At 41.6% G+C, this 250,733-nt stretch overlaps 7 protein-coding genes across 12 annotated transcripts; 3 read left to right on the top strand and 4 right to left on the bottom strand.

Moving 5' to 3' along the window:
• The first annotated feature begins 4,880 nt into the window (after window positions 1–4,880).
• LOC124259372 (ankyrin repeat and SAM domain-containing protein 6-like) lies at window positions 4,881–34,504 on the top strand. Its single transcript, XM_046693499.1, is given in 21 exon segments — window positions 4,881–5,726; window positions 12,557–12,601; window positions 13,913–14,120; window positions 14,720–14,817; window positions 15,413–15,438; window positions 15,441–15,544; window positions 16,622–16,652; window positions 16,849–16,992; window positions 17,463–17,591; window positions 18,081–18,250; window positions 18,340–18,346; window positions 19,146–19,395; window positions 22,535–22,613; window positions 23,032–23,117; window positions 23,120–23,211; window positions 23,573–23,627; window positions 23,803–23,815; window positions 23,994–24,054; window positions 31,299–31,415; window positions 32,556–32,631; window positions 32,846–34,504. Coding segments are annotated over 21 exon segments (2,571 nt in total). The 5' UTR covers window positions 4,881–5,032; the 3' UTR covers window positions 32,932–34,504.
• A 15,296-nt stretch (window positions 34,505–49,800) lies between these two features.
• Window positions 49,801–52,264, top strand: LOC124259352. Its single transcript, XM_046693474.1, has 3 exons — window positions 49,801–49,956; window positions 50,503–51,479; window positions 51,958–52,264. The coding sequence occupies exons 2-3, from the start codon at window positions 50,534–50,536 to the stop codon at window positions 52,143–52,145; spliced, it is 1,134 nt and encodes a 377-aa protein (XP_046549430.1). The 5' UTR covers window positions 49,801–49,956; window positions 50,503–50,533; the 3' UTR covers window positions 52,146–52,264.
• A 1,508-nt stretch (window positions 52,265–53,772) lies between these two features.
• LOC124259402 (valacyclovir hydrolase-like) lies at window positions 53,773–175,880 on the bottom strand. Of its 6 annotated transcripts, none has more exons than XM_046693535.1 (12): window positions 175,682–175,880; window positions 149,250–149,325; window positions 147,225–147,299; window positions 145,183–145,258; window positions 143,156–143,230; window positions 131,442–131,517; window positions 129,254–129,366; window positions 127,919–128,085; window positions 56,538–56,691; window positions 55,610–55,741; window positions 55,106–55,229; window positions 53,773–54,671 (listed from the first exon to the last, which is right to left on the bottom strand). In XM_046693535.1, exons 1-12 carry the CDS (start codon window positions 175,816–175,818, stop codon window positions 54,581–54,583), a joined length of 1,296 nt encoding a protein of 431 aa, XP_046549491.1. In that variant the 5' UTR covers window positions 175,819–175,880; the 3' UTR covers window positions 53,773–54,580. The 6 variants fall into 6 exon arrangements, with proteins under 6 accessions (XP_046549491.1, XP_046549492.1, XP_046549489.1 ...); XM_046693536.1 differs by lacking the exons at window positions 147,225–147,299; window positions 149,250–149,325; window positions 175,682–175,880 and adding exons at window positions 137,065–137,218; window positions 138,302–138,466; window positions 138,754–138,866 and having other exon boundaries at window positions 145,183–145,316; XM_046693533.1 differs by lacking the exons at window positions 143,156–143,230; window positions 145,183–145,258; window positions 147,225–147,299; window positions 149,250–149,325 and adding exons at window positions 137,065–137,218; window positions 172,778–172,944; window positions 173,966–174,078.
• An 11,079-nt stretch (window positions 175,881–186,959) lies between these two features.
• LOC124259418 (tubulin beta chain-like) lies at window positions 186,960–193,849 on the bottom strand. The gene is made up of 4 exons (XM_046693563.1): window positions 193,687–193,849; window positions 192,073–192,181; window positions 188,830–189,185; window positions 186,960–187,923 (listed from the first exon to the last, which is right to left on the bottom strand). The coding sequence occupies exons 1-4, from the start codon at window positions 193,741–193,743 to the stop codon at window positions 187,099–187,101; spliced, it is 1,347 nt and encodes a 448-aa protein (XP_046549519.1). The 5' UTR covers window positions 193,744–193,849; the 3' UTR covers window positions 186,960–187,098.
• A 10,562-nt stretch (window positions 193,850–204,411) lies between these two features.
• On the bottom strand, window positions 204,412–211,678 carry LOC124259420 (tubulin beta-4 chain-like). The gene is given in 5 exon segments (XM_046693564.1): window positions 204,412–204,851; window positions 204,854–205,472; window positions 208,619–208,974; window positions 209,483–209,591; window positions 211,535–211,678. Coding segments are annotated over 5 exon segments (1,332 nt in total). The 5' UTR covers window positions 211,592–211,678; the 3' UTR covers window positions 204,412–204,660.
• Window positions 211,679–212,412: 734 nt separating this feature from the next.
• On the top strand, window positions 212,413–228,426 carry LOC124259421 (proteasome assembly chaperone 4-like). The gene is made up of 4 exons (XM_046693565.1): window positions 212,413–212,671; window positions 219,870–219,945; window positions 226,977–227,129; window positions 228,150–228,426. The coding sequence occupies exons 1-3, from the start codon at window positions 212,420–212,422 to the stop codon at window positions 227,093–227,095; spliced, it is 447 nt and encodes a 148-aa protein (XP_046549521.1). The 5' UTR covers window positions 212,413–212,419; the 3' UTR covers window positions 227,096–227,129; window positions 228,150–228,426.
• Window positions 228,427–230,877: 2,451 nt separating this feature from the next.
• Window positions 230,878–248,293, bottom strand: LOC124259392 (FAST kinase domain-containing protein 1, mitochondrial-like). The gene is given in 8 exon segments (XM_046693522.1): window positions 230,878–231,405; window positions 232,270–232,441; window positions 240,372–240,486; window positions 241,244–241,325; window positions 243,922–244,026; window positions 245,542–245,658; window positions 246,948–247,819; window positions 247,821–248,293. Coding segments are annotated over 7 exon segments (1,695 nt in total). The 5' UTR covers window positions 248,156–248,293; the 3' UTR covers window positions 230,878–231,405; window positions 232,270–232,372.
• Window positions 248,294–250,733: the final 2,440 nt, after the last annotated feature.

Here is a 250,733-nt window from a genome sequence, read left to right on the forward strand (position 1 = left end):
AACCAAGCCAACATCTTCCCCTAATATCCGGCGTTCGACATAACTGCAATATGATTTGAACATGATAAACCCAGCATATTTTACAGAATCATTTCCTCGTGCATGAGTCACGTGAAACAGACAAGATGACCCTTAAAATAACTTTCCAAGAAGCAGTTGAATAAGAAAGCTGCATATAAACAAGACTATTGTTTTAAGTAATATAAATATATGAATTCAAAATATATGAATTCGTTTATTGCACCAAACTACGACTGAAAATAACATGCCGATCAAACCACCACCTTCCTAACCTCCCTTGATAGATCGATCTTAAGAGTCATGCTTTGCACCCTCTCGATAAACCCAGCTCTGATCAGTTGTGTGGTATGTACCCTCATTAAAAGTGTATTTAATTCATTTGGCCATTCTGTTATGATTCCACGTAATAGCAAGGACATATAATATACCGGATAACCTAGAATAGCTGGTGTGCCATACCAGAAACCATCAAGTAATGGCTGGTTTCATACTCCGACAGCGACAGGTCGCTCTACCGCCAGACTGTTATATATTACTTGAACCTTGAACCAAACATATAAAGAAAACACTTGTTTATCTTCACTATCAATGATTTATTTATCCGCCATGTGTAAGGATTGCCATTTCCGCCTGGCCAGACCGTGTCAATCAATTGTAACTTTCCACGCTACATGTTTCAACGTTACAAACGATCGAAGACAATGCCTCGGGAACGTTGCGCACATTACTCATTCGACTTGTACCAAATGAACTTGTCTAGGGCAGGAAAACAAGGACTGGGATCAGTCTAGTTGAAAACAACAAAGTAGATCTACTCGTCTCGGCGGAATGTGCCGAAGTGACCCCGAGCGGATATACCAAACTGCTTCTCGGAATTCCCCGCGCGTTCTTGCCCAAACCGGCTCTCGTCTTAACCCGGTAATGCAACTGTTAGAAAATCAGAACCTTCGTCGATGAGGCATTGTGTGTCGCGCCCAGGTCTTAAAACGAACGGTAAATAAAAACTACGATGGGCTTAACAAGATTGGCCCTGTTGAAAATGAAACTCTCGAGTTCTTTATGATACAGCATTAGTAATCAGAAACTGACATAAATATATATTTATCATCCAAAACTGTGTTCCACAGCAGATATTGCTTGTGTGAGATCAAACGATACCTCTTAGGAGGTATCGTTTTGACAGTAGATTTTGTACAATGCCCTGACATCATCAATGATATGACGTCAAAATCCTGATGACGTCACAATGCTGTGACACGCTGCAAACCTAATGGCAGTACCGTGTTCAGAGATAGAATAGAATAGAATAGAATAGAATAGAATAGAATAGAATAGAATAGAATAGAATAATACTTTAATGCCTTTTCAGGAATTTGTGTTACATCAGCAGAGCTACTGACACTGACACAGAGATGTACATTTTTCATTGAAAACTAATGAAGAGTGATTTTTGATGATAATAGAATCTCACCCTCGTGTCTTCTGATATCAAATATATGAACTCGTGGTGATATATTTGATATAAAAAGACACTCGGGTGAGATTATCTATTCATTTCATGATTTTGAACTACCTCTGTTTCTAAAGATCCACGTTCGGGGCAGCGAAGCGGCCGAGGATCTAGGGGATTCCGTGGGCATGCTCCCCCTGGGATGTTTCAACATGCTCTCAGATGCAATTTCCTGCTTTCTGAAGGTAAAATGACTCCATTTATGTAATCTCCAATTTTGTATAAAATATCATTTTTTCCTGCTACGTTTGACCAAATATTTTCATGTAACATATGTTATATTTGGGATTACACTTTCTCAGGAAAGTACAGATTCTAGTACTTTTTGGGGGGTTGAGTCCCATCCGGGATTCGAACCCACACACTCAAAGTCAGGCACCTAATCGCCAGCGCACAAAGTCAAACGCCTAGACCGCTCAGCCACCGCAATGGCAAGTAAAAACGTACTAGAATCTGTACTTTACTGAGAAAGTGTAATCCCAAATATAACATGTTACATTTGACCAGCTTCTAAAATGGCATTGTGTATTTGAAATATTATCATGTTTTTCAAAAATGTTTCTTTGTTCAAAATTGTAGCATCTGTACATAATGTTCTGAAGTAAACTTTATAAGTATGTTTAGACATATCTGTATATATGCAAAAGAACTGTTTTATTCAGATAAAGCATTAATATACAATATTTGTAGATATTAAATTCAGTTGACAGTCCAGAAGTTGCACGTGACATTGCCAATATATACATGATATCTTTGTTCAAGGCAACGTTTGTTCAATATTTTGAAGTCATGAGGATTGAATGCAGTCTTTTTTCTAATTAATTCTTTTGTTCGTTAATTATCATTAGGTATTGCACAATATGCCTTCAGTTTATAGGGTTCCGTGCAGTCTATGTCATTGCCCTGGATTTCTTTATTTTATTTATTAATGGTTGTTGTAGTCATACGTAATCATATTCTGGTACCGATCATCTGTCAGAAGGGCTGTCCGGAATCTTTGCGTCTTTAATTGAAGTGTGGATTTCAGGGCTACGGTGAGGGTATTAATACTTTGATGCACAAAAAAAAATAATCTGTAAAAATCTGTAAAGAAAAAAGAAATGTAACGGACATTCCTAAAATACATCTAAACGAAAACGTTTTATGTTGACGGTAGTGTACGTGTTAGGCGTTGACGTAATGAACTCTACGCTGATGGCTGCGTCATTCAAGCTAACATATGTATTGGTGCAAGAATGATGGTCTGGGGAACTTTCAGCATCCACCATAGGTCTCAGGTCATTATAGGTCTTCAGGTGATCCTTCAATCACTTGCTATCTCGATGAATCGACGTTGTAACGCTTGCGCGCTAGTCCAAGACTGTAGTTATTCACAACGGAGATCTCACTTCATCTTCAATGTTCCTTTGTAGACTTCTGTAAGACCAATGTAGTAAAAAACCTTTAGCTTTGAAAGAAATAACTCTAGTTATAAGTATGTGATCTGACACCATTGCGCTTCTTTTACTGTTTAGTATATAGGGTTTATCCCTCAGATCCTAGTCCTCAGTCCCTTGCTTGCTGATGATGTAACATGCGCTTTCGGCGATGCTGATTTCATTTGAAGGAGAGTGAGGGTACCTTGTCACGAAAACCATAAATGATAAGTAGAGATTATCCCCTCCCTTTTCCATACCTTGCCCCGTATCATCCCGAGACGCCCATATCTGACCGACGCCATCAACTAAACAAGCAAGAATCTATCATTTTTAACAACCTTTTATACTCTACAAAAATATTTCACTCAAACACTCAAAAAAAACAACCGCCTCGACCATATATTATTCAACATTAATTCAATAACTGTAGAGTGTCATTCTAAATACTTCAACATACTTCTGTGTCTCAATACATTCACCCGAAGGAATTTCCTCCCGCTCCACTTATTCATCTTGTTCCATCAATCTATTGGAAAGCGACGCTAGCGTCCGATCGCCTTCCATTTTCATCAAAGATTGCCGCAACTAATTCTGATGTCATTTTCATGACGTCATTTTATCTTGTTACGTTCCATGACGTCGCACACAGAATTGAGGGGGTCCGAGCAGGGAAGATATAGAGAATCTCACCCAAGTGTCTGCTTAATTATATCAACACGAGTTGATAAAGTTACAAATACCCGAGGCTTGCCGAGTATATTTTCACTTTTATCAACGAGTGTTGATGTAACTGATATCAGGAGACACGAGAGTGAGATTCTATTTATCATAAAAATCACTCTTCAATAAGTGTCAATGAAAAATGTACATCTGAACACTGTACTACCATTAGACTTGCAGAGCAGCGATGTCATAGCATTGTGACGTCATCAAGTTCATGACGTCGTAGCATTGTCAGGGTATTGTACAAAATCTACTGTCACAACGATATATACTAGGAGATACGTATGATCTCATACAAACAATATCTCCTGTGGAACACAGTTTGGGATGATAAATGAGTTATCTTGCCGGGTCCAGATATAGACCCAACCATTTCGCCAATATTGGGGTAGGACAAAATTGCATATACATGTACGGGGACATTACTACTGTATTAAGGGGATAATCTCTACTCCATACGATTCACTATGATGGCTGTTGATCGAGCACTCCGGCATAGCTAGTAATTATCAAACCGAAAGTCTACCATTAATCCCACAAAGTTAAAATCCGCTGGCGCTTGTCACAGATGAACGTCTGAAGTTGGGACATGGCCACACCTCCCTGCAGCCAACGTTAAGTTTAACTGAGCGTTCAAGGTTATTGCACTTGCAACTCCCCAGGGAGTTGAGATTGATAATACGATGTGCCGTTGAGATTGACATCCAATGATCGAGGGAAAAATACCAGCGCCTTGAGCATGCACCAGTTGCGTGGATATGTGCGCTATATAAATATACTATAATAATAATAATAATAACTTACGTAACAACTTCTGTGTATGTTTGTGTGAGTACACGCGCGAGTGTGTGCGCGTGCAATATCACAATGGGGGCCACATTGTACCCATACAGAGAATCGATCCCGGGTCTTGGGCGTGACGAGCGAACGGTTCAAACACTATAAAACACCGCCTCTCTTAAACTTGAATCTGATATCTTAAAAATCTTCAATCTTCAATTGAAATATTTTAAAAATACAATTAAAAAGGTGTTTGACCGACTTGAATCTTATACGCTTAGCCATTATTTCATGTTCACCATGATAACGTAGCTAGCACTGGGAATTTATAAAGACCATCATGTTATTCTGCACACAGAGCCGGTTTGAACGTAAATAACCGTGCCTAGTTTGGACGTACACTGGTTTGGCAGAAATTCCATCCAAGATGGCGACGTAGAGACGAGTGATGCTGCGAGGTGTCCAAATAGTGACAGTTCTCCGTCAGTGACAAAACTTGGGAAATTAAAATGAAATCGAACGGTACATGTTTCGTTGTGTATTTACCCATCCGGTGGTAAATATGATTTGACGAACTGAAATGGAGCGAACCCGTCAGCTGTTCATTGCTTGTGAACAGGGGGATGTTGTTTCTGTGCGAACGCTTCTTGACGATGTCGAGGTCGACAGTGTTGATGATGACGGTAACACACCGTTACAGGTTGCAGCAGCGAATGGCCACGAGAGCGTTGTCAGAGAGCTGATAATGAAAGGGGCGGCCTTGGACAAGCCTAATGTCTTTGGTTGGACCCCCTTAATGCAGGCTTGTAGGTATGGACACTCCAATGTCGTGGGGACACTACTTCAGAATCAAGCAGATATCAACGCCATCAACAGATATGGAGCCTCAGCTTTGACTCTTGCAGCAAGAGGTGGACATGTGGCGACAGTAGGCATGTTGGTGGATTACGGAATCGATCTGAATGGTTCGGGGGGAGTGTGTGAATTTACCCCTCTTTTGGCTGCAGCTCAGCATGGCCATGATACTGTGGTCAGGTTTATCATAGACCGAGGGTGTGATGTCAATTACAGGACACCGTCGACGGGGTTGACGCCACTGATGCTTGCCGCATTGAATGGTCACATGACTACCTCGCAGATCCTGATAGAGCAAGGAGGGGACCCTAATCTTGTGAATGTAAACAATAAAACCCCGTTAGCTATTGCAACGATACGGAGGAAGAGAGAGGTTCGAGGATACCTGGACCGCAAAACCACAAATAAACCAGAAGTTGGTAAGTTGGTGAAGTTTTTATGATTTAAATGACGTAAGTGTGGAAGTAAACTTGGGTCTGTGGCGTGACAAACTTGCAACCACAATTCACGTTTAATGGGAGAAAGGTTTGGCTGATATGCCTATTGTCGTAGGTACTGTAGATTGACTTGTGATGAGTTGTGTCCCCTTTGCTGTGCCAGGATTTTGATCATCATAGGTTTGAATCTCCGTATTTCCCTGATTATGGTTTGTATAGTTTTGGAACCATGTCAGTGATCATTAATTTTGTCAAAGCTGTAAACATATGAACAATGATTTAAAGTGTATAAAAATTATTCAATTTATGTTATAAAGCATATAAACACTGAAATAGAACAAATGTTTTCCACACTGTTACACTTACAGTTACAATGTAGTTTGTGAACAATGTTTATATGAGCTGAAATATATTCAGTAGTGTAGGGATATAAAGGGAACAAAGTTTCATAAAGAAAACTATGTTATGACAGGTTGACAAAGTAAATAGGTTACACTGTGTCACAAACACAGACAAATGTACAACATTGTTGTCCATGCTGTGTTGTATATCTGTTGTATCACCATGGATAGTTTGTCTTTCTGAAGGCCAGGGTTTGATTCCCTGTATTTAGAAATATTGGGGCCGGGTACCCTATGTGGCATGACCCAACCTGACCAGGGTACAGGAGGTAGCATTACCCAAACCCGGATCAGGTACAATGAAGCATTGTATTTGAATTCATTTTTTATAAGACCTGACTCAGCGGTCATTTCCAGTGATTCTGTCAGTGCTTTACAAGCAATTCTGGCAGGTTACTCTATCAGCTAGAAAATGTTGTGCATTGTTTGCTGTATCAATGTAAGACATGTGGAAGTCAACAGCTCAAGAATGATGTAACCTCTTACAGACCGGGTTCGATTCCCACATGGGCACACTGTGTTAAGCCCATCTGGTGTCCCCATCAATCATCAGTCACAATATTGACCTCTCATTGGCTGGACTATGTATTATGTAAAGGAATGTCGTTTGCCATGAAGTTCAAAATGTAATTCTTGCGCATATTAAACATGCGGCAGCTTTGCTACTGTATAAAATTTTAGAAACTTAGCAAACCATTATGAAGGGCAAGGTGTAAATGGGCCTAGTTGCCCGAATACCTATTAAACTTTTAATGATCAATCAATCAACCAGATCAGGTACTCGGGGGAGCATTATCCAACCCGACCCAGGTACCCATTAGAAAAAGTAACTGAGAAAAACAGATTTCTCTGATATTTGTGTTATGGTGACAAAACTACTCCATATGTGCAAGTAACACAAACATGTGCTTCCATATAAATCAAATATTCTTAGGGTTACACTCTAAAAAGATGTCTTTAAAAGAGATGTCACAAAATACATATGTAATTAAATTGACTGTTATTTTGGGATATTTCTTAGTGGTGTGCATTTGTTGACCCATCCGGGATGAACCCACATGTCAGGCAAATGATGTTTGCTTCTTTGACTTGAAAGTCTGATGATTTTCCTCATCATTTTAACTGTGAACAATGAAGTTTGGTTAATTATTTCAGATCTATGAATTTATGTAATGTATATTACTATCAGTAACATGTGACCAGTTACATGATGATATGGGTATGGGTAGTTTATTCAAGCCGTGGGTAGTGAAAGTTATTTACCCGACCAGGGTACTCAGGAAACCAACCCCAGCCTGTTCAATATAGGAGTACTGGAAAACTTTAAGAGTACATTTAGAATATATATACTGAATGGAAATTAATTGAGTATCAGTAATCTTGTGTTTCGTTTCATATATGCACCACAACATTGCTAGTCTTGTGTAAACAGGTCAATAAACAATAAAACAATACTTTTTCAGATAAAAACATCTGTAAATGATTCTAAGACCATACACCATTGCTGTGGTGCGAATCTGCTCACGCTTTTCTAAATTATTTCCCCGTGTACAGCCCATATTTTGTACCCGGTACATATGCTACTGCCCTTATCTGGAGCCCAGAGTTAGCTAACCTGTCTGTGGTATGACAATAAATCATTAAATGAATCATCTTTGCATATAATTTCAGCAATTTGTGAATGTGTAATGCATAATTATTGTTGAAAGAGATACAAAGAAAATGATATATAGAGCTGTATGTGTGACAGATAGTGTTTTATGACCTGTCAGCTTTAATCTATATGAATATGATGAAAATATCATTTCATGTGTCCAATACTTTTACTTACACTGATTAAATCTATAGAAGCAACTTTCTGATTAACCTGTACATGACAAAATGGCTCCTCTTAACAATGGTTTCTAACTGATAAGCCCTAAGGGACAATGTTTAGATGACAGCTTCCAGACTTTGTGGAAGTTAAGTCCCCTTAATGTTCTCATGGCTGCCCTATTGTGTGATAATCCCAGTATCAACTTGACATAGACTGATACAACAATAGCCTGGTTATAATCAGTGTTATACACCAGTAGTTCTTTACAAGGCTCGGAGATAATGGGGAGAGATAATGATTTTACTTGGCAGGAAGACAGGAATTGAACATATTCCAAAGTCAACATTAATAATGTTCATGCCATTCTTTACTTAGTGGGTTTGTTGTAGGCCAAAAGGATGGGGTTGTTTCCTGTTTCTGTGTCTTACTACATAGCTTGGTAAACATGGCTGAAGTTTATGACTAATGATACACAGCTCATGATACCATATGTATTACTACATGTTGTTATGTATTGTTCATTATATCATGACTGGATGATATAATAAGAGGTTATTACATGACAGTTTTCCTTTCGCCAGTTGTCTCGGGCTGATATGGTAGTCTCGGGCTGATATGACTGGCAAAAGGAAAACTGTCATATCATAACCATTTTATCATATACCACATCAAGGGATGTAACTCTAAAATAAACTAGGCTCCATCTATTGGAAGTTTTGAGCGTTTGCGTGTATTCATTCCGTACCAGTTTAGTAGCCGTGCAATGTGGCTGATATGGATTTTTAGTATTGTATGTGCAAAATGGTCCCTATTATTGATACTATATAGGTATATGATAACTTGCAATATGGTATCCTTGATACTGTAATCATGTGGCAATATGGTATCGTAAGGGGTCATGGGTGGGGCAGAGATCCGTCAGATTTCTGAATCATTGTGCAGAGTTGCGTGTGATACCAAAGTGATGCTGAAGGGGTCGTTGTCGGCATGGGTACTACAGATGCATACCCCAGGTACCCTAGCCAAAATCAGACTGCATAAATGTACACTAGGACGGGTCCTTTTGACATTGTGCCGTTTTCTTGATGAAAACTGTGATGTTGTTGTATTAGATACATTTGATTGTATTTTCTAAGATGCTTCGCTAAAAGATCAAAGGCTTTGACAGTACTTTTTCAAGTGATAAAGTACACTTTTTGCATTACGTCACACTGTATTGACGTCTCTATGCCATTCTCTTCTTCCCCTCTGTAATTGAACATACCCTTGGTAACCGACGTCACGATGAATGTCAGTTGTCATTGCCCAGTACAGTCTCCAACAGCACAGCCAACTATGTAGCATCCTGTTTCTTGGTGGTTTGCAGTTGCTTCAGTCGGCTAACATCACTGGTGGAAACAAAAGTTTAACTTTTTTGATGGAAAAATGTTTCAGCTCGAATTAAAATTAAACAGAAACACTTTATTACACTATACATGGTGTGTAGAGTGAACTGTATTTCCTGATTATAAGAAACGAGCATACACAGTAATGAATATTTCGTGATGCACAACACCACTCGTAATCAGTTGAACAGGAACAACTACATACGGTTTCAGTCATAGGTTGAGAAATATGGGCTTATACATATCTCTAGCATCTGTGCTGATGACAACCCCTTCAGCCAAAGTGATAACTCACCTCCATGCTTTTCTCCTGCATTAACCTGACATGCCGATACAATGGAAATTAACCAGACATGATACAATGGAAATTCTGTTTAAAGCAGCGTGAAATCGTCTCACTCACTGTCATGGGTAATATGTAGGGGTGAAACGGTATGCCCTCACTATGCAGGGGTGGAAATAACTTTAAAATTGCTAGTCAACTGGACATTGGAATATCAACTGGACACCGGTACAGTGTGATATACAAATTTGCTTGCCCGACAGAAAAAAACACTGGACTCGGGCGTCGGGCAATGGGTTATTTCCACCCCTGACTATGGTGCGGTACGTGTTGCGGTACAAGGCCCTCAGTTCAGTCCATTTCAGTTCAGTATATGAGATATAATCATAATGCAGAAAATTGACAACAAAAGCCAAACCTTACACTGTTTGATAATATTGAAAACAATAACCATAATCTTTGTTATTTTGAATGAAAAACTGCCATTTTATGACTTGATAGAAATGACCGTACGTAAACCGAAAATACCGAATTTTGTGATTGTATTATGGTATACCGAACTGAAGGCAAAATACTGCGGTTCTACTAGTACTGTGGTATACTGTTTCACCCCTAGTGATATGCATTACACTATCTTGTTCATGATATGTGGTGAACATGGATGTTCATTCAATGGAATAAAGAAAACATTGTCCACTCTTCATATTTTCATGTTAGTTGGTCAGTAAATCTATTAACAATATTATCTCATAATTATTTTTGACTATTAGAATAGCTTAAGAAAATAAAAATCTGGTTGACTTTCCGATGAACATTTATTCATCTCGTGTTGGCCTCACCTTTGTTAAATCACTTGAGATCATTATTGTTCTGGGTGTTATAGAAGATAATGTTGACATGACAAGACCATTGTCTTGTAGTCCTGATTGTGTGGGGACCTACATGGGTCAGGGAGCGTGTTGTCAGGGGTTACCTCCCATGCTGCAATGAGCTGTGTCAGCAATATTCTCTCTATTGTAGGTTCTTGGCTTTGTCGTGTTGATGCTGTATGGTTTTATCATGGTTATTGTCTTTTAAAGGAGGATTAAACTCTATTGTCGGATGTGGTCTGGTGCTTTTAAGGCAGAACCTAATAGATGACTTTTAACTAACTGAGATATTAATTGTCGCTGTATAATTGAGGATAAGCACAAACTTCTATATTTATCAACATAATAAAATTATGTCTGATAACTAGGGCTGCAATGAATACACTATGTGGCGAATATGATATGTATCATGAATATTGGGTAACGAATACCAATAATTATTCACGAATACAATATTGTAGTTAAGTGATTGATGTACAATATGGAACGCCCATGTTGACAGTTTTGATTTGTCACAGCAATACACAGTGATCTCATGACACTCAAATTTGGTATGTAATAGTTATAGTTGACAGTCAATATCGAATGTTCTCGTCACGATATGGCTGAAATATTGCCGATGTGACGTTAAATATTAACTCACTCACTCACTATAGTTGACAGTACCATGTGTGGCCTTGGCAAACTCACATGACTTGCGCTACTGCATATTCAATCCTTGCATATCTCACTTTCCAAAAGTACACAAGGGTTCAAGTAAAACGTGGCTCCCATAATTTTTTTTGTAATTATTCATTAATATTCGGTTCTGGTGACCACAAATAACTAATTGAATTCATGAAGGGCCACGGTTCGATTCACTGAATATGCGAGTGAATCGTTACAGCCTTACTGATAACATACAATGAAAAACAAGTGAGTTTTGTATAACATAAAAATGATTGGCTCATAGTGCTAATTAGTCCCAGTCTAGGCCCTCTCTGAGTAATCACTTACAGCTGGGATGTTTCCATGGAGATTAGAGCTAAAGGATTTTATGCATGACATCTTACTATCATGCTAATATAAATCATCAGGATCATATGATCAAAGGCAAACATAGCACCCAGCGATATTCTAGCTGTATGGCGACAGTCTCTAAAAAATTGAGTCTGGAGTGATCAACAGCATGAGCATCGATTTATGCATTTGTAACATTTATGATATATGTTGATAACTGAAACTTTATACTAATTATGATTATGATGATATGGGTTTAGGCTTCAGTGCAGATCAATTGCTATCAGCGATTTTTGCGAGCAAGAAATGTGCATCCAGTACATGCGAATATGCAGAATGGATGCAGAACAATGTATATTGTGTCCCAAAGGACACACCAAAATATTCACTGAACCAAATTTTCGACAAGAAATATAAAGTTCATGTTATAAATGTAATCAGTGCATCTTACAGTACATTACACGGTACTCCTACATTACTTTACAGGACTCTCATATTTCTCCACTATCAAATATACAGGGGATACTAAATGACCTTCCGTGTAATACCAGTTTTATTAAATGAGTTAAAGATTTGGTATCAAACGGTCGAAAGCGGGTTTGATATTAAATATTTCACAATTGTAATAAAAATGGTATTTCACATAAACGAGTTTAGTATTCTGTTTATTACTCTCCAACATAAATTGTTAGAAACTGCAGACACTTTGATGACTCTCAGCTTTCCCCGAGTCAAGCAAGGTCTAATACCATTGAAAGAGAGGTATTAGCATTGTGACGTCATAACTGTAAACCATTATGATGTCATACGTCGAGCGGTATTACACTACAATAATGTAATATTGAGGTAAGATAAATTATTGTGTTCTTGATACTGTCGTCGCCGAAGACCGTTCCCCACAGATAAATGTGCCACCCATGGTGTTCCCGCCGTGATGTTGCTGTAATCATGGCAACATGGTTTCATAGAGGAGCATTGGTGAAGCAGTAAGTCCTTCCACGGCCTGGTTATGAAGTTTACATAGTTGCATTAAATCATAACTCCTATTCTGTTTTTCAGCTCCTGACGAGGTCAAGCCAGACATCATTGATGCATCCAAACATGGTAAGTAGTCACATGGAATTAAAGTTGCATGATCAGCAAGTTCTCCAAGGTTTAAAGTTATAAATTATAGTGCTCTATTTAATTCTCTTCAGTGTAGGTAATGATATGCTGTTACAGAATAGTGTCCATCAAAAATGTCCATGTGGGCAAAACCTGTCCTTTAACAGATGGGATGTTGTTGCATAAACATGTTGACCTGCCATGATGACTCTCGGACATTTGCATGACCATAAGTTGTGTTTTATATGACTTCCTTAGAGTGTGCAATGAAATGCACGCATGAAAGAAAAGACACTGGAGTTGTAATTAAACAATAAAAGTGGTTAACATTTTACAATGCGCATAGCTTTACGCTGTTGAGCGCATGTTTGTTCATGAATATTCATCAAATTTAATGGTTAGTTTACTTTATTCAAGTGTGTTATACTAAAACAACAAAATTCTGATTAATTTTAAATATGTTTTGTACAATCGATAATTATTTTTAATCCTTCTTTCAATCGATTTTCCATTATTTTTGATCATCAGAACACCACGAGTGCTCACTATAGTCTGTTTGCAGTGAAAACGTACCGATGAATTTCACTTTAAACAAAAAAGTAAATCAAATAAAGTGAAATTAAGACTGCAAATCCTCATGGTTTTACCTTGCCAGTTGAACATTTAACTCTCAGAATTTTATTCGACTTAGGATAAAAGTTGTTTAACAAACGATCATAGTTTCACATGGCTATTATTGGTTTGTATTACAAGGGGGTATGCACATCAAATGAAACACCGAAAACGACAAGGGTTGTTATAAGTTAACGCTCTTCACGTACCGCACGTTTCATTTGTTTCACTTTTCCATCTACTGCGCTTACCCCCTTGTAATACAAACCAGTAATAGCGATTTGAATCTATGATCGTTTGTTAAACAACTTTTATCCTAATTTAAATAAAATTTTGAGATTTAAATGTTCAACTGGCAAGGTGAAATCATGAGTATTCGCAATCTTAATTTCACTTTATTTGATTTACTTTTTGGTTTAAAGTGAAATTCATCGGTACGTTTTCACTGCAAACAGACTATATGCTATTATAAATGACTGGTTCATCAACACTGTAATAAATGGCTTTTACCTTACCAGTGTAATAACTCAACGGTCCCCAACTTCTGTGATTAATTCCTGGTCCCCGACCTCTGTGAATCATTACCGGTCCCGACCTCTGTGATTAATTACCGGTCCCTGACCTCTGTGATTAATTACCGGTCCCTGACCTCTATGATTAATTACCAGTCACTTACTTGACAATGCTGTTGCTGTGCAGGTGATATAACCCGGATACGTGAGATCCTGGACATTGACTTGGGTCAAAGAGATGCCTCAGCACCACAAGATGGCGCCACCCCTTTGATGTTTGCGGCAATGACAGGACGGCTGGACATTGCGGAGTTGTTGGTGGTCCGAGGGTGTGACATCAACAAACAGGACACCATCAGTGGCTGGACAGCGCTCATGCAGGCCACATACCACGGGTTGGTCACATATATACACCTGTCGTTAACACACTGACGAGCTGTAGTGGTGTACAACTCCAAGTCACTATTGACTTTATGACTTTGTCATTATTCTGACAGGCAGTGATATAACTTCATTATATCATAGATAATGTTGTCAATGCAAAAAGTTAATCAGGAAACCTGATGTGATAAATATGCAAATGAGGTTACCTTGCACTACTTTTAACTCCATACATCGAGGCAATGTCTACTTGAGCAGTATATTGTGGTGTATTGCTGCAAATAAGTTTAGTTGGAAGTTTCTTGATGTGTTTCTGTAGATAACTATGACAGAAAATAATTTGGCACTATATGATAAATGGGACTCGCTACTGTGTTCATACACAATTTCTTAAGTTACTTCTTTGAGTGTAAAGAACCATATGCATGGATTTGTATACGTATGATGTTAAATGATAAAGAAATTATTACCGTTATCATATAGAAACACAAACAGCTTATAATCATCTTATGATAAGATGAATCCACCCTTCTCACTTTCAACCACTCACTTTAATGACATACTGTATGCGAGCTAGGATTGGTGTTTGAAGGTAATATTTTCGTGTTTTCAGGAAGAAGAATGTTGCCATGTATCTGCTGAACACTGGTGCTGATGTTACCATTCAGGCCAAAAATGGATGTACGGCGTTTGATATGGCTTCCCTCATAGGTGAGCTGCCGGAATGTAGGGCTCTTCTTAGGCAGCCTGATGTCAGCAATTCTATATTCAGGATGACATTGCATTTCTTCAGTTCTTTGTTTCTTGTTCAATTCAACACTTAGCATTTCTCAGCAAGCTGTGAATAATTTGTTTTGAGGTAACCACCACCATCCTTTCCGTTCATGCAGGGTATAAAACTCCCAAAAATTTCAGCCAGACCATAGGGCTGGTTAGATGTAAAACTTGCCAGCTCTGACCAAAACTTACCTGCCTGCAAATAATTTAGGTTTGACAAGCGACGTAGTTTATCATCCAATTGGAATTCATAATTTATTTTTACGAGTGATTTGATAATGATTTATTATCCTGAAATATGATGAATATCTTTATGTACATGTCTAAATTTTAACCTGACTGTCGGGCAGGTGAATTTGAGAATCTGGCAGTCTGTGTTGAAAATAACCCGTCCCGGGCGGTCGGGCAGGCAGGTGTTTCGAACGCTGGTTCACATTAAGCTGTTATGTAACAAACATGGTGTTGAAAGGGGTAGCAACAATATTCCTGCTGACTATATGTTTACCCCGTCCACTCACCATTGTTCCAGACGATGTTGATACAGAGCTGCTGCGCAGCAGCTGGCTGCGAAGGCCATGCAGGTGTGTAAGGCTGACAGAGGGAAGAAGAACTGGGGCAAACAGAACGGTAGTGTTGCGGCTACGCTCCCACCTGATTTCAGGTAATACTACAGTGTAGAGGACATTGTGGATTTGTTGGTACTACGAGTTGATGTCCAGGCATGATGATTGTGGAGTAAAATATGTGTAGGGTGGAAGGATGAAGTTGGGATGGATGGATAGATGTAATAATTAAGGAATTCCTGGATGGGTAGGTGGGTGGATGAATGGATGGATGGATGGATGGGTGGATGGATGGAAGGGTGGGTGGGTGGGTCGGTGGATGGATGGATGGAAGGGTCAATGGATGGATGAATGGGTGGATGGATGGATGATGGTGGGTGGATGGATGGATGGATGGAAGTGTGGATGAATGGATGGATACATGGATGGAAGGGTTGATGGATGGATGAATGGGTGGATGGATGATAGTGGGTGGGTGGATGGATGGAAGTGTGGATGAATGGATGGATGGATGGATACATGGATGGAAGGGTTGATGGATGGATGAATGGGTGGATGGATGGATGATAGTGGGTGGGTGGATGGATGGAAGGGTGGATGGATGGATGGATGGATACATGGATGGAAGGGTTGATGGATGGATGAATGGGTGGATGGGTAGATGGTTGGAAGGGTCGATGGACAGATGGATGGGTGGATGGAAGGGTCAATGGATGGAAGGATGGATGGAAGGGTGGGTGGATGGATGGATGGATGGATGGATGAATACTACCAGTATTGTCAGAAGGTTCATTTACTGAATTAGTCATATTATTGAATGAAAAGATTCACATTCTGAAAGACTAATGAGTCAGTGAGGTTGAATAGGGTTGTATGATGTGTCAAAGGTTCTTTATATAGTGTTCCAATACTAGGCCTGAACGAACAGTGATCCTGTCATAACCCTGATAAATGACGCTATGTCACATATATAGTGGGTAGGTCTGTAGATCTCTAGATCTTTAACTAAAACTAAAATGGTTATGTACCTCTATGTTTGAATTTTCACATTAAATTAAGTTTTTGGATGTTTACTTGTCAAACTGTGAACAAAAGAGAGACAAAAGTATTGTTTAATACATGATCATTATCATTTGTATCGGATTCTTGTATCGAACATGCAACTGTTGTTTCAGCCTTGAAGATCATCCTAAGAGTGGCCTCAAGGTAAGAAGAACACTGCTTGGTTAATTTGTATGTACATAGTATGTTAAATGTCAAATTTTAACTGTATGAAATTGGTTCAGCGTGTTGGAGTAAGGAAATCTAATCTGCTTATCTCTCTTCAATATTTTCTAATTCATTCCATACCTAGACAAGTGTAGTGTGTGTAAGAGTTAAACATTTGTTCTATGATTTGCAGGCATGGTGGAATCGCCTATCGAACAGGTTTCGGAATCTCAAATTGGGGCGCACTTTCAACATGTCAAACCGATTGGCACCAATGCCACTTCAGCACACCACATCCATGCAGGATTTGTCAACGAAAACGCCGCGATCACCAGAGGTAGGACATTTTGTTTGGGCACTAGGACACTGACTGGGGATTCTGGGTATGTCAGTACCCATGATCTTGGTTAGAATTGGTCTTCAGGAACCTATGCTTGTCGTAAGAGGCGACTAACGGGATTGGGTGGTCAGGCTCGATGGAGATGCTGACACACGTCATCGTGCGCCAATTGCGTAGATCGATGCTCATGCTCAATGCTGCTCATTGCTGTGTCCGGAGTAAAACTAAACTCGCTCACTCACTGGTTATGTCAGTGGTACACTTACTCGGGGATTATGGGTATGTCAGTTGTACTCTGACAAGGGGATGCTGGGTATATCAGTGGTACAACTGGGGTATCCTGGGTATGTCAACTAACTTGTCATGTATGTTGGTTTGTTTCTTATGTGTGAAGCCAGTTCTGGTTGTTCCCGAGGCATAATATGGCTGAAATGTTCTTAAACTGTCATTAACCTTGTTTGTTCCAGCACCAGCAGATCCAGACAGCACGGGTAGAGACCCAGAAGCTACTGGACCCCACCCAGACGGCGCTGTCAATGACCAGCTACAAGTCCATGCTCCTGGAAACCAAGAAGAGTGCTGCCTTGTACACGCTGGTACAACTAACTCTCACTGTACTTAATATGCCCAGACCACTTTCCTTCCTCTTTTTCATTTTGTAAATTTTCTTCCTGTAAAGATCCAGGTTAAAATTGGCCTTTGCAACCCATGCTTGTTGTAAGAGGCAACTAATGAGATGGGGGTGGGGTCAGGTTGCTGACTTTGTTGACACATGTCGTATCCCTGTTGCATAGATCGATGTTCATGATGTTGATCACTGGATTGACTGGTCCAGACTCAATTAGTTACAGACCATGCCCATATAGTTGGAATATTGCTGAGTGTGGCGTTAAACAACAAAAGAGCAAGCAAGCATTTTATTCATCGACCATTGAACTTTAATGTTATGTCTACTGATACTTTGTTCTACTGTTCTTTCTTTTTTAGCAGGAAACCTTTTTCTCTCTTATCAGACAGTTGTAATTAAGTGATACAGAGCCTGGCGGCCAAGTTTATGTCTCATCCTCATCTTTGTCTCCCATTAGGACATCAACCCACCTCGGTCTAACCTGACCAGCGAGTCACTGAAGCCTGTAATTCCCCCCATCCTGCCGGCGCCGAGCTTCTGTCTGGACAACTCCCCGACGACGCCCGTCATGCAGCTAGTCACTGGCACACAACCAGGTCCATTGAGGAGGACGGCAGTAGCACACTGGTAGGGGTTAGCCAGCTCTGACTCTTTCCTGGTCATTTCTAGTCATTCAGTGGAATTGTGTTACCTTCTCTAACCATTTGCTGAAACAGTGAAGTGGTACACTCTTTGAACACTAAGTGAATATATTATCAACTCCAGTTTTTTTTCAGTACCATAAAGTTTTATGCGGCTCCCAAAATGTTCCTGATACATTATTGGAATTTATGTTAGTCTGAATTAGAGACCTGTGAAGGTCTGGGTTAGAATTGATCTTCAGTAACCCATGCTTAGAGGCGAATAACGGGATAGGGTGGTCAGGCTCGCTGACTTGGCTGACACATGTCATCGTATCCAATTGCGTAGATCGATTCTCATGCTGTTGATCACTGGATTGTCTGGTCCAGACTTGATTACTTACAGACCGCTGCCATATAGCTGGAATATTGCTGAGTGCGGCGTAAAACTAAACTCACTCACTCACTCACTGAATTCAGAGCCTTTTAAAACCATGTACTTATAGGCTGCTGTAAAGTCTTTCACTGATATCACTGCCTGTCAGCTTGCTGTCGAGGAAATCCTGTAACGATGCAGGTCTAAAACTTTGGTGGGGCGGTGGGGTAGCCCAGTGGTTAAAGTGTTGGCTTGTAAGACCCGGGTTCGAATGCCCACATGGGTACAATGTTAGAAGCCCATTTCTGGTGTCCCCTGCCATGATATTGCTGGAATATTGCTAAAAGCGGCGTAAAACCAAACTCACTCACTCACTCTAAATCGTTGGTAAAACCAAAGAGCGCACACATGGTGGTGACAAACATAGGATCCTGTCACACCTAGGGGATGCAACTCTGATCAGTCTGCTGTGGCACCATAAATGATACAAATATATTCATCATCCTTCTGTATCTTTATCTTGCAGAACTCCCGTAGAGCAGTAAGCAGCCCTATGAAATTTCTAGGCAACCGTTCCCCAGGTAACATCCGGCGCCATTACGCGGCTAACTCCCTCTCTCCTCACCTGCCTACTAAAACCATTAGTCATGCATCCTTCAACGGGGCGACTAGTCCCACCATTAACATTAACTCTGCTGCTGATGCTGTAGCTACCGAGTGTGTGTTGGATGCTCAGAGCGAACCCCTGCCTTCCCCTATCAACCTCACCAAACCAGGTCAGACCCCATACATGCCGACTGGGGCTCAGGGACTGCCACTTGGCTTCTTTCTGTTGGACAATTGTACTTATGCTTGTTGTACTATACTAATGTAGAGACAACTCATCATAGTGTTAGGGCATTAGAGTGTTTTATAGTTCATATTTGGCTTTTGCTAAGATAAAATTTCCCATATTTCAAATGAGTCACTCCTGTATATTTTCTGGGTTTTTTTTCAGCCAATATGTCCCTAAAACTAAAATATTGTGAGGAATGACAAGGAATATATTTCCTTCACAAGAACCTGAAATTACATTATAAACAGAAAAATATGAGATGATAAAAAGTTTGTTTATTGTGTTTGACATTTTTCACTTTTGCAAAATGTATGGAAGACAGTTCCAGGTATATGGGATCCTGTTATGACATGAATATATACTGCTGTTACTATGGTGATGACAAGAAGCCTGACAATCCATTTGTTGAATTCTGCTTCCAGTATTACAGGTGTCCCAGATGCTATTACACCTGATCCTCCTTAGGAGGAGACTTTGTTAGAGTGACCATGACATTGTGTACAGTATGTTACACAGGAGTTCTTAGTTACTGAAACTACAAGTCTCTCCAAGACTGACATTGTCCAAATGAAGGAAGACAAGATGGTGTTGTTGCCATGGCAGTCCTGTTGCCTAGTCTGTTGTTGTCTGGTGTTTAGTGTCGTCAAGGACACGTCTACACTGCATATGGACACCTGTATAAACTGTACTGAGACACCTCTTTGCACTGTGCCCTGACACCTACCTACACAACACATGGGCACCTATCTACACTGTTCCCTGACACCTGTCTACACTGTTCCCTGACACCTATCTACACTGTTCCCTGACACCTGTCTACGCTGTACCCTGACACCTGTCTACACTGTGACCTTGACACCTGTATACACTGTTCTCTGACACCTGTCTACACATTTTCCATGACACCTGTCTACATTGTGCCCTGACACCTATCTACACTGTTCCCTGACACCTGTCTACACATTTACCCTGACACCTGTCTACACTGTTCCCTGACACCTATCTACACTGTACCCTGACACCTGTCTACACTGTACCCTGACACCTGTCTACACTGTACCCTGACACCTATCTACACTGTACCCTGACACCTGTCTACACTGTTCCCTGACACCTATCTACACTGTACCCTGACACCTGTCTACTCTGTACTCTGACACCTGTTTACACTGTACCCTGACACCTGTCTATGCTGTACCCTGACACATGTCTACAGTTCCCTGACACCTGTCTACACAGTACCTGACACCTGTCTACACTGTTCCCTGACACCTATCTACACTGTACCCTGACACCTGTCTACACTGTTCACTGACACCTATATTCACTGTTCCCTGACACCTGTCTACACATTTACCATGACTCCTGTCTTCATTGTCCTTGACACCTGTCTACACTGTACCCTGACACCTGTCTACACTGTTCCTGACACCTGTCTACACATTTACCATGACACCTGTCTACTCTGTACCCTGACACCTGTTTACACTGTACCCTGACACCTGTCTACACTGTACCCTGACACATGTCTACAGTTCCCTGACACCTGTCTACACAGTACCTGACACCTGTCTACACTGTTCCCTGACACCTGTCTACACTGTTCCCTGACACTTGTCTACACTGTTCACTGACACCTATATACACTGTTCCCTGACACCTGTCTACACATTTACCATGACTCCTGTCTTCATTGTCCTTGACACCTGTCTACTCTGTTCCCTGACACCTGTCTACACTGTACCCTGACACCTGTCTACACATTTACCCTGACACCTGTCTACACTGTTCCCTGACACCTATATACACATTTACCATGACACCTGTCTACACTGTTCCCTGACACCTGTCTACATGATGTACCCTGACACCTGTCTACACTGTACCCTGACACCTATCTACACTGTACCCTGACACCTGTCTACACTGTACCCTGACACCTGTCTACACTGTTCCCTGACACCTGTCTACACTGTACCCTGACACCTGTCTACACTGTACCCTGACACCTATCTACACTGTACCCTGACACCTGTCTACACTGTACCCTGACTCCTGTCTTCATTGTCCTTGACACCTGTCTACACTGTACCCTGACACCTATCTACACTGTACCCTGACACCTGTCTACACTGTACCCTGACACCTATCTATACTGTACCCTGACATCTGTCTACACTGTACCCTGACCCCTCTCTACACTGTACCCTGACTCCTGTCTTCATTGTCCTTGACACCTGTCTACACTGTTCCCTGATACCTGTCTACACTGTACCCCGACACCTATATACACTTCCCTGACACCTGTCTACACTGTTCACTGACACCTGTCTACACTGTTCACTGACACTTGTCTACACTGTTCACTGACACTTGTCTACACTGTTGGATTGTTTCTTGTATAGCTTATCAAGCTTGTGGTCCTTGCTTTTATCATTTTGATGGCAGTTATTTTGTACTGTATCTCACTTCTTGCATCAGTCAGTGCAGTACTGCATGTCAGACAGTTGCTGTTGTGGTCATTGTTCTTGAATCATCTGGATTGTTAACCAGCGCATATTGTTAGTGCTTTATAACTTTTATGTTCCCTAATAAGCAATCTTTATGATTAATTATGGATTAATATCATTATTTAAAGGGCAGCAATAATCAAATTCTCATTTAACTGATACAATCACCAGATACCTTTTTACACTGAACACAAACCAGTCAAGATTAGTCCATGAGAAAAAAATGCCATTCTGTCAACACTTTCAAAATTTGAGTGTTATTGCCCTTAAAGCCTATGGCTTTGTGTGATCCACATTTGTTTTTGCAAAGCTCTTTTACTGCTTCGTTTTATACATTTTGATTAATATAGCATGCTTAAATATTACCATGAACTTAGAGATGAACATGATTAATGGTATGAGAACTAAGATATTGTTTTACTACGAAACAGGAATGTTGATAATGTTTGCTTTTAGAAGAAATTATTTTAAGTAACAGTAATGTTTCCAAACTGCTTCACTGTGTGTTGATGTTGCGTCACATGACCCATGTCGTGTGTCACATGACTGACATTTGTACTGGTTGTTCAGGTGACCTGTTCACACCCAGCCCAAACATTCCTCGAAGTCAGTACAGCAGCCAGCACCAGACTCGGCTCTTCATGCCCAGGTGAGACATACCAACCGATCAATGTTCAACAGGTGTCTGTATATAAATATTTCTAAATTGCACTCATGGTTAAACTATATTAAAAAGTTCATATTTTAAGGTGGCAATGTCAGATATCCTAATTTAAAGGTGTTGGAACATGTTTCCAATATCATGTACCCAGAGGTGCTGGACTGTTAGAATCCCAGTTGATGCATTTCAATGCAAGAGTTCTGTCCCTTTGAATGACAGGAACCTTTGATTATGGGTCCGAAATCTCCGATTCTCACTGATTAGGTCTCAAGGTGTGCACCATACCTGTAACAGTAGGTCTCCTTTGAGCCTTCCTTCCACAAGCTATGATGTAACTGAAATACTTTTCAAAACAAAGTTAAAGCAAACTGACTCACTCACTCAAATGGATCCACTATGTTTTCAGACGCAAGTCTCCAACAGTGCCATCAGGATTCCGGACCATGTCCAACACCACCTCTCCCAACAGCTCAACTAGTGGTAGTTCCTCTATCACCCCCAGAGATCCTCACATGGGAAGAGCCCATCTTCCAAGGGGAGCACCACCTCCACACTCACCCCATCACCTTCACCCACCCCTGGAAAGGTAATGAACTGATCCCCAGGGAGACAAGGGCAATCTCAACATTGTTATTACCTATGCATACATTTCTCAAAGTAGACGGAGTAAAGTCTCTGTAACATGATTGTATTTTGTAACAAATTCTTACCTTGAGATATTTTTATCTACCTATAATTACTTTCTGTGATTTGATTTGAGCTTTGTGATTGTGAGGCATGAAAACTTGCAACCATGTCCATCATAGATGCGTATTAAAACTCTAAATTTTGCCAATGACAGAACTTCAGTTTATGAATGTGAAACGAGATATGTTTTTATTCTGGGAATTTGTTTTGACACATTTTATAAAATCATGATGGTTAAGAATCTGTTATCATGGTTTCAGAACAGTGATGATGCTGGCCCAATGCTGGATTCACTCCAGGAATTTGCTCAAAATGGTGAGATTTTCCCGAACGTTGTTTATTACTTTCGTGACTTCAGGGAAAACAAGATCCATTGACATTAGAACTTGTTGGAACAAACATATAAAATAGATATAGAATGATGATAAGGCTACCAAAGGGAAGTAACTGCCAATTTAAAGAAACGACTAAGTTACTGGATTGAGATCAGAAGGTCAAGCTCTGTGGACTGCCCAGCATCATTGCTCATGCTTTCAGTCACTGGATTGCCTGGTCCATGATATTGATGGAAGATTGGTTACCACAGTGTTAAATAAACAGAAACATGTAATGTGCAGACCTAAGGAAACCATGTATTTAGTTGTTTACTGAAACGATTGTTGAATCCTTCCTCAGATGAAGTGTCGGGATCCTCAAGAAGCTGTCTCTGGAAAAGTACCACCCCATCTTTGAAGAGCAGGAGGTGAGTGGTGACAGGAAGGGCTGGGAGGTTGATAATTCAGGTAGAAGTTCAAGGTCTTTTTCAAATGCCATGTTCTCAGTGGTATACTGGGTTCGACTCTGTACCCAGCAACCAGGTTTATAAGAAGAAGGTCGTATTAGGCAACAAGATGGATTGAAGCCCAGCATCAGTAACTTGATCGATTACACTGTTAATGGCATCATGGATTTTTGCTCATAATGTCAATCACTGGATTGTCTGGCCCAGACTATGATATTTACAGGTAGCTGCAAAACTGATAAGTGCAATATTAGGCATATATACAAACAAACAATAACTTCCTTTCTCCTCTCATTTCTATTGTGGGGCAGTGGGGTAGCCTAGTGGTTAAAACTTTCACTCATCACGCCAAAGACCCGGGTTCGATTCCTCACATGGGTACAATATGTGAAGCCCAGTTCTGGTGTCCCCCGCCATGATATTGCTGGAATATTGCTAAAAGCAGCGTAAAACTAAACTCACTCACTCAGTTCCATTGTACAGAAAACCACAACCTCCTATGGCAGACCTCCTCATAAGGTCACTCTTTCACCAATTCACCATTAATTGTCTGGACATGCATAATTAACATTATATCTTAGAGTGAAAAAAGCCTAGTTCAGAAGAAAAAATATGACATGTTATGACATGGTTCAGGGTAAAAATAACTTACTTTGAATGAAACTGATATTTTTATGGTTAATTAAACTGAATTTCAACATGTTCAGTGAGATGTGATATGAGATAGAGCAGATATTTTTCCTTATCCTGACTCATGCTCTTTTGCTTGTCTTCTTCTTCTTGCGAACATAGTGGAACACTTGTATCTCCTTATTTGAAGCTCCCTTCAAAATAAAATCACTAATTGGTACTCACCACGAGTTGCTCCCCTTTGTCTCCCCTGGCGGGAAAGGTGTCGCCACCCTCTGGCCATGTGCTCCACTCTCTCCTTCTTCGCCCAGTGAGCAGGATGTGAGAGCGCCTTGTGTCTCCTTACACACATATCCTTTGATAATCTCTTAGTTTTTACCTCTCATAGGTTACTATAGAGGTATAGCTAGTATCCTTTACTATTTGTATTGATTAATTATCATTATTTCTACTGTTTATTCCGCGTGTATTAGTGATTGTTCAGCTAGCTTTACGTTGATGAAAATCTATGCGATTTGTAGATTACGTTTTTCTGCCTCCGATCCACATGTAATATGCCCTAGTTGTTCTAATGCGTGTCGCGTTTAATTCACGTTGCAGTTACTGCATTAATTTATCTCATTCTGCATTTAATAAATATCATCTTTAAGGCGTCTTAAGGCGTGCTGCAGATAGATCACGCAAACAAGGGCAAAACATGGCAGAGAGTCCAGATATTCCTTCCAGTCAGCTGCTAGCGATCGACCCTCTCCCGTCTGGTGTTCTGCTAGAGACCCCTGCGGCAGAGGAGCGTGGGGCGCCGATCCGTTACCTCGAAGAAACGACCGGCCTCCCCAGACATCCCGTCATTGCAGACTAAGTCTAAGAGGGCCTCATCGTCGTCTCAACGCAGATTGAGGACACCCAGGGCAGCGCCAGACTTCCAAAGGAAATCTGAAAGACAGCAAGAACTTTCTCAGCCGAGATCGTTCCAGCAGCAGAGTTGGGCCTCGATGATCAGCCGATAATCATCCCGACTTACGGCAGAAGAAGCGACCAGTGTCAGCGACTGTGACTTCTGCAGAGATCACCATGCAGCCTGATGCCTCTACACGGCGTCAGGCGTCATTGATGTGAACCCCATCGCAGAAAAGGCGCCCGGACGACTTCGTCTGATCATCCCAGAAGACATGATCGCGGCAGATTATGAACATCATGGAGGACCACTACAAACTGCGCCAAGCAGTCCGAGCAGCCAGCGAAGGCTCCAGCGTGAACAGCACCCCCAGAGGCACCCCGTCAGCGTAGCAGCCAAGGCGATGTCACCTTCCGGCGAAGGAAGTCCGCACCACCTTGGCGAAGGACCTAGATGTACAGCCTTGCGAAGGCCTTGGCGGGCGGAGAGATCATCACCATCTTCGATTTCATCTCTAGATATGGACTCAGACCATCAGACATCACGGAAGCCTTGAAGGTCATATCATCGATCCCCGGACCGGGCGCTTAAATGAAGCTTCTTGCGAAGGCATTCGCGAAGGACATATGATTCCAGATCTTCATCGTCTAGAAGAACATCGAGGGACTGCCGAAGAGCTTGCTGCGAAGCTATCAACATTCACCTCACAAGTCTCGAGAAGATCATCCCATAGGCGATCTCCCTTAGTTCATCACCAGGTCGATCACCCGTCAGATCTCCACATAGAAGCGCACAAGTCAACTAGATGCGCCACAAACCTCATCAGATATACAGACAGCTACGCGGTCGAAGAGCATCTACAATTTGTTAATGATGATGGTTTTGAGGATGATGGAGGAATCATATTTTCTGATGCAGAATCACGGTATTGGATGGTCAATAACCTAGATCTCACATCACCATCTAAAAGTGGCAATACAGCTCAGGCGTATTTGATGAAGGAAGATGATCCAGATGCAATCACTCTACCCCGATCGACCCGATTGCGGCAGTGCCACAGAATCTAGATGCAGCTTTCCAGAAAGCTCACGAAAGTTCAGATACCACATCTGCCCAACTTTCAAGCCAAGAAGTTCTCCGCATAACATGGACTCCTTCTACAAGGCCCAGGACATCGATGAGAACTATAAGATCATCAGCGATGTAAAGAACAAGATTTACAAGATGGATGATGCATAAAGTTGGCTCATATAGAAACCATGGCCGAGGCGTATGTTCTTTGGGTTAAATAGATCTAGGGCGATCAATGAGACTCTTATTACTAGATTCGGGATTCCACGACGGAAGATGATAGAATGATTTATTCTGCCTTACTTATGCAAAGAAAGATCAGCAGTTTTTAGCGGATCATCTTACATCTGTTTCAGCAGCACTGACCTTAGCTTCGTCGTCAAGGCCTCCTCGCCTCCTGTAATTGGGGAGAACTTTACAGCCCCACTTTATACAGCCCGTGGTCGACAACATCCATCTTTGGCGGAGAAATCGACAAAGTCGCCAAGGAAGTCTCTAAGGATTCCAGGAAGTCCTTATGATTAGATCGATGGACACACTAGCCAGCGTCATTAGGTCAGACTTCACAAAGATACTCAGGCAGATCTAAGTTCACGGGCCTACAAAGAGCAAGAGACAGGAAGATAGCCAGCTCTAGAGGTAAAGATTCTTTTAAAATAAGCCCATATGGCAACTATAGAGGAGGATCAGGAAGAGGCAGGACACCCAGAGGTTCCCAATTATAGGCAGCTGAAACACAGGTTGGAGCGACTGGAGTCTTCCACCCCAGCCGTTCCAGTACAACCAGCTCAAGTGGGTGGGCGCCTCCAACTACACTGGGAAAACTGGGGAATATTGCAAGACCCTTACGTCTCCAACATTCTTCAACACAGTTTATTATCCCTCTACAGGCCAAGCCTCCGCTGACAATCAAACCCCCAAGTTAGATTTACAAAGCAACAACTACCAAAGATAAAAGAGGCTGTTTCATCACTCCTATCCAAACAGGCCATAGAAGTAATAGATCAAACAAGCGTCGAACCAGGTTTCTACTCCCCAGTTTTCCTAGTTCCCAGAAAAACTCCGAGAAATACAGACTCATCTACAACATGAGCTTTTTCAACAAGAACTATCTCGCCAAACCACGAGAGTTTAAGCATGATACATTTACCTCAGTTAACGCCAGATGATTAGATCCTATGGACTACATGGGCAGCATAGATCTACAGGATGCCTACCTGCACATCCCCATTCATCCCGATTCCAGGAAATACCTACGATTTACTCTAGAAGGGCTACATTACCAGTGGAAAGTACTCCCATTGAATATCATCAGCCCCCTGGCTATTCCGAGGATAGCGAAAACCGATTATCAAATTTCTACATCGTCAAAGGGCTCGCGGTCGTTTTACCTCGACTGACGGGATACAAGTAGATCAAGATCCACTGCGTCTCAAACTACAGTTAAATTACATCATAAAGCTACTAACACAACTAGGTTGGTTAGTAAACTTACATGAAGTCGGACCTAGTACCATCGCCAAGACCTGCAGTTCCTAGGTATTCGATTCATCACAAATCGCAACCGTATTATGGTACCAGAAGACCGTTGGCTCAAGATACAACAGACCATTCCACCAGCTCTACTCTCTCCGTTACCACTGCGACAATGGCAGAGCCTACTAGGTCTTCTCACATCAGCCCAAGACATGACTGTCACAGGCAGATTACAGATTCGTCCCCTACAGGTCCTCATCAGCACATCTCAGCGATGTACAACCATTCAGTCTACGAAACATCTCAGACCACATCTACTATGGTGGACCAAGAAATCGAATGTCTGCGAAGGTTTTGTTTAGCAGAGCAGGAATACAAAACCCATCTGTATGTAGGCGCGTCCTCCAAGGTTGGGGAGCTCATCTCACCAACCACACGATATCAGGGTTATGGAATCAGCAAGAATGCAAACTCCATATAAACAGTCTAGAAATGAAAGCTGTAATCAACGCCATTCTACATTGGAGCACATTTCTACAAAATGCGCGCCTAATGATCCATACAGACAATTCGACGGTGGCGTTCTACATAAACAAGCAAGGCTCAGCGAGATCGATGAACCTTTTGAACCTAAGCTTTCAACTGTTCGATTTAATACAAGATCTAAATCTACATGTCAGAGCAGTGCACATTCCGGAGCCAGAAATATACTAGCAGGCGCTCTCTCTCGGCCTCATCTACCATCACCGACAGAGTGGATGATCAACAGGGAAATTTTTGCACAGATAATCAAGCAATTAGGAGCGCTAATAGACCTATTAAGCCCGCGATTCAACAATCAGCTACCGACATTACGTGTCACCAGTCCCAGACCCCCAAGCTTGGGCAGCGGGGCGCTCTAAGTCTATCATGGGAAGGCCTCAATGCGTCACAGCGTTTCCGCCGCCAGCAATAATACCTCAAGTATTACAGAAAATCAGACAAACACAGAGCCTACAACTCACTTTGGTCGCCCTACTGGCCGGCCAGAGCGTGGTTTCCCATACTAATTCAAAATCGGTCAACCAACACTGGAGCTACCCAAGCGCGCAAACCTGTTAATTCATCCTCACACCAAACAAGTGCGGAAACCCAGCAATGTTCCAACTACTGCATTATGGACTGTATACAAATGTGCTTAAACAAGAGAGGATATTCTGCCAGGGCGGCAAAAGCAGTCAAACGCTTCGTTACTCAACTTCGTAACATGCGGCGACAAGTGGCACAGTTTCGAAAATTATGCAACAAAGAAAGGTTTACAGCAAGAGGCTTCACAACCTCAAGTGGCAGACTATTTGTGTTACCTACGCCAAAACAAACATTTAAAAGGTTCAGCGATATCAACATATCTTGCAGCTTAGTTCTGTTCTGTAATCACCATGAGAGCGGGTGTCAAATTGACAAGATCTCCAGAGTTACTGGCCTTACTACTGAGCTTTCGATTGGAGGACCAAAGCGGAAGTTCCACGCCCAGCAGGATCTGAATGTAGTGTTACAACACCTCACGAGTGAGGTCTATGAACCTTTGGAATCGACAAACTTTGAATTTCTCTCACAGAAAACATTGTTTCTGCTATCGCTAGCCACAGCAGCAAGAATGTCTGAAATTCAGCTCTGGATTCTGAGAGGATACAGTTTGATGACAATCATAACACAGCGCACCTCGGATTAAGATGGGATTTCATCGCCAAAAAATCAACTGCCAGGTCAACCAGACAGATTATTCCACATCCGGCGCTATCCTCTATTCTCGGATCACAAGATACACAAGACCTATCACTGTGTCCGTAAGAAGCTCAAAGTTTATTCTGACGATCCAAAACAAGGAGAAGATTTCTCAAGCGTTTATTCATCCCATTATAAGCCTCACTGAATCAAACAGAAGTGTCACGGACCACAATATCTATTTGGATAAGGACTGTCATTCTCCGTGCCTACAAGGCAGCAGGCTTGGACCCACCAACAGCATCAAATCCACATGAGATCAGGGCACTGGCCTCTACCCTAAGCCCTACTGCGGTAACTGTTCCTTGAACACGATTATGGAAGGATGCTATTGGAAATCTAACATGGTATTTGCTAATCACTACCTAAGAGACATCACTACAGAAGATGTCTCTGGCATTCACCATTTCGGACCACTGGTCCTCGCTCAGCAACTGACAGTCCCTCGTAGGCGTTAAAATATTATCCTCACAAGATTAATATGTATTTTATACATACTCATCTAGCTTATAACTCTACGGAGTTTTAGGGCTATGTATATATGTTCAGCTTAAGTATTCAACCTTAAGCATATACTTGGATATAGTCAATTTCAGTGCCTCTATCAGAGTCACCTATATATATATATATAATTTATATGTATTGTTCAATATATTCATAATGTAATTCCCCTTTAATGGCTTTATATAACCTATGGTTTTCTTTATACAGGAAACATCCTAAATCTAAGCCTTCATGAAGTTCCCGTGGGAATATTACAGTATATCTATACAAAATCACTAATTATAAATCCAAAGTATTCTGTTACCCACCTCCGTTCATTAGGATGCTACAAACAAAGAGCATGAGTCAGGATAAGGAAAAATATGTAATTTTTAGAGTAAAATTGATATTTTATACTTATCCTGACTCATGAGGTTAGCTCCCTCCCATCCTCCCCACATAACACTTTGGATTTCCTGTAAATTCAAGTGTTGGGCTCGCTAAATCAGGAGAGAGTGGAGCACATGGCCAGAGGGTGGCGACACCTTTCCCGCCAGGGGAGACAAAGGGGAGCAACTCGTGGTGAGTACCAATTAGTGATTTTATTTTGAAGGGAGCTTCAAATAAGGAGATACAAGTGTTCCACTATGTTCGCAAGAAGAAGAAGACAAGCAAAAGAGCATGAGTCAGGATAAGTATAAAATATCAATTTTACTCTAAAAATTACATTTTTATAAGATATTGTGTACGTTGTAAGTCTGTATTTAATAAGGTAATATCAAACATATTGTCATTGTCACAGACATACTTTTGAACTGACATACCTGTGAAATAACACAGTGAGTGATCAGAGTTACCTCCCTTCTGTCAATGATTTGTACAATAGGTGGATATGGAGGCCTTCCTCACGCTAACCGATGATGATCTGAAGGAACTGGGAATCTCCAACAACGAATCTCGGCGCCAGATTCTGACTGCCATTACTGAGCTGAATACAGGGAAGGTATGTATCGTCTCCCACAGATGAATGCTGGGCACTAAAGATGATGAACCTATGAAAAAACAAAATGCTTATGGAATATGTTGTAGTTTAGACCTTCCAAAGACATTTTGTGTTATCATTATTTGTCTGCATACACTGTCTGAAGGACACAGATTGTTGGAAACATTGTGATTATGGAAATACTACACCTGTAAATTGGAGATGCTCAGCAAAGTCTATTAACATGCAGACATTGGGGTAATATGTTCTGTTATTATCCCCTCAACACGTTTTGCAGTCTTAAAATGGACTTCGTCTGTCCGTCTGTCCATCCATGCACATTCGTCTTTTCCAGAGCAGAACTTAAAACCGTTCACTATTTCTTCACCAAACTTCCTTTTTGTATATTTGGAATTCTGAATAAAATATATTTTGCGTTTCCAAGTTCGACTTTGACTGAATTTGGTGGTAGTGCTCTCTTCTGGAGCAGAACTTTAAAGCCGTACAATATTTCTTCACCAAATTTGACACATAGATAGGTCTAGTGGTGAACTGGTGTCTTTTGGTAGTTTTGGATTTCTGAATAAAATATTTTTTGCGTTTCAGTGGCCACAAGTTTGGCTTCGCCTGAATTTGGTGGTAGTGCTCCTTTCTGGAGCAGAACTTAAAAACCTTCCACTTTACAATATACACTCCAAAACATTTGACGTAATTATACCTAGTTGACATATTAATGAAGGGTATTCCGCCATTGCGGAAAATATTGATGACTTTGTGTTCTTGTTTTGTTTTCGATATATTGTTAATTTGTGATGTACCCCGGAAGCTGTATCAGTGCTTGCTCTGGACACAAAATCAAAAATGATTCTGGTCCTAAGATGTGTCATGGATCAGGTGGTCCGATGGCTCCACCTATCACTGGCTTGGTTGATGCAAGTCATTGTGTCCCGACTAGGGCTCATTGCTGACAGTATCAGTCAGTTGATACTCATCCATACTCACTTAGTTATCAGCTGTGTCACACAGCTGGAATATTGCTGAGGGAGAGTTATACAACAAACAACACAAAAGGATTAAGAAATGTTGCAGGTGCTTGTCTTGGTACGTAAACAAGATGAAACATGTTACCGAGAAGTCATTGAATATTGTTGATCACTCCAGGGCAGAGAGCGGCAGCAGTTCGTGGACACAATGGCTAGTTTCCAGTCTACTCTGCGTGAGCGGAACATATCCAATGGTAGGACAAAATCATATACATATCAGTTTTTTCTTCACTGGTAGTCAGTTTTACTTCTTCAAAGAGCTCTTCCCAATAAAGGGGAATTTTGTAATTCAAGGTATGGGGCATAACAATGGATGTAAGTGAAATCATGTGAAACTTATTGGAAGTCACTTTATTGGCAATAAATAAGGAAATAAGATGAGTTGTTATAATGTTTACTTCCTTGCAGGAGCTGAGATTAGAAACCTGATGGGATGGGCAATGTCTGAGGAAAGAGATCCCCATATACCATCTGCAAAATCACGATCGTCATAGCGACCGCTTTAACCTGATGGGATGGCCTGTGTGTTAGGACAGAGCTCTCCATATACCATTTGTAAAATCAGTGTCATCATAGCAACAGCCATGTCTGAAGACAGAACCACATAAATATACCATATACAAAGTCATGGTCGTCATAGCAATAACTTGATCCTAATGGAATTGGCCATGTCTGTGCTCCCATTCATGGTCGTCATAGCAACTGCTTGATCCTGATGGGATGTACCATGTCTGTCCTCCACATTCATGGTCGTCATAGCAACTACTTGATCCTGATGGGATGAGCCATTTCTGAAGACATTGCTCTACATATATCATCAGCCAATTCATGGTCGTCATAGCAACTACTTGATCCTGATGGGATGGGCCATGATTGAAAAGAGTGCTCCCTGCATATCATCAGCCAATTCATGGTCGTCATAGCAACTACTTTTCCTGATGGGATGGGCCATATCTGAAGAGAGTGCTCCACATATATCATCAGCCAATTCATAGTCATCATAGCAACTACTTTTCCTGATGGGATGGGCCATATCTGAAGAGAGTGCTCCACATATATCATCAGCCAATTCATGGTCGTCATAGCAACTACTTGATCGAGATGGGATGAGCCATATCTGAAGACAGTGCTTGACATATGTCCTGGGTCAATGTGTGGTCGTCATAGCAACATTGTTATCATTTCATCACAGGAGTGAATGTGTTACAGAATGATAGATGCCAACCATGTTATATTGCATATTCTTTATATCTGTTTGTGTGTACATATTGTACAAATTGTATATAGAATTGTATTTTGTTGAATTGTCCAGATTTTATTGGTGTTTACAGAGGGTTCATTTTGGCTTGATTAGGTGCTTCTCCGTCCTTACCACTGATTTATTGACATGAGTCAGTATACCATTGATTTTATTTTCTATTTATGAAATGCTCTTTATGTAATACCATTTTTACATCTCTGTCTCAGTGCATGCCAAAAATATAATCTCTCTGATTGGTATTTTAGAAGTTAGTGAGTAACAATGAAGGCATGATACTTTATGGATGTCAATATCATTATACAATATATAATACATTTTGGTGTAGATTATTTTGCTGTTGTTTAGCATGAGTGACTCTTGCTTGACAACAATATAAAATCCATACAGAAATGTTGCATCATAATGTATCAAAGAAGTTGTCATCTATACAGGGTCTTACCTTTATTGCAAAATATATGACACAAAAATATAGTGCTACAACGGGCTCTGAATCCAAGATGTTTCCAGGAAGATGACGTCCTCTATCCTCCGGGTGTTGATGGCCACACCATGTTGAATAATACCCTCGGCCCTGTTGTTACACTAGCTTCTTTTAGATCCAGAAGTTTATGGAAATAGACATAAATTGAGATCTCACGAAGATTTGATGGTGACTGGATCTTGGATAATTATTATGATAGGAGGTACATGTGTATGCATGTCTATGATATTTGGCAAGTCTAGATTACTGCTGTTTCTGTAAATGTCTCTTTGCTTCCTTTTAACTATATTAGGGACCGTTCATAATTTATGGATTTTTTAATTTAATTTTTTTTGGGGGAGGGAGATGATTTTAAGGGGGTTCACCCATTTTGTTCTGGGGAGGTTAGGGGTCATCAATTTTGTACACGTTTCTGGGGAGTCAGCAATTTTGTACATAAAAATATTTTAAAATTATGCTTTAAAAATATGGAAGGAGGGAGGGGGCATTGACTTTGTACATGAGATGCAGGGGTTTTCACTTACTTTGTACATAAATTTTAGGGGGGGTAATTCACATTGTACATGATTCTCCATAAAACACACACATACACACACACACACACACACACCACAGCCATAAATTATGAACGGTCCCTTATCAGATGATTTAATAAGTGTTATTTACTTTTGTGAAATGTGCTGAAGAGCACAAATAAGGGAACACATGAAATTCATGAATTAGTGTGGATGCACACCGAAAGGAGTGTGGGTGCTTAAAATTCGTTGCAAAAAGAGTTTTTCATAACTTCCATAATCTTTAGGCCTTGAGGAGCTGTCTTTTGACACTCAAAAATTATTTGGCTACAGTGATACTGCTTGGTAGCCTAGTGGTTAAAGCGTTTGCTCGTCACGCCGAAGACCCAGGTTCGATTCCCCACATGGGTACAATGTGTGAAGCCCATTTCTGGTGTCCCTCGGCGTGATATTGCTGGAATATTGCTAAAAGCGGCGTAAATGTAAACTCACTATTTTGCTTGGAACTACTTTCAGTGAGACATATTGTAGTCATGGGTGAATAAAACACAGGCTCATGTGTCAAGATGCTTCTTATATAAACCTTGGATTTTGTTAATAAAACAATGGTAGGATTGTGTCAGATTAACCTTGATTGTCTAGACTATCAGATCGCCATTGTGCATTGATAAACATCTTTGACCTGTTTGCCACTAGATTTTTCACTTTCATCAGAATGATAGGTAGTTGTGAACAAATGTTACCAATATTGAGTTAAATACAACCACAACATCTTTTGATCCAATAGATACATATTTAGTACTCACTCAGACAAGGCTGTCATTTTCAGTGTAGCTCAGTGCCAAAATATTGTTCAAAGATCCAGTTTCACAGGTCGCCATTAGGGAGAGAAAATGTCTCTATGGAGGAGAGGAACTTGATGAACTTCTTCCACAAAGGTGTGGTAGTGAAAGGGCCATAATGATTATAGATACAAATAGAGACATGATACTCTTGATGAATCTAGGATTCTGTTGAAGACATGCTCCTGTGAAAATGTTTGCACTCAAGACAAAATGTCTATGTTTTTATGAATATACATGCAGTTAAAGCCTGTAGAACCACAGTGTTTACATGCCCTTGTTTTGTAGAACCACAGTGTTTACATGCCCTTGTTTTGTAGAACCACATTGTTTACATGCCCTTGTTTTGTAGAACCACATTGTTTATTTCTACTGTGTTATATAAGTGTAGAGAATATAATTATGTGCATGTTTTGTAACATATCTCCCACCTTTATTTGTGCCCATTACCTCGTGGCTATCGTTATACATGTAGTTCTGATAATCCCATGTACAGAAAGTGGTTATGTATTTATTCTATTGATTGTTTTGCAAGTATACTGCTCCAAGAAAGTTAAGGAACTGATACTTTCATATTGCCACAGTTGATCTGTCAAGTCAGTCATGTTTGTTCCTTGATTTCTTTTGAGTAGTATATGTAAGAAACGTGTATGTATAACGGTCTCATGAAATGCTCTTTGATACATAACAGGTCATGAACCACACACCAAAGTTAAAATATTACATATTTGGGATGCCATGTTTTTAAAAGGATTCATATCTCAGTACAAAGTTGTCAACTTTGTAGTGTAAATAGCTGAATTGTTTGTAGAATATTGTTACCGAAGTATTGTTGTGTTATGGGTTTTCGGACACTCAACAACTACCACTGTTGTCTCGAATATCGCATAAACAATTGTAAAACATAACTTTATTTTAAACACAAGCCATCATGCGGGAATTTACAATCTTTGTGACGTAACACCTCGCATAGTCCGAGTGAGCACCGTCATCTGAAAATATGTTTGAAAACCTTTTCAGCCTCAATACTTTATGATTACATGATACATGAATGGTATTTTACTTATCAGTCTCCTTGCTTTTGATCATCTACCTATATGTACACATTTTAATGAACATGTCATAACACCTCATGTCCAGTAACCCAGGAAGGTAAGATACTATTAAGATTAATGTTCTGCAAAACCGTTGCTGTCACATACCTGGAATATTGCTGACTGCGGCATTAAACAATAGCTCCTTCCTATGCCGAGGTTTCTACATCTGAGTGACAGCCTGCATCGTAACATGTGAATGCACAGGTGTTCAAGGATCTATCTTGGTGCTGATTGTCTCACCACACAATATGTCAGTGTAAAATAATATTAGTTAATATCTCAGGTGTTGTTCAGTTTCATGAGCAAGACATTTTGAGTCAATAATGGTTGTTAATATGGTCTGGACCAGACAAACCAGTGACTGAAGGCATGAGCAAAGGTCCACAATTACAGGGTACACTGACATACCATCAGCCACGTAGCAGAGCAGTACTATCCGATTCCTACTGTAACACTGGGGACTTCGTCTGAACCAGAATCTTCACAGGCTAATGAAACTACAGAATGGATGGAGGAGGTGGCTATGAAAAAGAATCACTGGAAATTTTGTCAAGCAATCAGGGTGAATTAGGTGATCAATGTGCTTTAAATGTTGAAAATAAGATTGTGATAATGTGAACCACTGGTGTAGAGCCTTATTCTCAGAGAAGACTTTCACTTGGGCCTGCTTTACTTTCAGTTCTTGTCCAAAGTATCCGTCCATTGTTGAGAGATGCCAGAAATATCTGTGATTTTGCAGATGTAAGTTTTTATTATTCTCCTTGGTTAAATGTGAATATTTTATCATGTTATGAAAAAAGATTTTTCAAGCACAATGTTCTTGACTGCATGTTGAAAAGTACTTTCAGCTAAGAGGTAGCACTTTTAAATCAAGAGCACCAGTATTTTTTGGGGGGAGGGCTGGTTTTCATCCTTTTCCTCCCCATGACATCTTAATGTAACACAACCTAAAACTACACATAGATGAATACACTGCTTAAACATCATCGATCTCTGCCATAAGTCATCCTTTTCCCATTGATCATTTTATTCTTCTTTGTTAAAAATAGGCATTATATATTTATTTTGGAAATAGGACCAAATATATTGTCTTGTTAAAAACCCACAATTTAGGGTAACTTGATGCACAGTTGATATTTAGGATATTTCTAAGAATAAAACCCTTAAAAAGTGTTTTCTTTGAAAAAAACATTTGCATAAAAGTATGCTCACATCAATATTCATTTTGATTTATGAAATATTTGGAGTTGACCTATGTGGGAATAAAGACTTGACTGACATAGCTAGACACTGAATATGATCTAAAAAATTTATAAGAAAGGTTGTATACATTTTAATGAAATCCCTCATAAAGGTGAAACTGTCAGAACTATGTACCAAAAAAGGTCAATTTTCACAAATCCAAAGTATGATTTTCATCTTCCCTTTACACAAACATTTTAATGTACAGTGACTAATGATACCACCTTCTATCAACATGTCACGTACAATAGTTAAACTATGAAACTTTACCTGATTTTTAAAAGTGCATAGTGCTACAGTACTGAATGTACTCCAATGATCAATGTTTGTTATCTTAAGGTTGACACTGCTTGAACAGGTACCATGCATTATAGTGCTTTATATCATCCGTCCATGATTTGGTCCCTCCAGCTGTTTACAGGCAGACATTTTAAGTTAAAAAGATTTTATAGCTTGTATGCATTTACATTGTTGTTAGTTGTTGTTCTAGTCTCATTACCTGCATACAGACATACAAATGTCAATTGCTGCTCTGTACATAAAGTGTTGAATAAATCTTTAAGGAATCAACATGGTGCTTATGTTTTTCTTCAGTGAACATGGTTTTACTCCACCATATTCCAGCATTATTACAGCAAATGGTAATAATAAATGGCAATTTTGTTTCTGTTTGTGCTTTATTGCCACACTCAGCAATATTACAACTACATGACACTGAGATTCCAGTATTAAGTAATAAAAAATCAAACCAATCAAAAACAAAGCATGTTAACAAAATTGTTTATTCCTTCATGAAAATGAACGATAAATGCAGTTGAGACTATTCGCTCAGTCATACAACTAGTGATGTACACTGAGAGAGTTAATTTAAGATAAAGCCTCAACATTGAAGTGTCACCATCGATAAACAAGTGAACTTACAACATTATGACACAGGCATTTCTACACTGGTTCAGGTGATGTAACAAACAGAATATTGACGAAATAAATGCCATTCTGAGATGAACAATTAATAGATCATATTTGTTACCAGCTGCAACATACTTGACTCATTTGACTCCATTATTGACCCTGTCGAGAATGAAGCCCAGTGGTCAGACATGATGATTTTTAAATCATGAATATGATGATGTTGATCAACAACAGTCTCTTGACACCTTCAAGACACTTCCTGAAAAAGGAAGGTAATAAGTCCAGTTTTCAACATGTTCAGTCTCTACTTGGGTGTTTTCACAGATCACATGACTGGCTTTGGCTGTTGTGTTGGGAGGATTCCGAACCTCTTCTTGATTGTCACTCTGTGTCTGGAGTATTTGTCATCTGGGGAGAACTTGGCCGGATGCGCTGATACTGTTGGTTTTCCTGTAGGGTCATTTTTCTGAAATCATGGCAAAATTGTTGTAAACTATTTCATACACATCACTTTGGTATATCACAACCTATATTTATTATTGACATACACTGTCCGTCAATGTGATGGTGTATGTATATATATTTTGGAGAATCATCAAATTCTTACTAGTATTGAAATAACGAAGTCTGAAATTTCCGGTTTGTTTCACGACAAAAACGTGACTTTATTCGTGTTCACTTCCCTATTAAGTGATGGAATCTTACTTATGGGGGAGATGAAGTTACTACCTTTAAACCACTGATTATGCGGCTTCGATACCCTCTCTGCTAAAAATATTTTAACTCAAACGAGGAGTTGGGCTGGTAATCTCTTGGTAAAAAAAACATAAACAGATCCCGACATAATCGCTGAAGGGGTCGTTGCCGGCACAGGTACTACAGATATGGTACGTTTCTTCAAACAATTTTTTTGCAGGGATTGGGAAAGGCAGGGGCCATGAGCCATTTTGCACATTAGAATAAAAAACGGCCCATTAAAAAAATGATATTTACTATTGATACAAGGGCAGTGGCCCATTCTAAATTCAGAAAATGGCTAATCATCCTGAAAATGACCCATTGTCAAAGTTCTCTATCCCAATCCCTGCAAAATGTACCGAAAATAAAGTCAAAATACAGAACCATGACATGATATTGATGAGTCCATGTGTGGCAAATTCGGAACCCAGACGTGAAATATTGATAACATTGAGCTTGGTAGATCCCTATGCCTTTAGAATGATCAATTTGAATCTCACCAGCAGGGTGTACACCCTTTCGCCTTCCTCGCTTAGATAATACATGAGAAACATTGTGATGAACGTCTCGAACAACGTTTTCCAAACAACACGTGTGGTAAGCCGGAAATACGGAGTGCTATTCTAGCATTGTGGGATATGTGAAACTCGTTTATCCAGACAAGAATGCAAATGTTTAATGTAGACTTGCAATGGGCTCTATTTTGTTCTGCCCTCCCAACACTCTTGCGAGACAACGGTATAATGGTCTACACAGAAACGTCGCATCGTAGCAGAGACCATATAATAGATCTATTATATGGTCTCTGATCGTAGTTACTAACTCGATTCTCATAATTAATTTAAGGAGATTTTGAATCTGAAACATCTGTCTACCCATGTAAGCGGGCATGATAATATGATTTTCACAATACGTTAAATGCCTAAATGATGTTTGTAATAGTATATGGATTTTTTAGGCACATTAAGTTTGTCTATCTAGTTTGTTGGATATTAAGCCAGTGATAGCTGACTTGACGTCTCACTAAGACTCACTGCCACCGACGATGGCGTGGTTATATTTTACATAAATCGTGATCATATTGTGAAAGACGTACGTCGAAGCTCCTCCTGAACAATCCCCTGCTGGCTTGTTCCATTTCAGCTGTATTGTTTTACTTGATTTCTACACCCTCCGCGTGGCTACTGTCAAACCGGAGCGTGTGACAAACCAGGTTGGTAACTAATCAGAGTTAAATTACATTTGTGACGTCATTCCATTGTCTGTTCGCTCCATTACTTTTCAGGAATGGAGCGATGTGAACCAGTTGCAAAATAAAACCTTCATTTTGTCATTTTGACATTTAATTTTGATAACAGAAATATTCCCAATGGGAATGTACCGCCCTCCTCGTAACTCCCCATTCCTTAAAAATATCCTCGGCCTCTCCCCCACGGCTCCATTATTTTAAGGAATGGAGAGTTACTCGGACATTACCCTCTACAGAACCACCCACTCCGGGTACCCGGTGCTGGTTTGACTGCTGTCGATGAGGTGGATGATGATCACACCTACCTCCCCAGGACAAAATGGGTGACCGCCCTTAAATCATCACCATCCCCTCTCCCCCCACACACAGTCAACCCACCCCAACACACACACACGCACACACACACACACACACACGCGCCATAAATTATGAGTGAGTGAGTTTAGTTTTACACCGCACTCAGCAATATTCCAGCTATATGACGGCGTTTTGTATATAATCGAATCTGGACCAGACAATCGGGCGATCAACAGCATGGGCATGACATGTGTCAACCAAGTCAGCGAGCCTGACCACCCGATTCCGTTAATCGCCTCTTCCGACAAGCATGGGTTTCTGTAGATCAATTCTAACCCGGATCTTCACGGGTCCATAAATTATGAATGGTCCCTTATTGCGTTTCGTCCTGCCCGATGTTCTGTTTGGAAATGATCGCTTTATCTGGCCTACAGACCGCCATGGTACATAGAAGAAGAACAAAAGAATAAAACTATTTTATTATAGTGTCACATGTTACAGTTAAAATATTTGGAAATATAAAGGCGTGGTAAAAGTAATAATCGGCCTATAGGCCCACGAGACACTTTGTATATTAAAATCAATATATGATTTAAGTAAAAGAATGTAATACTACATATGCGCATACCCACGCAACGTACGTACACACATACCCACAAACATACATACATTCACACACATACCCACAAACATACATACATGCATATACACACACGCACGTGTAAACAGACAAACATACATGAGTATCACTCTCTCATGCACTCCAATCACAATGACTAAAATACAAAGATAAAAATGAACATTAACAATCCAAAGTCTAATTGTTTAATATGGAGCATTCGACTCATATACATTTTATTTACTAGGGCGGCTAAGGAATAAAAAAAGGAGTTATTCATAAGAGAACGAAGTTGGTTTACTGGTGCCTGATGATGGAAGGATGGTGAAGGGATGCAGCATATAGGTCCATAGATCATATCTCAAATCGCTGCAGAAACTACATGTTAAAGCATGTATTTCTTCCTCGATGAGGTTTTCATCACAAATGGTACAAGTCCTATTTGCTAAAGGTACGTTTGGACGAGAATATCTCACATGCAGTTTCAACTGCCAAAGGTAGTTTCCCACACCTAAGTTTGGCGAAAGCGCTCCGGCTAACATCAGTTTTAACATAGGCTCCGGTGCTGAATGAGTGTTTATACTGACAACACGCACGGAGTTTATTACCATTTATATGTCCTCTGTCATTTCACACAGATAGTCATGTTGATCCAATAGAAACTACCAATCTTGAACAAATACCATTTCAGGCGGGGAAATATTCATTATATCAGATACTGGTAGCTACCAGGATCAGATATAGTAGGGTTCAATCTAAGTCCACGATTTGTGATGCTTTTGAGACAAAGTGTTGATTTTATGGCTAATTCGAACATTATCACTGTTACAACCCACACGCCACAATCGTAGAATCTGTAGTTTTTCCTTAGTAAGGTGGAAGTCCAACCCATATCCCCGCGCACAGCTTGTTAAGGAGAGTGTCTTCCGACACAAACGACAAGTTTTGTTCCTTACAACATTGATGCAATTAAATTGTCTTGTTCCCCAGGGGCGGTGGGGTAGCCTAGTGGTTAAAGCGTTGGCTCGTCACGCCGAAGACCCGAGTTCGATTCCCCACATGGGCACAATGTGTGAAGCCCATTTCTGGTGTCCCCCCGCCGTGATATTGCTGGAATATTGCTAAAAGCGACGTAAAACTAAACTCAGTTAGTTAGTCAGTCTTGTTCCCCATATCAGCTCCGTAACGTAAGATTGGCTGCGCAAGATTAGCATATGAAGTGTTGAATATTTCATTCCATCAGTTGCTTTATATTTACAGATAATAACTCCAAAGGCACGGTTAACAGATTTGGCTATATATCTTTATAAACACGGAACGCGGCACAAAAAGCATTCACACCCTCTCTTCAGCCTGTTCTGGCAAACAATTATTTGACACCGAGGACTTCGAATCCTATATTCAAAGTCAGTATTTCCACAGATCTCCCTTACTGCACCAGAATCCTTGTTTACCATGGCAACAGTACGCCCTTACAGCGCTATCTATGACCTTCTTATTCATGGCAAGGAAGATTAGAGCACACTGTAATGAGAGTCTTTAATCTATTTCGTGACTGCTCTGGCCTAAAATTATTGGAATGAGATGAGTGACTGAAAATAGATATAGACATCTGCGGGACCATGTCATTTGTTACCTACGGGTTTGAAACCTGTACATGGAGCTGAACTACTGATTTAAAACCCACCCATAAAACAAAATGAGTAAATGTGCGAATACAAACATTTTCAAAGTGTCACAACAATCCGTCTGAACCTTCAGAACGTGCAGTTTAACAAATAAAACTGGCGCAGCCATTGGTCATTGTAGAGAAGTATATAGAATTGAGGTACCAAAGGTAAAATCGTAAGATTATTCCCAACCATAGTCTGTCTCACAGTCCCTGAACCACATTATCAGACACCCTCTCTATATACCAAGGTCTGATTTAATGCTACAAAATACATACAATGTCACTTTCTGAGCCAGAATTAGTGAGCACGGATGGTCATTCATCTGAGGCAGAGTTGCATCCCCTGGACAGGATGGACGTGCATCACCTCGGGCTTTCTTCACAAATTAAAATGGCAAGCTGTAATTTATATACATGGAATACTGATAAAAGCGGTGTTGAACCAGTCATTCATTAAAAAGAATAAAGGATTCCTTCGGCTGACATTGCTACAATACTAGCCAGCGTTTCACACTGAGATGGGTGAAGGTCGAAGGGCAATGACAACCCTTGCACGTTTCTTGGTATGTTATTTACTGGTTACTTTACAAATTGTCCTCTGGTCAGGAACAGACAATGGCATGTCTGGATTAGCATCACCATATAAACAAAATGTTGATATCTTCCGGGGTTTTTCTTGTCTGAATAAATGCACTGTGTTAACAAGGCTATATGTTTTCAGGTGGTTGTCAGTGTGTATTATCTAATGCTTTCCCCAGTGTGTCTTGAAAGGTGTCAACCACTTTTATTCTTCTGCGTTGTACGACGCAAAAACCGGCGATGGACACAATCACTAGATACAGGAGACAGCACACTGTGATGACAATAGGTATCCATATAGGAATCCGGTCTCTACAGATATCATCTTCGTCCAGCTTCACTACAGCCGTGTTTCGCAGATGTTCCGGACTAAAACAGTTCACACTGTCAATGTTTTCAATCTTCTTGACAGACCCAGCCTTCACCTCGATTATCCAGTCATATAGATCCGATATCTCGCATCGACAGTTCCAGTGGTTGTTATGGATACTGACGAGTTTCAGTCGCTTGAAAAGAGAAACCACTTCATCTGAGACAGCAGTTAATTCGTTGTTTTGAAGTAATAAAAACTCGAGTTTCAATGCTGAATTTCCAGATAAGAATTGTTTGTTGATGGACGTGATGGCGTTAAAGCTGACGTCAAGGTGTCTCACGTTGGACATGTACTGTTTATATTCCAGCGTGTTAAGTCTATTCCGTGAAATATTTAAATGGATTAAACTGCAGTTGGGAAGACGGTCCGGGAAGGCACTGAGACCCATGGAGGAGCAGTCTACAAACATGGCGTCAGTCCCTACTGAACAGTTACAAGCAGAGGGACAGTCACTTACGGTAATCGGACAAACGTTTCCTTCACAAGCACGTGCAGCAATTACCACAACGGCCATCACTTTACAACAGCTCCACAGTATTGCCTTCAGATGATACGCGAATCCCCAGGTACCGCTAGTCATTGTACTAGTATGCTGGCAACGTAAAGGGTGTTTGTGCTATTTTAGCAATATTCCAGTTTCAACATGGAGCGGAACACCAAGGTTTGTATCGATTCGGGGAATCGAGCCTCTGCATTTGGTGTTCCCAGCGATCGCTATAACCACTAAGCTACGCCACTCCCGTATGGAGGACGTCAGCGTATTGGACGTTCACATCCGATGTCTGGAGTGTGTCCGTTCCTCCTTGTCGCCGGTCCCCGATCACCTGGAAGACATTCATCATCATCATCATCATCATCATCATCATCATCATCATCATCATCATATTATGATTAAAGGAAACTCATTAAAATCAAACCTTCATATTTCCTACCACTTTCCTAAACTTAGTCTTTTAAAATATGTCGGGCGGTGGGCTAGCCTAGTGGTTAAAGCGTTCGTTCGTCACGCCGAAGACCCGGGTTCGATTCCCCACATGGGTACAATGTGTGAAGCCAATTTCTGGTGTCCCCCGCCGTGATATTACTGGAATATTGCTAAAAGCGGCGTAAAACTAAACTCACTCACTCACTCTTTTAAAATATGTTATTGTGATAGAGGCAAGCAACTACATTAAAGTGAAATGGAGCATCAGTGTTAAAGGAGACTCCTGAACCTATAGTAAATCTGGACATGCTTGATTTAGTGCTATACATGTACCTTAATAGTTACTCGGTAATGCATCAAATATATGGATCACTTTCCACAAAGCGATCTTAACGGATGATCGCAGGCCCACATATATGGGCTTACTCACAACAATAATATATATAACATTACAACCCGCCCACTTACATGTATTATAAATCACAAGCAAGTTAGGGGCATACACAATGGTTGTGACTCAACAACAGTAAATCCATTTATGTTCATCCTGTTCAGCCGTCCACGGAAAAGCTGATTGCATTGGGTCGCATTAGCTCGGGTAGTTTTGACAAACACCCCCACCACCAACCATTAGAAGAAAAAGTAAAGAAAATAAAGAGAGAGCCAAACATTATTCAAAATATAATATTTTTGTTTATCTCAGAAAGCCTAGACATGGCTACAAAATGGTAAAGAGTTTAATGTGAAGTGAATTTTTAACCTGTTCCCTTCCAGACCGAAGACAAATTTTCAGAACAAAGTTGATGGTGACAAGAAAGATACGAGTGTTACATTAGCGACACGACATGGTTTAGAGTCAGCAATGGCAGGTATGGAATTTACCAGCTCGTTGTGTACCATATCCTTCTCTTGCATGTCAAAATTATTTACTGACGACTGATGGCATACTGTACTGTACACATTCCCTACACACGTACAAATAGACAGGGCTGGAAGAGTAGTGACACTCACCTTTGCCTGCGATTCACAGTTTCTCCGAATACGTCATCACCACAGCAATCCACACGCTTCTTGGTCCCAGTAATCAATACCAGACAGGTTGCTCGAGTGACCACGGTCAGTGCTTGTTATTGTTATACGCTGTGAGAATCACAACCCCCTGTGTAGGCTAAACGTCGTGGTATTGTTACTTTCAATGACATACCACAGTGTTCTCCGGCGGTTCATGGGATATGCCAAGCAGTGGTGTCCGACACGCCCCATTTCTCTAGAAAACTTCCGACTGAACTATTCTACCCCGAACCACGTCAATATAATATTGATTGTGCTCAATAAAACATGCCCTTATCTGTGTAGGGTTTACACTGGATTATCTCCCTTCGCTGACACATTTTCACCTTTTACAAATCAATAGTGCTGAATATTATGTCAGAGTTTCATTGGGGTAAGAAACATGAATAGATATAGCTGATATGTTGTTATTTTATACTGAGGTGTTGAATAAGGGTTGTCGCGTTGATTGTTTGTGTGTATGTTGCAACCAATTTCTGAATTAGGTATATTTGTAAAATAATGTGTTATGTTAAGCGAAATAGAGTAAACAGTCAACGGGAAGCATATTGAAGGGCTCTACATCATTGTTAATGCAACGACAACTGTTAACGTAAAGCACAGTAATGAAGTAAACAGACCGCCGTGTATATGTTCATGACGTCACAATGATGATGACACCATAGCGTATCATAGTGAGTGAGTGAGTTTGGTTTTACGCCGCACTCAGCAATCTTCCAGCTATATATGGCGGTGGTCTGTAAATAATCGAGTCTGGACCAGATAATCCAGTGATCAACAGCATGAGCATCAATCTACGCAATTGGGAACGATGACATGTGGCAACCAAGCCAGCGAACCTGACCACCCGATCCCATTAGTCGCCTCTTACGACAAGCATGGGTTACTGAAGATTCATTCTAACCCCGACCTTCACCTTATGTTGACTTTGTCAGCTTCAGGTCTAGTTTTTCAATAAAAAGATATAATGCTCTACAGCTGAATTATAAGTGATAGAGTGAGTGAGTTAGGTGTTATGCCGCTTTTAGCAATATTCCAGCAATATCACGGCGAGGGACACCAGAGATAGGCTTCACACACTGTACCCATTATGAGGAATCGAACACGAGTTTTTGGCGTGACGACCGAACACTTTAACCACTGGGCCACCCCACACGTTATACTGATTTTATAAAATCAGTATATCGGAAATCGGAAATCACTAGTTCCGTGCGACACTAGTACCACGCACGCAGTCATGCAATATTCCCTACAGCACATGACGACAAAAACGTAACTCGATAATTCGGAAAACCATTTTTACAATGGTAGTATCGATCGAAAGATCGGTTACAGTACTAGAGCGTCAGTCACGTTTGTTTATTTATCTGCTTCCAAGGCAACAGCGTCTATGGCCACGATCTGATCAGTCTTTGACGCATAGAAGGCCACTATGACAGACCGAACCCAGTTGAGGCAGGTTTTAGAGCATGTGAGCGTACTGTAGTGATTAGCAACGCAGCTTGAGACACTATTTCGCTTATGTCACGGTGTGACAGCTTGAACCCAAGAACTGCAAAGACCGGTATCAATCAGTTTTGATACTAACGGGGCACACGGGTTTGGTGCTTGCAAGCCAAGAGTCTTGAAAAAAAAGAAAAGAAAATTCTTGGACTTGAAACACTTTCATCGTATATACAAACAAATAAAAGTTATGGATCATATTTAGGGATGTATATACATTGTAATGAAGACTGAACACACCAATACGAGTGAGTGAGTGAGTGAGTTTGGTTTTACGCCGCTTTTAGCAATATTCCAGCAATAACGGCGGGGGACACCAGAAATGGCCTTCACATTGTACCCATACGGGGAACACACCAATACGAATATCACCCACAATATACGGGATCTCTAACTTTTTTTTGTTTCTCTTTCATGTTTTTATTCCCAGAATTATGTGATCTGTAACTTGTTTTATTCAGTGTATGAATATATGTAAACAAGTGATTTTCTAAACTGCTAATGAAGCCTTATAGCCTTACAGGTGGGGCATCCTCCAGGGCAAGGAACCAGACGTCACTAATGTCTTCAACAGGAACCAGGGGGAAGGGCCATGGCGTCTGGACTGTCCTTGCATGCACACTTGTCAAACCAACTTTCTGCACCTTCTTCCAAACTGTTTGTGTACAGTGAAACATGCAGCCCTTCATTTGTGTGTCTGGAAAGATGGTAATGAACGCATCTATCCAGTGGATAGAAGTTGCTCTCCTTGTCTTGATACTAAATCTGCTACCCCTAAATATCAAATACTGACCTTCTCTACCATTTGGAATGAAATGAAGCTTGCCATGGTGAATGAATGCACTAGACCACAGTGCAACGTTATACACATGTGTTCAGTTAACATAGTTCACTTAGAGTAAAATTAAAATTAATGTCTATCGGTGTCATGGTGAACTGCACATGGCTAATTAGGTGAGCTAATCCCCCAGCTTGCCGGACCATATCTCACAGGGATGAACAGTATTTGCACAATCAAGCAAGCATAACTGTTTATCCCCCTAAGCGAGAACGAGAAGACCCTTCTGAGACCAGAGACCATATAATAGATGGTCTCTGCTGAGACAGGTATTGGGGCAGATATCTAAAATGTAATCCTTGCGTTATGTGAATGTTTTTAATTTTAAACACGCGATAACGTTACAAAGAAACATGGTCAGGGCGAAACTGGGATTGGAACCCGCTATCACGTGGTTCGGGCACATTTAAAGGGACGCAGCTCAACAGAGCGAACTTCGGCGCCTAAACTACTGCACTCCGTTTACAGGGGCACTAAGCTGGTTTCCGGCTCCCTTTGCGCGCGAAAACTTGCTTATATTGCGATATGCGAGACGGGGCCCAGTTTAACAGTGGCACATGCACTCATAAAGGCCCTACATGAGCTCTGTTCATCCTTGTGGTAGCGAATCAAAAAATTACCCAAATCCCCTACTCTTCCAAGTAAGATGTTCGGATGGGGGTGATCCCAGCCTGCTCTATCGGTGTTGAGGACCTACTGCGCAACAATCGAGTGAATAATGCATAACGCCGCTGTGTGCAAAATTAAAGTTATCGCACCGTGACTTGCGACATCGAGCATGATAACACACAATCCAACGACGTTACTACAGGAGGAATATCGAACAATCTATTAAAGGAAACACACTGTGGTATTGCAAACATAATGGTATACAATGCTGAATCTTGCAATATGCCGTCGACTCCATCAGGGATAATTAATTACGTCTTCTATTCTCCCTGATCAGAGTCTGTTTGCAAAGCAATTCACAATTTCGTGACGATTCACTTGTGTAAAACCCCAAAACCATTCTAAGACAAACGGGCCCAGGGACCCTGTTGTCGATCGGAGCTGTGATATTGTTTATTCTTTCAGAAATGGTTTAGGTCATGCTTGGGAATGAAACGAGTCATTCACCAAGTCTAGCTCCTTGACGCAAGGGGAATCCCCAGCCTCGATTTCGCCACACCAACTGGTGGAGTACGAAGTACAACACCTGCACTGTTTTGTGGAACAAATTTCTTGACACATCTAACGTGCAATAAGAAACACAACTGACAGTTAAATGTAACAGCTGCGCCAATTTTGCCCCCATGGAATGGAATGGTAAGATTAAAATCCAGAATAGAATCATATTGTTGTTATTTTCAAGGTGTCCTCAGCTGGTCGAGCAGAGTGCAGCGATCGGAATACCTGTTGACCCTCTCACACCTGTGAAGGACCATGTGTTGAATGTCAGATGGACTCTTAATAATTATTGAGGAACACATTTCTTTTTCAATCAATATTTCACTATTAATATTAAGCATTGTGAATAATTAAGAACAGTGTATAACTGAATATGTTCAACAATGATAATTTTTCTCACATGTGATTTTTTCTTGTTTGTCCACAGGCCAATAATTTTCTTTATACAAACAAAAACAAAATTTAGGTCTATTTACGTGTGTATATGCTTGCAGTATTGATATGTATTTACACCACTAAAATATAGTTGAAGATCATTTAACTCTTTAATTCATATTACTATACAGAATACTGATTAAGTGTAACATTATAAAAGAATAGAGTGATCTTTAATCTAAGTAATATAACTAATATGTTAGAGCCACTATTTACAGCAAAAATTCGTATTTTCATTATATTTTTCAGTGATGAGTTTTCATTCCACAACCAGTAAAACATGGCTCTGATACCCAGACTTCAGCTGCTATTCACAAGGATCAACCTTCGTCGTGGTAAGCAGTGTGCACTACAAAACCTGGGGAAGACATTTGCCTTACAGAACCCCTCCCATCTGGTGAAGGTGTCGTATTCTGCAAGTCACTGCATGAGCCATACTGAACACCAAGGTATTCAGGGAAGGCAATGGCAACAAAGTTGCAGTAATGCCTCACAACTCAAACCTGATGCTGTGCAGGTTTGGAAAGATTTGAGGAGATTTTACAGTACAAAAGAACTGACTGTGGAGAAGAAACTGCGGCACTTCATGGACATGTGGGAGATGGAGAAAGGGGTCAAGTTATTACGAGAATCGGTAGATGAAGGAGTCATTCCCCATCAGAACATAGTCCTCGATCTCCTCCAGCAGCTGGCCAACCTTGGTGAGACTGAGTGTCTTCTTGACCTCCATGAATTCCTCACAGAGAAAAAACTGGTAACAGATGCCAAATTTTTCAACGCTTTAAAAGACGCTTATTATTACAGTGGGAGGCTTGACGAGGGTGTTGGTGTGCTGAGAATTCTTTTTCATCGAACGCGGAAGTTTCGTAATGTTGAGATTTTCTTTTGTTTACTGGCTGTGATGGTTATTCGACATTTTCCACACAGGATAGATCTGATTGAGGGATTTGTGACAGACTTGAAAGAGTTTCAGACTCCTGTCATCGAACCCGTGGCATCACTGTGGAAGTGTTATATATTGACAGAAACGTTTGAAAAAGCTGAAGAAGTTTTAGTCGAGAATGAAGAGATAAAATCTCACATACCGCAGATGGTGTCAGACATATGTACAAGGTATAACAAGATTGAGGCTAACTATGATGTCGTGCTTCACCATCTGAGGGACAATCCTCATATCTCAGGCAGACTGAGAACTGCCCTGTACACTGAATATGCAGAAGTATTATGTAAGTGCTTTGCATCTTTTCTTAAAGATATTCAGGGGAATTATCACCTGAAGTATTTGGCTTCACATTATGCAAAGGGCCAAACTTACTTTTTATATTGGTATCAACATAGGCGGATCCAGAGGGGGGTGCAGGGGTCTTGGCATGACAAGCTAATGCTTTAACCACTAGGCTACCCCACCGCCCCAAGTTTGAGATCAGAAACACATATAAAAAAGTCCAGATAGCCAAGCAGTGGGTCGAGAGCTGCACGTCAGTCACCACACACAGTTTTTCACAATTTTGCTGTAAGGATTTATAGAGCTACAATACAGGCTCCATTTCAATAGTCAATCTAAAGGGGTTAAGCCTGTGGACTGTGCTGTTTACCTCCTTATTCCTAGTTCGATTCCTCACATGGATGTAAAGTCTTCCACCATTAAGTAACATCATACATGGGTTGCATATTGTGATGCAAGATGGTGCACTTGTCTTGCAGGCAACATGGTGAGACACGAGGAAGCTGTGGATGTGTTGAGTGAAGCAATGTCACTTGGCATGACTCCTGCCATGGAGAGACTGAGAAACATCCTGGCCCATCTGACGGAACAGGTTCAAGACGATGACACCTCAAACAGACTTGCTTCCTTGCTGCAGTGGTGTGATGAGCTTGAGGGAGCAAAGTGACGGTTTCTTGCTAAAAATTATTTATTGGAAATAGGGTTAATTTGATTGTCCATGCAGCTTTGATTGAAGCTGCTGCAACAATGTCTTTGTCAATTAAAATTTGATGATGTATATATTAATCAGTAATATAAGGTTGTTATTGCTGAAATGTATAACATGATGCAACTTGCTACTTTAAAGTGATGACTAATATATCATGAACATAAACTTCCTGGAGTCTTAGAGAAATATTCAGTCATGACTTTTCAGTTAGTGAAGTGAGTTTTCTAAGAATTAAACGTGTTTTCAGGCCCTGACAACTTCTAAGATATATTCCACTGTCAAGTATTTCAAAGATTAAAACAGTAGTTCCAAAATCATTTATGTTCGATCATGAGAAAATGTGATCGATTGCTTGGTCGTTTGGTCACTTTGACCAATCTTCGATTATTTCAATTAATCGGAACACCACTAGTCAGCAGTATGATTGTACACATGGTTTCAGACTGTGGTTTAGCCTGGTCCAGACTTAAATAGCCCATAACCAGCTCATAACCATTTCCATCTATTTCATTGATAATGATAGTTTCTACACCAGTTTCAATATTAACTTTTAAAATTTCCAATGAAAAGATATTGAATTAAAGTGTATATTCCAGCCATGTCACAAAGGAGGGAGCAAAGAAAGGGCTACATGCATTGTGCCCAGGACTTCAACCATGGCATGATTAACATATTAACCCCACTGCCAAAATACAAGTAATATTTGCAATGCGAGAATGAGTGACTAGAATACTTAAAATAGTATCATTTATATCACATCATATTAGCTTAATGAGGCAGGAAATCCCAGGATGATGAAGGTCTTGGAACCAAGAATGTGTATTTTTCCAAAGATCATTATCAATGCACATCAAGGATTTTACCCATCACAGGATTCTGCCATGCCTAAGGGAAGCAACTCTACACACAGAAATGTTGTGCCATACATGACGACACCTGTGCCTCCCACAATGAAGCAGACATTCAAATCTATTTGTTTTAAACATACACCTGCAGGGTGCGATTTCACTATTTACAACCTGCACTAGTGCATGCTCAAAATGGCTGATGCAGGCTGCTCCCAGTAACGGGTTGCACTCGGTGCAGGCAACAATAAATCCTCCAACATCTTATAGCTGTCATCGTGTCTTTTGATAGGGAAGTAAGTGGCTTGAAGTAACAAGACTTCTTACAAGCATAAACATTTGTGTACTCATTAATCACTTATGTAGCAGTAATTATATAATTGAGATGTGTAAATAAAGGTAATGCAAAATTGAAACAGAATCATTCATCATTTATCATCATAGGGTCTAGTTCTGTTTATATATCTGATACTGAGAACTTGTTCTGAAATATGCTAAACAAGTATTTTTGTTATGTTTAAGATCCAGTGACATTATTTTGTGGCGCAACCAAAATTTTGATGGTGCAGCCAAACCTATAAGCCAGGTTGCACTTGGTGCAGGTATTCTCTCTCTCTCTCTCTCACTCTCACACACACACACACACACACACACACACACACACACTCTATAGAAACTACATAAACTTTAAGTGACTGATCGGTTTACTGGAATTGAGAAACTAAAGACTCACCAGAAAATAAAAAAAATAACCTGTTTATTAAATAGTTTGCATGTTAAGGCACAATCGTTTTGATGTTATTTCATCAGTAAACCAGGTATCATTCATTGCACATAAAGTTCAACATAAAGACATGTACCAGACATGACATACATCATTGACCGCAGTGTGTGAAATAGCCACTGGCCTGCTAGCCCGTGGCTAGTAAAATTCCAGGCAGGCCAGTAAATCTCCATAGTCACTGGTCTGACTGGCTAGTTAATTTTCATGGGGTCATGAGATTATGGCCTGATAAAAATGTTCTTCATATTAGCAGCTTAATGATGAAACCCCTGTCTACATTCAAATTTCAGACTAGTGAATTATTTTTTGGCTAGTAACTTTCAGGCATAGCTAGCCTGACTGGCTAGCAAAATTTGGAAACTATTTGGTACCCTGATTGACCGTCTCACTGGACATGAATAACAAAGACTGATGAACTGAACTGTATACAGTGTAAGCTGTAATGGTGTGGACAAAGTGAACTTTCATTTGTGCATGCCGATTGTGTTGTGACCAGTTCTGAATACATACACTGACTGAATATAATCCAGAAATATCCATCAGGACAACTGTTTACTGACATAAATCATTTGGCATGTTTAAGTTCTTTTGAAACATTTCTTTTGTTTTTCGCAATCATTTGATGATTGAGTTGATAGGAAATGAAGAAAATATCCAAGTACAGTAGTACTACTTTAAATATTCTCTTGGTCAATAAGCAAAGATGGACGCAATTATTCTGAATGTTAGATTTGTAATGAAAGCTTTATCAAGTCTGTACATCCTCATTCCAAGAGAAAGTCTTCCACCATCTTGTTGAATTCGTCAGCATATCTCAGATGAATGTTGTGCTTTCCCTCCGGCATGTTGTGCAACCTGAATATAAGAAATTTCTGTCACATCTGAGGTTACGATTGAGTCTTAGTTACTGAATTTCACTTAGCAATATCATGGTCACCTTGAATAATTGAATCTGCATCAGACAATCCTGTGATTGTAGACATGAGCAACGGTCCACATTGTGTTGATCATCCAGTGAGTGATGGGGCCCCAGCTTTGGTCTCTACTTCTATATGAATTAGGGGAGACAATCAACTCTAGACAGGATTTTCTGTTACTGCATGTCATCTATCGTATCCTGAAGACGTTTCTCGTTACTCATAATATCAATTACTTAAAAAACCAATGGTATGGATAGAATACCGCTGAGGGCAATGTTAACAACAAGCAAACAATGTGAATGATATCTTCAACAATTTGAAACCTGGTTACATATATATCCTGTGATCAAATATATAGAGTTGACAAACCTTGAGTTCTGTATATGTTTGTTGAGATACACAGGATGTTCTGCCACCACCATGGGGTCCTTCATGCCGTGGATGATGAATGTTGGACACGTGATTTTCTTCAGTTCCGCCTTGCAGATGTCACCTGGCAGAATGAGTGAGGTAAATTGAGCTTTTACTCCTTTTCAAGCAATATTCAGTATGATGAACTAAGATTCACTTACTTGGCTACCCCAGCCCTATATCTGGCAGACAGATGGTGGCCAGTCATCTAAAATGATGTAATTCTCTGAGCAGAATTGTGAGCCAGAAACATATGATCTTAGGTTCGAATCCAAGATTAATCCTGATTACATCTAACTGTTTCATAGTACCATACCAAATGTGTAAATAGTTTTAAATGTCTACGATGTGCAAACTTTTGGCCATTCTTCCCTCATGTGACTGCAGTTCATGACATACGAACTGTTAAAACCGGGATTCAACCCAACCCAACTCACTCACTCCGACTATCCATGAACATACCTTTATTGTGTGTGTAGTATCTACTGTATGCCTTGACCCAGTTGCTCCACTGAACCCGGAAGTACTTCTCCCCGTACACCTGGATAAATGGTTCCTTCATCCTGGCACTCCACTGGTCAATGTCTTCTACAGCTGCAGGCAGCATGGAAATATTAGAGCATACAACTCCGGTGACATCATACAGTGTCCACAACATAGGGAGTCAGGCTAAGGGTGGAACTTGAAAGGGGCATGGGCTGGGGTGGGATGGGGTGGGGGACTTGAGGGAGGTGGGTGGAGTGGAGAAAAGGGATGAATTTTCTTAGATGGGTGGTGTGGTAGAAGCTGGGGTGGTGAATAAGGGTATGGAAGGTAAAGGATTTTAGGGAGTGGGGACAGTGCTTGGGTGTTGTAGGATTGGGGTTGTTGCTGTACAGAGATGTTAGGCCTGTTTGGTGTACGAGTGGTATGGTGGTAGCAGCTGGAATTGGCATAATTGGGTGGAAGAAAGGGCTTGGGTACCACATAGAGCAATGGGGTGCATATGGGCGTGGCATGGAGGGATGGCGTGGCAGTGGGTGGAGTGGCTGAGAGCTGGACTGAACAGGGTGGTTGAATCATGAGCAGAGTTCCAGGTCTGTAATCCTCCACTAGGGATAACACTTGATAATAATTCTGATTGGAAAAATGATTGATTGGTGTAAATTTTTATCAGCAGAATCCACCTCTGTAAGTAAATGAAAATTGTGACAAATCCACATTTGCCATGTGTGTAAGTTCATATTTTCCTTCATGACAAAATTTCCTCAATTGCATGTTCTTTATTTAACAGTTTTCAGAGATATTAAAAGACAACTTTCTTCCCTGACGTTTTACAATTTAGAGGTTTTAAAACATACGACAACCTGGCCAAGAACTGTACACGTGTTGCTAGGATACAGCTCCTTACCTTGGTACATCTTCATGTCCTTGTCGGTAATGTAGGCATTGGTTCCCCATACAACCAGCTTCTGCACCAGTTCTGGGTATTGTGAGGCAAGGAGCAAACCAGTTATTCCACCATCGCTCCAGCCAAGCACAGAAAACTTCTTTTGCCCGAGAGTCTGGATGATGTGCAGTATATTATCATTGACATCTTCATCCATAATACTCAACTATGTTATCACTGCATTGGACTTGAAATCAGTTATCCAGTATGATGATGGTTCCCTGGTTACTGAGAAACTGTACATCGTGACAAGAGTGATTTTGCTTGAGGTAGTGAGTGAGTATGGTTTAATGCCATACTTATGCCAAACTGTACATGGATGCAAGAGATGGTTCTGTAACCAGTGATTTTGCTTGAAGTAGTAGTATGTAATTGATAAATATTCCAAAGAATCATAGCCAGGAATACCAGAAAGGGGCTTCATGTTTTGAGGTGAGGTGAAGTGAAATTGGGTTTATCGTCGTGCATGCGTGTGTATGTGGGCTGCTTGTACTAGCCCAGACTTAAGCTGGTTTTATAGTGCTAGCCCACTGAGATACCACGCCACAGTGAAGCATGAATACCCCACTCAGACACATTATACTGACTCCGGGCCGACCAGTCCTTGTTGTACCCATTAATGCCCAGCGCCAGGCAGGGACCAACAAGTACCATATTTTAACGTCTTTTGGTATGACGCGGTCGGGGATAGAACCTTCATGTTTTGAACGCACGGGGAATCGAAAGAGGGTCTTTAGTGTTATGAGGAAACACTTTCACCACTTGGCTACCCCACTGCTTCTAGCTTGAGGTATATCACACTGGTACATTTTCATGATTTTATCATCTCTCAATAATGATTCAGTTCTTCGATATCAATATTAAATTTGCAAAAAGAAACACAGGACATTTTGAATGATAATCAGTTAATGTCCACAAAAATATACTGATCTGAAATTCCGACTGTACATTCATGACAGCAACTGCATCTTCTGCATCTCGCTGGAGGAAATTGACAGGCCAGTCACGCTCAGGGGGAATACTTCGCCCATAACCACGAGGATCAAAGCCAAATATCGTGAACTTTTCTGGATTCATCTTCTCCAACTGGGGGTCAAAGTCTGTCTTTGTGCAGCCTGTAATCAGATTGGTGAGTGAGTGAGTCCTTGTATTAGTGAGCAGTCAGCAATATTCAAGCTATGGTATACAGAATCCACACCATAATCTGGTTGTGGACAGGCTAACCAGTTGTTGACAAGCAGTTCCTTATTGACACAACATTTTTTGGGTCACAAATTGTGACACTTGATTCTTATTGGGTTGCACTTACATGAGTGAGTGAGTGAGTGAGAGTGATTAGCAGTTGTTGACAAGCAGTTGCTTATTGACACAACATTTTTGGGTCACAAATTGTGACACTTGATTCTTATTGGGTTGCACTTACATAAGTGAGTGAGTGAGTGAGCAGTCAGCAATATTCAAGCTATGGTATACAGAATCCACACTATAATCTGGTTGTGGACAGGCTAACCAGTGGTTGACAAGCAGTTGCTTATTGACACAACATTTGTTGGGTCACAACTTGTGACACTTGATTCTTATTGGGTTGCACTTACATGAGTGAGTGAGTGAGCGAGGCAAACAACTCTTTATTCCTCTTTGAACAGTATTTCAGTTACATCACAGAGATGCTTGTTTTAGATTCTTCCCACCACGCCTTACTAACACTGGGGAATGTTGACACAAAATCCATTGGGGTACAAATAATGACAACTCGCACTTTGATTAATTCTCTGAACTGACAGTGTTTGTGTTAATATGTGCACGTGTGAAAGTGAATGAGTGAGTGAGCGACTTAACTGACAAACACTTTGAACAGTATTTCAGTTCGAATCAGTGTAAGAGGAGAGACAAAAGAGTGAGTGATTGAGTTTAGTTTTACGCCTCACTCAGCAATATTCCAGCTATATAGCGGTGGTCTGTAAATAATCAAATCTGGACCAGACAATCCAGTGATCAACAGCATGAGCATCGATCTGCACAATTTGGATCCGATGACATGTGCCAACCAAGCCAGCGAGCCTGCCCACCCGATCCTGTTAGTTGCCTCTTACGACATGCATGGGTTACTGAAGGTTCATTCTAACCCGAACCTTCACGGGTTGAGACAAAAGAGATGCTGGTCTTAGATGCTTACCAGTGAAACAATATAACAAGGGGCATTTCTGGAAATCAAACCAAGGATCATTGCACTCCCGGGTGTACAACAACACCGACAACTCCAGCACCATTTACAGCTGGAACACCCGGCTGTAACATCACGGTAACTGGCCTCCAACCTACCCAAGGCTCCCGGCAGTAAGAGGACAGTATGATCCCCATATCCAAATTGTTCACAGTGAAAGTCCACTCCATTTGCCTTGACTTGTAGCGAGACTCTACGGACTGAATAAAACCTACAAACAAAGTGCCATTAATAGTAGGATAAACTGATCAAGATTTACAATACTGTGTGAAGTAAAATTCACAAATATCTTGTTATGTGTCAAACCAGTACAAGCTGTCAAAAACAATTTTCGCCAAGTTTTTTCGTCAATCCAGGTGAATTAATGATATATATCTGACAAGAACCTTTACTCAGATGATTACCTGATTAATGCAGCATGAATAATCATGACAATACACCTGAATCACTTCATGCAGCAGCTGCCACTGTTGCATGAGATGCATGTAATTGCGAATATGTGAAGAGAACATGTCATTTATACCACAAGCCATGCAGGTGCTGCAGTCTGCTGCATTAGCCACCTCACAGGACGGAGTAACATTTGTTTGGTTCTAGAAAGCTCAGTATAGTTTACAGAAGTTTATGGTAATCTATGCGCTTTGAGCATGTCCCTCAGTGATCTGGAACTAGCACTATATAAATTTCCATATTATTATTATCAAATGATGCAAAGTAACACATTATTGCTGGTAAACTAAAACATGACATGCAATTGACTGTGTGAGTGAGTGAGTGAGTATGGTTTTACGCCGCTTTTAGCAATATTCCAGCAATATCACAGCGGGGTACACCAGAAATGGGCTTCACACATTGTAACCATGTGGGAAATTGAACCTGGGTCTTTAGCGTGATGAGCGGATGCCTTAACCATTAGGCTACCCCACCCCCCCAATGACTGGGTGACCTGGTTCTTGGCATATTTAAGTTATTAAACCAGGAATGAACCAACGTTCCTGCTTGACAACGGTACAAGAATCTGCATCGAAACCTCGCGATCACAAAATAAAAGAAGTTGTTATCCAAAAAATTTCTTCAATATTGTGCGTCACAACTCCTAAAATTCTGACAGTCAAAGAAGATATAAGGAATGATTACAATCCTGCCCACTGGTCTGTTTCTTATTCTATGCATTGTATGATCCAGATAGGGTTCACTGCAGACTGCATACAAATGGAAAATATCAATTGTTCACTCTCATGTTAGAGCTTTCAACACGATTACAAAATGCACTGACCTCAAGTTCAAGCAGACTGAAATATAAACATGATAAACACAACACGTGATACGGTATTAAACTCTGACAACTTCACCGACTGCATATTTCGATTTGTAACATTGCATGATGATGTAGACATGGTTCTTGTCATCGAATTCTACAAACAAACAATCAAACCAAAAGTGTTCCCCAGGAGATTGTGCACTATGTCCACTTGTACGAGTGATGATATGCCAATGATGGTGAACGCCACTTTGTAACATAGAATATTATCCAACATGCATGTCATACCGAACATTGTGGTGGAACTGTTCCCTGAATGCAGTCTTTGAGCTTTGTGGTAACAGGCGTCGTCGTAACCATTGCTGAGCTGAAATTAATGGTGACGATGAACTTGTGAAATAACTCAACTTCCCAACGCAAGCCACACGGGCCATATTTACAAGGGAGGTAATTCTAACGTCTCTACCTTCTGCCTGACCACAAGTGATTTTACATACACACACCACCAAGGGTGAACGTGCTACGTGACGTGAGCACCAATCACTGAGTACCTTACATACTTTTATATTCCAGTTTTCGTCTGTGCTTGCCTTTTCATTTGAGAAAATATTATTTGAAACAAATTCGAATCGCATGTGCATCTTCACTTCACCATCTCGACCAGAAATCAATGGCTGAACTCCGTTAGTCAAGGTGTTAATCTCTTTTTTTGTCTTTTCAGGATATTTTGCTTATTATTGTAACTGTGAATGCCATCTTACCACGTGACCAGATATATTTTGTTGTTTACGTGTCACCGTGTCACCCTCAGTATACGATAATATTTTACCTAACTTTTACTCACAGGGTCTCTTAAATCGCGCAGCCGTTTGCACGCATTTTTGCATAATATTAGATGCCAGCATCCGATGACGAAATTTTATTGGTGACGTATTGTCACGTTTATATACTGGACAAAATAAGTTATTGGATAGGGATATTTGTAATTTTATGACTGATATTTTATCAGTGTGTCAATGAATAAATAGATCAATATTCATAATTTCTAAATTTATATATATCCCTAACTATTTTTGTCCAGTATATTATCTGGATCTACTCCTATCGATGTGGGCGGTGGGGTAAGCTAGCTAGTGGTGAAGGCGTTCGCTCGTCACGCCGGTGTTCCGGGTTCGATTCCCCACATGGACACAACGTGTGAAGCCCATTGCTGGTCATATTGCTGGAATATTGCTCAAAGCGGTGTAAAACTTAACTCTATCACCCACTCATATCGATGTTCGGCCACACGTTCTGAAGCACGTTCTGTCCATACAGATGGTGAATGAAAATTCTCTTCGCCAACCAGTAAATAGTGTTATAAGAAACAGAAAAAACCCAACAAACTGGCCTCCTCGATCCTTCCGTCTAGTTGTGCTTGGCATAGTCCTTTGCCCTTTGAAAAATTGTTAAAGTTGCTAAAAGACCATCAGCCAGCGTATTATTATTTTATATAATAAAAGCGGCGTAAACCTTAACTCACTCTATTTTTTACTTGTTTATAGCCAGCCATTGCGCAGAAAACCTAAATGGGTATAAATCAAACCATTATTAGGTGTATTAGGTGGCATGTGGAATAGTTTCAGTCAGTATTTAATTCACTTCACGAAACTCTCTATAAACAATGGACTGGCTGACTGACTGACTGACTGACTGACTGACTGTTTCCTCCACAATTGAAGATTGCAAGGGTACAGTTTCAATGGTCAGGTTTAATGTACAGGCGATAGGAAGGATATTACACAAATAGATGTTTGCATTTATAAATAAAATCAGCAGCCAGGAACATTATTTTGCACCAGATATCTATGTCAGCAGCACATTCTGGAAAACTACCAAGTAGAAATGCAATCATGATGTCATCATCGTTTGCTCATAAGTTGACAAAGCAATCTACATCGAGTATATCTCTGACACTTTCATGAGTTCTGTTCTTTCTTTCATATTCATACGTCAAGATATGAACACATGCTTCATGATATCATGAGCAACAGTACCACAGCAGCATTCTTTTGATTGAAGTCTTCTTGATGCAAGTGAGACAATACGAGACAATACGAGACGCCTGCTTAAATTTACATGGATAAAGTTGACATAACAGCCACAGTTTATTATGTTCAACAGTTCTGATAGAGGCATATCTTGATAGGTCTATTCGTCTCATCATACGGCTGATAAGGAGGGACATATCCATGCAGTGCACTTTCTCCAACACGGTGCGAGTCCACTTGGATTTATTGAGTACATTGCCATTAAAGAATAATGACAATTATTATGGATATACAAATGCAACTTCTTTTATTCTGTGGAGGCGATGTTTCGACATAGGTTCTAATGTCGTTGTCAAGCAAGTTGCCATTAACAACATATTCAGAAAAGTCACTGAAGAGATTGTACTTTTCAACCAGTCTGAACATATTAAAGCATGGCGAATAGAAACATCTTTTTAGCGCTAATAGACTCACATTTGAATTGAGCGAGTGTGCCAATAGACACATGTTTAAAATGGTAGCAGTGCTCAGCTTACTCTACAAAGTTGCCCTTAAAAAGCAGGGATTGAGAGTCAATATGGGATTGTATACTGATAAGCTTTAAGCTGTCAAGCACAACTTCATTTGAGGTTTGCTTGGGTAGACCTTGAACTCTGTTACTGAAATATCTTTGGGGTATTTCCAGCATTTCATATTCTTTGGTGATTATTCACCCCAGGTATTACAGCCATATAGTGCAGAGGGTAATATTACGCGTCGAAATACTCGTACAGCAGCGAGCGGATTTAAGCCTCCAAAGTAAAGTCCGTGATTATGGTTTACACTGACGAGGTTTGTAACTTCTAACAAGCACGTTGGGTCCGCTCCATGGATTTACCACTACACGAGAAGAGCACTCCCGCATAGGTAACTGATGTTTTGTGAGGTAGTTCAGTTTCACCTCCCAATACTTTAGGACACACAATATCACCTTGAGAACGAGAGAACACTAATATGGAGCTCTTACTCACATTGTAGACTAGTCTCCATTTACACGCGTATTGATGAGCAATGTCTGACAGCTTTTGAAGTGGTGGTGGAATTGGGTTTAACGTCGTGCTTGACAATATTTCGCTCATGCGTGTGTATGTGTATGTGCGGCTGCTTGTACTAGCCCAGACTGAAGCTGGTTTTATAATGCTAGCCCACTGAGATACCATGCCGCAGTGAAGCATGAATACCCCACTCACACACATTATACTGACTCCGAGCCGACCAGTCCTTGTTGTACCCATTAATGCCGAGCGCCAGGCAGGGACCATATTTTAACGTCTTTTGGTATGACGCGGTCGGGGATCGAACCCGCGACCTTCCGCACTCCGGGCGGACGCTCTAACCACTACACAACGGAGCGGGTCGCTTTTGAAGTGAAAGCGGGAAGCGGCTTGCAATTGTGGTGTCGTCCCCTATAAGATGACCTGGATAATGACCCCCCATGGTACATTAAGACCATACCCAGAGCTATCCAATTGACAAATGAGGACATTTATACAGTAAACAGCCAGGCTGAGAGAACACGCCCTGGCCTACTCCTTGCTTGATTGGACAGCTATCCGATTCAAAGCCTGAAAATGTTACTCATAAAATTCCATTGATGAGTAGGCATTGCGTAGTAGTCGCCATGTCTTTCCGGTTATACCCATATCGTAAAGTTTACAGAAGAGGCCATCAAGCCAGACTCTATCAAACGCCTTAGCATGATCCAGAAAGGCACAGTACACAGGTGACTGTCGTTCATTGTAATATTCAATGTTTTCGCTAAGACTGAGACAAGATGTCTCAGCTCCAGCACTTCTGCGGAATCCAAACTTCAGATGGTGTGGGAATTCGCTTTTATTACTCAGCCAGTTTTCAATTCTGCACAGCAATAGCCGCTCGAACAATTTACTCAGCACAGATATTAACGTGATTCCCCTAAAATGGTTAACATCTGATTTGCTTTTGCAATGGCCCTTATGAATTGGAAGGATTTTACCAATGTTATATGAGGTTGGCATACACTCATATTTTACAATTGCATTAAATAAGATTGTAATATGTTTAAACAGTGATCGTCCTGCCCGTTTTACATGTTCATTTGTAAGACAGTCTGGTTCTGGCGATTTGCCTGGTTTAAATGCTCTTACAACAGACCAGACCTCGTCTGACGTGAATGGCTTTTTATAAGCTTACTTTTCCGTAGCTGACGTCATTACACTGTAGGAGTGAGTGAGTTTAGTTTTACACCGCACTCAGCAATATTCCAGCTATATGGCGGCGGTCTGTAAATAATCCAGTCTGGACAAGACAACCCAGGGATCAAGAGCATGAACATCGATCTATGCAATTGGGATGCGATGACATGTATCATCCACTGTAGGACTTCTCAATATTAGCCACTTTATCACGAACAGAGGAGGCAAAGTTGTCATCGAAGTTTCCCGGACGTTTCAGGCGTTGCAAGTTTTCTAAAGACACTAGTAGGGAACTTGGTTACGGTGAGAGTGGAGTCTGTGTAATGTTTGCGACAGAAACTTTATGATTTCTGACAGTCTTTGTGGTTTCAGCAACTGCAAGGCGAGGGTAATGTGCAATAAATGTCCTGTAGACGTCCAAACTCAACATTATAATGAAATTAATTTCATGTTTACCTCAATGCTATGTTCCTTTAGGAAGGAATATAGTTATATTACTCTGAAAACCATTGATAATCACGTGAAGTAATAAATTGTTAAGATTTTCATATTTTTTTTATAATGAATTGATACATTTTAAAAAAACTGATTGAATAAATTATTGTAGTATACAAAGTCAGCATTCTTATTGGGTTTATCTCCCACTATAAAGAAGAGCGAAAAGAAGACACATATCTAAACGACTGAATTGGTCTAATGTGACAGAAAATTTGTGATTAAGAAAATGATGTAACGGAAAATTCATTCATGGCCACAGATAATTTATAATCACAAAAATGTAACTTGTTCATGAATCGGAATTGGGCGTTTCTATTAATGTATCTGTGGTGTCTAAAGATCATCTGAATGTTTGAAGCTATAATTCGAGGTGATTTAAACTGAAGATAAAATGTTCATGTCTCTCAACTGTTCCATGTCAGAACAATGTCGACTAGAACATCAAAAGTGGTCAAGTGCAATGTGGTGATATTTGTCCCGTGATTTTTTAATTCCATTATGAAGCGTTTGAAATTTCGTGAATTGTGCAGAATCGGTTCACTTTGGTTGAGAATCTCCTGGCATAAATATTGCTGTAAGGTGGACCTGTCATACCTTCCTTTTTCGCATAGTTTTCTCTATCCTTAGATTTACTTCAATCTTCCGGAGCTATGTTTAGTTCAGTAAAACACAATCTAATGAATCCACTTATGAATTATAATAGCCACGAATCGCTTCTTGAACAGGGATGTAGTACTACAGGCTATTCCCCAAGCCTGTAGTGTTGATTCACATATTGTGTTACATGAGATAAAATTTAAACATTTCACTTTGAAGTCTCTTTTTGATTAACAGATAGTCATCATTATCTACAACAATGTGTAGATCACAATCATCATCAAAATCATCATGAATATTGACTAAATTGTCTTCTTCTGAAAATAATTGTATTTTGTACATACTATATGTGAGTTAAGCATTGTGGATGGGGCTTTGTTATATCTATTTGTATGCAAGTCAAAACATTGATTACACAAGAGTCTCGTTTCCTGTTGACTGGGTTCCGTCCTATTGCGCAACTTAGTACAATAACCAGTCCAGAATTTTGAGACCAATTTATTTAACTGGATACATAAATATTAATCAGTATTATTTGATACATCTAAGCACTTGTTTATCGCTCCTTATAATCCATGCAAACATGTCGTGCAGCATGCTCTGTCGTACAGCGGACACTGACAAACAGAAACCTGGAAATCGTGGAAATCTCAAAACGAGGCTCTGCCGCTAGAAAAGTTTGGCGGTCTGGTACGGACTTGATATTATATCAATCACATTGTGCGTTACAGAACTACATTGAATAAGCGCAAAGAACACATGACAGGTGTAACCAGTGAGCCAGATGCATTGTGAATCATTTTACGACCTCATCAAACTGTGGCCATCTGAGACGTCTTAGTTAAGGTCATGCTGCCTACACCTCGCCATAAAATATAGAAATACGATGTTATTAAAGTTTAAAATTAAAATTCAGTTGTAAATACCATTTCTTTATGAAATAAGGAATTGGAATTCAGTGTAACCATAGTTGTTTGTGATGTCTATTTTCACTTTCACGCGAGAAAATTCGGATCGGCTGAAAAGTAGGTCATTGTCTGAATAGGTTAATGAGACTCATGTTTCGGTTTGGTTCCATTTCTAGGGGTAATGATATTGTGACTTGCAATCACTTGCAGATAGGCAGTAAAATTGCCACATAGATATGCTGTAAGAATGTAAAAACTGGAGAACTGTGCATGATACACACCAAATTCCCCTTGGGATAATAAAGAGATCATTTCATCTTATGACTTGTTCATTTGGGCGACTTGAAATTGCATGATGCACACCATTATTAGCCAAGGAAATGTTTATATACAACAGAACTTATCCTGAATGAACACAAAATAAAAGGAATTTTTCGTTACCATCATCTTCCAATCTCAAATTCTCCTGTTACCAGTGGTAAAAACTCTGTGGCATTTCTAAAATAATATTGTAGTGAAATTGATGTTGAAATATTGATATATATGACACAATTTCATGTTGAAAACTTGGCATAAATCCATGCTATTGCTAGATTTATTAAAGTGAATTATGAAGTTGCAAGATGATATCATGTGTTGACAAGGTAGTTATAGTCTTTAATACCACAAGCTAAAGCTATGATTACCATTTTATCTTATTATAACACATATCATTGCAAAGACTGTGGCAAATCACAAAGACTCTGTCAGAAATCATCAAGTTTCTGTCGCAAAAACCACAAAGACTCCATTTTCACTGCAACCAAGTTCCCTATCAGTCTATAAGGGTTGCTGCTGAGATGTATGGAGGGACTAGTTGGATTTACGCTCATCTGTCTGCTAACATCGACGTTTCAAGAAGCCTCTTCTACATTAAACTTTCAACAGCTGTCAACAAACTTCAATCAGTATATCAACAACGCTAAAGACTTTTGTGACTATAGACATTTAGTTAATATTTAGATTTGTGACCCAATCGTACTGCATTGGAAATCCATTCATTGTAGCCTTGTTTATCTTTTATTCAATATATAAATAAATATAATAGACCCGTTAGTGTTATAATTTTGCTGGTTTCAAGGGGACTCACAAGCCTCTTAACACAGTCATTTCTAAACCGTAACACTTAGTGATGTTCTATGGATCACACACTGCTTAGTGTTTGGTTGAAACATGTACCAGTGCTTAGATGGTTTCTATACACTAACATGTCAAATGTCCTGTACCAATAGGTCTTAGTGAGTAGGCCAGATTACCATCAGTTGCGTTTTATCAGCCTTGGCTGTGTCACACGAGAAATGGTCATTATGAATGAGATGCACACAAATGATCTCATAATGACACTGCCTGATGTGCTGACTCCATTCACTTCAAACACACATAAAAATAGGTGATACTTCAAACTAAAGTGCAACTATTAATGCTCAGATGTCGCAGCTGTAGTAAGGTAACCTTATGCAATAAGAGTGGATGATATGGTGACTGCTGATATGTTTCTGTCCACTCCAGCTTATTGTAAAGCTATATGTCATTGAGTCGTCCTGTCGTCTTTCTTCACAGTTGGTTAGGTTTACATTGGCCTCTCACGACAAAATGAAGGATTGTATTTGTGTTTTCTTTGAGAGGCATTTTATAAGTTGTAAAGATGAAGGAAAACCAAGCACTATGGATAGTCAACTTTTTTCCTGCAAAGAGTGCGACGTGAGCAAGTGATAACGGCATTAGTACCTACGCCGAACGTCGCACTCTTTGCAATAAAGAAGTTGACTAGCCATAGAACTTGCATTTTATATTGCAAGAACCACACGATATCAAATAATCAATCACATTTATGCATTTTAGGAGAGTTTATGTAGTCATCCAGCCATCCGATCTCTGATGTAGTCATCCAGCCCTCCGATCTCTGAGACTTACTGAAAAAAATGTTCTTCAGTATGAAAAGATTAAGCCTTACCCAATGACCACGAAATCTTACTTTTAGTGGATTTTGTTCCTGAATTTGTTTCTTAGAGTAAGGTTTCTTAAAGTGGTGGCATTGATAATGAGGGAGTTCTGAAAGTCTAAATATCTACTATATTTAGATGAAGGTAGCTGATAGCTGACTCACAACAAATTCCTATTAATATTCATTTAACAAAAGTTCTGGGCCTAAATTTTCGAAGCTCTCTTAGTGTTAAGATGGATGTAAGTTCCATACATCAACATTAACTTACGACTATCTTAGCTCTAAGAGAGCTTTGAAATCTAGGCCCCGTTTCCTTTGGGTATCCTTAATATATGTAATTACAGTGCTTCACCACTGTATCTGAAATGACCTTTGATAACTCAGTTATAACTAAAGTTGATCACATTTTGCTGTTTAGTGTAAATAAGTAAATAAGTTTTGCGTAAAAACTTTGGTAATATGATGTTTTAAACATGTAAGTTATATTGGTATATATTCCTGTATTGCACACATTCCACCTTCTCATATCTGTTAATATTTACCTTTTGCAAGATATTAATTAAAATTGTTTTTTCACAGGCATTCTGGTGTTTGTTTGCTGTAAATTACTTGTAATGCCATACCCAGCAATATTCCACACAATCCAGTCAGACATCTCTGCAGTCTGGATACGATGGCACGCGTCAATCAAATCAGTCTGTTTGACTGGTGGATCCCTCAGGGGTGCCAAAACCAATTCTATCCCAGATCTTCATGAGTTCCGGTGTTTGTGCTTATTTGTATTCCCACTGTGAGGATTCAGAACAGGCGCAGATTCTGAGCTCCCCTACACAGAACAAAGACAACACTGAGAAGGGTATGGTTGCAATGGTTGATCTCTTGTCTTCATGTCCAAGTGAGCCAGCATTGCTTGTTTGGCGGGACCAGTTTTCATTGTTTCAGGCTAGGGATACTTCTGAATTCAGGAACATAACTCAGTGCTGTATGAAACATAACTCACTCGCTGAATACCACTGAGAAAAGTTTGTCTTCGGCCTGACGAGCGAACGCTCAAACCACTAGACTACCCCACCACCCCGTTTTACTTATAAAACACCACATTATCAGTTAATGCATCAAGGTTATGTTATAAGTGTATGGGCATCAGACTAAGTAATCAGAAGAAATAATACTTCAAAACGACAGTCATTTATTGGCCAATTTGAAAAGGGGTAAAGCTATGGTGCCTCTTCTTTGGTTCATGTCGATGCTGTTTTATGGAAAAGGTTCCAAAGAGATATCTTTAAAAGTATTATGATCTGCAAAATGGCTTCATGGCCACGGAACATTTAATATGCTCTGTAGTGCTTAATACAACAACACATCTTTATAGCATAAGTAACTAAACAAATAACACAAAGGAAAACTGGCTTATGTTTGAAACGATTATGAGTATAACTTCTCCAAGCCCTCTTCTTCGTGGTATACGTGGTATATTTAGGATTCTAATGTTAGTATGTAACACGAGTTCTCACTTCTGATTGGTCAATGTTATAATTTCCGACCCTATAATCAGATATACGGTGGCAATTTAAAAACCGATTCACCAAAACTTTTGAATGTACTTTATAGAAGTAACGCTGTTTTTCAGGGCATTATCATTTACAGAAGCCTTAGGTCTTCAATCAACTCCCCTATTATAGCTAAAATGGAATTTGTATTAAAAAAAAAGACAAAACACTACGCCAGTTGGCAGTTAGTTATTAGCGAGTTAACACAATGACTCTTAGAGTTATCCCCCTTAAACATAAACTCGCTTTCCCAGTTTGATGTTCGGGTCTTCGGTCTGTCTGTGTGTCGCCTTGGCTTCGACAATAAAGTGTTTGGATTTGATTGCACGTGTCCTGGCTGTTTATCGTGGAGGCGGAACCTTCTCCATTGGCGTGGTGGCAGCGATATGGATTAACTACATGACCTACGCTTCCCGGTAACTACTAAAAACGTAAACGGTCAGTCAGTCAGCATATTGGTTGGATAGCACGTGTGATCGTTGTAACTGTCCAAAATGGCGCATACACATAGAGCCCCGAAGCAATTAGGTGTCTTACAAAATCTGAGACAGTTAATTCCTTTGAGAACTGGAAACAAAATCTCCATTACACTCTGTCACTAGACCAGAATTTTGCACACTTTTTGGTGGATGGTGTGACCTGGACGAAGAAAACTCGTGATAACCCTCGACGTGGTTTTGTAAACGATGGAGATGATGTTGATATAGCCATTCGTCGTACTTCTGAACAGAAAGTGACAATGCTTGAACTTATGCTTGGCCAGATCGCCAATTATTGCCCTGTTATTGCTAGAAGCACCATTGTCAAGAAGTCAACCTCTCTCAGCAACATTTGGCAGGAAATACGTTTACATTACAGATTTCAGTCAACTGGATCACATTTTCTGGACTTTGCCAACATTTCTTTGTTACCAGATGAGCGTCCTGAAGACCTTTACCAGCGTCTGGTTGCCTTCGTTGAAGATAACTTGATGAAGACTGGGGGTAATATCACACACCAGGGGGGAAGAAATCATTGAGGATGAAGAATTATCCCCATCTCTTGAGAACTTTATTGTGCTCACGTGGCTTAGCCTCATACATAAGGACTTACCCAAATTGGTTCAGCAACGCTATGGCACTGAGCTACGTTCTCGTACCCTTGCATCCATAAAGCCTGAAATCTCTGAAGCTATGTCCTCCCTTCAAGATGAAATTATGACTAATCAGGACATGAAAGTTATGAGAACTGCAACGTCATTCCCTACTCAGGACAAACGGCAACACTCTTGCTCAAGCCGTTTCCCTCACAAGAAAACTGACAAGTCTTGTCCTTTGTGCAAGTTGGCTGACAGACCTGATCGCCATTTTCTGAGTGAGTGCAGTTACCTTCCGGCTAGTGATAAACGTTATCTAGCTAAGGCTCGACAGATCGTACTTGCCCTTGAGGACGATTCCCATGATAGTCATGACCAAACCCCTGATGATGACTGCGACGTTAAAGAATATGAGGAACCAGTCGGTGTGATGAGAGTCCAAGTATCTCAGTCCCCGTGCCTCAATACCTTTTACCAACATCACTTGGCACGCATTACCTTGGACAGTGGTGCCACCGGGAACATGGTGAAGTTATCTGTGGCAAAGAACTTGGATCTTGACGTCAAGATTAGCACCCAGTCAACCAGGCAAGCAGATGGTGTTTCGCCCCTCAGAGTTGTGGGGGAAGTTAGTGCTGTCTTCGTTCGTGGCCAGGAAGAATTCACATTCGAGGGTCTTGTTGTTGAGGATTTGGATGTCGACATTTTCGCAGGCATTCCCTTTATGGAATTGAATGATGTTTATGCCAGACCCGCTAGGCGACAAATCTTTCGAGGTGAACGTGTCATCGTAGATTACAGCCATTCAGGGAAGGAGTCAAAGCTTGATCAACACACCGTTAGACGCGCTCAAGTCCTCAGAGCTGCACACAGTCCCACCACTATTTGGCCAGGAGACTACATCGAGCTGGAAGTTCCACCGGGAGTTCACTAAAGATGATGACCATCTCGCCCTGGAACCTAGGGTTGAAAACTCTCCCATCGGGAAACAAAACTGGCCAGAGGTTGACATCGTTCCCAGTGTCTGCGGACGGATACGCATCCCGAACCTGACGGATGAGCCTTTGTCATTGAAACATGCACACTTCTGCCAGGTGAGACATGTCGTAGATGCCCCCGACAAAGTACAACCCACAGACTCTGTCATCACTAGCCAAAATGTGTCGCTCCAGAAGAATCAGCAAAGTGGTTTCTCTCAAGCTGTTAAGTTGGATCCGGATCATGCCCTACCCCCAGATACGCTGCAGAAGTTCAGAACCTTACTTGATGAGTATGACGATGTCTTTGATCCCAGCTTCAAAGGTTATAATGGAGCTTCTGGTCCTGTATATGCTGCAGTCAACATGGGCCCTGTGTTGCCTCCTCAAAGGAAAGGTAGAGTACCCCTGTATGCCAGAGATAAACTTGAAGAGTTGCAAGCCAAGTTCAACGATCTTGAAGCTAAAGGAGTGTTTGTTCGACCGAAGATGTTGGGGTAACTGCTGAGTACCTTAACCCATCCTTTCTTGTGAAGAAACCTCAGGGCTGGCTTTCGCTTAGTTACAGCTTTCGCAGATGTCGGACGATATTCAAAGCCCCAACCATCACTTCTCCCGGATGTTGATTCCACTCTACGACAGATTGCTCAGTGGCGATTCCTCATTTCCACGGATCTCACCAACGCCTTCTACCAGATACCTTTAGCTCGTGACTCCATGAAGTTCTGTGGTGTAGCAACCCCTTTCAGAGGTGTACGAATATATGCAAGATCTGCAATGGGCATGCCTGGATCCGAGACTGTGTTGGAGGAGTTGATGTGCCGTGTACTTGGCGACCTACTTGAAGAAGGGGTGGTAGTAAAACTTGCTGATGACTTGTATTGTGGTGGTAATTCGCTTGATGATCTATACAGCAACTGGAAACGTCTACTGGAGACTCTTCACAAGAACAGTCTCAATCTCTCTGCATCGAAGACCATTATTGCACCCACATCCACAACCATCCTCGGTTGGATCTGGAGAAACGGTACGATCTCTGCAAGCCCTCACCGGATCTCTACATTGTCTGCTTGTGCTCCTCCTGAGAAAGTGAAAGGACTCCGGTCCTATGTAGGGACATACAAAGTGCTGGCACGAGTTATTCCCAACTGTTCATCAATCCTGGCACCCCTTGATGATGCTATTGCCGGAAAGCAGTCAACTGATCGAATACATGGACTGAAGATCTCATCCAACTGTTCAGGGATTCTCAGAGGGCTCTCTCAACTTGTTGTGTACTCACTCTTCCAGGTACTGGTGACCAGTTATGGGTTGTCACCGATGGTTCAGTTAAGAGACAGGGTGTTGGTGCTACCCTCTATGTTACTCGAAACAACAAGCCTCTCCTTGCTAGTTTCTTCAGCTCCAAGCTCCGAGGTCATCAAGTGAAGTGGTTACCATGTGAAATAGAAGCACTTTCCATCGCTTTAGCTGTCAAACACTTCAGCCCTTACATGATCCAGTCAAAGCATAAGACTTGTGTTCTCACTGACAGTAAGCCTTGTGTGCAAGCCTTTGAGAAATTGTGCAGGGGAGAATTTTCTGCCAGTCCACGAGTGTACACATTCCTCTCCATTGTGAGCCACCATCAAGCATCTATTCGTCACCTTGCAGGTGCCGCAAACCTGCCTTCGGATTTTGCGAGCAGAAATGCACCAGATTGCCATGAACCTACTTGTCAAATTTGCTCTTTCGTGGCTCATACGGAAGATTCGGTTGTCCGTATCACTTCCATTCAGGACTTTATCACTGGAGAGTCAGATTACCATTCACAAGCAGAGCTGCCTGGAAATCCATCCAGTCAGAGTGCAGTGATCTTCGACGCACACATGCCCATCTCACTCAAGGTACACGTCCGTCCAAGAAGTTGACTAACATCAGGGCCGTTAAACGTTACCTACAGGTTGCTTCCATTGCGCGGGACGGCTTACTTGTTGTTGTCAAGGAGGAGCCTTTCACGTCTAACAGAGAAAGGATCATTGTACCGCGTGAAATTGTCTGCGGATTACTGACTGCCCTGCACATTCAACTCAATCATCCGACCAATCACCAGATGAAACAGGTCATACAGCGCTACTTCTATGCCTTGGATCTTGACAAGACTATTGAAGACACCACTGCCAGTTGCCATAGATGTCAATCACTTCGCAGTTTACCACATACAGTGATCCAACAGTCCACTGGAGACCCGCCTGATACTATTGGAATCAGTTTCGCAGCGGCCGTTGTTCGCCGCAACCGGCAATTTATACTTGTAGTCCGGGAATGTGTCACATCTCTTACACTATCCTGTCTACTCGATGACGAGCGTCACGACACACTCCGCAGCTCAATTATTGCTTTGTGCAGTGAAGTTCACCCAATGGATGGACCGCCTGCTGTCATTCGAACTGATCCAGCTCCCAGTTTTGTAGCCCTTGTTAATGACAGGTTTATGAAACAAAATGGTGTAGTTATTGAAATCGGTCGAGTCAAGAACAAGAATAAGAACCCAATTGCAGAAAGAGCTGTTCAAGAACTCATAACTGAGTTACTGCGTCAAGACTCTCAGTGCAGTTACGTCTCGCCCCTCAACCTTTCTCTTGCCACTGCACGTCTGAACTCACGGATCAGAACCAGAGGTTTCTCCGCCAGGGAAATGTGGACACAACGCGACCAGCACACAAACTCTCAGTTGCCTATACATGACATGGATCTAATTCTTAGTCAACATGGCCAACGTGTGTCCAATCATTTATCAAGTGAGAAGTCTAAGACTCCCACCCTCAAGCAGGGTCTTACACCTGACATTGATGTGGGAAGCATAGTCTACATTCACAGCGATGGCTCCAAGTCCCGTGCCCGTGATCGTTACATTGTCACAGCAGTTGACAATGACTGGTGCAACATTCGTAAATTCACCGGATCACAACTTCGAAACACTTCCTATAGAGTGAAAAAAGTCGGAGTGTTACTCTGTTACAAAACCTTCACTGCAACAAGCATCCACTTTGTCGGCTGATCTTCAATATCTGCCAGTGGGAGATGAACATGACAGATTCCCAAAGTCTCTACCTCCTCCTCCTCAACCTCCTCCTATACCAGATGTCATCATGGAGCCCCCTACTCCTGCAGAGAGAGCTGACCCCTATTATGCTGACATGAATTCATACCCGTATCGCACTACTGGCAACACTGACTATCCAGAAGATGCTTCAACAGACTCCCCTATCGATCAATCAGAACCTTCTATGTCTCCAAAGTTGCGTCGGTCCAGTCGCAATCGTCAGATGCCATGCCACCTCTCAGACTATATCCTTTACTAGAGTAATGTGTGTGAGCATCCTCTGGTGATACTGTGTTACATATATCAGTTGCTTTATGTGATGGGGCAGAATAATCCCCGAGACTGGAGGGCAGTCTACTCAGTGATGGTCTCTCATTTCCTTTTCAGTTTGTCAGTGTTATAATCCACCTCTACGGGACATATTTGTTCCAAAGAGTCTAAACGACAATTTACCATTTGTTTACTGTTATTAACTTTAGTGATCATATTCTACCACATAGGCCCGTTGTATTTGGTATTCCCCTTTCATATGCATACATGTATGGATCCCATCCATCTTTTTTTTTTATAAGACGAAAGAAGGAGAAGTTACGCCAGTTGGCAGTTAGTTATTAGCGAGTTAACACAATGACTCTTAGAGTTATCTCCCTTAAACATAAACTCGCTTTCCCAGTTTGATGTTCGGTTCTTCGGTCTGTCTGTGTGTCGCCTTGGCTTCGACAATAAAGTGTTTGGATTTGATTGCACGTGTCCTGGCTGTTTATCGTGGAGGCGGAAACTTCTCCATTGGCGCTATCATAAATGTAATTGTAAGTTTACTTCAAACAACTCGCAAAGGGCTGTTGACCCAACACTGTTATGTCATGGAACAAGATTTATGACGTCATTAAGGTATATTTAGGCGTGATGTTGGACATATAAGGGTGTTCATCATGCACACAATACCAAATATCAATTACCGTCTCCTCGTGAATACTGTAATCATAGTTAAACTGATTGTGTAACATATTCAGATATGCATGTGCACGGCGAGTTAGCATGATAAATGCTAATACTGTCTAGTAACGCTGATTTTACACTGGCAGGACTGATAAATGCATTATAAGCGTTTAATAGTAGGTGTGCACATACAACTGAACGTTGACGGGAATGTGAAACCAATAAATGAGCCTATGTGGTGCATTATTGATGCTTCTATCTGATATGTAATCGTTTTGAGCAAGGTACACCCCTTGATGACGATACCCGTGAAGATCCGGGTTAGAATATTGATCTTCAGTAACCCATGCTTGTCGTAAGAGGAGACTAACGGGAACGGGTGGTCAGGCTCGCTGACTTGGTTGACACATGTTATCGTATCCCAATTTCATAGATCGATGCTCATGATGTTGATCACTGGATTGTCTGTTCCAGACTCGATTATTTACAGACCGCCGGCGTCAACCAACCAATCAACCAACCAACCAACCAATGGTCTCAACTGCCATCCACCAAGGCGAGTCTCATGCACTGGCAAATAGGTATAAAATGACAGTATTTTACAATCAAGGAAAAGCAAAAACTTCGCACAAACAGGTCCTGCCATAAAACTAGCATACACGTGGCTGAATATGTAGTAACAATGAGGGGCGGTGGGGTAGCCTAATGGTTAAAGCGTCCACTGATCGTCATGCCGAAGAACCAGGTTCGATTCCCCACATCGGTACAATGTGTGAAGCCCATTTCTGGTGTCCCCCTCCGTGATATTGCTGGAATATTGCTAAAAGCAACGTAAAACTAAACTCACTCACTCAGTAACAATGACACGTGCATGTTGGTACTTGTCATTAGCTGCGTTGACAGCATATTGGTGTACATGTAGTTGGCGTCTGAAGATGTTAGTTTGGTGTCAAGATGAAACACTGACACTATGTGATGGAGGCAACAAGGTATCATGCAGTCGGCTGTGACATGTTGAACACTGAAGTACAAATGGTGCCAATAGGGAGACTTTCTTCTTTCACCCAGTGGTTTGTGTCAAACGATGTTAGTTTGGTATCCAGACGACACATTGGCAGTATGTGATGGAAACAACAGCCTGAAAACACGGTGGAAATGGTGTCACGCAGTTTGCTGCGACATATTAATCACTAGCTCTAATTGTAGCACTAGAGCACAACTGGGGCGAATTGGGAGACTTACTTTTACCCTGTGGTTTGTGTCAAGTGATGTAGGTTAGTTATCTACACGTGGCACTGGCAGCATATAATCGAGGCAAGACGAGGTGAGTGAAAACATGAACAGCGAGTCACGTCATTTGGCTATGGCGTCACGCTGTCAGCTATAGCACGCTGTTCCTGGAACCAGCGCCCTCAACCACCAGAATCCCCTCCTCCGCCAACACATGGGCGCAACCCAAGGCAAACGGATTACAAAATTTGGTCGCCTCTTTCGACCAGCGATGAGGCGTCACGCTGAAGACCCGAGCCCGATTCCCAACATGGATACAATGCGTGAAGCCCATTTCTGGTGTCCCCTGTCGTGATATTGCTGGAATAAGCGGCGTAAAACTAAACTCACTCACTCATAAACGACAAGACCATCATACAGTACATTGTACAGACTTGTACCTTGGACCCGGCTTTCAGGACATACCTATTTCGCGAACTCATCGTTTATCACTGATTTTCGATGATACTTTCATTTAATCTTCACTGCCAATGAGTCAGTTGAGTTTTAACCCAAATGTTTTGGCGTCAAATCGATACTGGATATCGATACTGTCATTGACCTTATTCACGATGAGTATAGAAGGGTTTCTTTCGCTCTTGTTTGCATCACTGTAACATGTTCACCATTATAATCAGCAATAGCCTATCATCTGAAATGACTATTTGTGATTATCTTTGTTTTTGTTGCTCTCCCGAAGAGCAACCTCCTCGTGATGAGTGCTGGGTAAAGTTAATAGCTCCATGAGGACCCGGGGTAGAATAGGTCCCTCGCACCCCATTGCTGGTCGTAAAGGGCGACCAAATTATGGTCCCCGTTTGCCTTGGGTTGCGCCCATCTGTCGGTGGAGGAGGGGATTCAGGTGGTTGATAATAACAACTGTCGCGCTGTTGATCACTGGCTTGTCTGGTCCAGACTCGATGATTTACAGACCGCCGCCATATAGCTGGAATAGCTGAGAGCGGCGTAAAACTAAACTCACTCACTCACTGTTGCTTCAGCCTCGGTCCCCTCATCTACTTTCCCAGTCACTCAGTCTACTTCTGCACCTCAGACAGAATCAGTCGAAGACAGCATCACAAACCATTACCACCACTGTTCACTTGACAAAAAAAAAGAACATAAACACCTTCTGTACCTTCACTTTCAGAGGTTCCTCTACAAAACTCATTTGGACCTCTAGGGTTGAGGTTACACTGTCCTCGCAAGACAGGGGGGAGGAATAGTAACTCCTCACATTCCCGCGAGAGATCTCAAATTGAGCCACCCCGATCCAGTTGTCCAATAAAATGCAATGAAATTGCAGAGGACTTGGCAAGAACTTGAATAAGGTAGAATAATTAGACCAAGATTGTAAACCGCCAGCAATGTGTCTATAAGAGACGTATTTTAAAAATACAGATACATATTAATTAAGGCAGTACACACCTCACCATTCATTTTACCCTGCGGTCGATAAAGCAACTGGAGGCGCTACTATTTTAGTTAGGCAGGGCGCCATTCACAGTCGTGTACACTTAAATACAAACCTGCAAGCCGTTGCTACTGTCCTTATCTTGCACTAGCTTTGTGCTCTTTATATCCACCTTCAAATGCCCTTTCGTCAATCCTAACTTCAGAATCTGAATAATCGGTTACCTAAGCTCTGCATTATCATGGGTGAATTAAATTTGCATAACACTTAATGGGGAAGTACAAGCACAAACAATAAGGGGAACGTTATTGAAGATTTTATTTTGTATTATACCTTATGAGTATTTAATGTTGATTTAAACACTTATTTACATTCAGCCACAGGAAATTATCCTGCAGTCGACCTGTCCCTTGCAGAGTCAAACCTGAAAAGCAAATTGGAATGGGTCCGTGATGACCTATGTGGGAGGGGTCACTTCCCAACCGCTGTTAAACCTATATAAACCCTGGTGAAGATCTATTTTATCAAGATTGAACTTCACCAAGAGTAAATGGTCATCATATGAGATGTTCTGTATTGACAACGTAATAGCGAAGATCCTTGTTTTCAGATATACTAAATGACATTGCTGACCAAACAATACCTAAGATCTGTGCAAATGCACATATTCGTAAACCGTGGTTTAATGATGAAACCGGCCAGAAAGTAAAGGAAGAATGCAGAAAATTATTTTCCTACATTCCATAAGTTAAGTAAATTTAAAATTTCAAATGCCAAGGTTCGACGACCTTTTAAACACAACAAGCGTCAGTCCAGAAGGTTGACTAAGGTTCCAAAAGAGTTGTATGGTCCCCAGGGAGTTGAGATTGATGATACGATGTGCCGCTTGAGATTGACATTCAATGATCGAGGGAAAAACAAAGCGCTTTTGAGCAGCTGAGCTTGATATTGGCGCTATACAAATATTAGCATAATAAAACAAATACATTCTGGTACACCTATAACAAAGTTGTGGAACACGATACAGGGAAAATTTGTCATGGACAGCATGGTCAACAATCAATTAGTCTGGTACTTGGAGACCAGTCTGGTACTTGGAGACCAATCTGGTACTTGGAGACCAATCTGGTACTTGGAGACCAATCTGGTACCTGGAGACCAATCTGGTACTTGGAGACCAATAACCTTCATAGTAACATCCAATGTAGCTTCTGAAAAAATGACCCAGAAGTACCATTGACCATTTGGTATGTTTGGAAGCATGTATAAGAAAATAATTGCCAACAAACTCATATTGTATCTTCTTCCACCTTAAATACATTTGAAACGACATGGAAACATTGTACTTTAAAAGGTTTTTCCCTCAAGGCAGCATCCTATCTTTTCTATTTTTAGCATCAAAATTAACAGTCTCATTAAAGTTTTAAACACTTGTGTTCAAATTAAGTAATGGCTCAACGAAAATGGTTTCACGTTTTCAGAATCTAAAGCAAATTGCATTTACAACAAAAGTAAATGCAAACCGCACAAAGATCCAGATTTACTTTTTAAGTTAAAACTATGTTCACCACCCAGGCCAAAGGCACTGTCTTAAAGGTTTTAGGACCTGTCCTGTAGACAGCCTATATGCGAAGGCTGATGAACCCTCCCTTGAACAACGCCTTATACAACTTTCGCTGCAATACATCACTAAGTTACCTCGTAATCAATTACACCCAGCGTACAATTATGTTTTCAACCCGCTCTGTAAAAACCTGTTTTCTAATCTGCCAAGTCTGGCTCCGCCACTTGGAATCAAACTTGAACCATACATATCTGCAGCTAACATTGATCTCAATATGATATCACCTTACCGACTTCTACCCCGCCCTGGCAGATGGTGAAGTCAGAGGTAGATCTTACCCTAACCAAATAAATACAACCACTTACGCTCAAAATATAACACCCATTGATCCATTTTAACAGATGGATCCAAGGATAGTGGCAAATTTGCAAGTGCCACAGTAATTGGATTGAAGACTGTATCCTCAAGAATCCCAGACATAGAGAATCTCACCCAAGTGTCTTCTGATATCAATTATATCAACACGAGTTGATAAAGTTACAAATATCCGAGGCTTGCCGATGATATTTTTACTTTTATCAACGAGTGTTGATATATTTGATATCAGAAGACACGAGGGTGAGATTCTATTTATCATCCAAAATCACTCTTCATTAATTTTCAATGAAAAATGGACATCTCTGAACATGGTACTGCCATTAGACTTGCAGTGCAGCGATGTCATAGCATTGTGACATCATCAAGTACATGACGTCATAGCATTGTCAGGGCATTGTACAAAATCTACTGTCAAAACGATATCTCCTAGGAAATATCGTTTGATCTCACACAAGCGATATCTCCTGTGGAACACAGTTTTGGATGATAAAATAGTTTAATCATCACTTCTGAGGCCAAATGTTCTTTACAAATTTGACCTATATTTATAAACGAATTGATTTGAAACGAACCATGTTATACCCGGAATCTAATCCAAACAAAAGGTAGGAATCAATAAACTTCATGAATTTAAACCAACAATCGGTTACACCTACTTGTCTTGTCGTACTGGCCACAGTCGGTTTACTCATGACTTTCTGCCTATAACAGTTAAGGATGACCTTCTAATGTGTATCCACTGTCATACAATGCAAGCATGTTTTGATTGAATGTGTAGACTTGGCAATTCCATAAACCTAAAAGATCTCTTTACCCGCGTGAGCTGTAGTTTAATTATTTAAGTACGTGAAGGAAATTGATCTGCGCTTGAAACTGCAAAATATATGTTCTATGTATTGCGCATTTCCTAATCTGGGTGTTCTATTGTTATAACCAGTTTTTTAAACTTGTAAATAATATTGTTATAGCCAGTATTCGAAATAGTAGATTGTAATGTTAAAACAATGTACATGGAAACCTTTGAGTGTGACATTGTGTATATAATGGATTTGTGTGTATGTGAGAACTTGGTCTCGTCGCTAATGACCGATGCGATGTTAAGTTTTACTCATGCACGCACGCACTCTCGCACTCTTTGTTGATGCACTAATTGCCATTGGAGAATATCATCAATACGTGAATCCAATGAAAATATGTTTTTTCGGAAGGAATAGAAAAACCTTTTTGTTTGTGTGTCTGGAACTTCAGGGAAGAGGGTTAATGTGTAAATGATATCCACAAACTTGCTAACTGTGAACTGACAAAATGTTACTCATCTGGCTGACTGACTTTCACTGTGTGAAACAAAGCCATGGCTGATGAGTAATAATCCGTGATTGATATTTCCGTGACGCATACTAGTGTAAATAAAAACCTATACAACCAAACATCCTACAAAATCAATCATCCAAGATATTATTATTTCATTGCATTTACGTCATTCCGCACGATTCCTTTTGTCTGAAATCCAGATGTTTGTATCATCATTTAGGAGCGAAACGGGCAAGTGGGCAAACAAACGAGGATTAAACAGTAAGTAACTGACAATTATTCTTTGGGAATTATTTTGTGAAACGTAAATATATTACATAACGCAGTTTCATGCATTACATACGTGGGTGACAGGTGTTGAAAAAAATTCCCCACGAAGCGGTGTTTAATTTGTTTATTCGGATCCGATCTCTTTGCAAATATGTTCAATACAGAAAGAATACAATAAACGCGGTACAAGAAACCTTGAGAATCTCATCCGAATTTCTTTTGACATGAATATATCAATATGAATAAGAAACAAATTACCTTTCAAAATCATCCTTGCATCTAGTTTACTTACATGACTGAGCGAGCATGGCTTTACATCGCTTATTGCAATATTCCAGCAATATCACACAGTGAACCTATGTGGGGAATCGAACCCGGATCTTCGGCGTGACGAGCGATAGCTTTAACCACTACCCATTTTCTGTTTGAAAACATTACTAACAGATTTGTTGAATTAAACAAATTATATACAGCTGACGAGCTTCAGTGACAGAGAGAATAGTGATGTCATTTGATTGTGGCGTTATTATAACGATGACGTCTCACTGGTCTACTTCTAATTTGATTACTTTTCAATATTGTTTAAAAAATATGTAAAATATATAATAGTGGTCAAATTGAAAGTAGTTTGAAATTACAAATATGTATAATTTGTATAATCAGTTGAATCAGATCATTAAGCACCAGCTCTGTACAACACTGCTGTGGATTTGCATGTAGATTTCGTTGTCATACCTCAAAAAGGAGAATTCAGTTTTATTGAGTGTCACTGTAAATATATTTAATACCGTCACTTTGCCGTGCTGCTGCGACCAGAGTGTCATTAAACAAGAATAAAGCATAACTTGAGAACGTGGTCCAAGTTATTAATTGTATCAACTCGTCGATGATATACAACCCTTTTTCCTCTAACAAGAATGTTCACTGATTAATTGAAACAGAGTAAATACTCAAGCTGATTAGCTAACCAACTGTATAACAGCAATAAAAGAAGAATAGCTAAAACAACTCCGGCTGGATTAAATGGAGGAGACATTGAGGGTCTATTTCTAAAATAAGCCAGATAGGCGAAACACGCATGAACATGAAACTTACCGTATGCATTGTAGACTAAAAACTCATTCAATGTGACTGGACAAGGCAATTCTAAATTACCCCTACAATGTAAGGTACTTGGTCTATGCTAGTGAGTGAGTTTAGTTATACGCCGCATTCGGCAATATTCCAGCTATATGGCGACAGTCTGTAAATAATCGAGTCTGGACCAGACAATCAAGGGATCAACAGTGAACCCATGACATGTGTCAACCAAACCAGCGAGCCTGACCACCCGATCCCGTTAGTCTCCTCTTACGACAAGCATGGGTTACTGAAGGTTCATTCTAACCCGGACCTTCACGGGTCTCTATGTAATTATATTCACGTCAATTAAAAAAAGTACTAGATCAACGAGTAACCTGATTCTATATAACAAATATGTATTTAATGGAATCAAGAGAATTAGAGGGAAAGTTGGCTATCCACGGACTCCTGCAATGAACGGGATATAATTACCCCTCACTAAAAGATTTCGCTCTAAAAAGCACTTTGAGTCAGTACCGTAGAAAACAGTGCTTAGCAACGCTTGCCAACGAAACCTAGGTTTGGAGTGACTTCCCTTTAACGCGTGGGAACGTAAAACTATCTCAGCCATGCCTGAAGATAAAGACTCAAGAATTTTGTCGAGAGTTATAACCCGGGCGAGCGGACCTCAGTGGAGACACCCTATATAATACGGGTCAGGGAACGCAATAGTTAAGAAGAAAAACCTAAATGTGTTTCTCAACAAAATGAAAAAAATTTAAATGTGAAAATAACTACTACACCAAGGTGTAAGTACAGTGGAAGCCCTCTAAACCGGAAGCCCTCCAATCCGGCATGCTCTCAATATCGGCACTAGCATTCTAATCCGGCGTCAGTCTATTCGTATTTCGGCACAACAAAGACCGCCCAATTGACTGTTTGTACAGCAATTAACGCTCTCTAAACCGGTATCCGGTATCTCGTCTCTCCTGTTGATTGGTTGTACTAAGAATTTAGCGCAGAGGATCAGCTATCCAGCGATACCACAACGTTTTTATATTCCGATATGTTATTGCGAATAGCGACGTTTCGACAGAGATTCTAATGTCGTTGTCGCCTTTCACAATAAAAGAAGTTGTATATCCATAGAAATTGTCACCATTATTCATCAACTCAACTTCTAAAATACCCATCAAAGAAATTATTGAGAAGACAAAACTGACTATGATTACACAAACAATAATTGCATCTGGTAATTCCGCTAATAAGTGAAAAGTTACAAAAACATCTTCAATACATGATTGAAATAGTAAGCACAGATGACATGGCATATATCAAATACATACATGGCAAAATGACGTGATAATGAACCTGGAGAATAAGATCTACGTGTCACCTATTCTCTGGTAAACATGTGTGTTTGTTTGTTGTTTAAATATATTGTTGAATTTTCATAAATATAAGATAGTCTACATCCCAGCCAGCCCTACACAAATACAGACACCTTTAAATTTAATGTCTCCGTTATTAGCCAATTGGCCGTCAATTTAAGAACCGTCCAGTATTCATGTTGAATAGAAATCTCCACATCCAATAACATCCAATGCGTTCGAACGTTTCGTCATGATGTTGGTTGCAGCGTTCGAAATCAATGTCGGTCCTCAGGCCCGAAGCCGACTGAAAACCACTCGGACCCACAGCTTTTGTTTTCTGCAGGTCCTTATGGTCGACAGCTTTTTCATCCCTAATAACTGAGAGTTTTATTTCCACATTAAAATATAAGGCCTACACATTCTGATCAGAGCCCACAACTTTTTATGATTCTTGGTCCTTAGGGCCTGCAGCCTTTTAGGATTAAGAGGTCAAACACTGTTCGGTGGGTAAGCATTCATACCTTGCCATCATTTGCAAAACGGAAGTTTGTCCACATGATTAAGACGAAGGCAATTATTTCACCTGAAGTTATGATGGCACTAGTTTTGTCGGCTAAAATCAGGCGGAAATCTTCTTCAGAGATTTTACTGTCTGTGAGCGCCGATGAGACGCGATCGGTGATCGTGTTCAGCTTGGCTTCAGCCAGCACCCTGATCTCGTCGTGTTTTAAGGCCTTCCGTTGCAACCGACGTGAAATGAATTTAGGGGCTACTCCCGCCAGTTCCGATACCCCGGCGGCTATTTCAAACCCGAGGACAACGGGTGCGGCCACGATGGTCGACAACAAGCTGATGCTGGCACCCCCGAGTCCCATGCCGGTGACCACGAGGGCCGTGTCCACGCTGTTGACGGCATTGACGGCATTGACGGCCCGATGGTACTTTTTGTGCGATCTGAGTCCCACGTCGCGTTCTCATTCCAGTTGTCGTTTGATATCGCTGATCTGTCACAAACGAAATCCATCCACGGTTTCGAGTGTTTGAGCCATGTCGCCCATGGCCGGATACAATCCTATCTCGAGTATATTATAAGTTAGGAAATAAGCTACAATTGATCCGCCGTCAATATTTGATGAATGTACTTTAAGCTGATGAGGTGCACGTGGTCGTATGCAAAAGCCTGGTAGAGTAAAATTTCACCTCCAATAAAAAACCTCCACTCCCTCGAGGCTCGTGGTGGAAGCTGTTCCTAGTGGTACATAAATACGACAACGTTGAATTTTATGGCGATCGTGCCAACGTATGTCTACCTCAGCCAGAAGTCCCACCAGTTGTCTGGAGGCATTTCCAATAACGACGTCGATAATAAGGGTAGAACCTGGTATCACAGTGATCCACGAGTCTGGGACTTCACTATATCGTTTTAAATAGAGCCATTTTGCTGCGTCTTCCGAGTGAGGGACTAGCCTATAACCCGTTTGATCTGGTAATGGTGATGCATACATTCCCTTTTTATGAAACGGAGTAAACCTCCCCAGTAGAATCCCATTGTTTTGGAGTTCAAGGATATTACGATCCTGATCCATGACGAGATAGGGGGTAGGTCAGGAGGATATTGATGATCCAGTTCAATTCGACGATGACTTCTCGACGTTGGTACACGTTGTTTTGTAAGTGCAGGACGCATACAAGGCGTTTTCCGTACCAGGTTCGTCGAATCCTCGCGTGTCCCCGAGATCGGAGAACGTGATGGTGTCGATTTGATTCAGGTTTGACACGTCGCCCATGGTTATGCTCGTATTAATGAAGAGTCTTCAATTGATTCTCAGACAATTTCTCGTGCCTAAACTTTAAGCTGCTGAGATTGATTTTTGAAGGTAGAAAAATCCTCGTGAGCATTGTATTCTCCAAGTTAATTGTGACTCTTTCCAGACTCGCGTAAGCGTTGACGTTTTTCTGTATGTAAATCGAGCACACGTGGTTTTGATGTTTTCAAGGCCAATGGAGGTTAACTCCCATTATAATTTCAACATCTCGGTCGGGTGACGCCTCCCCGAGAAAGACTTCGATATAAAGCGTAGAATTGTGTGGAATCCCTTGTGTGAAATCGGTCGTGTCTTCGAATTCAAGCACCAACTGAAAACTCGTATTTCGACTAAACTGTCGACTCGCTAGCAAATGAACCGCTTGACGATCACACTCCTTCGTTGCGAGGGGACGTAAGCCGCGATGAGAATCCCCTTATTGAGGACTTTCGTTAAATAATGATCCCTCGACTCCACAAACACGTAGTGAGAAACGAGGGTGATATCGAGTAGCCAGTCGATTTGGGAGGAGATCAACGTCCATTGGTTATCATCGGTTAGGACGAAATGGTACAACGTGTTTTTTAAGAGACCTAAGGGTCTTGACATTGTCTAAATCACCTACATTGCCATCGAATGCCTGGAACATCACCCATTTGTTATTGTTGTTGAGGACAAGATTGTACTGGGTGTTTTTCCTGAGCCCTCCGATGATGACATCATCTAAATCTCCTATGTTACCACCACCACCACCGCAGACTTCTGCTCGCCTGTAAGTGTTGTTTCTTAATTATAAACCGTATATTTTGACTTGGACCCCGGGTTCGTCGAAGCCGCGCATGTCCCCTAGGTCAGAGATCGCTAGGCTGGCGCATATTCTCACACGCATGGTTGTTCCGGGACACGACGCTTGTGTCATTGTTTTACATGCAGCGTGGCTCTAAGATAGACGATATGCATTGGTTTATGTTTTATATCTAAAATGGATAGTTTCAATTCCGTGATCATGCCCTGCATTAACTTTTTGTACTGCAGTGTCGAAAACGAATCGGTTCGACCATCGTTGCACTTTTCTGTTTTGATGGGCACGTCTCTTAGCATCATGGAAGGGTGTTCGCCTTGAATATTATCGGTCATGCTGACCCGAACGAGATGAACGAACAGTTTGTGATAGACCACAAGGTTCGGTAATTTCGAACCCATAACGGTCTCTCGAGGTCGTATTTCGTTCGACGTCAACCCGAGCGTTTTGGCCAAGGCTTTACCGAGTCGGATGGATTTCCCCCAACTGTCAACGTCAGCGTGCCATTGTTGAGTTTGATATGGGCTCCAGTGGGTTTGAAAATTTCGTCGTTCAACATACAAACGCGGTAATAACCATTGGACAAATCGTGGCGTTTGCCATCGATGAATAGCCTGTGGTTCCCTTGATGTTGACTGATATTCAACCAACGTGGGTAGTAGGTGAGATCGCAGGGAGCGACTTCGAGTCGTCCCGACGTGTTATAGATTGTGTGTAGCAGTTGAACGGGCTCGCCGCTCGTGATTCCTGGGAGCGTAACGAACATGTTACACATATACAAGACATTATAATATACATTCAATATGTCTACACCCAAGTACCAGCCTGGAGTGATTTATCCTAAAAGCGATAATTTAAGTGCTACCGATCTAACGCACATGAAAATCATGGTGGATGCGAAGGAGGGTTCCCACTTTAGAGCTCGATTTATCGATGTTCTTTCTAAGTATAGGCTTTCGGTCACGAACGTCAAGGCAGTCCACGCATGGTTTCACAACCCTAAGCAGTTCTGGCAGAATCAATTCAATTTCACCGTGTGGTGCGTGACGACGGGGTACGGCGTGACCTTGAACGACATGCGTCGTGATGAGCTGAGTCAGTCCGTGTGTTTTTTTCACGTGTATTACCAGATCAGACGTATCCTCAAAGAGATCAGCGTCCCGATGCCACAGGACAAGGCGTGGGATGCGTCGAACAATCCATACGATCGGCGAGCTTACGGACGGATTTGCGGTGAATTCGAAATTGATCCGAACATGGATTGGCGTATACCAGGTACGAACCAAGGGTTGGGTACTCCGTACACTGGAGCGAAATCCGTGAAAGAAGTCAGTGATGAAAAGTGGTTGGCTCCAACAGGACTTTGCTCTGTCGAGTAATGAATGGCGAGATGATCGTATGAATTTTAAAGGCGGTGTTGCTTTCACCATTCAAAAGGTGGAGCAGACTCAATACACTGAAGACGATTGGAAAGCACATATGTTGGATACGTCGAAGGGGTTTACTCGTCCCGGTGTTGTCAGACTGAAGATTCGATTCGAACGTACGTGTGGGTGCCACTGGGTGCTCAGTCGCAAATGCGTTCCGGCATCCAGGGTCAAGGGACGGCCTACGACGTGCAGAAACAGTTCGTGTCGAACGTCGAGGACGCCATCACCAGACCGGTGGATTTGCCGAGTGCCATCCGACATTACCAGGACACGTTGGAATACGCCCGGTTGAAAGTCGACTACGTGTTTGGCGTGGGACTGTACATGGCTCTGAGTGACATGCGACTGAGTATCCACAAAGTGGTGGGCTACAACTACGAAATCGTCATCACGACCGCCGATCAGAAACTGGGCGTCAATCCCGATGTCAAAAGTGATTCACGTCCCACCGCCCACGTGTGCCAGCGAAATGGGGATCGTGACGCCACCACTAGCACCAGAGCCCAGCGTTCAACCATCACCACCGCGCCTATCACCACGCTAGGAGGTCGAACATCAGCAATACCTCAATCGTAAAACGGCGCTCGTGGTCGGCAGGATCGCGGTCGGGGTGTGCCTCATTTGTTTAAAAATTCTTTAGCGGCGACGTACAGCAGGCTGCCATGCCGACGACGACTGCCCACAGGTTCTGGCTGAACCACGTGACCATTTTCGACAACAAGCCCAGCAACCAGGACTCGATGCTGCCCAAGATGCCGGGCAGGGCTTCCACACCTTTGACGGCTAGTCTCGCCAGGGCTTCCACGAGCGATTTCAACTGTTTTTTTATCCAGTCTCTGACGTCGCCACCTTTTTTTTTGGTGGTGACGCTGGGCTTGGTGGTGTGCTTCCACTGCCACCTGTCAGCGCTAGGACCAGGGTCGATATGATGAAACCCAAAGCCATTAGAACGCTGGCGATGGTAACCCCTTGTTCTCTGAATAACGTTTTAAGCCGTTCGGCTAATGTGGTGTCCTCCATGAGGACTCGGTCGATGGCTTTGCGAATGCGACTAATCTGGGTTCGAAGCGTTTCTCTTTCTCGGTTGTACGACGCCGCTTCTAATCGGGTCGATCGTTCGTCGTGCAACTGACGTAGCCTTGTCTCGATCTGCTGTCGGCTGATGTCGTCGTTCATATCATCCGCTTGTTCGCGTTTGGTTGTCTCGTAAGCGATACGATCATCGATTTCCTTCGGTTTAGCCATGTTGTCCACAAGCGATCCATGAATGGTTTGCAAGGCCTTGTCTAGCCCTCGCAAGTTCCTGAAAGGGAAATTCGAACCTGGGCAAGGGTTCGTCTATGTATGTGGACAATATTTTTTCGATGTTGTTCGAGTCTTTTTGCGAGTATTTCGGTACGTCTTGTAAATCGTTTTGATCGATCTCGTTCGCCATGGCACTAAGCCTGGTCCGCACCTTGTGTAAAGCCTGGGTGGTCTTCAGGGGAAGTTGTTTGGATCGTGCACCGCCGTACCCTCGGATGTTTAATTGATCTCGGACAAAGGGGGCACCGTGACGACCGGCCAGCGTGGACAAGGCGAGAGGTTTTCTCGTGTGTTTGTTCATGAGATTGAACCCCAAGCCTCTTTCAGCCGTAGTATCCCTCGATCATCCATTTTGAACTTAGAATAATTGCGATAAAGAGGGGTGAGATTTTTCTACTCGCCTCATGGTGTCGTAATAATCGTCCACGGCCGTTTTTAACATGGTATCGCCTATGCTTTCACTCGGGAACGAGGTGTCTGTGTAATCATCATCATCGAACAACGGGGTTCTATCGTCTCCCAAATCGTCCATAGGAATATCTTCAGCCATGGTCCTGTTATATTAAAGATATAAAACATACTTTCAACATAAACTATGTCGTTAATATATGGACGAAAGGTAGATCCTTTCTGAAGATTGAGGGAACCATTCGGCGTCTGAGCCGTTCGTCAGTCCGTGACCATCACCAACAACCCGAGCACGGTTGATGTAAACCAAATGCTGCTGGTGCGATTTCCCAGCCTGGGCGAGAACGACGTCATCGTCCCCGGAACCGCTCACCTGTCTTTCAGATCAGTTTGAAATCCAATGACGCTAAATGAGAAGTCAGCGGAAAATCAGCGAAATCGAGATCAAAATCAGCGGAAACGAGATATTAAGCGACAGTGACGTGTTCTTCAGTTACACGGACCTCTGGAGAACTACGAGCGAACGGGAAAACATGAAATACCAGGAAATTGTCCGGCCTATTGTCCGTCGACTTGGTTGCGGGTGGGGTACGGTTTCGAACAGGCCGAACTCGCTGGGATGGCGAATAAACAGAAGGCCGTCGCCGAAGCGTTCGGGAACCGATTTTGCATCCCGCTCGACTTCGAGTTGCTGGAGGGGCACATGCCATTTTACCAAGCCGCTCTGGGTGATAGGCTGGAATAAGAACTGATGTTCAACGCTTATAGCCAGGTTATTTTTTCAGAGAGCGGCGAGGGAGGCAGCTACACCATCGACAATATTTCGTTGGAGTTCAACAAGGTCACGAATCCGGACTTTGCTTGACAAATTCGCAACCAGTATTCAGGAATGCTAGCCATCCTGGAAGATCGTGTACTGCGACACCGGAAGATCGTCGTGAACAAGAGTGACACGTTATGAAATATCAACCTGAACGTGCCCGTGCGATCGATGAAAGGCATTTTAATCCTGCCGGTGGAAGAATTTCTGCCGTTTGAAAGAGTCAACAAAAAATATTGGAACTCCGAGATTATCAAAGTGGAAGTGACCGTTGAGGGCGTGCCCAACCTGCTGTTCAGCCAAGGCATGCACGCTTACCAGCAGTGGGACGAGATCCAAACAATACCAGCGATCAAGGGCTCACCCGGAAATCAATGCGATTGCGAAGGAACTCGGTCTTGCTTATGTCACGCTAGGGCAATACCTAACGACCAAGTACACGCTGTGGTTGGACATGCGATCCACAGACGATGATCAACTGCATGGGAGCTGACGTCGCATCGACAACGGCAGCGAGAGGATCACCATCCAAATCAGTAAAAAAACTCAAACCGGGGGTAAATTAAACCTATATTTGTACGTCATTATGGATGCGCAGCTTAATATAGACATTGGAAGATTCGTGCAAGCCTTCTATTGATCTGCCTCTAGAGCCACACTGCGCCATCATGTGCGGTCAGACGGGATGTGGGAAGACCGTTTTTGTATTGGACCTGCTGGAAGGGTACTATCGGGAGGTGTTCGATCATATCGTGATTCTTTGCCCTACAATACGCGTCAATAAAACGTTCACGGAGTGAGCTTGGGTGATGAACAATGCGGTGGTGTATAAAATCGACCCGGGAGTACGTTTACAGGACTGGTTGCGAGCCTTTCACGAGAAACTCCTATTGAAAACCAACCCGTGGCTTATATGGTTTGCTAGCTTAGCAATGCTTAGTAAATAGCTTAGCAATGCTTAGAAAATTAAATGTATAGCCTTTTATATATAAAAACCCATGACGACGTTTGAAATTGTCGTGTTGTTTTACCCGACATTCATCTCGTTCTGTTTGGGTTATGCCGGATTTCATTATATTAGATTTAAAACCCGATTGATGTATTATAAGATGGAGTTGGACCACATGCTGGAACAAATGATATCCAAGGAGGAGAAGGAGGGTGAAGATGCGTCCTCCCGCAAAGAAAGACTCATGGCACTCGTCGTGGGTGGGAAGGGGAAACAACACTTGGGTGAAAACATCACCACCAATAAAATTTATAAAATGTCTGAGGGAGACATCGATAAACTGTACACGAGATACGAAGCCTGATTCAGTGCTGAAATGACGAAAACCATAGGGTCGACTCTTACGCAATTCTAACCCGTGACTACTTCGTCTCTGCTTCCCATTCCACCGGAACGTCGACCTTACTTGTGCGAAGATATCGACAAAGATCCGTTTATCGGTCACGCCTTGAACATGCTCCGTTGCGAGCTGTATCACCGATACGGTGTGTTCTTATCTCCCATCACCGCGGCCATCATTACGACGTAGCACTGTCAATTTATACATAAATGCCCGATTAATGATATACAAGATGACAGAGCCCACTTCGACACCTGTGGAGGAAGAAACCCCTCAGCAAGCAATTGATACCGTCATGAAGAAACCCAAGAATCTGAAAAGAGTAGCCGCCAGTAAAAAATGGAATTAGCTAGGCATCAGAAATCGATTCCTACGCCACCATGGATTCCGTACGCCGTGGCAGCCACTGTCGTGGGTATCACTGCAGGTGTATGGCTGTATCAACAAAACAAAAAGACGACACCACCACCCATAACAAAACAATTAGAGGTAAACCGACACATTATGTTATAATCATGACTACCGCCGACAGAAAAAACATTCGTCAAAGATGCGTATCACGCCGCTGTGATCAGCAGACTGGCCATAGGCTACGCTCGTTTGAGCAAACTGATCACCAAACAACCAGCACCCAAACTCCTGCAAGACATGGGCATGCTCGTGTTCGACTTGGGACTGGCGATGGCCAGCAAGAAATGCTCGTGAAACAAGGCATCATTCTGGAAAACATATTGAAGTAAGAAAAGTATATATAAATACATGGCCACGATCGAGATGATGATCGGCGGGGCATTAGTAAATGCCCTGGTCTTTTGGGGGAGCAATTATCTCTTCTCCAAATTACGCACATCCAATGCTGCCGAGATCGATGCAGAACGACAACAACACGATTGGAGCAACTACAAGCCGCGCAAGCTGAGTACGTGAAAAACGCATGTAGAGAATCAATTTCATCAACGCCCACTCCAACGCGAAAACCACGCCCTTCGAACGTCCAAGGACGTCGACGACGCCATGCAACAATACTATCTGATCACCGGCAAACGATTGGAACCCCTTGGTGGCGAACCCACCCCATCTCAGTATTACACCCCTCCCAATGCACAGCAAGACCGGGAGCTGATTTTTGTGGCCTTAGGATTAGTCACCACCGTAATGATTGCCAAACAATTAGACTAAAATATATCTAAGTGCATAGAGCGAAGATGAGACCCGCTCCATATCTTTGTCAATAAATGCTTCTGGGAATAGCCAAGACTTGCAGGACCTAGGAGTACTGCGGCATACACATGATGACCATCCGAAAGGGTTTCGTGAATTACATGTGCTCGGTATGCCGTATTGGAGTGAAATGCCATTATGGTTTATGTAAAGCCCACGGAGGAGACGTGGTCCGAAACCAACTGATTTATGAGACGAAAAAAGATTATCTCAACGAACGTAACCGACTCCTCAGAATAAATTTTTTAAAAAGATTTTATGAGCGCTTCAGTTCAAAAGAGAAGGCTGATGGAGTTATCTCCCTTTGAAAACAACCAATTAGACATTTGGCTTTGCATGTGGATATAGCATATCAATTAGACATTTGACTTTGCATGCGGACATAGCAATCATGACTACCGTCAGCGAACTCAAAGCTCTTGCTAAAAGTCGTGGATTGGTGGGTTATTCTCGCATGAGGAAACCCCAACTTCTCACCTTGCTCGACATGAAATATGTCAAACCCCCTACTTTACGGGAGCTCAAACTTCGAGCTAAAGAACGTGGATTGAAGGGTTATTCTCGCATGAGGAAAGCCCAACTGCTCACCTTGCTGGAAGACACTGAGCCGGTCGAGTTGAGATCCATACCGACAGACCATGACGTGGGTAAGTATCTGAGAGGCTTGAAAATGATTGTCCAGGCTAACATCGACGTCAACAGCATCAAACCCCTGATCGCCGACAAAGTCGAAGAACAGTTGGATGATTTAAAACGTATCAAATACCAGTTGACCATCCACATGTCGCTCAACAAACAGCAGACGGATGGCAGTACCGAGTCCATCGAGCCTTATTTCAGAGGCAAGCAGGAAGTCGTACTTCAATCTGACTTGATCCTTTCGACCCTCGATACCTCGCTACAAAAAATACGAGAATCGTTAGAACGATGGATGCACAGGGGCTCCGGGTGGGTAGTGGGAAGTATCAACACCATCTATTTGGATATAGCGAACTACGTACCATTCAAAGGCGGATCGTACCTAGCCTTTCCACCTTACTACAGAAATAAAAAAGCCATTAATAACATAAAAAATAAAGACGATGCTTGTGCAGTATATTCGGTGAGAGCTGGCTTATTTCCAGTAGCTATTAATAAGAATAGACCTTCGAGCTATCCCGAGACAACAGCCTGAACTGGGATTGCTTAGTTAAACCCACACCCATTTCCTACTGGACTCGATTTGAAAACTAAACCATTTAGCCACCACTTCGGCCACGAAGGCAATACGACCATCGTACACAGAATCAGCTCCATGCCCGATGATGTGCGCAGAATCAATTTATTTATGACCTAAAAAGAGTGTAAGTATCACTATACACATATTGAAAGTCTGAGCCGACTGTTGTACGATCAATCGAACCACAAGGAAAATAAGAAACATTTCTGCGAACGATGTCTGCACGGCTTCATGTGAGCCAACCTGCTGGAAGCGTGCCGGGGGGATTGCCAAGGCATGGGAGAGATGGCGATCTGAATCAACATGCCTCGATAACATGAAAACATCTTAACGTTCATCAATCGCAAACATCAAATGCCTGTGCCTTTCGTCATTTACGCTGACTTCGAAGCACTCATCAAACGGGTCGACCACATCTCGCCATCCCCGGAAAAAAGTTTTACGTACAAAACGCAAGAACACCGAGCCTGCGGGTTCGGGTACGTGGTCGTTCGATGCGACGGACGAACGAACGCTCCCGTGATCTACCGAGGTCCCGGCGCGGCCGAAACGTTTCTCACGTTCTTTCAACGCGTAGAAACAAACATCAGGGAAGCTTTGTCGGACCCTGCCCCCATGGATATGATGCCGGAGGATAAACTCGCAGACGAAAAGGCTCAGCATTGCCACATGTGCGACAAACCCCTGAAGGGGGATGTCGTGAGAGATCATTGCCACATCACCTGTCGATACCGAGGGGCCGCCCACAATGCGTGCAACCTCCAGCTTAGAATCGATCCCCAAAAAATCCCCATCCCCGTGGTGTTCCATAATTTGAGAGGACACGATGCTCACTTGATCATGCAGGCCATCTCGAACAGCGATGACAATATCAAGTCCATCCCCAACAACATGGAGAAATAATCTCCTTCTCTCACAACGGTCTGAGATCAATAGTGCTCAGTTCCTCCTGTCGTCTCTCGACAGTTTGGTCAAAGCAACCGATACCTTCCCCATCACCGATCGATACACCGACGCGGCAACTCGGTCTTTGTTGTTACGGAAGGGCGTGTACCCATACGAGTACATGGACTATTGGCCCAAGTTTGACGAGCCACGATTACCCCCCCATCGACCGATTTTACAGCCATTTCACCGAGTCCCCTATATCGCAGGATGATTATGACCACGCCCAGAACGTGTGGGAGAAACTGGGCTGTTGACATTTATGACTCGAGCAAGCCCGCCAATCATCTCCTCTATCTCGACGACAACAACCTGTACGGCTGGGCCATGAACCAGTCTCTACCTACGGGCGGGTTCAAGTGGTTGGACGATGAGGTCGATATTGTGAGCATCACGCCGGATTCGAACAAAGGCTACATCCTTGAAGTGGACTTGGACTATCCTGCGGAACTCCACACTGCTCACAACAGCTATCCGCTGGCTCCCGAACGGTTGACGGTGAACCGAGACTGGATGTCGGACTATCAACTAACGTTGCTCGGGAAAAATAAGCTGGCCAACGTGGAAAAACTCGTCCCGAACTTAATGAACAAGAAAAAGTATGTCGTGCACTATCGGAATCTGCAACTGTACTTATCGCTGGGCATGAAGCTGAAAAAAATACATCGGGTGCTCAAATTTAATCAAAGTCCCTGGATGGAACCTTACATTCTGTTGAACACCGAGCTGCGAAAACAAGCCACGAGCAACTTTGAGAAAAATCTCTACAAACTCATGAACAATTTGGTGTTTGGCAAAACCATGGAAAATTTAAGGAGACGAGTGACGGTCAAACTCGTGCGATCTCACGAGGAAGAAAAACTCAGGAAATTGATAGGCAGCCCGCCCTTCAATTGAAGTAAACTGTGTTCAATAATGACTTGGCGGCTCTCCACATGAACAAAAGCCATATCAAGTTCAACCGACCCGTTTACGTGGGGATGAGCATTCTCGACCTGTCCAAACAGTTGATGTACGATTTTTATTACAACCAACTCAAGCCACAGTACGGCGACAGGTGCGAGCTGCTGTTCACCGACACCGATTCCTTGTTGTTGAATATACGCACCGAGGACGTGTACGAGGACATGGCGAAACACATCAATTTGTACGACACCAGCGACTATCCGAAAGACCATCCAATCCACAGCCAAACCCAACAAAAACAGTCCTCAGCAAAATGAAGGATGAATGCGCCGGCACACCGATCGCCGAGTACATCGGGTTAAGACCTAAGATGTTTTCTATTAAGAAAGCCGATCACGACGAAATAAAAAAAGCCGAAGGGGTGGAGAAATACGTGGTGAAACAACACATCAAACACACTCTCTTCAAACAGGCTCTCTTCGATAAACACTAGTTCAAACACCCCATGAATGCGTTGAGAAGCGACAAACACAACATCTACGGCATCACTCTCAACAAAACGTCGCTGTCGCCCCTGCATACCAAACGGTGGATTGCGAACGATGGCATCCACACTTATAGGTATTGGTACCAACAGTAGGTCTCGACGCGTTGGGAGTTTCCGAGACCCCCAATAAAGGAAACTCCACTCGATGCGTCGACACAATTGAATGAACGATAGCGTGTACACATCATGGAGAAGGTTTACTACAGCCCTCGGGGTCACTGGAAAGGTGTGAGCACCATCCCGAAGCTAGCCAAAGCCGCTCGCGTTTCCGAGGATACCGCTAAAGCTTGGCTTAAAAAGCAAGCCATCTGGCAAGTGTACCTGCCGGCTTGCCGATACATCCCGAGAAGACATTTCCATACCCAACCGTACCCATCAAGATGACCTCCTGTTTCTCCCGCACGACAGGGTGAGAAACAAAACGTACAAGTTCGCCCTGACCGTCATGGACGTTGCCAGTCGCTACAAGGAAGCGGAACCGTTAACGACCAAAGATTCGAGTCAAGTCACTAAGGCCTTAGAACGCATCTACAGATGCAGTCGCTTGACCTGGCCTGCCGTATTGCAAGTCGATCCCGGACGCGAGTTCATGGGAGCATACTGTAGCATAGACTTATGACAGTCGTAGCGATACGATAGCTTTGTGAAACGGGGCCCAGGTGAGACGAGGCGTGGCTGGAGCTCACCGAAGCCAAGCCTTCGTCGAAAGATTCAACAGGACTTTAGCCGAATTTTGTTCGGACATGAGTATGCCCGAGAGATGGTCAACCCAGAAAAACCATCGACGGAATGGGTGGTATGCTTACCGCGAGTGGTGTCAGCGATCAACAACGAAGCCACTCGACTCCTCGATAAAAGACCCGTCGAAGCCATTCGAATGAAATCCATGACGACCGAATCGGCTGCCCCATCGCGACACGGCCAAGAGAAAAAACTACCGGACCGGGTAGTCGTGAGGTATCTGTACCAGCCCGGTGAACTCGAAGGAGGGGATAAACGTCGTGCCACAGACCCCGTATGGTCCATGAAAACGTACCACATCGACCGAGTTGTCATCAAAGACGACGAACCGAATCTGTATTACTTGCAAGATGGACCAGGTAGGGGATTTGTCCGAGAGGAATTGATAATCGTCCCTCGCGACACGGTATTGCCCCCTTCTTCGTCTTATGTATCTCCTTATCAACATTTGGAGATTGATCGAGTCCAACGCTCTAACCATCACACTGGCAAGCCGGCTGATAACTCAGTGCTCGGAACTTTTGGTCTAGGCTGGAGGCACATCGAAGGATGGTTCCCGCTATTTTTTTAAGGGGGGCTGGGGAACTTATTTCATAAAAATAAGCCTCTAAGCCGCATCTGATGCAAAATCCCCACTCTATTACTACTCGAAGAATAACACGGTGCCAACTTGAACATTAACCACACCGTGATTAGTCGAGGAATAACACGGTGCCAACTTGAACATTAACCACACCGTGATTAGTCGAGGAATAACACGGTGCCAACTTGAACATTAACCACACCGTGATTAGTCGAGGAATAACACGGTGCCAACTTGAACATTAACCACACCGTGATTAGTCGAGGAATAACATGGTCACCGGTGGAGTAAAGGCTCGTCAAGGTCCTGGAAGGACGAAGAAGAGAAATTCAGAACAAACAGGGCTTGAAATTCTTTCATCCCAGCAAGCATCAGTGTTTTAAATTAATTAGTTAAATGTTTGTTCATCATTTATAATACTTTATCAATTGTCTCAAACTGTTATATTAATATACTTTTAGAGCTAATTTTCCTCACTATAGCTCTAAATCTTAAATATATTATTATTTATCCTATGTTATCTTATCATATTTACCGTGATGACGGAGTCATAGACCGCCTCCGTGGTGTAGTGGTTAGAGCGTCCGCCCGGAGAGCGGAAGGTCGCGGGTTCGATCCCCGACCGCGTCATACCAAAAGACGTTAAAATATGGTACTTGTTGGTCCCTGCCTGGCGCTCGGCATTAATGGGTACAACAAGGACTGGTCGGCTTGGAGTCAGTATAATGTGTCTGAGTGGGGTATTCATGCTTCACTGCGGTATGGTATCTCAGTGGGCTAGCACTATAAAACCAGCTTCAGTCTGTGCTATTACAAGCAGCCGCACATACACATACACACGCATGCACATCGTCATATGAGCGAAATATTCTCAAGCACGACGTAGAACCCAATTTCACCTCACCTCACCTCACTGAGTCATAATCCGCCTGGCAAGACGCCATCTCATGAACTGTGCTGATAAGGGAGATTGGGAGCCCGACTCTCGGATGGACAAAGACAGGAACCGGTGGAGATAACTTGAGGACATAGCTTCAGTGTGTTTTATTCCCAGAGTGAATGAGTGAGTTGAGTTTGACGCCGCTTTTAGCAATATTCCAGTGACAATACGAGCGGACGCTTTACAACCGCCCCTTTATTCTCAGAAGAACCCACCAACGGTGGTACACGAGAAAAGTATAAATTGATAATGTAATCAAGATAATAAGAATACAAGGTAAATACATATAGTGAGTGGGATTTTCTATGAAATATGACAGAATTATGGTAACGTGAGTCTCATATAGCTGCGACTAATCTAAAGATGGTTCTGATGAATTGAGACAGGTTTTTCACATTCTTTACTTAAGTACTGGATAGACATTTTTTCAGCTTGTACGTATTAGGCCATCTCCATGTATGTATAGGTTCATTGGTCTGATGAAAGTCGCCGTGTTGTGTACACGTTACCGAGGGCCGTTAACGCCTAACGAGGCATATCACCAGTAGATAATTCATGGAGACAAACCCTTGGTGGTGGCTCAGTGATAGTTTGGTTTATTTGGTATATACCGGTATAAAGGGCAATCGCCCACGTACTAAGCATAAAGTAATTGTATTTGACGGTGACACGACATAATTCGAAGAGGAACACTTTTTTATGGATAGACAACTTCTTTCTTGCAATAGATGCGACGTTTCGGTGTAGATCCTAACACCTTTATCAAACAAACGGTGTTAGGGTCTACACCGAAACGTCGCATCTGTTGCAATAAAGAAGTTGTCTATCCGTAAAAAGGCGTTGCTCTTCATAATACCAGCTTCTAAATGCCACTTAAAGAAAGGTATACAGTTGAAGCTGTCAAAACCGGCAGCTGTCCAATTCGGCAAGTTGTCAACACCGGCATAAACTCTCAGTCTCGTCCGTGGCTAGTACATTTATCATCATATAAAAGCTCTGCAATCATGCAGCTGTCAATTCCGGATCTCGGCACGAAATGAGCTAACCGAATATGTGTTTATACAGTAATCAGGCTGTTTAATCCGGCACATGGCAAGGAGTCGTTCTAGGAGTAATTCATTCTAACAGAGTAATTACTCATTCAAAAGCTTTTTTTTTCACACAATGATTCCTTAATTAATAATATATTTACCACAACTGTTGATTTGCAGATGTTAGCAGAATATTCATTTTCAGGAAAGTGGTTTGAGAACAGCAGTACAGTGGAATATAATTTATGTTTGTATTATGATAGGCAAGCCATTCTCGTAGAGAATATGTTACTTGTTATCAATAATATGATTTGTCTTTTTCTCTCCCACATCGTCATGGGTAAAAGACTCTAAGAATCTATCAATGCATTAGCAAGTGTAAATAACCAATCTTCATTTACTGTCTATTTGACATACGCCATAAAATATATGGATAGATGTTTCATACTATTTTCTGTATTTGTTTCCATATAATATCTTGCTAAAATATATCCCAAATACAGATGTGAATTCTATATTTTTTTTCTGAACAGTTGCGTGCATTTTGTTTTGTGAATTATTTTCAGTCACAAATAACTGGGGTTAGTTATGCTGTTGAGGTAACAATATATCTATCAGAAAATGTTACCATTTGATAAAAGTCAACATGCCTTATATGTCATTTTTTTCTGTTAAAGTAAATGAAATTATCTTACCTTAGTATCTTTTCCTGGCTTTCTGAGTAATGACATAATATGGAATTAGTCTACTGAACTTTCAAAGATTGTTGCTGTTTGCTGATAGTGATATGCTCCTATTACCTATTGTATGTAGAATTGCCTCTCCCATCAAAAAACGAGAAATGTCAAGGACAGTCTTCTTTGAATTTAGAAATGCCAAAAATTGCGGACTCTTTCATTTCCAGTCTGTAAATGCTTGATATTGTCGTCGTTTCCACATATATATGGCCCAAAAAATAATTCCAAAATGAAATCTCGATTAATTAGCTCGAAAACAGGACAACAAAACTCATTAATTGCAGGTCTCGTTTTAGGGAATGGAAACCCATTTGCCCCAAGTACCATCTTACTTGATTTCATTGATGCCCCGGACAAAAAGGGGTTGCACCTCCTGCTCAACATATAATTTTCTATTACTTGTGGTTTTGGTATTGATTTACAACCTGGTCTGGTCTGGTCTGGTATGATCATTATATACTCTCCCAAAAAAGAAACGCATATAGGAATTTCAACAGTATTTTTATGTTTATTTTGAAACATCTTGTAGGCTTTATGAGTTAATGAAATATAGCGAAATGGCACACTGGGAAAGCAGACTTATCCGTCTTTGGCACCAACTCGAGGAAAGTCAGTTTGAGTGTCACATGGAGACATGTGGTGGCGCTGAAGTCAATACATCGTGTGACCACGGTGGGCATCCAGAACTGCACGGCATCGCCTCGGCATCGAACGAATAAGTCTCAGAATCTCGTGTTGCCAAATCGCAGCCCACTCTGCCTGTAGTGCCTGTGCGAGTTGCTGAAGTGTCTGAGGCTGAGGGTTACGGCGTCGCACCCGTCTGCCCAGGGCATCCCACATATGTTCGATCGAGTTTAAGTCTGGTGATCTTGAGAGCCAGGGGAGCACATTGATGTTGTGGTTCTGGAGGAAATCACTAGTGTGACGCGCTGTGTGGGGCCTGGCATTGTCCTGTTGAAACAACTCTCTCTGGCGATCAATGATTGGAAGGACGTGTGGGCGTACGATTTCGACACAGTACTGTTGAGCTGTCAGGTTGCCCTGGATCATCATCAAATCACTTCTCCTACGGCAGGTGATCTTTCCCCACATCATAACACTGCCCCGGCCGAATCTGTCCACCTGGGGAACGCAAGCGTGGGCGAAACGTTCACGTCGACGTCTGTACACCCGCATTTTTCCATCGCGTCGTTCCAATAGAAATCGTGATTCATCACTGAACCAGATTCTACGCCAATTCGGTAGGTTCCAGGCGTGACGTTGGTGCACCATTGAACTCGATGTCGACGATGTTGTTGTCGAAGCACAGGCCCAAAATAAGGTCTTCTGGCACGTGAACCAGCCTCTCTCAACCTGTTCCTGACGGTCTGTGCAGAAAGCATCCTCAATCCGGTTATTTGTCGAGCGGTACTGGTCGCCGTAGCTGTTCGTTGACGCAGGTGATGTACCCGGATGTAGCGATCCTGCGCCGGGCTCGAGGTCGCCCACTACGAGGGGCATCTGCTACCGAATTCTGCCGGCAATATCTCTCCCAGAGCCGTGAAATGGTGCTTCGGTGAACATTCATACATCTGGCAACTGCAAGTTGAGACTGGCCAGCTTCAAGCAAACCAATGGCGATATGACGGTTGGCTTCACTTAGACGTGGCATTTTGCGTTCGTCAACAATATTCAAAATACTGTGAATAATCGACAGACAGCGATCAACCTTTTATACCCATCATTGAGACTATCTGATCCCCAACTGTCACGTGCATTGCATGTGAATTGTGTATTCTGTGACACTACACGCCGAAATTGAAAATCATGCTGTTAAATACGGGTATTTTACGGATGGTGCGTTTTGTTGTGATGTTTCAAAACATAAACACCATAGGACTCATAAACAGAGCAAAACCTTTTGTAAAATGAATCACGTTTTAATTCAGTGCTACATGAAATTGCTATTTTCATGATGCGTTTCTAATTTGGGAGAGTATATATTACTTTATAAAATTCCATGACATGAACAATAATGGTCACTCTTCCAATCGCTGTCAGTGTTATCATTGCTCAGTTCCCAGGTCATCATTCTGTTTCAGAGATGAAGTCTGTGTTTGTAACAGCAAAATATACTCATGCCAATAAAGGTTGTCAACCCCTTCAGTTTTTTTTAATTGGAGAGGGTGTGTGGTGTGTGTGTGAGAGGTGTGTGTGGGGTTGGGGTGGGGAGGGGTGACAACCATTATTGGCATGAGTATATACAGGAACATGCACAGTGTGCAAGTAGGCAGAATTATGAGGTTACATTTTGCAGTTTTAGGCTGCACCAGTGCAAATTCTAAATGCTAAATCGAGCCTTGCATCGCACTTGAACAGTAATTCTGGACACACGTCAAACATTGTGAAATATTTGGTAGAATTAAAACTTTGAAAGCTCTGCTTTTTTGAGGCAACAGAATTATTTCAATTTTGCTCCTACTTGGAGAACAAGTAGTTTTAGCAGTTTTAATGTCTAAAATAAATACCGATTTTAAATGAAACGGATTCACACAGACGATGTCTATTTCTTGATCCCGTCATTCCGTTTTTCAAGAAATCCAATTACATGTACCATAACTCTACTTACTCTAGATCTGGTTTCATTCATTTCTGTGAACGACAGGCCCTCTATTAGAAAAAGGTTGTATGCACCGGCATCTTTAATTACCAGAATTGTCCTTCTTGTAACGATAGACAGAGAACAATATTATGCTACTGTTATGACATACTGACATTTTATAATTTCTCCCCGTGTCAGAACATCATTCGAAAATCATCCACCGCGAAATCCATTGCGACTTCTGATTTGTAAAAATATAGATCTACGCACCGGCAGCAATATTGAGGGGGGATAAATATACAACACAAGCAAAAAATGACAACTACTGTTGAAAACAGCTTACAGTAACCAATTCAAGGTGATTAAAAAGTTAGATCTACTATGTATTATAGTTTTTATGGGGAATTTGAATAAATTTAGAAAATGTATCAATGGTCATTTTCCAACACGTGGATAGTTTACCTCCATGTGTGCGAAGTCGTATGTGCTTCCGGTTTCATCAAGGGTGGGAACAAATACAAATATTGTGATAATTGTTCATGATCTGTATTATTTATGTATTGAGTCGTTTTGTAAGAATGTATGTAAATCACCTACGGCTGTCAACAATGTCAATGTCGAAAGGTTTATCAAATAAAATCGTTATAAACTCGATAAATATGATACTTCCTTTACAAAGACATTAACAGTTACTTAATCGGTCCATGTAATTAATTACAGCGGAAATAGTAGGATCTATCAAAAGGATGGCACAACTGGTTCGGTATCACGATGCATGTGGAGTTGTTTACCGCCGTTGCCATGATCGTTCCTATTCATCCAATCGGTGTTGTAACATTGAGATTATAACTAATTAAACCTAAAGTTACTAATTTTTGGAAAATGGGGAACTTCAGCGTTTTCTCTTCACCAAAGAACAAAAATATTGATTAAATTATAAAAAAATATTTCATTATGAAGAAATATTAGAGTGTGTGCCGCTCGACGTGTTGTGCCTGAAGACAACAATGGCTGTGTACCGAGAAATTTGGCGAATACATTTTAAAATCGCAGGCTTTTCGTTTTAAGGTACATAAACCAATTAAAGATGATATATTTCATGTGGAATATAATGTTTAATATATTCCGTACATAATTCAAATGACACGTAAATCCGACTTGTTAAATAATAATTGCAAGATTTGTTTTGGGGAGGTCATTATGCTGCTCTCCCGTCGATTGGGATCGACAGCAGCATTGAGAGGATTAACTATCATCTTGTTTCTTCAATATTATGCTGCTCTCCTGTCAAATGGGTTCGAAAACAGCATTGAGAGGATTAAATATCATCTTGTTTCTTCAATATTATGCTGCTCTCCTGTCAATTGGGTTCGACAACAGCATTGAGAGGATTAATTATAACTATCATCTTGTTTCTTCAACAATACTCACAGTCTAATATAGCTCAATGTATAATCTAACCATGATCGTGGTGGCATATTTCCAGAAGGTCATCTGAGCAGACATGAAACCTGGTATCGTTAACAAGCAAATGTTCATATGCTTGAAAGTGTCTTCCCCTGGCGGCTATTATCGGGACGGTTGTCACACTCGAAATCTGTCGAAGGCCGTTTGGTCCCAAGATGTGTGAGGACCTATGTCAGCGTACTGCTGGATGTGCGTCTTATGTCTTCTCGGCCTCCAGTCTCAGTTGTTACATCGGTGATGTACACAGTGGAAACAAACAGAAGTGTGTTCCTGATGAATCCCAGGTAAGACGCTCCAGTTCCGCAGTTACAGTATTTCCCAACATGCAAGTTGTCCATTCTTAACAATTGGCGAGTGTATTAAATTTTTAATGCCGCCCCGTTATTTTGACTTTGTATTATGTGAAATTGTAGACTTCGATTCTGCACATCACCAAATGTATCTCTTCAATTCAAAACAAATTTCTTGAACTTTACAGGCATGTTACAGTTGGTAAATGAAGGATATGCTGATTTTACCTTTGTTAGGAAAGTGACTTTTTGTCTGACGCTTTACAAATAACATCAACCAACTGTAATGTATCAGAAACCTTAACATATGTCCATGCTGAAACGTTAGAGCCGTGGAATATATTTCCTCTTTTAATAAAATTATATTGAAAGTGCATCATATGTGTTATATCACATACCTTTGGATATTTTCTGGCATTGATACATTTGAAGAACCGTATCTTTTTAACTATGTGTAAAAAATGAAGTCTGGAGGGTTAAACTGGGTAGATGTCTGATTGTCCTGTTGTCAAAGGGAAGACGATTTCATTGTCATGATTCCTGCTAACATACGATCAGACAAAAGAAAAGATACACCCTGAGTTCTGGGGTTGTTAATGATAAAACAGGGGGAAATGGGAATTTATTTTAACAGTTTTATGGCGTTTTATTCGAATCTAAAACCAAAAGCTAAGAGGTTAATTAGAAAGTTTTTTGTTTTGTTTAGTACTTCCAGGAAATATTACAATGTGGGTGCTGTCAAGGTTTTATTTTTATTTCTGATTCTGGTTTAAAAGTAGATACACTACTATACACATACTGGTTAAAGGCTAACACGATCTGTTTCTGGTGGTTTCAGGTAACACACATCCCAACAAAACAACTGTCATGTCCACGAGATTCTACGGTTATTCAGAGCAGAACAAAGGGACTTCAGTGTGTGAAAGCTCTCTGGCAAGGTGGGCAATTTTATATTAGCCATTGTGTCTTAGAGAAAAGGTACTCAATATTCATCAAAGCAAATGCTTTCTTGGAAGCAGAGTTAACCAAAGATTAAGTTGGACCAAGCTGAAACAGAACCCACAGTTGTAATAGTGCCATGCCACAATTGTTAAAACAACTCGTGTCACCTTTCTGGTTAAAGAGCTTGTTTAACCAGAAAGGTTCAACCTTCAATGTGGCGAAGGATAGCTATTGTAATTTCTGCATGTCTTTGAAAAGTGACATTATAACTCACAGTTCTTGCATCTGTCTGTGAATCATCAATTCTTGAGGCGATCTCTCCTGAATGGCAACACGTCCAGTTCACAGATTGTGACCATTTGTAACCTCAATACAATATTCATTGAATAATCTTCAACTTGAAACGTATTAAAAATTACTTTCAAATCCGGAATATGTGAGAATTCATACGTCCATAGACAAAGAGTCCGCCAACACAACAGCAGCCTTTATTGTTGTGTTCCTAGTCCACAAGATGACGTCAAAGTCAGTACCTTGTATGGTTGTCAGATCATTACCAACCTTATTCAGTCTTTCCTGAGTGTTGTCAGATCATAGCTATACCCAACCTTATTCAGTCTTTCCGGAATGCTGTCAGATCATTACCAACCTTATTCAGTCTTTCCTGAGGGTTGTCAGATCATTGCTATACCCAACCTTATTCAGTCTTTACTGGGTGTTGTCAGATCATTCTTATACCCAACCTTATTCAGGCTTTACTGAGTGTTGTCAGATCATTGCTATACCCAACCTTATTCAGTCTTTACTGGGTGTTGTCAGATCATTGCTATACCCAACCTTTTTCAGGCTTACTGGGTGTTGTGAGATCATAGCTATACCCAACCTTATTCAGTCTTTCCTGAGTGTTGTCAGATCATTGCTATACCCAACCTTATTCAGTCTTTCCTGAGTGTTGTCAGATCATAGCTATACCCAACCTTATTCAGTCTTTCCGGAATGCTGTCAGATCATTCTTATACCCAACCTTATTCAGTCTTTACTGAGTGTTGTCAGATCATTGCTATACCCAACCTTATTCAGTCTTTACTGAGTGTTGTCAGATCATTGCTATACCCAACCTTATTCAGTCTTTACTGGGTGTTGTCAGATCATTGCTATACCCAACCTTATTCAGTCTTTACTGTCAGGTGTTTGTCAGATCATTCTTATACCCAACCTTATTCAGTCTTTACTGAGTGTTGTCAGATCATAGCTATACCCAACCTTATTCAGTCTTTCCGGAATGCTGTCAGATCATTCCTATACCCAACCTTATTCAGTCTTTACTGGGTGTTGTCAGATCATTGCTATACCAAACCTTATTCAGTCTTTACTGAGGGTTGTCAGATCATAGCTAAACCCAACCTTATTCAGTCTTTACTGGGTGTTGTCAGATCATTGCTATACCCAACCTTATTCAGTCTTTCCTGAGTGTTGTCAGATCATAGCTATACCCAACCTTATTCAGTCTTTCCGGAATGCTGTCAGATCATTCCTATACCCAACCTTATTCAGTCTTTACTGGGTGTTGTCGGATCATTGCTATACCCAACCTTATTCAGTCTTTACTGGGTGTTGTCGGATCATTGCTATACCCAACCTTATTCAGGCTTACTGGGTGTTGTCAGATCATTGCTATACCAAACCTTATTCAGTCTTTAATGGGTGTTGTCAGATCATTCTTATACCCAACCTGATTCAGTCTTTACTGGGTGTTGTCGGATCATTGCTATACCCAACCTTATTCAGCCTTTACTGGGTGTTGTCAGATCATTGCTATACCCAACCTTATTCAGTCTTTACTGGGTGTTGTCAGATCATTCTTATACCCAACCTTATTCAGTCTTTACTGGGTGTTGTCGGATCATTGCTATACCCAACCTTATTCAGTCTTTACTGGGTGTTGTCAGATCATTCTTATACCCAACCTTATTCAGTCTTTACTGGGTGTTGTCGGATCACTGCTATACCAAACCTTATTCAGTCTTTACTGGGTGTTGTCGGATCATTGCTATATCCAACCTTATTCAGTCTTTACTGAGTGTTGCCAGATCATTGCTATACCCAACCTTATTAAGGCTTACTGGGTGTTGTCGGATCATTGCTATACCCAACCTTATTCAGTCTTTCCGGAATGCTGTCAGATCATTGCTATACCCAACCTTATTCAGGCTTACTGGGTGTTGTCAGATCATTGCTATACCCAACCTTATTCAGTGTTTACTGAGTGTTGTGAGATCATTGCTATACCCAACCTTATTTAGTCTTTATTGAGGATTGCCAGATCATTGCTATACCCAACCTTATTCAGGCTTACTGGGTGTTGTCAGATCATTGCTATACCCAACCTTATTCAGGCTTACTGGGTGTTGTCAGATCATTGCTATACCCAACCTTATTCAGCCTTTACTGAGTGTTGTCAGATCATTGCTATACCCAACCTTATTCAGTCTTTACTGGGTGTTGTCGGATCACTGCTATACCAAACCTTATTCAGTCTTTACTGGGTGTTGTCGGATCATTGCTATACCCAACCTTATTAAGGCTTACTGGGTGTTGTCGGATCATTGCTATACCCAACCTTATTCAGTCTTTCCGGAATGCTGTCAGATCATTGCTATACCCAACCTTATTCAGGCTTACTGGGTGTTGTCAGATCATTGCTATACCCAACCTTATTCAGTGTTTACTGAGTGTTGTGAGATCATTGCTATACCCAACCTTATTTAGTCTTTATTGAGGATTGCCAGATCATTGCTATACCCAACCTTATTCAGGCTTACTGGGTGTTGTCAGATCATTGCTATACCCAACCTTATTCAGGCTTACTGGGTGTTGTCAGATCATTGCTATACCCAACCTTATTCAGCCTTTACTGGGTGTTGTCAGATCATTCTTATACCCAACCTTATTCAGTCTTTACTGGGTGTTGTCGGATCACTGCTATACCAAACCTTATTCAGTCTTTACTGGGTGTTGTCGGATCATTGCTATATCCAACCTTATTCAGTCTTTACTGAGTGTTGCCAGATCATTGCTATACCCAACCTTATTAAGGCTTACTGGGTGTTGTCGGATCATTGCTATACCCAACCTTATTCAGTCTTTCCGGAATGCTGTCAGATCATTGCTATACCCAACCTTATTCAGGCTTACTGGGTGTTGTCAGATCATTGCTATACCCAACCTTATTCAGCCTTTACTGAGTGTTGTCAGATCATTGCTATACCCAACCTTATTCAGTCTTTACTGGGTGTTGTCAGATCATTGCTATACCCAACCTTTTTCAGGCTTACTGGGTGTTGTGAGATCATCGGTATACCCGATCCTTATTCGGTCAGTCAGTATGATACTGACCGTGTCAGTGCTCGAAAATTCACGTTCTACTACATTCGTAGAAACCTTTCATCTCATTTCAGAGACGCAAAGAAATACTGTACAAACAAAGAAGAAATGGACACGTATTATATTATTGCAATCGTTTTCGACCATCATGTATATCCGAGAGATTTTTATGCATAACAAGACTGTAAAGAAACATTCGAAACCGTTTGCCCACATGCATGTATATTCTTTTGCATACATCCCATCGTTGAAGAAAATCATTTTGAGCACATTTGACGGGATAATGTCTGCAACACCAGATATGACTACGTATACTTCACTGAACTCCAGCCTCAAACTATATGACATGGCGGCAGATGACAACAAGCGCAAGGTGTTCATGTTGAGTCGCGAGGAACCCAACAGTCTTATTATGATGAATATGATAAACTCCACTTTTGAACAGTTATATAGTTTTAAGATGACAGCAACCTCTCTTGCCGTAAATGCTAAACGAAATATTTGCTTTGTTAGTGTGACGAATAAGATAATGTCGTTAACATATGTTGGTGAGCATTTGAAGATTCATACAACAGGGCAAAGAATCAGGGTATTCTCACTGGACACTGATAATAATGAGCTCTATTTTCTTGAAAGCAAACGTCTCAAGAAAATGTCTCTGTCTGATAATGAAGTGACCACAACTAAAGAAAAGTCTGTTCAGGATATGATATACGACGACAATGTCCTCTATATTGTGACCACTGGAGGCGTTAAAATAGTGAGCAAAAATACATCTGTTGCTATCTATAAACGCCGAGGACTGGCCCGTTATAGAATGTTTCTGTTACCTTAAACAGAAGATACGGTTGGTCCTCGAGGTTAGTTCCCTCAGAGCACTGGGAATACGCATATAGTCTTTATGTCCGTGGGTACATAGGGGAATAATGATATCGGAACATTCTTTACCGTGTGTATAATGAATGAATGAATGAATGAATGAATGAATGAATGAATGAATGAATGAATCAATCAATGAATCAATCAATCAATCAATCAATCAATCAATATAACTTGTATACAGGCTGAGTACATGTAGGTGTTCTATCGGGTTTAGATCTGTGATCGGGAGGTCGTGGCAAGGCATTGACGTTAGAACTGGCAAGGTAGCGACGGTGATGCGTGCTATGTATACGTTAGCACCCTCCTCAAGGGTGATATGGATTTCTACGCTCGAGCCGTGAGGCGAGAGCGTTGAATCCATATCACCCGCAGGGGGGTGGGTGGTGTGTGTGTGCTAACTTACTTATACCACGTGGGCGCCGAATGGACTCGTACATTGCTTGTTGCACGTGCGTTTCCTGCACCGCCAAGGTTGTTATCCACATATCAACCTCTGCTCGTGCAGATAGAAGGTTGATACACAGAAAATCAACCTGCCAGAACAATGGACATAACATACCCTAGTGGTATAAATGTTAGTAGCGTTGTCATGCTGGAACAACTCCCTCTGTCGCTCCATAATCTGAAGCATGTGACGTGCAAGGACTTCGTTGATGTACCGATTTGCTGTCAAATTCACCTGAACCACCACTAAATCAGATTTTTGTGTGGTGGATATCTCACCCCACACCATGTCACTGCCTCCACCGAATCCGTCGACCTGTCGAATGCAATTTGGTGCAAAACATTAATTTCTCCGACGGTAAACACGCTGTCTTCCATCTCGTCGTTTCATCACTGAATCAGATTCGCCTCCATTTTCCAAGGTTCCAGTTCCGGACTCTACAACACCACCCCAAGCGATTGCGCCGATAGAAGTCTCTCAAAACAGGGGCCACAACTGGCCTTCTTGGTCTAATACCAACTTCACGCCAGTTTGGTCGGAAATCCTATTCAAACCAGGGATGCGTTGTGCAGTCTCCGCGACTGTGGCAAGACGATGACGCAAGTGACCAACCTGGATGCAGCGGTCCTGGGCTTGGGTAGTAACTCTTGGACGGCCGCTTCTCGGGCGATCTTGGACGGAATTGGTCTGCAGGAAACGATTCTTAAGGCGGATCATGGTGCTGTGATGAACGTTGAAATGTGGGGCAACTGCAGACTGCGACTCCCCAGCTTCAAGGCGGCGATGGTTCAATTGGGGCACTCAGTCGTGGCTTGATGATTTCCTCTTTTCCCGGCAAAAACGAATGACAAATTTAAACACAACGTTTGCCTTTTTATAGAGATCGATACCTCTTGCTTGCCGCGTTTTGGCTCTGAAGCTGACGCTTTGGAAAGATATATATGTATATTTGTATTGGTTACGCCGGAGCTACATGAGTCCAATATTCTCAAAATCATGCGTTTCTCTTTTTCAATAGTGTAGTAGTTTAATACACCATGGTTAAGTATGATTATAAGCATTTATTTACTTTCAGAGATGCAAATAACAAGGAAGAACAACTTCACTCGTGTCTTGGTGTTTTCAAGATATTCTTCCGGCGTGGAAAACCTCCAGATATTCATCCATAACAACACGATAAAAAACTACCCCAAACCGAGGTGTTGTTCACCATTTTATTCCGTAGCATACATCCCATCTAATAATACAATACTTTGTAGCACAAACATGGGACTGTTGGTCGCACCGCTGGATTCGTGGAGTTATGCCACATTTAACTCCAGCCTCACACTGTTGGATATGGCTGTTGATGATGATGAGCGGTTGGTGTTCATGTTGGAAAAATCTACAAACGCACACAACAATAGTGTAATTGCAATGAATTTCTCTAACTCCGGTTACATACAGGTACATACGTTTAGGATAAATGCAAGGTCTATTGCCATAGATACTAAACGAAATAAATGTTTTTTCATTATGTTAGCTAAACTAGGATGGTTTAATTATGATGGTAAGAATATGGAAGTTCTTCACACTGGACGAAGAATGAATGGCTTGACATTCGACCCATTGCTAAATGTTCTATATTTTCTTGAAATGAAGTATGTAAAAATGATGCCTTTATCAGATAAAAAGGCGACTATTGCTAAGACATTTTTAGCTAGAGATTTGATATACAATGATAATGCCCTTTTTATTATGTCAGAGAAAAAGATTTTGAAAATGACTGGAGACAAGACTGTCGTTATCGTTAGCGGCAATAAATGTTCCTTTTACAAAATGTGCCTTTTACCTTAAAATCAATGATATATTTGGGCATATGGGCATATAACTTCTTTGAGTGGCATTTTAGAAGTTAAGTACCAATACAGACAAACTTTATGGATAACAACTTCTTTATTTTGTGAGTGTGAATCTGTATCGAAAAGTCGCACTCACGAAATATAGAAGTTGTTATAAAATCAGTTTGTCTATATTGTATGGGCAGAGTTAATCATAAGGGCATAACATCATTTTGGGAATAAAAGTGCACAGGAGCATGCTAGCATACGGATAAAGGGGATAAGCACCTGAACAATGACTACTTAGTGTTCATGTTATTTCGGATATTTGCCCATTCCATGGACAATTTATGAATTTTTAAAATAGATTTCAGAAAGTTTGTTTATAACTGGTTTATTGAACATTAAAACCATTTTTGTAAGATGTATTGCTATCTTGTAAGATGTATCCTTTAAGAGGCAGCTTGTTTGCCCGGGAGTTTGTTCATTAGGCAGATCAGTGAGTGAGTGAGCTTTAACGCTGCTTTTAGCAATATTCCAGCAATAACGCGGCGGGGGACACCAGAAATAGGCTTCACACATTGTACCCATGTTGGGAATCGAACCCGGATCTTCGGCGTGACGAGTGAAGACTATCCCACTGCCAAATAAGGCAGATCAAGCTGTTATTTGACATAAAGGCAGTTCTCGATTTCCCAGCAATTTATATAACCATGCAAATAATATGAACCTGTAAATAGTATAATCAAAACCCTCTGTATCTCGTAAACGTCTGGTGCGGTGGGGTATCCTAGTAGGGTCGGTGGGGTAGCGCCTCAAGTTTGAGATGACCTCAAGTTATCGCCAGGCATACTTGAAGTGATACCGTGCAAAATGTTCAAATGTGGATACATTTCGGATTTATCGAAATCCAGGTTTCATAAGTTAAGATTAACTCTAATTGATAAACACTAACACAGAGTCTTGATTATCCGACGAGAAAAAGCTTGTTGGGTGACAGTATAAGACAAAATCGCGTTGAAACTGATATGAATGTATCACTGAAAATCCGTTTTTGAATTTGAATTGATTTTTAAGTTTATGACAAATATACTTTAGTTTTGCAACAAGTAATCATTTTAAATGATTTAGGTCCAGAATGGTCCAACATATACAACTGACAATGTGTATACTCAACCAAATTAAAACACTTTAAACTTTATATTAAATTGCACATTAATGGGGTAATGTGTGCATTATAAAGAAAACACTGCTATCATTCAGATGACAATTTAGACTATGTAAAGTGGATTGCGGCATCGTTGTATTGGAATAATATTAGGGTAACGCTATTTTTCAGGGCATTATCATTTGCAGACGCCCGGGATCTTTCATTAACTGCCCGACGAAGGCGAAGACTTTTATTATCTATACTTTTATACTTTTATTTCTATAATAATGAATGACGTTCCACGATCCCGAAACGCGAACTTCACACAGATAAAACTTTTGGATTTGAATAACGAGAGCGACATCCTATGGCGGCCATGACGAGATTACAACATCTCCGTGTGGACAGAGGGATCTGTCGGACACATCTTATCGGAAGTCGCCGCCATTGGTCAACGAGTGCTTGCCAAATTCAGCTGGGGCTGAATCATCAGCTGTTGCATTTTCTACGTCTACATCAACACAAGTGGCACGTACGTGAGTTGCACGTCGGATAAGCAGTTGGGGTATTGTCATGTTGAAATGCCAGTCCAGGGTCATGTCGCTGCATGAATGGCAGAGGGACTGTGGTCAAAACTTGGTCCGGGTACTGTATAGCAGTAAGATTCCCTTGGACGACAATCAGTTGAGAGCGACCATGGTACAAGATGCTCCCCAAACAATTACACTGCCATGGTTAACCCCATCAACGCAATACTGTGCGTGACGTTCACCGCTCCTGTGCCATACCCGTACACTGTCATCGGGCAATTTGAAGAGTAACTTGTCACAGACGATAATCCTGCTCCAATGCATCTGCTTGAATCAGGCATGTCTGCAGACCTATCGGAAACGGAGAGAAGGATGAAATTGCGGAGAGGTCCTGTGATGGTATGGGGTCCTGTGTAAAGAGCTCAGGTCACAAATCAGTTGAGTTAAGCAACGGTGGCCGCGGAGAGTCCTTGGGTGGGTGACCGATTGACTTCTTAGAGTTTCTCGAACTTCAGCCTGCTCCACAACGAAGCACATGTCATACATGTGGTCTCACCTTAGGCAAGTGAGTTTGTTCAAAATTGCCTTTGATCACCTAGCAGAAAATGGGTACCCAGTGGGATAAGTCTTCTGACTGTAACCTTCTAGCGCCTAACAGGCAGCTTGGGTTATCGGGGATAATAATGTGTTAATGTACTCTGAGCATACCTTCATGGCGTGAAGACAGCGCAATATAAAGGCCATTGTTATTATTATTCTGATCATCGAGCTAGCTTACTTGACGTGGGGAGTCGATTCCTGATGGTCTGTGCTGACACTCTACCTGTGAACAGCAGTCTACTAATGGATGTTGCAGTCACAAAATGTTGCGGGGATGACGCAACCTGATGTGTACGTCATCTTGGTGTGACGGCTCAGGTTTTGGGCGACGCTGCCCATCTGTTGTACCCGGGTCCTCAGACTGGGTGTTCTGTGACGACTACAGCTCAAGGTGCGAGCAACTGCGAGCAACGCAATAGGGTCGTCCAGCATTGTGCGTACACAAGGCACGCTCACGGCGCTGATTGGTGTGTCACGTCATACTCGCGTTATCTAACTTGCAATATTGATGTATTTTCCTGTTGAGCAATGGCCATGTGTTTGCATTCAATCCTCGTACGATCGCTAAGGTTATCACGTGACTCGCTGCACTTGCATGTTTCAAATTTTATGACCAATGTTTTCACGCCGGTCGCCAAGAATTTGTCAAACGGCCTACACGTCATTGCCTTGTTTATTGCGCAACAAGAATCTAAAAATAATCCCCCAAATCCCATAGTGTGGTTGTCATTTCTAATGTTCTTGAGTATACTTTATTGAAGTAGCGATCTCATTTCTATACTACAGCTGTTATTGTGCGAGTTTTGTATAATTAAGTTGAACAAAAGGATTTGACGATAGTCTTTCAGCTTGTCTCTCTAATGTAATTAGGCCATGAGCCAGACAATGTTTCGGTACCACTCAGAGGGACCAAACACTTTTATGTTTTTTGAAGGGGTTATGAACTCTACATATCAGAAAATGTATGATGGCCATTGGTAGCTCAGAATGAGGCTAAATCCCAGATAGCCGCAAACCCCTCCCCACCACCACTCAAAAAAAATGAAAGAAAATGTCAGTTCATTTCTTGCAAGTGCACAACAGTCTGTAAACTGCCATGTTGTCAATGCTTTACCAATGGACTGAAATACACTGTGACATGTCGGAACCAGACTTGTGACAACACGGTATGCGAGGACCATGGCATGCCGAAGAGTGACACTGATGATGAAGCTGATGTTTATGACAGTAACTATAACTACACAGTTTAAGGTGCTCTCATTCTTTGAAATGAAAGAGCTGAAAGAAATGAGTTTTCGAAAAAGTCCTTTGAACTTACAATTTTCACTCTTGTAAAATCAAGGGGGAAAATGATTTAAAGGTATCAAATAATATAACTTGATATTAATTAAATCTTTTTAATCATGTTAGCACCAATTTACCTGCCTTTTTTCATTCCAACCTATTTGTTGAACTTTACTCAAGGTTAATGCTTGGAATTGACATTTTTGGGCGGCCATCTTTGATTGGACATACCAAATTGAGATATCCATCATACTTTTTTGATATATAGAGACATAAAGGAATAAAGATACTAAAACTTTTGGTCCCTCCGAGGGTCAGTTTTCAGCTCCTAGCCCCTGGCCGAAATATGTACTGAGGATATTGAGGTCACTCACTGTTAAGAATTCAAATACGATTCGATACAATTCGTACAGTACTGTTCGTAACACTTGTACCTTAATGGTATATGTCTCTTATGAACATGTATAAATGCTAGAATTCTAGTAAGTTAGATGTGATCATGCTGAAACCAGGAAAATACTTTTATTATATTTATTCAATGCAATAATGTCGAAATTAGCAAATGCTACAATTCAGAGCTATGATTTTGTATTGTGTTCAATTCATATGTGGTATGTATTGTGAGGAAAACATATTAAAGCTATCATAAAAAAACTGTGTTATTATCTGTTCTTTCACCTAGACGTCTGTCTTTGTGTAGGTGAGTGAGTGAGTGAATGAGTGAGTGAGTATGGTTTTACCCCGCTTTAAGCAATACTCAAGCAATATCACAGAGGGGGACTCAAGCAATGGGCTCCATTGCACCCATGTGGGGAATCGAACCCGGGTCTTCAGCGTGACGACCGTACACTTAACCATTAGGCTACCCCACCTCCCCGTCCTTCCAGGAACTCATAGCAACCAATTAATGAAACTAAGAACAGTCTCTTTACTGACTCGAGAATTACGTGCATGTCACACAAGCACATACCATGGGAAGCCAGGTGCGGAAGCCAATTAGTGCCTTTTTGACCGTGTACATTTTTTCTATAACATGAAATTTCTCCTTTTAACGATAATTTTTTTATGATTTCGATTGTTATTTTTTCGTCTTTTCAAAGTTTATTCCCGAAATTTAAAGCTTAGAGAACATAATTAACAAACTTAAGGAAAACTTCATTCCTTGATCCATTGGGCTTTTGTAAACAAAGGTGGTAAACACAGATATACCTACATATCTATCTTCAGAGGTTCAGGACAGTTTGTCAAAAATGAAAGCAAATCTCAATTGAAGTATACCGAGAAAACGATATATGAAATGCTGGACTTTCTCATTGATAACATCTTTGTGAAATTTGGGGGTGAAACATTTCGCCAAGAAGTAGGCATACCCATTGGCGCCTATTGTTCTCCCCTCCTTGCGGATCTGTTTCATTATGCATATGAATAAGAATTTCTGCTTCGGTTGACAAGGTAATTTTGCCAAGATTTGATTATAAAAGATAATCTTCCGGTTCATCGGTGATTCAACATTATTCAATAACCATCAAATAACCAAATGCCTTCCACTGATTTACCCGCCTGAACTTGAAATTAAGGAGACAAGTGAGACTTTCCACAAGGCTGTATGACCTTTTCACGAATTTTTAACGTCTTTTGATATGAGGCGACCGGGAATCGAATCCGCGACCTTCCACTCTCCGGGCGGAGTCAGTATGTAAAGGTTCTTCATAGAGGAGAACGATAACGAAGGCGAAATCAACCCATTGTTAAATGTTCTTTATTTTATTTTAAAGAAGCATGTAATAACGCTGTCCTTACCTGATTATATGGTGACTATAAAGTTGATACACAACGACAATGTCCTCTGCATTATGACGGATGCAGATCGATAAAAGAGTCAGAAGCAAAGCTGACGTTATCTGTACTCGTGCAACATTTGCTATTTACAGAATGCTCCTTTTACCTTCAGCAGAATGATACCTGCTCATATGGGCAGTGGAGAGTTGTGTGCAGAGTTGGCAATAAGGAAGAGGGAATAGAAAATAGGGCATTGGACGAGAGGAGCTCAGGAGCACCTGAACAGCGACGACTTAGTGTTCATACTATCATATATCATATTATTATGTAATATTCGGACATACCAGGTTCAATTTATGATTTTATTACCTAGATTTAAGAGTGAGTGAGTTTAGTTTTATGCCGCAGTCAGCAATTGTCCAGCTATATGGCGGCGGTCTGTAAATAATCCAGTCTGGACCAGAAAATCCAGTGATCAACAGCATGAGCATCGATATGCGCAATTGGGAATCGATGACATGTGTCAACCAAGCCAGCGAGCTTGACCACCCGATCCCGTTAGTCTCCTCTTACGACAAGCATGGGTTACTGAAGATCAGTCCTAACCCGGACCTTCACGGGTAGATTTAAGAGGGTTTTTATATTATTTGTTTAGGTATTGTTGGGAACTTTTGTGTCAGACCGCACACTGATACCCTATTCTGCTCGTTTCCTTAAAGAGATATCATACTCCACGGTTGCCTTGGCGGGACAAGCTGTTACTTGACATAAAGACACTTCTCGATTCCCCAGTGTATAACCGATTCAATTAATACGACCCTGAATAATGGGTTTATCAAATTATTCTGTATGTTGCCAACATGAAATTACTGCTAAGAGAACTATATATGGTTTTATGTAACAACTGAAGACGGTGATTTGATGTAGGTGTTTATATAAGCAACACTCGAAGCTCAATACAAATTTCTTCATTGTGAATACTTAGCATCCTTGTCCAGTCCAGTTTTCCAACACGATCAGTGTTAATCCACAACATAAAATCTTTTAGTTTAAAACACAAAAAGAAAGTGAATTCAAACCAATGCTTCGTCCGACAATAAGTTATGTACTATAAATATATGCCTTACCTGTCACACAGTTATCACTGTTTGAAATCACTGTAAAATGTTAAATCATTTAAAAACAACACAATATAAAATCGGGCTATAGATCGCCAGCAACTGAAGATAGATCACCAGGGACCATGGGGACTTACAGTACATTTGCTTTTTGCATGGACCCCAGCTGGATTTATACCATCCCCTCCCTGTCAAAAAAGACGGAAAAATGGGGAGATATACGTGCATTGTACCCATGTTATGACTTGAACCCAGGTCTTCGGCATAAATAACACATTGACCACTTGATTACCCTACAAGTAATAATTTAACGCAAGAATGAGTGAGTTGCATGGCAAAATCACACGTGTTTTATACATACAACTGTCAATTGTACACGATACAGAAACTGCATAGTCTTTGATATAACTAACCGGTTTAATGAAAATCTAAAGACGCACAAATAGATCAAAACAGAGCCTGTTTATTGAACATGTTGCATGTCAAGGAACAATAACTTTCATGGTTTGTTTTATTTAGTAACCTGATATATCATCCATTGCACGTAAAGTTCAACACGAAGATGAGTACTAAACTGGTCCCGAATAACGTAGACTGACGAACTGTTCCGTATATAGGGTGTAAAACGTAATGGTGTGGACAAAGAGGACTTTCATCGGTGTGTGCCGATTGTGTACAGAGAGGAACTGGTCGGTTTTTTAGTTCTGAATGTAATGAAAGCCTCGTTAAGTCGGTACATCCTCACTCCAAGAGAAAGTCTTCCACCATCTTGTTGAATTCGTCAGCTCTTGTTTATATGAATGTGGTGATTTCCCTCCGGGATATTGTGCAACCTGAACAAAAGAAAATTCTATCATATCTCATGTCATTAGAATCAATGTTGTTAAATTTCAGTCAACAAGATTCCAGCAATACAACCCTAAAATAACCAACTCTGGGTCAGACAATCCTGTGATTGTAAACATGAGTGAGCGAATTTAGCAATAGTCCAGCTATATGGCGGAGGTCTGTAAATAATCGAGTCTGGACCAGACAATCCAGTGATCAACAGCATGAGCACCGATCTTTGTAAACATGAACAACGGTCCACATTATGTTTATTATCAAGTGGTTGGTGAGGGTCAACCCTCAGTCTCCATCGGGTACAAATCACCCAGAAGATGTTCCATTACTGCATGGCATCGTGTCTTGATGACGTTGCTCGTTAATCACAATATCAGTCACAGACTTAGTTATTTGAATACCAATGTTATGGCGAGAATACTTCGGAGTAAACGTTGACAACAGGCATGGCAAGGTCATACAAGTCCGCAAAGGAACCAATTTCGCCCATTTTAGAATAGACTAACCTGGATCCAGAACAACTCTTTGCCAAACATTAATCCAATAGAAACCATCAAACTTAGCGATCCATCAAGTACTATTCAAATTAATCTGCCCTAGAAACGTTGCCCGTTAATCACACTATCAATCACAGACTTAGTTATTTGAAAACCAATGTTGCGGCTGGAACACTGCTGAGTGCAATATTATCAACCAGCCATCTCAAGGTCATGCAAGTCCGCTAAAGAACCAATTTCGCCCATTTTAGCACAGAATAACCTGGGTTCAGTACAAGACTTTGCCAAGCATTAATCCAATAGAAACAAAGCTTAGTCATCCATCAAGTACTATTCAAAGTCATCTGCCCTACAAACATCAACCTCCGTTGAACACATGGATCAGTAAAATGTATGCATGTTTGTACAGTTATAAATTCCAGCAGTTAATAATAACGTCAGCACTTTGAAACCTGGTTACATATATATCCTGTGATCAAATGATATAGAGTTGACAAACCTTGAGTTCTGTATATGTTTGTTGAGATATACAGGATGTTCTACGGTCGTCAAAGGGTCCTTCATGCCATGGAGAATGAATGTCGGACACGTGATGTTCTTCAGATCCGCCTTGCAGATGTCACCTGGCAGAGTGAATGAGTTAAACTGAGCTGCCGTGTGAAAGAGGTTTTACTCCTACTTGGCTACACCAGTACGTATTGCGGTACAAGGCCTTCGGTTCAGTCCGTTTCGGTTCGGTATATGATCATAATGCAGAAAAATGACAAGAGCCAAACCTTACATTTTTTTAATAACATGGAAAGAAATAACCATAATCTTTCTTATTTTGAATGAACAAAACTGTAATTTAAAACTGTTAATAAGATGACGGTGCAAAAAACCGAAAATATCGAATTTTTGGATTGCATTATGGAATACCGAACCGAATGCAAAATACCGTGGTATACCGTTTCACTCCCAGTTTTAACAAAGTTGTAGACAGCTAGGATTTCTTATTCTTCCCACACTTGACTGCAGTACCCTGACATATGAGCTGTTAAAACCGTGATTTAACCAAACCCACTCACTCACTCTGACTATCGGTGAACATACCTTTACTGTGTGTGAAGCAGCTTCTGTTTGCCTTGATCCAGTTGCTCCAATGAACCTGAAAGTACCTATCCTCATACACCTGGAGGTACCGATCCAAATTCTTGGCACTCCAGTGTCCAATATCCTCTATACCTGGAGGCACAGCATACAACTACTCTCACATCATGCAATGCGTGTGGGTGGGTGGGCGTGTCACTAGGCTACCCCACCACCCGGGACGTAGAGGGGTGTGTGGGAGAGTTGGAAGTATGTGGAAGATTTAGGTGCCCTGTAGGTCACGGCTGCGGGGCGTATGGTTGGGTCTGGTGGGGTCTGATATGTTGGGTTGAAGGTCGGGGCGGGGGCAGGGTACCACGTAGAGGGATGGTATGCATATGGGCATATGGGAGTAGTCAATAAAAGATGTGACAAATCCACATATAATATGCGTTCATCAAAAGTTGACATTTTCAGTCATGATACAATTACCTCATATGCATGTTCTATACTCTCCAAAATGAAACGGATAGGTGATATTGATAAATGGAATTTCAAACATGTTTCAAAATTCGTGTTTTATTGTTATAATTTCGCCACTATAATGCTGGTTAGTGTTCATGGAACGAAGGCAGAACACAGCGCAAAAACGCATCTAAGGAAACTTTAATGCACGTTTACGGTATTGTAGGTAAATATATGAACATCATTATGCCGTGAGTCACTGCTGTAAAACATTGCCATTGGACATCTGGACACTGAAGAGTTTCAATCTGCCGTTGCACGTCACCTCAATGTTCGTTTATGGGACCGATGTTAGCAAACTAATTCTACGCAAGATTGGCATCGAAGTGGTAGACCTCAGATTACTGAATATCGAAATCTGCTCTGTCTCTGCTGTTGTAAGTTCTTTTGAAGTGATTTAGATGGTCATAACCACGAAAGACACTAGATGGTCTGCATATACAGGCCACCACCTTCAAGAGCTAATAAAGTAAGTATTTCACAGTTCCATGCTGACTTTTCACATCTCATTGAGACACTAAACAGCCATAAGGGTTCATTTGTCCTCTTAGGTGACTTTAATGTCCACTTTGATCAATCAGTGAAGCCTGATCTTAAGAAGTGCATATCTGTACTGAGGGCCAATGGCTTGACACAACGTGTACTCCAGTCCACTCATATAGTGGTCATATCATTGACTGGATAATTACTAGAGACTCTGACACTATGATTGAGAATGTCTGTGTTGAAGATCGCATGATGTCTGATCATTGTTGGACTACCTTCTCGCTCTGCTTGACTCAACCTCAACCACAACATAAAACTGTATTGTGTCGAAATATCAAGGGCATTTGTCTTGACACTTTCAAGAAGGATCTCCTGGAAAGTGAGCCACTGACAAACCCTCCCGCTGATCTACAGATGTTAACTGACCTCCACAACTCTACACCGTCTGATCTCCTGGAGAAACATGCACCTGATGACAGTGCATGTAGGTCAAGCAATCCTTGGTATTGTGACGAAATTCGAACTGCTAAACAATCTCGACTAATTGCTGAACGAACATGGCGCAAATTAAGGCTTCATGTCTCAGAGAACTCTACAAACAGGAACGCAGCGATGTCAGGAAGATTATTCGTTCTTCTAAGAAAAAGTTTCATGAGGAAACTATATATCTTGTCTAATCTAAACAACCCCAAGTCTCTGTGGTCTCACATGTTCAAACTTCTGGAACGAGGAAAGGCTACACACTTCCTGATGCTGAAAGGGATGCCTCAATGGCTGATGAGTTCAACAGTTTTTTCACAGACAAGATAGCATCTATCATGAGAAGCTTTACACCGACTACTGACACTCAGTCAACCAACGAGCAAGTCCCTGTATGTCCTGAGTTCAGTGAATTTCAACCTTTGACAGATGAACAGGATCTACATCTGATCAAGGACTCTAAGTCCACCACCTGTGAACTGGACCCAATTCCTACTGATCTGCTGCTCCTTGTAGTGGATATCATTCTTCCCACCATCCATAACCAGGATTATCAAGTCCATTCTGGCAAGCGGATCAGTACCAGTCTTTTAAGAAAGTATCAGTCAAACCACTTATTAAAACATCCAACTTGGACAAAAACATAATAAAATACTACCGATTTGTTTCAAATCTGTCTTTTTTGTCAAAGATACTCGAAGAGGCAGTGAACAAGCAACTTTTATATCACTTAGAAGAACACAATCTCATGGCCAAGTTCCAGTCCGCATATAGGAAAGCCCATAGCACTGACACTGCTCTCCTGAGAGTACTAAATGACCTCCAACAGGCTGTGGATGATGGACAAGTTGCTGTGTTAGTTTTCCTGGACCTCTCGGCAGCTTTCGATATGGTTGACCATGGTAAGGTGATGCAAAGCCTGAAGATTGATTACGGAATCAGTGTCAGGGTTTTGTCATGGTTTCTTTCATACGTATCTGGGCGACAACACACGGTTGTGATCAAGAACTCGCACTCATCTACAGTCTCTGTGGACTACGGTGTCCCTCAAGGTTCTGTTTTGGGACCTCTGTTGTTTACCGTGTACACCAAGCAGTTGGAGGAGGTAATCCAGAGCTACAATGTCCTACATCATCTATATGCAGATGACACGCAGCGGCCAAGAAATGGAACGAATTGCGCGACCATCTGCGAACATGTCCAAGCCTGACTCTTTTTAGATCTCACCTCAAAATTCACCTTTTCTCAGTATCATATGACTGCAACTAGAACTCTTTGTATGTGGTATGAGCATGCCCCCGGCCTGGAATTTACTTATTATAATTATTATTACCACAGCAGCGCAGGATAAGTACATCCGGGTACTTCATTTGCAGAATCAACCTGCCACAGCAACTGCAACTGCAGTGCCTGGTTTGAGGTTAGTGTCGGCGCAAGCCATTCGTAATCCTTTACGAGAAGCTGGGCTTCGAACCAGGAGACTCTATTGCGGACCTGTACTGCGACGACTACATCGACGTCGACGTCGACGGGTCCAGTGGTGCAGTAACGTTCGCTTCTGGAATCTATAAAACTGGCGACATGTATTGTGCGTTTGGGTTCAAATGAGAACGATGAATGATTAAATATGTCGAAATAAGGATAAGTGCACAAAACATATGTTCGACACATGGTCCTGAAACCTCTGTACCCAACAGGATCTGAAATCTGATGTTTTATGATCGATCGCGGAAAATGTTGTTTAAGAGACCATCATGTAATGTTGTGCTGTTTTCACACTTCACACCGAGGGGTGACAAACGCACATTCAGGTGCAACTCAGCACAGCCATGTGAAATGACCCCAGCTTGTCAGGCGCGGTTCCACCAGCCGTTTGTCACCCCTCGGTGTGAAGCGTGAAAATAGCACAATATTACATATTTTCTTAAACAACTTTTTCCGTGATCGATAAAAAAACGTCAGATTTCAGATCCTGTTGGGTACAAAGGTTTCAGGACCATATATCTCATTTATGTTTTGTGCACTTATCCCAATTTTGAGTTATTTAATCATTTGAACCCAAACGGACTATATGGTTCAGCGATGAATCACGTTTTCTGCCTCAGTGCCGTGACGTACGAGTAAGTGTCTATCGCCAAGAATTGTGTCGTCCAGGGTGACCGACATGGTGGTGGAAGTGTCATTATGCGGGGGGAGTCATATCCTACACGCAGAATTCTAACTTTGTGGCCCTTAAGGGCAATTGAACTGCTATTCGGTACAGAGACAAAATCGTAAAATTTTAAATGGTTCTAATCACTGACAGCCAGGGGGAGTTGTTCCAGCAAGATAATGTCAGGTCTCACACAGCAATGCCACTATTCAGTATCTTCAGAATGAGAACATTCTTGTGCTTCCATGGCCTTCAAAACCACCGAACCTCAACCCCATCGAGCATTGGTGGGATGACCTTGGCTAACGCCTACGTAAACGTCAACTGGCGCCCCAGACGTTAGATCAACCGGCGCCCCAGATGTTAGATCAACTGGCGCCCCTGACGTTAGATCAACCGGCGCAGGCATGGGCCAGAATTCAATTCAATGAGACGTCCAGAGAAGTTTTTGGGGCTCATGATGGCCACAAGAGATACTGAAGACATCGCCCAACTGGGCACGGACGCCTTGACTTATTGAACTTTATACAAGCATGTTAACAGACATTTCATTTTTTATACTGTGATATATGAATGGAACAGATCAAGAACTACATGTGATATCTCACTTCAAAGTTAGCAGATTAAATTCGTGAAAATACACCTATGCGTTTCTATTTTGAGAGTGTGTATATTAAACATCAAAATGTTACAACACAACCTTCTTCCCCGATGTTTTACCACTTTTTCTGTATATAACCAATTAACCAATACAAGGAACCACGTTTACAAAGTATGTGGACAGTTTGCACCACTAATTACACAGTGTTAGAGTGGAAAAGAATGTGAACCTCGCTGTATCTCGATGATCTCTTCGTTAAGGTAGGCGTTGGCTCCCCATACAACCAGCTTCCGCACATGTTCTGGGTATTGTGCCGCGAGGATCAAACCGGTTGTTCCACCATCGCTGAAGCCAAGTACAGAAAACTTCTTTCGCCCGAGAGTCTGGAAGTTAAGAATATAACTTTCCTGATATAACTATAGTGATATGACAGTAATTGGGTTGTCTGTGGATTCCTTTCACTATAAAATGATTATATCATGAACAAAAAAAAGAAAGTTCACATTTGGAGAAATGAATTATATTGAAAATGGGTAGTACAATGCAGTTAATATGGCGAATACCAGGCCAGGTCGCGTCCTTATGCTGGTCCGATCCTGGCACAAGTGAGAAAGTGAGGTTAGCTTTACGCCGCACTCAGCTATATTTCAGCTATATGGCAGCGGTCTGTAAATATTCGAGTTTGGACGAGACAATCCAGTGATCAACAGCATGACCATCGATCTACGCAGCTGGGATATGATGACATGTGCCAACCAAGTCAGCGAGCCTGACCTCCCGATCCCGTCAGTCGCCTCTTATGACAAGCATGGATTACTGAAGATCTTCACGGGTTCTGGCACAAGTAAACCGTAATGAAGGTATATGCTGGCCACAGTTGGCTGCATTTCCTGCAAAATGCGAGTATTGATGTCATGAACTGGCCATCGTAATCACCTGACCTCAGTCCCATCGAACACGCATTGGATGCCCCCTGGAAGAAGTCTTCTAGACTTGAGACGTCAACCCAAGAATGTTCAAGTGCCATGTTCATACAACAATGGCGCAATTGCCTAATACTGCATTCACGGATATTACGCAGTCAATGCGACAACGTTGCCTTGCGTTGTGAATTCAAAGTATCAAGTACGTCACGGACAAAGTAGAGATGACCAGGAGGGTTGATAGAGCGACCCAGGTTATACACAATGGTTTGGAGGAAAGGGGATGCCTGGACCCACCAGTGGAACTGGGGTATCAATCACTGCACAGGAGTTGGACATCGGTCGCCCAATGATGGTGCTCTAGTTACAGACAGTCAAACTGTACCTGGTTGCTACAGATGGTTCTGTAACCAGTGATTCTGCTTGAGGTAGTGAGTATGTAATTCATAAATATTCCTGTAGAAAACAGCCGGGAACACCAGAAATGGGCTTAATGTTGGAGAATCGATTCAAGGTCTTAGGTTATGAGCAAACACTTTCACCACTTGACTACCCCACTGCATCTTGCTTGAGGTATATCACATTAGGACATTTTCATGATTTTATCAACTTTCAGCTTGACATTCTTCAACATAATTACCAATTTCGCACAAGAATCAGGACATTATGTATGATAATCAGTTATTGACCAAGTAAATAAACCGATCTGAAATTCCGACTGTACATTCATGACAGCAACTGCATCTTCTGCATCACGATGGCGGAAATTGATTGGCCAGTCACGCTCAGGGGGAATACTTCGTCCATAACCACGAGGATCAAAGCCAAATATCGTGAACTTTTCAGGATTCATCTTCTCCAGCTGGCAGTTAAAGTCCGTCATGGAACCGCCTGTAATCAGATTGGTGAATACGTGAGTGAGTGAGTGGTGAGTGAGTGAGTGATTTGACTGAGTGAGTGAGTGTTTGACTGACGGAGTGAGTGAGTGAGTGAATGAGTGACTCACTGACTGGGTGACCCAGTGAGTGAGTGAATGACAGAGTGACTGGGTTATTGAGCTATGGTACACAGAATCTACTCTATAATCTTGTTGTGGACAGGCAAACCAGTGGTTGGTAGGACAAGCAGTGACTTATACCACGCAGTGACTTATACCACGCAGTGACTTATACCACGCAGTGACTTATACCACGCAGTGACTTATACCACGCAGTGACTTATACCACGCAGTGACTTATACCACGCAGTGACTTATACCACGCAGTGACTTATACCATGCAGTGACTTATACCACGCAGTGACTTATACCATGCAGTGACTTATACCACGCAGTGACTTATACCACGCAGTGACTTATACCACGCAGTGACTTATACCACGCAGTGACTTATACCATGCAGTGACTTATACCATGCAGTGACTTATACCACGCAGTGACTTATACCACGCAGTGACTTATACCACGCAGTGACTTATACCACGCAGTGACTTATACCGCGCAGTGACTTATACCACGCAGTGACTTATACCATGCAGTGACTTATACCGTGCAGTGACTTATACCGCGCAGTGACTTATACCACGCAGTGACCTATACCACGCAGTGACTTATACCACGCAATCACTTATACCACACAGTGATTTATACCACGCAGTGACTTATACCACGCAGTAACTTATACCACGCGGTGACTTATACGCGCAGTGATTTATACTACTCAGTGATTTATACCATCGTGTTTCAAACTGAGACAGCTTGATTCGTATTGGGTTGCGCTTGCATTGGGTATAAGTAAGTGAGTGAGAGTATGCGTGAGTGAGTGAGTGGGCGAGCGAGGCAAACATCTCTTTATTCCACTTTGAAGAGTATTTCAGTTACATCACCCAAGAGATGCTTCTCCTAGATCCTTACCACCACACCAAACTAACATGGGGTATTTCTGGAAATCAAAAAATAGGATCAATTCACTCCTGGGTGTACAACAACACCGACAACTCCAGCACCATTTACAGCTGGAACACCCGGCTGTAACATCACAGTAATTGGCTTTCAACCTACCAATGGCTCCTGGCAGTAAGAGGACAGTATGATCCCCATATCCAAATTGTTCACAGTGAAAGTCCACTCCATTTGCCTTGACTTGTAGCGAGACTCTACGGACTGAATAGAACCTGCAAACAAAGTTTAAACACAGTTTCATTAATTTAAGACATATTGATCGCTCTACCCCCAAGTATAGTGTAATAACGCACAGTGTGCCCTGAACTGTTATAGTTCAATCAGAGGCCGCTATATTAACGTTATTGTAGTGTCTCCACCAGTGACGGTAACCGACTGAAGCAACTGCAAACCACCAAGAAACGTGGTGCAACGCAGTTGGTCGTACTGTAGGAGACTGTTCTGAGCAGTGACAACTGACATGCATCGTGACGTCGGTTACCAAGGGTACGTTTGATAACGAGGGGCAGACTAGAATGGCGTAGTGACGTCAATACAGTGTGACGTAATGCAAAACTAAATGCTACTCAATTTATAATTTGTGTGTCGGCGCCTTTGATCTTTTAGCGAAGCATCATAAAACACACACGATAAACTGATATGATCATGGTACTGTGTGAAGTAATGATTCCACAAATGTCTTTTTATGTGCCAAACCGGTACAAGCTGTCAATAACAATTTTCACCTAGTTTTTTGGTCTAGCCTTGTGAATTAATACATCTGACAAAATCCTTCACTCAGATGATTACCTGACTAAAGAAGCATGAATTATCATGACAATACACCTGAATCACTTCATGCAGCAGCTGCCACAGGCATGGTGATGGTATGTGATAACAGCTTGTAATTTATACATAAATGACGATGGGTCGTTTTTGATCGTAGTATATGTGTTATTTTAAGTAATGTCTAAACCTCAGTACAATCGCTGACAGCTGACAGCTGAGGGGAGATGTAAATCCAGCTAGGGTTCATGCAGCTAGAAAATGTACTGTACGGTGACCTACCGTCAATTATCGGTTACCTATAGACCGGTTTTATATCGTATTGTTCTAATTTTAATGTTATGTGCCAGCTAGTTTTAAATTTTAACTGTGATATTCTAGTTGTTTTACTGTCTATTGCTGACAGATTTTATAATGAAACTATATTTCTTACCAAATTATAACTTGTTTTAGTCACGATATGGCTGATATACTGCCGATGTGACTAAAACCTTAACTCACTCACTCACTGTCACATACTTGGACATGGTATGTGAACAGAGCATATCATTTATATATAAATAACAATGGGGCTGTTGTTGGCACGGGCACTACAGCTACGTACGCCAGATACGTTCCTCTGCCAAACACAGAATACAGAAACACACTCTAGGACGAATCTACTTGATCGAACTATCACACTATTGTGTGAGATACTTTTGATTGCGTTATATAAGAAACGAACATGCACAGCGAAGAATATTTCACAGTGAACAGTATCACTCGTAACATGTGTGATACCTCGTAAGTGGTGTACATACCTGTACATACCTGTACATACCTGTCTATACCTGTACATACCTGTACATACCTGCACATAGCGTCCATGTTGACAACGACCTATTTGGGATAAATAACACAAGCCAGGCGATGCAGTGTACATTAGCTACTTCCCAGAAATGAGTGACATGTGTTTAGTTTCATTCCAGCAAATATCACAGCGGGTGGACACTCGGAATTGGCGTCACACATTGTACCCATGTGGAGAATCGAACCGGGTCTTCGGCGTGACGAGCGAACGCTTTAACCTCTAGGCTACCCCACCCCCACTGCAAATGTCGGAGTGACGGGCTTCATGGCATATATCTGTTATTAAGCCAGGAATGATTAGAATGCTAACCACGGGTCTGTTTCTTGTTCTATGCAGTGTATGATCAACTATAGGCCTCACTACGGACTACACAATATGGCAAAATGTAAAAGATTCACTCTCTCGTTACAGTTTTCAGCATGATTAGAAAATGTACTGACCTCAAGTTCCAGCAGACTGAAATATAAACACAATACGTGATCTGGCATTCAACTCTGACAACTTCACCGACCACACTTCCATTTCTAACACTGCATGTTCTTGTCGGCGAAGAAACCCAACCTATCCTTCAGAAGATTGTACACAGCACCTTTAACGACGGGAACCATGTTGTGTTGATGATGGTGAAAGCCACTTTGTAACATAGAACATAATTAAACATGCATGTCATACCGAACATTGTGGTGGAACTGTTCCTTGAATGCAGTCTTTGAGCTTCGTGGTAACAGACGTCGTACCCATTGCTGAGCTGAAAGTGATAAACAGCCAGTGAAAATACCCATCTTCCGAATACAAATCACGCGGACCATATTTTATAAGGGATGCAACACTGGTTATTAGAATGTTCAACTGGACCTTCGAGGCAGCTTTATAAATATGTTACCAGCCTAGTAAATAGTTACTGGAGTTATATGGTGTATAGTTGTATAGTGTGCGAGCGGTTATTTCGATCAATGGACCAGAAATGAAAAAAATAACAAAACATGAATTACCCTCTACCGTAATTTACATTACAATGGTATCCAATTAATTCATTAATAGATGTGACAATGTACTCTACCCGGTGTAACTAACAGCAGAGAGGAAGCATTGTTTTCACATTATATATCTTTCTGCCATATTGTTAACAGCCTGTTCAGTAATTTTAATCAACTGCCAGGGAAACGTAAGTACACTTCCATAATTGATGGTTGCTAACGATGTGTTTGATATGAGTATCATTATTTGAACTGCTTTCAGTCTCATAAAGTCTTGATAGTGATTTGTTTGTCAAATACATTTTCAAGTATTTATTTCCAATCCTCGGCAGTGTAAAGTACAGGAAGTTATTGTAGTGTGGTACGTTTCATATGTTTCTCCAGGATGACACGACATTCATCTGTGATTAATACAGTCAGTGACAATACGTTCCCAGTAACAAGGCAATGGCAGCGTAATCGGCAAACAAGAACGCATGGTGCCAAGATGAAACACTTATAGCAATCAGAAAAACAATAGATGATTATACAAACTTCAAGGAATTCTAACATTTTATCAGGAAAACCAAGCGTGTTTAAATTCAATTAAAGAATGATAGATTATTAAACATTTCAACATCAGTGGATTTTTGGCTATCGTTTGTAAACTGCATTATACATATTTGACCTGAACAGAAGGGTTATCTGTATCCATGGCATGTATCTACATATCACAGTGTGGGTTTTCACTTAATAATTGTTCAGTATTATTTATTTGGCCGTGTATTTGATATTTTTTTACTTCATATTTGTTGCTCGCCTTTTTGCATGAATCTACACCTCATCTCATTATTATTGAAAAGTTATAAAATACCCCTAAATATACATGAAGCATTTGATTCACGTATCTGTGCGTACTTCATACCACGGCTTGCAAAATTCTGCGTATTCGCGCTGGAGTATGCTGTAGACTGGAAAGGCCAGAAATGAACTCGCCAGACCTTTTTGGTGTCCATCGAAGACGATCTTATCTCTATCAAAATTTGCCTCGTACCGGCCGCCCACGCGTGACGTCACGTCAACAAGACTACCACATTCGGCTGACCCATCTAAGAAATCAATTCTAGACTGCTAGTTTGACTACACGGGCCATTCCTGGCGTGTGTGACCTGGCTGATGTACACACACTGTCTTTTCTGACCTGACTGGTGTACACACACGGTCTTGTCTGACCTGACTGATGTACACACACGGTCTTGTCTGACCTGACTGATCTACACACAAGGTCTTGTCTGACCTGACTGATGTACACACGATCTTGTCTGACCTGATTGGTGTACACATACGGTCTTGTCTGACCTGGATGATGTACACACACGAACTTGTCTGACCTGACTGATGTACACACACGGTCTTGTCTGACCTGACTGATGTACACACACACGATCTTGTCTGACCTGACTGGTGTACACACACGGTCTTGTCTGACCTGACTGATGTACACACACACGGTCTTGTCTGACCTGGCTGATGTACACACACCGTCTTGTCTGACCAGGCTGATGTACACACATACGATGATCGGAAATACAGATTTATTATCCGGACATAACAAAGATGCAGGCTAAACACTGGAACAAATGGCAGACATCACTAACAGTTAATTAGCGCCGAATGGACGCCAACACTTAATGTTTAAATAGTATTGATAGGTGATGAACAGTGGACAGCTTGAAGCCGGAATTAAGTTAAAGGGAATAGAGGGGAGGCAAGCGAGTAAGTGAGTATGGGTTTACGCCGTTATAACAATATTCCAGCAATATCACGGCGGGGACACCAGAAATGGGAATCAAACCCGGGTCTTAGGCCAAAGCTTTAACCACTAGAGATGGGTGGGAGGTAGCGGGTTGTAGCACTAATAGATAGACACAATAGAGATTGTCAAATTGAAGCCAGAACAAACAAATAGAAGCCAGCACAAAATAATTAGTACCGACATTGATGAAGCAATGACTGCAGACAATGATCAAAGGTCCTATGTTTTTATAGGCGCTAAAGCAGGTTAGTCCCCTGGTCGTGGTTCATGGCTGGCTGTTGCCAATGGCTTCTTGCAGTTTTCTTTGTCGCCAGTTGTCGGACAGGACTTTGGTGGCTTCGTTTGTTGATAGAGGACATGCGTTCTTTGAGTCTGGTGTTAAGGGATCTGAGGTGGCCTCCGATGTTTTGGTGGCCATAGTTGCAGGGGATCTGGTTGAGTACATCCTCTGGGGTTGGGGCTAGCGCTGCTGGGGCCTCTGCCATTGGCTCGCAGATAGATCTTGGTGGTCTTGCCGCTCCTCTGTCAACAAACTAGACTTGAAATCCGCCATCTCTTGTTTATCACTTCTAAATTCCATTCAAAGACCTGATTAAAATGCGACAAAAATGAAGAAAATATAACAGTTTCCGATATTTTAAATACAACAGTTTTAGATATTTTATTGGCCAGTAAGCAAAGACAGAAAGTAATTATGTAATGAAAGCTTGTCAAGTCGGTACATCCTCATTCCAGGAGAAAGCCTTCCACTATCTTGTTGAATTCGTCAGCTTTGTTCATATGAATGTGGTGATTCCCCTCCGGAAAATTGTGCAACCTGAACAGGAAAAGAGTCTGTCACATCTCATGTCATTACAGTCACTGTTGCTAGCTTTCAGTCAACAAGATTCCAGCAATACAACCCTAAAATAATCAAGCCAGGATCAGACAATCCTGTGATTGTAAACATGAGCAACGGTCCACATTATGTTGATCATCAAGTGGTTGGTGAGGGTCAACACCCAGTCTCCATCGGGTACAAATCACCCAGAAGATGTTCCATTACTGCATGTCATCGTGTCTTGATCGTTAATCACAATATCAATCACAGACTTAGTTATTTGAAAACCAATGTTATGGCGAGAATACTTCTGAGAAAACGTTGACAACAGGCAATGTCAAAGTCATACAAGTCCGCAAAGGACTGCCTGACTGAGTTTAGTTTTACGCCGCTTTTAGCAATATACCAGCAACATCCCGGCGGGGACACCAGAAATGGGCTTCACACAGTCCGCAAAGAAATCAATTTCGCCCAGTTTAGAATAGACTAACCTGGATCCAGAACAACACTTTGCCAAACATTAATCCAGTAGAAACCATCAAAGCTTAGTCATCCATCAAATTACTATTCAAATTAATCTGCATTAGAAACATCAACCTCCGTTGAATACAAGGGTCAATAAAATGTATGAATGTTTGTTCAGTTATTAATTCCTGGAGTTAATAATATCTTCAACAATTTGAAACCTGGTTACATATATATCCTGTGATCAAATGACACAGAGATGACAAACCTTGAGTTCTGTATATGTTTGTTGAGATACACAGGATGTTCTGCCACCACCATGGGGTCCTTCATGCCGTGGAGAATGAACGTCGGACACGTGATGTTCTTCAGTTCCGCCTTGCAGATGTCACCTGGCAGAGTGTGTGATAAATTGGGCTGCCGTGTGAATGAGGTTTTACTCCTTTTCAAGCAATATTCAGTATGATGAACTAAAACCTACCTACTTGGCTGCCCCAGTAGCCCTTTATCTGGCAGTAGCCCTGACTGGTGGCCCAGTCATCTAAACCATTGTAATTCAATATGCAGAACTGTGAGCCAGAAACTTAGGATCAGAGGTTCAAATCCATGATTAACCCTGATTACGTCTTATTGTTTCATAGAACCATACCATATGTTTTCACTCGGGGTGAAACGGTATGTTCTTATCACGGTATTGTACGTACTGGTTACAAGGCCTTCTGTTTGGTCCGGTTCGGTATATGATCATAATGCAGAAAAATGACAAGAGCCAAACCCTACATTGCTTAATAACATGCAACAAGAAATAACCATAATCTTTGTTATTTTGAATGAACAAAACTGTCATTTAAAAGGTTAATAAGAAGGCGGTGCGAAAACCGAAAATATCGAATTTTTGGATTGCATTACGGTATACCGAACCGAAGGCAAAATTTCCGTGGTTATACCGTTTCACCCCTAGTTTGAACAAAGTTGTAAACATCTAAGATGTGCAAACGGATCTGTTTTGCTGTTCCTCCCACATCTGACTGCAGTACCCTGACATATGAACTGTTAAAACCGGGATTTAACCGAACTCACTCCACTCACTCTGACTATCAGTGAACATACCTTTGCTGTGTCTGATGCAGCTTCTGTTTGCCTTGCCCCAATTGCTCCAGTGAACCTGGAGGTACGTATCCCCATACAGTTGGAGAAACGGGTCCCTTCTCTTGGCACTCCAGTTATAAATATCCTCTATACCTAAAGGCAGTGCATAGAATTAGTAGCGCATGCAACAACTGTCACATCACGCAATGCCTGTTGGTGGGTGTGTCGGATGGGTGTGTCGGATGGGTTGGCAGGATGGGGTGTGTGTGGACGAAGAGGGGTGTGTGGACAAAGAGGGGTGTGTGGTAGAGATGGCGTGTAAGGGTGTGGAAGATTGGGATTTGGGTGCCATGTGCTGCGGGGTGGAGTGGTAGGGATTGGTATGTAGGGTGGAAGTTAGGGGCCGGGGTACCACGTGCTTGGGTGGAGTGGTATGAGGGCTGGAGTGAACAGGATGGTTGAATCAGCGATCCAGGTTAGTAATATCGTTATCGACGTCGATGGGTCGAGTGGTGACTTAAGAGTATGTGTCAGTCGACGTCGAAATGAACGTTTTGCCCTGAATTGTGCAGCCCAGGGTGACCGATATGGTGGTGAGAGTGTCATTGTGCGGGGAGCCATATTCTACACGCAGAAATCTAACTTTGTGCCCTCCAGGGCAATTTAACTGCTATTCGGTACAGAGACGAAATCTTAAAGATTGAAATGGTTCCGATCATTGGCCGCCAGGGGTTGTTCCAGCAAAATAATGCCAGGCCTCACTATTAAGACTCTTCAGAATGAGACCATTACAGTGCTTCCATGGCCTTCAAAACCACCCAACCTCAACCCCATCGAGCATTTGTGGGATGATATTGGCCAACGCCCACGTTATACATGTTAACAAACATTTTGATTTTTATACTGTGAAATGTGTGTGGAACCGATCCAGAATTACACGTGATATCTCACTCGTGCAAATACACCTATGCACCTATTTGCGTACAGTGTTGGAGTGGAAAGAATGTGAACCGTGTAAATACAGCAAGATAATCTTAGGAAATGTGGACAGCCAGGGGAACAAATTAGTATTGTTTCAATTAGGAGGTTTTCTAGCAATGACATCCCTGCGAAGAACGGTACTTGAGTTGCTAGGATACAGCTCTATACCTCGGTGTTTCTCGATGATCTCTTCGGTAAGGTAGGCGTTGGCTCCCCATACAACCAGCTTCCGCACATGTTCTGGGTATTGTGCCGCGAGGATCAAACCGATTGTTCCACCATCGCTGAAGCCAAGCACAGAAAACCTCTTTTGTCCGAGAGTCTGGAAGGTAAGAACAAAACTTCCCTCATATTACTATAGTGATATGGAAGAAAGTGGGTTGTCTGCGGCTTCTTATGACTATAAAATTAGGATAATATCATGAAAAAAGAAATTTGGAGAAATAAATTATATTAAAATGGTTGTATGGGCGAATACCGTAACAGGCAGGTTGCGTAACTGCCCGACCATACGAACCCCATCTTCGTGCCCGGCGTTCTCATGTTAGGTCGATTCTGGCACAAGTAAACCATAATGACCGTATACGCTGGGCACAGTTGCACCTGCAGATGGCTATGGTGGCTGATTAGGGCCATCTCGTCTCGCGTTATCGCTTTCTCGTCTCGTGCTATCGCTTTCTCGTCTCGTGTTATCGCTTTCTCGTCTCGTGATATCGCTTTCTCGCTTTCTCGCCTCCGAATTTTAAGGTGAGAGCGATGGCCCTAATCAGCCACCATAGAACGCTACATTTCCTGTAAAATACCCGTATTGACGTCATGAACTGATCACCTGACCTCAATCCCATCGACCAGCTCTTGGGAAAAAGTCTTCTAGACTTGAGACGTCACCCCAAGAATGTTCAAGCGCTGGCCGCCATGCTAGTACACCAGCGGCGTAAGGTGCCTAATACTGCGTTCACGGACGGGAGGAAAGGATGCCTGGAGCCACCAGTGGAACTGGGGTATCAATCACTGCATAGGAGTTGAAAATCGGTCGTCCAATGATAGGACTCTAGTTACTAGCAAACTGTACATGGTTTCTACAGATGGTTCTGTAACCAGTGATTCTGCTTGTAATAATGTAATTCATAAATATTCCTGTAGAAACAGCCGGGAACATCAGAAATGGGCTTAATGTTGGAGAATCGATTCAAGGTCTTTTTGTGATGAGCAAACACTTTCACCACTTGGCTACCCCACTGCATCTTGCTTGAGGTATATCACATTAGGACATTTTCATGATTTTATCAACTTTCAGCATGACATTCTTCAACATAATTACAAAATTCGCACAAGAATCAGGACATTATGAATGATAATCAATTATTGACCAAATAAATAAACTGATCTGAAATTCCGACTGTACATTCATGACAGCAACTGCATCTTCCGCATCACGATGGCGGAAATTGACTGGCCAGTCACGCTCAGGGGAATACTTCGTCCATAACCCCGAGGATCAAAGCCAAAGATCGTGAACTTTTCTGGATTCATCTTCTCAGCTGGCCGTTAAAGTCCGTCATGGAACCGCCTGTAATCAGATTGGTGAATAACTGAGTGAGTGAGTGAGTGAGTGAGGTGAGTGAGTGGTGAAGAGAGTGGCAAACAGCCCTTTATTCCGCTTTGATCAGTATTTCAGTTACATAACCCTTGTCTTAGATGCTTACCACGACACCAAACTAACACGGGACATTTCTGGAAATCAAACCAAGGATCAATTCACTCCTGGGTGTACAACAACACCGATAACTCCAGCACCATTTACAGCTGGAACACCCGGCTGTAGTACAACATCACAGTAACTGACCTCTAACCTACCAATGGCTCCCGGCAGTAAGAGGACAGTATGATCCCCATATCCAAATTGTTCACAGTGAAAGTCCACTCCATTTGCCTTGACTTGTAGCGAGACTCTACGGACTGAATAGAACCTGCAAACAAAGTTTAAACACAGTTTCATTAATTTAAGAAATACTGTTCGCTCTATCCCCACGTATAGTGTAATAAAGCACAGTTTGCCCTGAACTGTTATAGTTAAAGCACGAGGCCGCTATATTAACATTATTGTAGTGTCTCCACCAGTGACGGTAACCGACTGAAGCTACTGCAAACCACCAAGAAACAGGATGCTACATAGTTGGTTGTGCTGTAGGAGACTGTACTGGGCAATGACAACTGACATTCATCGTGACGTCGGTTACAAAGGGTACGTTTGGGTACGTTTGATTACGAGGAGGCAGACTAGAATGGCGTAGTGACGTCAATACAGTGTGACGTAATGCCTGATAAAGTACTGTCGCCGCTACTGTGTGAAGTAATTCCACAAATATCTTGTTATGTGTCAAACCAGTACAAGCTGTCGAAACAATTTTCACTTTGTTTTTCGTATATCTATGTGAATTAATGATAAACATCTGACAAAATCTTTCACTCAAATGATTACCTGATTAATGCAACATGAATTATCAAGACAATTCACCTGAATCACTTCATGCAGAAGCTGTCAAATAAATAGACATAACGATGGGGTTGCTTTTAATCGTGGTATATTTGTTATTTTAAATGATGGCAAACCTCAGTACAATCTCCAGCAACTAAGGGGAGATGTAAGTCCACCTAGGGTTCATGCAGGTAGACAAAGTACTGTGAGTATGGTGATCTGATCTACCTTCAGTTGTTGGTGATCTATAGCTCGGTTTTAATTGTGTTCTAATTTTAATGTTATGTGCTACAGTCTGTTTGAGTCAGAAACGGACCGATGAATTGCAAATTTTATCATTGTACAAAATTGCCACATAAATATAAATAGTACACATGTTTATCATTTACTAATACCCAACAGCTTTATATATTTGAAAATTTTCCCGGAATCCACCAAAAGGTTCTTTAAGAAACTATCATTAGAATTTTGACACAGTTCACTATTTGTTACGAGGGAGGAGTGCAGAGAAAGGGACATCCAGGTGTGCGAGAAAGGATGGAGACGGCACAGCACAGGCTAATGAATCAATAACTTGGTGGGCACTTGTGCACGTGCTTCGCTAACACCTGGCTGTCCCTTTCTCTCCACAATTTCTGAAACACTCGCTTTCACACATAAAATATGATACTTGTTTTGGTACAGTCTGTGATCTAAAGTGAATTACTTTCGCTTTTGCACTGTTAACAGTGCAGTCATTCTGTTTGAAACACGCCGAAGAAGGGTGTCAGAAGATCGTTAAGTCGGATACAGCACTGTACATTTCTATACAAGGATAAAAGAGATTTCAGCATACTGTCATTTATGCCTTTGTTTTGAGTTTCTCCACAACACGTTTCGATCTATGCAATCATAGGCTTTTCTAAAATCAATAAAAGCGACATATGTAGATTTCTTCATCCCTTTGCGTGTTTCTATAATGGAGGTGACACTTTCTATACATTGCGTGGATGAACCCGTTCTGAGAGTCACTAACTAGCTGGTTATTTTCTGCAAAAAGAGGTGAGTCTGTTATTTAGTATACCACAGTACAGTTTGTAACAAGAACAATGATTTAGGTATGGGTGTTATGACGCTCTTCGCCCACACTGATGGAACTATGCCATAGAGAAAACATTGATTAAAAAGTCTATGTAGGAACATCAAAGTGTTGTCATTCTTCAGTCCTTCTGTTGGGATCTCGTCTAGGCCAGGTGATTTACCTCCCTGTGCAGATAGCAATACTTTCCTCACCTCATCAATAGATATAGGTTGGTTCAATTCACTATCCGGATCACTCCCAGGACAGGGAGATCGATCAGGGTTCACACTAACATTACAATATAAAAGATTAAAATACGCTGATTTCCAAGTGTCTAAAAAACAGTCTCATTATCTGCTGCAGATAGACCCAGTCTTCAAAACGCACCTCCATAGGAATCTGTTTCTTTCTCTCGTGCCCCACTCCAACCTTACCAATTGTTTTTCCAAAATTCACCCGAATTATTTTCACATAGTTTATCTAGGTTTTGAATTGTTTTAATCTGAAAGTCTATCTTGGCTTTTTTCGCCCGTCTGTCGAAGTATTTACGCTTCTGGATACACACGTTTAAAAAGTCTCCTCTGTACACCTTTGCATTTACACCACTGCTTCTCTGCTTTACACATTTCATTCCACAACCCAGATGTTAGTCCACCATTCCTTTCGACTTCTTCGTCTCTTGTTACTACGGACTCCACCAAATAATACAGTCCTAGTGGGAAGAGTTCTATGCATCTCACTCCGGACACATTCTAAAAATCAGTAAAAGCATTGTCGATATTATCCTGTGTTGACTGGAAAGATTCAAGAGAAGCAATAATGTCAGCAACATATTCAGAGATATCAGCTGACCGCCTCCGTGGTGTAGTGGTTAGTGCATCCGCCCGGAGAGCGGAAGTTCGTGGGTTCGATCCCCGGCCGCGTCATACCAAAAGACGTTAAAATATGGTACTTGTTGGTCCCTGTCTGGCGCTCGGCATTAATGGGTACAACAAGGACTGGTCGGGTCGGAGTCAGTATAATGTGTCTGAGTGGGGTATTCATGCTTCACTGCGACATGGTATCTCAGTGGGCTAGCACTGTAAAACCAGCTTCAGTCTGGGCTAGTACAAGCAGCCGCACATACACATACATTACACGCATGCACGTCGTCATATGAGCGAAATATTCTCAAGCACGACGATAAACCCAATTTCACCTCACCTCACCTCACCTCAGAGATATCAGACGAAGTCATGAAAGTATTTGGAAGATTGGACACGTCACATAAAATTTTCTTTTCAGCTTCCGGTTCCATCTGTCTCGTAGACGGAGATTCATCGTACATAATGTTAAGTTCCAAGTCAAAAGGAATGATCTAATTTAAGTACAGATTGTACTGACACAGTCACTTCAATTGGCGATTTCAGTGTGTCGAATTGCCTTAAAATCACCGAGTTCGTTTAAGTCTTTGTATGCACAGAGACAGTAATCCACAACCGACGTTCCTCTGGGAGACACGTACGTAAAATCGTTATCACGCATTCACAGAGTTATCTAAGATTTCTCTGTCAGGTAGTTGATCAACACCTTCAATATAATCCAACAAGCCACAACACCTGCTGTTAAGATCACCACATATAAACGTTTTGCCAGGTTGGTGATAGGGTCGCCACTTGCGCTAAAAAGACAGTCATAAACTTCGAGACGCGACATATTCAGCGCAAAAGAAATGCATGAACTATCTTTGAGATGATCCCTTGTGCTTGGAGGCAGCACATGCATTTCATGACAGGTGAGTGGACCTAATTGCCATCTATAGTCTGATCTATTTTTTCAGCAGCTTTTCTGGAAATCCAATTACGCATTTCACTGAACGCCCAGTTAGGCCGATGTGGGATATTTCGACATATGCTATTTGCAATTGTGTAAATGTTAGGGATACAGAGTAACAGTCTAAACATGTTTTTCTCTCTCTATTTCCGACAGTACTTTAGTACCCAACTCACAGGACAGAGTAGCATTTATTTAGTTCCAGTAAGCTCAGATAGTAAACTTTACAGACATCTTTGGTAATCTATGTGCTTTGAGCATGTCCCTCAGTGACGTGGAACTAGCGTTATATGAATAACATTATTATTATAAAATGATGCAAAGAGACATTCTGGCTGGTAATCTACACACTGCATATGACTGAGTGACGTGGTTCATGGCATATTTCTGTTATTAAACCAGGAATCGGTACAAGATTCTGTATCGGAACGTTGCACTCACGAAATAAAGATATTGTTCTCCATAAACTTTGTTCAATATTGTGCGTCACAACCTCTAAAATGCCACTCAAAGAAGTTAAACCAGGAATGATTAGAATGCTAACCACGGGTCTGTTTCTTGTTCTATGCAGGGTATGATCAACTATAGGCCTCACTACGGACTACACAATATGGCAACATGTAAAATTATTCACCTCTCGTTACAGTTTTCAGCATGATTAGAAAATGTACTGACCTCAAGTTCCAGCAGACTGAAATATAAACACAATACGTGATCTGGCATTCAACTCTGACAACTTCACCGACCACACTTTCCATTTCTAACACTGCATGTTCTTGTCGGCGAAGACACCCAACCTATCCTTCAGAAGATTGTACACAGCACCTTTAACGACGGGAACCATGTTGTGTTGATGATGGTGAAAGCCACTTTGTAGCATAGAATATAATTAAACATGCATGTCATACCGAATATTGTGGTGGAACTGTTCCTGAATGCAGTCTTTGAGCTTTGTGGTAACAGACGTCGTACCCATTGTTGAGCTGAAAGTGATAAACAGCCAGTGAATATATCCTTCTTCCGAATACAAATCACACGTGCCATAGCTTACAAGGGAAGTAACTCTTTGACTTGAGGATTCGTAAAATAGTTATTAGAATGTTCAGCTGGACTTTCGAGCCAGCTTTATGAAAAATGTTACCAGCCTATTAAATGGTTACTGGTGTTTGCATAATGCGCGGTCGGTCATTTTGAACACTGGACCAGAAATGGAAAATAATAACAAAACACGAATCACCCTCTACCGTTATTTACATTAGAATGGTGTTTAATTAATCAATTTAATTAATGGGAAGAGGTGCTATACCCTGTGTAACTAACAGCAGAGAGGAAGCATGGCTTTCTCATAATATATCTTTTCTCCCGTATTTAGTCTGCCATATTGTTAACAGCCTGTATTCAGTAATTTTAATAAACTGCCAGGGAAATGTAATTGTACAACCATGATTAATGGTTGCTAAACTAAGACAAAACATGGGTATTTGCTAACGTAGTGTTTGATATGAGTATCATAATTTGAACTACTATCAGTCTCATAACGTTTTGATAGTGATTTGTTTGTAAAATACATTTTCAAGTATTTATTTCCAATCCTCGGCAGTGCGAAGTACAGGAAGTTATTGTAGTGCGTTAGGTTTCATATGTTTCTCCAGGATGACACGACATTCATCTGTGATTAATACAGCGAGTGACACTACGTTCCCAGTAACAATGCAATGCCAGCGTAATCGGCAAACAAGAACACATGGTGCCGAGATACAATGATAGATTAAGCATTTCAACATCAGTGGACTTTTGCTATCGTTTGTAAACTGCATTACACACATTACACAAGTATCCAGGGTAGAATGTCAGGATCCCAGCCCCACTCATTAAACAAAATAACTTATTAAACATTCGCACTGGTCAGTGAGATAATATTGCCCCTCGCTAATGATGAACGTGCTGGCCAGCTAATTATAGTACTGGCCAGGGGATTGAACATTTCATGACAGGTGAGTCGACCTAATTGCCATCTATAGTCTGATCTATTGTTTTCAGCAGCTTTTCTGGAAATCCAATAACGCATCTCACTGAACGCCCAGTTAGGCCGATGTGGGATATTTCGACATATGCTATTTGCAATTGTGTAAATTTTAGGGATACAGAGTAACAATCTAAACTCTTTTCTCTATTTCCGACAGTCCTTTAGTACCTAACCCACAGGACAGAGTAGCATTTATTTAGTTCCAGTAAGCTCAGATAGTAAAGTTTACAGACATCTTTGGTAATCTATGTGCTTTGAGCATGTCCCTCAGTGACGTGGAACTAGCGTTATATGAATAACATTATTATTATAAAATGATGCAAAGAGACATTCTGGCTGGTAAGCTACACACTGCATATGACTGAGTGACGTGGTTCATGGCATATTTCTGTTATTAAACCAGGAATCGGTACAAGATTCTGTATCGGAACGTTGCACTCACGAAATAAAAGATATTGTGCTCCATAAACTTTGTTCAATATTGTGCGTCACAACTTCTAAAATGCCACTCAAAGAAGTTAAACCAGGAATGATTAGAATGCTAACCACGGGTCAGTTTCTTGTTCTATGCAGTGTATGATCAACTATAGGCCTCACTACGGACTACACAATATGGCAACATGTAACAGATTCACTCTCTCGTTACAGTTTTCAGCTTGATTAGAAAATGTACTGACCTCAAGTTCCAGCAGACTGAAATATAAACACAATACGTGATCTGGCATTCAACTCTGACAACTTCACCGACCACACTTCCATTTCTAACACTGCATGTTCTTGTCGGCGAAGAAACCCAACCTATCCTTCAGAAGATTGTACACAGCACCTTTAACGACGGGAACCATGTTGTGTTGATGATGGTGAAAGCCACTTTGTAACATAGAATATAATTAAACATGCATGTCATACCGAATATTGTGGTGGAACTGTTCCCTGAATGCAGTCTTTGAGCTTCGTGGTAACAGACGTCGTACCCATTGCTGAGCTGAAAGTGATAAACAGCCAGTGAATATATCCTTCTCCCGAATACAAATCACACGTGCCATAGCTTATAAGGGAAGTAACTCTTTGACTTGAGGATTCGTAAAATAGTTATTAGAATGTTCAGCTGGACTTCGAGCCAGCTTTTATGAAAAATGTTACCAGCCTATTAAATGGTTACTGGTGTTTGCATAATGCGCGGTCGGTCATTTTGGAACACTGGACCAGAAATGGAAAATAATAACAAACACGAATCACCCTCTACCGTTATTTACATTAGAATGGTGTTTAATTAATCAATTTAATTAATGGGAAGAGGTGCTATACCCTGTGTAACTAACAGCAGAGAGGAAGCATGGCTTTCTCATAATATATCTTTTCTCCCGTATTTAGTCTGCCATATTGTTAACAGCCTGTATTCAGTAATTTTAATAAACTGCCAGGGAAATGTAATTGTACAACCATGATTAATGGTTGCTAAACTAAGACAAAACATGGGTATTTGCTAACGTAGTGTTTGATATGAGTATCATAATTTGAACTACTATCAGTCTCATAACGTTTTGATAGTGATTTGTTTGTAAAATACATTTTCAAGTATTTATTTCCAATCCTCGGCAGTGCGAAGTACAGGAAGTTATTGTAGTGCGTTAGGGTTTCATATGTTTCTCCAGGATGACACGACATTCATCTGTGATTAATACAGCGAGTGACACTTACGTTCCCAGTAACAATGCAATGCCAGCGTAATCGGCAAACAAGAACACATGGTGCCGAGATACAATGATAGATTAAGCATTTCAACATCAGTGGACTTTTTGCTATCGTTTGTAAACTGCATTACACACATTACACAAGTATCCAGGGTAGAATGTCAGGATCCCAGCCCCACTCATTAAACAAAATAACTTATTAAACATTGCACTGGTCAGTGAGATAATATTGCCCCTCGCTAATGATGAACGTGCTGGCCAGCTAATTATAGTACTGGCCAGGGATTGAACATTTCATGACAGGTGAGTCGACCTAATTGCCATCTATAGTCTGATCTATTGTTTTCAGCAGCTTTTCTGGAAATCCAATAACGCATCTCACTGAACGCCCAGTTAGGCCGATGTGGGATATTTCCGACATATGCTATTTTGCAATTGTGTAAATTTTTTAGGATACAGAGTAACAATCTAAACTCTTTTTCTCTATTTCCGACAGTCCTTTAGTACCTAACCCACAGGACAGAGTAGCATTTATTTAGTTCCAGTAAGCTCAGATAGTAAAGTTTACAGACATCTTTGGTAATCTATGTGCTTTGAGCATGTCCCTCAGTGACGTGGAACTAGCGTTATATGAATAACATTATTATTATAAAATGATGCAAAGAGACATTCTGGCTGGTAAGCTACACACTGCATATGACTGAGTGACGTGGTTCATGGCATATTTCTGTTATTAAACCAGGAATCGGTACAAGATTCTGTATCGGAACGTTGCACTCACGAAATAAAAGATATTGTGCTCCATAAACTTTGTTCAATATTGTGCGTCACAACTTCTAAAATGCCACTCAAAGAAGTTAAACCAGGAATGATTAGAATGCTAACCACGGGTCAGTTTCTTGTTCTATGCAGGGTATGATCAACTATAGGCCCTTCACTACGGACTACACACATACAATATGGCAACATGTAAAATATTCACTCTCGTTACAGTTTTCAGCATGATTAGAAAATGTACTGACCTCAAGTTCCAGCAGACTGAAATATAAACACAATACGTGATCTGGCATTCAACTCTGACAACTTCACCGACCACACTTTCCATTTCTAACACTGCATGTTCTTGTCGGCGAAGAAACCCAAACTATCCCTCAGAAGATTGTGCACAGCACCTTTAACGACGGGAACCATGGTGTAGTTGATGATGGTGAACGCCACTTTGTAACATAGAATATAATTAAACATGCATGTCATTACCGAATATTGTGGTGGAACTGTTCCTGAATGCAGTCTTTGAGCTTTGTGGTAACAGACGTCGTACCCATTGCTGAGCTGAGAAGTGATAAACAGCCAGTGAATATATCCTTCTTCCGAATACAAATCACACGTGCCATAGCTTACAAGGGAAGTAACTCTTTTGACTTGAGGATTCGTAAAATAGTTATTAGAATGTTCAACTGGACCTTCGAGCCAGCTTTATGAAAAATGTTACCAGCCTATTAAATGGTTACTGGTGTTTGCGAAGTGCGCGGTCGGTCATTTTGAACACTGGACCAGAAATGGAAAATAATAACAAAACACGAATCACCCTCTACCGTTATTTACATTAGAATGGTGTTTAATTAATCAATTTAATTAATGGGAAGAGGTGCTATACCCTGTGTAACTAACAGCAGAGAGGAAGCATGGCTTTCTCATAATATATCTTTTCTCCCGTATTTAGTCTGCCATATTGTTAACAGCCTGTATTCAGTAATTTTAATAAACTGCCAGGGGAAATGTAATTGTACAACCATGATTAATGGTTGCTAAACTAAGACAAAACATGGGTATTTGCTAACGTAGTGTTTGATATGAGTATCATAATTTGAACTACTATCAGTCTCATAACGTTTTGATAGTGATTTGTTTGTAAAATACATTTTCAAGTATTTATTTCCAATCCTCGGCAGTGCGAAGTACAGGAAGTTATTGTAGTGCGTTAGGTTTCATATGTTTCTCCAGGATGACACGACATTCATCTGTGATTAATACAGCGAGTGACACTACGTTCCCAGTAACAATGCAATGCCAGCGTAATCGGCAAACAAGAACACATGGTGCCGAGATACAATGATAGATTAAGCATTTCAACATCAGTGGACTTTTGCTATCGTTTGTAAACTGCATTACACATTACACAAGTATCCAGGGTAGAATGTCAGGATCCCAGCCCCACTCATTAAACAAAATAACTTATTAAACATCTCGCACTGGTCAGTGAGATAATATTGCCCCTCGCTAATGATGAACGTGCTGGCCAGCTAATTATAGTACTGGCCAGGGATTGAACATTTCATGACAGGTGAGTGGACCTAATTGCCATCTATAGTCTGATCTATTTTTTCAGCAGCTTTTCTGGAAATCCAATTACGCATTTCACTGAACGCCCAGTTAGGCCGATGTGGGATATTTCGACATATGCTATTTGCAATTGTGTAAATGTTAGGGATACAGAGTAACAGTCTAAAAATGTTTTTCTCTCTCTATTTCCGACAGTACTTTAGTACCCAACTCACAGGACAGAGTAGCATTTATTTAGTTCCAGTAAGCTCAGATAGTAAACTTTACAGACATCTTTGGTAATCTATGTGCTTTGAGCATGTCCCTCAGTGACGTGGAACTAGCGTTATATGAATAACATTATTATTATGCAATGATGCAAAGAGACATAAGCTACACCCACTGCAAATGACTGAGTGACGTGGTTCATGGCATATTTCTGTTATTAAACCAGGAGTGATCGTTATGTTACAAGCGATTCTGTACATCGGTACATGAATTGCACGTTGCACGCAATAAATAAAAGATATTGTTCTCCATAAAGTTTGTTCAATATTGTGCGTCACAACTTCTAAAATGCCACTCAAAGAAGTTAAACCAGGAATGATTAGAATGCTAACCGAGGGTCTGTTTCTTGTTCTATGCAGTGTATGATCAACTATAGTCCTCACTACGGACTACACAATATGGCAAAATGTAAAAAATTCACTCTCTCGTTACAGCTTTCAGCATGATTAGAAAATGTACTGACCTCAAGTTCCAGCAGACTGAAATATAAACACAATACGTGATCTGGCATTCAACTCTGACAACTTCACCGACCACACTTTCCATTTCTAACACCTGTTCTTGTCCTTCAGAAGATTGTACACAGCACCTTTAACGACGGGAACCATGTTGTGTTGATGATGGTGAAAGCCACTTTGTAGCATAGAATATAAATAAACATGCATGTCATACCGAATATTGTGGTGGAACTGTTCCCTGAATGCAGTCTTTGAGCTTCGTGGTAACAGACGTCGTACCCATTGCTGAGCTGAAAGTGATAAACAGCCAGTGAATATATCCTTCTCCCGAATACAAATCACACGTGCCATAGCTTACAAGGGAAGTAACTCTTTTGACTTGAGGATTCGTAAAATAGTTATTAGAATGTTCAACTGGACCTTCGAGCCAGCTTTATGAAAAATGTTACCAGCCTATTAAATGGTTACTGGTGTTTGCGAAGTGCGCGGTCGGTCATTTCGAACACTGGACCTGAAATGGAAAATGATAACAAAACACGAATCACACACTACCGTTACATTGGAATGGTGTTTAATTAATCAATTTAATTAACGGGAAGGGGTACAACCCCCGGTGTAACTAACAGCAGAGAGGAAGCATGGCTTTCTCATAATATATCTTTTCTCCCGTATTTAGTCTGCCATATTGTTAACAGCCTGTATTCAGTAATTTTAATCAACTGCCAGGGAAATGTAATTGTACATCCATGATTAATGGTTGCTAAAATAAGACAAAACATGGGTATTTGCTAACGATGTGTTTGATATGAGTATCATAATTTGAACTGCTTTCAGTCTCATAACGTTTTGATAGTGATTTGTTTGTAAAATACATTTTCAAGTATTTATTTCCAATCCTCGGCAGTGTAAAGTACAGGAAGTTATTGTTGTGCGGTACGTTTCATATGTTTCTCCAGGATGACACGACATTCATCTGTGATTAATACAGTCAGTGACAATACGTTCCCAGTAACAAGGCAATGGCAGCGTAATCGGCAAACAAGAACGCATGGTGCCAAGATGAAACAATGATAAGATTAAGCATTTCAACATCAGTGGACTTTTGCTATCGTTTGTAAACTGCATTACACACATTACACAAGTATCCAGGGTAGAAATGTCAGGATCCCAGCCCCACCCCATTAAAACAAAATAACTTATTAAACATTCGCACTGGTCAGTGAGATAATATTGCCCCTCGCTAATGATGAACGTGCTGGCCAGCTAAATATAGTACTGGCCAGGGGATTGAACAATAACCCTTGACCAACAGAACACTGGACAAAGGACACTTTGTTCAAGTCATTCCAGATATCCAATCACGATAATGAGACAAACCAATTGTGCGTCCACCACTGGCATTGATGCAGGCTTGACAATGACCTTGTGTGACCTGGCTGATGTACACACATGGTCTTGTATGATCGGGCGATGTACATACACAAGCCAGAGTTGCTATCTAGCCTTCCGCATTCATGGTTAAGAGTAAGAATGAGTTGCGGGTGCTGTCCACACCCAGTGATACCCCAGTTACCGGAGAAAGGTGGTGTCAGCTGAGGTCGTCTGGAAGTATTATCGTCTTTGAACTTATATTGGTAAAAATGGAACAGCTTCATGCTACAGGTATACAAGAATGGAAATGTTGTTTTGATATGACTAACACATTCATGTTTGAGAGGCACAACTTCTACATAAAGTATGATGATTGATTTAGTCTTCTCATGTTTCAGTTCCTGTTGAGAGGCAAAACTTCTACATAAAGTATGAAGTAGTGTACACAATTGTGCTACGGGACCAGGTACCCCCAAGGGCTCAATTTAAAAATTGAGCCCTTGGGAAGTCCCTAATCCCGTAGCCCCATTGTGTATACTACTACTGAGGTGCATGCAAAATTTGATGAAAATCGGTTAAATAGTTTCTGAAATATTGGTTTTTAAGTGAGCATGGGGTTGGTCGGGAAAAAGGCTCGGGTCGCCTCGGGGTGGTTGCTACTCCGAGCGCCGTGGGCGAACGAGTCGCAGTGCGTGTGTGTGTGTCTCTCTCGGCTTGGTGTACGGGTGGCTGGCTGGCTGGCTACATTGAGCAGAAAAAATAAGCATGCAAAACTGATAAAATTTCATGACGAGAAACTATCATCACACGGTGGGTGATGTGTAAGGGACTGTGTCGTGAGGTACGATCATCAACTCCTCTCTGACGAATGCTCTCGGCGGTCCGTCTTTCAAGTAGTACAAGTTCGGTTCGCCATCTTTGATGTCGACAAGGTCTACGTTGTACGTTTTCATGGACCATATCGGATCGGTGGCGCGTTTTCTGCTGTCTCCCTCGTATTCTCCCGGCTGGTACAAGTACCTAACGCTGACCCGGTCCGGTAATGTTTTCTCTGTTTTATCGCGACGTGCTGCTGACGACGATGATTCGACAGATTTCATTTTGATGGCTTCGATGGGTCTTTTGCCGACGGGTCTAGTGACTTCGTTGTTGATGACATCCACCACTCGTGGCAAGCCGCACAACCCATTCCGTGTTTCTGTTTTGGGATCCATTAAATCCTGCGAGTATTGGTGTGAGGACAGGCGTTCGGCTAGCGCGTCGCGATTGAATCTCTCAACGATGGCTTGGCTACGGTGAGCTCCCCGCTATACCTCGTCTCACCTGGACGTCATGCTTGGCCAGCAGCTGCGACACGGCTCCCATGAACTCGCGTCTGGGATCGATGTTACAATACGGCAGGCCAGGTCAAGCGACTGCATTTGTATATGCTTTCAAAGGCTTTTCGCGACTTCGCTCAATCTTTGGTCGTCAACGGTTTGGCTTCCTTTGTAGCGACTGGTGATGTCGACGACGGTCAGGACATACTTGTAGGTCATCTTGGGTCACAAGCCGACGTACTCGGCGATCGGCGTGCCCACACATTCGTCCTTCATCTTGCCGAGCACTTTTTGTTGACTTGGCTGTGCATAGGGTGATCTTTAGGGTAGTCGCTGGTGCCGTACAGGTGCATGTGTTTCTTCATGTCCTCGTACACGTCCTCGGTGTGAATTTCCATCAGCAGGGAATCTGTGTCCATGTACAGCACTTCGCACCTGTCACCGTACTGCTTTTTCAGCTTGTTGTAGTAGAAATCGTACATCAAGTGTTTGGATAAGTCGAGGATGCTCATCCCCACATAAACGGGCTGGATGAATCTGATGTGGCTTTTGTTCATGTGCAGCGCTGCCAAGTCGTCATCGAATATCTTGCTTCGGTTGAACGCCGGGCTGGTTGGATCTCACTAATTTCACGTTAACACGTTTTCTCAAATTCTCCATCGTCTTGCCGAGTAAAAGTTTTTCGAAGTCGCTGATTCGTGATCAAACGGATGTAAGGTTCCATCCATGGACTTTGATCGATCTGGAACGTGCTGTGTATTTTCGTGAGTTTCATTCCCAGCGACAAGTAAAGCTGCAGATTGCGATAGTGAATGACATATTTTGACTTGTTCATCAATTTCGGCACAAGTTTATTGTCTCCCAGCAAGTTTCGTTGATATTCAGATATCCAGTCCGGGTTCACCGTCAATCGTTCGGGAACAAGCGGATAGCTGTTGTGCGATTCGTGTAGTTCTGCGGGATAGTCCAAGTCCACTTCGAGCATGTAGCCTTTGTTCGAATCCGGAGACCCATTCGAATCCCTCGGTGGGGAGATACTGACTCATGGCCCATGCGTGCAGGCGTCAAGATAGAGTATGTGTTTGGTCGCTTTGCCGCGGTCGTGACCGGGAACGTACTTGTTGTTGGCTTTGGCGTATCGTTTAGAGGCCATGGAAATCCCGCCTCACAAGCTTTTCGCCACGAACATGTGCATGTCGTAATCTGTCAGTAGTTTCAGCTCTACGCTGGTCTTTTCAACACGGCGTCCGAAGAGAGACCAGGGGAGGAGAAATACCACGCGGGGTCCAGGCCGTACTGTTTCTGTTCTGAATATCTCAGGCCATTCTGAATATCTCGAACACGTCGGCCAGCAGCAGCACGTCCGTTTTCAAGTACAGGTCGTGGTAATCGCCCAAATTCTTGCAGCCCAGTTTGTCCCACATGTAAATCCATGCGTAAATCCATGCGCGTAATCGTCCGGGGTGATGGCCGAGTCGGTCAAGTTGCCGTAAAATTGGTCGATGGGAGGTAATCGCGTCTCATCGACCAAGACCAATCGTCCATGTACTGTAGGGGTAGACGCCCTTCCTCAGCAGCAGGGGTCGAGTCTCGGCGTCGGTGTATCGATTGGTGATGTCAAAGTCGTCCGGGTCATTGGCGTTCACCAGACTGTGTAGAGATGACAGCAGGAACTGAATGCTATCGATAAATCTCAGAGCGTCAAAAGAGAAGAACGAGATGTATTTTTCCATGTTGTTCGGGATGCACATTATGTTGCCGTCGACCTTTGCGATGGCCTGCATGATCAGGTGAGAATCGTAACAGCGAAGATTGTGAAACACGACGGGTATTTTGATGGTCTTGGGATTGATTTTGAGCTTCAAGTTGCACGCCGCCAGTTGTGAGTGGCACCTATGCGCGACGATGGTGTACAACTGTTTCCTGGTGATTTTCTTCGTTTTGCAAACACGCGGAGAAATCGTTTGGCCGCCAGGACATCGGTAGACCACGATAGGGGTTCATTTCCCCATCGCATCGAATGACCACATAACCGAACCCGCAGGCTTTGTGTTCTTGCATTTTATGAGGTGAAACGTTTTTCCGGGATGACAGCGGAGAGTGTCTATGAGGGTTTTGAAGTCGGCGTAGATGACGTAGGGCACGGGCATTTGATGCTTGTGGTTGAAGAATTTTAGCGTGTTTTTCTTTTCGTCCTGGCATGTCTTTTTGGATGGCCGTCTGTCCCACGCCTCGGCAACTCCTCCGATGGGATTCCAGCAGGTCGGCTCGCATGAAGCCATGCAGGCACCTTTCGCAGAAGTGTTTCTTTTCCTTATGCTTCGATTGATCGTACAACAGTCTGTTGAAATATTTTATCCACATGTAGTGATACTTGTCAGCCTTGTTGGAACATGAATATATTGAAAGTCTTGCGGTGTTCGTTTGTGAGGGAGCTGATCCTGTGCAAGATCGTTTTATTCCCTTAGTGTCCGGAGATATTGATGGCTATGTCGTGCGTTGTTTTTTCGATTTTGGGTGACCTGGGAAATGGGGGTGGGTTCTTCTTTGCCGTCCCAGTTGATCCCATCGTCTTTGGGATAGCTCTAAAGTCTGTCTGAATGTGCTTTGGCTGGAAACTTCTGCGGATCTGATCGCAACCCTCATGCAATCATCGCCTTTGTTTTGACGTTGACCGTGGCTAGCTTTTTCTTGTAGTATGGTGGCAAGTCTAGGTACGACCTCCTTTGAACGGTATGTAGTTCGCTATGTCCAGATAGACTGTGTCGATCCTGACCACAACCTAACCCGAACCCATGTGGGTGTAGCGTTCCAGGGATTCTCGTATTTTGCAAACGAGGTGTTGATGGACGTGTCGATGGACTCTTGCTTGCCTCTGAAGTAAGGCTGGACGTGCTGGGTGGTGCCGTCAGTCTGCTGTTTGTCCAGCGGCATTTTCACCATGAGTTGAAATTTGAGGCTTCCCTGATTGTTCAGTCCCTCGCCGACTTTGTCGGTGACCAGCGGTTTGATGTCTTCAACGTCCATGTTTTTGTCGACGTCCAGCCTCCAGGCTCTCAGATACCCTACGGCGTGCTTCGTCCGCATGAACCGTAGTTCGACTGGTTTGTGTTCCTCCAGCAGTTCGAGGAGCTCGGCTTTCCTCTCGCCGAATAACCTCTGAGCCCACGTTCCTTCAAGCGGAGCTTGAATTGCTTCACCGTGGTTGTCGTTGTTCATCTTTCATGCCGAGCAATCTCAGCAGCTGAGGTTTCCTCAAACGGGAGTAACCGATCACTCTGAGTTTTTGGAAATCCTTTTCAGTTCCCGAACGGTAATCATCATTGCTATATCAATGTGTGAAAAACTTTTTCTAAATGAAAATAATTATATTCAGATGCGAAGTCAAATCTCTAATAGGTTGTTTGCTATAGTTAGATGGGAAATCAAATCTCTAATAGGTTGTTAAGCTATAGTCAGGTGTGAAGTCAAATCTCTAATAGGATTTTCATCGCTAACGTTGGCTGCGAGTCAAAATCTCTAGTAGGTTGTTTGTGTGCGAAGTATGTCTCGCTGTTAAATGTTAACAACCCTGTCAATACGTAGGATAGTTAACGACGACCACGCTTAATCCGTTGCCACGGCGGAGTGTAATGGGTATGATTTTTGTGGTGCTTGGCTAAACCACCTTTTCTACCGGCGGCGACTTGGCAATTCTTGGTGGTGACTAGTTGTATCGGGTGTCGTTGCTTCCTCCGTCGGCGTTTCCTGCTCCTGTTTAGCATCCATGTTGTATATTATTACCATTATTATTTTTCTTCTTTAAATTGACAATGCTTTGCCGTGATGATCGCCGCGGTAACCGGAGCCAAAAACATGCCGTATCTGTGTTACAGCTTGCAGGTGCTGGCGCTCAAAGCGTGGTCGATGAACGGATCTTTCTCGAGATCTTACCACAGGTAGGTCGATGTTCAGCGTTCGAATGGGAAGGAAGTACGATGCTACGCGGCGTAGACCTGCTTTATGACAGACCCTATGGTTTTCGTCATTTCGGCGCCGAGTCTGGCTTCGTATCGCATACAGCTTGTCGATTTCTTCGGCTGACATTTTGTGAATTTTATCGGGAGTGTGGTCACTCCCACCTGCAAGTATTGTTTGGCTTTGCGCTGACCGCGAGCGCCACCAGTCTCTCTCGCTTGTCGTTTTATTATTATTATCGTCATCCATCATTTGTTTGAGCAGTTCGTCGCGCTCCATCTTATAATGTAACAAACGATTTTTAAGTCTAATAATATAAAATGCGATGTACGCGAAACACATCGAGATGAAAGTCAAGTTGCACACAACAATAGTTTCGAACATCGTTTTGCTTGAGTTATGCTAGAATTTTGTTAGAATTTTGCTAGAATTTTGCTTAAAAAGCTAGCAGACTTTATACTCAACAGGTTGGTCGGTTTTCAACAGGAGCGTGGGATGTTTTGTTTCGGTGAGCTGTTTCTTCACTCGTTCTCGTTCTTGTATGGTCGGGATCACGTTGTTTTCTCGCAAGCAGTTCTCGAACGAATCCCTGTCCTTGCAGTGAAACAGGGCGACCCATCGCGTCTGTACCCGTAAATCTTCAGCACCAAGTTGAATTTATGCGTCAGAATCCAAACGATGTGTTTCGTGTGTCGGCACGAGAAGGCCAGGTTCGACAGCCTGCAACCTGCAACCAGTCCTGCAGACAAATTCCAGGATCGATTTTGTGCGTCCGTGTCCGGCTCATCACCCACAGTCTCTCCGTTATGCGTCTTGTTCACCCGTAAAGTCGGGCAAAGAATGACGATATGGTTGAACACGTCGCGATAGTATCCTTTCAGCATGTCCAGCACGAATACTGTCTTGCGGCACCCCATTTGACTGCACACGCGATGGCGCAGTGGGAATCTCGAGGTAAATCAATAAATGGCTAAATGAATCTTCCATTGTCTATATTGAGTTGCGCGTCGATCATCACGTACAAATATAAATTTAACTTGCCGGCCAGATTTCGCGGCTTCTTGGTGATTTGGATGGTGATCCCTCGCTGCCATTGTCGATCACGGCACCGCTGCTGCGTGTAGTCTGTCGCGTGGTCCGTGGATCCCATGTCCAGCCACAGCGGCGTAATGCTTATGTTCTTACCGAGCGTCACGTAGGTGAAACCCAGGTCTTTGGCGACGTCGTTGACTTCAGATGAGTGTCGCTTGATGGCGGTATGTTTTTATCTCGTCCCACTGCTGGTGAGCTCGCATGCCTTGGCTGATCAGCTGGTTTGGCACACCTTCGACGGTCACTTCCACTTTCTTGATCTTGGGATTCCAGAGTGAGTCGCTGTTTCTTCGAACGGCTCGTACTGGTCCTTGATATGCCATGTCATCGCGTTCGATTCGGCGTTCTCCAGATGTCCGTGGTAACAGTAAAACACATTAAGCTGTCGTCGATGCTCAGCACCTCGTTCCCACTGATTTTGATGGCGGTTTTCTTGACGATGGCCCGACCCAGGTTCTTCACGATCGTGCGTTTGTCGGTCATGGACTCCAACGCGTGATCTGAAAAGCCAGTCGAGTCGTGCCAGGGACGATGACGTCGTTCGCGCCCAGGTTGGCGAATCGAACCAGCAGCATTTGGTTTTGATCGATCGTGCTTTCGGATTGTTGGTGATCCTCACCGACTGGCGACGGCTTTGTCACCAAGGGGTTCTCTCGATTTCGGAAAGAATCTAGCTTTCGTCCGTATTGCGACATTGTTTTATTAAAACTATGTATATTATAAGTTTAATATAAAAAAAATGGCTGACAATATTCCCATTGACGATTTCGACGTACACCAGATGAACGACAATGATGCAGCAGCCATGGACACCTCATTCATGGGCGACACCATGGGCAATGAGCTTTTAAAGCAGGCCGTGGACGAGTATTATTATGATGCTTTAAAGCGATAAAAATTGTGTCGAACCATTGGGTCGCGACTCTCCAAAGTTCAAAATTGACAACAAAGGGACGCTGCGATTGAAAGCTCATCTGGAGGTCGATCTCATGAACAAACACAAGAGAAAACTGTTCGCCCTGTCGATGCTAGCCTGTCGCTGTGGTGGTAGTCAACTGATACGTGAAGAACTATACCTGCGAGATTACCTCTGCGCGACGACCCAAACAACTTCTGCCGAAGGTCGTCTGAGATCTGCAAAACGCACGGACCAAACTCGGTGATGCCGTCGCTGATCCGAGAGAAATGCCCCAGCGTGCCAAAGAAGCCTCGGACGAAACCATCGACTGAGTCTTGAACGAGGACACCACGTTGGCCGACAGGATCCGAATTCTGTTCCGGGAAGAAGGGATCACCATCGCCAGCGTTCTCACGGCTTTGGGCTTCATCATATCAACCCTGGTCGTATCGCTGAAGGGCGGTGGTGGTACACCACCAACACCAACGAAGCCCATCATCATCAGGCGACGGCGTCAGAGACCGGATAAAAAAACATTTGAAATCTCTCGGTGAAGCCCCAAAGCTAAACCGGCCGGCAAAGCTGCCGAAACGCTGCCTAGCATCTTGGCAGCATCGTTTCCTGGTTGTTTGGCTTCTTATCGAAAACAGTCATGTGGCTTGGTCAAAACCTGTGGGCTTTCGTCGTCACCATGGCGGGTGTGGTGTACATCGCAGCTAAGGAATTTTTAATGCAATGAGGCACAGTACAGCCGAGATCCCGCCGACCACCAGCTCGGTTTTGCGATCGACATGCCGCTGATTGTTTGCCTGCACGTGCGGGGGCAGCTGTTGCTGTTGTTGTTGTGGTGGTTTTACTTCTTCTGCTGTCGGTGCCATGATGCCCGTTTCGTACTGCAACAAGACACGACTCGCATTATTGACGTCCGGGTTCAAACCCAACTTTTGATCAGTGGTCGCGATTGCGATTTCATTGTTGTAGCCCACCACTCTCTTCACCCTCATTCGCATGTCGCTCGGAGCCATGTACAGTCTCGCACCAAACATGTAGTCGACTTTAGACCCGGCGCATTCTAGTGTGTTTTATTAGTGTTCGATGGCACTCCGTAGATCGATCTAGCAATGGCATCCTCGACGTTAGCCACGAACTGTTTCTGCGTTTCGTAAGCCGTCCTTTCACGATCCACGATGCCGAAACGCGTTTGCATCTGAGTGCCCAGCATGGCCCACACGTACGTTCGAATCGAATCGTTCAATCTGACAACTCCGACATGAGTAAACCCTTTCAAAATGTCTAGCATGAACATTTTCCAACCGTCCGCAGGTCCCTGCTCCAACCTCCAAACGCGGTAATCCTTGCTGTCGTCGAAAGCCATGTAACCGTCGTTCCACTCGTTCGTCGTTACGCAATGATACAACTTGTAACCCTAATCTTTCACCAGCTGTTTGCTGGCTTCCACGAGAGGTGAGGTGAAAGTGGGTTTAATGTCGTGCTTGAGAATATTTTGCTCATATGACAACGTGTATGCATGTGTATGTGTATGTGCGGCTGCTTGTACTAGCCCAGACTCAAGCTTGTTTTATAGTGCTAGCCCACTGAGATACCATGCCGCTGTGAAGCATGAATACCCCACTCAGACACATTATACTGACTCCGAGCCGACCAGTCCTTGTTGTACCAATGAATGCCGAGCGCCAGGCATGTGTATGTGTATGTTCGGCTGCTTGTACTAGCCCAGACTCAAGCTTGTTTTATAGTGCTAGCCCACTGAGATACCATGCCGCTGTGAAGCATGAATACCCCACTCAGACACATTATACTGACTCCGAGCCGACCAGTCCTTGTTGTACCAATGAATGCCGAGCGCCAGGCAGAGACCAACAAGTACCATATTTTAAAGTCTTTTGGTATGACGCGGTCGGGGATCGAACACGCGACCTTCCGCTCTCCGGGCAGACGCTCTAACCACTACACCACGGAGGCGGTCTCCACGAGAGACATGTTGTGAACGATGGGAATGCCCAAACCGTGGTTTCCGTCCCGGCAAACGCCAATTGACCGCCTTCAGATCTAGTTCGAATTCACCGCAAATGCATTTGTATGCACTTCGATCGTATGGATTGTTTACGGCATTCCACGCCTTGTCCTGAGGAATTGGGGCGCCAATTTCTTTCAGGATACGTCTGATCTGGTAGTACACGTGAAAATAGAACACAGACCAACTCAGCGCATCACGATGAGTGTCGTTTCAACGTCAGGACCCAACGTTTTCACATTCATGACCGAAAACCCGTAATTTTTAAACACGTCGATGAACCGAACCATGAAATGTAAACCATCCTTTGTATCGACAACAATACTCGGTTGAGTGAGATCGGTAGCACTTATATTATCAGTTTTAGAATAAAACACTCCCGGTTCGTACATATTTGAATTGTTATATTTTAGTATACATATCTACTTTTTCAATATGTGCGTGACGCTTCCGGGAGTAACGAGTGGCGAGTCCGTTCAGCTGTTGCACGCGATCGATAACACGTCCGGTCAGCTCGAAGTCACGCTCTGCGATATCACCTACAACCTGCGATGGACCAGCATCAACGGCAGAAAGAACAGGGTGTTTGTCAATAACGTCCACAACCAAATAATGGACGGCTACTACAACATGTGCTTGCTCAACGAAGAAATCTTCAAACCCGTGGGAGCCGAACTCAAAATGAACGACTCGAACGGCACGGTCATGTTAGCCAACAACGGAAAAAAGGACTTGAGACTCAGTAGGCCGTTGGCTAAAACGCTCGGGTTTAGTGGCATCCCAAATCGACTGGAATCTCAAAATCACGCTGCGTTTCATTCAGCTAAAAACACCTCTTGCCTCGATAATATATAACAAGTACGACAATACGTTGGATTGTTAGGCTTTCGACAGACCGACCCCATGCTCACTTAAAAGCGATTATTTCCTATTCTACTCTACCGATTTTCGTGAAATTTTGCATGCATCTCTTCAGATGTTTACGCTATAGCAAAACGGCATTGGGAACACTCTCGATGACTTCCTTAGATTAATTAAGACTTAATTACGACAAAAAGTTGGACATTTTGCCTTTTCCCGACCGACTCCATGCTCATTTAAAAGGCAATATTTCAGAAACTATTCTACCGATTTTCATCAAATTTGACATGCACCTCAGTAGTAGTATACACAATGGGGCTACGGGATAAGGGACTCCTCAAGGGCTCAATTTAAAAATTGAGCCCTTGGGGGACCTGGTCCCGTAGCCCCAATGTGTATACTACTTATGATGATTGATTTAGTCTTCTAATGTTTCAGTTCTGGTTGAGAGACACAACTTCTACATATAGTATGATGATTGATTTAGTCTTCTCATGTTTCAGTTCTGGTTGAGAGGCACAACTTTTACATATAGTATGTTGATTGACTTAGTCTTCTCATGTTTCAGTTCTGGTTGAGAGGCACAACTTCTACATATAGTATGATGATTGATTTAGTCTTCTCATGTTTCAGTTCTGGTTGAGAGGCACAACTTCTACATATAGTATGATGATTGATTTAGTCTTCTCATGTTTCAGTTCTGGTTGAGAGGCACAACTTCTACATATAGTATGTTGATTGACTTAGTCTTCTCATGTTTCAGTTCTGGTTGAGAGGCACAACTTCGTATGATGATTGACTTAGTCTTCTCATGTTTCAGTTCTGGTTGAGACGCACAACTTCTACATATAGTATGATGATTGATTTAGTCTTCTCATGTTTCAGTTCTTGTTGAGAGGCACAACTTCTACATATAGTATGATGATTGACTTAGTCTTCTCATGTTTCAGTTCTGGTTGAGAGGCACAACTTCTACATATAGTATGATGATTGATTTAGTCTTCTCATGTTTCAGTTCTTGTTGAGAGGCACAACTTCTACATATAGTATGATGATTGATTTAGTCTTCTCATGTTTCAGTTCTGGTTGAGAGACACAACTTCTACATATAGTATGATGATTGATTTAGTCTTCTCATGTTTCAGTTCTGGTTGAGAGGCACAACTTCTACATATAGTATGATGATTGATTTAGTCTTCTCATGTTTCAGTTCTGGTTGAGAGGCACAACTTCTACATATAGTATGATGATTGATTTAGTCTTCTCATGTTTCAGTTCTGGTTGAGAGGCTTAACTTCCTATGATAGTGAGTTGTTGTCTAACCTTGTAGCTCCAGTTGAAAGGCACCATCACCTAGTATGAGTGTGTTCCTGTGAAGAGAGTGGAAAACGCTTGGCAGCTGCATTTTGCTCTCTCCCTTTGTATGCATTTTGTTCATGCCATCTCATTTGCCTGAAAAAGTGATACACTTATAGCTTATCTTCCAAAGATCAGTTTAATATTTTGTTTGGCCCGAAATAGTCAGGAATTATGACTTAATTGACATTTGTTGTTGAATTTTGTCTGATTTCAACAACTTGTTCAAATCTGAGTGCTATTCATACCCAAAGTGAGGGCGGTGGAGCAGCACAGGCAAGCCAAGTAGGAACAATGGGCACCAATCAAGGCCGCATTGGATACAATAGAGAGGAGCTGGTGGCTATTCAACAATCAGCATCAAGCCTTTCTAAGCCAAGACTTTCACCTGGACTGTTTGAAAACCTCAATGAACTTGGGATTTCAGTTGTTCTGAAAACAAAGAGAGGAAAACGTGCTGGAAGAAAATTATAGAAAAATACTTGTGAACACAATCTGTCAAAAGTTCATCCAAAAACGTCCAGAAAATATTTGAGGGCGTCAGTTTGGAATTCACAGTCATCAAGAAACAAAACTTTTGAGATTAGGGACGTGCTACTCAGTGGAAATATTGATGTACTTTTCTTAACTGAGACATGGTTGCGAGATTCTGGTGATGAAGCATTGATATGTAGAACCTCCCTTGTTGTGAATGTGGAAAAACCAAAGGTAAACTTTGTGTCTTTTGAATACACAGACATTGTCATTTCATCTTTCAACACATCTCTCAGAATTGTCTGTTTATACCGCCCACCACCATCATCAAGAAATATGCTCTTACATGCTGACTTTTCAGATGATCCTCACTCCTCAAGACAATGCTTCTCTCATAAACAATGTAACTGTGGACAACAACCTGGTCTCTGATCACTGTGTTATACACTTGTCTCTTAACCTGCAGAGGCCAAAGAATGAAATAATTACGAAAACATGTCGTAATCTTAAAGGAATTGACAATGTGACATTCAGTCAAGATTTGGTAACATCGGGGCTTGTCACAAATCCTGTACCAGACTGTGATGGACAGACTGCATTGTATAACAACTCACTTCGCCAATTGCTGGACTGTCATGCACCTCAGAAGGAATGTACTTTTGTACAGCATACATGATGTCCCTGGTACAATGAACTTGTTCATGAAGCTAAACGTCAAAGACGGAAAGCAGAACGTAGGTGGCGAAAATCTCAACTTGAGATACATCGTCAAATGTATAAATCTCAAAGAAATGCTTTTTGCAAGGTCGTCCGAGAGCAGAAGCGTTTGTACTGTAAACAGCAAATTACAGAGTGTGTAGGAAAGCCGAGAGATCTCCACAATTTCATGAAATCTATTATGGGCAAAACAAAAGAAGTTGTTCTTCCTCAATGTGATAATATTACACAATTTGCCAATGATTTCAATTCATTCTTTGAGAATACAATTCTGGATATCAAGAAACTTCTCAGAGAGTATCAACAGCCACACATGAAGTCCGAGGAAACCTTGTTTGATGGCATTTCTCTGAGGGAATTCGCAGATGTTCCACAGGATGTCCTGACTCTCATCAAATCATCCAACAAAACCACTTGTCTGAATGATTCAGGGCCAAGCAGTCTTGTGGTTGATCATCTCGATCATTTACTTCCAGTTATAACCGACATTATTAATATAAGTCTTTCATCCGGTGTTTTCCCTACATGTTTGAAAGATGCTTTTGTTACTCCACTGTTAAAGAATTCCAAACTGAATACCAACATACTCAAGAACTATAGGCCCGTTTCAAACTTGACTTTTCTTTCAAAACTTGTGGAGAAAGCCGTTACCAGACAACTGATGAAGCATATCAACCTCCATGATATCCTTGATGACTATCAGTCTGCTTATTGTCCGCAGCATTTAACAGAGACCTTGCTCCTGAGTGTTATTAATGATCTCAGGTGTCTAGTGGATTCTGGTGACATGGCAACGCTGGCACTTTTAGATCTCAGTGCAGCGTTTGATACGGTTGATCATTCCAAGCTTCTGGATATTTTACAGCATCAAGTTGGTATCAGTGGCACAGTGCTCTCTTGGTTTGCATCTTATCTCCATGTCAGGCGGCAGTCTAGATCTGTATATGGCTTGGGACAGTTTTCGGATAAGACAGTGCTCTCGTGTGGAGTCCCACAAGGTTCAGTGTTGGGACCTGTGTTGTTTCTCTTATACGTAAACTGTCTCAAAACCATAACTCACAAGTTTGTGACTCTTCATTTTTCATATGCAGATGATGTTCAACTGATGAATAGATTTAACATTGAATCAATTTCTGACACCCTACAACAAATTGAAAACTGTACTTCTGGATGACCGAAAGAAAACTAAAGTTAAATGACGACCGAAAGAAAACTAAAGTTAAATGACGACAAAACAGAGGTATTATTGGTCGGAAGACAACAGCACATTGAAAAGGTAGATGTTGAGCGAGTGATGATTGCTTGTGCCTGTATCTCCCCATCACGACAAATTAAAGATCTTCGAGTACAGCTACAGTCGGACCTTTCCATGTCTGCTCAAGTGGATCATCTGTGTAAGACATGCTACTTTCACATTCGTTCCATTGGTAACATCCGAAAATACATCACTAAAGAGAGAGCACATATCCTGGTCAGATGTCTTCCTGCCTAGACTACTGCAATAGCCTTCTCACTGGAATATCCAAAGAACACATGAAAAAAATCTAGAATACAACCGCTAGAATTATATCTTTCAGTTCTAAATATGATCATATAACCCCTGTGATAAAGTCGTTGCACTGGCTTCCTGTTCACTACCGAGTTGACTTCAAAGTTCTGTGTACAGTCTTTAAGTGTCTCAACAACCTTGCCCATACATATCTCTCATCTCTCCTAACCCAGTATGTGCCTTCCAGAACTCTACGTTGCCAGGATAAACAGCTCCTCAAAGTACCTCAAGCTTGGCTCACCTCTTTTGGAAAGAGGATTTTTCAGCATGTCGCGCCTCTCTTATGGAACTCTCTACCGCTCCAAATCAAACTCGCCCGACCCTGGACTCTTTTAAGAAAGCCCTAAAGACATTCCTTTTTACCAAAGCCTATAATTGACATTTTACCTTCTTCTGTAAATAGTTTTAATGCGCCATGAGCATGCATGAGTGGGTGGACACTGGCACTTTACAAATATCCACTATTATTATTTTTATTATGCCTGATGTTTTAGTTAAGAAGAGCCACTCCCAGTTATGATGAGTTAAGGTTGTAATGTTTCAGCTCAAGTTCGGATACATCCAGTTCTATCATAATCAGTTGGTTTGCATGTTGGCTGACATGCAGTAACTCCTGTATTATTATGGGTTGTTCTTTGGATGCTTTAGCTCAAGTTGAAACGCTTGAGTTGTGAAATACAGATTTTTTTATCCAGACATAAAAAAAAGATGCAGGCTAAACAATGGAACAAATGGAAGCCAGCACTAACAGTTAATTAGCGCCGAATGGATGCCAACACTGAACAGTCAATAGTGTTGATAGGTGATGAACAATGGACAGCTGGAAGCCTGAATTATCTTATAGGGAATAGAGGAAGGGTGAGCATGGTTTTACACTGCTTTCAGCAATATTCCAGCAATATCACGGCGGGGGCCACCAGAAATGGGATTGACATAGTGTGCCCATGTGAGGAATCGAACCCGAGTCTTCGGCGTGACGAGCCAACGCTTTAACCACTAGACTACCCCGCCGCCCCATGGGCAAATGTGAGGTAGTAGGTAATAGCACAGAAAGGCCGCAACAGAGATTGTCAAATTGAAGCTAGAGGAAAGAAACAGAAGCCAAAACAAAACAATTAGCACCGGCATTGATAAAGCGGTGAGTACAGATAGCAATCAAACAATGATCAAAGCAATAAGTGCCAGGTGCTGGGCAGGTTGTCTCCCTGGCCGCGGTTCATGGCCAGCTGGTGTCTCCTGGTGTCAATAGCTCCTTGCAGTTTTCTTTGTCGCCAGTTATTGATGGTGGTGGACAGGACTTTGGTGGCTTCCCACATGATGTGATGATCTTGGTTTTTGAGGATGTGTTCAGAAATGGCGGATTTCAAGTCTAGTGTGTTGATAGAGGACATGCGTTCTTTGAGGTCTTCAGGGGTCTGAGGGTTTCTCCGATGTATTGGTAGCCACAGATGCAGGAGATCTGGTAAATACATCCTCTCGGGTTGGGGCTAGCGCTGCTGGGGCCTCTGCCATTGGCTCGCAGATAGCTCTTGATGGTCTTGCCGCTCCTCCGTCAACAAACTAGACTTGAAATCCGCCGTCTCTTGAGTATCACTTCTAAATGCCGTTCAAAGACCTGATAAAAAAGCGACAAAATGAAGAAAATATAAAAGTTTTCGATATTTTAAATACAACAGTTTTAGATATTTTATTGGCCAGTAAGCAAAGACAGAAAGTAATTATGTAATGAAAGGTTGTCAAGTCGGTACATCCTCACTCCAGGAGAAAGTCTTCCACTATCTTGTTGAATTCGTCAGCTTTGTCCATATGAATGTGGTGATTTCCCTCCGGAATATTGTGCAACCTGAACAGGAAAAGAGTCTGTCACATCTCATGTCATTACAGTCACTGTTGCTAGCTTTCAGTCAACAAGATTCCAGCAATACAACCCTAAAATAATCAAGCCAGGATCAGACAATCCTGTGATTGTAAACATGAGCAACGGTCCACATTATGTTGATCATCAAGTGGTTGGTGAGGGTCAACACCCAGTCTCCATCGAGTACAAATCACCCAGAAGATGTTCCATTACTGCATGTCATCGTGTCTTGATCGTTAATCACAATATCAATCACAGACTTAGTTATTTGAATACCAGTGTTGCGGCTGGAACACTGCTGAGGGCAATATTATCATCCAGCCATCACAAGGTCATGCAAGTCCACTAAAGAACCGGTTTCGCTCATTTTAGAACAGAATAACCTGGGTTCAGTACAAGACTTTGCCAAGCATTAATCCAATAGAAACAAAGCTTAGTCATCCATCAAGTACTATTCAAAGTCATCTACCCTACAAACATCAACCTCTGTTGAACACATGGATCAGTAAAAATGTATGCATGTTTGTACAGTTATAAATTCCAGCAGTTAATAATATCTTCAGCACTTAGAAACCTGGTTACATATATATCCTGTGATCAAATGATATAGAGTTGACAAACCTTGAGTTCTGTATATGTTTGTTGAGATAAATAGGATGTTCTACGGTCGTCAAAGGGTCCTTCATGCCATGGAGAATGAATGTCGGACACGTGATGTTCTTCAGTTCCGCCTTGCAGATGTCACCTGGCAGAGTGAGTGAGTTAAATTGAGCTTTTACTCCTTTTCAAGCAATATTCAGCATGATGAACTAAGATTTACCTACTTGGCTACCCCAGTACGTATTGCGGTACAAGGCCTTCGGTTCAGTCCGTTTCGGTTCGGTATATGATCATAATGCAGAAAAATGACAAGAGCCAAACCTTACATTTTCTTACTAGCATGGACAGAAATAACCATAATCTTTGTTATTTTGAATGAACAAAACTGACATTTAAAAAGGTTAATAAGATAACGGTGCAAAAACCGAAAATATCGATTTTTTTTTATTGCATTGTGGTATGCCGAACCGAATGCAAAATACCGTGGTGTACCGTTTCACTCCCAGTTTTAACGAAGTTGTAAACAGCTAAGATTTCCTATTCCTCCCACATCTGACTGCAGTACCCTGACATATGAGCTGTTAAAACCGGGATTTAACCAAACCCACTCACTCACTCTGACTATCAGTGAACATACCTTTGCTGTATGTGAAGCAGCTTCTGTTTGCTTTGACCCAGTTGCTCCAATGAACCTGGAAGTACCTATCCTCATACACCTGGAGGTACCGATCCCTATTCTTGGCACTCCAGTGACCAATATCCTCCAGACCTACAGGCAGCACATACAATTAGCAAAGCCTGCAACTACTCTCACATCATGCAATGATAGGTGGGTGGGTGGGTGGGCCTGTCGGATGGGTGTGTAGGGTGGAATTGTCGGATGGGTGTGCAGGGTGGGGTGTGTGGATGTAGATGGGTGTGTGAGCTGGAAGTATGTGGAAGATTTAGGTGCCATGTAGGTCACGGCTGCGGGGCGTATAGGGATGGCTTGGTAGGGTCTGATATGTAGGGTTGAAGGTTGGGTCTTGGGGTGGGGTACCACGTAGAGGGATGGCATGCATATGGGCTAAATCCACATGTGATATGCGTTCATCAAAAGTTGACATTTTCATTCATGATACAATTACCTCATATGCATGTTCTATACTCTCCATAATGAAACGCATAGGTGATACTGATAAATGGAATTTCAAACATGTTTCAAAATTAGTGTATGGTTGTTATAATTTCGCCATTATAATGCTGGTGAGTGTTCATGGTAGACCTCAGATTACTGAATATCGAATTCTGCTCTGTGTCTGAAATTCTTTTGAAGTGATTTAGATGGTCATAACCAAGAGAGACACTAGATGGTCTGCATATACAGGCCACCACCTTCAAGAGCTAATAAAGTAAGTATTTCACAGTTCCATGCTGACTTTTCACATCTCATTGAGACACTAAACAGCCATAAGGGTTCATTTGTCCTCTTAGGTGACTTTAATGCCCACTTTGATCAATCAGTGAAGCCTGATCTCAAGAAGTGCATATGTGCACTGAGGGCCAATGGCTTGACACAACATGTCCTCCAGTCAACTCATATAGTGGTCATATCATAAAGAACTCTACAAGCAGGAACGCAGCAATGTCAGGAAGATTATTCGTTCTTCTAAGAAAAGGTTTCACGATGAAACTATATATCTTGTCTAATCTTACAACCCCCAGTCTCTGTGGTCTCACATGTTCAAACTTCTGGAACGAGAAAAAGACTACACACTTCCTGATGCTGAAAGGGATGCCGCATTGGCTGATGAGTTCAACAGTTTAGTCACAGACAAGGTAGCTTCTATCATGAGAAGCTTTACACCGACTACTGACACTCAATCAACCAAAGAGCAAGTCCCAGTATATCCCAAGTTCAGTGAATTTCAACCCTTGACAGATGAACAGGTTCTACATCTGATCAAGGACTCTAAGTCCACCACCTGTGAACTGGACCCAATTCCTACTGATCTGCTGCTCCTTGTAGTGGATGTCATTCTTCCTACCATCCATAACCAGGATTATCAACTCCATTCTGTCGATAAGTACCACAGTCTTTTAAGAAAGCATCTGTCAAACCACTTGTTAAAAAATCCAACTTGTACAAAAACATAATAAAACACTACCGACTTGTTTCCGAACTGTCTTTTTTGTCAAAGATACTGGAAAAGGCAGTGAACAAGCAACTTTTGCATCACTTAGAAAAACCATAAACTTATGGCCAAGTTCCAGTCCGCATATAGGAAAGCCCATAGCACTGAGACTGCTCTACCCAGAGTACTAAATGACCTCCAACAGGCTGTGGATGTTGGACAAGTTGCTGTGTTAGTTCTCCTGGACCTCTCGTCAGCTTTCGATATGCTTGACCATGCTAAGCTGATGCAAAGGTTGAAGATTGAAATCATGAAATCAGTGTCAAGGTTTTGTCATGGTTTCTTTCATATGTATCAGGGCGGCAACAAACGGTTGTGATCAAGAACTCGTACTCATCAACCGTCTCCGTGGATTACGGTGTCCCGCAAGGTTCTGCTTTAGGACCTTTGTTGTTTACCATGTACATCAAGCAGTTCCACCAGCCGTTTGTCACCCCCGGAGTGAAGCGTGAAAATACCACAATATTGCATATTTTCTGAAAACGTCATATTTCAGATCCTGTTGGGTACAGAGGTTTAAGGACCTTGTGTCTCATTTATGTTATGTGCATTTATCCCAATTTTGAGTTATTTAATCATCTGAACCCATATCCTACACGCAGAAATCTAACTTTGTGGCCCTTCAGGGCTATTCGGTACACTGGGGCGTGTGACGCTTAGAAACAGCGTTAGAAAGACATATAGGTATATAGACCCTACCCTAGTACTATATAAAAGGAAAGGGATGTAACGACGGATCCACCCCCTCCTCATTCTAAGTTCGATTTCACCGAGTAAACTATTTTTTAAGGCCCGTAGAGGCCTACGGATCAAAAGCGAGATGATTTCCCTAAAACTCACGAAAACTCACCTTTTAAATTCGTTTATTAATTCCAGCCACGTTGACAGCACCTATGTAGGGCTAGATTCGATCGGCAGCGGCATTCCATGGGTCTAAAAACTTATTGCAACATCTACAAATCACTTCCCCGACAGTTTTCTCCAAAACCATCGGCAATCATACTCACTTGTCGGCCATAGATGGCCTTGACATTCAAGTGATCTGAGCAAATCCTCAGAAACGAAATTGGGCCATCCGATTGGTGGAAAATATAATATACTGTGAGATTTTGACTGTTTGCTAATGGGCGCGAAATATGAACTTTGCAATAATCATATATTGTGGATGATGTACGGAACAGTAAATTGTTAAGAATAGTTTTAGAGGTTGTAAAAATGCATTCAATATTGATTCATTTGTAGGAAATTATATTTATAAATATTTAACCTCTAAACTTATTATTACAAATTTACTGCTCAGGTCACTTGAATGTCAAGGCCATCTATGGCCGACAAGTGAGTATGATTGCCGATGGTTTTGGAGAAAACTGTCGGGGAAGTGAAATCTAACTTAGATTGAGGAGGGGGTGGATCCGTCGTTACATCCCTTTCCTTTTATATAGTGCTAGGGTAGGGTCTATATACCTATATGTCTTTCTAACGCTGTTTCTAAGCGTGACACGCCCCTGACGTTAGATCAACCGGCGCCCCAGACGTTAGATCAACCGGCGCCCCAGAGGTTAGATCAACCGGCGCCCCAGAGGTTAGATCAACCGTCGCCCCAGACGTTAGATCAACCGTCGCCCCAGACGTTAGATCAACCGGCGCCCCTGACGTTAGATCAACCGGCGCAGGCATTGCAAAAGGAATGGGCCAGAATTTAATTCAATGAGAAAGCGGTTTTGGGGGCTCATGATGGCCACAAGAGATATTGACGACAACACTCGACTGGGAACGGACGCCTTGAATTATTGAACTTTATACAAGCATGTTAACAGACAATTCATTTTTTATACTGTGATATATGAATGGAACAGATCCAGAACTACACGTGATATCTCACTTCAAAGTTAGCAGATTTAATTCGTGAAAATACACCTATGCGTTTCTATTTTGAGAGAGCATATAATAAACATCAAAATGTTACAACACAAACTTCTTCCCCGATGTTTTACCACTTTTTCTGTATTTAACCAATCAGCCAATACAAGGAACCACTTTTACAAAGTATGTTGACAGTTTGCACCACTAATTGTATAATGTTAGAGTGGAAAAGAATGTGAACCTCGGTGTTTCTCCATGATCTCTTCGGTAAGGTAGGCGTTGGCTCCCCATACAACCAGCTTCCGCACATGTTCTGGGTATTGTGCCGCGAGGATCAAACCGGTTGTTCCACCATCGCTGAAGCCAAGTACGGAAAACTTCTTTCGCCCGAGAGTCTGGAAGTTAAGAATATAACTTTCCTGATATAACTATAGTGATATGACAGAAAGTGGGTTGTCTGTGGATTCCTTTCACTATAAAATGATTATATCATGAACAAAAAAAGAAAGTTCACATTTGGAGAAATGAATTATATTGAAAATGGGTAGTACAATGCAGTTAATATGGCGAATACCAGGCCAGGTCGCGTAACTGCCCCGACCATACCAACCTGACCGTGCTGCCCATCTTCGTGCCCAGCGTCCTTATGCTGGTCCGATCCTGGCACAAGTGAGAAAGTGAGGTTAGCTTTACGCCGCACTCAGCTATATTTCAGCTATATGGCAGCGGTCTGTAAATATTCGAGTTTGGACGAGACAATCCAGTGATCAACAGCATGACCATCGATCTACGCAGCTGGGATACGATGACATGTGCCAACCAAGTCAGCGAGCCTGACCTCCCGATCCCGTCAGTCGCCTCTTATGACAAGCATGGATTACTGAAGATCTTCACGGGTTCTGGCACAAGTAAACCGTAATGAAGGTATATGCTGGGCACAGTTGGCTGCATTTCCTGCAAAATGCGAGTATTGATGTCATGAACTGGCCATCGTAATCACCTGACCTCAGTCCCATCGAACACGTATTGGATGCCTCTGGAAGAAGTCTTCTAGACTTGAGACGTCAACCCAAGAATGTTCAAGTGCTGGAAGCCATGTTCATACAACAATGGCGCAATTGCCTAATACTGCATTCACGGATATTACGCAGTCAATGCGACAACGTTGCCTTGCGTTGTGAATTCAAAGTATCAAGTACGTCACGGACAAAGTAGAGATGACCAGGAGGGTTGATAGAGCGACCCAGGTTATACACAATGTTTGGGAGGAAAGGGGATGCCTGGACCCACCAGTGGAACTGGGGTATCAATCACTGCACAGAGTTGGACATCGGTCGCCCAATGATGGTCCTCTAGTTACAGACAGTCAAACTGTACCTGGTTGCTACAGATGGTTCTGTAACCAGTGATTCTGCTTGAGGTAGTGAGTATGTAATTCATAAATATTCCTGTAGAAAACAGCCGGGAACACCAGAAAAGAGCTTCATGTATTGTATTGTATTTTCATGATTTTATCAACTTTCAGACATTCTTCAATATAATGACAGGAATCAGGTCATTGTAAATGATAATAAGTTATTGACCAAATAAATAAACCGATCTGAAATTCCGACTGTACATTCATGACAGCAACTGCATCTTCTGCATCACGATGGCGGAAATTGATTGGCCAGTCACGCTCAGGGGGAATACTTCGTCCATAACCACGAGGATCAAAGCCAAAGATCGTGAACTTTTCAGGATTCATCTTCTCCAGCTGGCAGTTAAAGTCCGTCATGGAACCGCCTGTAATCAGATTGGTGAATACGTGAGTGGGTGAGTGAGTGAATGAGTGACTCACTGTGAGTGAGTGAATGACAGAGTGACTGGGTTATTGAGCTATGGTACACAGAATCTACTCTATAATCTTGTTGTGGACAGGCAAACCAGTGGTTGGTAGGACAAGCAATGACTTATACCACGCAGTGACTTATACCACGCAATGACTTATACCACGCAGTGACTTATACCGCGCAGTGACTTATACCATGCAGTGACTTATACCACACAGTGACTTATACCATGCAGTGACTTATACCATGCAGTGACTTATACCATGCAGTGACTTATACCACGCAGTGACTTATACCACGCAGTGACTTATACCATGCAGTGACTTATACCACACAGTGACTTATACCACGCAGTGACCTACACCTTAGTGTTACAAACTGTGACAGATTGATTCGTATTGGGTTGCGCTTGCATTGGGTACAAGTGAGTGAGTTGAGTGAATGCGTGCCTCGGAGTGAGTGAGTGGGCAAAAGAGCGAGATTCTCTATACAGCTCTTTATTCCGCTTTGATCAGTATTTCAGTTACATCATCCTTGTCTTAGATGCTTACCACCACACAATATACACCTTTGACTTGACTTGACGTGAGTGTTTTATACCACGCAGTGACTTATACCACGCAATGACTTATACCACGCAGTGACCTACACATTAGTGTTACAAACTGTGACAGATTGATTCGTATTGGGTTGCGCTTGCATTGGGTATAAGTGAGCAGAGTGAGTGAATGCGTGAGTGAGTGAGTGGGCGAGCTAGGCAAACAGCTCTTTATTCCGCTTTGATCAGTATTTCAGTTACATCACCCTTGTCTTAGATGCTTACCACGACACCAAACTAACACGGGACATTTCTGGAAATCAAACCAAGGATCAATTCACTCCTGGGTGTACAACAACACCGATAACTCCAGCACCATTTACAGCTGGAACACCCGGCTGTAGTACAACATCACAGTAACTGACCTCTAACCTACCAATGGCTCCTGGCAGTAAGAGGACAGTATGATCCCCATATCCAAATTGTTCACAGTGAAAGTCCACTCCATTTGCCTTGACTTGTAGCGAGACTCTACGGACTGAATAGAACCTGCAAACAAAGTTTAAACACAGTTTCATTAATTTAAGAAATACTGTTCGCTCTATCCCCACGTATAGTGTAATAAAGCACAGTTTGCCCTGAACTGTTATAGTTAAAGCACGAGGCCGCTATATTAACATTATTGTAGTGTCTCCACCAGTGACGGTAACCGACTGAAGCTACTGCAAACCACCAAGAAACAGGATGCTACATAGTTGGTTGTGCTGTAGGAGACTGTACTGGGCAATGACAACTGACATTCATCGTGACGTCGGTTACCAAGGGTACGTTTGATTACGAGGGGGCAGACTAGAATGGCGTAATGACGTCAATACAGTGTGACGTAATGCAAAAACAAATGCTACTCAATTTATAATTTGTGTGTCGGCACCTTTGATCTTTTAGCGAAGCATCACAAAAACACACTCGATAAACAGAAATGATTGGTTTGGTGTCAAACCAGTGCAAGCTGTCAATAACAATTTTCACCTAGTTTTTTGGTCTAGCCTTGTGAATTAATACATCTGACAAAATCCTTCACTCAGATGATTACCTGACTAAAGAAGCATGAATTATCATGACAATACACCTGAATCACTTCATGCAGCAGCTGCCACAGGCATGGAGATGGTATGTGAAATGAGCATATCATTTATATACAAATAACAATGAGGGCTGTTGTTGGCCCGGGCACTACAGCTACGTACGCCAGATACGTTCCTCTGCCAAACACAGAATACAGAAACATACTATAGGACGAATCTACTTGATCGAACTATCACACTATTGTGTGAGATACTTTTGATTGCGTTATATAAGAAACGAACATGCACAGCGAAGAATATTTCACAGTGAACAGTATCACTCGTAACATGTGTGATACCTCGTAAGTGGTGTACATACCTGTACATACCTGTACATACCTGTACATACCTGCACATAGCGTCCATGTTGACAACGACTCATTTGGGATAAATAACAGAAGCCAGACGCTGCAGTGTACATTAGCTACCTCCCTGGACTGAGTGACGTGTGTTTAGTTTGAGCAATATTCCAGCAATATCACAGCGGGGGGACACCCGGAATTGGCGTCACACATTGTACCCATGTGGAGAATCGAACCCGGGTCTTCGGCGTGACGAGCGAACTCTTTAACCTCTAGGCTACCCCACCAACCCTACTGCAAATGTCGGAGTGACGGGCTTCATGGCATATATCTGTTATTAAGCCAGGAATGATTAGAATGCTAACCACGGGTCTGTTTCTTGTTCTAAGCAGTGTATGATCAACTATAGGCCTCACTACGGACTACACAATATGGCAACATGTAACAGATTCACTCTCTCGTTACAGTTTTCAGCTTGATTAGAAAATGTACTGACCTCAAGTTCCAGCAGACTGAAATATAAACACAATACGTGATCTGGCATTCAACTCTGACAACTTCACCGACCACACTTTCCATTTCTAACACTGCATGTTCTTGTCGGCGAAGAAACCCAACCTATCCTTCAGAAGATTGTACACAGCACCTTTGACGACGGGAACCATGTTGTGTTGATGATGGTGAATGCCACTTTGTAGCATAGAATATAATTAAACATGCATGTACCGAACATTGTGGTGGAACTGTTCCTTGAATGCAGTCTTTGAGCTTTGTGGTAACAGACGTCGTACCCATTGGTGAGCTGAAAGTGATAAACAGCAAGTGAAAATACCCATCTTCCGAATACAAATCACGCGGACCATATTTTGTAAGGGAGTTAACTCTCTTGACTTGAGGATTCGTAAAAGAGTTGTTAGAATGTTCAACTGGGCCGTCGAGCCAGCTTTTTAAAAGTGTTACCATCATATTGAATAGCTACGGATGTTTGTATAGTGCGCGAGCGGTGATTTCGAACACTGGATCGGAAATTAAAAAATAACAAAACATGAATCACCCTCTTCCGTAATTTACATTACATTAGTATGCAATTAATTGCATAATTATATGTTTTAATGCGAATAGGTACACTCCCCAGTGTAACTAACAGCTCAGAGGAAGCATGGCTTTCACATAATATATCTTTCTCTCGTACTGAGCGTGTCATAACAATGTACCAGGAAAACCAAGCGTGTTTAATTTCAAATTAAGAATGACAGATTATATATATTAATATCTGTGGATTTTTAAGTATCGTTTGTAAACTGCATAATACTTATATACCCTGTGGTATATATCTACATGTCTTTTATAAATTGTTCAGTATTGGATATTTTCTGAACCAATATTGTTTTAGATAAAACTGTTTTACTTCATATTTGTTGCTTGTCTATTTGTATGAATCTACATCAATATTTTCAACGTTTTACATCTACACTAACGGAAAAAGTAACTGTGCATAACAAAATTTCATTAAACAAAAGTTATTTGAAATGTTATAAAAATAACCCTAAATAAACACGAATAAAAGTATTTTGCATGAAATTTAATGTCAGGTATCGCGCATGGCACGTGCACTTTGCACACAATACACTTACAGTCCGTTTGGTTCAAAAGCGGACACAGTTCACTATTTGTTACGAGGGAGGAGTGCAGAAAAAGGGACAGCCAGGCGTTCGAGAAGCACGTGCACAGGTGCCAACAACGATTGATTCATTAACCTGTGCTGTGCCGTCTCCATCCTTTCTGTGTCAATGTTTTAATGATAGTTTGTTAAACAACTGTTCTATGTTTAGGGCTTAAATTCTGCAAAAACCTCACAGAGTTGGTCCGATGTTTTGATTATGATCAACGTTTCAGTGAGCATTATATGTTTATTCGTTTTCAAGTTAGATTGCAATTCATCGGTCCGCTTTTGAGTCAAACGGACTGTGCTCACTTTTGAATGCTTTTTGACGCCTGAAGTTCATACATTTGATATTGAAAATTGAAGAACGGTTGATTATTCTCTTGCCTCTGAATGTTGTGGAAAACGCGTTAATTTCAACGTAAACTGTGCGTAAGTCATGCCACGGCTTACAGAAAATCTGAATCTGAAATGCTGAAGTGGCCTGGCTGGTGAACACACACGGTCTTGCCTGACCTGACTGATGTACACATACGGTCTTGTCTGACCTGGCTGATGTACACACACGGTTCTGTCTCGACCTGGCTGGTATACACAAACGGTCTGGTCTGACCTCGCTGGTGTAATACACTCGGTCTTGTCTGACCTGACTGATGTACACACACGGTCTTGTCTGACCTGGCTGGTGTACAACCACGGTCTTGTCTGACCTGGCTGGTGTATACACACACGGTCTGGTCTGACCTGGCTGGTGTACACAAACGGTCTGGTCTGACCTGGCTGATGTACACACACGGTCCTGTCTGACATGGCTGGTGTACACATACGGTCTGGTCTGACCTCGCTGTTGTACACACTCGGTCTTGTCTGACCTGACTGATGTACACACACGGTCTGGTCTGACCTGGCTGGTGTACACACACGGTCTTGTCTGACCTGGCTGGTGTATACACACACGGTCTGGTCTGACCTGGCTGGTGTACACATACGGTCTGGTCTGACCTGGCTGATGTACACATACGGTCTTGTCTGACCTGGCTGGTGTACACACTCGGTCTTGTCTGACCTGACTGATGTACACACACACGGTCTTGTCTGACCTGACTGATGTAAACACACGGTCTTGTTTGACCTGACTGGTGTACACACACGGTCTTGTCTGACCTGACTGGTGTACACACACGGTCTTGTGTAACCTGACTGATGTACACACACGGTGTTGTTTGACCTGACTGGTGTACACACACGGTCCTGTGTGACCTGACTGATGTACACACACGATCTAATGTGACCTGACTGATATACACACACCGTCTTGTTTGACCTGACTGGTGTACACACACGGTCTTGTCTGACCTGACTGGTGTACACACACGGTCTTGTTTGACCTGACTGGTGTACACACGCGGTCTTGTCTGACCTGACTGATGTACACACACGGTTTTGTCTGACCTGGACTGGTGTACACACACGGTCTTGTCTGACCTGACTGAATGTACACACACGGCCTTGTGTGACCTGACTGATGTACACACACGGTCTTGTTTGACCTGACTGATGTACACACACGGTCCTGTCTGACCTGACTGATGTACACACACGGTCTTGTCTGACCTGACTGATGTACACACGGTCTTGTCTGACCTGACTGATGTACGCACGGTCTTGTCTGACCTGTCTGGTGTACACACGGTCTTGTCTGACCTGAGCTGATGTACACACACGGTCTTGTCTGACCTGACTGATGTACACACACGGTCCTGTCTGACCTGGCTGATGTACACATACGGTCTGGTCTGACCTGGTTGATGTACACACACGGTCTTGTTTGACCTGACTGGTGTACACACACGGTCTTGTCTGACCTCACTGGTGTACACACACGGTCTTGTTTGACCTGACTGTTGTACACACACGGTCTTGTCTGACCTGACTGGTGTACACACGGTCTTGTCTGAACCTGACTGATGTACATACACGGTCTTGTCTGACCTGACTGGATGTACACACGGTCTTGTGTGACCTGACTGAATGTACACACGGTTCTGTCTGACCTGGCTGGTGTACACATACGGTCTGGTCTGACCTCGGCTGTCTACACACTCGGTCTTGTCTGACCTGACTGAATGTACACACACGGTCTTGTCTGACCTGACTGATGTACACACGGTCTTGTTTGACCTGACTGATGTACACACACGGTCTTGTCTGACCTGACTGATGTACACACACGGTCTTGTCTGACCTGACTGATGTACACACACGGTCTTGTCTGACCTGACTGATGTACACACACGGTCTTGTCTGACCTGGCTGATGTACACACACGGTCTTGTCTGACCTGACTGATGTACACACACGGTCTTGTCTGACCTGACTGGCTGTACACACGGGTCTTGTCTGACCTGGCTGGTGTACACATACGGTCTTGTCTGACCTGGTTGATGTACACACACGGTCTTGTCTGACCTGACTGATGTACACACACGGTCTTGTCTGACCTGACTGGTGTATGTACACACGGTCTTGTCTGACCTGACTGATGTACACACACGGTCTTGTCTGACCTGACTGATGTACACACACGGTCTTGTCTGACCTGACTGATGTACACACACGGTCTTGTCTGACCTGACTGATGTACACACACGGTCTTGTGTGACCTGACTGATGTACACACACGGTCTTGTCTGACCTGGCTGATGTACACACACGGTACGGTCTGGTCTGACCTGGCTGATGTACACACACGGTCTTGTCTGACCTGACTGATGTACACACACGGTCTTGTCTGACCTGACTGATGTACACACACGGTCTTGTTTGACCTGACTGATGTACACACACGGTCTTGTCTGACCTGACTGGATGTACACACACGGTCTTGTACACACCTGACTGATGATGTACACACACGGTCTTGTCTGACCTGACTGATGTACACACACGGTCTTGTCTGACCTGACTGATGTACACACACGGTCTTGTTCTGACCTGACTGGTGTACACACACACGGTCTTGTCTGACCTGACTGATGTACACACACGGTACTGTCTGACCTGGCTGATGTACACACACGGTCTTGTCTGACCTGACTGATGTACACACACGGTCTTGTCTGACCTGACTGATGTACACACACGGTCTTGTCTGACCTGGCTGGTGTACACACACGGTCTTGTCTGACCTGGCTGATGTACACACACGGTCCTGTCTGACCTGACTGATGTACACACACGGTCTTGTCTGACCTGACTGATGTACACACACGGTCTTGTCTGACCTGACTGATGTACACACACGGTCTTGTCTGACCTGACTGATGTACACACACGGTCTTGTCTGACCTGACTGATGTACACACACGGTCTTGTCTGACCTGACTGACCTGACTGACTGATGTACACACGGTCCTGTCTGACCTGACTGATGTACACACACGGTCTTGTCTGACCTGACTGATGTACACACACGGTCTTGTCTGACCTGACTGATGTACACACACGGTCTTGTCTGACCTGACTGATGTACACACACGGTCTTGTCTGACCTGACTGGTGTACACACACGGTCTTGTCTGACCTGGACTGATGTACACACACGGTCTTGTCTGACCTGACTGGTGTACACACACGGTCTTGTCTGACCTGACTGATGTACACACACGGTCTTGTCTGACCTGACTGATGTACACACACGGTCTTGTCTGACCTGACTGATGTACACACACGGTCCTGTCTGACCTGGCTGATGTACACACACGGTCTTGTCTGACCTGACTGATGTACACACACGGTCTTGTCTGACCTGACTGATGTACACACACGGTCTTGTCTGACCTGGCTGATGTACACACACGGTCTTGTTTGACCTGACTGATGTACACACACGGTCTTGTCTGACCTGACTGATGTACACACACGGTCTTGTCTGACCTGACTGATGTACACACACGGTCTTGTCTGACCTGACTGATGTACACACACGGTCTTGTCTGACCTGACTGATGTACACACACGGTCTTGTCTGACCTGACTGATGTACACGGTCTTGTCTGACCTGACTGATGTACACACACGGTCTTGTCTGACCTGGCTGATGTACACACACGGTCTTGTCTGACCTGGCTGATGTACACACACGGTCTTGTCTGACCTGACTGATGTACACACACGGTCTTGTCTGACCTGACTGATGTACACACACGGTCTTGTCTGACCTGGCTGATGTACACACACGGTCTTGTCTGACCTGGCTGATGTACACACACGGTCTTGTCTGACCTGGCTGATGTACACACGGGTCTTGTCTGACCTGGCTGATGTACACATACGGTCTTGTCTGACCTGGCTGATGTACACACACGGTCTTGTCTGACCTGACTGATGTACACACACGGTCTTGTCTGACCTGGCTGATGTACACACACGGTCTTGTCTGACCTGGCTGATGTATACACACGGTCTTGTCTGACCTGGCTGATGTACACACACGGTCTTGTCTGACCTGGCTGATGTACACACACGGTCTTGTCTGACCTGACTGATGTACACACACGGTCTTGTCTGACCTGACTGATGTACACACACGGTCTTGTCTGACCTGGCTGATGTACACACGGTCTTGTCTGACCTGACTGATGTACACACACACGGTCTTGTCTGACCTCGCTGATGTACACACACGGTCTTGTCTGACCTGACTGATGTATACACACGGTCTTGTCTGACCTGACTGATGTACACACACGGTCTTGTCTGACCTGACTGGTGTACACACACGGTCTTGTCTGACCTGACTGATGTACACACACGGTCTTGTCTGACCTGACTGATGTACACACACGGTCTTGTCTGACCTGACTGATGTACACACACGGTCTTGTCTGACCTGACTGATGTACACACACGGTCTTGTCTGACCTGACTGATGTACACACACGGTCCTGTCTGACCTGGCTGATGTACACACACGGTCTTGTCTGACCTGACTGATGTACACACACGGTCTTGTCTGACCTGACTGATGTACACACACACGGTCTTGTCTGACCTGACTGATGTACACACACGGTCTTGTCTGACCTGACTGATGTACACACACGGTCTTGTCTGACCTGACTGATGTACACACACGGTCTTGTCTGACCTGACTGATGTACACACACGGTCTTGTCTGACCTGGCTGATGTACACACACGGTCTTGTCTGACCTGACTGGTGTACACACGGTCTTGTCTGACCTGACTGATGTACACACACGGTCTTGTCTGACCTGTGTGACCTGACTGATGTACACACACGGTCTTGTCTGACCTGACTGGTGTACACACACGGTCTTGTCTGACCTGACTGATGTACACACACGGTCTTGTCTTACCTGGCTGATGAATACAGTTTGTTAATTGTTGTAGTGAATGCTGTATAGTCTATAAACGCGAAGTAATTCGATCCAAACAACATGCAGGTCACAGGCGGATCCAGAGGGGCTGCAGGGGTGCGCACCCCTTTGTCTTGAAAGTTTATTAAATGACCATTGAAACTCGGACGAAAATGAAGTGTGCACCTCCCTTTCTCAATAGTGTGCCCCCCACCCCACTTTTCTCAAAAAGCTGTATCCGCCCTGAGGTGTCAAGTCAAAACATTCATGATAGAACCGTATCGTTTCCTGTTGACTGGGTTCCGTCTTATTGCGCAACTTAGTACAATAACCAGTCCAGAATTTTGAGACCAATTCATTTAACTGGATACATAAATATTAATCAGTATTATTTGATACATCTAAGCACTTGTATATTGCAACACTACGGTCCTTCTAATCCTTGCAAACGCGTCGTGCAGCGTGCTCTGTCGTACAGCTAGCTCTGACAAACGGAAACATGGAAATCGTGGAAATCTCAAAAGGAGGCTCTGCCGCTAGAAAAGTTTGGCGGTCTGGTACGAACTTGATATTATATCAATCGCATTGTGCGTTACTGAAATACACTGAATAAGCGCAAAAACGTAACAGGTGTAACCAGTGAGCCAGATGCATTGTGAATCATTTTACGACCTCATCAAACAGGGGCAGTCTGTGACGTCTTAGTTAAGGTCATGCTGCCTACACCTCGCCATAAAATATAGACATACGATGTTATTAAAGTTTAAAATTAAAATGTATTTGTAAATACCATTTTCTTATGAAACAAGGAAATTGAATTCAGTGTAACCATAGTTGTTTGTGATGTCTATTTTCCCTTTCACACGAGAAAATTCGGATCGCCTGAAAAGTAGGACATTGTCTGAATAGGTTTATGAGACTCATGTTTCGGTTTGAGATGAGTGGACAGTGCGTATTTAGTTAGTGTTTCAGCAAATATGTGAATTAATTCGCGCATGATTCCATCAAGCTAACCGACATTAGTACGACCAGATTCTCGGACAGCAGTAAGACCGAGAAAGTAACTTTGGCTCTTTTCTACCGTGAGTAGTGCATGCTATCAAGACCATTGACGGGACGGGACAGACGAGCATCAGACGCCTGGCACACGACACGTCGATAAGGAGATCAAAATGCTCGTGTCAGTGCAAATCTGGACTTGACACGTCAAAACGACGCCAGTGTTTTATAGAGACAGTTTGTTCATATATAACATAGGAGATGCGATTTATTATTTACTGACTTACAGACTTGTGCAAGTCTAACTTTGACTATGTTTCGCTGAACGCTGTGAATTGTTTCAGTCAAACCAGTTGATGTCAGCTCTTTGACCTTTGGCGCATCTCGGTCTGTGCAGTGAAAACTATATAGGACTGTTATCAGTAGCGCTTGGGAAGTCAGTCCGCTTGTATTTGTGGACAGCCAACATGAACCTTTTTACTATGATGTGAAGCCGTTTGCCTGAAATGTTTTCTTATATTATCGATGTGTATACCTTAGCCCTGATCATGGGTTTGATCAGAACTGTGAAGGACAATGATCTATCGTTTTTATTTGTTTTATTAAATTAATAATAAGAACTGTTGTTTCCTGTCAAGAGTTTGGATCACAATTTCAATCACTGAGTCCTAATTTGATAATATAGCAGTCATACTAGTATGTCATTACCGAATACATGCTTGCTTCGTATGCAAGCATTTTCGGAATGACTTTAAATGGACACTTTAAATGCACTTGATCTTGAGACGAGAAATATTAGTTTAAATCATATCTAAAGTATATGAATAATGCGAACCAGTTGCCCATATACAAGGCTGACGCCCTTCCTGTCTAGTCTTGCCAGAGTTATTGACTGACTGACTGACTGACTGAGTTTGGTTTTACGCCGCTTTTAGCAATATTCCAGCAACATCACGGCGGGGACACCAGAAATGGGCTTCGTAAAGTATGTGGGGATTCGAACCCGTGTTCGGCGTGACGAGCCAACGCTTTAACCACTAGGCTACCCCACCGCCCCTGCCAGAGAGTTATTGAATATCTATGGACTTATTATTCTGTAAAGCCGTACGTAAAGTAAAACTACGTTAAACCACGCTTCCGCTTGTGAGAGACAGATTTGCTCTATGATACACATGTGAATCCCTTTCGACTAAGTTTTGTGTTTGTTTGGTGTTTAACCAAAGATGCCAACTATATAGAGGCGGTCTGTAAATAATCGAATCTGGACCAGACAATCCAGTGATCAACAGCATGAGCATCGATCTACGCAGTTGGGATACGATGACATGTGTCAACCAAGTCAGCTAAGCCTGACCACCCAATCCATTCGGATTATGCACTCGGAACACACCGAGATCAGCCCACCGGCTTTTGGCCTCTCGACCACGGAGACTTTGTTTAAAGACAGCATGAGTGTGATGTGCTGTGAAATTGGGTTTAACGTCGTGTTTGAGAATATTTCGCTCATACGACGACGTGCATGCGTGTGTATGTGCGGCTGCTTGTACTAGCCCAGACTTAAGCTGGTTTTATAGTGCTAGCCCACTGAGATACCATGCCGCAGTGAAGCATGAATACCCCACTCAGACACATTATACTGACTCCGAGCCGACCAGTCCTTGCTGTACCCATTAATGCCGAGCGCCAGACAGGGACCAACAAGTACCATATTTTAACGTCTTTTGGTATGACGCGGTCGGGGATCGAACCCGCGACCTTCCGCTCTCCGGGCGGACGCTCTAACCACTACACCACGGAGGCGGTTAAAGACAGCATGAGAGACAAGTGGATCCGTAATAGTTCTTTACTGTCCAGATAATACAAATGATACCTATATTATGACTAGCAATGGCATACTTGCTTTAAAATAGTTGTTAACTGTGAAACCCTTTGCAAAAATGTATGAGCACCTGTTATCAATTCGTGTACCAGAAAAATATAATATGAGATATTTTTCTCAAAATAACACATAAAACATAATTTACGTTTGTAATAATGATTTGCATTTGTTGAACATCCTTTGATTGGATGATACATATCCACTAAAGTATCTGCTGACACGTCACTAAACATTTAAATATGATTACAATAATACGAAGCGTTTGACATTACGATGGAACTTCAACAACGGGCACAAATAGTTCCCATAAACAGCCACATTGTGTTCTGTTTGTCAAATCAACTCATTTTCTCAATAAAGAACTAAATTACGTTTATGAAGCATAGCTATGTTTTATTTATAACGCAATATTTGAAAATAGAAGTGTATTGTCAATAATACTTGGTGTATATGGGTGCTTATGAGACACAGGTATACCTTTGACACATAATTGTGTCCGACATTTCCTACTTCGTAACCGATAACTCAAAGTTTTTTGTAGGCCCTTATGGAACAAGTAACAATAATTCTGGATATATCATCAGACCTTTCTTGTTTTCACGTCTCCCAGTCTTCGTCTTTATCCAGCCTATTCAATATCCATTCTATTGTGATACCCGGAAACATATACAGCCTTCTTATCTGCCCGTTTCGTTTAGCGTGACTTAAAGTCAGCGTCCAATCAGGTTACTCATGCGAGCGAGACAAATTCAGTGCTGATGGAGCGACAAAGGCAAGTACGTCACGTCCAAAGCCTTGTTATGTTGGCCAAATTGCCCAGGGTATCAATCGCAATAAAATGGAGACTAATATCCTGGATTACCAAGGATGTGCCTTCGTAAGCGCTACAGTATTTTCTATTCAAAGGGAAAGTTTGTTGAGTGTTTGGCCTCCAACAGTAATGGCCATAAAAACAAACAATCCAAAATCGTATCTCCTGGGGAACAACCATCTCGAAACAAAACTACACTGTACAACAAAATGTTTAACAACAGGTCTCAACAACTGTCAGTTCACATGCACTAAACAACAGTAATACACAGTATCTTAACAATACCCTTGATGTTTGTTCCATCAACGAAAACAAATCATAGTAAAACCTGATGTTGAGCAATACATCAACTTATACATGTGTTTGAACAGGGACACGTGTCATTGTAACAATGCTATAAATTAATACACCTCACTCTCACGTATTAATCACACGTTCTGTATCTCCAACTTGAATGAAAAAAGTACAGTAATGTATTTATATTATAATACTTGGTATATAAGGGTGCTTATGAGGCATGGGTATTCTTTCGACACATATATTTATCTGACATTTTTTACTTCGTAACGTCGATACACCAAAAATGCGTCTATTCGTTGTAGTTAAAACAAAACTAGACTGGTTCCTTGAGTACAAAGCGCCGGCGCTTCGTTGACCTGGTATAGCGCCAGCGCACCATACCCAGGGAACCAGGCTGAAACACAACTGACACCTGCCTAAAACAACTAACCATTAACAGTGTGATTTCAGGGTGGAAATGCATTACATAAACTGTATACATTGTTGTTGGGTTATAAACAACCACATGTATGTTGTTAAAAGAATAATAGAGTACGTTTTGTAAGTAAAATACACTGCCAACTCGTTAATTCGGACACCCTGCCTCACGGATGATCACTGATATGGAAGTATAAATAGCATCAAGTGAAATTACTCCGAAACCAAGATTCATTATTCGAACGTCTGAAAGGGAAAGGCTCCAACGGAAAGCATCGAACTGTTTCGCTTATCATTCCGGAAGTACCCAAACATAAGATGGCAATAGTGTAACGCCACCATTATTATATTACATAGTGACACATTCAGATTCTAAACCTCTTAAAATTGTTGTTCCTTTATTTTTTCCTTCAGTATATATCGCAAGAGCGTCGTATGGTCCATGGTCCACATTATACAGCCAAGGACAAGAGTCTTCCCAGAACTCCAGTATCCTCCGAATGATGAATCACGAGATTCCCATTTTAGTTATTCAGAGTGATTTACAACAATTGAACGCCCTCGCGTTTAGAGAATTAACAAATTACATGCATGGAACCAGTATAAATATGATTGCACGTAATACATGTGTTCTTCGATTGTCTTTCCATTAACATGGATAATGTACTTAAAATTACAAGGACAGCCTTGTAGATCAAGCCAATTCCTGGTTGTCTGCCTCCTCCTGCTCCTCCAGGAAGTCGGCATCTTCAAGAGAGGCCTCCTGGTACTGCTGGTACTCAGACACCAAGTCGTTCATGTTGGACTCGGCCTCAGTGAACTCCATCTCATCCATGCCCTCGCCAGTGTACCAATGGAGGAAAGCCTTTCTCCTGAACATGGCCGTGAACTGCTCGGATATGCGCTTGAACAGCTCCTGGATGGCAGTGCTATTGCCCACAAAGGTGCCTGACATCTTCAGGCCTTTGGGAGGAACGTCACAAACAGATGTCTTGACGTTATTGGGGATCCATTCAACGAAGTAGCTGCTGTTCTTGTTCTGGACGTTGAGCATCTGTTCATCAACCTCCTTCATGGACATGCGGCCACGGAACATGGCAGCTACTGTCAGGTAACGGCCGTGACGGGGATCACAGGCAGCCATCATGTTCTTGGCATCGAACATCTGCTGCGTGAGTTCGGGCACTGAAACGGCTCGGTAACTCTGACTACCTCTGGAAGTAAGGGGAGCGAACCCGGGCATGAAGAAGTGAAGACGGGGGAAGGGCACCATGTTGACTGCAAGTTTACGGAGATCAGCGTTCAGTTGTCCAGGAAACCGTAGGGATGTGGTCACTCCGGACATGGTAGCGGAAACAAGATGGTTGAGGTCACCGTAGGTAGGTGTGGTCAGCTTGAGGGTCCTGAAGCAGATGTCGTACAGAGCCTCGTTGTCGATGCAGAAAGTCTCGTCTGTGTTCTCCACAAGCTGATGGACTGACAGGGTGGCATTGTAAGGCTCCACAACTGTGTCGGACACCTGGAGGAGATGGTATGTAATAAGATTTATAGGAGAGTTTAGTTTTACGCCGCTTTTAGCAATATTCTAGCAATATCACGGCGGGGAACACCAGAAATGGGCTTCACACATTATATCCAAGTGGGGAATTGAACCCGGGTCTTCGGCGTGACGAGCGAACGCTTTAAACCACTAGGCTACCCCACCGCCCCAATTTTTAGGAGAGGACATGGTTGGGATAGTGTGACAGAAGTTTTTAACACATCTCTTTTATAAGAAGTGTTCGGGGAATATTTTCAGAAACAAAGAAAATATTATGAAAAGCGTTTTGATTGTGACTTACAAAGCAAAGCACCAAGTGTGTACTTTCTTTTCTACGTCAGTTTATATAAGTAGAGTCAGTTATATATCTGGCAATAGGAAACTGAAAATATCCTTGTTATCATTAATGTGACGAATATTATAGGGCTGGGACGGGTGGGTAGTGAGTTGGACCCGGATACTCATCTCAATACCCGGACCCATTATGATCATCTGACTAATATAGATTAAACAATGTATGTAATATGTTATTCTTTCATGATTAGAAGGTTGTATTGCCTTTGAAGAGTTATACATAATTTACAGTCACCTGTTTTGATGATGATACATGGTTTAAGATACTGAAAAACTCGATATTTTAGCCTGCGAGCTGAAGAATATATTGCCATTTCTCACAAATTTGATGTCAGGATAACGGGTATCAGGGTAGGTTAATAGGGGGTGGGGTACCCGGGTAGAAAATTGGGACCTGTCCCAGCCCTAGAATATTACTTTCTATCTTATGCTAAGTTTATAGCCGAACAGCCCGTTATTGGCGCCTCTGTTTTATAAAAGTGAATAAACAGGAGTGCATAAAACACACTCAGTGATTGTTCTGTTCTTTACCTTTGGTGATGGCACGACCGAGAATGTTGACATGATTCTGTCAGGGTATTCCTCCCTGATCTTGTTAATGAGGAGGGTCCCCATGCCAGACCCGGTCCCCCCTCCCAAGGAATGTGCCAGTTGGAATCCTTGAAGACAGTCACAGCTCTCTGCCTCTTTTCGGACCACATCTAGAACAGCATCTACGAGCTCGGCGCCCTCTGTGTAGTGACCCTTTGCCCAGTTGTTGCCCGCTCCCGTCTGTCCATACACGAAGTTGTCTGGCCGGAACAGCTGACCGAACGCGCCGGATCGGACAGCGTCCATGGTGCCTGGCTCGAGGTCAACAAGAACGGCTCTCGGGACATATTTCGCACCTGTGGAAAGCAGACATTAGAACATATATATCTCAGCAGGCCAATTCATGTTTCATGTAGTAATGAGGTGTTCATGCTATCAACCATTGGCTTGCGTAACCTATATTCGTGTATACCGTGTATTATTTGGGACCTCTTTAGTCCAGAGGGGCGGCGGGTAGCCTAGTGGTTAAAGCGTTCCCTCGTCAAGCCGAAGACCCGGGTTCGATTCCCCACATGGGCACAATGTGTGACGCCTATTTTTGGTGTCACCCGCCGTGATATTACTGTAATGTTGCTAAAACGGCGTAAAACTAAACTCACTCACTCACTCGTTAGTCCAGAAATACTTTTTCATACTTTTTCAAAGTGTTAATCACAATGATTAGCTGGTAATAGTAATGTCCGAATTAGCTGGGCTCACTATATACGGTCGATGGGGAAGATAGCGGTGATTTGCTTATCATCATATACCAATTATTGTATATCAACCTGACGTACGCTCGAGGTTGATGCGAAGGTAAGCTATACTATACATAATGGAATCAACATACTATCTTTGCTAGCCCTCTAGTTGGGGCTGGAAGGGTAGCCTAGTGGTTAAAGCGTTCGCTCACCACGCCGACAATCCGGGTTCGAATGTGTGAAGACGATTTCTGGTGTCTCCCGTTGTGATATTGCTGGAATATTGCTACAAGCCATCTAAAACTATAAACTCACTCACTCAATACTCTATGTGGACTAACAAATTAAATAAGGGCCTGGTGTAATGGACTGCGAAACTAAACTCACTCGATCTCTACTGAAACTGAAAAACACAGCATGACCTCTTGTGACCCCCCCTCTCTCTCTCTCTCTCTCTCTCTTTCGAAATGTACGAAATAGCTTTACATAATTTGTGTACGATACATATATGTAATGCTCTTTCACTGATAAAAGGCTTCGTCATCATCTGTCCTTCACCGCCTCCTTCAACTCTTGATATTGCCTGGGGTTCATAGTGACACAAAATTGTTTCACCGGTCGACCTGTCACAAGAGTTACTCCCCCTGGCAACTGAACGCTATTCCTCTCGACAACCATGAGTTACAACTATGCAAGATTCCCACGACAACACCGCAGAAACACAAGAATGTGGCGTGGGATGACAAGTCCCTCTTGTCGTAGCGTATGCTCTGGAATGCTATGAAAATTTCCCGAGCTGATTTTGCAAGTTCCGCTTCATGCTCTTGTAAATCTATGAATGCAAGATCCCTGTATCTCTATAATGAGGATAATTACACCCGGGCTGTATCTACTCCAGGGAAGTAGAAAGCTGCTCCTATACAGGTTCACCGGGAGCTGTAACCAGCAGAGCGTCAGCGAGTGACGAATACAGCGACCTTGGCAGTACCGTATATCCTCGAATAATCGCTTGTTGATTGTTTACGATGATGTCCTTACATTTTGACTTTAATTAGATTATGGGTATAGGTTGCTTTCAGGAAAACAGTTGTGTCAAGTTCTTTTTACTTTTGTTTCAAACGTAACTTCTCCGTGTTTCAAATGTATTTAGGGACTTTTTTTTTTTATTTCAAATATTTCAAGGGGTGCACGGTTTCAACAGACTGAAGTGATATACCATTAATTAATCCCGCAGGTGTAGGGGACTACAAAATCAACACGATTTCATTATTGGCAACAATGACAACTAGCAACAAGGTTGATGGTTCTATATGGTAAGTAACCTGAGAATATATGTTAATCACAAGGGTTTCTGTCCCAAATGAATATATTATGTCGACAAGTAGTCTCTTCCGGGGAACAACTTGGGACATCAACCTGGGATACATAATCTTTATTCCTCATATTCAGTGCAGTATATTACCGGTCATTTAAAATAGTATGTACGAAATAACCTTATGAGGTTAGGAATTGTTTGACCAATCAGATTTAGCCGTAGTCTGTCTCACAGTCCCTGAACCACATTATTTCCTCCCTAGATTCCCTCAGGTTCATTTCCCATCTGACTGGGGCTCCTTTTCAATTTAAATGGCTTTATTTGTTACTATCAAAATATTCAGAGACTAAGCGTAGCCACTGTACCGTTCAAAATCAAAACGTTTTTACAACACATCTGTGAACCGGTGTGGTAATAGAAGCAACAATTACAGGGACTTGTAAGTGCTAGGACCCCGTCTGTGACAATATGTACCTTCGTGCTAGGGTTTTACATCACAAGTCCTTGTGGCAATATACACACGGTAAATATTAACCGTGCAACCGGTCACCAGATGGCTGACGGACTTGCATATTTCGCGTCGAGGATGGAAGTGTGTTATTCAATTTCAGACATGTTACTGATGTAATACTTGTCTTAATACAGAACAATACCGCCAATAGAGGTAACGTATTGACTCTGGTATAATCGTTTATCCCACGGATCTCCTCTAAACATGCTCTAAACGTCTGAGAATGCCATCCCGTCGTCCTTGCTAGACAATGTCCTATTCATCAACTAGAGGTCATGTCAAAGGTCTGTGGTAGAAAATAAAAAATATTCACCCACAAAACTATCACCTAGCACGTGTAGCATGGATATATGCATGTCAGGGATTATTTTAGTTTTTAGTAAAAGAAGATAAAAATACATATGAAACTTGATGCCTCAAAATACGGAGTACAATGTGTTGATTACACAGATTTTAAAGTTCTCTAAGGCCTAAACGAAAATAAATATGTTTTGAATTAACTTTGAAAAACATGTATGCACAAATGTCATGGGCCGCTTGCATGTGTAGCTGTTGGAACGCAAGATCAACCAACGTTTACATGCCAGGAATTACAGCCAGCGGCCTGTGACAATCCCTGACAGAGGGGAGCGGTTCCAGAGCGGTCTGGTGGTACTCGACAGTTGCCCTGGTTTTACCTTGAGCCTCCGTGAAGTACACGCTGATTCTCTCAAGCTGGTTGTCAGCGTCACCGCGGTAGGAGCCGGTGGGGTCGATGCCATGCTCGTCAGCAATCACTTCCCAGAACTGTAATGATGATAAAAATAACGATAACGATGACAAATATATAAATAATAACGATGGAGCTAACAACGACGATACATAATTATAATGAAACTTCTAGCACCTTCATAAATAAAAGCGCTGACTATATCTGAAACGTGTTATTGATTGAATAAACTACGGTAGTACATTATCAAAATATGCACGTATATTTCATGTCCGTACTTGAGACCACTTCACTTTGACGTTTTAACGAGGTTAGATGGTCACAATATTTCCCTATTACTGATCATTATCCGGTAGCTGCCCGTGAGCTTGTCTAAATAGTATTAAATATACTTTTAAGCGATGATTTGTTTATAGGATAGCGTTAAAGATATTGGTGTAGAAAACTGATGGAAGTGAGATTTTTGTCATTTTTCGATATACATGATACATGCTTTCAATAACTAGAAAAGAGAGTTTTGAGATTGGAAAGAACAGTGGTCAAAGCTTTTGCTTTTGACTTCGAGGGTCTGGGTTCGATTCCGCAAATGGGGTGAGTACGGTTTTACGGCTCTTTTAGCAAAATTACAGCAATATTATGGCGGATGACACCAGAAATGGGCTTCATACATTGGAGCTTATGTGTATGGAATCGAACCCATATCATCAGTGTGACGAGCAAACGCTTTATCCACTAGGCCACCCTCCACCCCTCTGGGTGTAATGTGTAAAGTAAGATCCTGGTGTCCCCTTACTGTACTTACAGCGGTTTAACACACGTATCATTCACTCAAGCTCTACATCATGAAGGAATAGTCATGATCTTGTTCCAGCCACGTGTGTCACATTATCAGGTCCAGGGCAGTGTGTAAGTGTAGTGTTGAAACAATTCAGCCAGTTAAAATACACAATGGGTCTTTCCAACAAAAACGTCTGTGTCGCTGACAGGAAACCCACCAGCCCACCACGAGTTTGTGAGCTTGTATGTAGGTCAACAGTATATATATTACATACATATCTAAAACACTTCGTTATTCAACCTGTCCCATATCACACTGACACACGCTATGTCAGTATACTGTGTAATGTATATGTAGTAAATATGACACCAACGAACGGCATAAATCCATCATGTTATCATATGTCATACATTACAATTGATTTCTACGTTAATGATGTACAAGCATATTTTACAATGACGATTCAGCAATTTTATAAACGAGAACCAGGAACATGATTTCAGTGTTAATATGCAAACTTTTTTTAATTAATAGGAAAACGAAACAGTTATGAAAACCCTATATAGGCCTACTGTGACCTGTTTTAAATTGGTTGATGTGATTAAAACAGATGAAACGTGATGATGTATTCTATGTACTGTTTGCTCATCTGATACGAGACAGTGGTAGTAAGAGTTCAACATTCCTCAATGACGCCCCTTCATCAGCCACCATAACGTCGCAGGAATGAGGTAGCATTTAGATACCATATCACTATACATAAAACTGTCAGGAAACATAAAACGACAAGAGAATATTTCCTACCTTTGATCCAATCTGATTGCCGCACTGGCCCGCTTGTAAGTGCACTATTTCTCTCATATTGCGGGGTACTGTTTCTTCTTAGGAAAAGCACACTAACTTTCCCCCATCAACTTTGACAAATGCGTTTCTGCTATATACAGCAACCGCATCCCAGTGACGTCACAAGAAGGAGTCGAGAGCTGTACGTGATTGGTTGAAAGCTGAGTGTGTGAGGCGATGACTGACGGAGTTGCTTCCCCTCCACTGCAGCTGGCGCCTGACGCAGTGATTAACCATCTGAAAGTTCCACGTGCCGGCAGCCCGGTGATAAGATCTACAGGGTAACGGCGCACATTCGTCAGGGATTGTGAAAGAGGGTTATTAATAGCTTGCTCATCCCCCGGCGGGTCCCTACTACAGCTGATGTTTTAGTGCTACTATCATGCTACTACCACTATACAACTGCTGTGCCACTGCTGTTTTAGTTACTACTACTACTATTACTGCTACTACTCGAGACTACCGGCCGGCCGCTGCTGCTGCTACTACTATCATGCTACTACCACTATACAACCGCTGTGCCACTGCTGTTTTAGTTACTACTACTACTATTACTGCTACTACTCGAGACTACCGGCCGGCCGCCGCTACTTATCATGCTACTACCACTATACAACCGCTACTGCTGTTTTAGTTACTACTACTACTATTACTGGCCTACTACTCGAGACTACTACTACTTCTATCATGCTACTACCACTATACAACTGCTGTGCCACTGCTGCTGTTTAGTTACTACTACTACTATTACTGCTACTGCTACCGGCCGGCCGCTGCTGCTGCTACTTCTATCATGCTACTACCACTATACAACTGCTGTGCCACTGCTGTTTTAGTTACTACTACTACTATTACTGCTACTACTCGAGACTACCGGCCGGCCGCTGCTGCTGCTACTTCTATCATGCTACTACCACTATACAACTGCTGTGCCACTGCTGTTTTAGTTACTACTACTACTATTACTGCTACTACTCGAGACTACCGGCCGGCCGCTGCTGCTGCTACTACTATCATGCTACTACCACTATACAACCGCTGTGCCACTGCTGTTTTAGTTACTACTACTACTATTACTGCTACTACTCGAGACTACCGCTGCTGCTGCTACTACTATCATGCTACTACCACTATACAACCGCTGTGCCACTGCTGTTTTAGTTACTACTACTACTATTACTGCTACTACTCGAGACTACCGGCCGGCCGCTGCTGCTGCTACTTCTATCATGCTACTACCACTATACAACTGCTGTGCCACTGCTGTTTTAGTTACTACTACTACTATTACTGCTACTACCCGAGACTACCGGCCGGCCGCTGCTGCACTTCTATCTGCTACTACCACTATACAACTGCTGTGCCACTGCTGTTTTAGTTACTACTACTACTATTACTGCTACTACTCGAGACTACCGGCCGGCCGCTGCTGCTGCTACTACTATCATGCTACTACCACTATACAACTGCTGTGCCACTGCTGTTTTAGTTACTACTACTACTATTACTGCTACTACTCTACCACTACCGGCCGGCCGCTGCTGCTGCTACTACTATGCATGCTACTACCACTACTACAACTGCTGTGCTGCACTGCTTTGTTTTAGTTACTACTACTACTATTACTGCTGCTACTACTGAGACTACCGGCCGGCCGCTGCTGCTGCTACTACTATCATGCTACTACTGTGCCACTGCTCACTGCTGTTTTAGTTACTACTACTACTATTACTGCTACTACTACTCAGACTACCGGACTACTGCTGCTGCTGCTACTACTATCATGCTACTACCACTATACAACTGCTGTGTCACTGCTGTTTTAGTTACTACTACTACTATTACTGCTACTACTCGAGACTACCGGCCGGCCGCTGCTGCTGCTACTACTATCATGCTACTACTGTACCACTGCTGTTTTAGTTACTACTACTACTATTACTGCTACTACTCGAGACTACCTGCCGGCCGCTGCTGCTGCTACTACTATCATGCTACTACCACTATACAACTGCTGTGTCACTGCTGTTTTAGTTACTTCTACAACTACCACTTCTACAACGGCTACTACTCGATACTACCACGATCATGCTACTATCAATTTACCACTGTTGTTTAGTTACTGCTTATACTACTACTACTATTACTACTACTACTTTAGACTACTACTACTACTACTACTACTTGCGAGACTACTACTGCTACAACTACTACTACTTGAGACAACTAGTATTGCTACTACTACTACTACTACTACTACTACAACTACTACTTGAGACAACTAGTATTGCAGCTACTACTACTACTACTACTACTACTACTACTAACTAGTATTGCTTGCTACCACTACTACTACTTTATTACTACTTGAACAACTTCTATTTTATTCTACCACTAATCCAGACTATTACTACTGCTATTGCAGCTACTACTACTAAAATTATTACTGTTTACTACTACTACTTGAGACAACTAGTATTGCAGCTACTACTATTACAGCTAGTACTACTACTACTACTACTACTTGAGACAACTAGTATTGCAGCTACTACTACTACTACTACACTACTACTACTTGAGACAACTAGTATTGCAGCTACTACTACTACTACTACTACTACTACTGAGACAACTAGTATTGCAGCTACTACTACTACTACTACAGCTACTACTACTACTACTACTACTACCACTTTGAGACAACAATAGGTACTACCACTACTACTACTTGAGACAACTACTACTAACTACTACTGCAGCTACTACTGCAGCTACTACTACTACTACTACTACTACTGCTATTACAAATGTTACAACTGTAACTCCACGTATTACTACTGTTACTACTATAACCTGTCACGGTCATATCAAACTACGATGGGTAATTTGTCTATGCCACATGTCACACCACACAACAAATGTCACGGAGCTCTTCCTCCGCCAATATTACTCCGCCAGTATCGTGACAGCCATGAATCATTCACCAACCTGGTCTCCATTCACCAGGCACGACATTAATCAGACCCCATTTGGCACAGCTCATCACGATCATTGCCACATCAAAGTTAGGGCAGTCAGACAGGCAGAACGCAGAGTCAGAGGATCTCACACAAACAATACATAAAGGAGATAGGTATACTGGCTGTTGTAGGTCGATCTATCTTCATTATTGGTAAACTGCAACGGAAACTATACACCTAAGTTTGAGAGAGAGAGAGAGAGGATGGGGAAACAGAGGAGAGAGATTTTACAAAACAGAAATACGTAATTTAATAATTTACATAATTGATATACATGTCGTTGGGGTAAGCATGTCGACCGCCGCGGTCGTAGATGGGGTTTGAAAGAATGATATTGTACATTCGCCATTGCAACAATGGTGTAGGTAAACCTAATTCCTGTACTTATATATAAACCTACATATCGTGAATGAATGAAGGATAACCCTATCTTGGACTTAGCCTGCTCCAGTGAGCTAGGGCTCAGTGATTACAGAGAGTATTTCAAGTCTAACGAGTGAGTGAGTTTAGTTTTTCGCTGCTTTTAGAAATATTGCAGCAATATCACGGCGAGGGACAACAGCAACTGGCTTCACACATTGTACCATGTGAGGAATTGAACCTGGGTCTTCGGCGTGACAAGCGAACGCTTTAACCACTAGGCTACCCATCGCCCCAAAGGATGTACAATGAACAAGTTCTAGGCAAGAACAGTTAATAGGATAACAGCAGGGACCTATATATGGAGCGTGTCGTTAGCATATACCCGGCGTTAAGTTAAAACATGTTAACTGTCCAGTCCTTGTCAGCTGTGCAGTCCTCCTAGTCAGCCATGATGTTGACGTCAGTCAGATAACGATCACATAGGGACGAGTCGGTGGCTAATATGATATACAGTGGAGTGTAATAAGTATCGGAGACAACACCTGTGCTGGCTATGAAGTATCTAATCTATGGACTGTTCCGACATCGCTGACTTCGGTATATATATGTTAGACTAAGATTTAGTTTCCAACACAAGACAAATTTTGTCGAGCATTTAATGTATAGTAGTTAAAGATTACAGAAAGATTCTTCACGAAATACAGAATTGTAGACATGCTTGGAAACTTCCCGGTGTTTGTGTTTCAAGATCTGCAAATGAGGCAGTTACAGTGTTATGGTTTCCCACTGGTTGGACGGTTGGTTGGTTGTTTAACGCCGCACTTAGCAATGTTTCAGATATATGGCGTTAGTCTGTAAATAATCGAGTCTGGACCAGACAATCCAGTGATCAACATCATGAGTATCGATCTACGCAATTGGGATACGATGACATGTGTTAACCAAGCCAGCGAGCCTGACCATCCAATCCCGTTTGTCGCCTTTTACGACAAGCATAGGTTGCTGAAACCCAACTATTCTAACCCGGATCTTCACGGGTTACAGTGTTATGAGTGAGTGAGCGAGTGAGTTGGGTTGATGTCACCTCTACATGACAGCGTGGCAGCATCAAACGGAGGGAAGAACAAAGTCATGCAGGTCTGACGTTTACCAGTTTGCAAACCACGAGAACGCTACAGCGCTGACGTACTTAACAGCATACTGGGCGAACTGGGCCTCAAACCCAGAATCATATGTAACTATAGTGTGAGGACGAAATTGCAGTGGACGGCCGTGCCCATGTTCCCCTGATGTGTCGGACCGAGTTAAATGTTTGCTTGATGGTGTCATCAACGCCTGTTTTGTGACGAAGCTCTGATTGGCAGCTGTCAACATCAGATGATATGTACATGTCGAGTGACACGTGCCCTGGGTGACGTCATGCGGCCGACGCGTGTGTACAGTATACCCAGTTGTAAAGTCACCTTCCTTGGTCAGCAGTTTGATCAGGGAACACGTCCCGTCGTCGTCGCATCCTCGATAATCTCCTGGGTATACGTTCCGATAAATCTAGTGGAGATTTATGGCATGAATACCCTGGATATTACCCAGGATGCCGTTGTCGTCACAGTAGTAGTAGTTGGTAGCGTATTTCATACCCCACAAAATACATTTCGAGGGGGAAAAGACGCGGTTTGTCAGAATCGATCTGTGAAACTTCTGTCATGATATAGTTGAGATATGTCTGAACTCGGCGTTGAGCAACATTCACTAAAATATGTAACTGTTTCAAAATCGGTTCCTTCTTTCCGCGTGTTTTTCTTTCTTATACGGGCGCTTCTTAAGCATGCTCAACTGCACATTTATGCTGGACGCCATAGCTAGACGCCACAGCACTCAAAGACAAAATCTAGGGTTTTTATATATGATGCATACATAGTGCAAATTCAGAAAGAATACACCGTGGTCTTCTTTTCTATGTTTATAACGATGCTTAATATCACATTTCTTCTGAAAACAAGCATTGTCACTAAGGTGACAAAATCCCCCGCCGCAAATTATCAAATCAAACTTATAAAGTAATGAAAGTTTAAGATGAAGTTAATTGTTAACAAAAACATGACTAATCAACCTCTCTTGATATCTGGCTCTTTAGTTGTTCAAACACACACATATTTTCAAGACTGACTTTGACCTTGACGTGAATGTCATAGTGTATGAAATATGCAAAACTAGTACTAAAGAAATTGCTTATTGAAAAACATTCAAGAGAAGTCTTAAAAGTCTATGAAGAAAATCCAGTGAACCGTTCTTAAAATATCTTGCTGACAATTCAGGTTAACATGCTGAAATCTTCAAAGTGTCGTCGTGACCCTAAAAATTATGTGAAGGTCACCAAAATTGACTGGGCCCTGGACCTTCCCTAAATGAAGCTTGGTGTCAAATATGAAGAAAATCCAGTGAATATTTTTGCGATATCTTGCTGACTATCTTAACATGCAATTTAACATGCTGAAATCTTCAAAGTGTCTCTGTGACCTTGAAAATTAAGTGAAGGTCACCAGAATTGACTGGGCCCTGCGCCTTCCCTAGATAAAACCTGGTGTTAAATATGAAAAAAATCCAGTGAAAGGTTCTTGAGATAGCTTAACATGCAGGTTTACATGTTGAAATCTTCAAAGTGTCGCCATGACCTTGAAAATTAAGTAAAGATCACCAAAATCGACTGGGCCCTGCGCCTTCCCTAGATAAAGCTTGGTATTGAATATGAAGAAATCCAGTGAACGGTTCTTGATATAGCTTAACATGCGGGGAAAATGTAAAAGTCCCCTTGTGACATTTCTTATACTGTGATGAAACTAGGTACAGAATATGAAAAGAATAGCCTAATACTATACTGAGTCAAAAAAGAAACTTCACAAAATATAATTTGAAAAATAATGAATCATTTTTCTCTGATGATACATCTATGTATCCGATATGGGATCCCTATCTTTCGGTTCTAGAAAAACGTTAGCAAAACCCACTCAAACCCATCCATTCGTCGTGCAAATGACGTTAGTGCCAAATCAGGTTTTGCACGTGCAGTCGATCACGTGATCTTCGCATCGAAATTTTCTTCATATGCACGTGTTTGCATTGGCCTCAAGAATTGAAAAAACACTTTTAAACCACAGTTCTAACGGTACTTGAAATGCCACGATTGTCAAATGTGCAACGTGAACGTGCCGTAGGCATGTTGCAAGCGGGAAGATCAGTTATTGACGTCGCAAGAGCAATGGGATGCAGCCGTCGCACTGTGTATGACTTGCGAGGTCGTCTACAACAAACTGGCACCACTTCTGATCGCCCAAGGTCGGGTCGTCCACGTGTGACGTCACGAGCAGAAGACCGTCAAATCTTCCTACGTCACCTACGTGACAGATTTCTGCCGGCTACACGAACCAGGGCTGAGATGTTTAGAGGTTGACTGTCCTCTAAGGCCATTCGAAATCGGTTGCGGGCTGCCAATCGCCATTCTCGACGTCCATATCGTGGGCCAATATTGACGCCGTTTCATCAACGTCAACGTCTGCTGTGGGCCCAACGTCACCTCCGATGGACCCAGAGAGACTGGAATCGAGTCGTCTTTAGCGATGAATCCAGGTTTACCCTCAGATTCGCGGACGGCAGGCATAGAGTCTGGAGGGGACGTCGTGAACGGTATGCCCAATGTTGTGAACAGGAAGTCGACAGATTCGGGGGCGGAAGTTGCATGGTGTGGGGTGCTTTCTGTGGGAACAACCGTTCCCGACTTCTGGTCATCCGTGGAAACCTCACAGCTGCTGCTTACCGCGACCAGGTGCTCACCCCTGAACTTGTTCCTTTCATGGCGGCTCATGGCCCAGGTCTACAGTTCCAGCATGATAATGCTCGGCCGCATACCGCGATGTTGACACGAAATTTCTTCAAAACGCTGGAATCAACGTCATGGACTGGCCATCGAGGTCCCCTGACCTTAATCCAACAGAGCACGTTTGGGATGCACTTGGGAGAAGGCTTCGTGGTCTTAGGAACCAACCTCAGAATTTGCAGGAACTTGGCGCAGCCTTGCAAGAGCAATGGCGCAGAATCCCCAACCACGTGTTCACAAGCATCAGGCAGTCGATGAGGAGACGGTGTTTGGCAGTGGTGAATGCGCGGGGCGGCCATACACGATATTGAACTGAGAAATTTCGCATTTTTATTCTTGTGACTTGACATTCTGTATACCCATGTTTTGGAACGGCGGTGTAGCCTAATGGAACTGATTATGGCACTGTCAGTGTATCGAGTACATCACACAGATCTCAGCAATGAAATAATAACAATTTAACCATCTTACCATCTCTTGTTCTTTTATAGTGCCCTGAAGAAAGAATGTGAAGTTTCTTTTTTTGACTCAATATATATCCCCCGCTTCGAGCTAAACGCGCGGCGGGGGATAACTAACTAGATTCAAAAATATATGTTTGTTTGTAAAGTATCGGCCGATACTATATACGATTTGTCCCGAGCAAACAAATGCTTGCAGCATCATCATGGCGTCGTCGTGTTCGGTAACGCTCAGTACAACATGGTCACACACTGTATTCTCAAATGGCAATGTCCACATCTGTACCTGGGTTGTAATGATGCTAACACTTGTTCCTTGTTAAATAAACTTTCTTCTCAAATTTAACCTAGTAACCGGAAATATTTCTATCAGTGTTTGTTCATACAATTCCGGCTTCGTTAAAGGTAATTGGAAACGACCTATTTACACTTTCGTCCGGGCAGCGAATGTCGCTGATATTTTAAAGCGTGTCAAAATACATATCATATTTTATCTGCCACTACCCAACACTGACAAGAAACGACTTTTGTTACCACAATGGTCTTGTTAGTGCGCTGTATGCCTTAATGGAACAATTATTTTTAAAATGACGACGTAGATTGTATCTTGCTCAGGTACTGCCTGCGACCGGAACCGACATAAATGGCCGAAGATAATTTCTTCTGGTGGGCATTGTCTCGTCACGAGCTTTCGACTGAGTCCCCAGTTTCCAGTGTGGGACACTGTGGTCCCTGAAGCCCATTTCTGATGTCCTCCGCCGTGATGTTGCTGAAAGCGGCGTAAAACTAAACTCATTCAATCACAGTCCCTGAACCGGATTATCTCCTCTTCCGCCGTTTGCGACAATAACACGATTTATTTCAAGTAGGTGTGTGTCTCTTCTTCCACGCCACCGTTGCAATATTCCGGTTACAACACGGGCGACCCTCACTGACTTGATCAACTAAGTGATCGACAGCATGAAGGACACACAAACGACAGGATAAGGCAACCCGATCGCACTTAAGCCAGCTTTTACAACCCGTTCTGTCCAACCTGGATTCTCTGTGAATAGAACACGCTGACATTAAATAATGTAAGAAAGGTGATATACGAGAGCTGTATGCCATCCGGTATTTCTATATATAACTCATCTCGCTCAAAAAAAACCCTAAAATTTTACGATAATGGGACATTTGTGACGAGATGGTTTACGATATGGGGTAGTCGAGTGGATTAGACGCCCCATCCTGACACCGCAGGTCCGGATTTGATTCCAAATATAGGTGCAATGTATAATCCCATTTTGTAAAGAAGCCCGACATTGTTGGATTAATGCTAAATGCGGCAACCGGCTCCCTTATCACGAGTGAGTGAGTGAGTATGGATTTACGCCGCTTTTAGCAATATTCCAGCAATTTAACGGAGGGGATATCAGAAATAGGCTTCACATATTGTACCCACGTGGGTCCCTTATTACCGAATCAGTACAGACATGTTGGATGGCAACATTCGAGTTCTGTTGATGAACTAACCGCCAGACTTTCCGTAAATAACTACTCAGTACTTTTAATGCCCTAATTCCTAACACGGGCTGTGTGTCCTAAAACTTCCACCCGAAATAATATATACTTTGCAAAAGATTAATTTAGATATTGCCTGGGGAACAGCCAAACTAGAGCGCGCTTCCCAAGTCATGTAAGTTCCACGTGCAACATGAGACGGAAGAGCATGAGTCATCCTCGGTAAGAATGTTTACAGCTCGTTTCTGGATGCAGTCTGAGACAAGAAATAGCGTTCTTCCCGAAATATGTTAAAATAACCACAAGGTTTTACAGAAGTTATATGGAGATAAGTATTTAAGAGATGTGTGTATGTTTGATAACTGCCATTTTATATTCTCACCTAAAAACAGCCGTTGCGACAAAAAATAAAATAAATAAAAATAAAACTCACAACATATCTTGGGGAATTTTGTGGCCTTGTTGTAAGAAATAAGACTTTGATAGTATTTCATAGATCTGGTCAAAGGGATATTCCCGATTGGTGTCACGATACAGGGGAACTGGTGGTCCCTTGAAAGCCATGCTTGTGAGGCCAAGGTTGGAAGAGTTGGTTAACTGCGTGTAATCAGCTGGTTTCGATAACACTGGACAGTGTGGTCCATTCTGGGTTATTTACAGACCGTCAGCTGAGTGCGGCGTAAAACTAAACTCACTCATTCCAGACCGTCGTTGATTTGGTTGACACTTGTCAAATTGCATAGATCAATGCGCACGATGTTGATCTCTGGATTGTCTGGTCCAGACTTGATTATTTACAGACCGCCTCCACATTGTTGGAATACTGCCGAGTGTGGGGTAAAACAAGAAAAAGCAAAACACATTTTTACAGCCCCTTGTCACAGATCTTTAATATTGGGAGTGCGGCCCTTAACAAAATCAAGCACAGACCAGAATATGACGCATTCGTCCTTTTAGAGAACCTCACTCTTCCCACATTTGTGGGCAAATGATCCACGTCAAACGATCAACTTGATACTACTACTTCCCTGATGAAAAGACTGAGGGTGGGTGATGTCAGCTGTTTAGTGAACTGTGTTATACGCTGCTGTTAATTTTCATGGATAGTGAGGAACGGATCCTGTATTTCTATACCGAGTTAACCCGTGCAAACACACATGTGATCAAAACGAAAACAAACCCAGATCTCTGTTATAGTGGACACAGTTGTATCACTACCCTCCCTTGTCATGTCGGTCCGTTTGTGGACATCGTTCCGACCATACCCGTGAAATGATTCAAGGAGTATACATTCTGGACCAGAAGCTCCATGCCAGCAACAGAGTGTGAACACTCATCCATCGGTATCCACTCTAGCCTTGGTTCACAAGCAGTTACTACATATTTATACATGTGCGTCATTAATACATGCAAGATCTTGACTGACCCCAGACACATATCATAAACATAAAATAAAACTAGAGAAATATTTGTAATACTGACAGCTTTATTTGAAATAATTTCCACTTAACATTTCACTGAGACAGAAGACAAAAGATCTTCAAAACTGTGTTCTTTACACAAAAAATGTAAACCGAGAAACACATACAGTAAAATGTGACCGACAGGTACAGGAAGAAAATAGGACAAGAAATGTCAAGAGGAAAGTAAATCGTATAACATTAAGCTTTGAAAGCCTTGTAGTTTGGTCGTGCTTAGGGATGACTGAGCTGAAGCTTTACTCAGCTTCTTCCTCTCCCTCCTCAAATTCAGCATCCTCCTCTGCAGTAGCCTCCTGGTACTGCTGGTACTCAGACACCAAGTCGTTCATGTTGGACTCGGCCTCAGTGAACTCCATCTCATCCATGCCCTCGCCAGTGTACCAATGGAGGAAAGCCTTTCTCCTGAACATGGCCGTGAACTGCTCGAGATGCGCTTGAACAGCTCCTGGATGGCAGTGCTGTTGCCGATGAAGGTAGCCGACATTTTGAGGCCTCTTGGTGGAATGTCACAGACAGCAGTCTTCACGTTGTTGGGGATCCATTCAACGAAGTAGCTGCTGTTCTTGTTCTGGACGTTGAGCATCTGTTCATCAACCTCCTTCATGGACATGCGGCCACGGAACATGGCAGCCACAGTAAGGTAGCGGCCGTGACGGGGATCACAGGCAGCCATCATGTTCTTGGCATCGAACATCTGCTGGGTGAGCTCGGGCACGGTGAGTGCACGGTACTGTTGGCTTCCTCTGGAGGTTAGGGGAGCAAAGCCAGGCATGAAGAAGTGAAGGCGGGGGAAGGGCACCATGTTGACAGCCAGTTTACGGAGATCAGCGTTCAGTTGTCCAGGAAATCTGAGACAGGTTGTCACTCCTGACATTGTTGCAGAGACGAGATGGTTGAGATCTCCGTATGTTGGCGTAGTGAGCTTCAGTGTTCGGAAACAGATATCGTAGAGGGCCTCATTGTCAATGCAGTATGTTTCGTCGGTGTTCTCAACTAGCTGATGTACAGAGAGAGTGGCGTTGTAAGGCTCCACCACTGTATCTGACACCTGAAATGAACAAATAAATTATAGAACAGGTTTACAGCAGGACACCATATCCAACGATTACCCATATAAAATATAATTCCTTCTTGATGTCTAAAAGATGTGGGTCTTCAGTGGTTCCATCACAAAGTACTGCAACATACCTCCCCAAATATAATGCCTTATCAAAAATAACGGATAGCAATAGTTGTAGTTTCAAAGTCGAAGACACAGAAACGACCACTCAACCAAGGATTTTGGCAAGGTAAAACGGCTTCATCATCAAATAAAAATCACTTTTTGAAATTACAGACAGACAGGTACTACTTGGAAGAAAGAACCAAACAAACAGCAATATTATACTCTTTCAAGACAATTTCAGAAATAAGTTTCACAAAACTACGCCATCCTTCTATTTCTAGACAGAGTGAGTGAGTGAGTTTAGTTTTAAGCCGCGCACTCAGCAATATTCCAGCTATATGGCGGTGGTCTGTAAATAATCGAGTCTGGACCAGACAATCCAGTGATCAACAGCATGAGCATCGATCTGCGCAATTGGGAACCGATGACATGGGTCAACCAAGTCAGCGAGCCTGACCACCCGATCCCGTTAATCGCCTCTTACGACAAGATTTCCAGACAGAATAAAGTAAAACACTACTATACGATCACTAAAGGTTACTCTTACATATAGTGACAGATTTCGTTTATCCTGTCAAACTCTAGTTTGTTTGCATCTTTTCGAAATGTTTCCACTGTAGAGCGGTCAAAATGTACAGAGATTGACATTTTGTACCATTCAGTCGTATTATAACACTACCCTACACCTTCAGGTGCCAGTTTAAACTCAGTGTTGTAATAAGAGTCACATGTGTAACCTGGACAGTGTCTGTATCACATAAGCATGATAAGGGGTATGATTAAATGCTAAGATCAAGCTTGCCATGACTGTTAGCAAGCAAGGTTTCTCTTGACCAATAAAACCATTGCCAGCACAAAGGATTGATCATCTCTCAGGATCTAGCAGTCCCTGATATCACTGGACAATATTTCAAATCACATCCACCTTCTACAGCATGAGATCGAGTGAGTTTAGTTTTACGCTGTACCCAGCAATATTCCAGCTATATGATGGCTTAGCATGAGGTTGAGTAGCTTTGTTAATATATTTGTTGATAACAAAACTTTCAAAATCAGAATGATATAGTTTATGAAAAACTTTAATCACCTTGACAAAATATTTTGATGACATTTTAACATACTGATCAAAAGAAGGTAAACACACAATTCTTTCACATTACTAACACTATGAATCATCAGTCACAATATTCACTTTAACTGAAAAGATAGGAAGTCTTTCTACAGAATCCCAGTATGATAAATATGAACATGAATGAACACTTACTTTAGCCTGAGAGTATACGCCCTCTAGATGGCACTTACAGAGGTACAGATAACCTGCGTATCTGCGTAAATTACGTAAATATTTATGTGCATCAATTCCTTTTAAGTCTAGTGCGTACAAGTACGCATGAATGTCTGTAAATACTCAATAATAAATGTGATCTTACATGCATACACACAAAAATGTCAAATCTTAGCTGAGGTATACTGAGAGGTTCTATTTCAGCAAATTAACTTGGGAAGTTGCAGTCTTTCTGATCGTTTCTCATATTACAGATCAATTATAAATAACACACACTAACATTTAAACTTTATTATATTTTTACAATTAATGGAAACTGGTAAAACACCCCATTGAGTTTGAGCGAGGTATGTACAGTACAACCAGAAATTATTGAGAATTTAAAGATTAAAAAAAAACAACTTTCACTCATTACTCGCGTATTAAATGTGAATATTAGCAGAACATAACTCCAGATTCAAAGACAGATGAACAGTTAGTATTTTGTCAAGTCACCATGGGCAGCAATGCAGGCTTCAATGCGGCGGGGCATACTACTGATCAAAGAAGTTAGAAAGCCGTGGTCCATGCTGTCCCAATATCGGACCACCCATCTTTCATTTCAGCAATATTTGTCAGATTTGTCTTATTGACACTTTCCATCATAAGTCCCCAAACATTTTCTATTGGATTTAGGTCAGGGCTATAGCTTGGCCAATCTAATAATGTCATATTTTGGGTCCGAAACCAGGCCTGTGAATGCTTTGAACAATGTTTTGGGTCATTGTCCTGCTGGAAAATCCATATCTTTCCATAGAACACGTGAGCAGATGGAAGTAAATGTCCCTTGAGAATATATGTGTACCGCTCACTGTTCATATTCCCTTCAAATACACAGAGGGGCGTTTCCCCTAACACAGATATGCCACCCCACACTAAATTTCGGACTGTACTTTGGGCGCTGATACAAAGGTTTTTAAGTTTGTTTGGTCCAGAATTTCAGTGAATTAGGAAACAGCCACACAGAACTTACATCTGAAAAAATCACATTGTCCCAGTTGAAATTTCTATGCTGTAAGCACCAGTTCAACCCTCGCTCCTTTTGTTCAGGTTTCATGATCGGTGATGGAATTCCTCAACTTTTCTGCCAACCCATTGCATGCAGCTCAGTTCTAATTGTCTCCTTACAGACAGCCACAGTTCCTCTATCAATCATATCCAGCCGTAAGTCTTCTAAACTTGTTTAGAAACAAGAATACCAAGCCGCCTCCTGTCACCGACAGTCAATTTTCTGGGCCTACCTGCGCCTCCCTGGTGCTCAATGCCATATCCATTTGCAATATTTTATCAAAACAAGATAAACAGTGGACAAAGGGATGCCTGTTCTACTTGAAATCACTTTAGCTGATCTGATGTCCTTGTTATAATACTCTAAAATCAACTTCCTCTTCTCTAAATCATCCATACTGAGGATCACTGACAATGTCGTCTGCTAGCAAGTAAACGAAGGGGGATAACTCTTCACAAACTAATGAAACAGGATTAACGGAGTTGTCTCTCTTGAATAAACCAAGCACTTGATAGCTGGTCAAGGGTGTTTATACTAGAAATCCAATTAAACATATTCCTAAAATTCTCAATAATTTCTGGTCATACTTGACAGTTTGTTTGGTTACTCAAAGGAAAATTAGGATATCCAATTGAGATGAACATAAGAGAGTACATAACTCAATTACCCAAAACGTTATCTGTAGCTCTGACTTACCTTTGGTGATGGCACAACGGAGAAAGTGTTCATGATTCTGTCGGGGTACTCCTCCCTGATCTTACTGATGAGGAGGGTGCCCATGCCTGACCCGGTGCCGCCACCCAGAGAATGGGTCAGTTGGAAGCCCTGAAGACAGTCACAGCTCTCGGCTTCTTTACGGACCACGTCAAGCACAGAGTCTACCAGTTCGGCGCCCTCTGTGTAGTGACCCTTGGCCCAGTTGTTGCCGGCACCGCTCTGACCGAACACAAAGTTATCTGGGCGGAAGATTTGTCCGAAGGGACCAGATCGGACAGAGTCCATGGTGCCAGGCTCAAGGTCAACCAGCACTGCACGGGGGACATACTTTCCTCCTGCAAACACATACAATACCAAATTACTTACACCCAATAAAATACAGATTCGTGATCACCCAGTGCTAACACTTAATATTTTCATAACATTAAAGCCCTGCATACATAAATCATTGTTAGGCAAAATAAATAGATCCGAACAGTACACTAAAAAAGATTTAACATGTTGACTGCCACCACAAGTACCCTCGTATCAATGTCTAGCCGAATTACCACTATGAGTTATCTCGTAGCTACATCAGTGGTATTTTAAAACAAGTTTCACATGTTGCCAAAACAGGCACAAGAAGCAATCATCTCCTGGCGGTAACCTGAACTTATCAAAATAAAACTTAAGATGTAAGACATTGCAAAGTCCTACAGATGTCAAGTGCAGACAATAACAGTTTAGAGACCAGAACATTACTCCAATGACAGGCAATCACTTCTGAATTTTCAAAAATGAGAACAGCTGATATTAAATTGAATATGTCTTTGTTCATGAGACACACTTTTCCTGTCCACAAACCTGTTGCTTCATTGTAGTACACATTTATTCTCTCCAGCTGAAGATCAGAGTCCCCATGATAGGTGCCTGTGGGGTCAATGCCATGCTCATCCGATATTACTTCCCAGAACTGGAAAATAGCATCAAGAACTTAGGAAACATTTAAACAACAAAGATCTGTCTTCAATTTGAAAATGATCATACTAAGGTTATATGGGCCTGTCCAAAATGACTGGTAAAACTCCCGAAACACTTTAAACTGGATATGACAAAGACATGATTTGTTTCAAAGTATTTATTATCATACTCTCAAAAAAATAGACGCATGTAAAGTAACAATGAATTATTTGACAACTTGAATGAGGCCCTTTAATGGGTTCCTTTCATCGTATAAACACCTCTCTAATTTTATTTAACGAGCCTTCCTTGGATTTAACTAAGATAGGCAATAACTTTGAATAAGAGCGTCGCAATGGGTGAAAGGCATCTCTCAGTGTGTTTTATCACCTCGAAAGTTCCGGTCACTGATTGTACCTCTGAATGCTAAACATCCGTCTCTCGGATATTCAAATAAACATATGAAACGGAAGAGTTTCCATAGCCCGTGAGAAATACTGCCACAATCTCGGGGCATCTATTTGGCATTCTAGAATCTTCTCTACAAAGTTTTTTAAAAACTTCGAATCGAAAACTTTGTCAAAGATCGGTACAAAGCCGAGTCCAGAAAGAGAAGTCGCCATTTTGAAACTTGTGCCGTAAAGCTCGAGAAAGCTCCTTTCTGATTGGCTACTGTCGACTTCTTGCCTGTCATTCCATTGGTCGGTCAAGGTTCGTAAGAGGTTGTTCTAGCGTGACCCGTAATGAGATGTCCTGGGTCTTCAGTATTGCGGGAAGAGGGCACCAACATCTGATGATTATGAGACTGGACGAAAAACACAAAAGGGTACACCTATCACATGTGCGCGCATTGTATGCAAAATCGGTTGTGCAACGTGATAAATGTTTGGGCCATTTTTTTAATTGATTGGTGATAGACAGTGATGACTTAAGTTAAACTAGGGATACTCTACAAAACTCTTATATAGTCTCCCTGGTTAAACCAATATCCAAATGAATAATTATCAACTTTTCCCATTTTGGTACTCAAAGCTGGAGGAAACTATCACGTAAAACCAGCATGTTTGATGGCCTTTTCAAAGATGTTTCAATATGCTTAATCCCGTGACGATATTGCTCACATATTCCTAATTTATGTCCCGCGTATATCCCCTGGTACTTGGTGCTTCACATTGTGTAATGTATTATCAGGTCTTTGGAAACAGTTGACTAACACGACCATCCTTCATAAACAGGCATGGCGCGATGATTCAGCGCCCGATCAGCATTGGTGCCGTCGACCTAGCTGCCAACATCACAACATCACCTAATGCGCAAACTCGACATTATTCATTCTCAGTCTTATTCACTCTGGTCTGAATCATGACACATGAGCTGTTTTAGGTAACAAATATGGCAAACATAGGTCCTCATTACTTTCTATAATATCACTATTATACTATGACATTTAGTGCATGTTGCCTAAACTTTACCAGTTATCAGAATACGCAAGTATACAGTACGCCTTGCACTGGATCGGTATTGAGTGATCATATGCTTGTTGATGTATATTAATAATGATATTCGGTGTATCTAATTTCTGTTTCTGGATAGATAATTTATGTTAGACATCACTGCGTCATCATATTAATATTAACTTCCCAGTCAATGAGTTGCAGGATGAAAGAACATTTAATGCAATGAAAGTAGGTCACTGACGATGGGGATTTAAATGGTTTACTACACACGTATTAAAAACCATAAAGCTGCATTAATTAGATTTAATCTGTTCTGGTCAGACTAAACAAACGAAAGGTTGGAAGGCAGAAGTTGAATTTGATTGTCTACGGTGTCGTTTACCAACACAGAATTATACCACATCAATTTGTCGTGACAAAATGGGACGAAGCATCCCTTATTCCAAGGAATATAATTTTGGTAAATCCCTGAAAAAACACACTATTTTCGAGGGCTTACCTTAGCACCAATCTGGTTGCCGCACTGACCAGCCTGGATATGGACGATTTCACGCATATTGATGTAAATTTGGAGATAACCCTTTAAAGTATGTTGCACACCGTGCCTCTGAGAGGGATAACCGTTGAAACTGGCCTCGTAGCCGTTCAGACAAGTATTTATATGCAGAGAGGAATTCCTCCGCAATTTCGTCTCTTTTCATTGGCTGGAACAGCCTTTGACGGACTAATTCGTCTGCTAATACATAACTTATGGTATTTGTTCCCGTGGTTACGCATCTTTATTAATCTTAATTTTCAGAGTTATGCTGCTTCATGGAGATGATATGCACAGACGCACTTGTATAAATGTCAATTAATATTGCATAATTATTATATCGGACCGAACTAAGCGTAATAATACTTCAACGCTGAGCGTGACGTCATGAGAATTTAAACTCTCCGGCGATTGGTTGGTCGCTCCTTCCAACCTTTGTGTTGGGTGATTATGGACGTTATACTACTGTCAGACAAACGGTCTATGAATAATGTCTAAATACATCCGTCTGTCGAGCATTTATTAATATTATTATTATCCATGTGTCAGATCGTATTATTTATACATTTGTGGATATCGCGTTGGACGTTTATTGATGATTTGTAATGCTCATAAATGTATACTGACTAGGCTTTGGCAAGTTCCAATAATAATAATAATTATTAAAAAGTATGTTGCTAGCTTTATAGATCTCCGTGTATTTCTAAAGGGTGAAACCCACGTGTGTGCGTTTGTCAATGCTATTGAATCTTTACAAAAACCATGCCTTTCTGTTTACATTTATACGAGAACACGTGATCTTGTTGAAAATAAACTGAGGTAGTTGTAGGGAATACAGTTTATGTGTACATGTGCTTCATCAGTGTGAAAAAGCGAAGTGTCGAAAACAGGACAGTTGGATACATCGCTCTTATGACTGAAACGATGACAGATTCAGACATTAAAGCAGGACAACCCCAAGTGACTGTGCACACATTTACCGAACATGTCATGGATACCACTGTGCTTTATCAAGTTATCAAAATGAGCGATAGTTTCCATCTTTGGGTCGGAGCGAAACCGTCTCTTGAAAATATGGCTCTTGCAATGAACACCCGATTTGTAAGTCATCGTTTCATGATTGGAAAAGTAAAATTCCAAGTGACATCTTCATTCACATGTGTAAAATAGTATTATGAATTACTACTGATTGTTCGGGTTGACTATACGTTTGGGAGGCGCTTAAAAACGTATTTCGATACGCACCGGGGATTATTTTAGCGACAAATGACAACATTGGCCATTAACAAATTAAAAAACCCCAACAACATCCCTTCTACGTCATGAGGGCTAACATCTGTTTGATATGGGGCATTTGTCGGAAGTTCTGAATTGGTTGTGTAGATCGGGTTATAGCTAAAACGGCACCAAAACGGCACCGTATTGGCGAAAACGGCTACTGATTTCTGAGCTAAAACGGCACCATATACAAAACACAGTATAATATTGACTTTTATGTTTTAGTTCGTTTAATTATAACATTAGCAATCAACATATATAAAACACAGTATGACGTTGACTTCATTTCATAACATTAGCAAGATTATAACACGTGATATGTAATGTGTACATTCTTGCGTTTTAAATACAGTTTCATTTTGACTCTTAGTTTGGGCGATTTGAGTTGAGTAAATGTACTTGAAACATCAAAGGTTGTGATGTTTTCAAGCTAAATTGGCATGCTTTTCTACAAGCTGATTATCGGCTATGGGATTCACTTTACAATCACTGTCGGCAGAATAGTCATTCATTATCTAAACATACTGGAATCCGATTATCAGCTAACTAACTATCAGATTATCTAATGACAAATAAGATTTCCCCAATAATTAAGATTTTATTTGGTGCCGTTTTCGCCATAAGATTTGTAGCCGTTTTCGCCAAGTCAAGGTTCCGTTATGTCCAAATGGTGCCGTTTTCGCCAGGTGACGTTTTGCTGTGGTGACGTTTTAGCCTGATCCCGTGTAGATCCCACTGGTTGTTCAAGGGCAATATAGACTTGCCCAATCATTCTAGACTTGAGATGGACTTCTTTTGTATGTATAACCGTGAAGATCTGGGTTAGAATATTGATCTTCAGTAACCATGCTTGTCGTAAGAGGCGACTAATGGGATCGGGTGGTCAGGCTCGCTGATTTGGTTGACACAGGTCCTCGGTTCCCAAGTGCGTATACATATCGATGCTCATGCTGTTGATCACTGGATTGTCTGGTCCCTACTCTATTGTTTACAGACCACCGCCATATAGCTGGAATATTGCTGAGTGCAGCGTAAAACTAAACTCGCTCACTCACTTTTGTATGTGATCTGCAGTCAGTAGGAATCGATTATTGTGAGCCAAATACTGTATTGTTTGCATCTTTTAATGGCAAATGATTTGAGACTTCCACTGAAAGTATTTATAAGCTGTTTTATACCATAATTTACAGGGAAATATTTTTATTATATTCAGAAGAGAACAGAATGGTTTAAAGGTCACATGCAACCAAAAAATCAAACATAGTTAAAACACAGTTATCACTTATTCATGACATATAATATACATTGCTGGTTATGAAAAAATATATAAACAAAATTATAAGCGTGCAATCGCAAATCAAAAGTGCAATATTTTGTACTTGGGTTTACTTCCCAAAAAAACGAACCCAGTCAGCGCGGGTGGGTGTGCACTCAAGTGTAATGGCTGGTTCATTTGCAGATGCCCTCATGGCTCATTGTGTATGTATATATAGAGATGTTGGGTTTTGTAAATACATGTACATGCTAATTTTTTGTGTATATCATTTTGCAATCAACAGATATCATAACATGTCATGTGTACAAGTATCACACCTGCCTGTCTGTGTAATTACATAATGTGACAGAGACCGAACTCGACCCATAAATCAATGCGTTTTGTTTATGGTGTATAGCGTGATTGGTGTTAAGTTCAAATTGCATGTGGTCAGTGATCGAAGTTGTGTATTGAATATTGTCATTAGCAGACAGGCAGGGAGACACATAGGTGTCAATAAAACAGACATTGAGTTTTGTCTGTGACAATGACATATCTATGTCACAGAAATTCTGTCAACGCTAAATAATGACATTGCTTTTAAGTATCAAACTGAGAAAGTGACTCGGTAAGAAGAATGTGTGGTAAAATAGACAAATGATATTATATAAACAGTTAAATCGGTAATCTACTGTCATAACATATACAAAGCTCGCGCCTGTGAAATATCAACAAAACATTAGAAAATAGCTGAGACCAAAGCCTTCACCGAGTATTCACCGGACAACCCGCTTCCAAGCTGCGTGAACTTATTTCACTGCGCATGTGCTATGAGCGCAGCCCAGCGCGGCGTAGTCCAGCTGTTGAAACCACTTTTCCCCCAAGCGCTGGGGGAAAATTAGTGAATCGTTTGAACTCCGATTTCGTGCGTTTTTTTTCATTGCGTTATTTTTCAACATTATAAGTTGAATTTGCATTTTTGATGATTTTGATGATAAGTCCATACCGAAAGGTATCAGAATCTGCAAAGTTGTGTTTTACGTTGCATGTGACCTTTAATAAGGCAATCCACTGCTGGTCACAGGCCAGTCTGTTGTTGACCAGGTGGCTCTCACTGGACAAACAGTAGACACACTATTCAAAGATGCATTAACAACACATAAAAGGATAACGCGTACTTGTCAGCATAAATATTGTACATTTTGTTTTTATTTTGTCAAATTTCAAAATGATTTAATAACACAAATTTATTAATACAAACTATAAATATAAAGTTGTAATGTCCTGAAGAATTAAGAATTGTATTAGCAGCGTTTAAAATTCCCACCTGCCTGACCGTCTGGAACAGTCTATTTTCATCTTAGACTGTCAAATTTCAAAAGTAGCCTGTCCGGGTGGTCTTGTAGATGTTTTACCCCTTAACAGTAAATATTTCATAATATCAGACAGACCCGTGAAGATCCGGGTTAAAATTGATCTTCAGCAATCCATGCTTGCCACAAAAGGCGACTATGCTTGTCGTAAGAGGCCACTAATGGGATCGGGGGGTGACTCGCTGACTTGGTTGACACATGTCATCGGTTCCCAATTGCGCAGATCAATGCTCATGCTGTTGATCACTGGATTGTCTGGTCCAGACTCGATTATTTTCAGACCACCGTCATATAGCTGGAGTGTGGCATAAAACTAAACCCACTCACTCACTCTTTATTATTATTATTATATTATATTTTTTTTTCACCCATGTTCAGAATCTGGTGGCTACATGAAACACATAAAAAAAAGATGATGCCCTTACAGAAGTTAGCATCCATGAATTTGCCCAGTCCTAAGTCAATGATTTACATGCAAGAATTGCTGAGGGTGGCATGTAACAGTAAACAAACAAATCACATGCTAAAGTTTATGTAGTGTAAATTCATGTAACTGATGATATATATATATGAAAACGGAGTAATGCTATACTATATATACTAAACTTGTAATCAGGTTAAATATACAAGTATTAAGCCCGCTCTTCAGCAAATAATGCTTCATTGTGTATAATGTTACTGTTATACAACAGATTTCACAACCCAATCACCCCAGGAGTCAATTGTCCAAGTACTCAGCTGTGGGTGATATAACAGTTATAGCCACTGGGCTAATGATCAGAAGCTTCACACTTCAGTTACCTGGGAAACTAAGGCTGAACATTTTATTTATGGTTTTAGATATTTAGGGATGCATTCAGGCTGTGGGATTGTCGGATATACCATACACAGATATTCATTACTTCTTCAAAATGAATATTCAGTTCACCACATTTCACATGAAAAAGTTTGTTGACCTTTTGCAATAAATGAATGAAACAAAAATAACAGTATGAACAACACTTTAGTAATTATCATGTGCTGTGACTTGTATCTTGAACAAAAACAATGATCACTGCTAATCATGATATCCTGAGGTATCTATGGTCAAAGTCAAACATTCTGATTGCTTTCTTGGAAATTGTGAGTGAGCACTATCACTGTTCTTGGAGTGCTCAAATAATGAGGTCATAAACTTAAAAATTATTAAACATGCTGGCCCATGTTCAGACAGATGTTGGACCACTTAATGAATCTGTGGGTCTATGGCCCAGTTTAAAAGCTGGATGCATCCCTGGAATTTTTCTGACCCTACTATTTGTTTAGATGAAAAGCAATGCCAATTACATTTGTGTAAGGGGTGGTGGGGTAGCCTTGTTGTTGAAGCATTCGCTCATCACGCGGGTCCAATGTGTGAAGACCCCACGGGTTCTGGAATCCCCTACATGGGTACAATGTGTGGAGCCCATTTCTGGAAGACCGGGTGTCCCCACATGGGTACAATGTGATATTGCTGGAATATTGCTAATATTGCTAAAAGCGGTGTAAAACCATTCTCGCTCACATTTGTGTAGATCCACAAATTTTTTAGTCATAGCTATTGTTAAATTTGTTTGAGTGTCTCGGTGAAGCATAAAGAAATAAATACCAAGTCTAGACAGGATATTTACTGTTTTTTAAATGCACTGATATCCACATGCATTTCTTCTGACAGAGACAAAGCCCTTTTCCAGTTTTTTTAGTGGTAGCAGTGTCCACAGTTTATGAATAAAAATTAAAATTCACATATGAAATATTATGTAAGAAATAAAGTTACATTTAGTTAGAATTTTGTACTTGAAACCTTTGCAATCCTAATCAATCAACGAAGGTGCCAGACAAGTAAAAATAAATCAGACAACGTGTACTCCTTTTTCACGGTTGTCCTTAGTGCCAAGGTGACTCCATACCTTAAACGAGAAGTGTCCACAAAATAATCATGTTTGGGCTATGAAACTACTTGACAAACATTTTTATGCTGAAAAAGTGCAAGACAAAAATGTTAAATTTTGTGTGAACTTGCCCTTTAACACAGAGTCTCAGTTAGTGATAACGTTGTTTTGTACAATAGCACCCTGGTCTGTCGGTCTGGAGGCTGAAACATGACAACAGTGTTGCCCATGTACTACATATATTAGAGATATACACTGGATTTCAAACAAATTGCTGCCTGTGAAGATCGAGGGTTTGAATTCATCTTCAGCAACCCATGCTTGTAGGAGGTGACTAACGGGATCAGGTGGTCAGGCTCACTGACACTAGTGTTGGGAATTGGTTGAAATCTCACAATTGATGATTGCTTCATTACCAATTTGGTTAGCGTCATTTTTCAGATTTTCCTATCCAGGTTGTTACTGCAGATACCGGTAGGTATAAGATGATGAAACTTGCTACTTTAAAGTCATGACTAATATATCATGACCATAAACTTCCCGGAGTCTTCAAGAAATATTCAGTCATGACTTTTCAGTTTGTGAAGTGATTCTTCAAAGAATTAAACAAGTTTTCAGGCCCTGACAACTTCGAAGATATGTTCCATCGTCAAGTGTTTCAAAGACTAAAACAGTAGTTCCAAAATCGTTAGTGTTCGATTATGAGTAGATGTGATCGATTGCTTGGTCATTTGGTCACTGCAACCAATCTTCGATTATTTCAATAAATCGGGAACACCACTAACACATGTAATTGTATCCCAATTGATGCTCTTGATATTGATCACTGGACTGTCTGGGCCAGACCCGATTATTTTACTGACTGATGCCATATAGGTGAATACTGCTGAGTATTAGGGGTGGGTATTGCAAGGAATTTTCATATTGCGATAAATTGCGATGCGAAAGCATGTATTGCGATATGTATTGCAATATATTGCAAGAATTTTTCTTGAACAAAAATACCTATAATCGAGTTACTGCGTGATTTATAAAGCAAAAACGCAACAAAATCACAATGCTTGATTAGGCGTTAATAAAATCCTTTAATCATGACAAAATAAAAATGTAAATATTGTTTGGCACAAATGAAACAAGGAAAGGAACAATTTAAAAAACGGAAATATCCGAAGATTTACGAGTGTTACGAAGTTTTCCGAATGCATGTCAAAATACCGGTTTTCGATCAGCGTATCGCAGTACGTATCGTTTTCATGTTTGAACCGGTAAATACCGGTAAACTGGTTATATTGCGCAGCCCTACTGAGAATGGCATAAAACAACAAACAAATTGCTGACAGATGAAATTATAGCAGAATTAATATATTTTAAAAGGTTTTGGGTTTTTTTAGTTTCAAAGGTATATTTCTGTTTATTGTACTGTTATCAGAAAAACAAGTCACCTTGATGTAGCTGTCATATTAATAACAAACTTTTGACATGAGTATGTAATTTATGTTTTTCTGTTGTGGAAACTTGACCTGCATTCACAGCAGATTTTGGGCACGTTTTGGGCTCTGAGTGGATACACGTGTGTTGTGGGTTTTATACTCGTCTTTCTAATATACAGGTAATATGGCTCGGTCTTTCTAATATACAGGTAATATGGCTCTGGGCCAGAGTAAGAGTGCTCAGTTCACAGGGATGTGTAGATATGTACATGATAACAGATCTACCTGATAACTTTACTGATATAACCTGCTAGTGGGCTGTTGGTAAAGTTGTATGTACACTGTAGATATGGACATTTTCCATATATTGACTGCAAGGATCAGTTAAAATGTATTGGTCAGTTTGAAAGTTCTAAATTCTAAAATTGGTATCAATACTTGATGAAACAGGTGCCTCTTTGTTCTGAAGATGTACAATGTTATGTTTAGATAAAGCAAAAACATACCATCATTAAAGGTAGAATACCTGGATGTGGTCATTTACCACTTATGTATATGTGGCGGCGGTCTGTAAATAATCGAGTCTGGACAAGACAATCCAATGATTAACATCGTGACCATCGATCTACGCAGGTGGGATCTGATGACATGTGTCAACCAAGTCAGTGAGCCTGACCACCTGATCCCGTTAGTCGCCTCTTACGACAAGCATGGGTTAATGAAGACTAATTCTAACCCGGATCTTCACGGGTACTAGTTGTCAAGAAATTCACTCTACAAAGTTACACCCCTCAAGCTTCCAGGATCTAATTATTGGTTTGAATCCCAGATTAATCCTAAATGTGAAAGATGAAAGCCGGTGATGTGCTTCAATGGTTGCATCTAACTGTTACAAGTTGGCATTTGATGTTACGCTGCATAAAGAAGGTGAAACCAGGACGGGCTGACTTGAGTTTACTGTCTTAGTGGGTTATCTACGTTAGACTGTGGGACACCTCTCCTTGCCCTGACTGTGATCTATATTAATGCAGTGGTTTATTTCATTGTTTCTAGGAAGCTCAGCCTCTTGCCAGCCACTTGTTTGGAGACAGCTCAAACCCAACTGCAATGAGTCTAGCACAGAGATTGGGTAAGACTTAGTGTTGGGAATTGGTTAAAATCTAACATTTGATGATTGGTTCATTACAACCGATCAATCATCGAAAAAAATTGGTTAGCGTGATTTATCAAATTCTCCTGTTTATGTTTGTTAATGCACAAAAAATATAGAAGAAACATGTACTTCTTTCGGTGTTTTTTTTGTAAATTGCACAATATGCATTTACAAATTTCACATCTTTAAAGGAGGACTAGCATGTTAGGAACATAAATTTCCTGGAATCTTTAAGATAATTTCAATCATAACAAGGAACGAGCTTGTAGTACTTATGAAATGTAACAGACAAAACCAACCTTATGAAAAATGTTGTTAATGCAAACAAGTGTGCCAAAATTCTGTGTGTTCGATTATGAGAAAACATGGTCGATTGCTTGGTCGTTTAGTCATTGCAACCAATCTTCGATTATTTCAATTAATCGGACCACCACTAGTAAGACTGACATTTAGTTGTGCTTAATAGTATGTTCAGTTGTCATAACTCTGGCTAATGGCTTAATTGGTCATACAGAATTAACAAACAGGACAAACACATCATGAGAGCATTCATGGAATTCCTCATAGTTAATGGGTCGTTTGCTATGTGAAAAGTTATGAGATCACACTTAGAATAGGACAGTATATGACATGAAATGTCAGTTGCTATAGATAGAGTAGATGATCTGTACATACAATATCACTTGTATTGAGGTTAATGTTCACCTGTTTACACGAAGCTATTTTGGGAAGCTGTCGACCCAAACACATTACAGAAAATGTTATCAATTACATCGCTACCCATTGAGAAAGCCTTTCCTGTTTGTGAAACAGAGCTCATTCAAATATGACTGACTGACTGAGTTTAGTTTTACGCCGCCGCTTTTAGCAATATTCCAGCAATATCACGGCGGGGGACACCAGAAATGGGTTTAACACATTGTACCCATGTGGGGAATCGAACCCGGGTCTTCGGCGTGACGAGCCAATGCTTTAACCACTAGGCTATCCCACCGCCCCATATTCAAATATGAAAAATGATTTATGGTAACAGTGCTCTGCATGCATTCATGTGTCATATGTGTAGTATTAAGAAAAGTGGTGATTTGTTGATTGGAATGTGGGACCTGCTTCATTGTTATCATTTCTATCATGCCCTGATTTATCGGGTTCAATTGATTATTTACATGAGTGAGTGGGTGAGTTTGGGTTTACGCCGCACCCAGCAATATTCCATCTATATGGCGGCGGCTGTAATAATCATGTCTGGACCAGACAATCCAATGATCAACAGCATGACCATCAATCTATGCAATTGGGAGACAATGACGTGTCAACCAAGTCAGCGAGGCTGACCATCCGATCCTGGTCAGAGTGAGGCATTGGAGCCACTCAAGGGCATCATTGTATACTGCTTGCAGGACATGTTTAAAGAGACAAGAACAACAAGACCAAGCTCTTTAACTTCCTTTAACTAATTTGTCTTGCCACCAACCAATCATAAATCTGGAAGGACTTGTAACCATGATGAAACAGATGCTGGTACACACATTTTAGTGCGTGTTACAGACATGCTACAACAGAGGGTAAGGCCAAACCAATTTTATTTCTTGTTTTAAGGATTCGCAGGTCGTATATTTTCAAGATTAAGAATTTTTTTGTATTGATTTTCCCCGCTCAAAATATAAAATCCTAATGTTAATGTGATATAAGTGAAATACTCTTGAAATCAGTGTGAAACCTAAACTGACACAACTTATTTTTAGTTGATATTAACAAACCAAAAAGAGTTAACATGGAAACTCATGTGGGTTTTTGCTTTGAATGGTGATTTTAAAAAAATTATTTTTCCCTCCTGCCTTTATGTTTTTTGAGTACAAAAATCCATAAAACAAGAAATAAAATTGTTTTGGCCTATAGGAAAAAAACAAAGAAAAAATACCTTATAAAAATAAATAGAAAAAGATAACACAAAAATACATACAAATAAATGAAATAATGAAAATGATCAAATATAGCAATTAAAAAGGTTGTGGTCATTTAAAGATTAGTACAACTGGCTCCTGATTTTGAACTCACATGCATCCTCATCAAAACCGTTTAGTTTGCTCATCTATTTATATTAATAGAAAATTATATCAATTACTTGAAATGCATGTCATTTTTAATTTTTGTGTGCCAAACAGGGTTTTATAAGAAAGTATTCCCAGGGGACTATTAGTATGCATATTAAAACTTACCTCACAGAATGAGTTATTTGTCATCAGGACCAATTGAAGGACGAGGATCTATTGTATTACATAATATAACATAATACACCTTAATTTAAGATAATCTGAACTTCCCAAATTTGCAAATCGGTGGGGTACCTTATTTTTTTAAGCATTTTCTCATCGAGCTCAAGACCCGGGTTCGATTATGCAATGGGTACAATGTGTGAAACCCATTTCTGGTGTCCCCTGCCATGATATTGCTGGAATATTGCTAAAAGCGGTATAAAACTACACTCACTCACGAACGATATCACCCTGGACACATGGGCGTGACATGTTGGGATGAATATCTGGCCACGTCAGCATGCTGATAATTAGACATTAGTTAGACATGACTAATATACTGGTAGGGACCGTCTCAAAATCATTCATGGTAATTATCACTGAATCTGTGCACAGTGGTGTATGACACTAAGCACGGATATGACAAGTAACGCATGTAGCAACATACGAGGCAACTACTGATAAATGGAGGGGGCTCAATCTTGGTGATTTAGTGCCCTTTGTCACAGCTCTGTGTAGAGCTATCAATCATGACTCAAAATATTGATCAGTGGTCTCTGATTTGATTATTTACTACTAAATGTCATATGCCTGGAGTATTGTTGCGTGGGACGTTTAATAGCAGACCAACGAACCTAAAGGGAATGCTGCTAAAATGATTGGATTGACAGTCTGGCACTCTTCATGCATTATATGTCATAAACATCTGGACCAGGGAGGCTGAAACATACTTGTTCCCAGTAGTAATGACAACAACACCCCCTAACCCAGTCTATTCAAGAAGTTTGAAGCCAGTTTTCAATCAGCTGTCATGGCAGCCATATTAAAGAGCCTATTTACAGGGGCTTGTAAGGCAAATATTGGACATCAAGGTATATAGAACTATATATGTCAATATGTCAAGTTCTTTTCAAGGCAAACTCAACGATGCTCCCTATATATACCCCTATAAAACTTACAGGCATTTCAAGCCTATAGTTTTGCCTACAAAATATGACAGATCGTATAAAGCGAAACTGTAATTTGGGAGTTGGGGTCTTTGGGATGCTCAAAATAAAAACGTAATTTTCTGATTCCGATTCAAAATCCAAAAAATCCAAAATCCCTAATCACTAATCTCCATTCTTTTCAAGACACTTACGCCTAACTGTCATAGTGAGTTTACATACATTTATTCATCGCAAGCAGGCTAGTGTTGTGCCCATTCACCATTGACGACCTTGGCCATGACTTACCCTGCATTGAAAACAGATAGTGGTCTGAATGGCTATAAATAACAGAAATCCCATCAGATCGTTTGTGGCCATATCTGGACAATTTTCAGAATGTTATGAAATTCAAGTTAGTGGTTAGAAATTATTTGAGTGAGTGAGTTAAGTTTTACCCCCGCACTCAGCAATATTCCAGCGATTGCAGCGGTCTGTAAATAATAGAGTCTGGACCAGACAATCCAGTGACCAACAGCATGAGCATCGATCTACGCAATTGGGAACCAATGACATGTGTCAACCAAACCAGCGAGCCTGACCACCCGATCGATCCCGTTACAGTCCGTTTGGCTCAAAAGCGGACCGATGAATTGCAATCTAACTCGAAAACTAATAAACATAACATACTCAATGAAACGCTGATCATAATCAAAACATCATACCCACTCTGTGAGGTTTTTGCAGAATTTTTGTCTTAAAAATAATAAAGTTGTTTAACAAACTATCATTAAAATATTGACACAGTTCACTGTTTGTTACGAGGGAGGAGTGCAGAGAAAGGGACAGCCAGGTGTTCGAGAAGCACGTTCACAGACAAAGTTATTTATTCATTCACCTGTGCTGTGCAGTCTCCATCCGTTCTCGAACACCTGGCTGTCCCTTTCTCTGCACTCCTCCCTCGTAACAAACAGTGAACTGTGTCAATATTTTAATGATAGTTTGTTAAACAACTTTATTATTTTTAAGACAAAAATTCTGCAAAAACCTCACAGAGTGGGTATGATGTTTTGATTATGATCAGCGTTTCATTGAGTATTTTATGTTTATTAGTTTTCGAGTTAGATTGCACTTCATCGGTCCGCTTTTGAGCCAAACGGACTATAGTCGCCCTTACGACAAGCATGGGTTACTGAAGGTCATTCTAACCCAGTCCTTTCACGAGTAGAAATTATTTGAATATCAATGTGACGCCTTTGAAGAATGGCCATCTATTTTCAGTACATATATAGGTGAGCTACAGTAACTCTGTTTATTGTATTTGATACCACCATCACATTGCTTGGTTAATTGCTTGAAGTAGTGTGAAACTCAAGTATTTGGTTTCTCTGTCATAAAGTGTTATTTCATAGTCAGAGCCACCACTGTTTTGCCTGGTTCTGTATAATGAATCATTAATCATGAATCCCTGAATTAATAATGAGGTAACTAAGTTGAAAAATTAACAAGTCTGTCTGGGGCATCAGTTTTGTTTCTGAAGCTTATGAAACGTGTCAACAACATTCTATAAATAGTCTCACAGTTAGGAACAAGCAGAATCTATTTTCTGACTTAACATTGGTGAATTCTAAAAATAAACCGGCAAGTCTCTTAACCAGTACTTCATACATGCAGTAGACAGACAGACTTGGGCAATAGCCTTGGCAACTGCAACATGACATGCCGACTGAGCCAGCTTGTGTTATGTCTGTACAGATGGCTATTATTGTATCAAAGTTGGTTATCTCATTCAAATTGCTATCTCACACTAATTGTTATCTCGTAATACTGGACATCTCGAGGTGCTGGATATGTAGGGTACTTGGCTAGGAATGTAGAGAGAGTGATTAACAATTTTTATATGTATGTTGTGTCAGACTGACTTTTTCTCCCAAAATATAGTTACCTCATTTGTATATGAATAACACTAAGGTTAATATTTATATAGCTCCTGTTCAAACAAATTGTTCAGAGGCACTCAGGCTTAGGCAGTGTCAATGAGAATTCAAATATATATGTTAGAAAAGTTAAAACAAATAGAGCCCAGTACAATGTTAATTTCAGTGTAGAAGCTGAGGTAATCTAGACTTGCCCAGTGATTCACGACTTGAGTTGCACTCTTTTTATACCCCAACCTAACAGAAAACTTCTTTTAGTGCGACCTATACATTGTAGCTTAAAAAAATATGGTGAGATTCTTTTCTAACTATTCAAGATAGAGAGATGCAGTGTGAAGATTAATTTCAGTATTTCAGATATTTTCTTTTGACATGAATATTTTCACTTTAACATCTTTGCTTAAAACTTGAAAACTGTTGAAAGAAGCCTTTTCAAATTTAGAGAATGGTTTCCATACTAATAGACGTTCAGTGCAAAATATGATTTTTATATGTCTGTTTGCTGAAAAAATATTATCTGGTTTCATGTTTTGAACATGAATGTTATTCACTTCAACATTTGTGTAACGTATATATTAAAACTACTTCATGGTGGATTCCTTTTCCACATTTTTGGTACCAATTGGAAACACACTACAAAGTTTGATATCAATAAGTGGGTTTTCTGAGAATACATTTGTGTTCTTCCTTGTCAAGTGAAGTGTACCTTATCCGGCAAAGCTTGATGATGATGTACCAGTGTATCTTTGCAAAATGCCATTTACTATTGATATTGTGTTGCAGTTATTGCTGGGAGTCAAGGTCAAGGTTATTAGTGAGGCCTGTTAACTTTGTTATAATGTATTCTGTAGGGTCTGTAGAGTGACGAGCAAACGCTTTAACCTCTGGGCTACCCCAGCCCCCCATTCTATAGCGATACATTGTTGATAGTTGATGTTCAACTACTTCAATTTGTTTTATCTTGCCTCACACATAAATGTCGTTTTCTGATTGGCTGAGCTCTCTTCTATTATTTTCAATGTACCCCGCTTACAAGCGAGTAACATTTTCTATGTACCCTGTTGGGAATGCCGAACTCATTTGGTACTTCGTAGTAGTGATTCTTTATCTCGAATAACATTGAATCACGCATGATGTATGGAAATTACCGATGTTTTGAGAATGCAAATCGAGGGAAGGTAGATAACTCTAAATTTGTTTTTCTTGTCGTCTTGTCGTCTGGTACTCCATACTATGATCCGATACCCGTGCTTCAAACATTTAAAAATTACCATTGAGGTGTTTGGTAAGATAAATACCTTGTTCACTAGTCCCTCGGGGCCCATGGGTTGATGTACCCACACGATGTTTCTTTATGTTCCCCATCGGGCTCAGGGAACATAACAAACATCGAGGGTACATCAGCCCATAACCCCCTCTAGACCAGTGAACAACAATAATGTTCACCTTACATGTTGTAGCATGATTTTGAGATGAGGTGGCTAAGGTTCATAGGTGTGCAGTTATACAGTTTTGCACATCTTCTGTATGGAGGCCAGTGGGGTGGCCTAGTGGTTAAAGTGTTAGCTCATCATGCCGAAGACCTGGGTTCGGTTCCCCACATGGGTGTCCCCGGTCGTGATATTGCTGGAATATTGCAGAAAGCGGGCATCAAACTAAACTCACTCACTCATTCTTCTGTATGGAAGAATCACCTAGGCTTGGTGTAGCTTGGTGTATATATGCAGAAAGTATTTCAGTAACAATGCTTACAGCAAATCTTGTGGCCTCTCTGTTGATATTTACACTGTCCTCTTCGATCCAGGTGAGCTACACTGCTGTGGCACTATGTTTAGGTGAGTTTCCTGGTATTGTAATAATGACCACATATATATTTGTTCCTCTTACAGCTAAGAAGACAGGGAAGCAGGTGTTTGTGAGCTGCAACATTGGATATGATCAGCTGGCCATGCCCGTGGTGGAGAAGCGGATTATAGAGGAGATGAAACAGAGGCCGGAGATGTTCTGAACCTTCACGGAGACAACAGATGGTCAAACTTCAGGTAACCTTTGGGGACAAAAAAAATGAAAAAATATCCAAAACCACAAACCTGGAACTGTTTGTCAAATTATTAGATATAACTTGTCTGTTTTCCCTTAATTTTGTTTCAGTGCTGAACTAAAACGTATGTTGTAGTAAAAACACTGCAGAGTTTTTGTTGAAAATATGACAAAAAATGACCATGGACTTCTTCAGACTCATCTGGGGCGGTGGGGTAGCCTTGTGGTTAAAGTGTTGGCTCGTCATGCCGAAGACCCGGGTTCGAATCCCCACATGGGCACAATGTGTGAAGCCCATTTCTGGTGTCCCCCGCTGTGATGTTGCTGGAATATTGCTAAAAGCGGCGGTATTCATGCGGCGTAAAACCAAACTCAGTCAGTCAGACTAATCTTACTGCAAGAAATACCAAAAAAACTGTAAAAACCCATGAGGATACCTGATTCATATTGTGGCTAAACATTACAATAGCCATGCTATCAATCAAAGTCATTAACTAAGAAAAAACGTGTTCAACTGAAGTCAGTGACGTTTGTCCAGTGATAAATCAACATGACATGCTTATGTATATTAGTAAGCGTTCTGTGATGTACAGTGGACACACTTTCTTGGAATACCCAAGCATGGGTAACGGCAAGTGAGATTTTTACAGTATTTGAAGAAACTTTAAGAATAGGGTGACATCACAATAGGTTTGGAGACAGTGTAAAAATACATGACCCCAACTCTGCTTGTGAATGCAGAGGGTGTGTATGTGTATGCATGTGTGGCTGGCTGTCTGTCTGTGTGTGTGTGTGTGTGTGCGTGTGCGTGCGTGCGTGTGTGTGTGCATGTACATGTGTGCAGGAGGGGCAGGGTGCACTCATCTCTTTTCAGTCTCTTTTTATCTTCACCCAACTTGTCAACAGATCCTGGTTTTTGTTCTCACAGACCCTGTGTTGCTGCTACTCCAGTTTCTAAAGTATTATTGGCAGATCCCACCTACTAACCTACTACCTTGCTGATCCTGAGATTTGTTTTGCAGATTGTGGAATCATGGGAAATCATAGAGATGTCCCAGACAGGTCAACTGAGCCGTCACACTACTGACCCCTTTGGGTTTCAAGTGGACTGGGATGGACAAGGAAAGGGGACAGTCCATTCAGACATACAGGGGTGTTTTGCACATATTTGGTTGAGGAGATGAAGAAAATGTGAAGCAAATGTTTTGGTAGTAAATTACCAGGATGTTACACACTCAAGGCAACATTAACTATGCCTGTTGACAAACATTTTAAGGTGAAATAAAGCTCTTTGTTACATACATGGTTTTGGGTCTTTTAAACATTTGACTCAAAAAGCAGAATGCCTGTGGGTATCCCGTGTCTCAGGTTTGTTGTGCATGTCATTTGGGATATAGCAATCGGCATATTGTTCCCAGAAGAGAACTCCGAAACTGTTGAATATTCTTTTGCTATACAGACAACTCTAGTGGAGAAGTGGTGCCTCTTGATGGTTTGGTGTTTGTATTGTTTTCCTGTTTTAAATGTATTTTTACAGATTGTGCTCATTTCCAGAGCAGAACTCTAAAATTGTTATTTCTTGATGAAATTGATCATATAGATCAGTCTAGTGGTGAGTACTGCCTTTTGATTGTTTGGGATATTGAAAAAATACTGAACAGCATTGTCGTTTTCATTCACTGAACTGAAGGTTCCTAGTGACATTGATCCGAAACTTGGGTGTAAGTAGCCAAACTCCATTTGTAAGTGACTCCTGACCAGGGGGGATATGTGAGTGAGTGAGTGGTTTTAGTTTTACGCCACACTCAGCAATATTCCAGCTTTATGGCGGAGGTCTGTCAATAATCGAGTCTGGACCAGACAATCCAGTGATCAACAGCATGAGCATTGATCTACGCAATTGGGAACCGATGACATGTGTCAACCAAGCTAACGAGCCAATTCCGGTAGTCGCCTCTTATGACAAGCATGGGTTACTGAAGATCAATATTCTAACCTGGATCTTCACGGGTTAGGAGGATATGTCATCGGGTGTTGACTCTTGTTACTGCTCGGGAATACAACTTGAGGTCAGCACTGTAAATTCTATACAAATCCACAGGAAACATGTTTAGTGTTATCCAAAGGACAAGCTCTGATGCAGACAGTGTAAGATCATATAAGAGTCTTCTTGTCCCTTTTTCAACATCAATGTCAAGCTGCATGTAAATCTTAGAACTGTTTATGCCACAAAGGTTTGAACAGTAAACACCCTGGAACAGTTGCTCCAGCTTGATACTATGTATAGCTTGGGATGGTACCCTGGTGGTCTTCCCAAACAAACAAACAAACAAACTTGTGCTGATAACAGCAGTTTGTCATATTTCTTCCATAAGTAATTTTTTAATATTTTTTTTAGATTTTTATTCATTTCAGATAGGTATACAAAGACAGGGAGTACACAACTCCATGTTAAGGCTGGTTACATATTGACAACAAAGAGTTGCCAAGAGAGAAAATATAGTTACTAGCATACAGAGTCAGGGAGTGCACGACTCCAGCAGCAAACTTCATGGGTTACAGGCATGCTTCCATAAGTAATTAGTCATGGAAATCTTCTCATTGGTGTATTGAGTGTGTGAAAGAATATGTATGTTTCAACACTTTAGGAAGAAAATACTGGATGTGCAAAGGTGTACTGTTATTATTTCCTAAAGCAAGGCAAGGTTAAGGATTGTATGAACAGAATTATCCCGTTTGTGCAGCAAGGTGCTTTAACATTTCTTTTGCTGTTTTTTTTGTTGTGTTTTAAGCTTGAGAAGCAGAGTGAAGCAGCCTGAAAGAGGATGGCCTCACTTGGACCCCATTGCACGAACCCTTGTGAAACTCAACAATGTTGTGATATTGTGATGCTTGTGAATTTGACCAGTTTGTTGGACTGGGTAATATGCCCGCTGTATGTTCTGAGTGAGTGAGTGAGTGAGGTTTTATGCAACAATATTCTAATGTCAGAGGGGGGTCACCAGAAATTGGCTTCACACATTGTACCTATTGAAATCGAACCCAAATCGTCAGTATGGCAAGTGAACGCTCTGACAACAAGGGTACCCCACCCATGTTCTGTAAGTAATCAAGGGGGCGGTGGGGTAGCCTAATGGTTAAAGCGTTGGCTCGTCACGCCGAAGACCCGGGTTCGATTCCCCACATGGGCACAATGTGTGAAGCCCATTTCTGGTGTCCCCCGCCGTGATGTTGCTGGAATATTGCTAAAAGCGGCGTAAAACCAAACTCAGTCAGTCAGTCAGTGTAAGTAATCAAGACAATCTAGTTATTGACATACACATCAGGTTATGCTGTTGGGATACTACTAGGTGCATCAATTAAGTCAATGAGGTGGAACACCTGATCCAGGCAGTCACCTCTTGCAACAAGCATGGCGACAAATTCAAACCGATAACCTCACAAAGGGAGATAAGCATGGGTTGCTGAAGATAAGTTCTAACTCGGATCTTCACAAGATTTTACACTGGTCGCCTGCTCCAGATACAAACTACAGACCATCATTACTGACATTTTTGTTGCATTGTAGGACACCCGAAAGGATGTATTTTGAGGACTTAAACCTCTGGTGTGAGGCCAAGCACCTGGCACACTGCACCACTGGCCTACCCATGTCCACTCCATTTCTGTTCCTGCTTTCATATTTAGAAATTATTGTAACTGAAAGATCCTTTTTGTTCGGCAATAATGAAACAGACGAAATAAAAAACCTACAAAAATAAAATGGTATTTATTTCTAAAACATCACATCACATTTGGCAGTATGGATAACACAGCAATGGCAAGTCCAACATTTTCAAAGGCTGGGGAAACAGTCAAGGTCATTTATAATATTTATTTTGTAATTTTATGATAGCACATAACTGGAAACTCTTCTGTGAATTTCTAAGTGTCTCAAATCTCCATTCTGATGATAAGAAATCCTGCTTCATTTACCACTATTCATTTTGCTCCTGAGCTTGGACATTTCTGAACTCAAGGTCACCATAAATCTACTTGCTATTTCAGTACGGTGATATTGCCATTTCTTTCTATTGTGAAAGACCACTGCAACATATACTGGTATGTAAAGTCAGAATTTCAGGATCCAGTTTCTGGTGACAGGGTGGAGGAGTTCGTGCCACTGTCTCACATAGGTCCTGACTGGGATCAGACAGTTGCATCAGATTTCCTGTAAAATATCAGCAGTTATACTCTCCATACACAAGGAGAACTTGAACAGGCCCTTGACTAGACACTATAGTTTGGCATGAAATGCATGTGGACCCGGTTTGTTGTAAATATCTCTTCATCCAATGACCCAATCGATCTCAAACTGTGCAAGTGGATGTTTTGTCAGACAACCTAATCACATTGTAAATCACCGATTTTATGCATTTGTATTAAAGAATCTGTCTATGTAACTGTCAACAAAATAAACAGCAGAACGCAGAAGGCTTGCAGAGGGAGGGAGCCAATGACCTGTAACAGCGGTAGTGTTGGGTCATAAAGGTAAATGCACGTGCAGTTCATGATAGTTACCTGTGCACTGCACAGTGATAGACCGTTTGGATCATTCACATTGACTACTTCTAGCTGTCATCATGAAAGCTCATTTAGATGATGCTAAACGTTTAATTAGCAATGTGTTTAATTTTTTTTAAAAAGAGAGCAAACGTGGCAAACCGCTTTATAAGGTGTCGGATTACATGAAACATACAACTTTTGCTCTTGGCATGAAAAAGAACATCGTGCTAACAATTGTGAAAAATAAACCAACAAACAATAAACAAAACCTTGTACAAAAAGGTAGGCATCCAAAGTTAGATTCTTTTGACATCAGGGTCATCAGCATAGCTGACCTACATTGACGAACGTTGACCTTTATGACCCAACACTGCCGCTGTTACAGGTCAATGGCTCCCTCCCTCTGCAAGCCTTCTGTTTATTTTGTTGACAGTTACATAGACAGATTCTTTAATACAAATGCATAAAATCGGTGATTTACAATGTGATTAGGTTGTCTGACAAAACATCCACTTGCACAGTTTGAGATCGATTGGGTCATTGGATGAAGAGATATTTACAAAATAACGGGTCCACGTGCATTTCATGCCAAACTATAGTTGACTTTAACACAACTGTATACAATATGTGTGGAAAGTGATGTCGGTGATCAAGTATCCCGAGAATTGTTTGAGTCCACAGATGCAGGAACATGGCTTGACTATTGCTGTATGTTCCTCCTCAGGTATTCTCTGTTGTCTCCCATCGACTGCCATTCATAATATGGCACCTGGGAACAGAAATAAGCACAAACATTATACCGGTACTTCACCAACGCCATATTGCTCAACCAATGCCATATCATTCATAATGCTCCACTGACGCCATATTGCTCAACCAATGCCATATCATTCATAATGCTCCACTGACACCATATTGCTCAACCAATGTCATATCATTCATAATGCTCCACCTACGCCATATTGCTCAACCAATGTCATATCATTCATTACACTCAACCAACGCCATATTGCTCAACCAATGTCATATCATTCATAATGCTCCACCAACGCCATATTGCTCAACCAATGTCATATCATTCATTACACTCAACCAATGCCATATTGCTCAACCAATGCTATATCATTCATAATGCTCCACCTACGCCATATTGCTCAACCAATGTCATATCATTCATAATGCTCCACTGACTCCATATTGCTCAACCAATGCCATATCATTCATTACACTCAACCAACGCCATATTGCTCAACCAATGCCATATCATTCATAATGCTCAACCTACGCCATATTGCTCAACCAATGCCATATCATTCATTACACTCAACCAAACCACATCGCTCAACCAGTTCTGTATCATTACGCTCAGCCAATGCCATGCCGCACAACAGCTACCTACAGCTAAATCACTCCTGACACTCAGACAACACTACATCACTAACGACAACACTACATCACTCACGGCACTCAGCCAACACTATATCACTCATGACACTCAGCCAACACTACATCACTCATGGCACTCAGCCAACACTACATCACTCATGACACTCAGACAACACTACATCACTCCTGACACTCAGCCAACACTACATCACTCATGACAACACTACATCACTCATGACACTCAGCCAACACTACATCACTCATGACACTCAGCCAACACTACATCACTCATGGCACTCAGCCAACACTACATCACTCATGACTCTCAGCCAACACTACATCACTCATGACACTCAGCCAACACTACATCACTCACGGCACTCAGCCAAAACTACATCACTCATGACACTCAGACAACACTACATCACTCATCACGCTCAGCCAACACTACATCACTCATGACACTCAGCCAACACTACATCACTCATTACACTCATTACAACACTACATCACTCATGACACTCAGCCAACACTACATCACTCATGACACTCAGGCAACACTACATCACTCATGACACTCAGACAACACTAAATCACTCATGACACTCAGCCAACACTACATCACTCATGACACTCAGCCAACACTACATCACTCATGACTCAGCCAACTACATCACTCATTACAAACACATATACTCAGTACAACACTACATCACTCATGACACTCAGCCAAAACTACATCACTCATGACACTCAGCCAACACTACATCACTCATGACAACACTACATCACTCATGACGCTCAGCCAACACTACATCACTCCTGACACTCAGACAACACTACATCACTCATGACACTCAGCCAACACTACATCACTCATGACACTCAGACAACACTACATCACTCATGACACTCAGCCAACACTACATCATTCATGACACTCAGACAACACTACATCACTCATGACACTCAGCCAACACTACATCACTCATGACAACACTACATCACTCATTACAACACTACATCACTCATGACACTCAGCCAACAACTACATCACTCATGACACTCAGACAACACTACATCACTCATCACACTCAGCCAACACTACATCACTCATGACACTCATCACTCATTACAACACTGCATCACTCATGACAGCCAACACTACATCACTCATGACACTCAGCCAACACTACATCACTCACACTCAGCCAACACTACATCTCATGCCAACACTACATCACTCAGCCTCATGACACTCAGCCAACACTACATCACTCATGACACTCAGACCACTAACACTCACTGCATCATCTCACTGACACTCAGCACAGACAACACTTCATCACTCATCACTCATTACACTCAGCCAACACACTACATCACTCATGACTGACAACACTACATCACTCATGACTCAGACAATCACTACATCACTCACCTCATGACACTCAGCCAAAACTACATCACTCATGACGCTCAGCCAACACTACATCACTCACAACACTACATCACTCATGACACTCAGACAACACTACATCACTCATGACACTCAGACATACACACTACATCACTCATGACACTCAGCCAACACTACATCCACTCATGACACTCAGCATCATCTCATGACACTCAGCCAACACTACATCACTCATGACAACTACATCACTCATCACTCATTACAACACTACATCACTCATGACAGCCAACTACATCACTCATGACAGACAACACTACATCACTCATGACACTCAGCTAACACTGTCACTCACATCACTCATGACATCAGACAACACTACATCACTCAGCCAACACTACATCACTCATGACACTGACAATGCTCAGCCAACACTACACTACATCACATCATCGCCATGACAGCCAGCACTACATCACTCACACTAGCATCACTCATGACACTCAGACAACACTACATCACTCATGACACTCAGACAACGCTAGGACTGCCTCCGCCAACACACTAGTGGTTAGAGTGTCAGCCAACACTACATCACAGAAGGTCAGCCAACACTCACGATCCCCATGACACTCAGCCATACCAAAAGACGTTAAAATCATGGTAGCTTGTTGGTCCCTGCCTGGCTCGGCATTAATGGGTACAACAACACTGGTCGGCTCGAGTCAGTATACATGTGTCTGGACTGGGGTATTCATGCTTCACTACATCACTCATATCTCAGTGGGCTACATCACTATAAAACCAGCTTCAGTCTGGGCTAGTACAAGCAGCCTGAGCCAACACATCATCGCTGACACACATACACAGCCAACGCATCATGCACGTGCCAACATATGAGCTGACACTCAGACAACGCTACATTTAAAGGGCAAGTGTACCACGAAAATTAACCTTTTGTCTTGCACTTTTTCTTCATAAAAGTGTTTATCAAATCGTTTTATATCCAAACCCGTACATATATCATAAGTAACTAATTTATTATTTATGCGTTATATCAATTCATATTTTCAACATTAACCAAGAGTTCTATGTCCACAATAAACACACCATGGCTTATGTCCCTTGGAAATGGCGTCATTGGTGCCCAAATGATAAGCGAATGGCGTCGTCAGACCTTATTAGACCCATTTCCGTGGTGCAGGTATAGGTGTGGTTCTTGTGTCTCGATCGCAGGCTACTGTTTTAATCCACCTGTTGCCTGGCCGTCAGCTGGCATGTGGTCAGTTCTACACTGTAATGGCGTTGCAGTTTGAAAAAGCGTATACATTGTACTAAATGTGTTACCACGTAACCTAATTGTATAACATATTCAACCTGAGTCGGTAAGCCTTTCCAACAGTATCTCTTTTCATGAAACCTAAAAGCGTATATGAACTATATCTTGCTTGCCATCGTTGAATGTGCGGCATTCTACGTTTGTTACTAAAGTTCTTACATAAATCGTGCGATATGTCACTCCTCTTCCACCTAATTCACTTTGATATCGATGAGTACATATCCAAATACATCACGCAGATAAATGCAATGTGCAGTTTTGAACACTATTTGAAATTCGTTTTCTATGATATCATCCGCTCATTGTAGATAAAATTTACTGAAAATTACATGCACCGTAAATCTCGCCAGTTTTGACACATTACTAAATCACCATTCACTGCGTTTTCGCGTAATTTATGGTATGTCTTAATTCAAATGTCAAATTTTACTGGGACGATTGAATTTAAAAGAAAAGAGCGTGATCATTGTGATCAGCGTTATGTTTGTTGTTGTATGATCGAATCACCAATGCTCGTTCTGAAACATTATCAATGAACCCGAGAATCGCTGAGAACGTTTTGGAAATCGCATAAGCGTCAAAGTGAATTTTCAGTCATATTACATAGTGTTTATAAAATCCGTCACATGTATGTCGGTTATGTTTAGATCCCATAAAATTCAACACCATCTTCCTTACATGATACCCTGAAATTCCTCATACAGTCAAAATAAACTGACAAATGGACACATCACCGATCTGAAGTGTTTCAGTGAAATCTAGCGAAATATATCGAGGATATGAGATGCGCTGTGAAAGAATACTTGTTTGAAATGTATACAAAGCCAATCTCAGATGTGACACTGTGTATCCGTTAAGCCTACTTGTTGCATACAATTGCTCATTAGTTTTAGAACATGCATGGGAAAGGTATCGTAGCAAGCGATAGTTAAATAAAACAGGTGTATTCAATGATTTTCTAGATTCATCACAACATATTATAGTTTTTTGAAGCATGGCGCCATAACTGGCGCAAACTCCGCTGCTTGATGGCGGTACTTCTCTTAATTTCTGACTATTTCCCTTGGTCACAATGAAAACAAAAGAAAATAACAACCAGCAGACTGGCAGAGGTTTTGGACTACTTTCATGTCGCATTTATGCATATATGTTGCTTGAAACAACGAAAATTTCCTTCGAAAACTCCGGTACTTTCGTGTCAGTGAACCGCGCCATTTTGAAAAAGTCGCTTCCGATAGTGATGTCATCACGGACGTCAACATTGTTATACATATTTGGTATTTTCATTGGGCGAGGTTATGAATGAAAATACACCGCGATCAATCCGTCATGCTGCTTACATTTTCTGTTCTTATGCTTCTTCGTATTTTCACAAAATTTTTTTTTCAAGTGATTAATATCAGTATTATTATCTTTGGATTTTGGACTAGACAGGAGACCAGTTTAAAATCAAGTGGCACCAATTACGTCATAATCAAAGGGCGGTAACTCTGGCCTGTTTACCTCGGCAAACAAATACCTCATATTGGCATAACATTTCAGCACTTATTTTGAGGGTTATACTTATATTGTAAGAAAAATAAGTGTATATTTTCAAACATTGGTATTAACTAATTAAAACAGTTCACTTTGATTCACATAAGAATAAATGTGATTTATTAGTGTACACTTCCCCTTTAACCCCACATGGGTACAATGTGAAGCCCATTTCTGGTGTCCCCTGATGTGATATTGTTGGAATATTGCTAAAGCGGCATAAAACTAAACTCAATCAATCAAATGAGAGGGTACAACTAACACTAGCGTAAGTAAACCACAGTTTTATGAACTACAGTCAAATCCCAATGAGTCGAATGCCGTGTCTCTGAATATTATGCATAACTCGGCAGTACCTGTCGGTCCCAACCATTCCCTGTTATAGTTGTCATCATTTGATTTCGGTTACATGAATTCGCCTTCATAAATACACACACACGCGATGACCTCGAGAAGGAAATTTGGTCCCATGAGATTCAAACAACAGCAATCTTGTATACATAAGCCGTAAGTCAGTCAATGAGACGCTGATTGGTGTAGCAAACTGATCCAATTAACAAACCAGCTGCTCACACCTTTCCGCCATTGACGAAAAGGAGTTCAAAAGGCAGATTAGTGGATTTTACGGAAATCCCTGTCTGTGCTAATCAGGACTGGAACTGATAAGGTGCCCCTATTAGTGATAGGGAAATCATTAGGTAAACAAATGCTTAGGTGGAGGAATTAGGAATGGATCATCTTTTTTTTCCTACCCTCATAGACATACCTATGTCTCGAATACATCGATAAGTCGAATTCTATTACTTGGTCCCCAGCCGCATTCGACTCCATCGGATTTGACTGTACTTGGTGCTACAGAATTAAATAAGAAATGAAGTAGGGTGTCGCGATACGAATGTATTGATGCATCGATACATTTTACTGACGATACGATACGCCGATACATGCTTATGTATTGATTCCTTTTAAAACTTTATCGATTCAAATTTTTATGCTATATCCATCTCCTTCCAAAGTCTTGATAGTAAAATTATACTAGACCGCCTCCGATAAATAGATGTAGCTAGCTTTACTTAAAAAATAGGTTGGAAACTAACATCTTTTGTGATTGGCTAGGACTATTTTGATGGACCAATCAGCGAGATGACACTCAGACAACACTACATCACTCATGACACTCAGCCAACACTACATCACTCATGACACTCAGCCAACACTACATCACTCATGACACTCAGACAACACTACATCACTCATGACACTCAGCCAACACTACATCACTCATGACACTCAGCCAACACTACATCACTCATGACGCTCAGCCAACACTACATCACTCATGACATGACTACTCAGCCAACACTACATCACTCATGACACTCAGCCAAACTACATCACTCATCGGCTCACCAACTGCTACTCGCTGACATGACGCCTCAGCCAACACTACATCACTCATGACACTCAGCCAACACTACATCACTCATGACGCTCAGACAACACTACATCACTCATGACACTCAGACAACACTACATCACTCATGACACTCAGCCAACACTACATCACTCATGACACTCAGCCAACACTACATCACTCATGACGCTCAGCCAACACTACATCACTCATGACACTTTCAGCAACACTACATCACTCACGGCACTGATCACTCACACACAGCCAGCACTACATCACTCATGGCGCCAGACAACACTGATCACTTCCTGACACTCAGCCAACATCACTCATGACATGACAACACTACATCACTCATGACAACACTACATCACTCATGATGCTCTCAGCCAACACTATCGGTCATGGCAGCCAACACTACATCACTCATGGCACTCAGCCAACACTACATCACTCATGACACTCAGCCAACACTACATCACTCATGACACTCCAGACAACTACATCACTCATGACGCTCAGCCAACACTACATCACTCATGACGCTCAGCCAACACTACATCACTCATGACGCTCAGCCAACACTACATCACTCATGACACTCAGACAACACTACATCACTCATGACAACACTACATCACTCATGACGCTCAGCCAACACTACATCACTCATGACACTCAGCCAACACTACATCACTCATGACAACACTACATCACTCATGACAGCCAACACTACATCACTCATGACAACTCAGACGCCAACACTACATCACTCATGACGCCAGCCAACACTACATCACTCATGACACTCAGCCAACACTACATCACTCATGACACTCAGACAACACTACATCACTCATGACACTCAGCCAACACTACATCACTCATGACACTCAGACAACACTACATCACTCATGACACTCAGCCAACACTACATCACTCATGACGCTTAGACAGACCAACACTACATCACTCAGACACTCTACATCATGGCACTCTCACATCACTCATCACTCATGACACTCAGACAACACTACATCACTCATGACACTCAGACAACACTACATCACTCATGACACTCAGACAACACTACATCATCATGTCATCACTCATGACACTCCAGACAGACACTACATCACTCATGACACTCAGCACTCAGCCAACACTACATCACTCATGACACTCAGACAACACTACATCACTCATGACACTCAGCCAACACTACATCACTCATTAACCTCAAACAATGCCACATTATTCAAAGAAAGGTTTCTGCTGTTAACCACTATGTCTGCATAACACTGGCTAACTTTTACATGGCTTGGTTGGTCAACTTATTATTTAATCAGATCATGCATTCTGTTAGGTGATAAGGTACAAGGGTGGTGGGGTAGCCTAGTGGTTAAAGCATTGCTCGTCACGACGAAAAGCAGCGTAAACCTAAACTCAATCAATCAAACGAGAGGGTACAACTAACACTAGTGTAAGTAACCAACAGTTTTATGAACTACTTGGTGCTACAGAATTAAATATGAAATGAAGCTTGGATCTCATGTTGCCGGGCAATATTGCAAGGCATTGTTTCACCCTATACACCACATACATACTGGAATAACTTTGTAGCCAAGGATTTCAAGATGGCGTTGTTTGCTGATCTTGTCGTGGCCCAAAGTGTAGCTGTTCAGGGGATAGCTGTCCTTCCCATACCACAGAATAGCCACCCTGAAGTCAGACGACATTATTATTTACAACAACCTTGACAGTGATAAACATATATATTAGATGCTACTGACCAAATTTCATTCTTTGTTTTGAAAGAAGAGCCAGTTGTACTTATGAGTTAAACACACCATATTCCTAATGTATAGCTGGATCACCTGGTTGAATTTGGGCCTGAATGCATTAAATTGGTATGACACACATGTCTCACAAAGAAACAGTTCTAAATTTCAACCACACTGATGTCCCCAAAACTTGAAGTATATGTACACTCTTTAGGTTGATTTTAAGTTTTACTGCCAACATCTACTGCCCTACATACATTGAATGTTCCATTAACTGGAAGTCTACATTTTGTATAAATTTCCTTTTTAATTTATATTTCTTTTATAATTTAAAACACAGATTCAAGTCAAAGTCTAACTAAAACAACAATGCAAATTAAGTGCAGAAAATATGGTGTTGATGCCATTCAAGGGGGATAACTCTAATACTGTTTCTCTGATGAAACGTACCTATCATGATGAAAAGAAATGATATTTCACCTGAACCATTAAGAATTCGAATTATTTAATATATATACTTTGTGATTTAATTATGGAAAATACACAAACTACTCCTTAGGGACTGAAATCAATCCAGTAATTCTGCAAGGAATTTGGTAAATAATTCATTCCTATTTTAAATAATGGATGACTTCCTACACTAAACTCTAGTCTCAACAGACTTCATGTGACTTTTGATATGTTGTTCTGTATACCTCTGATATTCTCGGTCTTCATCGTCTTCCGGAGATATGTGCTTCACAGGTAGACCACTGGCATCCAGCAACACCTCAAAATCTAAATTGCAAAAACTGGCATATTATGTGATGTGTAAACATAATAACTGTCACATTGAGGGAGGGAATGTTTTCACTACTGTGGAGCGTAAGCACTGTTCTTGAAGTAGAACAGGTAAACCCAAAATGGGCATCACACTGCACTGCACACAGCAGTCATGTGTAGAATCGAACATGAAAGTTCAGTGTGATGAGCGAACACTTTAATAATTTGGCCACATGTGACATCCAAGCTTTGAAATTACATATCAAATCACCTGTATTCAACCTGGGATGTAAACTTAGCATAATACAATTAAAGACATCTTGTCTTGAGTTTTATGAACTGCACTGCAGTGATACAAATAAACACTTCAAGCATAATGCCATGGTTACTAGGGGTGTAACGATCCATCGAACCATCGATGGATTGCAATTGTTGAGTCTCCGACAGCAATTAATCGATAATAGAAACGAAATCTATTGATGCATCGATAGTATGTGTGACTATCGATAGTTTAGTAATTGACTTCCGTTGATAACTGCGCAGCACAAAATACAGGAAGTACCAGATTCGTTCACTTTGATTTAGAGTTATCCGGCCCTATTACCTCTCAAACAAACTTGATCTGGGTTTGAAGTTTCAAGTCAGTTATCAAAAGAGACTGAGATTACTTCAACTTGTTAGTATTTCAATTAAACTATACATTCCTTTGGGAAATGACTTCAAATGAGACAATTCAAGGAGAAAATAACTATTGCAATAGTTGGTCGCAATAGTAACTTGCAATAGACTATCGCTATCGCAATAGTTGTTTCTCCCTCAATAGTCACCCCTAATGGTTACGCAGGATCAAGGCTGACCATGCACTATAATGAAATCAATTAATTGATCACAGTGAACCATGTCTCCACATATTACATTAAATGGACTAGAAACACCATGTATGCCCAGTGCACAGCCGTACACCACCCAAGCGAGGTATAAATCTTTGCGAGGGAAAATATATCATTTGTACCCCCGCACCAGAGATAAAGCATGCATCCCTAGCAGGGAGTGAACCATGAACCTGTGGTTTGGATCTACTAGTCAGTACCATGTTAGTAAAATATATGCTTGAATTTCAGTTTGTTTTAAAGTTATATTTACAAAATGAGAGATTTAAACATTCGGTAAGATAAATTTGTTGTAGCATTGTGACAAGGGGTATACAGGGTTTTATGCATCTCTCGTTAGGTTTATAAACCTAACACAGGACACACAAGTGTAGAAGTGAGCAAAGCTCACATACCCCCGCTTCCCACTTTGGGACATGGAAATGACTGATATTGATATATATAATGTGACAAGGATCAGCAGCTCACAAGACTTTCTCTTTGACTCTACTAAACTTTATATAAATGTTAGATAATAGTTCTGGCATGTACTGATTACGGTAATAATTTATGGAAACTAGGTTTTTTTTGTGTTTTCCGTGGAAACCTGACATGTAATTGAACTTGACTGTCTCATGTTACACACAATGGACGTAGATGAAGATTGCTATTTTTTAGCACATGGCATATCTGTGGGTCATGATTAACTTGTGTATTAAGTTTGGTGAACCTAGCATGTATAGTTGCGATGATATGCCGTGGTCAGGTCACCATCAAATACATTTTGCATGTACCTAGCATGAACCTAGCATGTAAACTTTAAGAGATATGCTCTGGACAAAATAATCAAACACATTTGGCACTAAGTCATGTTTCCATGGAAACAGCAAAAATACAATTCATATCTGGATCTACCCCCAAAATCTAGGATCGTTGCTTGATATGTGTACCAAGTTTGATGAAGCTAGCATGTATAGTTTGGAACATCTGCTCGACAAGATGACATCCTCATAGTCACAGCCTAAATTAGTGTTTCCATGGAAACAGCAAAAAACTAAATTCTGAAAAACTTTAAAATAGCAAAAGGCACATCAATGGGTAATGATTAACATGTGTGTAGGAGGCTGTTTGGTGAACCTAGCATGTAAACTTTAAGAGATATGCTCAGTGTGGACAAAATAATCAACATATTTGGCACTAAGTCATGTTTCGTGGGTATGGAAACAGCAAAAATACAATTCATATCTGGATCTACATCTAGGGATCATGCTTGATATGTGTACCAAGTTTGATGAAGCTAGCATGTATAGTTTGGAAGATCTGTCTCGACAAGATGACATCCTCATAGTCACAGCCTAAGTCTGGTTTCCATGGAAACAGCAAAAACTAAATTCTGAAAAAACTTTAAAATAGCAAAAGGCACATCAATGGGTAATGATTACTATGTTCGTGAAGTTTGGTGAACCTAGCATGTAAACTTTAAGAGATATGCTCCGGACAAAGTTTTGGGACGGACGGACCGTGTGTGAACGCTATATACCCCCTTTACTTCAGTGCGCGGGGTATAATAAAACCCTCATACCCCTCATGACAATGCTACAACATATAGTAACTACAGTGTCTATGCACTGCACTGATACCCCCTAAAGAAAACATACAAGCAAAATAGAATGCTTACACTAAAACCAAATTGGTTTACTAGATTGAAACGTAAAAGTGTTTTTGTGTAATGGAGTCCATACCGAGACAGTGATGGTAGGGTGTGTAAACCTTGGTCTGGTAGTACTCTCTGCCTCCTACGGCACCCTTAACCAGCGACTCCAGTTTCCGTGGATACCGGTTGTAGTCTACAACAATTACATACATCAACATGATTAACAGTGACAGGCAGTATTCATCATTTCATGAATTCATTATCTGCTGTCTTCATATTCCCAGGGCATAGAAATGTTAAAAGACAGTTTTTCTAAACACAACAGATACATCAAAAGATAGCTGTTTCAGATGACAGGTATCAATCCCATAAAAGTCCAAGGTTACACCTGGTCGGGTAAGCTACATGACTATTAATGATTACTGACTCGGATAAAAACAGACTTGCCTACCCCCTTTTAAAGAAAATAGTAAGGTCAGCTAAAAAAAATAGTAAGGCAGGTGCATTTGCTAGTAAGGCATGTTAATGTCAAGAAATAAAGGAAAAACATAGATGGTTAAAATCTTAATATAGCGTTTAATAGTCAAAAAGTCAAATGTGGTGCCGATCTAATTGACGTTTTTTTAAAGTCTTTCACTTTGAAATAAACTTTACCAGCACTGTAAGATGCAAAGATTATTTATTTATGATGTTTTTGATGCGACTCCTGTTTTCGGTACTTTATGTACCGTAAATGACTCCGTAAATAGCATGGGCATGTCTATATCTAGTATTCTACCACTTATTTGTAGAAGTCGTAAGGAATTTCAGTATGATTGTAAGGTCGTAATTTAGCACCAAAAATAGTAAGCCTTACGCCAAAATCGTAAGGATAGGCAAGTCTGTAACAACCCTCAACTGAACCTCATTTCCAATCATTACTTGCCCATCCAGCCACAAGATCACATACTTAAACAGACACAGACAGACACGACACTAATTCAAATGTTTGGCAATTCCTTTTTACTACTTAACCTTTGACAGGAATGACCAGAATTATCATCATATTAATATATACACTTGACATGTTATGTGAAACATCAAAATATTACATGAAAAGACATCAAGTATATTATGCACAGCGACCAACATGGTCAGGATATAACCAGAGCTCCAGATAAGATTTAGCTCATGTGGGTACTGTACCCACTGTATTTTTTTGGAGTGGGTATTATTAATGTTGAGTGGGTATTTCATTTTCCGATACCCACTGCTTTCAACGTGCGTTATTTCAGTCATTTTACTCACCTATGTGTTATGTGACTGAGTAAGTTTACTTAGCCGGTATGTTCTGCCTTATGACTATGTCATACCTAATCAAAACCAACTTAAATATAATGGAAATGAGTTCATAAAAAATCACTCATCCTAAATGGACAGTACAGCACTTGTCCTATACTAACAGTACAACTTGATAGCAATCGATGTCTTTTTTATTACGCAAGCGATTTTTAGAAATATATTCCGTACGCATTTGTTATAAACTCTTTGCGTATCTAACATTTTATATGCGTAATTGGTACGCAACAATTATTTTTCAATGCGTAGTTGGAAATTTTATATGCCTATTTTTACCGAATGCGCAGCAGCTTATCTGGGCCTCTGTATAACTATGTGTTTGTTGACCATTAAGTCATTCAATAAAAGTTCCTTGTACATAGCTACTCACGGCTTTCATACTGGATGTAGAAGTCCTTGTGGAACCACGGGATGTCCAACTGAGGGCAGTCAATCACCATGTGTCGGTTCAGAAGCATCATCGGCAATTCCAGAGATTTTTTGGCACCTAATGGTCAGAGAAAGTGATGGGGAACTTAGTTTGAGCAAATTTGAAAATTTTACTATAAATTGTATATTTATATACTTATCTCATGCGATGGATACCGTGAGATAGGATAAGTTTAAAAATTTGAAAATTTTACTATAAATTTTATATTTATATACTTATCTCATGCGATGGATACCGTGAGATAGGATAAGTTTAAAAATTTGAAAATTTTACTATAAATTGTATATTTATATACTTATCTCACGCGATGGATACCGTGAGATAGGATAAGTTTAAAAATAACATTATTATTGTCACAATATCCAGACCTGCTACAATACGGTCCAATCATTGGAACCAGAACACCGTGTTCCGTAATGAGACCATCATAAAAAGTATCTCCACGAGAAAACTCTGGCTGATCTGTGGATTTAACATCAGGGAGAATATTCAGGATGTTCGGCATGATATTTTCAGAGATTGAATAAGCCTGCCTTCATCATGTACTTTAAATCATGAAACTAATGCATGACACAGTTAATTCAAGCATCAATCCCTTGTCAAAAATGCATTATAACATCAATCCCTTGTCAAAAATGCATTATAACAACGAGAGTGTCCCTGCCTTTGAACTATAAAAAGTATCCAACAAACAAAAATACCCAAACAGTAGACTTTGAAGAACTCTTTTGCAATTGCCCTATGTTAGTTTGTTGCTGAATGCCGAACTCAGCGATATTCCACCTATATGACAGCGGTCTGTAAATAATTGAGTCTAGACAATCCCGTGATTAACATCATGAACATCAATCTACGCAGTTGTGATATGATGACATGCAGCATCAACCAAGCCAGCGTGTCTGACCACCCAACCACGTTAGTCACTTCTAACGAAAAGCATGGGTTGCTGGAGACCAATACTAACCCAGATCATCATGGTTTGCAAGTGCCCTATGACACACATGCAAAAATCTGTTTCTGTCCCTGACCTGGCCAGCCATGGGAGACTATCCACAGTCTACCTGTGATTTGTAAGTTGAGATGGTCCATTATAATTATTACCGTAAACCTGTGTTAAATGATTTCTAGGAATTGTAATCAACAATTACATGGGAAAAGATTGATGTCAATCATATGTCCAAAATAGGTGGATGTCATTGTTAGTATAACCATGGTAACCTGAGATCCTGAGATGCTTGACGTCTGCTCTATTAGTGTTTGAATCTAAGGACCCCTAAATCATTAAATCTTAACATGAAAGCTATAACAAGACCCTGTGCTTACTCTTGTACACTGGTAACACTAACCTTCTCGCATCTTGTCAAACATGTGCAGATAGTCCAGACTGAACATTTGGCAGAGCTGCATCTCAGGGTAGATCTGGAATCGACAGAGGTTCAGGGCAAGAGAGGCCTGAACATGGACATCATTCTTCCGGAGAGCGGTATCCATCATCTCAGAGCACACTCCACTGAAGGCCTCCATGTTCTTGGGATTATACCCGACTAAAACAAACCATTCTAGAATCCTGCTTGCAATACTTGGGCTAATCTTCCACCCATAGTCTAGAAAATACATTTCTAAATTCTCCGACACCTGAGGATCACAATACCGAATGTGTTCCAGGGTGTCGAGAAGAGGAGACACTTGGGATGAGGTCAAGTATTTTGTCACCTGCCCCAGGTGAGGCATCAGTACCTGGAGGGGTGTCATATCTTTGCTGGAGCTGTCAAGGTACAATCCCTGGATGATTCGGTTGATCATATCAAACTCCCTCACAGTCTCTAACTTTTCCGACAATTGTTTCTGAAGGCTGAGGTGAAGTTGCAGAACAAGGTTTGGATTTTGTTTCACAAATTGTTGATTTTTTATCCGGATCATTATAGAGCATATCTGCTCTGGATGTAGCCAAGACATATTGGCTCGTAAATTTTTTACAAACTTTTCTGGCAGTTCATCCCTGAGATTTGACAGGATTATGAGAGTGCTGGAATACATTAGTGATCGTCTAAAGAGAGCTCCATCTCCCTGGAGCTGAATGAGTTTCTCCACAAGCTCAGTTCGAATGGTTTCATTTTCAGCTTCCCTTCTTACTAGGAGTCTGAGAACTTTAAGAAATCTCGCCTTGAAAGTAGCTAGATTGTCAAACAGATGTAAAGTTTGTTTTTTGAAATGCCATCATCACATTCTTGTCATCTATCTCTGCGTAAAGGAATATTTCGGCTAGAGAGGAGAGAGCATAGACATCCGCATCTTTCATTTTACTCAGAAGCAGGGGATAGATGCGGGTTTTCACTCGATGAGGTGTTTGAGCAGTGAAGGACTGACACACCTGTACGATATCCCTGATTTCTATTGTGGCTGATGATAATTCAAAGAGGTCCATGCTTCTTTTCTGCAAATCGATTGCTATTGCTCCGTCAAACCTATGAACTAATTTTAAACATCTACAGCATGAAGCAACATCCCCCTGAGTCAAGTCTGTCAATATGATATGGAAGCTGACACACCACATAGTCCACCAATTGATATATCGTCTTCTTGGGTATGGAATGCATTAGGAATAGACGCTTCACATATCTCAGAAGATGTCCTAAAATGTCAGAGTTGGAGACACTTGGCAACTTTTGAAGCATATCGACAACACTAAATAGCAGTCTGCTGGACAGTTGCGAGTTCAACCATGGAGTCTGCGAGATGTGGAACAGACACATATTCCTCACTAGCTCTTCATCAACTGTTTCAAAGCCTTCATCTAGCAGCTCCTGTATTCTCGACATCATCTGTTTAAGTATTTCCTCATCTACATCATTCGCACTCCTCAGACTAGCAGCGAGTGTGGCGAGACTTTTAATGTCCATGCGTCCTATCCTGGTTTGAATCCTATCAAGAAGCTTGCTCACAATCTCGTTTTTCTCCATGCCCAAATACTTTAGATGCAACAGCAAACTCAGGCAGTCCTCATGGGGAATCTCACATGATCGTACAGTTAACTCTCTTAGAAACTCTTGCATGGTCATATGATCAACCACAGGACCGAGGAATGTTTTCACTTCCTTATTTAAAATCATCTGCATCAGTGTTACATCAGGTGAGTTGAAATAAAGCCAGGGTACACTATACAGCTCCCTGTATCTGGCTTTTTGTATGGCTGCAACAATATTGGAGAAGTCCTTCCCAGTAAGTCTACCTGCTTTCAGTTCTCTTTGAATATAATGAAAGATTCTTTCTATTCCAAAATTAGCATCAGGCGTTACTGCATCAGTTGTAGTTTCCTGAAAAACAGAATGTTTTCGAAACATGGACACATGGCTAGCTTTCACCCTATGCCTTTTTTGTAGTGTCCATACATGTTTAGTTTGAACGATGTTGGTTCCAAAGGGAGATAATTCTCTTGCAATGTTAATGTGACACTGTGACGGTCTGTATCTTCTACATATCCCAAACAGAGCTTGCATGTCGGGACACTGATAAAGGTGTGTGTCACTTGCAGTTCATGTTGCTGGAGTAGAGGACTTTACTGTTCAGCCAGCAGTGGGGCTAGCTTTTCAGAAGTGAGTAATCCTTTGGGTTGGGGTGCAGTGCCCTTGTTGATAACTCTGCATCAATGCCTCTGATCATACAGAGGCTCTTACATACTCCTGCCCAACATCCTTATAGTTTACCTGCAATATTAAATAAGACAGTTGCCACTTTAAATATTCACTTGCAGAACAAATGCTGAAGGTGAGTGAAATGGGGCTTAACGTCGTACTTAAGAATATTTCACTCATATGACTGACTGACTGGCTGAGTTTGGTTTTACGCCGCTTTTAGCAATATTCCAGCAATATCACGGCGGGGGACACCAGAAATGGGCTTCACTCACTGTACCCATGTGGCACTCATATGACAATGTGCAGGCATGTGTATGTGTGGCTGCTTGTACTAGCCCAGACTGAAGCTGATTTTATAGTGCTAGCTCACTGAGATACCATGCCACAGTTAAGCATGAATACCCTACTCAGACACATTATACTGACTCCGAGCCAACCAGTCCTTGTTGTACCCATTAATGCCGAGTGCCAGGCAGGGACCAACAAGTACCATATTTCAACGTCTTTTGGTATGACGCAGCCAGGGATCGAACCCGTGACCTTCCGCTCTGTGGACATGCTGGAGGAACATGATAAATAATGAGTAAGTAAGTGAAGCTGAAGGGATCGTTGTTGGCACAGGTACTACAGATACTGAAACATACCCTAAACACAGTCAAAATACAGAAATGTACCCGGTACCCTAAACGTCAGATGAGCCCTTATTCCACAACCCAAAACCTTATGCAGCTTCCCATTCAACTGATTGCGAGTAGTGTTATTCAACACGAAATATTCTGTACTGTGTATATATGCTCGTTTCTGATATAATGCAATCAAATAAATTTAATACAACAGTATGACAGTTCCGGTCAAGAAAAATGGCACAAAGCAGAATGGACTCATCCTAGGTAATATTTCTGTATTTTAAGTTTGGTCTAGGGTACGTTTCTGAATGACTTCAGATGACTGGGCCAATGCAGGCAAACAATAAAAACACAAAATGATCGTCTGTAATAATTTCTTCTATATTTCCTTTGAAGTTGCAATATTTACCACGTTTTTGTTGCATCATTCTCAGTTTGTTTTTTTAACAGACAGGTTTCCATACCAGCAGTCATGGCACTCTGCATGAAAGAGGCTTGACTGAGATAGTGAGACGCACACAAGGAATAGATTAGATACATACTGTCTCAAGTTTCTGCCCATGTGGAGAACAGAACCTAGATCTTCAGACTGGCTTTACCACTGGGTGACTCAATGCTCCTCAGCTCATTAGATCTAATCTGAGACCGGGAACAGATTTCATGGTAACCACGGCTACACCGATTTCAATAAGTTACGTAAGTACGCGATACCTAAGCCTCACAGGGACGTGACAATCGACACACGTGATGGTGTTTATTGAATGTGATTAGTTTATCGAGTGTTAAAGAGAGCTTCGAAGGGAGACAATTTGAAATATTTCTCGCGTGTACTGCAACCAATATCACCATTGCATGGACAAAGTATCGCCTT

The sequence above is a fragment of the Haliotis rubra genome, unplaced genomic scaffold (genome assembly GCF_003918875.1).
Source record: "Haliotis rubra isolate DU_JTF1 unplaced genomic scaffold, ASM391887v1 Scf72, whole genome shotgun sequence".
In the NCBI taxonomy this organism is placed as follows: domain Eukaryota; kingdom Metazoa; phylum Mollusca; class Gastropoda; order Lepetellida; family Haliotidae; genus Haliotis; species Haliotis rubra.

Coding starts and splice junctions, on each gene's coding strand:
- LOC124259352 (XM_046693474.1), top strand. CDS start 50,534: ATGGCTCTGATACCCAGACTTCAGCTGCTATTCACAAGGATCAACCTT. Junction 51,480..51,957: donor TGAATATGCAGAAGTATTAT/GTAAGTGCTTTG, acceptor CTTGTCTTGCAG/GCAACATGGTGAGACACGAG.
- LOC124259402 (XM_046693533.1), bottom strand. CDS start 175,818: ATGGTCCGCGTGATTTGTATTCGGAAGATGGGTATTTTCACTTGCTGT. Junction 129,367..131,441: donor CAGTTCCACCACAATGTTCG/GTATGACATGCA, acceptor CTTTGTTTGCAG/GTTCTATTCAGTCCGTAGAG. Junction 54,672..55,105: donor AAACATATACAGAACTCAAG/GTTTGTCAACTC, acceptor TCTTATATTCAG/GTTGCACAACATGCCGGAGG.
- LOC124259418 (XM_046693563.1), bottom strand. CDS start 193,743: ATGAGAGAAATAGTGCACTTACAAGCGGGCCAGTGCGGCAATCAGATT. Junction 189,186..192,072: donor GTACTTCACGGAGGCTCAAG/GTAAAACCAGGG, acceptor TGCTTTCCACAG/GTGCGAAATATGTCCCGAGA. Junction 187,924..188,829: donor CGGTCGTGCCATCACCAAAG/GTAAAGAACAGA, acceptor CATCTCCTCCAG/GTGTCCGACACAGTTGTGGA.
- LOC124259421 (XM_046693565.1), top strand. CDS start 212,420: ATGTGCTTCATCAGTGTGAAAAAGCGAAGTGTCGAAAACAGGACAGTT. Junction 212,672..219,869: donor TTGCAATGAACACCCGATTT/GTAAGTCATCGT, acceptor CATTGTTTCTAG/GAAGCTCAGCCTCTTGCCAG. Junction 219,946..226,976: donor GAGTCTAGCACAGAGATTGG/GTAAGACTTAGT, acceptor TTCCTCTTACAG/CTAAGAAGACAGGGAAGCAG.